Raw genomic sequence first — 259588 nt, forward strand, 5'->3', positions numbered from 1 at the left:
CTAGATTGAACCTGTCGCATCCACATGATAAGCCGCTGGACGGTGTCAGGTTAAAATGCCACTGGTAATGACATTATATCAGGATAAGGAAGATCCCAATAGGGTGGGCAGGAGGGGCGGTGAATGATCCAACAAATCCCGGACTTTCACATGGGAGTCCGGTGTTCACTTCCTTTCTGAATGTGATGTTTTTTTTCTACACCTTACCATGTGCCTCTTTTGCCTAATTCTTACCGTCCGTGCCAGACATCTGGCGTTGTTAGCCTTTTACTTTTGTTGACTAAACATAACAACATGCAGTGTAATTCCACCATCTGCTTTTGACATCCCAGTAGTAGCATCCTGTTAGTCAACAGCAGTCGCAGAAGGATACCTACAGCATAATCTGTAGACGTGAAAGTCCACTGCAAAGTGGCAACTGTGTGTGACAACTTGGGATGATAACATTTTGCAAAATCTGTAGAAGACAGATAGTGGGACAGACCTCTAAACACCTGGCAAAATACTCAAAATGGCTTCTGCGGTAGTTCCCACTGCAATTGGTGTCACCAGAATCCCAATATGCCATGATGACATAAACAGATGCTCACAGGGTGAAAACAATACCAGCCACGGCGACGTTGTCACGGCACGATTATAAGAATTTCTCCTCTTTTCCAACATTTTTGAGTCACTTGTCATAATTAGGTGGGGCCTGACTGAGCTTAAATGTTTGGTGGCAGTGGCACAAATAGAGACATAAAATCCACTGATTTAGAAAAAGCCTCACAGCAATATTTACAGTATCTAAACTGCATTTTGAAAAATCATGCAACAACAATAATAAATATAACATCATTTTCATTATCGGGCTATTGCTAATGCATATTTATAACTGCTGATCGTTCATATCAATGTTTTTCTCCTCAGTGTCATCATGTCGGATTTAGAAGATCATGGGTGAGTCAGTCCAGTCCTACCTCATGAATTATTTTTCATTCATAAACTGTTCTCTACTCATACATGAGCTGCTGTTGTACAGCATGTCTGATGTATTTCCCCACTTCTTTCTTTCTATTTAGGGGCCATCAGGATGGTAAGGAAATTCACCCATTCAGCTAATAAAGCAGCATTGTTCCTCTCAGCTCCATCACTGTGCCACTCTTTCTTTTTCCAGAGGAGGATGAGGAGCAGGGAGAGGGAGGTGAGGCTGTGATTTAATCCACCTTTCTTTAGAAGTAGCACAGTCAGATACAAGCTATAACAGAAACCTGTCAGCATGCCCTCGGGAGAACTTTCAAAATTTAAATATTGATTTTCCTTCCAGAGTTAATATTTTTCACAGGCTGCTTCACCGGTAGCATGGCACAAGCGCTTTAAGTTAAAATTAAAATTGATCTGGAAACTTTAAACCTTGCAGTAATAGTATGGAAACAATACATATTTAAATAGAAGCCATGAACTGGAGATAAACCTTCGTATTGCCTTTATGCCTTTTTGCATGTTAGAGTTAATCTATAGATTCATATCTACTGTTATGTTTTCAAATTTACCTGCTGTTTATGAAAAATGAACTGATTCACTTTCCTGTTCTGACTGTCACGTTGAAGAAGAACGCCCCAAATACAAGTAAGACTATATGGAAATGCAGAATATAAAAAACAATATTGTTAGATATTACCACTGAATGCATCACAAAGAATCAAAAATCTGATCATATGTGCTGATTTGCCCTCATGCTATTTTACAGGCCAGTCACACAGCTCGCTGCCCCCAAAATCCCTGAGGGGGAGAGGGTTGACTTTGATGTATGTTCCCCTTAAGATTGTAGTTAATGGAGCTTTTATACCATTACAGCACCAAAAATAGCCATTAAATAAACTTGATGTGTGTTTTCGCTGGACCCTGTCAGGATATCCACAGGAAAAGGATGGAGAAAGATCTTCTGGAGCTGCAGACTCTGATTGATGTCCATTTTGAGCAGAGGAAGAAAGAGGAACAGGAGCTGATTGGACTCAAAGACAGGATTGTAATGTCTTTCCCATGTTGTTTGTCCATGCATTTGTCTAAGAGCGAGATTTGTCAGGATACACCGATTGTGTGTGTGTGTGTGTGTGTGTTATAGGAGAGCCGCCGGGCAGAAAGAGCTGAGCAGCAGCGTGTGAGGGCCGAAAAAGAGCGAGATAGACAGACACGGATAGCGGTACTTAACATTGTGTTACCATATTTGGTTTAAAGGGACAGTTCACCCCCAAATCAAAAATACATATTTCTACCTCGTAGGTGTGGGGCTATTTATCAGTGTAGGTGATAAAGTTTATGTGTGAGTTGCAGTGTGTTGGAAATATCGTAGCTGTAGTTTGGTAGCAAGAAAATAGTCCCTACAAGAAATTGCTCACAACAAGATCTGTGGATTATCTTAACCAGTAACTGGGTCATGATTTCTAGAAAGAGACATTGTTGTTGATTTTTTCAAACTTATTTTTTTGCTGCTTTGAGCACCACAAGCCGAGTGCCCTCCTGCACTATTATATTCAAGAGAAGGTCAATCTCTCCAACACTCTGCAACTCACACCAAAGCAGTCTAGACTGATGAGTAGCAGAAAAATATGTATTTTTGATTTTGTGGTTAACTGTCTCTTTAATACATGCATGTCAATAATCCACTGAGATCACAATGTTCTGATCCTACACACTAGCAAAGAGCAGTTTAACCAGCAGCTGTAAATGACTTCCTCAGGAGGAGAGACAGAGGAAGGAGGATGAGGAGGCGAAAAAGAGAGCGGATGATGAGGCCAAGAAGAAGAAAGTGCTCTCCAACATGGGGGCTCATTTTGGAGGGTTCCTGGCCAAGGTCTGAATAAAATGTTCATAGGCAGGTGTCTCACCATATACTGCAAGATCAGAAAGTCACAATTCATGTGTGTTTGATGCTCTCAGAAAGTGTTTGTTTCCTACAGGCAGAGCAGAGACGAGGCAAAAAGCAAACTGCGAGGGAAATCAAGAAGAAGACTCTGGCAGAGAGACGCAAGCCACTGGCTATCGAGACCCTGAGAGAGGACGGCCTGAGGTCAGTCTAAGGTCCATCACAGACTGATGCATTTTGACTCATGCAGAAATGTTCATTACATTTTAAACCAGCTCCTTGTTGTAAGAATGCCACCTTGGTAAGCCAGATATGCCTTTTTTAACTGCTGCGAAAAAGCAGCTGCACCACCACTGAAATTCCAATGTTATTTCCATGGTGAGGAAAGTTCAATCGCATGAGCTACTCCCTCTCAAAGCCAGAAACCAGAGAAGTAAGTCTCAAACTTGTGATGTCAGCAGGTATTAAGTCTAGAGTTGCTCCATAGATAATGAAGGGAAGACTGATTTTACAACCTGATTGTTAATTACTGATCTTTAATCAGTGGCCCGTCAGTATCAGACACTGACACAAAGAGGCACCATTTAGCGGCAGTATGGGACGACCTGGGCGGCAGCATTTGTTGGTGCTCTAGGAAACTTCTGTAGTATAAAGAGCAAGAAGGTCCACATATGTGGAAGGGGAGGCGGATAGGTAAAACAAACTCCGGACTTTCACCTGGGAGCTCAAGGTTTGTGTGAGTGTGTTGAGTTATTCTAATAATCATGTAGCGTGCTAGTATGTTTTGCATAATGTACAAGCATACTAATTTTAAACAAAACCACAATGTTTTTTAAAAAAAATAAACAACAGACTTCTGTTTCCTAAACCTAAGGAAGTAAACCTAAAAACAGTTATTTACTTACGTTATGTTTACTTTGACAGACAGTATGTATTTAATGAGTGGAAACTATACATTTCCTGTGAAAACTGAAATTTATTTTAAAAAGAGTCAATGCTTGTAACAAGCGTACATTTAAACGCCCTTGCTGAGGGTGAGTTTAATGTGAGGAAACTTATACTTAAATGTCTCTTTCATGTCTTTATTCAGATCACACGGTTTGACGTATTCTGTTACTGTCGTCGTGTACGAGGTGAAGATCAGCATCTGTGTAGGATTTTGTGGACCCACAGCATGTTGTTGTCTTTATTTTTTTTTTAAACCCAAATGAGCTTTATTCTACTGCGGTATTACTGGTGGTATATAAGAAAATATACCCATATACTCAGAACATTTCCCTGGCTCATCTTTCCTAATTCATTGTCTGATGGAGCAGTTCAAGACTTTATACAATGATGACATCACAAATTTGAGTTTTAGCTCTCTAGTTTGGGGATTTGGGAGTTATTCATGTTTCCCAATATTTTTTATTTTGACTGCTGTAGACAATAGAAATACCATGTATGAATTTTGAAAATTTTTGTAGTTCCGCTTAAAGACTTTAGATGGCACAGTCTTCTGTGATGTTAAGTCATTAATGCTGCTGTGGTTTTAGAGAGAGAGCTAAGGAGATGTGGGAATGCATCTACCAGCTGGAGTCAGAGAAATTTGACCTGACAGAGAAGATGAGGAGGCAGAAGTATGAGGTGAGCCATTAGATCAGAAATATACAAAACTGGTATTTAAAAAAAAAAGGCTGATTTGTGATTTCGGAATTTGCTTTTTTTGTTCTAGATCAACGTTCTCCTGAACAGAATCCAACATGCTCAGAAATTGTAAGTCTCTCTGCTTTTTCCAGTCTACCATAAACAACCTTCACACCCCAAAAAGTAAAACTTTTTAGAGGGCCGCTTTGCATCGACTATGCAAACCAACCATGGCTGGGTGGCGCAGGAAATGCCAAACTTGCAGCTCTTGAACACTGGCCACTTTATGTGCAGGATGCACACGTCCAAGATATGAACATAAAGTGATATCTCCAGTCAGTCATTTCTGCAGTTGCTCATAATCTACTGTACATTTTTTCTTGTCTTTATGCAGCAAAAAGGTCCATGGGAAGGGGAAGGTCGGAGGACGATGGAAGTGAACTTACACAAGAGGCACAATGAAACAAGTAGACAGGTTTCATGACAACAGCAAATTTGCTGAGATTTCTGAGTTGCATTTATTGAATTATATCCACTTGAAATTGCATCTGTGATTATTAAAATGCACATAAACATTACCTAAACATTGTCTATCGGTATCATTTAAAATGGAGATGAAATCTTGTTATTATTCTTTAAAATTCAAACATGAAAACAGCTACTACAAACAATAAAGTACTATTTGTGAACACTTACAGTTGCTACTCACTAGAAACATCCTTATGAAGGAAAAATAAATATCTGTGTGCACAGGATGTTGAAAAATGACTGATGTGAAGCAATACCACCTCGGCTGTCAATCTGTTGCATATTGTATAGGTAAAGTTGTTCACAATCAGAGCACAGAAAACCAACTTCACTTCCTCTGTGGTATGAAAATTGCATGGACGTCATCACTCTTCTCCTCATGCCATGGCTCAAATCCAGCCTCCAAAGCGATGCTTGCCACTTTCTCTGCAAAGCCTGCTTCTTGCTCTTTGTTCAGATCTAAAATGTACCTGCCACACACACACACACACACACACACACACACACACACGACAACATTACAAATTACAGTTATTATTAACTTTTTATCAGTGAACTTACAGATGTAGCAAACACAAATCAGATACACAAAGCAAATACTGCTTGTGAATAACACAGCACAGTACTCTTGCTGACTGTACTGTCACCATGGTAACTAGCCCCTGTTACTATAAAAACCCTCACTTGGCCAACTCCACCACAAGCACAGCGTCTGGTGCTGCAATCTGTCTCATTGTCGGGCCCAACTGGTGTGCGCAGCTATAGATGGGGAGGGGAGACAAAAACACAGAAATGAAACTAGGTCTGCAGTTATATCAGCAGTCTGTGATCGGATCCTATTTTAGATTAAGTTACTATATTTGTATTTATAAAAATATGGATTGTTTATTCGGTAAAACAATCTATTAGATTATTCAAGGCGGAAAAAAACACTCACCTGGCAGAGAAGTAGATGGTGTTGAAGAAGTGGGAGTATTTCTGTTTTTCTGGCAGTTTGTAAAGTGAGTCCATGGGCAGGAAGGTCACAGAGATCCCACTCAGATGCATCAAGTCTGAAGAGGATTGGAGAAAATTCAGTGCTAAAACCGTTAAGTTTCATACAGAGTGGCAGAGTTTTCTGTGCACTAAAAATCCAAAACAGGTTTCAGAGGGACAGGACGTGATCTAAGCTACAGACCCAGTTACTATTTACACGCCTTTAATGTATTCAAATATGTGCATTTAAACACACTGAGGCAGAAATTATGCACCGTAATGAAATTCAATCTGAACATTTTCACTGAGAGTTTAATAGCTTTTATTCTCGCCTGCATGGCACTTAAAATCATCTGAAGACATTTACTGTTAATGGTGACAGATTTGGGGTCCGTCTCTGGGGATGGCTCCTCTGTATTTGTGTCTAACTGAGAAGTGGTAGGGCAGCCCCGTCTACTGGACAGCGACTGGAACAATTCCTGCACGTTAGCAAAAGAGATATCCTGGGCTGTCTGTGGATGTGAGGAAAGGAAGAAATAAACGTTAACAACAATCCCTTCAGGATTTTGCTTTTTAGAGATTGTTGCACTCTGAAATGTTTGTTTTTTGTGGCAGCTTTTCTAAAAAATTGAAATGCATGTTGCAATGTTTTTCTGTATTTTTTACAGAAATTGCAGAGATATTTGTGGGGTTTTTTTTGTAGAATATTATTAAAAATCAACTTTTTCCAGTGGCAGTAAAACCGCACTGTTCTAAATTTGGGATTTATACTACACTAACATTAACACAAGCCAGCATGTTTAATCTAACACACCGTATTCTCTCAACATATGCAATATGGATGCAAAAGCTTCTGACATGCTGATTTGTGTATTGTGTTGTAAAAAGCATTTCAAACACTCTCCAGGTGTGTTTTGTGGCAGAGAAGGGTTTAATAATTGCTGTTGTTTGTGTTCTACCACAATATTGCACATGGTGGCCCCAAACTCCTGCTCCAATGCAAAATTTGTCCATTCATTTTTTTTTTTTTTACAATTCCATTGCCAGAAACAAGGAAGTGAATTTGGTGACGTTATGCAGGAGAATGTGTGAAAATCACAGAAAACTACAGATAGGTCAATTTTGCACAAAAGGTTTGGACAATATTGAAAGGATGCATAGAACTTAAAAGGACTGGTTGAATTAATTGTTGTAATTGCGACATCCTGGAGGGGCTGTACTATGTTTTTCAGTATGCACAACTTATCGCAACTGTACAATAAAAGGAAACATGGCTTTAATCTAACATTTGTACCATTACAACTGATCATTTTACCTTTATGTGTTGGCCATTCTGTGTCTTCAGCAGGCTTTTGTCCTCAGTTTCAATGCCAAAGGAGAGGTAAGGACTGGAGGCAATGTCTCCCCAGTAGCCCCTGACAGCCACTTTGTCCCCTCTCTGTCCACACACACACACACAGACACACATAGTTCTTTCATTACATCTTATTGCTGCATTGTGTAGAAACATTATGCAGAGAATCAGACACTCACCTGACTGAACACTCTTGCAGACAGCAAACTTGGATTGGTTGTTTGGTAGACACCTTCCCTCATTTCAAAAGCTAAACCCCGTTCCCTCCATTGCGCATATTGTTGTTTGTTGATGACGCCACACTGCAGAAACACAGTGTCCATCCTTCAGTGCAACATATAACCCTCCAAATTTCTGTCATTCTAAAAAAAATTATTTTAAACTGAAAACACACAAAATATTCAAATACCCCTTTCTCGTGCAGTTTCATTGTCAGATCCCAGTCGAAGCAGCTCTTTTTAGAGTCGTAGCGTGTTCCGAGGTGCTGTCTGACCCGATAATCCCAGGCTTTGGACATTAAGATAGGAGCTGCACAAACAGATGAAGATGATGGAAGCCGAGGCTGGACCCACAACTTGAATATCCTAGCCAACTCATCTCGCTCCTTAAACTGTGAAAACATTCAAAGAGTGTGAAAGTCTGCCATAGCGGGCCACAATGTCTGATTTCAGAAAGAGATCAATCATAATGTCTTAAAGAAACACACAGGATGGACTTTTTTTTTTTTAAACAACTAATGCACCTTGAGAAGAGTTGTGTTCAGACAGGGGTGCGTGGCTGTCTCCAGTGTTTCAGTAACAGACAAAGAGAGCTGCGATGCTGCACGTTTCAGTGTCTCTTCTGTCTGACTGCGGATCTCAGCGTTCCCAAAAACCTCCAGAAAAACCCTGTCTTCTCTGAAAATCAAAATCATGGCGAAATAACTTCAATGTTAAGGACTCGTATCCTTTTGACTGAACATTTGTAAAGTTAATAATCATACAAAATCTAACAAAATCACACCCACCATTATTCCCCAAGCTTTCCTTGGTATCAGAGCCAAGTAGATAAGCAACAGCTGTCTAGCCACCAACTCCATGCTGTTTTCTATCACCCACACCTGCAGGAGAGAGAAGAAGTTTGCAGCTCACAGTACAGTATATTAGCTTATTCTCAGTGGGTCACAATACGGTTTAAGAGTCTAAAGACGCTCACGTGGAGGTTTTCTTCGTCCCGCAAACTAGAAATGGTCTTCAAAATATGTCGTGGATCTCCACTGCCAACCAGTAAAATGTTGACATCCCTTTCGAGTCTCACAGGACCTGGACACAGAGAGACAAAGCTCACAGTATGCACATCTCACTTCTAGGGCAATAGTTTTTAGTACTGACCAAAATGTGTCTGTAACACTGAAATATTCAGAGGATTTTGGTTTCTTATATTAAATTTAAATTTATATATCTCTTTTGCTGTTTAAATGCTATGGATTAAATAATAAAAAACACTTCATTATTTAGAGAAATTAGCCTGCAGTGGATATGAAGAGGATCTTACATTGTCACTGTTATTTAGAAGGAAGTTCAGGCTACGTTTGAGGGCATGATGATGCACTTTTAAATCAACACTGTGATTGCTTCAGTGTTTGTGGTTGATATGTATGACTCTGTGTTTATCGCTGAATATATTAAAACTCATGTTTTGTTCCGCTTTTGTTATTGTAAAGTATTATCTGCCAATACCATACAAAGTCTGTAGCAATACCAGAGGTGGAAGAAGTATTTAGATTTGTTGTTAAGTAAAAGTACTAATACCACACTGTGAAAATTCTCTGTTACAAGTTTAAGTCCTGCATTGCAAATCTTACTTAAGTGAAAGTAACTAAAGTTGAAGTTGACTAAGAAGGTCATAAAGTATTAAAAGTAGAAACATCCAATGCAAAAAAAACTTTATAAAAACAATCAGCCAAACACAAACAAAAAACTAAATAAGAAAAAATCAACCAATTAAATAACTAAATAAAAATGGTAAACAACCCCCCCCCCCAAAAAAACTTTAAATTATTCAAAAAGAAAACAACTGAAAAAACAAATCTAAAAATATATTAAAGAACACACCACTCAAAATTTAAGTAGAAAAAAATCACACCCCAAACTGGAAAAATAGAATAAGCCTTAAGTCTATATTTATATATATATATATGACAATCAGTTTTCTGTCAAGCGACTGATTAGTCAACAATTTAATTGTAGTTCTACTTGTATAAACTTTTAGGCTATTTAGTGTATAGCAAAACATCAAATTTTATAAGCTCCTTTCATGTTTAATGTTAATGCAAAAATCTAAAACTGTTAAGTAACTAGTAAGACTAAAGTGTTCAGATGAATGTAATTAGGTAAAAAGTACAATATGTTTCTCTGAGATGTAGAGGAGTAAAAGTATAAAGTGGCGTGAAATGAAAATACTTAGGCTAAGTACAAATAGCTCAGATGTGTATTTAAGTACAGTATTTGATTAAATGTATTTAGTTACATTCCACCACTGAGCAACACAATAAAATACATTAGAAGTATAAGTCAAATACAAAAATAAAATACAAAAGTGACAAAAATAAAGCGCTTTATGTGTCAAAAGTGAAAGTACTCATTACACAGAATAGCCCCTGCAAGTGATTAATCACCATATAATTTGATATCATTATCAATGCATTTACATGTAAGCTGCAATTAAATGTTGCATTGAATGCTGGTTTAGGAGAAGCTAATTACGATATGATGCACGTGCGCAGGTGGACCACACATGCACGTGCACCTGCGGTACTCACCCATACTCAGCAGGTCGCGCGCAGGACTGAAGCCCCACCAGGTAATGCAGGCAGCGCCCTCAGACGCCCGTCCAGCACTCATCCTATGAAGTGAAAAAAAGACAAACAAAGCTGGACACCTGACTGTAAGTGGTTCACAGCAACACTCAAACAACAGCAGACACGTTAAAGTGAATATTTTACGCTAACCGGAGCGTCAGTTGGCACGCTGTTCATGTGAAATAGCTTAGCTTAGCTTAGCATGACCGTTTATTAACGCTAGCTAACAGTCAGCTTGTGAATGAAGCTGTTGCTCAGGGACACGAACCCGTCGCTAAACTTAATGTGGGGATTTATGGTCATATGCTGCGACCACATAGTATCAACTGAAACAAAAGTTATGGAAAGAAAACTCACCTCACACACTGACAACTGAGTACACTTTGCAGCTAACCGTCTGAACAGAAAGTTTGGGTCCTGTTACTTAGCAACAGTTTCTAAATTGGGGGGACCTGGCGCCATCTAGTGGTCATGAGGTTGAACATTATAGTAGCATGTATGCTCTTTTAACCCTTTGAAACATGGGTAATTTTGCTTGATTTCTTTCAAAAACATGGCAAAAGGGATGAGCAACTTAGGAAAAAATGACCAAAACACGAATAAGAAATTAGTAAAAGTAGATGGTCTTAAAATTTGGTGTAAATAAATACATGGAAAAGTAATTAAACAAAAATAATACAAAACTATCTCCCAAAAAACTGCTTACAAATTATAATAATTTAGAAAAATATTCTAAACATGATAATTATAAATATAGCTCTCTAGACATTTTTAATAGCATTGTTTAAAATTTCCCCAATCGACTAATTTCTTGCAATTTGTGGGACATTTCGTGCCAAGTTGGTCATTGCTTTTAATCCCCTCAATATTTTCAAGCAATCAAACCAATATGACAGGAATCAAAGGGTTAAGTAGCTTGTGAAAGGCATCTGAACTCAGCACAAGAAAACTGTTGTCAACCCAGGTTTCAAGGGGTTAAGACCAATTGATTGTTATTGTGAAACATTATTGGGTACCATCCATAATGTTTTTCTCTATCTTACAGTATTTCAGTGTAACTCTTACAGTTTTTTACCTTGTATCTTTTACTAATTTCTTGCAGATGCTTGGATCATTTACTCTTTTTTTCGCTTATTACCTTCTTATCATGTTTTTAAAAGAAAGCCAGTCAGTCAAGGGTAAATCAGAGTGAGCGAAGCTTAGAGGTGAAGCAGTTAATTGTGAGTTTATTTTAATTTGAAAAGATCAGGATCATTACAACAAGCATTTTTCATGACTTTATATTATGAGATGTAGAGGCTCTACCACAGATATACTCAACTCACGGCCTGTGGACCAAATCTGACCTGTGAAAAAATAAATTGATCATCAATGGGATTTTTTTGTATCTATAACGTAAGCAAGATTCAAGATTGCAGTAAAAGGCATCAAATCGATACCATTTATTAAAAAAAGAGGGAGGAACCTCCAGGTCCCCCTAACAGTAGTCTGAACTTTGTCCCAAATGTCCTGTGTGTACACCTGACCTGTTTTGGGCTGCTCTTACCATATTTATTTCTTGCAAAAGATGAGTGAGGATGGCAAATGTTGAAAAGTTGGCTCCTGGTTAAAGTATGTTGAGTATCCCTGCTCCACTGTGTCTGTAGAGTAAGTTTTCAAAATACAATAACTCTTAGATCCTTCCTGCCTGCCTTCCATGCCTGAGCATACACAAAAGATGCACATTCACAGATAAGTGTTTTCAATTTATACAAATACAAAGTCATATTGGTTTACAGTGCTGAATAAGGTTAACAGGGGAAGCCGAGTAACAACCAAATATCAAAAAATGTCTGTACATCACACATATACATGCATACACAAATTAAAGTATCTTAAACAACACAAAATGGAAAACAGAAAATTGAGAAAACATCAGGATTGACAATACGTAACATGTCAGCAGTACTTGATAATCGAAAAAAAGTGCCACTTTAACGAGGTTTTGCTTTGACTGCCGCATCGACTTCTTCCTCTGGCAGGAGAGTGTGCCACTGGGCAACTGGACGTCTGGGATTGGCGAGCATATCTGACCAGTGACGCAGGCCAACTCCTGTAGCTCCATAACCCATGAAGGTTTTCCCAATGGGGTCGTTGCTCCCAAGTTTATCGTAGTCGTACACTGTGATGACGACCTGCACTTTCTGAAAGACAGATCAAACCATTCCACATATCAACACTTAGTATTTGTTATATTTTTTAGACTGATAAGCGATATGAAGACACAGTTTACCTGTATCTGCTCGAAGGGGACATCAAAGCTGAAACTCTCATTAAAGTAAGGATTGAGCGTGTTTTTCTTGACCGTTGTCTTTTTCTTCTTAATCCGTTTCCCATTTTGCTGCAGAACAATCTTAACATATGGATCTTTGGGAAGAGGAAAAGTAGGTGATATAGTTATTTTGTTGGGCTATTTTACTCCCAAAGGAGACACAGTTTTCCGAGATATGAATCAAATATCTGACAGAATGATAAGTGGCAGGAAGCTCAATTACCTGATAAACCACCAACATCCATTTTCTTCAGGTTCTTTGCCTCCATGATGTTCACGGTCAGTTTTCCAGCAGTGGGGACATATCGTAAAGAAATGCAAATATCGCCCAGTTTTTCCTGCTAAAAAACAAATATTATGGATTACCATTATGTCTCATCAAATAATTAAAATCTTTTGTGAAACTTCATAATAGCTGCTTTTTAGAAGCAAGACACAAAATGTGTTATTTAGTAAATATAAATGTTTATGTATATATATATCTATATATTCCAGGCAAATATTAATCTTCCAAATTGAATCACCTGGTACAACGTTTAAAGGTTAGGTGTATGGGATTTAGGGGCAGACATGGTATCATGTTTTTATAAGTTTATAATCATCTGAAAGTAAGATTTATTGCGTTTTCGTCACTTAACACTCACACCACACTGCATGCGTACGCAGCATGTGACGGCTATCTTGCTAAACCACTGTGGCTTGCAAGCCTGCAGTGTTCACACAGACAGTGTTGTTGCTGCAGAGTCATCTGCTGCTATAACTACTCTATTTTCACAATTAAAAGCCGGTACACCACTAATTTATGGAAGTATGCAAGCCACAGTATTGTTAACAACACGGTCATGCAAGAATTTCACAAAGAGAAAAAAAAATCCTGTACCTCCTCCTTCTCACCACTCTCCAAGTCTCTCCATTGTTGCATCGGCTGGCCCAAATCAACACTGTTCATTGGGATTTTTATCTCGCCAATCATATCATGCTTGGAGAAACGGTCAAAGTCAAAAACTTGCAGCACCAAAGTCTTTCCACCCAGCTCTGCATACGGAATCTAGAAAGAGTGATTATTCCAACTTTAGTAGCTGCAGGTAAATGTAAGATAAGTGTGTACTTTACATGTGACAAACAAACAACATTTAATGACAGGAGACATTAAAAAACAATCCAGTATTTTTGGGGTAGGGATACCTTGACAGACGCCATTCAGGGAATGAAAGACTAAAGACGAGGGGGAGTAGAGACATAGGCCAAACTTCTGCTTCATGAGGGTAAAAAGAGACATGTCATCAACAACCTGGAGCACCAACACAAGCTGCGACAGAGACATAAAGACAAAAGAAAGAACAAACAAAACGCAGACAAACATCAAGTCGACAGTGGTACGACGTGAGGCACATGGTACCTTGAAAATGAAAGTCTCGTTGAAAACGGGGCATAAATTCTTGCGTTGGACTTTGGTCTCATACTTCTTCTTTTTGTCTGGCAACAAAAAGACTTTGACATAGGGGTCTGAGGTCCCCCCCATGTCCATAGCTGCAAGGTCCTGAGCCTGAAGGATACCCACTATAAGCTTCAGAGAAAGACAGGTGTAAGAGTGATCCGAGGTCATGAAAAGAGTGAAGAAATTCCTCATGGAGTTATTGGTTATTCTGCCCCTTTTATATTAATCATTAATATGAATGTCATTGATGAAACTGTTTTTTTTTTCCACACAGGACCTACCTGGGCGTCTGTGAAGTTGTAGTCCAACGAGAACTCCAGCTTACCCAACTTTTCCTGCTCTTTCTCCTCTTCCTCTCCTTCCTTCTTCACCTCCCCCTCCTGCCACATGAACACATCAGTGATATTCATCATGAACATCTACTGTAGCTCAGGTAAGAGCAATACAATAGCGTGTTACTGGAAATGACGCACCTTCTCTCCAGCCTCTCCTTCACCTTCCTTTTCCTTTTTGCGGCGACCTGTTTTCCTCTCCCTCACTTTCTTTGGCTTTTTCTTTTTCGCAAAGCATTTCTTGAAAAGACAGAAGATGAAGCACGCCACCAAAACCAGGACGAGCACGACGATAGCTGCCACTGCCCACACGGGAACTGTAAATTAAAAAAGGTAAATTCACTCCTCGGTATTCATTGTCTGCACTATGAGAGTATGCTTATTATGGCCAAAAGGTGTGGACGTCTGCTACATTCACGTTAGTAATGTGAAACTGAAAATTCTCGAGCCCCAAACAACAACAAAAAAACAAAACAAATAAAAACATGCATTTAAATCTGATCTTTAAGCATACATCTTAATTTTTAAACACTATCCTATCTATGCAGGGATTTTTAAAAGTCACACACATCAGAGTTAAATCAAAGAGCATTTTTTTCTTAAAATAATTTACTCCTAGAATCTACATCAGCTCAAACTATATGGTTGAGGATAAGATCATAATATTCCCATAATGGGGATATTCACAAACTCAAAAGGTTTTATTTATAGCAGTTTTATACAAAAAGAAAACAGGACAAATCAAGTTTAAATCAAGTAGACAAGGACAGTACCTGAAAAAAAGAAAGAAAATAAACAACAGTTATAGTAATTATATAAAAATAAACCCACACCACCCCCTCCCTCAAAAAACAAAACAAAAACATGACATTAGGGCAACAGTATCAGTACTTTTTACACATCTCCACCGCTGTCTTTATGAGTGGTACAAGAGCGCAAGCAAAAAAGGTAAAAGAAAGATAAAAAAGCAGAAGAACTGTCTAAGTGACTAATAAGTAAGCATAAAAAATACCACAAAAATACAAGTTAAATAAAATGAAGATATTAAATATATACACTTTGAACACTTTTCACTTAAACTGATACTGTGCATCCATGATTTCTAGCTGCAAATGATAATTGTAATACACACATGGTGTGTAGTATTTTACCATAAAAATACATAAATAAATAAATATTGTGCAGTAAGTTATAAAATAAAGTACAGTAGGAAATTGCACAATAATATTACACAGTAAAGATATAAAGGTTATGTATAAGGATATGTGCTGAATATGTATAGCATCCACTATAAGCATATATTCTATAGAACATGAACTACTTTTCTTTTAAGCATTTCTTGACCTTACATTTTTGTAAGTAGTCGTTTATCAGGAGACGGTTTGCTGACCATGCATGTGTGTTGTCAGCAACACCCTTCTCCACAATCAGATAATAATACAGTCTAAGCTGGGAGTGGCCCTGTGGAACCACACTGCCCAGCAGCACAGTTCACCATTACGTTCCTGACTCAAAGCTCCTCAGCAGTAGTTGTTAATTTATGGCAAAACAATATTCTCATCCTGTTTTTCCACTTACATATTCATGGACACCAGCATAGACAAGGGTTGGTGTAATGAGTAGGAAAACAAGCTGATATTCATATAAAATCATTTCTATGCTGAGTATGTCATGAACACTCAACACAATATCTTGAACCTTTAAAAGTTATAGTAATATTATTTGGGTATCATGAGGTCAATTCTGTGAGGCAGTGGAATTTGTCTATCAAATATGAATAATCAAAATGAAAATCAAGAACAGGGTGTCAATATTACATCAATATTGTGATTGGAGACTAGATATCGTCTTATATTTTGGATATGGTAATATTATTAGTGTTGTATTTTCCTGGTTTTAAAGGCTGGTTTTACCAAAAAAAGGCTTTACAGGAGAGTGATGTATTTTTTTTTTAATTCACCAGACTGTTCTATTATTTATATTTTCCACTTAGGGTCATTTCACAAGCCATGTTTTTTTTTTTTCAAATCAATTGTTTTCAACGTAGACACGCAGAAGGCACGCCACATGTCATGTAAATATCAGTTTATGATGGTTGATCATATTAGTGCAAGGCTACCTAGAGCTTTACTTCTGTCCCACAGACAACATTTTAGGCCTAATACACATTTAAAAAAAAAACAAAAAGATGAGCTCCAAATGGGGATTTCTGATTAAAAGGGTATGATACTGTGGTTAAAGTTGTTTAACAACTTCAGATGCAACCTGCCTTCATGCTCTTTGAAAATTGGCACATAGTAGGCACAAGAGTAGCATCCAGCCCCTAATTTTGTGTTTTCCAGGCAGGTCCTTAGTCATTATATCCACATTACATAAAGATTATTTATCAAAAATCTCATTGTGTAAATTCTTGATGAAAGCGCCAATACTCAACCCTACAATATCGCCACAATATCAGTCAAAAATATGTGATATCTGGTCACCCAGGGTTAGTCTAGAAGCTGCTTACTTGGCAGATGACCGAGTTCATTCATGAACTTGTCCTTCATGTGGTTGTAGTTGTGGCCGGGGTGATGCTCTGTATGCGAGTGCTCATGGTGCTCTGTATGGTGCTCATGGTGAGCCGGCTCTGTTGCTTCCTCTGACTCCGGTTCAGACGGCTCCGCAGTCCTCCGGGCCCGAACCCCAATGCTGGCCAACCTCATGTCAGCTGTCAAAATAGCAGAACCAGTGCAGTTATTGTAACTTTGTTATGTTCTCTGTCCTGTTGGCTCCTGCAGTGAGATTTAACACAACTTCATGCGTGCTCTGTGTAATCCCTATGTCCATGCGTTGCAGTACAGTTGAAGAGCATAGGACATCTCTAAGCCAGATGCTCAACATGGCTGACCCTAATCCCTCTGTTACTCTCATTCTCTCTGTCATCTCCCCAGCTCCATAACCCACACTTTCACTCCCACGTTTGTCCCATTCCCATTTTTCTCTCGTCACTGTCTCTGCACGTAACTGGATTTAACTGTGGCGTTACAATATTAATCCAAAATCCCAGATTCCCAAAGCTTAAATAAATAGAGGTTGGTCTCATCCCTCACTTTTCATCCTTTGGAGTTTTCTGGTAAAGGCAAGTCTTTGTTTGGGCATTTATTAGGAAGCACAGTTAATTGTGGCAAAAGCTACAGGGAATCCTCAATGTTTTTATTTTTAGTTTTCATCAATACTCGTCGTAATACATTCTAAAATTTAAAAAAAAAATGTTAGCTTATAATGTACACGAAAAGTTACATTTGAAATTTATGTTGGAATCACAGAAATACCTCAAAGACAAGTTTCTTGTTTATCTGGTTGCAGTGGCTTTTTAATAGAGGATGATGCTGAATGAAATTTAAACATTATTGGTATCTGTACACATGTACAGGTAATTCTTTTCAGTCAGTTACTAGAGGAGGAAGATTTTGTTCAGATGAAATGGAAACTATGAAGAAATCATTCACATCAAAAGAACCAGCCAAGAGGTTAACCTGTCCTTCAAGTCGATATGTTCAAAACCAAATGTGATTTTTTTTCATGAAAAAAAATAAATTGAATAACCCAGACTTTTTCCTATACAATTGAACTTTAGCGCTCTTGCACTTAATCATAACAGAAATGTTTAAAAATCAATGCATATTTATCCTACCTGTTGTGTTCCTTTAATTCCCCTTTGTACCAAGAGAGCTCTTGGAGCAACTTTTAGTTTTAGAGTGTATTTCTTGTTGGCCTGTTGTAACCCTCACACACCCATGTTCCTCCAGAGTGCCGCTGACTCTGACTAGCAGCCTCCCTGCAACCCTTTCCATCAAACCCAAAGCGCTGGCAAATCACCAGAGCAGTGTTGTGATTTAATCCCCCCACCCCTCCTCCCGATACTAGAATTCTGACAACACATCTGTTGCAGTATGTCTCTGAACGCAAATGCATGAAAAGCACCAGTCAACTTTTCTTTTATTACGACTCCACTGTTAAAAAAGTCACACGTTGAAGAGTTGAAGGCATGATTAGGAAAAGTGACTGTTCATTAGACTGATGAAACATGGTAGTGGTGGTTGTGTTGATCCATTAGATTGAAGAGATTGTAGTACATCCGGCCCCTCGCTAATCCCCTCAGCATAGCTGTCCTCGCAGTCAATCGTCAATCTCGCACCAACTTTCACTGAGAGTGGATATTCCATCCTCCCCATCCCTTGGCTTACCATTTTACTGTACAAAACACATACCCGTATTTAGAGCACTGTGAACAGTAATCCCCAGGCATCCTGCCACATGTTTGCACTGCTACATCTGGAGATCTCAGTGGCTCCAATCCAACAGGCAACAGCCTGCTCTAATAGATAACTAACTAAACCGCATAGGGCATCAAAATGGAAAAATAACACTAACTAAGCGACAAAAATTATTATAGCGGGGCTGTTGTACTTAGTTGTGTTATATTCCTCCTGTAGTGTTTCTTGTCAGTATGTGGCTTCAGCTAATTAATAGGACCTTTTTATCCCTACAGAGGCAGTCATCTAGATTTTAAGTATACACAACAATGCTAAAGACCATTATAATTACACCCTCATGATGTTTTGTAGACATTTTTGCTCTCATTCAGTCATAATATTTTCTCTTAGTCAAAGACTGATGTGATCCAAATCAGTTTTTTGACAAGAGAATTGATGGAATCTGTAAAGGTATACTACGCAGGATTGTTGATTAGGGGAAATTTATTCTCCCTTTACATACAAAAATAGATACTTCCGTTTCAAACATACAAAAATAGATACTTCTGTTTCAAACATTATAAATGTCACTACCCTCATACTTCATTGTGTCCTTTTTGATGACATAGATACAGCCAAAAGAGGACACTAAAGGGTGGGGTTAAAAGTTTCACTAAATGAATGCTGAGTACAGGCAGAAGTCTCCGTCCATTCCTGTACGTAACTGAGCGTAAATAAGCCACCTCTCTACCTTTATATAAAGCCATAACCTCACCTGAGCACTGTGGGGGTGCAGACCTTTCAACGTCCTGAGCACAGAAAACAAGAAAATCCAGGCAGGGGCAGAGTCTCTTCAGAAAAACACAGTTCTAGTGGGTCATAAGTGATGAGGGGGGTTACTTGTGTATGAGTCTTTAAAATTTTTTTAGGAAAAATCCTGCATAGTAAACCTTTTAAAAAATGGCTATTTTCAGCTATTTTTGATGTTTTGTCATACTGATTTCTGTAGATTGCAAACACTATTAGTGTTCTATGCCTGGCTGTGATGCACTCGTTGACATACTCCCGTACCTTAATCTTATCTTTACTGAAACATGTAATTTACTAAGAAGCAGCATTTACATTTTTAACCACAAGCTGTCTGGTCCCCTAATGTTAAACATTAAGCTTCCACCCAACAGTGACTAAGCAAAGTCCCACTGTTATCTTTACACTGTTCTTTAGGGGTAGACAAAACTGGGGGGAAAGTACAGAAAGTTTTAATAGATTATATGACAGTTCAGATGACCACCTGTCTGAACATTTAGGCATAGTTAAACTGTTAAAATGGATGCAAAATAACGAGACTAGCAAAACTTATTTGTCAGCAAAATCTGGCTTTATTCAACTGTTCAGTGATATTCCAAATCTTTAAATTATTTGACTCATTTTAAAAAATATTGGTGAATGTTAAAACCTCTGACAAGTGGAATGCATGACACATGATACAACTGAGTCGAAATGGACGAGTGCCTCATTTTAACAGCTGAGGAAAATGGTAGTTTTAGCACCATCTTAATGAGAACATTATTTTCTGAGTGTTGTTTTTCAAGAAAAATTGAGGTATTTTTTGTTATTTTGCTTTGACCTTTTCTCGCACCATTTGTACAAGATGTTACTCGTAAACGGTAAAAATATTGTACGTTTTGTAATGGAGTAGAGCACAGTGTGTGAGGGATATGCCCTCTGAACTCAATATATTCTTTTAAATGTGGAGCTTATTTAACTGTACCGGAGTGACCTTTACAGAGTGTGCTTATCAAAGAGGTATTCTCCCATAGGGCCGTGTGTCTCAGAAGCTGTGATGCGGGTCAGACTGCCAACATAATCGCCAAGCTTCTTGATGGTGTCGTGGCTGTCGGTGAGGAAGTGCTGCTCGAGGAAGTCACATAGCTTCGAAAGAGGTAAGACAGATAATAGTGAGTAAGATGGGAAGCAATGCTACAAAGGTGGTCAAACAGGTAAAACATTAGGACAAAGTTAACAGACTAAACATCCTCAAATCTTACTCAGTACTGACCTTACACAAAAAAAAGCATTACAAACATGCAAAAGTGTAGCTTAACTGTTTTCTAATTTTTACCTATCTCACAGCTGAGAGTCTGATGACATGCAGCAGTTTTATCTATCAAACAGTGCCAGACTTACATGAGGGTCAGAGCACACACCAGCTCTGCGGTGCACATCAAGAATACACGTGTTCATGGATTTCTGGTAGTCCAGGGAAAAGGACATTGCGTCCAGACCACCTCTCCAATCCTCTCTACTTGGTTTCTAGAACAGAAAGTTGAAACTTGGATAAACACATAAACAACAGGAATGATCTTCCACAATAAAAATCTTAAAGACGCAATGAATTCATTAATGCAAATTCAAAAGTCTTAAAAATGCTCAGATATGGAAGTGCGATTTTGTGAATCTTTTTTTTTTCCTGATTTTGCATTGTAAAGTCTGAAAAACTGGTAATATCTGTTTTAAAATAGTTTACTGAAAGCCTTTTACATTAAGGACTCTTAAGATCAGGACAGAGGAACGGAAAATACCCCTGGACATTGCCACATCTAAAAAAATAGATGTGGAAAAAAACAAAAAACAAAAACAACAGCAGCAATTTAGGTAGATCATCTTATTTTTAAAATTTGACTAAAATGTTTTATGTCACAATAAAAATTTGGACAAAATATCCCTAACCCTCAGTAATTGATTTTGTTCATGGTTTCATCCTCCAATCTAGATGTGAGTACTACTGGTCTTCAATTTCACGTTTCAAAACGTTTAGCTGTAACTTGCCTTAACCTGCAGGAACCCTTATAATGGCTTGAAAATGCCCCTGCCCCCAGAAATCCCCCAAAAGCACAAACAAAAACAGACACTGTGCACTTACGGCAATGGTCTGAAGCAAAATCCGTCCTCCTCTCATGTTCTGATATTCCAGCAGCTTCTCAGCCTGTTCCCTCTCCTTCACCGAGCGCTCCAGGAAAAAAGTAGAGAATTTCGGCAGGGCTACATCATCCCTGTCAAAATACATACCCTAGAAAAGATAAGAGAAACATGGTTTTCAAGCATTACAGTGAAGAAACCCAATAAGAAAATAAGAATCATACGAGAGAACAGTTTTCTTGTTTTATTCCAGTGCAGAAAAAATAATTAAATACAGAGCTGTAAAATAGTAAAAGCATTATGCCACCTAAAAGTTTATCCTGGTAAGTTTATAATGATCATTCATATTTATTTCTCAATTGTCTCTTTACAAAAATAAAACCAGAACATACAGTAACATATGTATAGAGTATTAAAAATGCAAATATGTTAGAATAAAACAACTTCAACAAGCTAAAGTTTCAAGTATTTAGTGTGACCTCCCTGTCCACGTAACATGGCTTGGACTCTCTTTTGGGCAGGAAATATGAGATGTATAATGCTAATATTGTCCTATCGTGGCATATTTGCATCAGGTTTCACTCAATACATATCCAAAATTCAATATTGATTACCTACTTTTTGTTTTGTTGGTATGATACCATGTTTCACACTAAACATTGACTTCAATACAACTATGCTTCAACAACAAATCTCACAGTACTCTACATAGCATTACAAATAGAGGGACTATACTGTTGTGGATGAATATTAGTGCTACAGAAATCATACCAGAGCCAGGTAGGCGTAGGATGCATTGAGCTTCAGGTTGATGAGCTTGTTGATGTCTCCTTCAGTCTCTGAATGGAGGTTTTGTTTGACCACAGACTGCATTTCTAAAACACAAAAATACAGCACTCAGTGTGACTGATACATGGATAAAGAAATCTCACACAAGCTAATGTGATCACTTAACTTCAGAGAGGTCTCCCGTTTTCTAGCACAAAACAGACCATACGAGAAACACTCTTACCTCTGCCACTTTTCAGCCAGGTCACTTAAATAACAAACGGTTTTGTCCACTCGCCCTGTGAAGTGATCTTATCAAAATCCTGCAAGCCTTTGCTGGTCAGCTTTTATATAACCGGTGTTTAAAGGGTTCAGTCAAACATCAGCCAGACTGTGGTCATGTGTTTGACCGACCTTAGGTGGGTTGTAACGTTTCTCGTCAGGTGTTGAGAAGGTTACGCTAATGTTAGCACGACGCTGATGTTCGCTTCCGACTCAGCAGTCAAGAGGAGCGTTAGAAGAGAAATCTCTCTATATTGCATTATCACTATTGGAGTATAGGTTTCACAAAACTGAAATTGTGTTTTAAGCAATCTTTAGCCACTTTGGGATATCTAAATATAGTGGCTTTTGGTAAAAAGCAGGTCCAACGTGGTCGACGAACAAAAAACAACAACATATTCTTATTTTTGCCTTTTTTCCCCAAACAGAATAGATGTTTTACAATGTGACAATGTGTTTCAGACATGGTCGAGACTTTACATTAAATGTCTAACATGCTTTTAAGGCGGTAAGCAGTGCAAAAAGCCGAGGGTCTGTCAATAAACAGCGTTACTTTTCCCCTTATCTCTGAATCTACGACTCTAAAGCAAACTTCAGCTTCGTAATGTTAGCACATTCTGCTCCTTCCTGTTGTAGTGAGCCGAAGTCGTCTAAAACTCAGTTAAATAAAACGACGTTAGTTCATGTAAGGATAACACATTTATCCCCCAAACCTCCGACTTCACCTTGTTTGTTGACTTGGAACAAGAATGATAGCGTTGTCAGCAAGCTAAAGTCACTAGCTTTAGCTAATGTTAGCATCCACTAAACGTAACAGACTCAGACAGAAGTGAGCTGAACCTGGCCGTGGCTAAAATATGATTATCAAACTCTATTAAGTTAATTTGTCACTTACTTGGTCTGTGAAAGTAGCGCTGCTCCGTTTCGCCAGGACTTCGCCAGTTGTTACTGTAACTGGCTTTATCTTGTTTACTCTACACAAAACAGACCCTCCCCCTGCTAACGTTAGCTTTTTATGCTAGCTCGCTTGTGTGTTCAGTCTCTCTGTGCATCTCTACTGCCACCTCTTGTGTTGGAGACGCATGGCATATTTTAGACATTGTAAGCATTTTCAGTCAATAGATTGTATATTTATTTGTGCATGAACAAAAAATCCGTAAACGACCTAATGTTCTCTCAGCTAATGTTTAAATAGTCCTATTTGGAATAAAAATTGCCATATACTTCTTCTCCTCCGTTTACATTATATATTCTGTTTTGTGTTGTATTTTTAGCTTTCTGTATTTTTGAACTTCTTGTTTTTCTCTTTTCTATTGTGATCAGTAACTATATTACTATATCATATAATTTATTAAAATGACCAAAAACAAAAGCCATATACTGCTGGGATATAATAATGTAAATTACATATTTGTTATGTTACATAAACAAAAACAAAAGGCTGCACAATTTTTAGTCAAGGCAAAAATTAGGATCTGAGAGTAGTGATCGTAAGCAGACCCTTCTTTGTAGGCACATCAACATACCCGAGAACATGACTCATTACATTGAAAGCTTGTATGAATGTGAGGAGAGGGTCGATAAGGGGGGACAAGTGACACATTTTGTTCCAACAATGTCTTTACTGATGAGCAACAATAAACAAAGTCATACACATACACACATAACATTATGTATGTACACACACAAGCACACACGCACGCATGCACATGCACACACACACACACACACACACACACACACACACACACACACACACCAACTGAAGATTTAACATGTGTAATCCCACCCCACCCCAAAAAGTGTGAGTAAATGAATACAAAGCAGATCTTATTTAAATGTACAAATGCTGATCGTGAAATATATCTAAAAAGTATTTGACAGATTTGGACATTGCAGAGGTTAATTTATAGCATATCCCCTGACGTCTCCGGCGTGTGGGCTAAATCTGTCCTCTCTAGAAAACCCATAGCGGGACTTCAGATGTTGTGAAAGAGTGACTGATTACCCCTGATAGTATGTGTAATTTTTTCTAAGTAGAGGATGGTCGATGATTCAGAAATCCATTTAACTGTACTCGGTCTTCCAACCTTTTTCTAATTTCATATTAAGCCAAAAGTAATCAAAGTAACAAATTTACTTTCTTGTCAATAACTTCTTAAAATATAGTAAAAACAAATGATCATGCAGGCAGGGGCCAAATATCATAAAAATACATTTAGTCTGCATAATTGTTGAATGTAAATGTTTTTTAATGCAAGCAGCAGTCATAATCAATATCTAATGGGGAAGCTCAATAAAGTGTTGTGTGTTCAAGAGTGAGATCATATAATACTAATGCATGAGGAAAATTATCTTTTTGTAAAGGTTACTTCCTCCTCATGTTTCCCCAGTGGGCAGCATTAGACAGTGTTTTCTTTGATATTGGAGCACTTTTATTGAGTACTGCACCATAATATGACTCCATAAACACTTTCATGACTTCATGTTCTGTTAAAAGTGTGTTGGAGATGTTTTCGGTATGCCGTTCCTTATAGATCTCAGCCACAGAGAAGCTATAAATATCACTGCCTCCTGAGGCAATGCAGAGAAACCAAACGTTAATCTACTGTTCTGTGAAACCAGCTCAACTGAAGACCTGAGACAGTGATTTTGTTAAAATAATAGGACTGAAATAGTTGGAAAGCAAAAATAGATCTCATTTATACTAAGCAGTATTTGAAAGCTATGCCTGGGTTTATGAGAAAACATGTAATCTTTTATTTGCATATCATAAAGATGCACAGGCAGTCACAACCATGAAATTGGTAATGATAAAAAAAATAAAAAGAAATCAGCAGATATAAAGCAACTGCCACCACCAAATACTTTATGTAAAACAGGCAAATTAACTTGATTGACTTACCTTTGACAAGTAGCACATTATAACCGTTAATAAGGAAGTGACAGGCGGGGCAAAGGTCTCTGTGGTTGTACAAGGCCAAAAAGGAGAAGCAGCTATTTACTTAGTCACTCTACAATATGAGAGGGGACCAGAGGTTACAGAAGGAGGACATGGTTAAGAATTAAAAGTCAACACCACTGGAATAAAGTTAATATTGGACTGCTTTAGCGCAGGCACAGAGAAATTCTTTGCCAACCTCAAGTGTTGTTGTTTTTGTCAACACGCCTGAGGCAGTATACTAGAATTAGAAACTTGAAGTTTATCGTAGGGCAACAAAGGAATTTAACAAGTCTGGAGTATGTATGTAGCTTCATAAACCGTTATAGCGATGAAGCCTTTATCTTTCAAAGTCATCTCAGACCACTTTCTGCTGTGCGTCTTCCTGAGTCTGCTCTGGGTAAGTTTTCTTTGTCTTGTACCTTTCCGCTGTGATAGTGTTCAGATACCCAGACTAAAGAAGGTTTACCCTCAACAAAAGAAAAGCGTCTAAACCGCAGCAATGGTTCAATGCATGATATGAATCTGAAAGTTTAGACTGGAATTTGGTTGTCTGAAATATCAGAAAACTGAAAGACTTGCACAATGTAGTTATGGACTTTTCCAGATGGTGAAACATGAATTCATTCTTTCCTGGCTGCAATAATCTATTTTTGCGAACTTCCCCACAGAAACAAAAGAATGAATGAGGAAATAACGTAATGTGTAATATCAAGCTGTATGCTACCTCCAACATTTGATATTTTAGACAAGGTGATGCACCTGAAAATTGTTTTGTAATATTGTCTGGGTATTTTAGAATATATATATAAAAATGCAGCCCATGGAAGATGTTTTACCTGACACAAATATATGAATTTAATGGGATTTGCTTTCATCTAAAAAACACCACCACCAACAAAAAACAAAACAATGTTATTTTTTTTGTCAGCTCTCTTGGTAGCATATCTGAGGGTTTGTTGCACTTGTTGAGATGTAGAGGTTGAATTCAAAATGCTTCAACAACTTCCTGGCCATAATTTGCAAGTGAGGATATCAGATGTTTCCTGTACAGCAATATCATAAATTTGTCTCAAGTTGTATGTAAGTGATGCAAGTTTTTGTACATTTTTTTGTACAGAAAGATTGTTGATTAAGTAGAGAAGAACACCTCAGCAGTAGTGTTAACTTTTTTAAGCCTCCCTGTCACACTGCTATCCACAGTACGTTAGATACAGTATGATATTGATTAGAGATGGGAATCACCCAACTATAGGATATTATCACAATATTTTGGTCACAATACAATATTATTGCAATTTGAAATACTTTGAGATATAAGTATTGTGATAACACATATTGTCATTTATTACTTCTTTCAACAGTAAATAATGACCCCAAAGAGGAAATTTGTCAACACCTTTTTTCTTTTAAATGATAAAATTTTAAAGGGAGAGTTTTTTAATTCCAATATTTTTTCTTGCAGCAAAGTGTATCTAGTGGACTGAAAAGTAATTGTTTGCTACAAAAGTTTAACTTATACTTGTAATAGTAATAAATACTTGATAAAAAAATGGGACTTGGTGTCAGTGTAGAAATACAATTTTGCCACACAAAATATCAGTATATTATGCTGTACTGATTTTTTACCCCTAACCCTGATTATGAGATGATAGTTGATATTGCACTGCTTTGGGGTACTCACATTACATTAGAGGTCTAGAGGCTTAAGTCAGATGAACACCTCTGGCAGTTTTGTACTCAGCTTAAGTCAGTTTTAGTTTACAACCCAATATGATAAATTGTAAATTTCCCTCAAGGGGCTTTAAAATTTGTTCAGCATACAACAATCTCTGTTTTTTGACCATCGCTTTGGATAAGGAAAAACTCTGTATGAAATTATTTTGGGGATTGGGTCATTCTCTCTGTGCCCAAATTATTCCTATTCTCACTTTAGGGTGTCACTGACATCACAACGACAAGAACACCGAGCACAACGCTGACAACAGTAACAAGCACAACACAAGCAGTAACAACAGAAACAACAACAGCAGCATCAACCACTCCAGCAATAAAATCACGTAAGACTGAAACGCTTTCCTTTATCTTCAGTTGGCGACGTGTCTCTATTGTATTATATTGCAAACTTGTGTGACCGCCAATGATGCTGTCTAATGAGGTGAAAATCTGGACTCTCTCTTTAACTGTCAACTCTTTGTCTTTTAAGCTCCTGGAAATGTGGAGAATGTGACAGTTTCATCACAAAACGAGACCAGTATAACTCTGGTGTGGAACAAGGTTGACAACCTCTTAACATACTTCCTACAATATAATAACAGCGGTAGTCTAAAGGTGGACACTGTTGTTGCACAAGAGGAAGGGTTATCAGTTATACATGTGGTTGATTCGCTTACTCCTGGGACAAAATATGATTTCCGTCTCATCACTGAATCTGATGGAGGCAACAGCACTGGATACTCATTTGAAGCTGTCACTGGTATGTGATCTCACTTTTAGAATAAGGAATTTTTGTTTATGATATGCTAAATGAAAACCAAGTGCTGCATTTAATTGCACTTGTAAGTTTAATTTCACTCACCTTATTTACAAGTTAAGCAAAATATGACTTGCAGCACCTTAAACAGAGGCATGATTATATATGTTATCACAAGTATTCATTTCTTTTTACATCCTAGCTCCTCTTAACGCAATGGGGTTCAAGTCAGTTGGAGAAAGTGAGACCAGTATAACTCTGCAGTGGGAAAAAGTGAATAACTTCCTCAACTATAGACTTGTGTTCAATGGTCAGGAGATAAACGTCACTGCATCAGCGGGACATCAAGTAACACACACAGTCCCAGGTCTCACAAGTATGACAAGATACGTCTTCACTCTTTTCACTCTGTTTGGAAATGTCAAAAGCCATGGAGTAACGACCCCTGCATTCACTGGTAAGTATTTTCCTGCTATATAACAAGAACCAGGACATTTTTTAACTGTGGCTGATGAAAGACTGGAATCTTATGCAAAATTTTATTGACTTTTTTCAACTACACAAAACACAGCATTTTATCAGGCCTATCATGACATTTTTTAATATCAGATTTTGTCACACTGTCTTCTTTGTGTCTTTTTACATCCTAGCTCCTCCTAATGCAGAGGATTTCAAGTCAGTTGGAGAAAATGAGACCAGTATAACTCTGCAGTGGAAACAAGTGGATGGCATCATCAATTATACACTTGTGTATAATGAAAAGGAGACAGATGTTCCTGCATCAGCGGGACAGGATCTAATAACATACACAATACCAGGACTCACAAATGGGACTAAATATGTCTTCACTCTCTTCACTGTGTTTCATGGTATCAGAAGCAGTGGAGAAAACACCACAGCATTAACCAGTAAGATGTTTTTCCTGTGTTAAGGTTACACACTTAATATTTTTGACTGTTGCTGATAAAACAATGGGATTGAAGATAAAGTGTTTTGTATAATTGTACTTGTAATTGCAATTTTGTTAGTTGGGCAAAACAGAACTTGCAATAGCTAATGTAGACACATGATTACTGTATATTTACAAGGATGAACTTCACTTTGCATTCTAGTTCCTCTTGACGCAATGGGGTTCAAGTCAGTTGGAGAAAGTGAGACCAGTATAACTCTGCAGTGGGAAAAAGTGAATGACTTCCTCAACTATAGACTTGTGTTCGATGGTGAGGAGATAAACGTCACTGCATCAGCGGGACATCAAGTAACACACACAGTCCCAGGTCTCACAAGTATGACAAGATATGTCTTCACTCTTTTCACTCTGTTTGGAAATGTCAAAAGCCGTGGAGTAACAACCCCTGCATTCACTGGTAAGTATTTTCCTCCAGTACTGCTATATAACAAGAACCAGGACATTTTTTAACTGCGGCTGATGAAAGACTGGAATCTTATGCGCTATTTTTGCTCCCGCTCCATAATTGTACTTCTAATTACCATTTTTACATCCCTTCTCTCTTTCTCATTTAAGCAAAAAAAAAAAAAAATTGCCGAGCTGGCCAAGTGGTTAGACGTTGAAATTTGGTTGATTTAAGGTTGTGACATTGGGTGACCAGAATTCATTGTCAGAACATGTAGTGCCAACTTCAATTTGAGGTAGCATAGCATACTGACAACAGATTACACTGATATTTTTGTTGGTTTTAAATTGTTATGTCAAATAACAAAAATCCAGTGTCTTCCAAAGTCTTATGCCAACATCATCTTGATGTAGAAAAAAAAAATTAGTCGTATCATTTGGAGAACAAAACCCACCATCTGTAAAACGTCATAATGTTAACGCCCACAAAATGGGAAAATCTAAAGTTAGATCTTTAAGTAATTGTTAACCTGATTGTCATTCCAACCAAAACGTAACTCCTTTCTGACATGAGAGTCCATTGTCTTTCTGATGTTGTATCTACACCTGGTGCCAGCTAAGTGCAGTAGCTCTTAAAGGCAAGATTAGATACAGTGCATTTACAAGGATTATTGTCTTTTTACATTATAGCTCCTCGTAACACGGAAAAGTTTGACACAGTTGAACAAAATGAGACCAGTATAACTCTGCAATGGCAAAAAGTGGATGGCCTCCTCAACTATACACTTGTGTTTAATGAAAAGGAGATAAGCGTCACTGCATCAGTGGGAAATGAAGTGACGCACACAGTCTCAGGTCTCACAAGTATGACGAGATACGTCTTCACTCTGTTCACTCTGTTTGAAAATGTCAGAAGCAGCGGAGTAAATACCACTGCATTTACTGGTAAGTTCACTTTCCTTTCACAGAATTACAGTAAATGACAAGTGACAGGTCAGGGCTGTGAAATTAAAGTTTACCAGTATCGCATGTGGTAGTTGCTCACTTAATATTTTTGACTATGTCTGGGGGAAAAAAGTTGGAATCAAATGCAACTTATTTATTAAAAAAAGATTTTTTAGGCATATCATTTTTTTAATCAAAATGAATTAAAGTTTTTTTTTTCTTGTCTTTTTACATCCTAGCTCCCCGTAACACAGAAGCGATAGAATCAGCTGGACAAAATGAGACCAGTATAACTCTGCAATGGAAAGAAGTGAATGGCGTTACCAACTATATCCTTGTACTCGATAAAAGGGAAATAGATGTATCTGCATTGATGGGACAGGAAAAAGTGATACACACAATCTCAGGGCTCACAAGTGGGACTAAATACAACTTCACTCTCTATAGTCTCTTTGGAAATGTCAGAAGCAGTGGCCTAAACTACAGTGCAGCCACAGGTAAGATCATTTTCCTTTAACCCAACAACAAGAGCCAGGAGCTCTGTAACAATATCTGAAAATTGTACTGTATTCAAACTCTAAGTCTCTGAGTAACAGGGATGTTGATTAATGGCTGATTAAATATTGTAATAATTATACATTTAACATCCTTTTATCAGGGATATCCTGTCATTTAAAAAAATTATATTCTGTGATTTCATCATATGTCTTTACATCCTAGCTCCCTGTAACACAGAGGAGGTAGAATCAGTTGGACAAAATGAGACCAGCATAACTCTACAATGGAAAAAAGTGAATGAAATCCTCAACTATACTCTTGTGTTCAATGAAAGGGTTATAAACCTCACTGCATTAAAGGAAATAGAAAACGTGACACACACAATTTCAGAACTCACAAGTGGGACTAAATACAATTTTTGTCTTTACACTGTGTTTGAAAATGTCAGAAGCAGTGGAGTAAAACACTCGGCAGTCACTGGTAAGATGTTTTCCCTCTAAAACAAGCCTATAACAAGAGCCTGTCTGTTTTTGAGAAAATATCAGAAAAGAATGAAAGTTTAAAAAAAAAAAAAAGTTACAAGAAATTATGCTTGCAACATGCTGTCATTTAAAAAAATCCACAGCTCTCAAGTCTTTTCTTTACGGAAACAACTGTGCATCCTCTTTCAGCGCCGGTAAATGTTAAGACTGTGACTGTGTTGACACAAAATGAGAGTAGTGTAACTCTGATGTGGGACAAGGTTAACAACATCTCAACCTACTTCCTACAATATGATAACAATGGAAGTTACATTGAAGTCAATCAAGGGGCATCAGTTACACATGAGGTCTCTTCACTTAATGCTGGAACAAACTATCATTTCACTGTCATCACTCGCTTTGAGAAAGTCAACAGCACTGGATTCTCATTTAACGCTGTGACAGGTAGGTGATGTTTGAGTACACAACTAAAGCCAGGTATTTTGCTTATGATTTGCAAACCATTCACAAGCTGCTGTATTTAAACAAATAGTCCCACTCGTCATTTGAGTAAAATGACACTTCAAGAGGAACTTATTCTGTTGACATTAAAACTACCTATTGGACCAGGTCTTTAGGTTGAATGTTGTTATGTTCTTTTATTAGAAGTTTCTGTCCAGATCCGTAAGTTATTCCCAAATGTATTCACATACATACATGGTGTGTTTGTTTGTGTTTTCAGTTCCCTCCATGGTGGCTTTGGTTGAGGTGACTGAACGCTCAGCGACCACAATAACGCTGACGTGGCAGAGAGTGAAAACAGACTGGGACTACTTTCTCCTAATTAAAGGAGGAAATACGCAGCGTCTCCCAGACAGAGCCCCGGATGTTGTGTCCCGATCAGTCACATCTCTCAAGCCTGGAACAAAATATTTCTTCAGTGTGATCACAACATTCTCGGGACACAACAGCACTGCCTATAGCAACTACACAGTAACAAGTACACGCATTCTCTCTGACAACACTTGTCAAAATATTGAAAACATATCAAATAAAAATGGTTCAGCAGTAAATTTAGAAAGTCTCGGTTTTGCAGAACTCAGGCTATTTTATTAATTGAATTATGTGCAAAATTTAACAAAAAAAGAGGCTCCTGTTGCATTTATTTTCTATTTTTTTTTCAGTGATAGACTGTGCCACTGTAAACTGGCATGTTACCAACTCATCGATCCAAGGAACGGTCAAAGGCTTGTTCTCAAAAGCAACAGCCACTTACCAATCACAAATTCATACCAGTCATGGAGGTAGCAATGTGACATTTACCGGCCTTTACCCTGGAGCGACCTATGAGGTGTCTCTTGAGTATGAAAATGATTCCAGACGCTATCCACAGTGCAATCACAACCTGACAATCAGTAAGTGCACATCTTATCTTACCAAATTTACTGAATATTTGTCTGCATTTACCACAATAATAAGATGAAGTACTGACACAGTCTTTCTATATACATATTTTGAGAATAAAGTTTTCGAAGATTTTTAACCATCACGGTGGTGGAACATGTCCTATACATTTATGTTTTCTTGTTGGGTTTTTTTTTTTTGTGTGTGCTTAGGTCCAAATAAGTAATCTAATGCAGTGCTTCTCAACCTTATTCATGTCAATGACCCTTAAATTGATAACACATTAGGCCACTGATCTCCATTTTTGCTCCAGGGAACTCCATTTGAAAAATATTTTGGATGTTAGATATGATTAAAACCAATTCTGTAGTTTGCAACTACAGCTGAGGAGAAAACCACTGAGGAAGAGAAACTTGTGATCAGAATAATTACTTGACTATTAGTGGGTTTATTATTAGAATTTTGTCTACTCCCTTCCCTCACTTGCATCTCTTCCTCAAGTCATAGCTCCTTCCAGTGAGGATGTGAGAGAGAGATCTGAGAAAGAAACACATAGATACACATGTGTTTCCTTTATCTAAACTCTTCCAGAAGTTTCCTCACTCTTTGTCTCGGGATTGGGAAATCCTTCATGATGTTGGTGACTGGAGGAACGATGCCTCAAACATAGAAGGCGAGAGGGCTCAAGGAAGCATAAGTTAGCATAATGAAAGCACTCATACTCACATGTGGCTCACTTATATAGTGGATCAAAGAATTAAAATAAACAATTCCCCTTTTTCATGGGACCCCCTTGAACTGCATCGAGGACCTTTTGGGTTCCCAGACCCTGGTTGAGAACCACTGATCTAATGGAACGACTTCTGAGCGCTCTGCAGCAAATACCTTTTATATTTGAAATTATTCTCTATGGACTGAAACAACAGTTATTTTTAGTATCAATTACCGATTATTTTAAAAATCCATTCGCTATAAAAATTGAAAAAAAAAATGATGAAACACCCACCCTACCCAGAGTCTACAGCAGCGTCTTCAAATCACTAGTTACCCAACAAGTGCCAGACAAAATAAAATGGACAGAAGTGAAGTAAATCCTCACTCTGATGAAGCTGGAATTTTTTGGCTAAAGCAACTTATCAATCATCATCATAATTTTTTTTTTAATTATTATGTTTTGTGGATTGATTGATTAATCATTTAAATAAATAAAGGGAGAAAAAAAATGAATTTTCTTTTGCAGTGGAGTGAAACTACAATTAAGGGTTGTTTTCATCAAATCTGTGTGTCTATAGTAGAGAAATACATGGATTTGAGTTGTTTTTTTATTTAAACTATATACTGTGCTGGTATGTGTGATATCTGATTGCATTTTGAAGGCATATTTCCTCTTGTTTTATTTAGTTCCTCCATTGTTAAGTGGTCACTGTGAGTACTGGGCAGCTGGCTACTCTCTCTATATTGTCTGGGATAACCCGAAAGGTGTGTGGACTTCAGTAGAGGTCAACGTGATGGGGCAATCTCACACACAACTTGCAAATGGGGAACAGTATCTCATATTATCTGGATTCCAACCTGCCAGGAAATATGAGGTGTCTATAACTTCAATATCTGGCACTGTAAGGAGTTATAAGCCATATGTTTTTCAGTGTCTTACTGATCCGAGAGGTGAGTCAAAGTGACTTTGTTACTCTAGAAATACCATAAAATATACTATCACTTTTTCCTCGTTCTTGTGCTGTTTGTCATTAGGTATATGTATACATGTTTCAAAGCACTTAATACGGATTGTATTCTCTGTAGGAGTTATTGCAGGGTCAGTATTTGCTGTTCTGCTTTTTGTTATCCTGGTCTGTGTGGCTGTCTTCATTTTTTTGAAAAGACCAGATATCATCAGGTTGGTGTTACCTCAGCGACAATAATTTATTATTTAATATATTTTGTACTCAGTAAGAAACATCTTTGCTTCTTTCCAACAGCAGAAAAAAATCATTCATTGGTGGTTCCAAACAAACCAATAAAAAGAGCAAGTACGTTCCATCCTCTCTTCATAATGTGAAAATTAGTGTTAGTCTATGATGCAATGAAAAGAGAAAATTAGTTGTATAGATACAGAGAATTAGTAAACAACTTAAAAAAAAAAAAAGAAATACTGTATTTAAGGTTAATGTCAGTTTTGATTCTGTAAAATGTATGTATGTCAGTTGTCTTACATATCATTACTGCATGACATGAATCTACCTTTGTTCTTTTTTTTTTTTTTTTTGATCAGAGCTATTTCTGTGGCAAAGTTTCCAGACCATTTCACCCAATTAAGTGCAGATGAGAACAGAGGTTTTACCCAGGAATATGAGGTGCGTAAAAAAGCCTATTGTATTTTGTTCTTCCTCATCTGTGTTTATGACTACATAACTGTGTGTATACTACTGTTTCACTTGCTTTCCACTGACCTTTGCATGCCATGTCATGTGCCACTTCCATGCAGAGCCTCAGCCCTGTTGGCACGGAGCAGACTCGAAAAGTAGCAAGTCTACTTGAGAACAAAACAAGGAATCGTTTCAACAATGTCCAGCCATGTAAGCTTGTCCTCTGACTGCTGGACCATGCTATCACGATCAGTAGAGACTCATTAAATAGTCCACATTCATTACCAAAATTTACTTTGCTGTGGAGAACAAAAGCAGTTTAATTATCTTCTGTTTTCTCATACTAGATGACTGGTGCCGGGTGAAGCTCACTACTTCCAGTTCCATTGGAGCTTCTGACTACATTAATGCCAGTTACATGCCAGTAGGTATTACGCTGTACTTAATAACGGTCAAAGGGGAGATTTGATAAGCTTGAACTGTTTATTATCTGGAGTAAATGGAAACATCTGAATCATCTGCGCATGCACATTCATTTGAAGTCTAGCAATTTATGCTGACTGTGTGATTCCATGAACACAAATGTTTTATGTAAGACTGAGCAATGTAAGATGTATACGAGCAAGAAAAAGTGTGGACTCAAGTCACATGACTTTGACTTGAGTCAGACTCCAGTCAAAAATTTGATGAATTTTGACTCAACTTGACAAAATCAATAAAGACTTACAATTCAACTGGACTGAAACGCCAGTAACTTGTGACTTTACTTCGACTTGAGCCTTTTGACTTGAAAACACTTGATAAATCCCTTAAAACCCAAAGATCCAAAAGAATGATATTTAAAATTGTCCCCATTTATTTCCCAAATCGACTAACATTAGGGTTGTTTGTTATTTATAAGAGGGGAGAAGGTGGTGCAAAACAGGGGAGGCGCTTGAGGTAGTTTTCATGTTACCTTTGATGATTGCTCCTCAGGGCTACAACAACAGCAGAGAGTACATCGCCTCTCAGGGTCCTCTGCCCACCACAGTCAATGACTTCTGGAGGATGGTCTGGGAACAAAGAGTGAATTGCATTGTCATGGTAACCAACTGCACTGAGGGAGGAAAGGTGAGTCATCAGAAAAATTTGAGAATGTTTAATTTAATTGGTGACTATTTGTGCCTCCTGTTGTTGCTGCCATTATTTTTTGTGGGGTTTTTCAGTTCCCCAAATAACTGATAAAGATCTTGGACTGATGTCCATTGATACTTATTGCTGCAACGGCTTTTTAAAAAAAAAAATGTTTCTTTTTCCTAGATTAAGTGTGAACGATACTGGCCTGCAGACACTCAGCCTTGCTCTTATGGAGAGCTGGAGGTCACGTTGACATCTGAGCAGCAGGAGATCAACTGGACACTGAGGGAATTCAGTGTAAAACATGTACGCATCATCTCCCAAAATTCTGTTGTGCAACTAAATGTGTGTTTATATTTCCAAGTCACAAAGCACAATAAAATGAATTAAACTGTGACTGTGTAGGAGCCCAAATATCAGTTTATTAAAAATGTTAGGTGTATTTTGCTGTAAATGGCATAAGAAGCTTGTTTAAATTTGTACATATTTTGAAAGAGAGTAATCCTTGACTACTTCAGCTATACTGGTTCAGGGCGCAGACCCTACAGTATTTGAATTCATCGATGTGAATTGTCTTTACAGAGCAACAACTCAGAGGAGCGCATAGTGAAACATTTTCATTTCACTGCCTGGCCTGACCATGGAGTCCCACAGGGCACAGAAGACCTGATCCAGTTCAGAGGACTGGTGAGACTGCACATAGAGAGAGAAGGGACCAGAGCACCAACTGTGGTTCACTGCAGGTACAGAAAGACTGCTTGTTTTAAAAGTCCAGTGTGCAAGATTTAGGGGGATTTTGTGGCATGCAGCGGTTAGGTTTGCATATAGCAATCAGCTGAAACTTCTCCAGGTTTGAATTTCTTCAGTGTTCATTGTTTGAGAGGTTTTAACTAGGAGCCGCAGAGGTCTTCTTTCTCTCCAAAACAAATGGACCAGGTGATTAAAATCAGTAAAAACACTGAACAAAACCATTTCACAAATCTTGAGCCATTGTTTATGTTGTCAGCGTTGGGCTTCTGTAGAAACATGGCAGACTCCGTGGATGAAGACCTGCTCTGTATATAGGTATAAGCAGCTCATTCTACAAAAACAGAGATTTTTATTTTCAGGTGATTATACACTAAAGAAAATAAACTTATTATATTCCTTCCCTGCCAAAATATCCCCCAAAATCCTACACAATGGACCTTTAAGTCTAGAGAGCAACCTATGCTGAGCTTGTTGAGAATTTTTTATATGAAAACCACTTCAGAGCAACAAAAACATCAGACAAGGGCCTCATAGTTGGGTCAACTAATTGCTTACCTTGTGTTGTGTGTCTGTCTCTTAGTGCTGGAGTGGGGAGGACAGGCACTATCATTGCCCTGGATGTGCTGCTTCAGCAGCTCGAGAAAGAAAGAGCGGTGGGCATCAACGGCTTTGTGCACAAGATGAGACTGAACCGACCATACATGGTGCAGACAGAGGTAAAACTGATCGTATTAAGTTACTTCAGGCTGAGCTTCCACTTCTTTAGTCTGGCATCTCTTTAATGTTGGGTCTCTTCAGATTTTTAGGCCCAGCTGGTGATACAGTACAAGTACTGATACCATACGTCTGACATTCAGACCAGACCGCCACATATGCATATTTCGGAAAACACCAAAGCCGCGCCATGCATGTATTTATTTCTTGTTTAACATTTGTTTTATTGACATGACTAATAGTTGTTTTGCTTGAAACTAAGTGTATGTGACACCTTAATGAAAGCTGGTCACTGTCATACGGCCCTTCAGTTTTCCCTCGTCTAAGTGGATCAATGACCCAACACACAGCCAGATATTTCTTATCATGATACCCTGTGATTCAATCAAATAAGTATATTCGATTGAATCACCAGGTACCATTATGCAAAGTGTTGTTGGTAACTAACCTGTTAACTGCTAACCGTTTTTTTAACCGTCAACAGGCTGCAATTAAGTCGACTGTCTGATGCTGCTAAGCTGTGAGACTGCACTGCAGCAGCCTCCTGCTCACACTTACTTTAGCTATCCATCAGTAATAACTGTCACCAGCATCATTTAATCATTTACCACACTGGCAGTGATTATTTTTGTATTTTTTGTCCGACATTCAACATATTTTGAATTTTTTTTAAAACATTTAAACAGCAGCCAACACAATATATCTATATATCATATTGCATAATTAAATTTAAAAAAATTAAAAAAACATTGTTAAAGCCAAACCATTTCCAGCTCTGAAAACAGTGCCTCTGGTTTGATAACCGTGTGAACTCTGCTTATAATAAACCCAAACCCCAGAGCTTGACCGACATTATTAGGAAACTCTGAGGCTTGAAAACGTCCACAAGGAAGTGTTCAGAAGCATTCTACACACAAAGTTCTGCTTTTTAAAATGACCAGAGAATTTTGGTTTATCTGTTTTCAGTCCCAGTATGTGTTCCTGCATCAATGCATCATGGACTCACTGCAACCACATGAGACGGCTGATGAGAACATATATGAGAATGCGGACATGATATACGCCAATGCCACTGCACTGCGAGACCTTCGTTAGCACAAACAACCAAACTAAATATGACTCTCAGCACTGAAGTCAGTACTTTATGCACTTAAAAGCCTAATTCTAACTATCAACATGCTATATTTTGTCATTAACTGTAAATATGAAAAACATTTAAGATCTAGATATTTACTGTACAGTTATAGCTCTATTTAGTTTTTATTTAACTTGTAAATTCTTGCTGTAATCTTCCAAATGTGTATTCTTCTTTATTATTATAATAAGAGAGAATACTCCATATGACTGAAGAGCGTTTTCAGTTAAGTTTAGTAACAATAAGAAATGTTGGTAGAAAAAGTCTCTATTTGCGCAAGAAATAAACTATTTTTTAATAACAAAAATACCTGAATGTGTTTTTACAAAGTCTGCAAACAAGATTTTAAAAAAAAAGGCAAATTTACATATTGGTGCAAAACTGACACAGGAAAGCAACTAACTGTGTGGGAATCTTTAGCATCAGAGCTGGATTTTGAGTTTGTCCCTAATGTGTTGATGATCCAGAGCAAACACACTGGCTCCGCTCACACATCCTCCTCCTCCGTGATGCCTTTACTCCGTGGCTCCTGGCTACCGGAGACAACAGAGAAAATCTTATTGATGAGTTCCTGTCTGGCTTTTAGGGCCTCGGGGTTGCTCTCTACAGGCATTGAACGCTGCTTGCCTGGATGCAGGGGCTCAATCCTACCAGCCGCAGGCGGAGGAGGGACAGAAAACTTCTTAGCAATGTTGTGCAGCACACAACACGCCTTGATAATGTTGGCTTTTTTGTCCAGAGAGCCTTCCTGTGCAAAACCAAGTTGCATCAGACACCTGAAACGCCTCCTTACGAGGTCAAGCGTCGTCCGCATGACATTGTGGATCTTTGCGTGGGCGTCATTGAAGCGGATGTCTTTGTAATCTGCAGGTTCTGACACAGGAGTCAAGACGTGTTTGCTCAATTTGTAGCCCTTACCAGCTGAAAGAAAGACAGGAGAGAACGCAATTAATACAGACTAAACATTTGTTATGGATTGCGGAACTGGCCTAAGTGCACAGTCTGCCAGGAAATCATCACACAAAGGTGAGAGACTGTACAGCCGCTCTATGGAAACTGAAACCAAACCTGAGTGCTTCATGTAGAAAACAAAGAAGCAGTAATGTGTTTCAGAGCTTAAACAGACTAAAAGGATGAGCGTAATTTCATGTTAACATAAAAAATATCATTTAGAGGAGAAGCTGTCACATTCGACTGCATTCATGGGTGTTGTTTCAAAATGTCCTTAAATTGTAAAAAAAGAAAAAAAAAAGTCCTGAAATCCTAGAAGCATCCTAAAATCATAGAAGTACCCTTAAAATCCTAGAAATGTCTTAGTATTTGAGTAACATCCTAAATTCCTAGAAACATCCTAGAATAGAATACTTTATTTATCCTGTGAGGGCAATTGTTATGTTGCAGCAGCAAATAAGACAGCAGAAACTGAATCAAATATTTGTTAAAAAGGGCAAAATAATGCATATATATATATATATATATATATATATATATATATGTATGTACACACACACACAAAGGAAGGCACTTAACACAGAATAAATTAAAATAGAATAGAATTAAATAAAATAACAATAATAATGAGATGTGCAGTATTGTTCAGAGAACAAACAAACAAAATGCATAAAAGATTAAAAAGTTTTTTTTAAAAAAGTGCAAATAAAATAAGAATCCTAGAAATGTCCTTAAAATCTGATAAACACCCCAAGATCCCAGAAATGTCCTAAAATCCTAGAAACATGTATGGGGCTGCTGTGACTGGCCCCTGGCTTCCTGTCATTTTGCAAAAGTGGCCCCCAGCAAAGCCAGTTAAGTACCCCTGCTTTAAGTTATGACATCCATCAAGAGATCACTATTCTTATTCCTGCTTTTTAAAAAAGGTTTTACCAATAATCCAGGTATTTCCGTGCAGGTGTTCCTCCATCTCCCTCCCCTTGAACGACGTCTCCCACATTTCCTGCTCCACCGTGCTGCCCACGCAACATTTCTCCACACTCAGTATGTTGCCGTCGGAGTCACACATGACCTGGCTCACCACCGACGTGTAACCCAGGGTGTTGACATAAGACCTGAAGCTGTCTTTGTCGTACGGAGACGCTCTGATCTTGAAGTGAGCTGGAGCCACGACGCCCAGCACGTTTGGGATCCCGCACAGTTTCTCAGTCTTGAAGGCGACGTTTGCTCTGGCTTCCCGGATTTGCGGGAATGAGATGAAGGCATCGGCCATCCCTGCGATGACCCCGGAGATTACGGAGATAACCGTGAAGCAGTCCGCCTGGCTGTGCGAGACTCTCTGCGCGATGTCAGCGTGCAAAACCCCGTGTGCGTAATAGTGGAGCGCCACCATGATCAGGGAGCTGGCCGACACTTCCCTGGGCAGAGGCGGTTTCTTCACCGCGGTGCTTTTCATGCGGACTGTCACAGCGTCCGTGATGAAAGCGATGCACGGTCTGGTGAGGTGAAACATGGTGTACAAAGCTGCATCGTCGAAGTCGTCGAAACAGCTTTGAGTCGCAGAATCCGCTCCGTCCTGCTCCGCGAGGAGCTCCTCCTGCACCGCGAGCCACACCGGCAGAGCGAAGGCCATTTATTATTGTTACTGTTTCAGCATATGCTTAAATATACGGACAACTCCTGCAAAAATGGGTGGATGAATAATGATAAACAGAAGCAAGCATAACGGAAGCACGTCTTCTTCTATAATATTTCGGGCGGCCCGCAATCGTTTTCTTTATCGCCCCCCAGTGGACAGAAATGCATTTACGTTTATGATGTCATGGGTAAAAATCAAGTTTAAACAGTGATTGAGGAAGTTCTTCAGATTCCCTATTTAACATTCAGAACGCTGTCATGACCCAAACAAAAGAAAATATTAATAGAATATTTAAAATAATATGACAATAATAATCATAATGACGGATTTCTACTCTAAATGCACTCTGAATAATAATAAAAATGGATGACAAATTTGAACGCAGAAATCGTCTAATGGTAAAAATGGTTTTAATAGACTTTAAAAAAAAAACACACACAACACATATATGTATGTTGTTATTGTCTTCGTGACTAAAAATATCCCCACTCTCTGAAGTATCTCCTGAAAATAGTATGTGGCAAACCTTCAGATGAATATTCTGTGAATGTAATAAGATGCCTTAAAAGAACAACACAAGAAGTTGTTATAGATTTGTTATATTGGAACGTAATTAATGGGAGTGCTTTAAATTAAAAGTTTAATATGATTTGTTAGAATATGACATATGAATATGACAAAAAAGGTTTTTATATCATGATAATGTGATGAATATGATAATGTTTTACTGACCCATTGCCAAAGTGCCACAGACTATTCCTGACAGGAAAGGAAGAAGTGCTTATTTCCCCTCTATAAAATTACATGATATATTGCACATTATCACAAGTAGGAATCTCAGACTGTAAAGATATCTAATCAGTTAAACATTTATAGTATCACTATAAAGATAAGGCTATAGAGTTTTTAAAAAAATCAAACAAACATTAACCTCTATAACTGAGCGCTGGAATGGAGATCTGGGTTTCAAGTAAAGTTGTGATTTTGATTAACTAGATTAATGTGTTTTACAATAAAATCTTGTCCAGTAGTGCTTTAAAATCACAAGTCAGAATCAGGACATTTCAGCCAGGCACCAAACTGCATCTGATTTGTTGCAACTTCATTCCTTAAATTTCCAACACAAATTGCTCAAAACCCAAAAGAGTAGCATTGCACAAACAAATATATATATATATATAAAAAAGTATAATTTATATAACATTTCCAATATTGCTCTAGTGAGGGTTTTACATCAAATGCAGCTGAAGACATAGCACATCATTTTGTCCAATAATGATTCATAAAACAATTCCTCCAGAACATCTTTGCCAATAAATAAAGCAGTATCCTTTTATTAACAACGTTCAAACCGTGACAACATTATAAATCCCCAGCAACCTCACTCCTCTGCCTCCGGGTAAAATCAGCTCCTGTTTGTTATCGCTTTGGTGACATATAGAACATTTTGTTGACTTCACTGGTGGAAACGTCCTTCAGTCGGGGTATTCCCCCTTGCGCTGGCCTGTCGTTCTCTGGCCTTGAGCGTACACATCTGTGACGGTGAGGAGACATTAAAGGGCTTTAGGATCAGGAATGAATTCTACGAGAAAATCTTTTTAACATTTGGGTGTCATGTTAGGAGGCTTGATGAAGTCTTAACCCTTTGAAACCTGAAGCCACAACACTTTTTTGCTTTCAGATGCCTTTCACAGGTATTTTAACCTTTGAGCCATCAGCAAACTGGTGTGATTTCTTTCAAAAACATGGGGAAAAAATCACTGAGAATCTCGGTATGTAATGTAATGTAATGTTAAAAAATATTTTATTAAAAAAATGTAAAATGGTAAAAATATCTAGATAAAAAAGAAAAAAGCAAAGGAAAAAATTATGAGAATTACCATAATTACACATATTTGAAATTATGTTATAGATATTTATATATTTTATACATAATATTTATATTATATATTAGTTTTTAATTTATTATTATTATTATTATTATTATTATTATTACTTTACTATTTTTCTTGTACTTTTAAAAATGTATTTATTTAGACTAATTTCTTGCTAATTGTTGGGTCATTTCTTCTTTCCTTGGTCACTGCCTTCCTGCCATGTTTTTGAAATAAATCAGGCCAAATTGCTCAGGTTTCAGGGGGGTTTACTGTATCATATTTTGTTATGCTGTACTATGATAGATAGTAATTGATATCTTGAGCTTTTAAATATTTTTCTTATTACTGTTTTTTAGATTAATTTCTTGGTAGTTGTAGCAGAAGTCATCACAATATTAATAACTACCAGGTAAATTGTCACCTTAGCAGTAGATTGCGGTTAGTTTATGGCAGTGGTTCTCAAACTTTTTCTTAAATGACCCCATCAGAAGCTGAAGAAAAAGTGTACACACACAACATTTGTATCAGTCATTACCAGTAATTGGGGAAGCAACTAATAATAAAAAGGATGTTGATTTTTTTAGCGAAGTTAGGATCAGCATCAGATGACATCAGCAGACTCTTGTCTGTTTATTCCTGCTCCATAAATCAGATTCATTTAACTTTGTTTCACTGTGTATTTTTACCCCTGGTCATCTATGGCCCACCTGCAGTGACTCTATGCCCCCAGAGGGAGGCCGGCCCCACAGTTTGAGAACCTCTGACCTATGGCAATGTCCTCCTCACCTGTGACATTGTCCACGGAGTCGAGTGGAGCCGTGTTGTTCATGTTCACTCCGAACAGCAACACAAAACAGATCACTAATGCAACCAGCAGATAGATCGGCGCTGCAAGGGCCCAATATCTACACGAGACGAAACGTTTCAGTTACAGATCATAAAACATGTAATTTGGCATGTGTATTTCTTGAGGCATTTCATTTTGTAGTCACGAGAGGGGGCTCGTTATTTGATAACTACTATCAGATCTTGATTCTATACTTACTTTTGAGGCCAGTATGTGAGCCCTATTGAATGCAGCCACTCCTCTGGTACAAATGCCCACAGGCAATACAGACCTGTGGAGAGATGAAGCAACAGTGGAAGTCAGATTACAGACATGGTTGACTGGATTTCTTCTCGTTTTTGTTCGAATAGCTTGGTTACACTGTTTGACATTGGCCAATAAATGACTGGAATTTTTTTAATGCTATTTCTAATATCTAACCCTTTGAAAAATGGATCCACAACAATTTACTCGTGCTGCAGTCACACGCTTTCCCAAGTATTGAGACCTTTAAACCCTAAGTAAATCAGTTTTATATTTTTCAGTCATGGGGAGAAAAGGCATTGAGCAACTTGCCAAGAAATGTCTCACAAAGTAGATGAAATTAGTAGATTTAGGAAATTACTTTACTTTTATTTTCTAAATCTAGGGTCAAGAGAACTTTTTTCTGTTTATCATAATTCTATATTCAAATTATTTTTCTCTTTTTTTTCCAAGTCATTTCCTTATTTTTTGATTGTTTTATTCTTTTTTTGTTTTGTGTTGCTTACTTGTCAGGTAATTTTCTTACACTTTTTATTTTTCATTTATTTATTCACTGATTTTTTGGTAATTTCTTCTTAGGTTGCTCATTGCCTTTTATACATGTTATTTTTTATAAATCAAGTTCCTCTGTGGAGTATTTCATCACAGCAGACAGAGAAAGAAAAAAAAACAACTTTCTTCATCAATAAATACAATGCATAAAAAAATGTCAGATGGTCCATTTCCAGCACAGAAATACAAAAGCATCCTATAAATAAATTAATACATTTGTAGCTGTTTCTGAATTGGCCACACAAAAGAATCCTGCAGAAATTACAAACTTAGAATAATTTAAAAAATATATACGAATAAAAGTAAACATTTCATAGACAAAAATTAATTAAATGATTAACCTTGATATTTAAAAGTCAGATCTCATTACATTTCTTTAAGCCCAATTGAATAATGTCGTAATAATACTGTTGTGTTGGTATGTAGACGAAAATGTATAAACATGCCATTAAATTTACTTTGTCTCTATTGGATTTTCCATTTGAATTCGACATGTTGGATATAGTGATACTGGAAAAATAAAATGACAAACTGGGACTTACAGAAGCCAAACTGGGAGCCGAGAAAAAGGACAAACCCATAAATGGCTCTCTCAGGCAGAGGAGACGGAGAGTTCACCACCATGATCTGAAACCACAACAAAAACAGAGAAATATATAAAGTTGATTCCACTTATAGACCGAAAAAATGTATATTTCTGGCTAATCTAACGTTAGCTAGACAAGCTTAATGGGAAAAGTTGACGCCTCAGAACAGAAAAACGCTTCCGGAAATCTCCTTATCAACGCACCTAAACTCAGCTTTTCTTTGTCAAGATGTTCCCGATGTATTTATCCACAGTGTGAGTAAAGAATACGGTAAATTTCTCTCCCAAAACACAGGCCGATTATGTTTCTCTAACGCTCAAAAACATCGTCCATCAACTTATCACGTCTGCGTTTTGTCCCATGACAATTTGGGTCCGATGTGAAACGTTTGTCACAAACGAGTTTCTGCATTTGGTATTACGGGAAAAAAATACAAAAAATACTATTCAAATATATTTAAATGCCATATAAACTAAAGTGAATATTGGTCTGAAAACTGCACCGCATTCGTCTATCTAGACACGCATGTGTTCCGAGTGCATGTTTTTTTTTTACCGGACGCATTTGTAAGCTGCACACCTCGGAAATACACATTTCAGCATGGCTTAGCGCGCCTGAAGTTTGTTAGCGTGAATTTCTCTCAGAAATTACGAAAAAAATACCCTAACAGTTCCTCTGCGTCGGTGCTGCTACACGGTAAACTCGCTCCGGGGAGACATTTGTCGGTGAGACGGTGTTGATCGTTACTTTTTTGAGCGTTACCTGGTAACCGAGTGACGGAGCTGTGACGGTCCAGCGTGGCCGAGGACGCTTCAACCGAGTAACACCAAATACTGAACCTAAAGACGCCGTGATGTCGAAGGTTAACGCAAAGAAAACAGAGTCTCCTGCGAAAAAACAAAAGCGCACATCTACAGAGACAAAGCAAACATCGAGACGCAAAAGAAAAAAGTGGCTGCAAGTGAAGTATGAGAAGTTAAAGCCGCCACCGCAGAAACAAGAAAAACCTAAAGTCCCGCAGCTCGCAGCTCCTCCAAAAGATGTCCAACATTTCTCTGCTAACTGGAAGACATTACAGGAGGTTTGTACAGAAAACCGTTTGGTCCTGTCTCTGAAGCTTCTTCACATATCTGTGGGCCTCATGCAAGAAACAACAGACGAATTAAATGTCTCTTATATGCCTGTGCACATTTTTTTCCTTATTTTGTTAGTACCCATTGATTTTTGGGAATTTGCCAATGTTTTCTTATTTTTACGCTTCTCTTAGGTAAGAGAACCTTTTATGAGAGAGTAGAGTTTCACATTTTTCTGTAAACAACAATGTAGATGTTTACATGTGTGTGCACATATGTGGTCTGTATAGTTTACGAATAGTATATATAGTTTGAGAAAATTTAGTTTATTTAAAAAAGAAAGAGAGTCAATTATTTTTCAATAACTAATGAAGAAGGATTGGAATTTAATATGCTTGTACTTCTTTCCAGCCCCTTTTCCGAAATGTTGTGTGTATGTTTGTGTATAATTACACATTTATTCCTTTTTCCTTGTTCGAAATTAATGTATTTTATTTTATTTTATTTTTATTTTTTAAAATTTAATTTAATTTAAATAGTAAGCACTTTCTGTAATTGATTATTGGTAAAATTAATGATTGATCAATTGGTGAATCGTCATTTGAAAAAAATAAAAACATTAGTTATTTCAAACAATAACAACTGCGCTTTTTTCCCCAACCCAAGCTCACAGCAACAAACTGTAAGCTCTCAGACAGTATTGCACAGCCCAGCGATTATTTGATTAAATTTCACGTTTGATTAAATTTTTAACTGAATAATCGATTGTTGATTAATTGTTATCATCCCTATTTGAGAGCACTCTGGTCAAGAAAAGAGAAAAACATCTCATTTTAAAAATGCATGAATATCATTACATCAATTTTTGATAATGTTTTAGAGTAATTATAATGATGGGATTATTACATTTCAGGGCTAAAAAATGTGTCCACTGATCCCAAATACTGTAATTTCAATTACTGTGTGCCCGTCTGCTGATCAGTGCTCATGTACTGCATTAAAGTACAAATCTGAGTAACTACTATGTCACCAGAGTATTTTGATTTCATGGTACTTCCCACTTTAACCCGACACTTCAGAATATTGCACTTTTTACTTCACTACTGTTATCTGATAACTACTTTACAAATTAAGATTTTTTGCGCACAAACCAAATAAAAGTATACATGTGCAGCTGGAACAATTAGTCGATTAATTAGAAAATTATTTGGCAACAATTTTTATAACGTGCAAGTCATTTTTCAGGAAAAAAAACCGTCATGGTTCCAGCTTCTTATATAAATCTTATGTATGAGCACGTTTCCATTTTACTTATTTCAATTATATTGTTTTATTTCATTTATTTAAACCTTTTTGCATGTGTAGTTTTACTTTAAATGCTTTGAAACAATCCCCTGAAATCACATTTACTTTAAGTTTATTGAACAACAGGCCTTTTTTTGGTTTAATCTCTCCAGTCTTGGCCATGTACCAAAGTTTTTGCACATGTTACAAAACCTGCCCTTACACAAGTGTTTTGGGGGTGTTACTGTGCTAACGGTTGACTTGCATGAGGCCCTGTGTTTAAGGTGTCACATTCAGTAACATTAATTTCCTCAAGATTGCTTACAACTTTGCTAAACTTTCCACAGATGTTAAAGGCCAGTCAGCCAGAGAAGAAGCAGCCTGTGGTACCGATACCTCAGAATGGTACTCAGCATAAAAAAGAGGCTTCTTCTAAAAATATTTCCAAGAACATACTGGAAGACAGTGGGAAAAAAGCAAAGCACAAAACTGTTCCAAACAGTGTTGACTCTCAAGTGAACTCAGAGACAAAACAGTCTGCTGCTCCAAAAAGGAAAAAGGACAGCGGAAAGTCAAACAGTGAGCCAGCGACCAAGAAAAAGAAGCCTGTAGCTGAAGTGACAAAACCTACAGAGTATGTATGCAGCGCTAACGTCTACTAAAATTCAGGTCAAGAGGAATGGCTTCTAACTTTATCGTATTCTGTCCTATTGCAGAGACGACCTCTGGTTTGATGATGTAGACCCTGATGACATCGAGGCAACAGTGGGAGCCGAGGCAGCAGAGATCATGAGGAAGAAGCAGGGCATTCAGAAGAACCAGGACGCACAGAGCGCACTGGTCAAGGAGAAAGCATTTGAGGGGTGAGAGACGACGAAGGCCTTTTGTAGCCCCACAGATGTGCTACAGAGGTTTTCCTGCCATACTCGTAAAAGTGTTGACAGTTAAGTCATAAACTAAGATATCCAATATGACCTGAATGCAGCATTGGCGCCTGTTAAGCTGCAGTGTTGTGTGTGCTTTTAAAGACCGTGCTGCGGGTTTTGCATAATTTAGGAAGTCACTACCTATGGACAGAGCGAGGTTAGCTGTTTCCCCCTGCACTCAGTCCATATGTCACTCAACTGACCGTCCTCGGCCTGTAGCCTCATATTTAAAGGGACAGTTCAGATTTTTTGAAGTGGCACTGTATGAGGTGCTTAGTGTATTACCCACAGTAGATGGCGGGCGGCATGCACCCAGTTTGAAAAAGCAGGCTAGACAACCCCAGCTCAAAAAATCCAAACTATCCCTTTAATGGACATACATGAGATTTAGTGTAATTCTTTGTATTTTTCCCATTAATCTTAAAAAGAAGTGTATTTCCCCAACTTATTTCTTGAACATTTTTTTCCAGATACTCTTCCTTGGCATGTCATACTGGTTTAGATTACTGAAGTGCTCTCTGTGCCTTCTACACGGCCATTCATTTCGATTTATTTTCTAACAGCATGGAAATCAACATGCAGTGACATAAAACTTTGCATCTGAAAAAAAGGGACTGTTTAAAGTCAGTCTTCTTGGAGGTGTTACAAAAATGTGTGAAATACATACATGAATACATATGTACATACATACCTTGTAAGTACATGCCCTAATTTTGTGTATGTATCGCATACCAGTTCAATAAATCTGACTCTCATTAGCAATATGTCAAACAAAAATGGAGAGAACAGATCTTCCTCAGGCAGGTTGCGTAGCAGTGAGGACTGTCCTCTCTTACTATCCCGTTTTCCATTCGCCCACCGTTAGCCTCACCAGAGCCGTGGCCATTGATTGCGAGATGGTGGGAGTCGGTCCTGATGGAGAGGACAGCATCTTGGCCCGCGTGTCTCTCGTGAACCAATTTGGGAAATGCATCTATGACAAATATGTGAAACCCACAGAGAAAGTGACAGACTACAGGACAGCTGTCAGTGGCATCCGACCAGAGGACATCAGAAATGGTGAGTCACAAAAGTGGTTGTAACGAGCAACGAATAACTGAATGAGAAACTGAACCAAGTTGTAATTCATTGTTGTAAAATGAACTGCTGCACCAGGATTTATCATCCATGTGTGCCTCACTGCAGGAGAGGAGTTACAGACTGTGCAGAGGGAGGTTGCTGCGATCCTGCAAGACAGAATAGTGGTTGGACATGCCATACACAACGACCTAAAGGTAGCCTAGATGTGAAATCTGAGAGGGAATTTAAAGATTTTCAAAGTAAATTTCAGCACTCACAAACCTATCTTAAACTTCCATTTCAGATTTTACTCCTTGATCATCCAAAAAAGAAAATTCGGGATACTCAGAAGTACAAACCTTTTAAGAAGTCTGTAAAGGTACTGACACTTCTTTGAAGGACTTAATGACTGTTTGTACATCAATGATTCACCCCATGTTAGGTTTATTTTGTGAAGAAATATTTGTTTGACTCATATGGCTCCGCTGGACGAGAAAATTCTTTGTGAATTAAAGTCATTGGTGACCACGTTTAACAACAGCGAAACTACATCAAAACATCCATTTACAAACTTTCACACAACTCGTGCAGAATATTCCACATCTCATTTATCCAGTTGTGTGCTCAGTAATAAAATAGTAATAGTAATATCTTGGATTTACGTAGCGCTTTTCACGAGGCAGAGGTGGTGGATTGGTACTGGGGGTAAGGGCATAGAGGGATTTGTAGGTGAGAAGGAGGATTTTGTATTTGATGGGGACCTTAATTTGGGGCCAGTGAAGGTGGATGAGGGTTTGGGTGATTTGTTGTGAGAGCTTGGTGCAGGTGAGAAGTCTGGTGGGTGAGTTTTGGATGTACTGAACATACGACTGGATAAATGAGACTCGGTGTACTCTGCTACTCTTTAGGGAAATTTTTTAAATGGGTGTTTTGTTGTAGTTTTGCTGTTGTTTAATGCGGACCCCTATGATTTCAGTTCATCAAGAGTTGCTGTGTATATCTTGTTCATATAGATTTCTGTGACTCAGTTCCCAGAATCAGTGTTTTTTTTTTTTTTTTTTAAGAGTGGTCGACCTTCGCTGAAACTCCTTTGTAGAGAAATACTCAACGTTAAGGTCCAACAGGGCGAACATTCATCTGTAAGGCTTCAACACATCAGACGCAAATGTCACTTTTTTTTATTCGAAAACATCAGTGTACAGAACTACAAAGAATACCAATAAATCATGTGAAATCCAGTGTTAACGTCTTCTCTCTCTTTCTCAACTATCCACCAGGTCCAAGATGCACAGGCCACCATGAGGCTCTACACAATGGTGAAAAAACAGTGGGAAGCAGAGATTAAAGCCAGCCACCAAAACAAAGACTCATACAAGAAGAGTGTGAGAAAGCCCATAGTTCCCAAGAACAACACCAAGAGTCTTGTGGGGTTATGAATCTAAAATCAGTCTGCGAGAGGACAGATCATCTCCGGATCAGAGCAGCCATGACTGAAGTGATTACAGGTTTGGAAAGATGTCCATGAAAATATTTTTAAACAGGTGGCCGTTCAGACACGACATGCCAAGACATATAAAACTTGCTTGTGTTTGCCAAGATTTACACAAAGCAAGAAGTGTTCTGCCTGAGCGTCCCAGGCTGTGACTCGCACAGGGATTAAAACATCTAAGAGATCACTGAGCTTTTATTTACACTGATCCTTTCAGCCATTTCCTTTCCAACTTTTCCCAGAACATCATTTCCCAATATGTTCTTCCCAGCAGCTGGAGGCAGGTGTTCAAATCATCCAGTTTCGTCTCTGGAGTGTTTATGAGAACTTAGAAAACATTTTTTTATTGTGTTTCGTAATGCTTCCAGTGTTATGCGTTTTCCCGGATCTTTATTCTCTAATATCTTGGTTTGTTGTAACGTGATTCCCGGTTGCCTTAAGTAATAAATACTTTAAAAAGTACGCATAAAACATTAGAGAAATCCTTTCGATGAAGTTATACTGCAATTATTGTTTATTAAAGCCTTCACCAGTGATACAGTTTTTGTTGATGACAAAAGTAAACAAGTCAGTCTAAGGTGTAGTTCAGTTTTTTTAAGGTACTCATCTATAGTCAGTGTATTACTTACAGTAGATGTCAGTCATTATGCCCCCAGTTTGGAGAAACAGCCAGAGGTGTTGCAACGGAAGCTAAGCAATGTGCTGCTGTGGAGGAGGGCATCAGTAAAACATATTTTTAACCACATAAAAAAAAGTCAGTTATTTATAAAATATTAATATTTTGCCTTTTCTGACGGGGAACTAAAGTCTTTACCTATGCTGTCTTCACTGGACTCATCTGACAAAAACAATAATTTTACCTTGCAGAACACGGAGGCTGTTTGTCTACCGGTGCCTCGATCGGTTAGTTTATGTTATTGTGTGACTTTGGTGGATTGAAACTAACCCTTTAAAATATGAAAGGCACACAATAACACAAACTCACTGAATGAGCAAGGCACTGGTAGAACAGCAGCGTCTGCTTTCTGTGAGGTAAAGTGGTGAAAATATTCTATTTAAGTGTACACTTCAGTTGATATTTACTTTTTTTAGGGACTTAAAATAAGTTTTGCTGCTTTCCTCATCCGCAGCAGTACAATGCTGAGATTCCGAGGCGCTACTCCTGCCTGCTTCTCCAAGACCTTGGAGACCGCCATCTACTGTGGGCAGGGTTCCCGCAGATCCTTAAAAAGTCTTAAAAAGCATTTAATTAAAAAATGTAAAAAGAATCCTTAATTGGCATTATTTTTATTACTTTATTTATTTTTTGGCCTTTTTGCCTTTATTAGAAAGGACAGAGTGATAGTGAGAAAGGGGGAGAGAGAGGGGATGCCATGCAGCAAAGGGCCGTGAGCCGGAATCAAACCCACGGCTGCTGCAGCAAAGACACTGCCTTCATACCTGGGGTGCCTGCTTTATCCACTGAACCATCAGATTCCCCTTTAATTGGCATTCAAATGCCTGGATATTGGAGGTGGGTTTTTTATTCATCTTTTTTTGGACATTACATTGCAAAAGCTTAAAATAATTGGTAACTTAAAAAAAACAACAACAAATCCCTTGTGTATTAACATCATCAAAGAGTCATGTTTTATATTACAATACATTTTTGAAAAGAAAAAAAAATCCCCCCTAACCTCAATTTGTTTGTTTTGGAACATGTTCTTTTTTCATCAGTATTGGCTACCTTAAAATTGGTCTTAAATTTCAATTCAATTGGCATCAAAAGAGTCCTAAAAAGTCTTAATCCCATTCACCTTAAGTTGTAGAAACCCTGTGATTAAAGCAAAGTAACTCAGACAACTCAAAAATCTCAACTATTCCTTTTAAACTGATCGAAGAAGGTTAGGGTTTAAAATTCTGCTTCTTGAATCATAAAACTCACATTTTCTTTATTCTGCAGCTCTCTCATGACTACCCACACAATGCTTTGAAGCATCGTGACAACAACTGTGACAACATTATTTACAGTCAAAGATGTGTATACTGTACATCTGTACCTGTAGGAGGAAATGCCTACTCTGTGTATTTTGGCTTTGGTCTCTGGATACTATTGTTTTTTTTTAAACATCACAAAGCATAAGATGAATGAGACATTAGACTGGTCTTAACTATTTAGATCCGGGCTTCACTTAGCTCCGCCGTGTGTGTTATGTTTCACTTCCACTGATAAAGTGAGGTATTTGGGATCCTCGTGTGCCCGGGGGATATCATTGTGATTTGCTACCCATGTTTGATGGAGAGTGTGCCCTTCTTGTAGAAATGAAACCTTGGTCAGAAGGATACAGACAAAATTATTTTGGAGCCTGATCAGATTTTGGAAGCCTCAGGCGGATGAAACCTTACGTTCTTCATCTTTCTCTGACAAACACACATGGAGAGGGACCAGCACCTTTCAGCTATGGAGGGATGAACTGTCTTTTTATGCTTTAAATGCATCTATTTTTAGAGGTTTTTTATTTTTAAGTGTGTTATGTTGCCTTTGGTCCTTGAAGCAAATGCCTAGGTTGTTAGAATATACTTTTATGGCATCATCAAGCATCTTAACAAAAACTCAGTCACACTCAGTTATTTAAATTCTCTTTTATCTCACTCCATCTTATCCATGTCACAAACTCTATGTGGTTTTTATTTGGGGTTTTTGTTGCAGTTATGATGGTGAAATAAGGGATTTAGGCTCCCTGTGCGTCAACTTTATATCAGTGTGATTTGCTGCCCAGAGACTGATGCAAAGTGTGCCCTACATTACTGAGGTGAAGCTGATGCCCTCAGTCTGCAGCCTCAGGCTCTAAATTAGGCTCTGTGTGGAGCTCACTGTGATGCTGTGAGGCCTCAGGTAGATGAACAGCAAACCACAGAGTAAACTTTGGTGTGGGAATGGACTCAGCTGCTGATATAAGAGGTTAAAGATTTTGTTTTCTGGATAACACTGGGTGTTTTGGTACAGCTCTGTTATGATTGTGGTGCGGTAGATTGGCGCAATTTCCGACCAGAGGACATATGCAGCACATGTGCAGCCAGTAACTGTCAAACTAAGTCACGTCTCCCCTTAGTGGTTAAATATTTAAGGAAGAGAGTAGATTAACCCTTTGGAACCTGAGAAAATTTGTTTGATTTCTTTCAAAAACATGGCGAGAAGGCAATGAGCAACTTAATAACACCTGGCCCAAAAAATAGCAAGAAATTAGTAAACTTTAAAAACTTAAAAGAAAATTGCCTGAAAATAAGAAAAAAAACAAACAAGAGGAACAGGAATATTTTTCTGCAATGTAATTTTGAATATATATTTATAATGATTATGAAGTTTTCTGGAAAATTTGCCTTAATTTTCAGGTTGTTTTATTCCTTTCTTGCAATTTGTCGGACATTTCTTGCCAAGTTGGTCATTTCTTTTTCCCGTCATGTTTTTGGAGAAAATTAAACACATTTGCTCAGCTTTCAAATGGTTAAATAGCTTGTGAGAGGTCTGAAAGCTGCAGAAGAAAACTGATGTCCAGCCAGGCTTTAAAAGGTTAAAGGAAACGTACCGCATCTTTTTAAATTGAGAATCTGAAGTTTGGAAACAGCAGAAACCAAGCTTTCTGGAAATGACAGGAATCTCACTTTGCGTGTGCCAGGCATGTCCCCTAAATGCACATCTGTTCATTGTGCGATCCAAAATTTTGTTCCAACATAGACACCAATTCCAGGAAGTCACGATACTTTTAACAGAAACCATTTATTAAAGCTTAGACAAAACATGAACATAAATACAGTTATGCAGCCCATAGTCCCCAAAACTACCTTTTTATCAGATCTTTCTTTCAATAAAATGTCAAATCGGTGTGGCTATTATAGATAAAGTGGGCTGGAAAACAGAAACAACTTACTCTAATGTGTTATAATTGTATAATCATTATGCTAGTTCCCTGCTATAGTTACAATGGCTGTTTTACAGGTTTGTTTGTTGTTCAGCGATGTGTTTGTCACAAATGTCAGCCTCTACAATGACACCAAAATTGAATCAAAATGTAAAAAAAAAAAAAAAACACTTGAAAAAACAACACATTATAACTTTTGTTAACTTAAATTTGATTAAATTAAACTTAAAATTGATTAAAGTTAAATTTTTTAAGTTTAGTGAAAGAGGCGGAAATATGTATCATGAAATGATTTCACAAAAAAAGAATACACTCTAGAAGCTCTTTATGGATTAATCATCCATTTATTAACAATTAATATTGTATTTCTGAATGGCATGCCAGGGATAAAAGTTAAATACCACTTAATATTTAAATCAGTAATTTCTTTAATTTGTTATTGCCTTTGAAAAAGTTATCTGAACTCAGTGCAACATTAGGAACTGCTCAATTACAGCTCAAAAGAGAAAAGCAGTTTGGAGGACGCGCTTGTCACGAATATTCAGAGGGATTTATTGCAGTTCAAAATCTGGAGACAGCACACAGTAATCAGACACACTTGTTAGAACAATGGGCCAATACTCAAGAGAACTTGGAAAAACATTTTGTTATGAAGACATTTGACTCCTGAGAAATGGTATGACAGCCAAAGTTCTGCATCTGTTGCTCCATCCCTCCTCTTGCTTCATGTGTGGCTCCACATTGTGACGGCTCAGACGACTGAATAGAACAAAACATGTTGTTTATTTATTTATTTTTTAATCTGTTTGTTTTTACATACACATGTATAGAAAAGACAAAAAAAAGAAAAAATTAAAACACTTAAACTGTGCAGGAGAGGTTAGAATCTAAAATGGCTTGTGGAGATGCCTACCCTATTAAATGATTATAGTCATTCATAAAAAGAGAAAAGATAAAGACAAAGATTGAATAACTGATCAAAATGTCAAGACTAAGCAATACTACAAAGTTGATAAAAATACACAAATGTCAAAAAAAGTTTATAGTTACAAAGTGAAGTGGATTGCAAATTAATCAACAAGCTACAAATCAATGGCAACTTTTAGCCTGAAGAAGCTCAAAACATCATTCCATCTCAAATGTGACATCAGCCTGAGTCTGGAAAAATATAATGTATAGCTGTGTGTCAACACTGTTGACACCCCTAAAATCCTGTTTAATTCATTTATTATACACACAGTGGAATGTATTTAAATCAACCCAGTTGGCAGAAAAAAATGTTGGCATCGAACATTAATGCATACCACGGATATTTTACATTTATATGTATACTGCGTCATTTTAGAAACGTTGATGTAACAGTATAAAATGTGCAAATATATTCATAGTTTGCAGAAACATATAGAATGTTATTGTCACGACACGGCTGATAAAAACAAGGTATCCATAAAGCTCTGTTTGTTGGCTCTAATAACATAATACAGTATTTATGTCTTTTAATTCTTAGATTAATCAGGTAATTAATACTGCTCAATAGTGCATAACATATTGAAGCTGTAGCACACAGCTCTGGAGGACTATCGCCTCATTACAGACCGGGTCGCTGGAATTTACCTCCTAATAACTGCAGTGCTGGGAATAACATGGTAGCAGAACTGCATTTAACAAATCTCATGATGGGATTGGAGGCTTTACTGCTGTTGCTAACATGCCACTTGATGCATAATTCAATGAGATGCAGTTTACAGTCTTCCATTCTGCTGCGCATTTTCTCAAAAGTGATTAGTCAATACTGACGTGTTGTGTGGTCTGCGGGTTATGAATACGAAGCATATAAACAGCAGCTCTGCCAAGTATGATTTGTAAGTCTTACTCAGTTCTTGTGGCAGGATCTATTTTTTATTTGCGAATAGTTAAATTCTACTAAAACACATAACAAACCCAAAGATCATGAGCGTTTTATCCATTTCTGAGCACAGGAAACTGTAATTCAGTGGACGCAGTTTTTCCAATTAGTGATGGACAGCATCCATAGATGTTATTGAACCACCATTACTTATTATTAGTCAGTCTTTGCATCCTCAAGGCCGGCACTCCTTTCTGTTTATCCTACAGTACAGTCTGTGCAAATGTATGCAACGTGGTGAATATACTGCAAATACAGTGTATAGTCGGAGCTTGTTTGTTGTTTCTTGCAATCTCTTTTCATCTTCCCATACCATAACGATGATAACATTTACTGGCAATTATAGTGAACCGAGAGGCTGAGGACATTAACACAGATCTGCTTTTTCCTGTCTGTGCTCGAGAACTTCTCTTGACCACACAAAGTCCCCTCAGGTCTGCTGCTCACTACTTCCTTATGCATGAGCTGCACCATGCTGCCGCCAAGAGACTGACTGTGGATGTGTCTGTGTTGGCTAATGCTCGCTCTTAAAATGAACAAAGTTGGGCATTCAGTATTTATGCGGGTTGATGAAGAAACACTGTCAGCTACTTTCTGTGGATGACTTCCTGCTGCATCTGTTCTGGTCTGGTGACGCTGTGGGTAATTCACTTTTAAGTGAGATGCAGAGAGTGTTGCCTTTCGTTCTTAGCTAATAGCGGCGTGGCTCTTTGGGCGGTGATGTGGATCTGCCAGGAAACTTTTGTACAGATGTTGATGATCCCCAGAGGATGAATCCTGCGGACTTTGGTGATCGCTTGACTTCCCAACTAAGTCCACCAGCAGGTTGACTTTTTTGATTGAGGTGGTTTATGGAACTATTGAATGGATTACTATGAAAGTTGCCACTGATATTTAATGCCCTTTGATAGTAGATTCTAATTACGTCATTGATTCCCTTAACTGTCATCTGGCACCATCATTATTAAAAGAATACTTCACAAGCAAAATGACTCGCCATGTGTTGGATTCTTCGTTCACCATGAAGGTATGTGAGGAAAACAAAATTTTCCTCACAAAATCAAGGAAACAAGTAATAAGCAACTGATACAGAAATGGTCATTTTGCAGGTGAAGTTTTCCTTTAAAGTTGACATTTCAGATTGCCCAAACACCTACAAAACTCACATTCCCAGCAGCCTTAGCTGTACTTTTTTCATTGCCAATTTGCAAATGTTAGCATACAGCCACGCAAAACTAAGACAGGGAACCTTGTAATTATTACCTGCTAAACACAGATTGTCACAGTGAGCATTTTAGCAGAATTTAGCCCTTAGCACCGATTTGCACAAGTACAGCCTTACAAATCTGTTAGCATGACTGTAGTTATGAGTCAGTGTAACTCGTAATGCTATTTTATTACCTTTTGCATACTATATGCTAAATGCTATAAATACTGTATTGAAATCGCCTACAGATTTGCTGCAGGGCTGTGGCTGCTGTTTGAACAGCTTGAATTATCTAATAATGAATGAGTACAACACGTTTATAAATCTTGTTTTGACCGTTCCTAGACGCCACTGCAGGGGTATGAAGGGTTGTAAATAAACAGGAAGTGATATAGTGCAGAATAGACGTATGTGCTGTGTCCTGAGGGTGCAAGAAACAGCTTTCAACCTCACACTTGGTAAAGGTATTGGTTGGGAAACAGCAAGATGTGACGTAGTATTAGAAATACAATATACTGATCATAGAGAGAAAATGCTGCTTACAAGACCTGAAATACTTTTATGTTTGCCTATGAATGTAGCCCATTCACAGAGTGACTTACAATAGGTAGCTCATGCTTAGCTGAACATATAAATACTGTGAGGGTCAAACCTGTAATCTTGGCAAACTGGTCAGTGATAATGCAAATAAAGACAGAAGGAAGCCATTAAATGCAGAAAAGAGAGAACACTTAATGAGAAACAGAAAAAAAAGGCTTTTAACTGCAAATGCAAGTCTGCTTAATGTTTACTGTGCTATAACATGACTACATTTATGCACATATTAAACCTCACTTTTCTGCATTCAACAGCTCCATATTTACCTTGTATGATCTACCAACACATCCACAACTCTTATGTCAGAGTTACTGAAAGATTTGGTTCACTGAAAAAAACACAAGTGGCTCTTTGTTTAGCACTGTAGCCTTACAGCAGAGAGAATCCTGACCTTTATCTTAGTAGAATCTGTTCACATGGTTTTCCTCTAGTCTCAACACATGATTGTGGTTTGGAGATCTGAACGTTTGCATTGTTTGTATTTGCCTTCACCTTGGACAAATGGTAAAGGATAAGATCTATTTACACACAGTCCTTTTGTCTTTTGCTGTTGTGCTGCACTTTGAAGAACTTGCATTTCTCCTTTTTCTGTCCCCACTTTGCTTTTACAAGAACGTTTTGTGGTCGAAAGAAGAAGCCACAGGAACCTAACAAATAGCCTTTTGCCCTTTCACCACTGTTGTAAATTTTATGAGGCCGTGTTGCACTCGACCCTGAGTTTCCTGTCGATACTGTAAATGCATCGGCAATATTGCTGGTCATTGTACTTATGCTGGAGTACAACTCAGACATATAGGCTTCCTGCATAAACAATGTTTGTTTATATTTCTCACAGAGACTGAAATAATCTGGCGATCTTCATGCAGTTTAGCTTGTGTCATGTAACATGTTGTAGTATATTATATTTATAAAAATAAAACCAAAAACCCCAAAACACAATCATACACCGTAAACTTAAATTTCCATTTTCTCCCTCTTAATCATTTACCCATCCTACTAGTTCCTACCTCTGAACTGCACAAACACAGAACAAATTCCACTGCATCAAATGCCAAATAGCACGTTACAGTACTAAGGACTCAAGGAGTATATGAAGTAAATAGATAAAATGCAGGATGGTGTGAAAAACAAATAAACAAACAAGCTAAAGGAAAAAAACAGATCAACAGCTAGTGGTCTAAATAGGGTTCCCAAGAGTTATCCATCTATAGAGCTCTTAGTTTAGCAGTCAAAGTATTCAGAAACCATAAACAATTCTTCAATAATACTTCTACTTTCATTAAGTGGATTTGAATTTCTCAGGATGTCTTGAATGAAAATTTGATTTTCTCCAGTTTTAGGAAAAAAACTAGATCCCTCAACCCCATAGAAGAATTTGGAGGGTGAGGGGATTTCTTCTTTTGGCCAAAAAGTTTGAGAAAGCAATTAAGTTTGATCTTTGTCCCCCTGAATGCCAAAGATGCACATCCAGATGCTGGGTTGAAGAAGAATAAGGGACTGTGTTATACCCTGTTTGTGAAGATTCACAGATCCCCACATATTTTTTGAGAACAGACTATTCCTTCATAGCAAGTTCGTAGGTTAGGAGGGGCGTGGTGGTGGGGAATTCTAATTTGTGAAGTCATAGTGTATAATGTCTGGAGCTGCTCCCTAGACAATAACCACTTTTAAACAGAGATCACGCTTCATGGCCTCAACAAAGTCCCCTTTCCATACTGCCCCTGCATTTTTACAAAGAACCATTGAAGGCGGCATGATGCTGCTCCGGCATGCATGCATTGCGAAATCCTGCAATCAAAAGAGGCGTGATGGGCGGGACATGTAACACAACAGCATCGGCCCCTATAGTGTAACATATAACGTGTGGGTAGCACTTTCTAAACAATAGCAAAAGAATAACACGCCAATAACAATCATTTACCTTCTGTGTTATATGGCAGCTGGTCTCGTTCTCTGCTCGGAGGGTAAAGAGCTGTCACTGTTTTCCTAGTTCGCAGACATATATGGCCACAGTTCTTCTTCTCTGTATGAGCTGCTAAATGCTACAGCTGCTTTTTAAATCTCCCACAGTGGGTTGCACACATAAACACATTGTCAAAACATCACACCTGTGCCACCCATGGTCTTTATGTTTTACACAGACATTTTTATGGCACTCTTACTACCTCAGAGGCTCAGAGGGAAGACCACTTTGTCCCCACTTTCCATGATCGGACGTTATATTCAGAATTGCGACGCGGCATAACGGTGGGATATCTCCGCCTTGAACAGGCAGTTAAAATGTGCCTAATGAATGGTGACAGATATCTATGTTTACGATGACACAGAGCGGGAGAGGAAAATGTTCTGAGAATATGGGTACATTTTCAGAACTTAGAACACGAGGATAAAGCCCATTTGGGATATCAAAAAAAAAAACCCAAAACAAACAACATTCTGCGCCAAAATCAGGCTCCCATTCATTGTCAGCAGAGCAGCTCCAAACTTTATACCCTTTGACATCACAAGTTTGAGACTTACTTCTTTGGTTTCTAGCTTTGAGAGAGTAGCTCATTTTCACTTATCATGATTGAACTTTCCCAGGCCATGAAAATGACATACCGAAATTTTTATTTAGGTGCTGTTCCCCTTTAATTTTCTGCATACTGGTGCTTTTTTATGAACCAATTGGAGCCTTTTCTGCTTTAAATTATGGTATAATGTTTCTAATTTAGTCAAAATATAAGTCATCTGCTATTTCACATTTTGTTATAGGACAAATTCAGAGTGAGCATTACCAGAAGCCTCATGATACAATATTATTGCGACTTTAAAGGTTTTGCAATAGGCCGAGTATTGTGATATGTTTATAGCAGTCTATTGCAACTTATTATTATATGATTATTATTATTATTACCTATGTTCAACTGCAGACTATGTCCTCAAAATGAATAAAACATGTTAACATCTGCTTTAAAAAGATTTATGTTTGCAATTTAACTAATATCTATAGTGAGAAATCGACACTTTGTGTCTGTGTATTGTTTCAATATTGCCATGCAAAAAAAACGCAATACTATGCCCTATAATATGCCCTTTTTGCTGACATAAAAACTCATTTAGTCAGTAACTGATACCGATATTGCTTTATCCAGGTGTTCAGTCTGTGTTGTGGAATTAACATCATATCATTCATACTCTTATGGTGATGGCCCACCAGCAGATGGAGACATAAAATACAATGCTTTTCAGTGTGTGTAATATTCATTCACTGTGCCAAATAAGTAAAGTACTACAACTTAGGGCTCATGTTTTATGCATGTTTACTTTGTCAGTAAAAAAAATGTTAATGATATTATCAGAAACCAGCATGTTGGCTGATTCCAATACCAGCCAATATCTGCCAATACCGATGACCTGCCGATATTATAGTGCATACCTGTTATTAATATCATGATTAAAAAATGTACTCCTTTCTCACTGTCACATAACCCACCTGCTCCTCTGCTACCACATGACTGCTGATGTCAGCCAAGCCAGAGTCAAGGCTGGGAACCTGTAGACAAAATGGTGTTTGTGCGTCGGTCCAGCAGAGTGAGCATGTGTGGGCTATGTAGGCTAAGTGGGGAAGAGGAAGGGAGAGGAGGGGGGGGGGGGGAAACACCCAATTAAACAGATTACAATAAATCAAACCAGCCTTTTCCTCTCATAGCCCTGCTGTGTGTATATTTACAGAATACGTATTTATGAAGTTCAGCGCAGCCATATGAGAAATTAGCCTCTGTATTCACCGGGGTCCTCCCACCCCTCTGTCTTGTTCTCTAATCCGCCCACATGTATCGTCTGAGGAAAAAAAATAGTGCAGAAGGTGACGCTCCTCCAAAGGAACAGAGAGAGGCACAGAGAGGGAAAGGCAAAGAGAGAGGTGTCTACAGGCTGCATCTCCATTGAAACATTTGCAAAAGGGGGGAGACAGAGGAAGAGCTGAATGGTAGCTACACCCTGCGCCTGGAAGCGTAGAGACACTGTAACAAAGGCTGGCAATTTTTTTTTGCAATAACAAAGAGGTGGGAGAAGGGGGCTCTGAAATCGAGGGAAATAGCAACAAAAAAGCCAGTTTTCAGGGGGACTTCTGCTTCATTTCATCCGAAAAGACTCATCCCTTTTGCCATCATCAGCATGACCATAAGCTATAAGTAACATTCGGCAATAACGGTGTCAAAACGAGATTTTCAGCAACAGACGCGCGCAATCCTATTTTGTTTTATTCTAATCGGGGGGAGCAAAAAAACACAGATGAAGCGAATGCCTGCGAGAAACTGGATACTCTCTGAAATCATAAGAAAGAGCGATCTAACAAAGAAAACTACATTTTGATTGATCTTTTTAAAGCTTGATGTGCGCGTTTCTGCACGCACTCGAAACGAACCTGAACCAAAAGCAAGTGAGTATGAACCGTGTCTGTGTATATGTCTGTATTTTTGGTGGCTTTTATTCTGCGTTTATCCGTCTATTAACAGAGCATTTATTGGGCAGCTCTAAAAAGAGAGGAGAAAAAAAAGCGTCTAGCCTACATTCAACAAGTATCGTTATGACCACAATAACTGCGATTTTTTTTATATTCTGTCTGTTTTGATCAATATCTGTAGTAATTTAGAATGTGTTCAAATTGGACTCTTTATTGTGTTTTTATTATTATTTCTAGCTGCTATAAGACATTGTACTTTCACAGTCAGATTAGATTTATCCACTGATATGACGCCTATAAAATTCACTTATGAATCCTAACATTCCTCATTGCACAAATGGTGGGTGTTTCCCCATCTACACCACTAGATCAGAGCAGTTTCATGCCTCTGAGGGGGAACATGTGTGTGTTTGTGTGTGCATTCCTCTCGGCATCATTGTGTGTCTGTCTGCATGAACTGTTTTTCCATGTGTGTGTTGCCTTTTGTACGCATGCAGTTGTTTTATTGCATGTGCCTCCAGTGTTTGTGTTTGTGTGCGTACGTGTGGTAAGTGTCAAGGCCTGAAATGGAGGTTTGATAAAGGAACCATAGGAGGAGGGCGAGAGGGCTGACACACACACACACACTCACACACACACACACACACACACACACACACACACACACACATACACCTGAGAGAGAGGGAGAGGAGAAAGAGGTGTGAGGAAGGGGAACAGCAGAGCCACAGGAAGGACATAGCGTCACTGAGATCCAGGAAGTCTATGGGGGCAGTTATATGTCTAGACGTGGTCTTCTTCCCCCCTTTCCGCCACCACATCGCCTATACTCTGTCAACTCTCTCCATCTGCATTCCGCTGCATTACACACAAAGTCTCCAGTTTCATAACGCCTCTTCTTCCCTCACTTCCCAGTGCATGCTTTTGCTTTTTTTTTCCCTGCCAACTGGCTCCAGTGTGCTCGTCCCCCTAATGGGAAACTCTCTTCCTCCATTTGCTCTCTCTCTTCCTTTCCTGCATTATAAATCTACAGCTGGAGCTATTTTTAGATTGAGGGTAACCCAGAAAACACCCCTTCGATTTTAGCAAAAAAAGAGGAAAAAAAAACTCCCCACCAGAGACAGTGGCACGCTGTCAGTGGATGTGATTGGTAGAGTAGTGATGGGGCTCAAAAGGAGGGCGCTGCTGTTTAAGCAACGGAGGGGGGAATAAATCTATTTTGAGGGCTGTGATTGAATTACGCATCTGTCGTGTCCTGGGTTTGTGTGTGTGTTCTTGCCTCTGACCCTTCCTCTCTCCTTGGCCGTGATGGTTTCTCTCTAATCTCACGTCTTGGTACCAGCTTCAGAGAACTTTCCCTCTGCCCTTCCAACTAATTCATGACCTGATCGAGCTGATTGTCCTTTCAAACCCTTTTGTGTTTTCAATTCTTGACCTTGAGGCACACCTTGAGTACACCTTTCATCCTCTCTTTCGTCTTCTTTCCTTTAATTCTTTTTCTCCCCCTTTTCTCCCACTTCTCTCTCACCAACTCCTTCGTCTCGTACTTATTTTTCTACAACTCCTTGTCTCCCACTCCAATTTCCCCTTTTTCTCCTACGTTGTCTCTTCCGCTCCCTTTTCTCCTATTCCCTTTTTCCAACTCCTTTGTATCCTACTCCTTTTTCTACTACATTTCCCCCACTCTCTTGTCTCCCACTTATTCTCAGCCACTCCTTTCTCTCCTACTTTTTTTTTGCTAATCCATTTTCTCCTACTCCTTGTCTCCTACCCCCTTTTCTCCTCCTTAATTTTCTCCCAATCCCCTTTCTCTGTCTTATCTTTCTCCTACTCCTTTTTTCTCCTATACATTTTTTATCTCCTACTCCCTTTTTTCCTACTTATTTCTCGCCTACTCCATTTTCTCCTATTTCCTTTTCTCCTACACATTTTTCTCCCACTCCTTCTCCTACATATTTTCCCCTTCCTCCTACCCCTATTCTCCTACTTATTTCTCACCAATTCCCTTTCTTCCCGCTCCCTTTTTTTTCCTACTCTCTTTTCTCCTACTTAATTTTCATCTCTCTCTAATCTGTGACTTCCCTACCCCTCCACTATGTTTAATCGCTGGAAGGTGAGGAGTCAGTTCAGTAATACTTCTACCTTCATCCGGTTTGTCTGTCTGGCCTCGTGTACCACATCACTACTCTGGTGGATCATAACGGTCCTAATCATGCAGGAAGGGCAGCATGATTAATTAGGAGCAGACACATTTAATGACCTAGGAGAGCAGCGAGGTGTGGAGGTTAAAGCTATTTGCTCCTGATGCAAATTCTGTATGATTTTAAATAGTGAGGGATATTAGCTCAGATTCACCCAGGTCCAGAAATAGAGATCCTTTCCAACATGACACACTATCCCATAACTTCTTTTTTTGCCTGCACTCAGTGCTGTTTCAGGATTTTCTGACCTCTCCTGCACAAATCATTGCTCCTTGAAGGAAGTACCTCTTCCTCCATCCACACCCTTCACCTTACCTCCTGTTGTCATTAGTGAAGTCTCACCCAATGGGTGTATCTACCCCAAAAAATCGCACCATTTACCCTCCTGTGGGCAGGAAGGGTTTTAGTCATGGACACTGGCTGAGCGTTCAGAGCTCTATTACAGGCTTCATTTCTGCTGGTCTATTCCTGAAATGGCCTTATGTATTAATCATCCCCAGCCAGCTAAAAGAAACCAGCACACGCTTTTTTTCTCTATCTCTCAAAAAAAAAAAAAAAGAAAAAAAGGTGGCTGAAGGGGCAGCAGCAGCCGGAGCAGCTTCTGGGCGGGGAGGGAGCACCAAAACCCCCCAAGGGGGTGCTGGTGCTGCAGTATGTGTGGATTGGTCAGCCCCTGGAGATCTCCATGGTGGTGTTGCTGAGTGGAGGAGCTGCCATTTCCTTTCTGCTTACTTAATTGATTGGCTATTTAATTCATGTTCTGGGAATTGGCCACTGGTGAGCTTTATTATGATGAGAAATGCCTTGTTTTTTTTCCTTGCTCCTCTCTCTCTCTGTGCATTAGCTGTTTCAGAGCTACTGGGTCATTGTGTGGCCTTGTTATTCGTTTATCTGTGCATACTGTTTTTTTGTCTCCCATTCATTCATGGTATTCATCTTATTTTCATTCTTATTCATTCAGCTCATACCTCTCACTGCTATCTTCCCACATGCACACACCTTTCTCCTTCTCCTCCTGCCTGAATTGCACCATGAGGTGCAATGACAATTCAAGGGGGGAGAGGACACTGTGTGGTGTGACACCGCACTAAAAGGGGAGGTGACCGCAGTGCTTTCACCGTGCTGCAGTGCCTCGCTTTCTCCTGTTGGGGTCTCCTCAACACTGGGGAGTGCACGAGAGAGGAAAGTAGAGGGAGATAAGGTAGAGATGAGGAAGGGGGAGAGGAATGAGGAAAGGAGGGAGGGAGGTGATATGGGTGGAACAGTGTGAAGCCTTGTGGTTACATCCTTTGATGAGGTAGCGGGTTGGAAAAAAATGGCTGCGCACCAGAAACACATACGTAATTTGTGCTATCTCTCCCTCTCACACACACTCTCTCTCTCTCTCTCTCTCTCACACACACACACTCACACGCACACATGCATACATTACACACTTGCCTGCAAAGCCCTCCTTTTCCCCAGTGCCACTCAGCTCAGCTGTATGTCAGTTTTACGCTTGTTTTCCTTCCTCCACTCCTTTCTCTTCATCAACTCACTTCTCTTATTAGTATTGAAGACCATTTCTAACCTCCCACTCCTCATCCTCTTCCTCCTACACCTTTACAGCCATTCAGGTGCTCTCCTGTGCCACTGCAAGGTGTTTTTTTTTGTCTTCTCCATCTCCTCCCCCACCTTTTCCCCTCCTCCCCTCTTTCAGTTTCCCCTCTCCTCTACCTTACCTGCCTCCTCTCTCCATCCTTTTCTCTCCCTCTCTGTCCAACATCCCTCCTTTTCCATCCTATCTTCCTCCCCCCTATCTCCCCCTCTGTGATTGGTAAAGGTTTTTGCTTTTTCTGCCAAGTGCTGGGTCTGTTCCGCATAGTCAGCACTCCTCCAAATTCCTCCCTTGCCTTCTCTCTCTCTCTCTCTCTCTCTCTCTCTCTCTCTCTCTCTCTCTCACAAACTCTCTAGCGTGCTCTCTCCTCCCCTCCCCCCCGTTACTGCTGCTGGTACCTCACAGTCAATGCATCCCATAATCCCATGCTCCCTCCCCCCTCTTGCTGCAGTGTTTCTGTTAATATATATTAGCGTCAGCGCAGCCTTTTCCGTGCACGAGCCATGCGCAAACTCTCTATCAGCCCCATCCTCTCTATCTATCACTGCAGAAATCATCTCCTCTATCAAAAGCTTCATCATTAAGCCTCATTTCGCTCTTTTTCTTTGCCTGTTTGTTGCAGCCAGGTGAGTGTGTGAGTGTATGCGTCTCCCCTCCTTGTCGCTGTTGTTCCCCTCGTGTGTTTGCAGTGGTGAGGCAGTAGTAGCAGGGTGGCGCAGGACATGGTGGCCGAGGCAGGAAATGCTGCAGGAGAGAGAAAGAGAGGTGGTGGTGGAGATTGTTTCTCCTCTCTGCACCCCCTCCTCCTCCTGCTTCTCCATCAGTTTTTTTTTTTAGCCTTTTTCTTCATCCCTTTCTGCCTTCACCTCACCTGTGCTTTTTTCATCTCTAGATCTCAACTTCCTTCCTCCATTTTACACACCATCTTTAGCTCTAGTCCCCCCCTTCCACACCTCTCCTCCTCATGCTTTCCCCTCTCTGCTGTTTTTTTCAAGCAATTGCACTCCTGTCAGTGATTAAAGTGCTGAGGCTGCCTCTGAAAGATTTGCTTACTTCCTCCATTTTCAGATACAACCCTCAAACTGCAGACTTTCTCCTGAAATGCAGCTAGAAACTCACAACCCCTGAGCTCATTAAGATCACTAATCTGGAGTGGTTCACAACAACTTTCACTCAGTTGGATTAGAAAGGTGAGAACATATCCAAATTAATCTAAAAAAATACTTAAGTACATTTTAAAAATCAATAACCTCACCACATGTGACTCAGGGGGAACAAAAAGGCACTTAACCACAGTTACAGACTTGTGGCTGTCCAGGTATAAAATATTCAGCAGTTCACCAATAAACTGCAGCTGCCTATGAAGTAGAAGCGAGGGGCAGCGGGGTAGGCACAAAGTGAAGACAAAAAATAAGTCATCCAAGGGATAAAAGTTCCACAGTGTGATCACAGAGGCAAGAAAGTTTAGTATCCTGTTTGAGTCCCAGAGAGAGAGGCAGTGCCACTGTCCATGGTGCTGAAATACAATCCATCCCCCAACACAAGCGGTTCCTGCTGGAAAGCCCCACAGGACTCTCTGCCTTCCTGATCTCACTTCCAAATTGTTTAGTTTGTGCAAGTTATTATGCCCTTATTGAATTAACTCCTGATTTCCACTTATTTCTTGAGTTTTTAGTTGCTAAAATGCAAATTGCTTCTGCAGAATGATGCAGTGCAACTCTGAAACTCAATAGTGCAGTTTTTTTCTCATCAAGCAGGCAGATTTGATGCTCCTGTAGCAAACAGTGCTAAGACAAAAGTTGCAATTGAAGGTTTCTTGATTTTTCTGGTATGTGCACATCAACTTTAATTTTTGTCAGCTGTGCACATTGCTTAACATGTGTGCTTTAATGTGCCCAAACTGACTGCATACCCATGCAATAGCCTTCCTCTTAGTAGTCTTACCTGAGTGCTGTTTAATCCCAGATCCTCAAAAAGAAATACAAAAATGACAAAAAAAGAAAAAGAAAAAAAATCAAAAGCAAAGACACTTAATGTCAGTATAAGCTCTGAAGAGAAACTTTTCCGTGAACAAAAAGTTGTGTCCTTAGATTAAAAAAAGTGCAGTGAAATGACCCAAACAACAGAGCAAACACCAATAACAAGTCAAAAAGAAACACTGCAGTGTCCTGCATCACAGGAAGCAAAAGTCTGAGGGGGAAAGAGGAGGAGAGAGTTGACCCAAAGTAAAGTACTTTGGGGAGGGGGGAGAGAACGGGACAGGAGGCTGAGTGAGGCAAGAGAGGGGAGAAATGGAAAGAAATGCAGTGAAAATGGAGAAAAGAAAGAGCAGGAGTGAAGAAAAGTATGAGACAGAAGGGGCACTGAGTAGGAATATGTTGTGAGAGGAGGAAGAGGAGGAAAGAAATGAAGCCTTGATTCTTCTCCTTCAATGAAATGTGATTCCTTTATGCGGAATATGAGAGCGAGCGAGGGAAAGTGAGAGAGAGACTGGGGGGAGGGCTGGTGAGAGCGCACATGAGAGGAGGGGGGAGGATAAGAGTGGTGCATTTCTTTGAATAGAGAAAAGGTTAACAACATAGATGCGGCGCATGTAGGTTTTTTTTTTTTTGTTTTTTTGCTGTGAGGGGCGAGGACAGATTATTCAACCGCGACCCCCCCCCCCCCCCCCCTATGGCAACGCAGCTCGCGGGCGAATAATCTGACCTCGCTGAGTGTGTGTATGTATGTGTGTGCGTTTGTGTGTGTGTGAGAGAGAGAGGGAGAGGGAGAGAGAGGGGGCAAATAACTCTGGCTTTTTACTGCAGCAGAATTCATTCACTTTTATAGTGCACTCTCCTTTTCGATGCTCTTCCTCCTCCTTCCCCCTCTACACACTCTCTCCAGCCCCCTTCCTCCATTAATTGGGAAGAGACAATATTACACTGTAGCGCGTGTGTGTCTGTGTGTGTGTGTGTGTGTGTGTGTGTGTTACCACATCTCTCTCTTTTCGTCCCCAGCTCCAGGTCTTTTGTCTGCCTTGTTTTCCTCATTGTCCTTTTCGATTCTTCCATTAAAAATCAGATTTATAGCCCCCCCCCCCCCCTTTACTCTCTACCTCCCTCTCCTCCTCCTCCTCTCTACATGTCTTCACACACACACGCGCGCGCGCAGTGCATGGGAGAAGGAGAAGAAGTGGCAGAGGGAGCATTGACATAATTGTGCATCGCATGAATCTCAGTGCGGTCGGAGGGGGCTGCAGCAGTGTGTGTAACACGCACACAGGCTGATTGAGGAGATCTAACATTAGTACGGACACCGCACTCTCGGGAGGCAATTAACACACACACACACACACACACATATGCTCGTGCACACAAACACACACGGTGCTGCGCCACCTTACGTCAGAGAGGCATTCTTGGGGAAGAGGGGGAAGAAGCAGGGTGATGGATCCCCAATTTTTGTCACTCTTTTCCTCCTCACACACTCTTGTCCCCAAAGGAAAAGGGTTGCTGCATGTGGATGTGGGGGGATTTCCATGTCTCACTAATTAGGGAGAGGATTTGAATGCCAGATCAATTTAGAGATTGTTAGTCTAGTGATGGCTGGAATAGCAGTTCAGTGAAGGCCGTTGTCAGATCACAATACCTCCTCAGGTCTCGTCATGGTGTCAACTATCAGCCTGTGATGATGCTGACTCATGATCTGCTCACCTGTCTTCATATGTTGCACTCACAAGTTGCATCTGTCTGCTCCAGGATGCTCAAAAACAACTTTGCCCCCCCCCCACCCCCCCTTCACTCACTGCACCTGCACAAGGTCATCTTTTTGCCCTTCCATCAGCTGATTATCAAGTGACTGATTGCACATACAGCTGCCATAAGTGCATGATTCTTTGATTTTTGTATTGCAATGTTGATAATCCACATCTATTTCTCCCTTCTGCTAAAATTTCTGCCCTTTTTCTCTCCTCGCAGACTCCTCAGACTCCTCCCTCCTCCTCCCTTCGGTTTCTCTCATCCTCTCCCTCCCCCCCGGTCCTCTATGCTCAGTTCGGTGTGTGTATCCTCTTTCAAAGGGCGCAAGGGTGGGAACAAGTCGTCCAACAAAGCATGTTACAGCGCAGACATGACTTGTCCGTCGGAAAGCGAGAAAATCGTGATAAACTGCGGGGGGGTGCGGCATGAGACCTACCGGAGCACCCTAAAAACGTTGCCTGGTACCCGCTTGTCGTGGCTCACCGAGCCGGACGCGTTCAGCAACTTCGACTACGACCCCAAATTAGACGAGTTCTTCTTCGACCGCCACCCGTCAGTGTTTTCCTTCATCCTCAACTATTACCGCACCGGGAAGTTGCACTGTCCCAACGATGTGTGCGGTCCCCTGTTCGAAGAGGAGCTGGCTTTCTGGGGCATCGATGAGACGGACGTGGAGGCGTGTTGCTGGATGAATTACCGGCAGCACCGGGATGCGGAGGAGGCGCTGGACAGCTTCGAGACTCCAGAGCCGGACGCGCCGGACGACGAGCCGGCGCTTGGCGGTGCGGACGGGGACTTGAAAAGACTGTGCATGCAGGAGGACGCAAGGAAAGCGGGCTGGTGGAAAACCTGGCAGCCCCGAATATGGGCACTGTTTGAAGACCCGTATTCCTCCAAATATGCGCGGGTGAGTCCAGTCTCTCCTAGAGGGACCAACTTGTGTCTATACTGTTGCATATTCTGCTCGTGATGTTTTAAAGCACTGTCTCAGTCATGATAAGTTTTAAAACTTTGTTTTTTAAATGTTGTTGCCACATTATCATTGAAAGCGGTCCTTCATAATTAGCTGCAGGCTGACTGTCGCTATGTGTGTAATCCCTGACAGGATAGCTTGTATTAAATGGCAGCTCATAGATTTACTGACATTGAATAATTAATGCTGATGGCATAGGAAAATGGAAAAAATAGTATGGTAGCTATATCTAGGCTATTGGTTCTTCTTCTTTTTTTTTTTTTTTTTTATCAAACACATCACCCCCATGTCTCATACTTGATATATTACATGTTTCACACGAGCTGCATTCACACTGAATGCCGTTTTTATTGCCATCATAATTCCTATAGCTACATTCTGCTACTTTAATACATATCAGCCCCCAAACGCGCCATCCGCTGCGCCTCCTGCATCCAAACGCCTTCATTAGGTCATATTTGTCCGTTTACGATGCACATCAATGCGCCGTATTTCAGTCTTATTTATTGTAGCACCGCACTGAGGACGCTTACACAAATCATCTGTGTTAAAGTCCTTTCCCACATTTGCCCGTGGTACTGCTACAGCTTGTTTTTTTTTTTCTTGCTTTTCTTGGCTGTCCCAGTTGAACATGTCTTTTACGCACGGGCTTTATTGCTGTTACGCACAGCTTGCTCCTATTCTGGGAGACCCTATATTGTTTTCATGTAAATATTGAATGATTTCACCTCTTAAAAGCAAACGGCATTTGATCATACAGGTATAGGAGTAACAAGTACCCCTGACTGTGTTTTTGATCATGAAAACAGTTACAGTGGGCTTTTTATTTTCTCTGACCCTCCAGTTACAGACAGATCCAGCTGCTTGATCACAGCTGCTTTGATTTGTTTTTTAAGTGATATAGTTTGATCATCCTTGTCTTGCACCCTGTCCGGGGCTTTTTGTTGGCACTATTTTTGCTGTTATGACGCTGTGAATGCATGCACACTGTAGGTGCACATGCAAAACCAGACAGTCAGCAGACACCTGCAGTGGCCAGTTCATAGCATCATGCTGAAAATAGCTGAATGTCTTAACAAAAACACATTAAAACCATATATCACTGCACACTCAGCAATACATACTGTATCTGCAATGATTGAGATGACAATTGGTGATTGTCACACTATTCCTAAACACACACACACACCTCTTCTGGCACCAGGTATAGATCTGCATACCTGGATTCAGTTTCCTCCAAAGGAAGAGGAAAGCATCGAGCTGTGACGGACAGATAGTCTGGTTTAGGCCACTTGATCCGCCTCTCTGGACTTGGGATCAGGCAGGAAGTGCTTCTCTAAGTGTCACTCTCTCAATCGGATTGATTTCTCACTATCCCACCTCTCTACCCCTGCTCCATGCAACAAAACAGCCCATAGCTGGGTTTGCAGTGTCCAAATGTTGCATGAGATGGCTTTAGGTTTTGGAATTTCAAATCACATAATAGATATAACAAGCAAAAAGGTGCTTGACATGTTTGGTAGATTTTGTGCTGAATTTCGAATAATCATACAGCAAAAAGATTTGCAGCATTCCTCAGACTGAAGCTACTGTACCTGCTGCCTAGCTGCTAGAATGCTGTATATTATGTAATGATCACTTTCACACCACATGCACTGGTTACAGTGGCCAAGGTCTCATGAATCGTAACAAAAACTAACATTCATTGAGTGTGATGATTGCAGATAGTGGTGTTTGTGACGGCACATTGGGGGGGTATGCAGAGTACAGAGCAGGTAGAAGGTGGGATTCATTTCAGTGGCTGCACAACACCAGCTCTATTTGTGGGTGAACGCATCCCTGTCTCTCTCTGTAGGTCCAATATGACAGAGCTATACATCAAATACTGTTGTGACCCAGATCACTTATTTTTTTTCCCCATCCTTCCTAAGAGTATCCAGTCCAACGTGGCAGAACCTTTACGGTCCTGAGAGATGCAAATTATATGTGGAGTGAAAAGACGAGAGAGATGGAGAGAGGCTAGGACAGGGGAAAAATGAGATGCTGATGTGGAAATACAATGAGACAGATGAGAGAGAGGGACAGAGGGAGGAAGCGGGGGACGGGAGGAAATAAAGGGAGACAGGAGCAGAGACATTACTCTAATGATTTAAGGGGGTTTTGTTTGCATGGCTGTGATGTAACGCGTCAGCAATCAATGTTTTGATCAGAGCGTTCGACACGTATGCAGGGCTTTTTTCCCCCCTCTCTCTCTTCTAAAATTCCACCTCCTTCACCGCTCATGATCGCGTGAAGCTCGCTTGTGGAATCTACCGTAGCAGCACACACATGTACAAACACACACATGCTGGTGTCTGTGCTGGCTTTTCTGCTGCAGTAGACACGGGAGAGAGGAGGGGGAGCAATGGAGGAAGAGAAAAGAGGTGGAGTGGGGGTGGGAGAGTGAGAGACGGAGTGAGGGAAATGGAGAAGGGGTGAGATAGTGGAGGAGAATAGAGGGAATGGGGGACTGAAGGGGAGCCTGAGAGGGACACGGAGGAAGAGGAGGAAGAGGGGTATTGAGATAAACAGGGAGGAGGTGACAACCACAGGGAGAAAGACGTTGCATGATGGGGGTGGGGACCCTCGTCTTCGATTATCTGTGAAGGCTTGAGCCATTCAGTCTTCCTACCCCGGCTCTCCTGCCTGCCTATTGATTGATAATCAATTGATTATCTTCTCTTTTTGTCTGTTTTTAAAGCCATTCTCTTTTTCTCGATGACCTCTTAAAATATGAAAAAGCTAACAAGGAGTAATGTTTTCTGTTGGATGGTAACACGACTGGTAACCCACTGACAAAATTTATGGATGTATTAGATTCTGGTTGATGAGGTGTTATACGATACGATTTGCATCTGATTCCTTTATTGATCTGTGCCTGGTTGACATAGATCTTGCCATGCAGCTAAGACAACATGGACTGTTTAATGGTCATAGTTAGGGATGTGTTTTTTGGTTAATTTAGCTAGTGATAGTATGACACCCATTAGCCAGTAACTAATATTACACTCAATGAATGTTAGTTTTTAAGAAAAAAAGAAGGCAAAACTTGAAATGCAAGAGGCCTTTCCTTTTAGTCCGATGCTCCATTGACTCAATGAGCTATGCTGCACCATTTAATGGTGGTGAAATTTTAATATTTTGTAATGTAAATGTCTTGCCTTTATTTTATTTTCTCTATGTAAACATGGTGCCCATTGCCTGCTCTCTGGGTAGGCAAAACTATTCTCAGTGGTTTACCGACAGTTAACTGTTGACATCCCCAGTCATCACTAGAAAATAACCATTAAGATAGATCTTTTCGGAAAATAAAGATAGAAAGATCTTTAAGAAAGTTAAAATGGCACATTTACTGAAAGGAATGTTAAAATGTTGTTAAATGTATCAGGTGTAAGTAAGTGAGTGGTAAGGAGTAGTCACAATACTGGTATTTCTTACTTTGATAAAAATTATTATTTGATACTATTCTCGATTCCACGGGGTAAAATTGACAGTGACAGCATAACATTTTCATCAAAAGATAAATATAACAAGGCTTTAACATGAGGACAACTTTTTTTTCTTTTGATTAGTAGTAAAGAACAGCAGAATGACTGTAGCAAACATTAACAACAAGAGACAGCAAGAAAGCGCAGCTGGTATTGGTGTATCAATACTGCAGAAACTGTAAATGAAAATCAAAATGTCTCGATGAATTTATAATTTTGACAACAAAAGTTACCAGTGTCCTGCATCACCCACTAGTAGGTTGAGAACGCCATTATCAGCCCATGAAATTCCAGTTGGCATTGGGAGCAGTTTCTTAAGGTTTAGGTTAAGGTTTCACACTAATTATGTCATTAGGTTTAGAAAAAAAATCATTCACTTAAATAACTTAAATGTAACATCACATAACAAATATAATTTCAATAACTCAACATTGACTTATGGTTTCAAATGGGACACAAACACCTCTCTGGGTGAAAGTCCTGTGTTTGTTTGACCCATTCACTACCGACCACCTCCCTAAGCCGACTATATTAAGTATGCAGCTTTGCAAAATGTCTGAATAAGGGAAGATGAATGAATGTGACATACTGTAGCTTAAAACAGTGTAAATTCTTTGATTAATAGAAATGAGATGCAGAATTTTCTAAAATCTGCTTTACCCTTTTTTTTTAAAACAACTTATATATGAATGCCACTGCTGCCTATATGCATGGTGTCTCATAATGCTGTCCCACTGTCCCACACGTTTAGCTGTGTTTTGGTCAGTTTTGCACCAGAAGGGCACAGTTGTCTTTGTCAGCAATCCCCTGACAAAGCACCATTTGTAGCTCAGCATGTACAAGATGCCCCTTTGCCCCCCTCCAAACCAGACTTTGTATGCTTGTATCTGGTTCATTTTCGGGGGAGCAGCACTGTGTCCAGAGCTCCCCCCCCCCTCTCTCCCTGAAGGTCATGTCTTGTGGTTCATTGTTTGCTGTCCTTTTTCCACAGCGTTCAGTGCTCGAGTGCACAATGCTGTCATAAACACAAATGTGACCGGCCGCTGTGCTGGGCAGCCTCAGAACAGGTCGTCTCTGGGTAGAAAATCACTGTGGTGGACAGAAAATAGAAAAAAGTTATATTGATATAGGTGTCAGTGTACATATAGATATGGTGTTGGCTGATCAAGATCGCCCAGGGCAGGGTTTGGATGATGTTTCCATTTTTGTCTGGGACACTGTGTTACATTTTTAGGGGAGAAGACCTTGTGATAGAGAAGATGAGTTCTGCATGGGTTTAAAATTTTCTCCAACTAAAACACTCTCAACAAAGCATGCTGTCCTCATTTGATTTTAACCAGTATCAGACACTTTACTATATACTAGGTCACTTCTAATTTGGAATAGTCTTGTGAGATTTTTTTGCGCTAGTTTTGTTTGCCCCAGAGCCACGTAATTTCATGTACAGTTCCTCCTGACTCTGATCGGAGCTTAATGGGAACTGTGGTGAAGGTGACAGTGAACCTTCTGTGCAGGACAACAAACCCTGGGCTCTGCCATTTCTTATTCCTCTGTTATGTGTTGTTTATGCCCATTATGCTCCAGGGAGAGTTAACATCACAGCTGCCACTATCATTACCTGTATCTTAAAAAGCCTCACCCTAAAACTGCCACAAAGAGGTTCCCTCTTCTTGGTGAACAAATGTCCCGTCTTGAACCTCAGAGCTTCAGTGTCCCTCGCAGTGTCCCGGGTGTCAGCGATGATGTGAAATCAAGATGACGGTGCTCTTTTGTGAACTGAAAGGTCTTAAGTGCGTTGAATTAAACTTTTACTTTCAGCAGTGGGGTTTGGTATTCGTGCTTCCAAGTTGTTTCCATTCAAACCTCGACCCTGCTGAAAGGCCTATTTCCAACTTCCATTCTTATGCCTCTCCCTGTGGGCTGCATCTGAAAATAGCAAAGAGAGGGAAAGGAGGCCTTAATTTCATTCGCTGGTGGCAAATCTATTCCTCCATTACTGGTGAAAGGACGGGACTATGTACTTGTACGTCCATTTAGCGCATACTTAGAAAATACAAGTCTGAAAATAGCTGAAACGCCAAACCTGTCTTGACAGAGAAAGAAAAGGATTAAGGGGGGATATTGTGAAGTGCTCACTAAGTTTATTAAGGTAAACTGTTTTCCTCAAGCTAATTAGTCAACCTGCTTCTCCTCTGCCTGCAATTGGTAAATGTATCGTGTTCTGTTTCAATTTTCCCTGACAATGTTTTGTACCGCAGGCCTTCTCATATTGTGTTTGCATCCTCGGAAGTCACAGTCCCCGGTTTGCTGCCTTGTAACTTGAGCACCGTCTGTTGGCGATACTTTACTGGATAGATGCTTGATGTCCCATAACAAGGGCAGAGACATGATCTCTGTGTTAAATAAAAGTGCATAGGCATAGATTTTAGGGGGGCACAGGCTACACGTCCCACTTCATATTTAGCAACCCATTTAACACGTGCATTTATCAGTTCCAATAAATACATAAAAGTAACGGAGAACACTTGTTTATGAACTGCTAGAATCGACTCATAGACTGTTCTGGGAAAGTATATGGTTGCAGTACACAACCTCAAAAACAATATTGTAATCTGCCAAAAAACTGAAATAAGATGAAGCAAGAATGCTTGGTTGAAATGATGCAGAAAAGGTACAATTTTTTTTTTTTTTTTTTAATTCAGTGCATTCAATGCAGGAAATGAAGGATTTGACACTTAAAATTTCCTGGTGGAGAATCCCCAGACCCCTCAGAAGCCCTTTAAAGTAGGGCTGCAACTAATGATTATTTTAATTACAACTAATCTGGCAATTATTATCTCAAGTGATTGATTAGTTTTTTGGTCCATAAAATGCCAGAAAATGGCAAATATTTCAGTAAAAATGTTGATCATTTTTTCCTAAAACCCAAGATGATGTTCTAAATTGCCTTTTTGTCCACAACTCAAAGATATTCAGTTTAATATCATAGAGGAGTAAAAAAAAAAACTCCAGAAGATATTCGCAATTAAGAAGCTGGAATTTTTTTTGATTGTTTTGGCGACTGATTTGGCAATTGATTTAATAGCTGACAACTAATTGATTAATTGGTTAGGCATTGCAGCTTTACTCAAAAGGGTGTAAAAATTGGAAAAACACCTCAAATTTCAGTTTTTACATTGGTTTGTTTACCCACAGATTAAAAAAACAGATTTAAGTGAGTTTTAAAGGTGCTGGTAGATATATCTTTCTACCGACAGAGCTAAATAGAAAATAAGTGAGAAAAATTGATACATTTTCTTATTTTTTGTTATCCAAAACAAACAAAATTTAATGTTCCCAAGTCAAAATATTGTGCGTTTCGCAGCCATATGTGTAGCAATCTTGGATTTCCAATAAAAATTGAAAATTGGCATAACTTTTCAACTTATACAGAGATAAATGACCACATTTTTCTAACTGTCATGATTTTAACAAGTTACATACATTAAAACTGGAAAAATATAAAAAAGTAAAGCTAACTGCTTATAGCTAAGCCAAGCAGCCGCTGGCTCCAGCTTCATTTTAACCGCACGGACATGAGAGTGAGAGTGGTATTGACCTTCTCATCTAACTCTTGGCAAGGAAAGCGTATTAATGTCAACTGATGGCTTAAGTATCACATTCAATTTCTGACAGATGCATTTAACATGTAATACTGTATGTTGCAAAACTTCCCATCACTCCAAATACCTTTCTTCTACTCTTTATGTCCCTCTCAGCCATCATCTTCCTCCTCCTTCCTCCATTTAGCCGTGCTGGTTAAGTGCTGAATCAGCGCTCCACACCACTGTGCTGACAGTCAATTAGTTGGACCTTGTGGTAAACCCTGGACATTTTGCTCTTATGCTCTGGAATCAAAATGATTCAGGACACTGGCATGGTGGAGAGCTCACATGGTGCCAGAGCCGATTACAGTGGTGGGAGTCTGAATTCTCTAAATGGGGCAAATCTTGTCAAATCGCACGAGAGCAGTGTATTGTGTACTATAATCGCACAGGCCGCCACACACATAAGCACATGTAAACAAACAAGTACGCAGTGTGCTCATGGAGACAAAGTAGTTTTAACTGCGTGCTGAATCAAAAATCCTTTCAGTGCATCAAGATAGTCAATTATTCATAAGCAATATCCAGCACATACTGTAACTAAAGGGAGACTTAATGTGGTATAGAAACACACTTACCCACTTCCCTTACAACATGCATCTTACATTTGACCCCCTCGACCACCTGGCTGAACATAAATCACTCTCATTGCGCTCACCTTCACACATTGGCCCGTAGTCTGTAAGTGTAGCTGCCCATAAACCATTCAGCTGAGCCTTCACTTACTGCACACAGATAAATCACATCTTTTGACACGCCTCCACATGTAACGCTGCAGATCACTCTCACACATGACAACGTCCCAAGTTTGAGGAGGACTTATACCAACAAACTGAGTGGTAATTAGCTCACAGGAGACATTACAAACATGACTTTGAATCAGCCATCATTTTTAGTGCTGAAATCTAAAGGAATAATTGCATTATTTATGGTTGTATAGATTTTTTAAAAATATGAATCTGGTCAAGTGAATGACCTGAAAAAAATTGTGAAAAAAAAGCAGTTTCTCATAACCAAAGGTGACGCCTTCAGATAGCTTGTTTTATCTGACACTCCTTTAAAAAATCCAACAATATTCCCTTTGAAATAATAATGAGAAAAAGCTGCACATTTGTGATGTTAGAACCAGGAAATGAATTGTATTTTATACTTAAAGTATTAATAGATTATCAAAATTCTTGATCTGCTACTGTTTTGTTAATCAATGAATCAATTAACCAGTTAATTATCTCAGCACTAATGATGTTAAAATCATATTATTAAATAATATTATAGAATACTGTGGTTGAGCTTTTTTAGTAGATTTTAGATAAAATGTCATCTTACAAAAGCAAGAACTTTAAAAGCACAGTTCAACCCAAAATCAAGAATACATATTTTTCCTCTTTTCTGTAGTGCTAAATATCACTTGAGATTATTTAGTATAAATAGAAGAGTGTAGGAGATATCAGCCGTAAAGATTGCTGCCTCCCTCGAATATAATAGAACTAGGTTTGAAAAACTCAACAGGAATGTCTTTTGCCAGAAATCATAACTTGGTTATTCAAATTAATCCACAGATCTTATTTTGAGCAATTTAATGCAGAAACTTTTTTCTTTTTTTACCAAAAAAAAAACGTATCACCATGCAGATGGAATCAAGCATCTACTGCTAGCTCACCTTGCACCACCGAGCTAGCTAAAGTTATAGCTCATTAATATTTACATCTTGCACGGTCACGAGCATGAGCCTCTTGTACATGAGTAGATGTATGCTACTCCTGTGTCGGTGATACAGTTGGCAGGTGTAGTTAAGTAGAAAGAAAACAGTTCCCACATGAAACTGCTCACAACAAGGTCTATGAATTATCTTGAGTAACAGGTCATGAATGCTGGAAGGAGACGTTGAGTTTTTCCAAAATATCTTTTATTTTTGGCGCTTTGAGCTTCAACTCTCACCGAAACAATCTACACTGATGAATAGCACTACAGCTAAGAAGTAAACTATGCATTTTAAATTCTGGGGCGAACTGGCTCTTTAATTTGTGAGCATCTCCAGCCACATCTACACTTGGGCTGCGACAAAGGATTATTTCTTATTAACAAATAATATGCAGATTATTTTTTAAATTATTCTATTAATACATAAATGTGAGAAAACTATAAAAAACAAACAAAAAAAGCAGCCACCACATTTTCTTAAAACCCAAAGTGATGTCACGAGACACCTTGTTTTGTTTGACAGACACTTCGGAAGCTAAATATATGCAGTTCACTATCAGATAACACAAAGACAGCAGGAAACACTCATAATTAAGAATCTTTATCTGTGAATTTTTGGCATTTATGTCTGAAAAAGTCTGCTTTTGCTTTGCTGATGATAATGTCCTTGATGAAGCGTTTAGTCTATAGTTGGCCACATGTCGTTACCCTTTGGCACTTAAACAGTCAAAATGTATCCCTGCTCATTCCTTTGGAAAATGACACTGGAGGGCATCACTGGGACAATTCCTGTGTGACCATCTGCTTCCTCGTGATTGTCCCTCCTGTCCAAGTGGCAGCAGAGTGGAGGCAGAGCGAATGATCACTTTAAAATAGAAATGTGATCTAGTGAAGTGTTTAACGGTCTGATTCAGGAGTGGATTTGGATGGAGATGTATCAGAATGTCATGTGGAGGTTTGTTGAGATCATTTTCGCAAATGGGGCGTTTTGCAACTTTTTTATTTTTTTGTTTAACTCCAAGTAGCTTGAAATGGAGAGACTGGCATTTTTATACATGCAGTGTTCCTGTTTACCAAAAAGTCCTTGGTGCATGTTCATTTTCTCTTTCATGATGTAGCTGAGGTAGATTATGGACATTTACTCAAGCACGGAGGGACAAAGACAGAGAGAGAAAGGACAGAGGGAGTTTAAAAAAGAGGAGGCATTAAGGCAGTCAGTCATCTAAGCTATTAGAAGAGGGACAGCTTTGCCAAACTTGCTGTACGTGTCCTGAACAATACAAGGATTGGAGATTGGGGGGGGGGGGGGGGTGGGGGTCGCCCGAGAAAGGGGGTTGGGGGGACTGCGTCGCAAGGACAAATGCACATAGCATGCTGCAGTAATTTGGACCGAATACAAAGCAGATGAGAGGGAACGGACACGTGTACGGTTCACTCACCTCCACACAGTATTTGTTTGTCTTCAGAAAGATTTGACAGGACTGCAGTGGGAATTAAATGTAGGGGACCTGAACACTGCAGATACAACACTGTGACGTGTCGGCTAGAGCAGTGTGTGTGTGTATGTGTGTGTATGTGTAGGAGAGCTTACCGATTCAACTGTAGCGTGTCAAGGAGTTGAGTCATTCAGGGAATGTCTGAAACAGAAGTCTGTGTTGTGATTGAAATTTTACCAGAATCACTTCCAAGAGCACTGACCTCAGAGCCACTGTTTCTAGCACTTAGATAAAAAAGAATACGCAAGGATTACCCCGAGCACAAGCTAATTATATCTCTAAGTTCAGTGCCAACCTCCATCACTCCTCCTCCCCAGTCTCCTCCTGCATTCAGGTGTTTGATGAGCCCGACACACACGTGTTTTGCACATATGCAATCATGCAACACATGCAATCATCTTGTTACGTCCCTCCTCTCTGCACGTCTACTTCTCCCAGTCCCACCCTTTTCCACGCCTCACCTCGCTTGCCCTTCATTATCCCGCAGTGTCCTGTGTTAGGTGCTGGGTGACCCCTAGCAGGGTCCTCAGAGTCTTTAACTGCCTGTCCCGGCTCAGACACTGATGTCCTCCACCCATGTTGATTGGATTTCCCTTGAGGTGAGGCACGACTGCAGTTCCTTTGGACAGGAAGAGAGGCTCACAAGAATTTGATCTTTCCTCTCATATTGCTCTCTATTGTCAGTCTGTTAATATCAGCTATCATGGATCCCCTCTTTGAAATAAGCTGAGGGGCCGCTAGATCAGTGCACCTTAAAATCTAGACTATTCTGCAATGGTAGAACCACCACAATCAAAATGTCTGTCATGTTATTGCAGTACAATGAGAAGGCTGCTTAGGTTTTTGCAACAATGTCACAGATGTAGCACTAAAGTGACTGATCAATCAATAACTGATATCCATTGTTTAGATTAATTTTTACATAAGATTCCAAACTTTAGTTGATAACAGCTCGCCAAATTTTTGCTAGTGTTATCTAGCATGCAATGGTACCACTGGATTCAGTTGGCGATTAACATGATAAAAAAACCCAAACCAAACCAAAAACCAAAAAAAAAACCACATTATTTAAAGACCTGGGTCACATTGCGATTAACACATTAACAGACCTAATTATTAGCTTTTAAGTCAATATAACAAAAATACAGTTACACATATATTATCATTCATTTGGAGTTGTGTTTGTGTCAATCTGATAAACATAAGTCCAAGATAAACTTTCCTTTTAGCTCTGATTTGACTCTTAACCAACTCCTGAGTGAAATATCTCTTTTGCTGCTAAATTCTCCACTGTTTCCACCAGGTAGTGTACTAACATTGTCTGTGCGCTGTTAAGTGCTAAGCAGGTGACAAACAGAGAGTTTATCAGAGCTACTGCAGCTGAAATAAACATGTAAGGGCAGTAACAGTGAATCAAGACAATAAAATTGTGATCGGAAAACCCAAATGATGAGCTGAAAGACGTTAAAATGCTCCCTCAAAATGAGGGGAACAGCTGGGTCGGGTAATAACTTTTTGTGGGTTTGTCACCATAAGCAAACCCCTTTCATATAGAAGTGGGCATTTAATCTATTGTTGACATAACAATATAGGATATAACTGCTTTAAAATCAATAAATTATTATGGTAAATGATTATTCAGATTCATGAAAGTAATAAATGCAGTCAGTTTCTTCCTATGTGTTATTAACTGTATTAAGTGGACTTAAAAAATTTCCTTTGCAAACAAATATAAACAAACACCGCTGAGCTAAAATCAACTTCATCAACTTCAGTGAAATGCAGTTATGCTCTTGACCTGTCTTGAAATAAAATCCAGAGTCCTCTTTTTCTGAGATTGAGACAATGCTTTGCTTATATGCGGTTAAGTCCGAGACGAGACCAAGACCTTCAAAAATTTGTCTTGAGACTAATCTTGAGTCAAAGACTGATCTTGACTACAACACTGGCTGTAAGTGTGGTTAACATTCTTAGACACGTTTCACGGACCATGCCAGCATAGCTTAAACTCACATGAGGAAGCCTTGAGGTTGAGGGTCATAAACGGCTAAAAGCCACTGAAGTTATTCATAATTCAACATGCAGAAAAAATGCAACACTGAAAAAAAGACATCTTTTCTGTACTGCTCTCTCTCTCTGCCTTCCCCCTCAGTTTTGCTTCTTGTCCATTTCACACGCCATGTCCCTGAAGGGAACTCTCTCTCTTTTGACATTTTAGTTGTTCTCTTTGTCTTGTTCAAGAGTGTTTGGCTGTTAGGTTTAGGTTTTTTTTTGTAATTTCAGCCTAAAGTGGTGAAACCTTCAATAATTCTGCAGTGTTTCTCAGAATATAACGGTAACCACAGTGATGATGATGGTAAAAGTGAAGGCTATTCCTGTAACCCACCCAAGGTTATACTCAAGCTGCACGCTAAGTGGCTACTTTGGAAGTCTCTGAGTGATGTCCGCAGTCGTTCACCTAAGATAATAGATTAATCATCCGATTTTGAGTCGAACCCGTTGCTCGGGATGCCCTTCAGTAGAACGTTCTAGATTTCAAGTCATTAAAATGTTCATTTTTCATGCCTCATTCATGTGCAGATTCCACATCATCCTTCAATGTCTTCTTATCATTGCTGACTCTGCAGCAGTGGTCGCCCATTTGCTTTGCCCTCTGGGAAAGACTCCACATGCTCAGTCTTCCCGGACGCCGTTCATCATACTAATGCTGATCAAACATCAAAATCAGTGTACGTGGAACAGAAGCACTCTTAATCAGAGGCAAAATCCTTTATTTGTCTTTCTATCTCTGTCAAGGTCACTCACCCCTGACCTCACAAATCTTTCATCGAACAATCAGCAACCGCAGCTGAACGATGACAATTCTTGCTTCTCCACATTCAGCCTTTTACGCCAGCTGTAGGAGCAGTATTTGGCTTAGTCCTGTCCTTGGTGCCTGAAAGCAGAGGCTAACGCAGTGGTTGTCATGGTGACAGAGAGCCAGGCAGGGCTGTGGTAATACTGTAATGATAAAGCTCTTCTGGATGGTGCCGCAGTAAACACAGCGCCACTAGGGTCCCGTTAAGGAAGAGCGCGGCGCACCGCCGTGCATGCAAAAACGCCTGTAGGGCTAATATCAGCTCCAACAATCTCTCCTTGGTTATATCACTTACATTCATGCTCTCCCAACACCTCCTCCTTTTCTTCTCCTCTATCTCTTTATTGCACTCTCACTCTTCCGTGCCCTGCTCTCTCTCCTCTTGATTGGTGAGATTCACGTCATTGTCTTCTCTCCTCCGCTCGCCTTTTCATCTCCTCTCCCTCCGTTCCTTCACTCTCTCTTCTTCATTCATCCATCGAAACACAATCAACGCTCTCTATCATCAACTTCCTTTCACAGTCTCTCTCTTTCTCATTTGCCTCTCTCTCTTTCTCTCTCTCTCTCTCTGACTCCCGCTCTTTTAAATTTATGTTGATGATCTTTCCAAATCTAATTTCAGAGTCTAGAGAGCGGAGGGAGACTCTATTGGGCCTTGAAGGTCATTGAACTGCAGGTGGTCACACATGGTAGCTTTACTGTAGGGGATTCAAAGCATTAAGTCGCGCACAAACATTACAGTGTGCCTCTGGATCACATATTCAGAGCATTAACGCGGCCGTCCAGACCAGACCACACACATACCTTCATGTTGCAGCGAGGAGAGGGATGCAGGGAGAGAACAGACACAAAGAGCCCGAGGAGATAAATAAGTGTGAAGTGACAGATTGCTACTCCTCCTTTTATCATCTTCCTCCACCTCTTTCTTCCTTTCTCTCTCTGTTCATCCCTCTCCATCACCTCAATGCAGTGCTCATGTAGTTACCACTCACTATCTGCAATCTGCGCACACACCTCCTGTGCCCATAGGCTGTTTGTCTCGCTCACATTGTGAGTCATGTCCACACACACACTTCTGCCAGGCACTTGACGCCTACACATGTAAACACGGGCACATACAGTATACACACATCCACACCTGTAGCTTTAAGTACATTTTTCGCAGCGGGGGTGCGTCTCCGTCACGCAGCAGATCTCTGCTTGACATGCTGCTGCATATTTAAAAAGGACTGGCTGCTGTGATGGATTGATCAATATTGATTTGATGTTCAGATCTACAGTGTAATCCACTGTGCTCTGCCATCTTGAAACACTGTGTCATTTAATTACTGAAACAATGAATGAGCTTTTGTTTCATCTGCAGCAATATTGTATTGTGGCTTTTAACTGTATCATGGTCAAATTAATTACAGTACAGTACTGTTAAGCTGCACTTAGCAAGCTAATAGTTAAAGTTCCAGTGTGTAGGAATTAGGGGAATATATTAGCAGAAATGGAATATAATATATAAAGTATGCTTTGATTAGTGACTGAAATAAGAATTGTCATGTTTTTTGTTACCATAGAATAAGCTGTTGATGTTTACGGGGAGTAAATCCTTGCCATGTTGCACTGCCTGGACAAACCACACACTGGCTCAAGATGGGTCAATATGTGTTTTTGTGGTTTTTGCGTTCATGCTTTGGCCACCGTAGTTAGCAGCCCCTCCAAGACAAGCTGATCAACATAAAAAAAAATACTGACTTTTAGTCTGAAATTGCTTTATAGAGTGTTCTTACCGGTTTTAATCACTGGCTTCATTTGTTTTAGAAAGAGACCGTTTTTACCGGTTCAAATTACCTGGTCCATTGGTTTTGGAGAGGAAATGACCTTGATGGATAGTTAGGCTCCCAGCAAAAACCTTCTCAGCAATGAACACTGAAGGAATCCAAACCTGGAGTTCATGCTTGGCACATAGGAGAAGTTTTAGCTGGTCAAAATCTGCAATCCCACCACTATATTCCACTGAATCCTACACACTGCTCCTTGCAACCTAGTGTTAACTTGTGTCCTTGATTTTCATTGTCACTGGTGAGTTGAGCTGTCTCTGCACAGCATGCCTCCTCACCGTTTTTTCGGAACAAGCTTAGTATTTCAGTCTCAGGTTTGGAGATTGAAATACAGATGTGTTATTTCCTGTGTGTGTAAGATTTCCCACCAGAGTTCCCACCCGACACCGAGGTTTACTTTAGAGAAAGAGGGCGAATCTGCTAATCAGGAGAGACTTTGCAGTTTCATCACAAATCTCCACTGTCTTTGCTATTTTCATACTGTACTAGCTAGACAAGGAAAGACAGAAAATGTTGTTTTGTGTGGGAGTATGTTAATTCAGTAATGTCTGAGTAACAAAATATAGCCTAGGGCTCATTGTTTGGAAACTTATCTGTAATGATATACATTTAGAAAATCTGATCAAGACTATATATATATATATATATATAATATATATATATATTATATATATATATATATATATATATATATATATATGTATATATATAAAAGAGAGAGAGAGAGAGAGAAAGAGAGAGGGAAAAAAATGGTCTTTTGATTTTCGGGTAAACGGTCCCTTTAATCACTGCTATAGAGTCCATTACATCACCTGCAACATGTTCTATGTGTAAACCAGATGTCAGGTTTAGTGTCATTAAATGGGTGTATTTGATATTATGGTACATCTTGCTTTATGCAGCTTTGAGTCAAACATATTCATTTTTTATGTACTGTGGACAAGATTCTACACTATGCAGGAAACACACACACACACACACACACACACACACACACACACACACACACACAGAGAGAGAGAGAGAACCCTCTCTGTCCCTTTGGTTGACAGAAGTCGCTTTTATGGCAACAGCCTGTCATTTAGTATTAGCCTTCAAAGTCCTGATAGCTTTCTTTCTTTTCTTTCTATCATTTCTTTTTTGCTTTATGTCTTCTTCCTTGTCTTTTTTAAAACTCCTCTTTGCATGACACAGTCACATCCCTTTAAGATCATCAAACCCAATACCTACCGTGGGTTATCTGGTAGTATTTCCGCTTATCTTTGTAAAATTTAGATACTCTGCTCTTTCGTGTTTGAGCTAAGCCCACTATTTTGGCATTCGGACCTCACCTTGTCTTACTTTTATCATGCTCTGTCCTTTCTGGTGGAATGCTCCAACTTTTTTCCCTTTGTGCTTCTCTACGCATGGATCCACATCGTCTGGTCTCCCTCCCACCTGTCCGCCCCCTCCAGTGTCTCCACCTGTGTAGCCTACATAGAAAATATGATGCTACTGCAGTTTGTCCACTTGTCTTTGCGTGTTTGTACATGTGTAATGACAGTTGTCTTTAGGTCTGAAACAGGGTTCTCGTGGATCCTTAAAAAGCCTTAAAAGACATTCAATTAATACATTTACAAATAAGGCCTTGATATTGGTATTAAAATGTCTAAAAAGCATCCTTCATAAAACTTTAAAATGCAAAGACATGGGAAATAGGATTTTATGATTTTTTTCAGACATTACATTGTAAAATCTCAAAATAATAGGTAACAATAATTTTTTGTAAAAATAATTTACTGCAATAATTCACAAGGATCAGAATAGTGGAACCAGTTTGTTATATATTACATATAATGATATTATATATTATGTTTCTGGCCAGGATGCTCAGGGCAGTGTAACTACTCTGCTAGCTTGCCGTCATCCCCAAAATGACACGGAGAAGTCCAAATTCAATGAAAATGGGATATTTCACTTTTTTTATTTACAGGGCTTTGCATATGAGACTCAGTTTATTTTAAGTGAAAAGTTTTTCAAACTCAGCATAAAATGTATCAAGGCAGCAAAATCCCACATGGACTGAAAAAAAAAACACCCACGAAAGCTCCCCAACAATCTGCAGGTATTTCCCAGTTCTGTTCTCCCCTCGTCCCCACCACGAAACAAAAAAGTCATGTTTTATGTTACAATAAACACTTACGTTAAATTGTTCCTTACCCTTAGTAATTTATGTCGGCTCATGTTGTTTGTCCCTTCAATTTGTGAAGTTTTTGAAAATGACCTTAAATTTTATTTCGAGTGACATTAAAAAAAGTCCTAAAAAGCATTATATCTAACGTGCCTTAAGCTGCAGGAACTCCGTGAAAGCACCACAGCACAAATAAAAGTTATTTTACTCCTTTTCCACCAACATGGAACTGGTTCTGTTCACGTTCGAACATCTGATTTTTTAACCGTTTTGAGCACGGTGACCAAAAATACATTGTTTTGGAACCCACAAAGTTGGTTACAGACTAACACAAAAAAATAGCAGGTTGTCATGACCTGAAGAGTGAACTGTGACAACATTAGTGGGCGTGTTGTAAAGAGAGCTTGGAATCTTGCATGTTATAGTCTTCTACATCTTCTTGTCAATCAATAGTTGGTCCGTGCTTGTTTTTTGGATAAAAAAAAGAAAAATCTGTAAAAACGGAACAAAAGCTTGCAGGTAATCAATGCGATCCGCCATCGTGCCACGACCGTTTACTTCTCGTTGTGCATTATGTAATGCCTTGAGATAATGATGCATTCCTTAATTATGATGGCTCTGCTCAAATCTGGTGAAAATTTGGACTGGTTCACGAGATTACACAAATGTTGCAAGAATCGGAAAGGAACTGGTTCAAGAACCAGAGCTTATCTGGTGGAAAAGGGGTATTTGAGGACAGATCTCACACTTGTAATCATCCTCAACATTTTAGCACTTTGTACGAGTACCATGCACTGCTCATCTCCCCAGTTTAACCGTTGTTATATATCATTAATGCCATCGTAAGGAATAATGGCAACAGAAACATAAAAAAATAAGTGCCTAACACTTCAGGGCAAAACTCTCCTCGTTGCCCTGATTTGTACATGTGAAGGTTTTCTGGTGTTCAGCCAATGAAGAAGCATCCTGAGCAGGTCCCGCTGGTGCTATCCTGCTTCTCTGGGACAGGGGGGGCTGGTATAGGGGTAGAGGTAGGAGGGTGATTGAGAACCTCAGTGTGTGTGTGTGTGTTTTCATGATACAGAGGGGGAGAGCACTGCAGCAATCTGAGAAAGTAGGTCAGACACCGACTAGCGAGAAACAGCAGAGGAAAAAAGAGGTAGGGAGAAGAGATGGAGATGGAGAGGGAGAAAAAGGCGGGAGAGATTGGGAGTGTGGGGGTGGAGGGTTGTGAGAATGACAGAAGATAGAGGAGCAGATGACCTGGAACAAACCCAACACCTTAAACTTTTTGGGATACAAAGAGAATATCCATAAAAATCACATCTTTGCAACGTCTTGATTCAGTCAACAACACATGTATACCAACATCACATCGTAAAACTACAGATTGGACAATGACTTACATCCCTGACTTTCCTGAAGGTCACTCCTTTGGCGAAACTCTTATCTGCTAATCTCAATAACTACACTGGCTCGGAGCTTTAAGTCTTCTGCTTAGTCTGTTTTTGTCATGAAGGCACCAAAAAAAAGCTGCGAAAAAGAAGCGAGACCTTTTTCAAGAAAAAATAAGCGCAAACAGTTCCCTCCGTTTGCTTAGCCTTCCTCTTTTAAGTATGTTGCTCTTGATATTACATAAGTGCATAATGTCGAAAATACATAGTGACACGCACAATACATTGAAGGCACTCAGGCTTCTTATATATATGGGCTCCACTCAAGTATGAATTACCTTTCTCTTTTGCTCTTCAGGCCATGTCTGTTTTATTATTTATTTGATAAAGCACAAAGTATACTGCATCTATAAATACACTGCAGGGCTTGTAGGAATGGACTGCAATGGGGAAAGATTGTGCAGCAACCTTACACACACTGGTGTTATCACGCTATTGTCATTGATTTAGTGACTAGTGAATGGGTTACAGCATAATAATAAGCTTGGGTACGTATAGAAAGTTGCAGATCACACAGATGGTTGATGCTATGAAAATTGCCTTTGAGCGATAAAAAAGCAGTCTGAAAAATATACTCATTGAGAATACAACTGCTTATTTTTTGCTTTCTATGCGGGAAATTTACCCCAGAGGTCAAAGTTTTGGAAGTAAACAAGTAAACATGGAGCTGTAAGACATTGTAGTAAAGAAAGGATGCCACTTGTAGAAAGGATAGTTATACAGAGGACGCGGTTAAAGGCAAAGCCAATAAAAACATTTTAATTTGAAACAAGGACTTAAATATTAAATATTACAGTTACACCAACAATTAAGCAAAGTTATCTTAAGCTTTACAGTAACAAATGTAAGTCTCAAGTTCACTTCAAGGACAAGATATTTAAAATTTATGACACAAAATTATTAATGTCTTAACTTTGTGGAACAGAGTGTGTATTTGCACCTGGGTAAGAATAGTTACACTGCAGCTATTCAGCTATTTACACCCAGCCCTAAGGCATGTTTTTTATGGTTACCACTGCATGCTGTGATTGGCTAGTAATCTTGACACATCAAGGTCTGAAGGTGGTAAGATTAGGGCAAAGAGGTTATGGTTATGTCGGGATTAGCACTCGCCAAAATTGGATATTCTCTGACTTTAAAGTGTTAAATTTACAAGAAAAAAAACAAACGAAACAAATGCACTGCCAAAAATATCAGGTGATGTAGTTTAAAGAGCGACACAGTCCCTTCAAAGATGTAAGATGTGGTGAGTGAATAGGTCAAATATGGCACTCTAACAGGGGTGACTGGGATTTGCGTCCCATGTGAGACAATATTGGCTTACTATTTTTAGACTTAGTTGACTAAATATGTTCATTTTTTAGGATGTATAAAGGTTCTAAATACACACTGTGTACATAAACTTTAGCAAGTATAGCTGAATAGACCTGTTGGCACCTCAACATAATGAAAGTAAAATCTAACAAAACTGCTTCCAATGCCAGCACTCATTTAATGGACTGATAAGGTTGTTTTTAACCTACAAGGTGATGCAGCAGATGATGTTTGTGTTAACAAAATAGCTACATTCAGTATTCCACTTCAGGTGCGAAGGCAGTGTTGGCTACAGGCACGTGTCTGCAAATAGCCTTTGTGAAATTGCAATTCTTTTTACCTAATATTTAAAGATGAAGTCTTAATTGAAAAGAAAACTCAAGAAAGCATTTTGATGCGGCGGGTCATGTACCCTGTAGCTTTCTAAATATTAAAAATAACTTGTGTAAGTCAGTTGCTGGTTTGCAGGGTCTGACATCATACTGTAAGCCTGTAAACAAATATATGTTTGCTGGAAAACTGCAGTTTTCTTTGACTGTTGCACCAAACTTCATGTTTTGACTGTCACAACACAGAACACACAGTAAGATGTGGGATTTCTCAATTGTTTATTGGATTATGGCCAAAGTGTTTCTTTAGTCTGAGAAGTGGGGGGAACACAATAAAATGTGGGGCCCGGGGGTACTCCCTCTGAAAAATAAATGTGATTTGAATCCCATTTCCTACATTTCTACATACATTTAGGGGCTACAGTCACCAAAACAAAAACTTTGTAAATAATTAAGTTGGTCATCATGCTGAATTATGCCAGAATAGGACTGAATATGCTACTTATCTGTGGCATTTTTTGCAGATTATCAGAGCAAAATCTATAGCTCAGTTGACATTCTCAGCCAGGATCTGATGATTTTGAAAGTTTTTTCCTCCCTTGTCATCCTTTCATCCTATACTGTGTCCTCTCTAGCAGAGTATAGCAAAGAAATTATTCTATTAATTTATCAATCCATTTTTACTTTTCTGTTTTGAATTCAGAATTACATTAATGCATTGCCGTCTCTCATTTTATGCACTTTTCTCTGTATGTCATGTTTTAAGAGGTCCTTTCAGATGAGGGGTCGGGTCTCAGACCACTGAGGCATTAAGTGCTTTACTTATATGAACCCTAATAATGTGTGTACCTGTTTATTTATATTTGTTTCAAATTAATGTTTTAAAGCCAATCTTAGCATAATAACCATATTATTTAAAAACATGTTTATATGGGGTTATGATAATATCAAAATAATCTGACCTTTTTTAATATTAAACTCATAAAACTATTAATAATTTGATCACTGTAAGTCAGAATTTCCTGATGGCACATGATAGGATACTGACAGCACATCTATTTTTACGGCTTCATCGTTCATCACAATCATTTATGACTGTCAGATATAATTTGATCGGGCCTAATGAGTCTGATTATCCTTGGACTTTGATCACAACGGGTCAAATTGTCCTTTCCGGGGCACGTTCACTTTCCCTCCGTTACAAAATAGGTCTTTGCTTTGTTTTTAATTAACTTTTACACACCAGATTTGGGTGAAAAAATAAGTCAGAATGATTCCAACATTTTGGATGTAAAGACGTTAATGTATATGACCATTACAGAGTGAGAAGTAGTAGTTTTGTACATAGAAGAGTATTTCTCACTTGTGCATGTAGGCGGGTTGCACATAAAACAACCAATATATAGAACCAATAGTTTTTCTTTTTGCTTTCTTTGTTCTCTTTGCCTTGCTGAATTTTCTTGATTTGCAACTGACTCTCTCTCTTTTCCTCTTTTTCTGCTTTCTTCTTTGCTCTTTCTGTTTGCTGGTTTCTTTCTTTCTTCCAGTACGTGGCATTTGGCTCCCTATTCTTCATCCTCATCTCCATCTCCACTTTCTGCATGGAGACACATGAGGCCTTCAACACCATCCTCAACAAGACAGAGAACGTCACGGTGGGCAACTTGACCCGCGAGGAGATTGTATACGAGGTGGTGACTGACAGCTGGTTGACGTACGTGGAAGGCGTGTGCGTCATTTGGTTCACCATTGAGGTCCTGTTGCGAGTCACCTTCTGCCCGGACAAGCTTGAATTCTTCAAAAGCAGCCTCAACATCATCGACTTTGTCGCCATCCTGCCCTTCTACCTGGAGGTGGGCCTGAGTGGACTGTCCTCCAAAGCTGCCAAGGATGTCCTGGGGTTCCTCCGTGTTGTTCGATTCGTCCGTATCCTCCGAATCTTCAAGCTCACCCGCCACTTTGTGGGTCTCCGTGTCCTGGGCCACACCCTGCGTGCCAGCACAAATGAATTCCTCCTGCTTATCATCTTCTTAGCCCTTGGTGTCCTCATCTTTGCCACCATGATCTACTATGCTGAAAGAATTGGTGCAGACCCAGATGACCCGACTGCCAGTGCCCACACCAACTTCAAGAACATTCCCATTGGATTTTGGTGGGCCGTCGTGACCATGACTACACTGGGCTATGGAGATATGTACCCGGAGACGTGGTCAGGGATGTTGGTTGGTGCCCTGTGTGCCTTGGCTGGTGTGCTGACCATTGCCATGCCCGTACCTGTAATTGTCAACAACTTCGGCATGTACTACTCTCTGGCCATGGCCAAACAAAAGCTGCCCAAAAAGAAGAACAAACATATCCCCCGAGCACCACAACCAGGGTCCCCCAACTACTGCAAGCCAGATGCCCTGGCTATGGCTACCGCATCACCGCAAAGGCTTTTGGGAAACGTCCTTGGTGGAGTGATGGGATCTGGAGGCATTGGGGGTGACTGTCCTCTCGCCCAAGAAGAAATTATAGAGATTAACAGAGGTGAGAAATAGTAATGATAAACAAAGCAAAACAGAGGCAAGAACCCCCAGAGGCAATATAACAATAGAAGCCAGACAATAATGCTGAACAAAGGCCAAACAAGAATTAAGGTAGAATTAAACAAGAAATTAGAGGCTAAAAAGTGTTTGAAAAATACACTAACAGAATAAAAGCAGTAAACACAGGAAATGAATAATAATAATAATAATAATAATAATAATAATATTTATAAGCTGGATCAAGACTACCAATGGATAAATTAAAAGTTAAATTAGAAGACAAGTTAAATGATGACATCCCATAAAAGCAAGTCTAAAAAAAAGATTTTTAAGTGATTTAAAAGAAGTCACTGATTCTGTGCTCTGAGATGTGCTTTTCACATTAAAGGTCCAGTGTGTTAGATTTAGGGAGATTTAATGGCATCTAGCGGAGAAGCTTGTAGATTGCAACCAGCTGAAACTTCTCCCAGTTAGAATTCCATCAGTGAGGTTTTTACCGGGAGGAAAATTATAATATAATATAGTAATAATATAATTATGTCCATCCCTCTCCAAAAAAATGGACCAGACTATGAAAGCTGGCCAAAACAGTTTCAGGTTACAAATCAGTGTTATGCTGTTCAATATATGTTCAATTTTTGATAATATATACCCTTAAATCCTACACAATGGACCTTTAAGTCCTTCATTTTGAGAACAAATGTCTTTCACAATAAAAGATTGACTAGCATGCTTCAGGGGAAAAAGAACAGTGTACTACTGGCAGTTTTAGGTGTGCACAGTGATAATTTCGAAGGTCCAGTGGAGGATTAGAGTGCCAAAAAACGAAGTGAACGCTATCAAGAAGTGATGCATAGTTGATTCTGGATCCACCCCGGAGAAATCACTGGCCCATCAGAACTCATGTGTAATTTATGATCAACTGGTAGGTCCACAGTAGCCTTAAGGCACCCATCTGTCAGCGAAGAACAAACACTATGGAAGGAAAATGAACTCAATTATCTATTAAAACAGCTTAATGCGTCTCAATTTAGGCTGACTGCACATATTTTCTCTCTGGCATTAGCAGTGAAATCAAGAAGAGATGTAATTTGGCTCTTTGTTTGCTCTTTACATGCTGCAGCATCAGGCGTCAGGCACATGCAACAATAATGCACCTTTTAATGCATTACTTTACTGCCTTAGTCATCAGTGAGCCTGAAAATATTGGTTTCATCAGTGCTTTTACTCCATCTCGTCTGCTTGGCTTCCGTCCAGACTGAAAAGGTTTCTTGTAGGTTGTCAGTAGATGTTTTTAGCAGGAAGTTGTATTACTGGCTCTAAGTCTGCTCTGCAGTATCATCACCACATGATGTTCACATATTTTATCATGTCTCAGTGAACATGTGGGTGACCTCTACATCTGTCAGTCCCAATCATTAATGAACGTGGTTTAGCACGTGATATGTTTGACTGTATACCAATATCTAGACCAACTGTGTGTAAAAATGTAGTGATTACTTTCTTGATTGATTGCTTTGTCTTTAAAAGCTTAAAAAGAATACCAAGTTGATTATACCAATGTGATTAAAGAGACAGTTCAGAGACAGCACATTTTCTTCTTACCAGTAGTGGTATTTATCAATCTAGATTGTTTTGGTGAGAGTTGCTGAGAGTTGGAGATAGTGGTACTTAATGTGCAAACTAGTTCATTTGAAAAACTAAACAGAAATTTGCCCTTGAAGAAATCATGACCCGTATACACAAGATAATTGACAGAACTTGTTGAGAGCAATTTCACGAAGGAACTATTTTCTTTTTACCAAACTACATATGACAACCGTAACACCTTGCAGGAAGAAGTGTGTATCTTATGCCAACTCACCTAGCACCAGTGAGCTAGCTAATGTTACAGCTCAGCCGAGGAGGATGCCGTTAATGTTCACATCTCAGCCATGATCATGAGCTCCTCTTCCATGACTAGATGCACACTTCCTTCTGCACAGTGATTTGGCTGCAAGGTGTCGTTTGGTAGTAAGAAAATAGTTCCCACATGAAACGTCTTGCCACAGACTCTGTCATGATTTCTGGAAAGAGACATTGCTGTTGAGTTTTTCAGATGTATTATTTGCCACTTTGAGAACCACAGCCATCTAGTTCCATTATCTCTGAAAGAAGGGAGTCATATCTACAGCTGATATTGCCAATGCCCAGCAACTTACACCAAAACAATCAAGATTCATAAAAAACACAAATAAGAGGAATAATGTGTATTTTTGATTTTGGGATGAATTGTCCCTTTCACAACAAAATTCAACCAAAAATGTAGTATTTGAAACAGAAACAAACAAGCAGATTTGTTAATTTGAAGAACTGTAATCAGCAAAGATTTAGTAGTTTTCCTCATCCATTACCTAAAAACATTGTCATTGATGACATGCATTTTCCCACAGTTAATCAACAATATAAACTTACAGTGGTATTTTTGTTAATACACGCAAGACACTTCTTCTTTTAGGCTGTCTTATAATTCTCTTGTATGTGGTTTTCCTCCACCTTTCCTCTAGATTCCAAGCAGAACGGCGATGCGGCTTCGGCCGCCCTGGCTAACGAGGACTGTCCCACCATCGACCAGGTGCTGAGCCCAGACGAGAGGAGCCCTATTGGGCGAGGACCTACCCGGGAACGCTACCAGCAGGACCGCGCCTGCTTCCTGCTCAACACCAGGGAATTCCGTGCCACAGATGGGAATGTGCGGAAAGGTACGTTTCACACTGGGAGACGGATACAAAAACATGCACATCTTATGTAAACAGACCCACACAGCAAGACACCAGGCACAACATACTGTCAACATATAGAATATATATTTCCAGTGTGCAGCTGATGCAGATAAGTACACACAGGTCAAGATCACATTGAAAACATTTAGGAAAGATGGGTTGGATGAAAGAGCACACACAAACTTTGGATGCTTCAACTACAGATAGTAGGCTCCAATCACAGCTAGCAGCAACATACACACAGTCATGCAGTTAAAACACATGCATATGCACTTCTGCTCTGCTTCTACTGTTTCCACCTCTCCACACTCATGTTGTCTGTGTTTCCATCACGGCTTGGTTTCATATTTTATTTCTTCTGTCAGAAGAGATTTTCTGTCCCTCTACTTCTCTCCTTTTTCGTTCTCTTCTCCTCAAACACGTCTTCCATCTTTCCATGGTGTCTGTGGATTTTGTTCTGTGTCCCATAATGTCACTTTCATTCATGCTCATAAACGATCTGTCTTTCTCTGTCTTCTGGACTCAGACAGTTGACCATGCATTAATTTACTTCTCGTCACTTCTGTTTCTCCCTCTCTGTTTCTCTCTCTCTCCTGCCTTGCAACGTCCTTTTAATTTTTTCCTGACCCTCCCCTCCGTCCCCTCTGTGATGACTTACCCTCCCTTACCTGCCGCACATTTTCCCTCCTGACCCCCTTCCTCCTCTACCCCATCTTGAAACCCATGCCCTCATTTTCCCTCCCTTCTTATCCTTTGTGCTACACCGCCCCCTAACCCCTCACCCACTCCCTTATACCCACCGACCACATTTTTTTAAACCCCATGTGCATTATCTTTGTGCTCATGAAAACCTGACACCTTGATTCATTTACTACTGCAATCCAACCACCACCACTGCCGCCAACCTGCACCAAAACACTCCCTAACACTCCCTCCAAACTTTCAACACCCCCCTGTTGACAACAAACTAGAGGCAGCAGCCCTGGCACCCAGCCCAGACTCCCCTCTGACTGAGGATTGGTATAAGATGGAAGGGTCTCTGTTACAGCAGGACCTCAATGCAAACTCCACGTCCTCCTGGATCAAACCATAGACCAGAGGTAACACTGACAAAAAAAAGTTAGTATAAAATAAAGGAGCCCATAGCTTAGTCAACTTTTGAGTGAAAACACAGAAATTTTGATCTGGCTCTCCATCACGTAGCATGTTTTTTTGCAGGTACACTCAACCAGTACAGCACACACTGTAACACAGACAGCTGCACACACTATGCATGACTTCAGATCACAGATACACCACCATTGCCACATTGTGTTTACATGTTCAGCGGAGTTTCACCCGTGAAAAGTCTCCTCTGTGATTGAAAGTGTGTCGTCAGTTTTAAGTAAAACGTTAAGAGATTGATGCAAACAGACAAAATGAGTGCTTAAATATGAATATTAAGGTTTGGGTGGCATTTTAGGGCTCAACATTTGATTTATGACCAGCCCATTATCCTACATAAATACAAAATTTGTGTGTTTATGATGTTAAAAAAAAAAAAAAGAAAAGAAAAGGAAAAAAAAGATTGGAAAGAAAATGGGATTGCTCTGTGATATACACCCACAATGAGTAGTGTGGACAAAAATGTGTATATGTGTTGCATAAACTCGCATACAGTCATGAGTGCGAGCGCAGTTCCATGTGGGGGCGTGTGCAAATACACCCGGCAGCTCAAGTGAAAAGTTGTCCTGTGTCAATAACTAATAAAACGTAACACTAAAGAAGATTGAACTGGGAACAGCGGGTCACGTTGTTGTCTGATGTGCCTCTGTGTTGTTGTTGTCTCTCTCTTCAGGTTGTGTCATATCACGCGTGTGTATGTGGGCTTTTTCATTCTTACATGTTATACACTGTGTCTCTGTCCTCTCAATGCCGTCTGAGTGTCGTGTTTGTGTTGTCGTGTGTGGCTTAATTTTGTTTTTTTTTCCCTTCTACTCTGTTTATTTCGTGTTACTCCCTACCCCACAGGCCTCCTCCTTGGCAAACAAAAGCACTCACTGCAATTTACAAAGGATCTTCCTTGATAATACACTCTTTTTTAACAGTTTTATATCTATATAAGTACATGTACTCATGCACAGGTTTAACCTTAAGCTGATGGCAATTATTCCTTCTATGCTAGAATGCATTTCAGGCTCAAAAAATGTGCATGTTTACATGTACATATGCTATTTTTTATGTAAAATCAATTGGCCAGCCTTAATAGCTTCACAGTTGAGTGCAGTGTTGAACGACAATCATCTCTTCAAGGCCAGAGGTCACTGGGGTCAGTGGAGCTTTAGGTCAAGGGATAGTACCTCTTGAAACATACCACGCTGAAAACAAGCAAACATTTTCAAGCAAACTCTTACAATGCAATGTCTTTGTAAAGAAAGCCAGTCATGAAAATACTTTTTCACAAAAATACTGTGTTGTGAGCGTGTAATGGATCTGAAATACTATTCCCTAGACCGCGTATATGTGCTTTCAGTGCCTAGTGTAGTCCAAAGTTCAGGACCTACTGTATCTGTACTGAAGATGGAGATCTGGATAGAAATCAAAAGGATTTATGAGCTGCACTTGGTGACTGAAACACTTACTGACCAGACAGACAGAAAGACAAAACGCTATGACAGATTTGATTGAAAAGTGGCTACATGCTGTCTAAGGTAAGCAAGCCTTCGAGCTGTCCTAGCCCTTCACTTACAGGTCCCTGACATTGCTTCAGTTTCAATGGTTCTTATGTATAAACTGTAATTTTAGTGCTGCAAAAATCCCTCTTTGAAGCAAATCAGGAGTCCATTGAAGAAAATAAGTGCTTAAAGTATTAGGACTAAGCTTTAAGGTTTTGGCTCCTTACAGGAAAGTTGTATACTGTAATTCATATGTTTTGGTTGGGGATCTATAATGGATCTATAATATTGAATAAGCTGAGCCCTATGTACCAGAGAAAGATATTGTACTTTATGCAGTAAATACCAGAGAAAATGGATCAATTTCTTGTCATTTTTTGGAATCTGATTCTCTAAGATTTGATAAGGCAACCCCTCTCATTCCCAACCTGTCAAATACCGACACTTGATCAGTGGCCCTCGGCACCCTTTAGAGACAGTATGTTTTTGACACGTACACTACCGTTGTATGAAAGGCACGAAAGTCTGTATGGGTAAAACAGACCCCAAACTCTCACCTAGTAGACCGCTGTTTGTGTCCCATGTAAAACCAAAAGTCAATAGAGCTATTAATAACACAGTGTGCTAGTATATGTAGCATGCTATGCGAGTGACGTATGTCACGACATCTCATTTTGTTAGAATGAAACGCACTTATTTTATGCCAAACTATGTTTTTTCTAAACCTAACCATGTTCTTTTGTCCTAAACCTAAAGAAGTAAACCTAAAAGAAGTGTTTACCTCATTTTATTTTGAAATGCATTTAACAAGTGTAAAAACAAGTGTCCCTTAGTATCCAAAAGTGACTCTGGAGGGGTACCTGGAGCATCATAGTTTGATGTGGAGGGCCACTGACCAGGCGTCGGTAACTGACTAGTTGGGAGTGAGAATGTGTTGAATATAATAGACATATAGTCTAATTCTCGCCCGGTGCGTGTGGAAATAAAGCTTTGGCTACATATCTAAAGTTGGATATATGGCTGTTCAAATGTACGTGACTTTAAATGTAAAAAAAACCCAACTCTTGGATTAAGTGAGAGGAAAACAGTAAATGTTTAGAAACTGAGCCAAAACTGAGTTTATGTTAGTCTGCTGCTACCAAACGTTCTCCTTCTTGTTTTTAAAGAGGGATTTCCATGCTGTTTAAAGCTCATTCTTGTGTGCTTCAGTTGTGATTTATTTTGTAGATAAACGCATAAGATGTCTTTGCGAACCTTTTTTTAATCAGCTTTTCAGTTTTCTTCTCTTTGATTGTTGGCCATCTGACTTTCTATGCACCCAATGCAATATGCATGTCTCACTAAGGTCAAACGGTCAATCACCCCTTTGATTGTCCACTCCCAATCACTCCTCTAGTCCTTCTTCAAGGATCTTGTTTGTTTCTGTCTGTCTCTCTCTCTCTCTCTCTCCCTCCCTCTTTCTTTCACCCTCTCCACACTCTTTCTCTCAGTTCCTCACTATATGTGTATGAGTTTTTTTTCCCTTGTATTTCTTGCGTTTTTGTGCTTATTTATGTGTTTTTAACATGTTTTGTACATCTTTCTGAAGTATTTTTGTGGAGTATTGTGTAGTGATTTTGTGTTGTAGTGTTGTTGTTTGAATGCTTTTCTGTGTGCGTAGGATTAAGTTATATTTATTTTTTTAATATATTTTGCTGTTGTGGTTATGGTGTATTTTATTTTTTTTAACAATGTTTTTGAGTTTTGTACAGCTGTGTTTTGTTGTTTGTGTGTTTCGACTTCCCCTATGTTCTTCCTGTGTTCTCCTTTGAGTTTGACCATCACTTACTATCTGTCTTCTATGAATTGGAATGATGAAAAGAAATTGCCAACAAAAACAGTGAAATTAACACAAAAATGGCACAAATCTCACTGGTTCAGGACATTTCCAAGGATTTATTTGACAAAAAGCTCATTATTCATCACCAAATTTAACTAAACCCACAATATAAAAAAAAAATCTAAACGTTTTTTTGACTAAAGAATATGGATTATATTATTTATTGAAAAACTACTGGCTCGTATAAACTGACAGTATTTCTACATTGCAATTTAATACAATGTATAATATAATAAATAAATACTAAATTTAATTAATAAGTCTAGTTAGAAAGAGAGGTGCGTTGATTAACTGTTTACTTGTCAATTGTGAAATTGATGGCCGACTAATTTTATAATTGATTAATCAGTTTGACTAGTTGACAATATTTTCTGATTCCAGCTTCTTAAATGTAAATATTTTCTTGTTTCTTTACTCCTCCATCACAGTAACCTGAATAGCTTTGCGTTGTGGACAAAGGAAAACATTTGAAGATGTCATGTTAGGCTTTTGGAAACATTTATTGACTTTTTTTCACCAGCTCCTGACATTTTATAGACCAAACAATTTATCAGTTGATTGCGAAAATAAGTTTAACCAACAAGGAATATAAACGTTAGTTGCAGTCCTGCTTGTATGCAGGCTGTTATACTTAGCAGGGTTCTCCATCTACATTTCATTTCACCCTTTTAAACCCAATTGTTTATTATTCTTATGCTATTGATTCATATAGACTGATGGGCAATTCTTTTTTGGTATCTTTGCAACATTCACTTAGTGGCTACCAAAATTTTTCTTTTTATGCCTATGCAAGTAAGTCATCACGCCTAATATCTGTTGTAGTCAGTTATTGTGTTACGAGGCTTGGTATGACAACTTAATATACTAAAAAAATCCAACTCCCTCACTCCTTGTGTGTGAAAACGTGTCAGTATCCTCCTGTATATCATTGTACTCTGTATGATAAACTTATCCTACATTGTCTTGCGTGTTCTAACGTGTGTAACAACACCACTGTGTATCTAACAATGTTGCCTCATCACAACAATCTGCAAATATTTTTGTCTGAGCCAGATTTTCACCTCACAGAAGAAAAAACATAAATATTTATGTATATGTATGAGAAGTACACATGTATAAAATATTAAATGCATTTGCTGACGCATATAACCTAAATACATGTAACAAGAGGACGCAATCATCTAGTTTCCCCAAAAGACACCGCAGGTACTGTATGAAACGTATGGACACATTGTGGCTTCAGTAACTACCATGAGGAGATCAATATATCTAATAAAGGGTAACAGGAGATCACAATGTCTTTAACAGGCAATTGATCCCATGTAAGAATGATACAGTTACAGTTACAGTATACCATGCCAAGAATAGCTTCTGAAGAGTCAGCAAATCCTGTGTCCTCCACAGCAAGCACACACACTCATAAAACTATAGGACATATGCAAATTATGTAACAGAGGTGGTCAAGTAGCTTGCTGCCTTCTATACATAAGAAGTCTATTATTTCAGTCTTTTTCATGCTACATGATTAGTTCCTTTGGTAAACAGTCTGGTCAGAATATTTGCAGTTTTTTCTTTTCTCAGTTCCTCTGTGTCTTCCCTGTCCATTACTTTCTCCTTCTGTGATTAACACTCATTCTCCATCCCATCCCCAGGCCGCCACTGCAGTGCAAGTGTAACTAAAGTCTGACTGTAGGTAGGTACTTACTCCCTCCATAGTGTAAATTAAGTGTGGCTTTTGGCAGAAAATTATGTCATCACTGAGTGCAGTGACAGCCAAACTCACTATTTCCCCTGATGGACAATCCCAGAGCACCAAACCCCTGTTGATGTTGTAAATACAGTACTTAGCACAGTGAGGAGGAGGCTAGCAGAGCGTGACAGACTGCAGTGGCTGAGACGTGATTAACTTTATCAGCATTTCTGAAAACAATCCTTGTCTTGAATATTACCAAGCAATACTTTGGCTGCCCCGTCTTCATTATTCTTCATCAGTTTCAACTTCATCTGATCAACAGATACAACAATACAACTCTTTTTTTCCCTGTTATTCATATTCGACTCATCACAGTTAAGAAGTGTTTTAAATTCTCTGATTTCAGAATTAAAGTAGCGAAAAAAAAGGCCATTTGTTAAAAAGAAAGGGCGAACGGATTCTAAAGATAAAATTGAATTCAACAAACATGACCACCTATAGCTTAGTTGTTTATCATAATGTATATGAAACATTATTCTTGTTCTTTTTATCACGTGAGCAGTGTGTGTTCCTCCCTTCATTCTTTTCCCTCTCTAAACTCTGCTTGCTGATTTTAGGACAAAAAAATAGAACCAAAGGCATTTCTCAGTAGAATTTAAACCTTTTGTATTAACTTCATATCAGGCCTCCCAACTTAATTTTTTGTGAACTCCTATAATATGTACTTCAAAACTGTTGACCACTTGTCATCGTTAATCAAAGAAAACACTCATGTAAAGCATACCATTTGCATAACATTTATGCTAACACAACTTGTAGCATAGCCTAATATCAGCTAATTAAACTACTCTTAAATATGCCTTAGGGATATTATTATTAGCAGAAACTTAAAGGTATACTATGCAGGAACTGTCATTTACCGTTTGTAAACACTACATTCAAACTCTCCCTACACTACTTGTAGGTACACTGTAAGATACTGTTGTAAGAACATTACATTTGTTATGATGGAAAAGCTGATATTTTAGCAAGCTACCTAAACTAACCACAGGCACCGACCAGACAGAAAACAGGCCATCTCCGCATTGCTCTTCATCCCCATCCTCTCCTTCAGTGCTCACCATAGGCTGCATAAATAATGTATGTACCTACCATGACGTCACCCATGGGCTGGTGGACTGCCACAAAACAGTCCACAAACCTCAATTTTGGCATTTTGGCATTTTTGCAGATGCCATCTTAGTTTTTTGGAGCCAGAAGTGACCGTATTCTAATAAGAGGCTGGAGTTGTATAGGATTGAGGGGGGGATTTGACTGGAAGCAGGGGACACTATCTGCAGACAGCCTGTCACTCTAGTGGCCCCGCCTTAAAATATGTGTAACTTTACAACTTAGACATAACTATAACTATAACTTTGTCATGATCCGGTCGCCTGGTCACTACTTTTTATAAATGGTAGGCTACAAATAAATATGCTGCTTCACACCTCTAGTGGGGTCAAGAGTGATAATTGAGATGAATTGCTTTTGTATGAGTGTATACATTGTGTTTTTGGTTTTTTTGGTAGGAAAATCCTGCACAGTATACCTTTAATGTAGCTCTGACACTGTCAAATTGCAAGGTTGCTATAAATGAGATAAAATTTAGACAGATTAGATTACTTGCATACATTGTATTCTGTGAATCCATTGTGATTACAGCACAGGAATGGTGGAGTATGCAATTTACAATGAAAATTATTACATGTACTGTAGCCATACAAAGAGGTAATCACTGAATGTATACAATACATTCAATCGCTATAGAAAAAAATGCCGACTATAAAAAGAATCAAAATCAGGGTTTAATTTTACAAATACGAAATACGATTATCACTTTACTATTCAGTTAGGTTAGGTGAAGAGTTTATCATATAATGTTAGTTTTAGATTAACAATAGCTTGTTTTGTCTGTATTCACTAGTAAGCATTGTTGTAGTATTGCTATATAAACAAAAGGTTTTTTTCTGCCCTCTCCTGTTGTTGCCTCTAAACTCCAATTCAGCATCCTAAAAATGGCTACCATTTGATGCAAGCTGACAATTTGTCTCAATACATTAAAGTGGTATGAATGAAATATTTTTGGAACTAAATTTGAGACTGAAGCAGCACCACAGATTGTCCAGACAGATTCTCAGACATCTTTATGGGACTTGCAGGCCTAACAAACCCAGTGAAAATGCATCATCAATATTTTACCGAGTTGCCATCCGACTAATGTGCCTGAGCTAGTCAGAATAAAAAACGTACTATTATTTATGGTTGGCTCAAATGATGCGTAACATAGAGTGGTGGAGTGGTGGCTACTTTGCACCACGATATGTTTTTCTATTTTAGCAGGAAGGCACAAAGGGCGTCATGGTGTACCAATGGGTGTTCTTTGTTGTCTGACTGTGGCCTTGTGATGGTTGGAGTTTGACAAAAATATACACTTTAACTTGGTCATTTGCTGCAAACTCTCTTAACATTTCAGTTTGATTGCAAAGGGTTTAAGTTAAATTCAGCCAATGAAACACATTTCTAATAAACTGTAAAACTCCACCCATTATGGGTCAGCTAGCCATTGTTAGGGAAGACTAACTGCTACCTACCAATGGTGTTTTTCACATCACGTGATGCAACAACACACCGTCAGCACAGCACTACCTTCTCTGTGGCTTCCTACAGGGCGAAATCAACGTCTGCATGTTGTGTTACACACCAGAATTACAGTGGGAAATGACACAAAAGCCAATGAGTTACTTCTTAGATAAATAGGTTTTGGAAAATATACGATAAGCCATGCAAGCACAGTGTTTTACACTTCAAAGTCACTTGCACAAGTGGCCAAGTGGACCGTGTCATTTCCCACTGTAAACAAAATGTGAACTGATCTTCATTATACTTTTACCAGAGGATAGGAAGTATTTTTCAATGTTCTGGGAGGACATTTTTTGTGTTGACCATTTGAAGTTTACAGGGAACAAAAGCAAATATTAAGTAGGCTTTTTATTAGGGGGATTCCAAGGCAATTCAATTCAACATGACATAATTCAACAAATACTCTCATACAACAGTTCGTATGATATCTTACGAAAATGCACATACAGTGGTTGGTTTAATATCTAATTAATTAGCACTCACTAGCACTGGATGGCATTGTCATGTTACAAACTTGACATAAAGATACATGTTTCACATGAAGTTTTGTATGTTAGGTTTAGAAAGGTAAAGTTACATAGGTTAGGTTTAGGATAATAAATGTGGTAAGGTGTTGCCATGTTATGCCATTATCATAAAGTTATGTACTTAACCCTTTGAAACCTTAGCAAATTGGCTTGATTTCTTTAAAAAACATGGAAGAAATGCAATGAGCAATGAAAGAAGAAATGACAGAAAAAATAGCGAGGATTTAGTGAAAAGTACAAAAAAGTTACCTGAAAATGATTTTTTTTTTTTTTTAAAAAAAAAAGGATGTAACATAATTTTAAGTATGTAACTGATAATTAGAAATAAGGTTTTTCTCTAGCTTTTATTCTTGGACATTTTCCATAGATTTTTAAAAAATAGTTAACCAATTCCTCTAATTTGTTGCAATATGTGTAACATTTCTCACCAAGTTGCTCATTGCCAATTTTTCCCATGTTTTTTGAAAGACATTACACCAAGTTTATGCCTCAAGTTTAAATACTTGTGACAGGCGTCTGAAGCCAGGACAGTAAAAGCGATGTCGCTCCAGGTTTCAAAGGGTTAATGAACTATATTTAACGTTAAGTTAAGTAGGTTAGATTTAGGAAAGTAAAGTTAAGTAGGTTAGGTCTCCTGGGGGAAAGTCCTGTGTTTGTTTGACCCATCCACCAAACCAACCTGCCACATGGACTTTTACTATACTCCTTGCTTTCTTAATCCCGGCAACACTTTGTTCACATGATTGCAGCCTCCACTATAATGATGCTTACACACAAAATTACTGGCTCATAATTACATGGCTTATCAACAAATTCTGGTGCATTCCTTTTCATAGGTATGCATACGAACAGTGCACAAGAACAGCCTGCTTCATGCTGTATCGCTAAGCTTTTTCACCTCAAACTTAATGTGGTCAACTCCTACATTGTATCAGTGATATCTGAGTATTTACTTCTTGTGTTTGTATCAAACTGTACAGTTGTGGCCAAATATTGTCTAAAACACCTAAACATTGAACATTATGCTTCACATGATAAAATGTTGGGTGTTTTATCCAATGGGCCTATTGTAGGTGGAAAATCTCTTTTTATCAAAAAAATCTTTTGCTTTTCTGTTTTGAAAAAAAAAAAAGACATATCATAACTCGCATTTTCTTGTTTTGTCTTGTCTTGTCTGTCTTGTCTGTGTCTGTCCCCGTCTGTCCTTTATATGTGTTTATGATTTAATAACATGCTCTTATGCTTAATTTATTCTCTCCACTTATGTGCTTCTTCTCAATTTTAATTTCCTCTTATAACATCTTAAACCTCATGTTCATGTTTCAATACTATGCAACCTTCATAACAAACCACCTGACTATGGAAAATTTGTCATAACATGCCCAAACATTTCAACTATGATTTCATTTTATTTTATTTGCATATGATATCAAACAATATTACATAATCCAATCTAATGAAAATAAAATTATTTTCTTAAAGCAACGGGCTACGAGAAATCTCGCAGTCTCAATAACATATCGGGAATGGCTGGGTCTTCACTGCGGCTTGCTCCTATCACTAGCCCACCCTTTGAAACCTATGAGGCTCCAGGACCACTGCGCCGCTGTCGCTCACCTATCCCCTCCATTTTGTAGCAAAAAAAAGAAAAAAAAAAAGGATGTTTATGATTGGATGATAAAAGATGCAGTGGATTAGCTGTGGACTGATCGCATTGAAGTCTCCATTTGGGTTGTACACCGTGCAAAAACAATAGCAATAACATAAAATGAACTTGAATGTAGAAAGAATGACCCCTTGTCTTGTGAATCTAATGGTTTATGATGCATGCGTCAGGTTAGCTGATGGGGTCAAATACAAATTCTAGCTTTACACTGTTATTTTAAATTATTAAAAGAAATGTTAAAAAAAATATTTGGATTGGTTAGTAAAATAAAAATAGTATCCGAGATTTAAAAGAATGATCAAAACACGTGCACAGTAAACATTTTGAAATGTAGAATTAAGTGTGTAGATGGGCATCCATTTTTTTAATGTTCTGGACCAAACAAAAAAGCTCACAACACTGTCCAGAGAATTACTACAATTCATTTAGCCAAAGACAAAAAAAAACATTTATAGATTAGATTGATGTTTCTACTTTCTGTCTTTTGTGAATATTGATGTATGTACAGTGTAGACATCATTTTGGTAAATCTCTCTAAAAGACAGACTCGGCTTCTAAAAGTCTCAGTATTAATTTTCTATCTCATCAATGTGACATCATTGAACACTTTAGTTTACACAGCAAAGCTAAGCAATGTCAAAAGTTGAGAAAAAAAACCCTTAAAGCTTAAATTAAAAAATACATGTATTGTACCATAAGAACTATCTCAACTGCGAAGCCTAACATAACTTTTAAAAATTGTAGTTTATTTTATTACATTGCTGTTAGGATCCCATGTATGCAATTGCTACGTTCCAGTGTACAGTTAAAGGTCTATTCAGTCACTTTCTTTGGCAGTTGCGTGCATGTTGTCCGATACATTTCTTTATATTTCTCATCATCTTATGCATCATACGCAATTATAACAATCATATTCCAAAACAAAAAAATATTCATTTAATTTGTACCCCCTCCCAATATGGAAAAAATAATTTACTTAAGTATAACATTTATTTGTTTCAATGCAATGTAAGCTGTAGATTTGCAAGTAATGTACCACAAGTTAACAACAAGGCAGGTTTAACTTACCAAGTGGGGACCAGAATGAGGTCAGTTGAAGTTGGGACACCCAAGTTGTGGAGGGATGTTTGCAAAGTGTGAGGTAGCCAATCTAGTGTTAGCCTACTACATGTTACACCATCATATGATGCTATGGGACTCAGAAATACTTTTGCCCATTGATTTGCATTGGAAAAGAGAGTCTGTAAATCATTGGATAAATGTATGTGAGCTTGGTTGTTTGCTAAACCAAATGACCTAATGTCATATAATGTACCTGCTTTACATTAGCAAATCGACATTATCAGACCAGTTGATTCTCTACTCATTAGGGTAGATGGAGAGTTATAAAGCAGGTTTAGCACATTTTCAGCATTTGGAATTGGGGGACATTATATCTTTGGCTGTTAACATTGTTAGAACAGCTGAGGACCTCACAAGTTGAGCTGCCTGACTAGCTACATGCTAACTGTGTTTTGTCTCACAGGCACTTTGGCACAATTAAGCTATCACATCCTCAGTTAATAATTTCTATTTGACTACTGAGTGGACCTTTGAAGAAATGCTAATTAGGACAGTCATGTAAATGAATAATGTTAAATGTTGATACACAATTTTTCAAAGAAATCTAAATGCAATATATTTAGAAAACAAATTATTATAAACTAAGTACAACAGATATACTTGAAATAAGAATCAGATATGAATGACTACTTTATTAATTATATAGTTAAAACAAATGCAAGCACTTTACTAACTCACTGTTAGTTTACTAACTTTTAAAGAGTTATACAAGTACAGTCCATTTAAAGAGTGCATGTTGGGATACAGACCATATTATTACAAATAAATAGATTAAACACCCCAGTCTGTCCCATCAGACATCTCTAACTAAGGATGTTCATTTTCCAAATATCTGTTTGGCTTCTTCATCATCTTTATTTCAAACATATATATATATAGTTTTGCTTTAAATGTTTGTCTAAAACAGTTTTTTTTTAAAAAAAAACCAAAAACAAATTTAAACAACAAATGCAATCTGTAGGTTATCTTTTGAAAAATGTGGCTGTGGTTATAATATATCATTCCCCTCATATATAAAAAAACAACAAAAAACAACCTCTTTCAGGAAACTTACAGCTTTTTTCCCCTTAGACTATCATCGTCACATGAAAATAGATCGTATCTGAAACATATAGCAAAAAAATAATTAAAAAAAAGAAGTAATAATTAAACATACACATATGCAATAAACATGCAATATTATTTTAATGCTGGAAAACATAATGTGCACATACATATGTAAATATGCAGATCTATTTTTAATCTTTAAAATGCACAGAGTTTGTAGGCAGTCTACTCATTATTTTTAATTTAGCTGTTCCAAGAAGTATTACCATGACATCATGAGCCATTTGTCTTGATTTATTTCAAGTCAGTGTGGTTTTACTGGTCCTTTAAACTTTTGATGTTGTGGCTGCCATTTTATAATTGTTTCAGTTTTATTTTTTAATTTTTTTTCACTTCTACTAGTAATGTGTATTTCATTGTTAGGAATGACTTTTCTGTAACACTGATTGTTAAAATAACATTTGTTAAAAGAGATACAATGTTGAATTTAACTGTTTTTAAGTTCTTTTACAAACAGAAATGTATTAGGACTGAAATCACAAGGAAAAACTGTAAGTGCTTTCAGAACCAACAATTTTTCCAGGTGTAAATGGACAATATTTAGTATTTACTTGTTTAGAGAGTCAGATCCTGACATTCTTATGTCATAACCCATGGTCCTGATGCCATTTTGTCTAAAAATCGATGTGCTTCCAGACCCTTCAACTTTGAGAACTTAGATATGCAGTATTGTGTTTCAGGATGAAAGCTATGGCATCATTTGAATGTTTGCTTGAATCTGTTGTCGACTGGAGATTTGTAAAATTTGAAGGGTCTCATTTAAAATAGATTCTAACATAGAGTCACTGCAAGAAGTAATGCTTGCTTGGCTTCATCTGATACGGGTTTTTGAAGGCCATCCCACGTACACTCAGAGTGAAGTTGCTACTAGTAATGCTTAAACTAGATATTGTAACAGATCACCATTATGATGTCAAAAGAAATTACAATAATTTAGAGTGAAATATCTGAAACAGCATGCTGAGCTTTGCTTCTTCCAGAATTTCTTGACATCAACTCCTTAATGTAGCTATAATGTCAACCTGATGGTATGGAAACTCTGGTATAGTAAATTTTTAAACAGATTTAACTTGCAGGAAGTTGTTTTGTGAGCATGTAATGAGTATACGAATATATGTTGAATGGCCTGGGTTCAGTTATCAATGGTAACCTTAGTCCACATCAGCAAACCTGATTATTGGTCTGTAATTTTTGCTGGTATCACTTCTCTCAGTGTACAAAACCTCAGTTAATCTTTTAAGCGCACATGCATACCGTACAATCTGAAAATTACTCCACAGTGTGGATGTTACAATTTGCAGATGCGTTGAATTATACTGGTATGCCACTAATTGGAATGTGCATTTTCTGTTACAGTCAAGGAAAATGTCCATCCTTCTTATATATCTGCAGAAGAATGTTGTTTTTATTTAATGCGACCATTAACTGAATATGGGTGAGATTAATAACATCTTACATGCCACACTAAGTGTAACATTTCAGAGTACTGTATTTGTTCATATTTGCTTTGTATTGTATCAAAATTAATCTGAAGAATGTCATTAGTGTTGTTCTTTTGAGCTTGTAGAGTCATTTCATATAGTCGTGGCCAATGCAAATCACCTAGGACACTCTGACGTACACATTGTTTCAGTAAACAAAACAGGCAGATGTTGTAAGTGCCTCTATGAGGCCCCTGTAGGCTCTGATGTCAATTTAGGAGTTCATGCAAACTAGCTAGATTTAACTAGCTAAACCTTCGAAGCAATGCTTAATAGATCAGTGGTTATAATTGAATATGTACATATCTGTATCTACACATGTGAATACATTAAAGTCATATAAAATTAATACATCTATGTATACTTGTATGTGTGTGGAGGAAATTTAACAACAACTGATTCTAGGGGAGTTATCAGCAAGATTTTATCCTGCAAAGCACTCACTGAAGTGTTATAAAAAGGAAAGTACGTTTGTTCATTATTTTACTGTACTTTTTCCATGTGGTATTTCAAAAACATTGATGAGAAAGTACAATTATTAGTTAATTCTGTGTTGTTTGTTTAGGCTGTTTAAGAGCTGATCCTATGGGGTAAATGCACGGTTTTCTATTGAATCTGATTGTACAGTACATGTTAACATTTCAGTCATTGCTAATTCATCCTAAAAAGCATGTTGGGTGCCTACAAGGGCACCTTTGAGAAAAAAAAGCTATGAGAAAAAAAAACAGAGACTTGCAGAGACTATTTTGCTATTATATATAGATTTAGTAGGAATAAGAGCTTATGTTAAGTCAACTTTGAATTGTGCAACAGAAGATTGACATCAGCTGTAATGTGCACTAAATCAGTGCAGCTCAGTCACCAAAAGAAAATGTTGACATTGTACGTTTCTGCAAACCATGAAAACCTAACTTCTGTATGTTTTGTATGTTTCATATGTATCATACATTTCTAAAATGATTTAGAATAGAGTAAGTTGGCTCTGTCATCTGTAGGTGAAGGGGGACTGGTAGCTGGCTATTTATGATTTAGCGACTCATTGCATTGCTTCCAGTAGCTGTTTAGGCACCAAATGTTGCTGTTTTTCCTGTGGGAATCGTGCCCCTAAAACTAGGTATTTCAGCTAAAACATGATCTTTCCGCGTTTTTGAGTCTAAACTTAACCACAGATTAAGCACAGTGTTGTTGAAAGGTTTCAATTTATCCACTACATCATAAGGTGCAGATGTAACATGTCCGTGGTTTGGGGAAACAACATAGCCAACATTTCATCTGGTGATTGGATTAAATTAAATTAAGATTGTAGCAAGCTATTGTGAAGCACGGCACATAGTTGTGAAAAAAAAGCTATCAATCCTCTTGTAGCAACATGCATTGATCAAAGAAATTCATCAAGAAGCAGGACTATTCGTTTGACTTTGACCTACTAGAATCATCAATCAATAAGCTGTTATGATTTACAATATCATTGCAAAATATGCTGTGCATATCAAGACAAAGGCTGCTTTGGCACTGTTTCAGGATGATGGTGCTAGAAAAAAAACACAGAAAAGTCTGTGTTGTGTCCAAACAGTGGTGTATCTTTAGACTTGTGTACATGCACACAATTTTGTGTAGCACAGAGAAAGGCATACACAGGAATTTATAATTCTGACACTAAGATTCTGTTAATTTATTTTATGCAGACATATTTGGGAAATTACATAGATTTATGCATCTGATACCAGGAGAAGGTCCTGTTACTCTTAATAAGATCTGCATGACGAAATACTATTGTAATACAATTACAAAGTCTGTGCTCTTCCTCAAAATGTAAACCGGTTGCTACTTGTATTTACTTTAAGTTGACTAAATCCCTAATATTTACCACACAGCTGGTCTTTAGAAATATGAACTGTCTGGCTAACGGCTTTCCTCTGAAGAAAAGTGCAGCTATACAGTGGAAAATAACCGAGGAAGAGGGTGAAATGAAGAGCAGACTGGAAGAGCTAATGCGACTGCAATAAAAGATGTTTGTTTTGAGTTCATGTTTGCTGGTGAGACCATGACAGAAGTGTTTAATCTCCAAGTAAATAATGCATGATGCCAGCACATGTGATACAAGCATTGTTTGCCATAACTGTAAGTGAAGAATTAACAATGCTCAACCTACTGTTGTTTGCAAACATTTTCTTGAAGTTGCACCTGTGTTTGCATGATGCATAGCTTAAAATTGGGGGATAAGCCTCCTGAAATGGTGTCAGCCCTGATATGTGAACCCACTGTGTCCTTTAACTGTGAAATTTCCATGAATAGCATTAAGTAAGTTTGTTTGTGTCCATCTGTCAAAGATGCGTTTATCCATAAGGTGTACATGTCATTCAAGTGAAATGTTTGCACATGCGTACATATGCACATACACACACATTAGTGAATAAGTGGTCGTCATCACCTAATCTTGTTCCAAATGCTCTGTACATTATTCACTCCAGTAAAGATACTTGTTGAGATTTGTCAGAGTGGGGAGCATGGTGCTGGTCAGTTGGCTGGCAGCTACTGTTTGTTTTTCTAATATTGTCAGCCACCAGTTTTATTGTCACCATTTCTTGACTGTATTGTTCAATTTATGTTCCAACTTCCTGTCTGTGTGTTGGAGATGGACTGTGTTTGTAGCTGTATTAGAGTTGTCATTGCAGTTTAAATGTGTGCACCTCATTCTGACATGCACAGTTAACCAGCAGTTTACAGGTAATCCCTGATTACTTCCATATTGTACTTAATGTTAGTGACACTATGAAACTGTGTTATGGAAAACAATGAAATTGGCAAATTCCTAATATGAGATTGGTTTATATTAGTGGAGCACTTTTATAAACTAATTGAGAAAGTGCTTACTTGTAAAGTTTTAGTTTGTATTTCACTGAATCAACACACTCTCACTAACAACTCGTCTAATACGGTATTAAAGTGGGCAGAGCTAAACATCAAATTATGACACTATGGGTCTGATATTGGTTTTTGATGTTTGGGGATGATGTGTCAGTTCATTTTATTTTTTTAGTTTCTGCTTATTAAATGCATAATGCATTTCAAATTAAACTTTGAACATTGGTTAAAAAAAAAACTTTGTTTTTAGGTTGACTTCATCAAATTAAGGCAACAAAAGCAGGTTGTTGGCTTTAGAAAAAGACATCAAAATTATCATTTTAAAATAAATTTTAAATTACATCATTAAAATAAATACAAACCAGCATGCTATGTCTCTATTTAATAACTCGATTTACTTTTGGTTTAAGACGGGAAATGAATAGTGGTCTCCCAGGTTAAAGTCCTGAGTTTGTTTGACCCCTTCACTTCTATTTTCGTCGGTACTTTGTTATCTAAATATCTCAAGTTTTTTTTAACCCGTTCAGCTCCACTCTCACCCACCCTATGTGGACTTTCTCGCTCTTTATACTATGGCAGTGGCTCAGAATATCTAAAAATGCCACTGTCTGACATGTCTCATGCCACCACTAAAGGGTGCATCTGTGCGTTGGTATCTGCTGCTCAGGGACACTGACCACGTTTGATGAGTTGTGAGTGAGACTGGGTTGATTGAATAAATTTCATTTCAAATTCTGTTTATACTCTGTTATCTTAATATTAATGGCTTTCTGTTCTTGTCTTCACAGTGTTAAGTTTCTAGCATTCGCCTTCTCTCTAATGAGGAGTCAGTAACCGGTAAACACAAATTTGAGGCGGGAGCCACGTAAGCGAGAGGTGTGACGCGGATGGACAGTTTAAAGGAGATCTTTTGGGGTGACAAGAGAGGGACCAGAGGTTAATCATGAATTTTAAAAAAATCATATGGTCTGCTCCTCACGTTGTTACCAAAGCAGCCTCTTGGAACTCCGACCACATTTTTGACAACTGTCTTACTGACCTTTTTGCTTTCCTTTTTCTTTTTTCGTCAAAACTGACTGAGCCTTGCACTGACACACTTTTGGGAGAGAGAAGGACTCCTGATCACACATTCCAGATGACATCCTCTCTGACAACATTATACTCGCCATCTTGTACGATGACCAAACTCAGTACCATCTTCAGTGCTGAACAACTGAGCAATTTCACAAGTTTCCGAAAAGAAAACAAAAAAAAGAAAAAAACACTTGTCTTCACAAAGGACTGAATGAACAATGTAGCATCTCTGCTAACATATTGTAGCATTTGTTGGCTGGGAAATAACTTGACTTAGTCCATCCACAGTTCGAAGCAAGATAAATTTATGCATTCAAGGGATTTTTTAGATGTCATTTTCCTCTTAGGTTACTTTCCAGTGAAGAAAAATAATATAGAGTACATGAGAGACAAAGGATCGGTCTTAATCGTTCAAACAACATTCCAAAAAAGAAAAAGATGCACTAAATACAAACAGTGCATATTAAATCAATCACAAATGCACAGTATTTACCAATACCCACACTATATTCCCTCATTCAAGTTTAGCACTTGTACAGCATGTTTGCCACTGAACTTATGTCTTCCATTCACTTCTATCAGACTGAAACACTGCCCTCTTCACAAGTACTGAGATAATCAAAAAAAACAGCCAAACTATGAAGTTGAACAAACGAAGCACATGTAGCATCAGCTCAAACAGGTCATGTATGGCATTTACTGTACATTTAGACTCACCTGAAACACTCGCCATATGAAAATGGTGGAAAAGGACTTATCTTTATCTCTCATGTACTGACATGGGCTCGCCCCGATAATGGGATACCAAAGGTCCTGTAGCAAGCACTTGCTGAATGACCTTCTGTAATGTATAGTAGATTCAGAGGAATATTCGTTTAGGGTGAGGAGTACTCACCCTCACACTGCCCATTGCCTATGTTTGGTACTCCTGCCTCTAAAAGTACTTTTACTGCCACTAGCATTCCATCCCTATATGCACATTTAAGTATGTTTTCCCATGTTTGACTGACACAGTGCTCAGTCATGAGGAGCAAAAAGACTGACTCAAGAAGACAAAACACAAAAGACGATTGTAAGTCTCTCTTCAATATTGAGGGATATTGGCCTGCCTAAATTCCGACGAAAAGGACGCCCCTGCCACGAGGACGCTTTTTACGTCGCACAAAACTGTCCATTAGCTGGGAATTCAGTGTTATCATTCTGAAAGGGACCAATCCAACGAATGCTCCTCCTATACACAATGGCTGACACTGCCAATTAGGCACAAGAATCTCCAGATGAATACTGCCCCATCTCTCTCTTGTCCCTCTTGCTGCCAACGACTGCTTCTCAGGCAAGTCGATGTCAAGATAAGAATGGCCCATCAGGGGAGCCCTTAGGCAAAGGGGAAAATGAGAAGAAATGGACCAAGAGTAGAGCAAGTGTGGAAGTGTACAAAGAGAACAAATCTATATTTTGATAAACAAATCAACTATCCATGGCTTCGGAGGAAGTTTCTGAGCAGAAAAAGGTCCAGAATGGAAGAAAGAAAAAAAAAAATCAGATGCAAATGTTAATAGAAAATTTGGCATCATGAAATGGAGTCAAAGTCCTGGAAAAAAAAAAAAAAGATGGGAAGTGAATATTTTGTTATGAGGAGTGGTTGTTTTCCCCACAAGCACTGGGAAAATGTTTTCCGAAAGACAATGAGCAATGACAGACTCTTGCCTATAAAGACACGGGGTGACAAAGAATGGACGCTGAGTTAAACAAATGAAAAAAAAAAGATAATGCATTTTTGTAACTTTGTTTACCAGCATGACTAGTTTGCATGACTGTCTTTTCTGCAAGCCCTTAGTTGAAGACAAGGGTGCTAGAGATACAAAAAAGTATATATAAAATGAATTAAAAAAAATGTTATATGCAATTAATGTTTTAAAAAAAAAGATTATAATGAAAGAGAAGAGCTATATTTTGTTTTGAAAAGTAAAAAAAAATGTGAATACTTAAACATGTATGTTTGCAAAGTACACCCTGAACTGTTTTGTTGATGAAATCTCTCTGCTACTACTGCCCTATACATCCCCCATTCCAGTGTTTTCGACCGCTGCCACAGTTTTACTTTGTTGTGCATTGAGCAGTATATTTTCAAACCATATGATCAATGGCGTTCATTCGAGACTTTGCCGTACTATAGCATTTGCGCAAAGGTTGTTTGTTGTTAATCGCAAAGGCCATGTTTTCCTCCTTGAATCATTTGCACAACTACCGTAGCAACAGCAGCAGCAGTTTTAAAACAATGGCTCTTCATTACCACAACTTTGACTGCTTGATTAGTACTCATAGTTTGCTTTTTTTCTTTGGCAATAATACAAGAGTTGTCCCATGACTGTAGCAGGGCAAACGGAGAACCTCAAGAGTATCTTCAATGCCTCAGTATTAGAGATCCTTAAAAGCCTGGGATATCCCATGGCAGGATTTTGCCGGGATGGACAGTTCTGTTCCACTAGTCCTAAGTAAAGAAAAAATGGGAGTACAAGTGCAAACTATCCAATAAAGATCAATATCAGATTATGAAAGATACAATACTGGCGAACAATCAAGAGAGATTTCAGGTTTGCATGGAACCAACTGCCATTCCAAAGTTCGTGTGTGGTTTAAAGGACTCAGGTGTGTCGATGGTGTGTGTGGATGTAGGTGTTTTCTTTCTAACATAATAAATTCTAGTATATAGATAACGATAATGTGAACACCTCACCGTGATGTGTTAAAAAAACGCATGCATTATGACTTGATAATCTCTCGAGGGGGGAACAGTCTTGACATATCCCCCTTAGCCTCCTGTCATCGTTTGTCATTAATCCAGTCCTGATAACTATGAACACTGTGCCGTGTCGTAGAGCAGAAACGTCTTCCTTTGAGAGGCAACTGAAAACTACTCACACTCGCAGTGTCAGCATGAGAGTGTAGAGGTAGCTCGTCTTTTTTTTTTTTTCTAGATGGCCAGGTCTTTGCGTTCGTCATCCAGTTACCGTCGAGTTACCGTCATCCAGCTGGCTAGTCGGCAGCTCATTACGCACACAACACAGTCATGTGAGCACCAATCAAAGAGACCCAGAGCTTCCAAAATGATGTCAGTGAAGTACTTTTAAGTGTTGCGAGAAAGAGAGGATGAGAGATACCAGTGTCCACCGAGGGGAGATTGATTTTAAAAAGCATCTTATTGTTGAGTGCTCTCCAAGCACCTCATCTTTGGTTTGGTATTCCAAGTGAGTTTCAGGCCCTGCTGGTTCAGGGCTCAGCTCAGGCAGCTGAATGGTCGTCCGCCCCAGTACACTACAGTTGGAGGCTCACCAGAATATTGTGTGATGTAGAGTACATAGACTATTCAAGGTTATAGAGCTTCTGTCTATTAACAAAAACGGTCCGTGGGATTTTATTTTGGTCCCTTACCTTTTTAAAGATTTCTGTTTCCCATTTTGGAAGGCATTAAGCAACTATGGCTTTTTGGTGGTCACATAGATGTTTATGAATATTTCAGAGGCAAACTCTGAGCAACGGTGTGCACACTTGCAAAAACTTTGTGCTTCACCCCAGCGATTTGTGTTTTCATGGCTGAGTACCGTCCTTTTTTTCTTTGTCTTTCACTGTTCCGATAACCATGTCTTCATTCTCTGCATTGTGACTGCTCTGCCAATGCCAGGCTGAAAAAGATGTCTTTCCTTTTTCTATTGCATAATACTGCCATTTGATTTAGTCATGTTGAACAGAATGAGTTACAATGTTGAGAGTGCTAAGTCTGTTTTATTTTCTAAAGTTTGCAATCTGTTATAAAGATTTCCTGTGTATCACTCACATAACCAAAAGAACAAAATGCTTTATATGGTAAGTAGGTGCCACTGTTGACCTAACGGCTACTATGTGTTGTGATAGTATTATGACACGTCCTCTCCAAGTGTTTGGAAGGTGTTATGTGGTCTTTGGTTGACACATCCTCTATGATATCCTATTCATTTTCTTTATGTGCCTGTTTATGTTGAATATATTTTGTTTTTTTAAAATTGAGGACACTGTATGCAATCCGCACCACGAATGCCGCTGATTGACACTTAACTGTATGCTCCCTGAGACGCAGATGTTCTGTCATCAGTTCAGATGATTGCAACCACATGTGTAGTGGCTTTATGGCTTCTCATAAAGTGAATTAGCAATCACACTAACTTAAAACACACAAAAAAATTTATTTTACAAAGTGATAAGACCAGAGTTGTTTTAGAGGAATTGTTATCATTCTGAATAGATTTTTCTAATATATGTATCTTATTTTAATTAGAAATAATGTTGCAAATACCACAAAGACACACATACATCTAATATTACAGGTTGATATCATGCATTCATATAAGCATTCCAAAGATAAATGATGTATGTTCATTTCATATGCCATCACATTGTATAAAACAGACTTAGGTACTAGTCCATTGTACTGCGGTCTTAGTAGGAGAGTGAATGGGGAGAAGAGGTGGTCACTGGAGTATCTTGTTGTGACTTATGCCGGATTTTATTTTTGAAATGTTGGGACACAAAGAACAACTCATCAAGAACTGTATAAAGTATATTTCAATGGAATGTTCATGATCTATCTTTTTATATTTTGAGAAAAAAAATAGAAACATATCAAAGTGTCATAATTGAACATATTTCTACTATTGAGACTTAAAAATGTATGAATGTCAATGCGATCTAATGTGAACCAATCTCCATAGCAGCTTGAATGAATAACTGATTAACAGTCATGAGATGCTTTTTCAGAGACATTAAAATTGCTTAAAAATCATTGAGATGAACTTAAAATAAATGAAAAAGTGACATCAACAGTGTGTCAGTTTGTATAAGATCCCCGACTGGTGAAATGTGTGCTTCTGTGCGTACTGACGTCTGTACTGACTGTCACAGTTAGCGCTGTTCATCAGCCTGTCAGGAACAGGATACCACAACACGGTGATTGATATAATCTGGCCTGAAGTGTGGACACAACGAAAATCCAAAGTCTTCCGAGAAACTGAAGGATGACACATTAAATTTGTGACTGGAAGTTAAAAGATATGGTGTATTTTGACGCCAGCGTTTCCAAGAAGGTCCAACTGTCAAATTTCCTTTTCAGCCAGGACTGTTGCATTTAGACAGTTTTGGCGTCTTAAATAAATACATGTCATATAACTGTAATCTATAATTTTGAGGTCAACTGTAACTGTGACATGATATTTGAGAATGATGAGGTAATGTAAGTAAGATAATGCTGGTTTCCTGACTCGATATCAAATAACTGTAACTTCAAGATCCATGAAAGTGGACACCAGCATGTAAGAATCATAAGCATCTGTAATATGTCTTAACTCAATAGTTCCTAATCTGGAGGTCCTGACCAACGTAAGGGGTCACCAAAGCCTCATGCGGGGGGGCTGTGAGGCCTTCTTGATTTTAAGGTTTTTAATCCTTTAAACCTGGTGTGCTACTCCATTCTTTGTGCTGCTTTCAGATGCCTTTCACAAGTATTTAAACCTTTCATACTTAGCAAATTGATGCTATTTGTTTCAAAAACATGGGGAAAAAAGCAATAAGCAACTGGGTAATAGGTGTTTCACAAATTACAAGAAAAAAAGTAGATTTAGAAAATTATTTTTAAAAAGCTAGTGAAAAATGTCTTGGGAAAAACAAAAAAGTCAGGGAAAATCTAGATCTATATATCTATGTATCTATATAATTATCCTAATGACATGTTTGAAATGAATTCTTTTAAAAAATTTAAGCAAGTCATTTCTTTATTTTTTTTAAATTCCTTTTAAAGTTTTTCCTTTTCTTTCCTTCTTTCTTTCTTTTTTTAATACTAATTTTTAGCTCGTTTACATGTAATTATTACTAATTTCTTGCTAATTTTTGGGTACTTGCTTCTTTCATTGCTCATTGCCTCAATGTTTTCAATGTTTGCAATTTGCTCAGGTTTCAAGGGGTTAAAGTAAATTAAAAATAATATAATACATTAGGCCTATATCTCAGCATTTAACTAATTTCTGTCAGTAAAGCTCTCTCTCTAATGTCCATTCCCTTCACTGTCTCACCTCTCAGGTCCACAAGCCAGATGGAGGACTTGGTAAGATCTGGGATTAAAATGATCCTGCTCACCCACAGTATGACCAGGTCTCAGGCATTGCCATCACAACCACCCACAAACACCCACCCTGCCAACCTGCCCCTCAAACGTCCCAGATGACGACAGAAAAGCCCCGACTCTGACCACTTTAAGTCAAAGCTAAAAACATTCCTTTTTTTATACTGCCTACTCCTCCCAGTAAAGACTGCATATTCATTTTTAACTTAATTTTCAATCATTATTAATAATCATTTTATCTTTGCACCTCTTGTCTGCACTTTTGCTATTTTTAACAGTGATTTAAAAAAAATGTAAATCATTTAGTACTTAATTTGACTTTTTATATATTCTCTTTATATTTTTATTGTAAGTCTATATCCTTCAATATGCTTTATTTTTTATTGTTCTGTTAAGCACTTTGTATTTCCCTGCTCAAAGAAATATGCTATACAAATAAAGCTGCCTTACCTTGTCACTATAAGGGCACAGTCATGACCTAAACACACGCTATATTTAAAGGGCCTTAACTCTCTGCTAAACAGTATGTATGATTGTTGTTAATAATAATAATAATAATAATAATAATAATAATAATAATAATAATAATAATAACACAATACAGACAGATAATTATTTTAAAAAGTACTTGGGAAAACTCATCTCTGATGCAATATTCTTAATTATGCTTAACAATAGTTTTATTATGGTTACTATTTGGGATTATTTCAGTTTATCAGTTGTCCTGTGCTGTCCATAAAATATGTCATTATGTCAGGGATCGTTAGTGTACTCAATCATATCATATCAATGTTATTATAAACAGTTTTCAGGTCATTTTCCTGTGACCTTTACTGCATTTTTGCAAATCGCAGTCCATTTCATGACAAGTTGCTGATTACAATATTTCACACATTTTTGAAAGAAATCAAACCAATTTGTTCATGTTTCAAACGTTAAAATTGCTTGTGAAAAGCAACTGAACGAAGCACAAGGAAACTGATGTCGATCCAGGTTTCAAAGGGTTTACAATCACAATCACAGGAAGACTAACAATTTGGGTGAATCATAGTATTAGAAAAGTGAACATCCACCAGCTCTGTATAGAACACCTGCACAGAGGAACAAGTTTACCAAATAATCAAAGCACCACTGTTTAGAGAATGCATATATATATATATATATATATATATATATATATATATATATATATATCAGTGATGAAAGCACAGAATCATACGCTGGTGCAAGAACCACATAATAAGAAATAGTAATGTGGTCTGATGACTCATCTGTTTTCTAATCATGGATGTCTGTTTCGGACCTGTTCTATGTGGTGGTGAATCTGTGGTGGCATGTGCAGCAATTTGATGGGAGCCACAAGGCCTCATGTTTGCTCTTCATAGCTGCATGAAAACTAAAAAATTTTAGCTCATTTTAAAGAACCAGAAGCACCTACTTCTCTGTCATAGCATTCCCTCATCCAAGATTATGATGCACAATGCTAAAAATATCATGACGTTTCTACGGAAAAAAAAACAAAAAAACAAAAGGAATTCACTACAGCTAATAATCAATACTTGATACTCTTACATTTTTTAATAAAATATGTTCACATCCTGTGCATATTCTCATTGCTTTATGAGGTTGTTTACACAAATTGTTGTTATAACCAGTATATGCAGTCCGAGTTATATCATTTGATGACATGATATGCCATCAAATGGGGATGTAGTGTGGCAGACCAGTGAACAGTGTTTTTATTTCTGTGACTGAAGGCAGCTATGAGGAAATGTCGGCAGAGGCCTCCTTCAGTTTTTTCTGCTTTGTGCCAAACTTCACCTCCCTCTGGTGGTAAAACGCAGTAGTGTCTGCTGTGGTAGATTCAGATGGATGAGGACCTTTGACTAATAATAGTAAATCTGACTGATTGGTTGATTAAGTCTTTATGTATTAGGCAGTTTTGGTCATTTTTTTTTTTTTTATTGTTTCAAAAAAATAAACTGAAGTTGAAGTACCGGTCTTCAAAAAAAATATAAAAGTTATAACAATCAAATAATGATAATTTAAAAAAAAATTAAATTACAAAAAAAAAAATTCACCTGTTTTGTAATGTTTTGTATTTGCATTTTTTCAATCCCAAAATCATAGTTAATCTGTTGAATTGTTGAAGGCAGTTGTATAATTAAATGTAACATCTTAAATATATATATATATATATATATATATATATATATATATATATATATGTGTGTGTGTGTAAATATTTTAGCTGAATATTTTAAATAGATTATCTTTCTAGGCCGACGACAAATGTGTTTGCCAGAATTCAAACCAACAAAATTAGGGATATTCATTTATATCGTCACTTTACTTTCACATATAACTTTGTACCTGTAAAATACATGGATGTATTATGGTGACATCGGTAAAATAACTTTACAATTTTCTGCATGATCCGCAGTACTTCAAATATAGCCCTTCAAGGCTCTGGCATAAGCGGACTTCACCATTAGGCGAAACAGGCATTAGCATGGAGCCCCGAGCCCCATAAAATGCCCTTTGGGACCCCATAAAATGTTCTCCCCTATTTTTGTTGCGCATTTACTATGTTTTTCAAAAACTCCCTTCGCAAAAATAGCAATAGCGGAATGCCTAATTCATAAATAACTCACTTCTTGTCGGAGTCGGTCTGCCCCTTCCCCCCTCTTCAGTAGGCACTACATGGACTATTCCTTGATGCGCATCACCGTACTGCGCAGCGCTTATGCGGAAGTAATTCCAGCGCGCTGAAATTCAATTCATGTAAAAACAACACGGACAGAGAGACCAGCCGAGATAAAACATGAAGCGAAGTTACGAGAGCGGTTCAAAGAAAATGAAGAAGAGGGAGAAAAAGCAGGAGTTTTTAACAAACCTGCCAAAGGTAACTAGCTTGTTTCTCAGCGGTGCCGGCGGGACTGTCTGTCACAGACACGAGCAGCCAGCCGCGCCGCCTGCTCACAGTAACGTTAGAAAAATGAAATGTGATAGCAAGATTTGCCGAGGCCAAGTCTCGCAAAGTCAAGTTTTGGATGCCAAAACGGAGAGGAAGAGGGAGAGAGAGATAAGAGATGGAGACAAAAGCAGACGTAGAGAGAGGAGAGATGAAGACAAGCAGAGAGAGAGTGAGAGAGAGATCAGTCAGTCAGTACATTATATGTCTCCATAATTGATCTCTTATTGTCTTGTGTTGTATTCTCACTTTATAGTTGTCACAAGATACAGTACACAAGACCACGATCAACCTACTGCCACCCTCTGGAAAACCAAGGTAAATGTTGACATGTTTAACTACATTAGAGCGATGGATGCAGGGCCCCCAAAAGCATCACAAAACAATCCTGTGAGGAAGACTGGGAGACAGGCGTGGGCTGATCTTGACCTGTAAGTGATTGTGAAGAGGAGGCAGACAAGGGTTGAATTTTACTTGAGCTCAAAATTTCAGGAATTAAGAAAGAAAAAACAAACAAACAAAAAAAAAACAAAATATACATCAGCTTATGTTGCATTAGTTATGTTGCTCTGCAAATGTTAAAAAGGTAAGCCCATTTATCCAACAATACAGTCATATTATTGCTCTACATGTGCTTTATTTTGTACTTTGGGAAAAAAATAGATAAGACAACATAAGGTTAGCCTTTATTGTCTCTCTTAGGAGAAATTTGTCTTGAACAACCGAGAGACCCAGGCCCCATGGCCACACAATATACAGTCAAACTACAGTTAACACACAGGATCCTCCTCGGATCGACACATTAGGACGAGAGAACACAGGCAGCATGATCACACACACACACACACACACACACACACACACACACACACACACACACACACACACACACACACATACAATCAGACTACAATTAATCCACAGTATCCCCACCAGTTCATACACCCCAAGAGTATTGCACAATGCCCAAAATTGCATAGATTCTCTACAAGGATAATTACACCAAAGTGCTATACAAGTTATTGCACAAATGCCCCACACCTAATAAATGCTCACAAAATACTAATAAATGCCCACTCACTCCACACAAGTCAATTCATATACCCTGCATGAGATATCACATATATTGCTACCTTGAACACTAATACCTGCTCCCCTCTCTCCCCATTAATAACTACAGGGCTGTGGTCGCCAACAGACCTGGGGTCAAAGACCATTTCTTTTGTTTTGTTAATATTTAAAGTCAAGGTGTAACCCTCACACCACTGCACAACTTGTTCTATCTCAGACTTATACACAGCAATATCTGAATCCTTTGTTAGTAGACTTAATATGGCTTTGTCATCGGAGAACTTAATAATGTAGTTTTTCATATGCTGAATCCTGCAGTCATTTGTGTGTATAGTGTGAAAGGGAGAGGAGAGCTCAGACAGCCCTGAGGAGCCCCAGGATTTATAACCTGTGTGTCAGAGAGAGCTGAGTTAGCTTTCACCTGTTGCTGTCTACCTGTAAGAAAAGCAAAATACCATCTGATTATGTAGTGGTTCACCTCCATCTGCTTCAACTTCTTTAACATGATCAGAGGTAGTATGGTATTAAATGTGCAACTAAAATCCATAAACAAAAGTCTAACACAGGCAGTGGAATTTTCAAGATGTTTCCAAATAAAATGTGTAGTAGTGTTTAAAGCATCATCAGTTCCTCTACCAGATTTATACACAAATTGTCAGGAGTCTGAGAGATGTTGTACTTCACCCCGAAGATTACCTACCATAATGCGTTCTAGTGCCTTCATCACTATAGATGTTAATGCTACTTTTATAAAATCGTTATTGCTTTGTGGACAAGGCTTCTCTCTAACCGGGATAATGGCAGCTTTTTTCCATAAATTCGGGATCGTATGTGTGTCAGCAGAGAGCTGGAATAGAGGACTCCAAGCTGGGGTCAGGTCATTGGCAAATGTTTTAAAAAGGAGGGGTGAAATACCGTCTGGCCCACAGGCCTTCTTGGTGTGTATTTTTTAAAAAACCTCGGCCACAGCACCTCAATCAATTACAATTCTATCTGATGAGTTGCATGATATTGTATTTAACAAATTTACACATTGCTCAATACCATCACTCCCAACACAGACAAAACGCTTGTAAAAGTTGTTGAGTTCATTCGCTTTTTCCAGTTCATTAAGTACATGCTACCCTCTGCTGTCAAAATTCAAGTTTGTTGTGTTTTTCCCAGCATCCCACAGCTTTTTGTTGTTCTTGGTTGAAAAAGCCTCCCCTACGTGTAGGCTATTGTTGTTCTCATGCTTCCTTTAATTTTCCCTTGAATTCTTTTTGAGCAGCCCTCAGTTCCAATGAGTTGTTGTTCAGGAAAGCTTGTTTTTTGCGTCTGCAGTGCTTGATCTCCAGTGTGATGTACTCCTTATTGTTGGGGTCTTTTATGGCACTACAGTGTCAACACAAAAGTGAATATATCCTGTAATTGCCTCTGTGATATTGTCAATATTTCTGTCCTGAAAGAAGACATCCCAGTCTGTGGCCAGGAAGCAACCATTTAACTCCTCCTACTCCCATACTGCCACACACTTTGTAACAGGTTTGCTGCTTTTCAGAGCAGACCTGAAAGTAGGAATTAGCTGAATTGTGTTGCGGTCTGATTCTAGCAGCGTATATATCTTTAATATTGCCATAGCACTTGTCCAGTATCTTATTTTTTCGTGTGCTGTTTTTTTTTGACATATTGCTGGCAACCAGGAAGAGCATTGTCCATTTTACAATGATTTAAGTCCCCCATTTCAAAAATAGGTGCATGTGGTTTGCTTTCAAATGGCACATGAACACAGTCAGCTATAAGTGAGACGGCTTTAGATGCGTTCCCACTTGGCAGGATATACACAACACAAACTAGTATGTTCCCATAGTCTCTGTTTCTTTAACTGTGTAGTTCCTGCACCAAGAGTCCTTAACATAAACGCAAATTACACCCCCCCTGGATTTCCCCGAGTTAATATTCCTGACCAAACGAACATGTGAGAAGCCCTGTACCTGGTCCAGGGGGTCGGGGAAGTCTCCTTGAAACCAGGTCTCCATGTAGATCATGAGGCAGAAACTACCCATGAGGAAAAAAATAAACCTCCTATAATAATGATATTTCTCAACAACAACAACTCCTGCTGAATTAAGATATCTTTGCTGCTCTAAGTTACCTTCTTTAATCCTTACACTGGCTTCCTGTCACTCAGAGAATTTACTTTAAAATCTCACTGCTTGTCTACAAATCAATCAATCAGCGCCAAAATATATCTCTGACATGCTTGTGACATATGAACCCTCAAGGACCCTCAGAACATCAGGGGCCCGCCTACTGAGCGTCCCAAGAGTCAGGACTAAACATGGTGAAGCAGCATTTTGTTATTATGCAGCACAAACCTGGAATAAACTCCCAGATGAGGTTCGTCAAGCCCAGACTCTGATCACTTTTAAGGTAAAGCTAAAAATATTCCCTTTTCACACTGCCTACTCCACCTGCTGACTACCAACTTATTTTTAAATTTGATCTTAAATCATTTTAAATTATCTTTTTATCTTTGCACCTCTTGTCTGCACTTTTTTAGTAATTTAGTAATTGATTTTTAACTTTTTATATTATCTCTTTCTCTTTTATTGTAAATCTGTATCTTTTATTATATTTTTATATTTTATTATTCTGTAAAGCCCTTCAATTGCCCTGTGTACGAAATGTGCTGTACAAATGAAGCTGCCTTGCCTTCTGTTACTCATCACTAGCCTAGGGTTAAAATGTACTGCAAAGCTAGCAAAACTGTAACATTGGCATTTTTATACTTTATGTATTTATTAATTTGCACTGTCCCTTTTAAATAAACTAAACCTAAAACTTAGTTTATACCAATGCTAACATGACAGCTAGGCTATACTTAGGTTGCAGTGCAACAACTGCAAAAAAAAAACAAAAAAAACACCAGCAATGCTATCTACTAAGCAAAACATGAGATAACACAGGTTTGTTTCAATTATCCTTACAGGTGAGTGCCAGTGCTCAGCTGGATGAAGAAGCTGATCAAGCCACAGTGGGTGTCTTTGGCTACACCTGCGCTGTGCTACGCCATAAACTGTATTGGCTACAAGAAGGATGCTCAGAAAGTTCCTGGCTTCAAATTAAGGGTAAAGTTGCAAATTCTATATTTACATGTTACATTAAGTATGTGATACATTAATCATATGTTATGTTGGTTAGCAGGAAAATCCTGTTTGATTAAAAACAACCTGTGTTGACATTTCAAGGGTCTTTGAAGCTTTTTTTTTTTGTTGTTGTTGCTTTTTTTGGTGTGAGTGATGGTAGATATGTGAATGTTAAATTGCAAAACAACAGCAGTAGCCTTACTAAACACCTATTTGCATGCTTACTGTTTATGAAGTTTAAAAAGGTTAAATCTTAAACCTGGCTCATCATATTTTTTTCTTGTGTTGTATTCAGATGCCTTTTGCAAGCATTTAAACCTTTGAACTTGAGTAAAATGGTTTGATTTCTTCAGAAAACTTTCTTTCTCCTCCTTTGTTGTGTGTGGAATGTTTTCTTTTTTTCTGGTTAAGGTTTACTCAATTGTAGTAGGATAGGTTTTGCTAAGACTGAATCCAAGTTGGAGTATTTATAAGCCTCTCACCCATCCCCCCTCCCCTATAAGTGCAAGACTTTTCTAACCAGTCTTTACATGTAAGTCTACAGGGGAAAAAATAACTGAGGGGGATTGGTATAATATATGTAAAACACCATGCACGGCCATTAGCTCCAGAATCTGGAGAGAATTTTGCTGGAAAAACACAGTTAGATTTTTTATAACTCCAAAGATTAGGGGGAAACTGATATTGAGACAGCAACCATGCTGAAGGTTATGTGGACATATGGATGTGGACCATAAACATATATTTTGGACTTGTCAAGAATTAAAAGGTTATTGGGACAAAATATGGTTGAGTCTGAAAAAAATAATTGGATATGAGATCTCCAAAATGTACAAATACTCATAATTTGACACAGCATACCATACAAAATGAAGATGAGTATCTTGTTAAAGTGTTTCTATCAGCAGGTAAAACAGCAATAACAAGATTATGGTACAAAGCGGAACCTCTGACTGAGGAGCAGCGAATGTGCATTATGGAAGAAATGTTTGTAATGAAAAAAATTACATATATATTAAGGTTATAAGGGAAAAATGGGAAAAATGGATTGACTACAGAATGACACCACCAACAACATTGGACTGCAAGGACATTAAAGAAATGATAATATTAAAACAAACTGTCGTACCCTGACACTGTAACCGCAAAAGAAAATCTTAATAAATTATAAGTAAAAAAAAGAAAAGAAAAAGAAAACATGGCTTTATGGCAATGAGCAACTGTCCAGCAAATCAGAAAGAAAAAGGTGACAAGAACATGACCTAAAAATGGGCTTAAAAGAAGAGACAGAAAATTATTAGATAATTATATTTAAGAAGAAAAAAAGAATAACAAAAGAAAAGAGGGAAAATATCTAGAAAAAATATAAATTACACACGTATAGTCAATGTAAACATACATTTTTAGCAATTTTTTTTCAGTTCATTTCCTTGTTTGTGTTTGTTTTTATTTTTGTTTTCTTATTTTTGTTTTTTTGCTATTTTTTTGTTCATTTCCTTTTAACTTTTTGCTAATTTCTCGCTAAATTTGGGTAATTGCTTAAGTTGCACATTACTCATTCCTTGCATGATTTATTTTTTTTTTTAAGAAATAATGCCAATTTGGTCAGGTTTTAAAGGTTTAATTACCAACATGCTTTCCACCATCAAACAACAAATTTCCAACATTTCTAAATTTTCTTGCTGTTTGAACAAAACTGTAAACGAATTCTTGCATTATATTTAGTGCAAGGTCATGTTATCATGGGTCTCTTGGTCTACATACCACATACAAATTTTGTTCAGTAATTATAAAAAGTAAGAAAAGGGCTTTTGTGAAATATTTATAACCAACATACCCCGAATCATGCCAGTATAAACTGCTACAGTAATGCAAAACTAAAAGAACTAAAAGAAAAGAATGGGCTATTTGTTATGTATGTGTTTTCTATGACTATCACTTGAGTTCAACTGTTTCTTGTTTTTAAATCAAAAACTTTTGAGTCAATGACGAACAGTGAGGGACTTCTGTCAGTCAGGGTACCATGCTTGTTAGAGGGCGCAAAATCATGTCGTGCCAGGCAGAGGTGACATTTAATAGGAAGGTTGAAGGTTGTCTTGCCTCATAGCTGAAATGGAGGGAAAGGACAGGGAGGGGTTGGAGGGATCTAGCTTAGATATTGAATTTCAACAGGACAGCATTCCCAAAAAATTTCAAGACAGACAACGCGAGGCAGCGAGGCATGGGATAAGATTGCGGATGTTCCCTGAGCAAACAACTGGAAGCGCAGTTTGTGTACAACCTGGTCAGAGAGGCAGACAAAACAAGGGCTTTGTTTTTATGACAGACGGACATGATGACAGAGAGAAAAACGGACAACGTGATGAGCCACGGGAGACAAACAATGTGATTTCTTCATCCTGCCAGTAATTCCTGTTACCAGCTGTTTTACACTTAGTAAGTAAATGCTTTCATTTCACTAACTGGGTACTAACATTGCTTGTTGTTTGTCAGTTTTTTTTAATCCTCAGTTCACCTTTTACATAAAGTAAGTGAAACTTTAAAAAAAATCTTGCAACTTTTTTAATGGATTTGTATAACATGTCCCCTAATGTAACCTGTAATGCTTTTTAACTGAAAATCCAATCCACTGATGGAGCTATCACTCTTGTTTCAGACAGGGTTTGCTTCAAAGTCCAGTTGTTCGAAGAATTCTCAGAAGAGTGGTTTGCTGCATTCCCTGGCCTGTGATACACGCAGTAATGGACAGCAGTGATCCACAGGATGATGAAAGACGAGGCAGAGGGAAAGAGAGTGTCGGCAAGAACGACAAACAGCTGAAGAACCAGCTCAACTGTGAAAAAGGAGAGCAGGAGAACAAAGGGAATGAGAAGGAGAAGAAGAAAGAGAGACGGCGTTCTGGGTCTCTGTGGAGGACTGGATGGGCGCTGAGTGAAAGACTAGCCATCAATGTCTCAGGGATGCGTTATGAGACTCAGCTTCGCACCTTAGCCCAATTCCCTGACTCCATGCTTGGTGACCCCAGGCGGAGGTCACGGTACTTTGACCCGCTTCGCAACGAACTCTTCCTGGACCGAAATCGCGCCTGCTTCGATGCCATTCTTTACTTTTACCAGTCAGGCGGGAGGCTTCGGAGGCCCGCCAACATACCCCTGGACATCTTCATGGATGAGCTGACATTCTACGAGCTGGGAGAGGACATCATAAACCGCTTCAAGGAGGACGAGGGTTTTCCAAAAGAGGAGGAGAGGCCGCTGCCATCCAACGAAATCCAGAGAAGACTGTGGATGCTTTTTGAGCATCCAGAGTCGTCATCGGGCGCACGCATCATAGCCATCATCAGTGTTATGGTCATTGTGGTGTCCATCCTCATCTTCTGCCTGGAGACACTGCCAGACTTCAGGAGTGAGAAAGAGACACGAGAGGTAGGAAATGTTATTAAAAACAGAAACAGAATATTATAAAGATGTGTCAAGGATGGAGGGTTGAGTATAAGGCTGCAGCTAAGGATTATTTTGATAATCATTTTGGATTAATCGATTAATCGGATTTAAAACAGGTTACCATTGACAACAGTGCAAAAAATGCAATGCATAAACAGGCGGTTGCATCCCTGAGCTGTCAAAATAATATTAAATTAGAAATAATAACTACAAAATCAAACATGAAACAATTCAAAAACTAAATGTTGACAGCTTTTAGAACATACCCTTAGGTTTTCTTACTTTAAAACTGAACATGCGTCGTTTTGATTAGGCTTACTCTGCCGTTGAGCTTTTCTCCTCCTCACTTTAATTTTAGATGCTGTATCATAACCGTCGTGCTGTGCTGTCACTTTTGCATATTTTGCAGCTCACACACTTCCTTGTTTTGCATAACGTGAAGTGCTCCCAAACTTTTAAGGTTTTCATATGAAACGTCTTCTCCGCTCCCACTATGCCTCTTCAAAACACCGGCGTCTCCTGTCTGCATGTGGCGTTAATAGTCTCAACTAATCGATAATTTTATTCGTTGCCAACACATTTAATAATCGATTATAATCTATTTATTGATTTGTTGTTGCAGCCCTCGTTGAGAATTTTTTTTAGGGATTCCAAAATTTGTGAAGGAGACATGGATGCCATTATAGGGGTGTTACATTCAAGCCTTTGAAACCTGAGTAAATTGGTGTCATTTATTTTAAAACATGGGGCAGTTTAAGAAGAAATTAGTAAAAGGTACAAAAATTTTTTCTGTAACATGATTTTAATATATAATTACTAATTATAAATTTAGTTTTCTGGACATTTTCTCCTAGTTTTGTGATAATTTTCTAATTATCCATCTTCTTTTTAAAACTAATTTTCAGGTCATTTTCTTGTCACCTTTTACTTTTTTCTTGCAATTTGTGGGACATTTACTGTGAAACTGCCCTTTCTCCCCCTATGTTTCTGAAAGAAATCAAACCACGTTTCCCAGATTACAAAGGATTAAGTACTTTGTGAAAGGTGTCTCAACGTGTCACCTGATCTCATAATCATGAGGAAAGTCTTGTAAATGTGAGATCAGGATCTCGCAATTGCAGTGAAAGTTAAGGCAGTGTCAGTCTTTGCTAACCTAGACTACAGCATAAGACAGTGGGCAGTAAAGGTGCAGTCACATTTAATCTGCTCTTCTTTCTTTTGGTATGAGACACTTGGAAACTTTACTGTTACTTTATGTGTATGGAAATGATAGTCAACACTGTGCAGGGATTTAAAGTCCCTGGGATTGTTAAATTGGAAAATCTAGGACCAGTTAACCAATATTGAATGCTCCATGGATATAAATTCATGCATTTCCAATGTATTTATAATAACAAGATCCTGATCCCATAATAATGAGATGGTTAGAATAGCTCAAAGGTAAAATATTTGGTCATTAGAGAATTCAATGTTTTAAGTCTCTCTTGAAAAGAACTGTAAAGTAACTAACACTTCATCTATTTTATATTTTCTTATCATAGTTTATGTTTAATATCACACCAATAAATTCAAAGCCACTTGTTAAAGACATGTCAAACCACCTGGGTTTAAGGTCTTGAATGTGTTGACTCTCTGGGTCAAACAGACACATGATATCATGGGAAGCAGGTGTTTACGTAAACACATGGTGAGTACTACGCTGTTAGAAGGAAAGGTACTGACACGGAGACAACTATTTTTCAATGTGTCTGGAAGCAGACCAGATAGAGAGAGTGAGAGAGACTCAGGGAGGCTTATGGTGAGATTATTTTAGTCGGCTGTTAAATTTGATACACATGGATTCAGGAAGTGCTGAGGGGTACAGGCAGTAACGTGTGGGGGCCTGGAGTACAAATAAAAGGAAAGACAAGGAGAGGTGATGGTTATGTGCTGTTTATAAAAGGTCACACAAGTGACCGAACACATCAGCAAAGGTGAGCCAATAAAGCCATGCGGTGGCTTAGAACCGGAGACTAAAAGGTCTCACAGGATGAGAAGCGCACATTGGGTCATGTTAACACATTCCTCCAGGGCTGCTATGCTAGGCCAGGCCTGCCTTTACACATCGAGCTGCCAGGAAACTACTGTAACTTACTCCAGTCCAAGTCAGTGGCAGGCCCACTGAATTGCATTGGCAATGGTGTTTGGCCTCAGAGGCCAGGGGGATAGTATCAGCAAAGGTGGAGATGGACGACGAGACGTCTCGTGTTTCTCTTCGGAGATCTCACGGGGTTATATTTAGTCTTAGGAGAGCCCTTGGAGCAGATCAACACGTAGATGTCCACCTTTAGAGATAAACACTGTCACTGACCTGCTACCAAAAGTCACAAGGAATACCCTAGGTTTATTTAAACTGGCTGAAACTTTATATATTATACTTCACAGCATTGCTGAACCGATCCCTGTGTATCCGTATCATTGGTTTTGACACTTTTAATTTGATGTTAAGTGTGAGACGTTTTAAACGGCCACGGTCCAATGCTTAAATGTAATGCTAATAACAGACACGGAGGAAGGAAAGACAGGTGGACTGAAAATGAGATAGGGGAAGCTATGATTAAAATGTAAAGCCGCAGATGTCACACACTTTTATGATGGTGTCAAAACTGAGAACCAATGAGACAGTGGACAACATGCTGAAGTGTCAATGTACTTTATTACAGTACCATGAAAACAGTGTGTCAATATATATGTAGTCAGATGAGAAATATATCGTTGTCATGTATATATGGTAAATACGTTGCTGTACCCTCCAGCTGGTTAGCTTAGCATAAAGACTGCTAAAAGGGGGGAAGAGGGTAAATTGGCACTATCCCCTTCCATTGTGTTACATTATCTATAGTTTGATGAACCAACCCGATTGTCAGAGAACATGTTGAAATTGTACATTTCTGCAAAGTATGGATATGTAACATTCAATGTTATGTTGAAACTTTGTGTCTTTGGGTTTAGGCACTTGGCTATGATTAAGAAAAAATATTTTGTTTGACTGAAAGTCCACAGTTTCATGACTCGAAATGCCACTGTTGTCTAAAAAAAACACCTAGTTTTGTTGTTTGTAGGTCTAAAAAAGTGGCCGACGGCTTGGCAGCAGTCTTGCCCTTGGTGTCACACCATCCACCTTACAACGACGAAGTCAGGTCACATAAGTCTAATCAGAACTGTCACTTTACAAACATTGAAGTGTATGAAATGTATAAATGTGACTTGACTGTGGTTTGCAGAAATGTACAATGCCAAAATTTTATTCTAGAATCTGGGCTGGAAGATCAATTTGCAAAATGACAGTTGTATTTGACAATTGTATTTTAATTATTTTATGATTATACTTCCATTTTACTTTTTAACTTTATCTTTTCTGTTTGTCCTGTCTCCAGGAATATTTTTACAGGTACCACTCTCAGGCAAAGAACGTATCTGAGAATATGCCTCCTCCACACAGTGTTTTCCATGACCCCTTTTTCATGGTGGAGACCATCTGTATATGCTGGTTCTCCTTTGAGCTCCTGATGCGCTTCGCTTGCTCTCCCAGCAAGACGCACTTCTTCAAGGATGTCATGAACATCATTGATTTCAGTGCCATCCTCCCCTATTTTGTTACTCTGGGTACCGAGCTGGCTAAAGACAATGACGCCTCTCCAGCCACATCCTTGGCCATCATCAGAGTCATCAGATTAGTGAGGGTGTTCAGGATCTTCAAGTTGTCTCGTCACTCAAAGGGCCTCCAGATCCTTGGTCAGACACTGAGGGCCAGCATGCGTGAGCTGGGCCTGCTTATTTTTTTCCTGTTTATCGGTGTCATCCTTTTCTCCAGCGCCATCTACTTTGCTGAGGCTGACCACACCAACACAGACTTTATCAGTATACCACATGCCTTCTGGTGGGCAGTTGTCACCATGACTACAGTGGGCTACGGTGACATGTACCCAGAGACAGTGTGGGGTAAGATGGTGGGCTCAATGTGCGCCATTGCTGGCGTGCTCACCATCTCTCTGCCAGTGCCCGTCATTGTGTCCAACTTTAGCTACTTCTACCATCGGGAGACTGAATGTGAGGATAATACTGAGTACAGACATGTCCAGACAAGTCTGTGGGAAGATGAGGGGCCAGAAGACGAGGAAGGTGAGGAAGGGGATAGAGATCCGGAGGGAGATTATTATGCCATTGAAGGCATCTGCAGCCCTTTGAATGGGACTCTGCTGGGTGGACTGTGTACAGGACAGAGCACAGAGTTTAGAGGAGGAAACATGTATCTGAGGGAACCACTGGTTACTCAAGTGTAGGGAGGATGGATGTTGTTTTGCACCTTTTGACAAGGACAAAACAGAAGTGAATGAAAAAGCTGAATGAGACATGAAATTTGAAAAAAACAAGAAGCTCAAACCATAAATAAATCTCTAATATGTCTACTAAATACTTAATATTGCCTTTACTTGTTCATTTATTAGTATTTATCACTTGCCAGCAATTGGCACTGAAAGGCAACTCTTGTACAATATAGCTTTAAAAAAGCAAGAAAACAACTGAGTTAGTTTCACATTCTCAGGTCTTGATATACACTGTAAATATCAAATGAGCTGTTACTAATTAATGCTTCCAGCTTTGTTTTTGAAGAAGACTTTCTAAATGTCTGCTCTGTGCCTTGAAACTATAATGTCTTAGTAGGGCTACTTGCACTTTTTTGGCTAATTGTTTAAAATGAAAGGAGATAGATTATTGGTCGTATAGATTTCATCAAAACTCATCCAAACACCAGCAGAGCTGTCGACACAGACAGATTAAAATTGTGTCATAAACCAACCCCACATTCTCAACATTCTTCTGTAAGTAATGTACAAAGTTGACATTTGCGTAGTTTTGGCTCATGTCACCTGAAGGGACAGGCATAACCTTTATCATGCTGTAATACAACACTGTTTCACACGTAATGACACAGTGTTATCCATTTGTGTTTAAGAGTGAAGTTTTAATTGCAGAAGTTCTGTATTTAGCTGCTGAATTAGGCCTGTGCAGTCAGTGTTTTTAATAAAGGTTATATTTTATTAATTTTCTCAAAAGAAGTAGTGTTATTTATGGTTGCCCATGGTATGGAGTAGCTATTTAGAAAAGAGATGTTGGTGTCAATAAAAAAAAAGGGAGGGGGCATTCAATATAACAGGGTAATCTTAGCATATCATATAAAGTATAACAAACAAGAGAAACAAAATTGAATTTGATCCTTCACTACTTAGCCTATTGCATCCATAAGATAATTTGTCCCTAAGGTCTGCCAGATCCAAATCCGTGTTTCACTTTTGTTTGGCCGACCTTTCCCACAGTAACTAAGCTGTGATAAGCTCATAGCTTCCAGTAACACCACTCTCGGTTTCACTGGGACACGTAAGACTTTCGATCACAGTGATGGACCATGGAAAGTATGTGAACTAATGTAACATTGCTAGTGTAAACAGCGTCAATGATGTGTTTGTGTTATTGATGCTGATTTAAAACTCCTATACCTTTAATTTTAAGTAAAACTATCCTATGAAATGATGTTATATGGCAATTGTGCAAAGATGCTGCCACTCAAGATAACAAGATCAATCTTTAAGAATGTGCATCTCTTGTGACATCATATATCAGAAAATGTGCTGATGATGTGGTGATCACAAAGATGGTTGAGATCATTCCCCAACCTGGATGAATGAGGAGGTGAAGGCTCTTCTCAGAGCAAAAGAAGCTGCCTTTCAGTCAGGGGACAAGGAGGCTTACATCTTCGCCAGAGCACGACTGAGAGCTGGCAGCAAGGAGGCTTGAAGGAAACCTCACCAGAGACTGGAGAGAGACCTCAACAGTAACCGCACTAAAGATATATGGCAGGTGGTTCACAATGTCACAGACTACAAAAGCAGGAGCGCCCCCATCATATGCGAGGCCACACTGACGTACGAGCTGAACACATTTTACGCTCGCTTTGACCTCCTCAATAAGGACTCAGCAGTGAAGTCTACTCCACATCCAGAGAACCGATCACTTTCTGTGACCAGCAGATGTGAGGAAACTCCTGCTGAGAGTGAATATTAACAAGTCCACCGGCCCCAACAACATTCCTGGACGTGCTAAAAACTTGTGCTGATCAGCTTGTTAATGTTCTAACTAACATTTTTAACATCTCACTCTCACAAGAGACTGTTCCCTCCTGCCTCAAGACAGCCATCATCGTTCCTGTACCTAAAATGTCTGCTGTTCCTTGTCTTAATGACTACTGCCCTGTGGCTCTTGCCCCTATTCTGATTAGAAACTGGTTCTCCAGCACATCAAAGACAACATTCCTGCCAGCCTGGACCCTCACAAGTATACTTTCAGAACCAACAGATCCACAGAGGATGCCATATCTACTGCTCTTCACTCACCTGGAGAATAAGAACAGCTACATCGGGATGCTGTTTGTTGACTTCAGCTCCGCATTCAACACAATCTCTCCCATGAAGCTGATTGGAAAACTTAACACCCTGGGCTTCAGTAGAACACTCTGCAACTGGATCCTGGACTTCCTCACATGCGAACCCCAGAGAGTTAGGATTGGCAGTCTCACCTCCTCTAAATTAGTGCTCAACACTAGAGCCCCCCAGGATTGTGTGCTTACCCCCCTCCTGTTTACACACAAAAAACAACAGAAAACCACATAAAATAACAAGCTGAAACACGCCATGGCATGGGATGTAGCAAAGACCGACCAAATCACCATAATATATCATGATGAAAAAACAACCAGAAAAGCCATACTATAGTAATGTTAAAAATATCAAAATATGACATGTCCAAAACACTGCTGACATCCGCATAAAATAGCGCGCCGAGACATGCCATAGCATAGAACGTTGCAAAAAACAGCCAAAAACACCATCATTTAGCAGGATGAAAAATTGACCCAAAATGCCATACTATAGTATTGCGAAAAATGTAAAAATTGTACATGTCCCTAAAATTGCTGTAAACAGCTAGAAACCACTTAAAATAGTGTGCCCAAGCACACCATGGCATAGCATGTTGCAAAAATGGCCAAAAACACCATAATATAACATCTTGGGAAAAAAAACCCAAATGCCATACTATAGTGTTGTGAAAAATAACAGCTGAAAACTGCCTAAAAAAGTTTGCTGAGACACACCATAGGATAGCATGTACAAAAGAGGCCCAAAATGCCGTACTATAGTGTTGCGAAAAATATCAAAATATAACATGTCCCCAAAACACCTGAAAACAGTGTACTAAGACATGCCAAAGAATAGAATGGCCAAAAACAGTCAAGAACCCATTAAAAAACATGTTGAAAAAATGACCAAAAACCAAGGTGAAAATATCAAAATTTGACCCGTCAAAAAAAGTTCAAAACCACTTAGTATAGCACGTAGAGACGTGTTATCGTATACAGTGTTGAAAAAACATCTCAAAATGGCCCAAAAACCCATAAAATAGCATGTTGAAAAAGTGAGCAAAAAAGCAGGGCTATAGTATGGCAAAAATGTCAAAATTTGAGCCATCCTAAAAACAGCCGAAAACCACTTAGTATAGCACGTAGAGGCGTGTTATCATATACGGTGTTGAAAAATATCTCAAAATGGCGCCAAAACCCATAAAATAGCACGTTGAAAAAATGACCAAAAAAGCAAGGCTATAGTATGGCGAAAATGTCAGAATTTGACCCCTCCAAAAAACAGCTGAAAACCACTTAGTATAGCACGTAGAGGCGTGTTATCGTATACAGTGTTGAAAAAACATCTCCAAATGGCCCAAAAACCCCATAAAATAGCATGTTGACAAAATGACCAAAAAACCAAGGCTATAGTATGGCAAAAATGTCAAAATTTGACCGATCCAAAAAACAGCTGAAAACCACTTAGTAAAGCACGTAGAGGCGTGTTATCATATACAGTGTTGAAAAAACATCTCAAACTGGCCCAAAACCCCATAAAATACCATGTTGAAAAAATGAGCGAAAAAAGCAAGGCTATAGTATGGCAAAAATGTCGTAATTTGTGCCGTCCAAAAAAACAACTGAAAACAACTTAGTATAGTACATAGAGGCGTTTTATAGCATGAGATATTGAAAAAACATCTCAACACGGCCCAAAAACCCCTAAAATAGCATGTTGAAAAAATGACCAAGGAAGCAAGGCTATAGCATGGCAAAAATGTAAAAATTTGACCCCTCCAAAAAACAGCTGAAAACCACTTAGTATAGCACGCAAAGGCATGTTGTAGTATACAGTGTCAAAAAATATTTCGAAACAGCCGAAAACCCCACAAAATATCATGTTGAAAAAGTGACCAAAAAGTCAAGGCTATACTATGGCGAAGATTTCAAAATTTGACCCCTCCAAAAAACAGCTGAAAACCACTTAGTATAGCACGTAGAGGCGTGTTATAGTATACAGTGTTGAAAAAACATCTCAAAATGGCCCAAAAACCCATAAAATAGCATGTTGAAAAAATGACCAAAAAAGCAAGGCTATAGTATGGCAAAAATGTCAAAATTTGACCCCTCCAAAAAACAGCTGAAAACCACTTAGTATAGCACGTAGAGGCGTGTTATAGTATACAGTGTTGAAAAAACATCTCAAAATGGCCCAAAAACCCATAAAATAGCATGTTGAAAAAATGACCAAAAAAGCAAGGCTATAGTATGGCAAAAATGTCAAAATTTGACCCCTCCAAAAAACAGCTGAAAACCACTTAGTATAGCACGTAGAGGCGTGTTATAGTATACAGTGTTGAAAAAACATCTCAAAATGGCCCAAAAACCCATAAAATAGCATGTTGAAAAAATGACCAAAAAAGCAAGGCTATAGTATGGCAAAAATGTCAAAATTTGACCCCTCCAAAAAACAGCTGAAAACCACTTAGTATAGCACGTAGAGGCGTGTTATAGTATACAGTGTTGAAAAAACATCTCAAAATGGCCCAAAAACCCATAAAATAGCATGTTGAAAAAATGACCAAAAAAGCAAGGCTATAGTATGGCAAAAATGTCAAAATTTGACCCCTCCAAAAAACAGCTGAAAACCACTTAGTATAGCACGTAGAGGCGTGTTATAGTATACAGTGTTGAAAAAACATCTCAAAATGGCCCAAAAACCCATAAAATAGCATGTTGAAAAAATGACCAAAAAAGCAAGGCTATAGTATGGCAAAAATGTCAAAATTTGACCCCTCCAAAAAACAGCTGAAAACCACTTAGTATAGCACGTAGAGGCGTGTTATAGTATACAGTGTTGAAAAAACATCTCAAAATGGCCCAAAAACCCATAAAATAGCATGTTGAAAAAATGACCAAAAAAGCAAGGCTATAGTATGGCAAAAATGTCAAAATTTGACCCCTCCAAAAAACAGCTGAAAACCACTTAGTATAGCACGTAGAGGCGTGTTATAGTATACAGTGTTGAAAAAACATCTCAAAATGGCCCAAAAACCCATAAAATAGCATGTTGAAAAAATGACCAAAAAAGCAAGGCTATAGTATGGCAAAAATGTCAAAATTTGACCCCTCCAAAAAACAGCTGAAAACCACTTAGTATAGCACGTAGAGGCGTGTTATAGTATACAGTGTTGAAAAAACATCTCAAAATGGCCCAAAAACCCATAAAATAGCATGTTGAAAAAATGACCAAAAAAGCAAGGCTATAGTATGGCAAAAATGTCAAAATTTGACCCCTCCAAAAAACAGCTGAAAACCACTTAGTATAGCACGTAGAGGCGTGTTATAGTATACAGTGTTGAAAAAACATCTCAAAATGGCCCAAAAACCCATAAAATAGCATGTTGAAAAAATGACCAAAAAAGCAAGGCTATAGTATGGCAAAAATGTCAAAATTTGACCCCTCCAAAAAACAGCTGAAAACCACTTAGTATAGCACGTAGAGGCGTGTTATAGTATACAGTGTTGAAAAAACATCTCAAAATGGCCCAAAAACCCATAAAATAGCATGTTGAAAAAATGACCAAAAAAGCAAGGCTATAGTATGGCAAAAATGTCAAAATTTGACCCCTCCAAAAAACAGCTGAAAACCACTTAGTATAGCACGTAGAGGCGTGTTATAGTATACAGTGTTGAAAAAACATCTCAAAATGGCCCAAAAACCCATAAAATAGCATGTTGAAAAAATGACCAAAAAAGCAAGGCTATAGTATGGCAAAAATGTCAAAATTTGACCCCTCCAAAAAACAGCTGAAAACCACTTAGTATAGCACGTAGAGGCGTGTTATAGTATACAGTGTTGAAAAAACATCTCAAAATGGCCCAAAAACCCATAAAATAGCATGTTGAAAAAATGACCAAAAAAGCAAGGCTATAGTATGGCAAAAATGTCAAAATTTGACCCCTCCAAAAAACAGCTGAAAACCACTTAGTATAGCACGTAGAGGCGTGTTATAGTATACAGTGTTGAAAAAACATCTCAAAATGGCCCAAAAACCCATAAAATAGCATGTTGAAAAAATGACCAAAAAAGCAAGGCTATAGTATGGCAAAAATGTCAAAATTTGACCCCTCCAAAAAACAGCTGAAAACCACTTAGTATAGCACGTAGAGGCGTGTTATAGTATACAGTGTTGAAAAAACATCTCAAAATGGCCCAAAAACCCATAAAATAGCATGTTGAAAAAATGACCAAAAAAGCAAGGCTATAGTATGGCAAAAATGTCAAAATTTGACCCCTCCAAAAAACAGCTGAAAACCACTTAGTATAGCACGTAGAGGCGTGTTATAGTATACAGTGTTGAAAAAACATCTCAAAATGGCCCAAAAACCCATAAAATAGCATGTTGAAAAAATGACCAAAAAAGCAAGGCTATAGTATGGCAAAAATGTCAAAATTTGACCCCTCCAAAAAACAGCTGAAAACCACTTAGTATAGCACGTAGAGGCGTGTTATAGTATACAGTGTTGAAAAAACATCTCAAAATGGCCCAAAAACCCATAAAATAGCATGTTGAAAAAATGACCAAAAAAGCAAGGCTATAGTATGGCAAAAATGTCAAAATTTGACCCCTCCAAAAAACAGCTGAAAACCACTTAGTATAGCACGTAGAGGCGTGTTATAGTATACAGTGTTGAAAAAACATCTCAAAATGGCCCAAAAACCCATAAAATAGCATGTTGAAAAAATGACCAAAAAAGCAAGGCTATAGTATGGCAAAAATGTCAAAATTTGACCCCTCCAAAAAACAGCTGAAAACCACTTAGTATAGCACGTAGAGGCGTGTTATAGTATACAGTGTTGAAAAAACATCTCAAAATGGCCCAAAAACCCATAAAATAGCATGTTGAAAAAATGACCAAAAAAGCAAGGCTATAGTATGGCAAAAATGTCAAAATTTGACCCCTCCAAAAAACAGCTGAAAACCACTTAGTATAGCACGTAGAGGCGTGTTATAGTATACAGTGTTGAAAAAACATCTCAAAATGGCCCAAAAACCCATAAAATAGCATGTTGAAAAAATGACCAAAAAAGCAAGGCTATAGTATGGCAAAAATGTCAAAATTTGACCCCTCCAAAAAACAGCTGAAAACCACTTAGTATAGCACGTAGAGGCGTGTTATAGTATACAGTGTTGAAAAAACATCTCAAAATGGCCCAAAAACCCATAAAATAGCATGTTGAAAAAATGACCAAAAAAGCAAGGCTATAGTATGGCAAAAATGTCAAAATTTGACCCCTCCAAAAAACAGCTGAAAACCACTTAGTATAGCACGTAGAGGCGTGTTATAGTATACAGTGTTGAAAAAACATCTCAAAATGGCCCAAAAACCCATAAAATAGCATGTTGAAAAAATGACCAAAAAAGCAAGGCTATAGTATGGCAAAAATGTCAAAATTTGACCCCTCCAAAAAACAGCTGAAAACCACTTAGTATAGCACGTAGAGGCGTGTTATAGTATACAGTGTTGAAAAAACATCTCAAAATGGCCCAAAAACCCATAAAATAGCATGTTGAAAAAATGACCAAAAAAGCAAGGCTATAGTATGGCAAAAATGTCAAAATTTGACCCCTCCAAAAAACAGCTGAAAACCACTTAGTATAGCACGTAGAGGCGTGTTATAGTATACAGTGTTGAAAAAACATCTCAAAATGGCCCAAAAACCCATAAAATAGCATGTTGAAAAAATGACCAAAAAAGCAAGGCTATAGTATGGCAAAAATGTCAAAATTTGACCCCTCCAAAAAACAGCTGAAAACCACTTAGTATAGCACGTAGAGGCGTGTTATAGTATACAGTGTTGAAAAAACATCTCAAAATGGCCCAAAAACCCATAAAATAGCATGTTGAAAAAATGACCAAAAAAGCAAGGCTATAGTATGGCAAAAATGTCAAAATTTGACCCCTCCAAAAAACAGCTGAAAACCACTTAGTATAGCACGTAGAGGCGTGTTATAGTATACAGTGTTGAAAAAACATCTCAAAATGGCCCAAAAACCCATAAAATAGCATGTTGAAAAAATGACCAAAAAAGCAAGGCTATAGTATGGCAAAAATGTCAAAATTTGACCCCTCCAAAAAACAGCTGAAAACCACTTAGTATAGCACGTAGAGGCGTGTTATAGTATACAGTGTTGAAAAAACATCTCAAAATGGCCCAAAAACCCATAAAATAGCATGTTGAAAAAATGACCAAAAAAGCAAGGCTATAGTATGGCAAAAATGTCAAAATTTGACCCCTCCAAAAAACAGCTGAAAACCACTTAGTATAGCACGTAGAGGCGTGTTATAGTATACAGTGTTGAAAAAACATCTCAAAATGGCCCAAAAACCCATAAAATAGCATGTTGAAAAAATGACCAAAAAAGCAAGGCTATAGTATGGCAAAAATGTCAAAATTTGACCCCTCCAAAAAACAGCTGAAAACCACTTAGTATAGCACGTAGAGGCGTGTTATAGTATACAGTGTTGAAAAAACATCTCAAAATGGCCCAAAAACCCATAAAATAGCATGTTGAAAAAATGACCAAAAAAGCAAGGCTATAGTATGGCAAAAATGTCAAAATTTGACCCCTCCAAAAAACAGCTGAAAACCACTTAGTATAGCACGTAGAGGCGTGTTATAGTATACAGTGTTGAAAAAACATCTCAAAATGGCCCAAAAACCCATAAAATAGCATGTTGAAAAAATGACCAAAAAAGCAAGGCTATAGTATGGCAAAAATGTCAAAATTTGACCCCTCCAAAAAACAGCTGAAAACCACTTAGTATAGCACGTAGAGGCGTGTTATAGTATACAGTGTTGAAAAAACATCTCAAAATGGCCCAAAAACCCATAAAATAGCATGTTGAAAAAATGACCAAAAAAGCAAGGCTATAGTATGGCAAAAATGTCAAAATTTGACCCCTCCAAAAAACAGCTGAAAACCACTTAGTATAGCACGTAGAGGCGTGTTATAGTATACAGTGTTGAAAAAACATCTCAAAATGGCCCAAAAACCCATAAAATAGCATGTTGAAAAAATGACCAAAAAAGCAAGGCTATAGTATGGCAAAAATGTCAAAATTTGACCCCTCCAAAAAACAGCTGAAAACCACTTAGTATAGCACGTAGAGGCGTGTTATAGTATACAGTGTTGAAAAAACATCTCAAAATGGCCCAAAAACCCATAAAATAGCATGTTGAAAAAATGACCAAAAAAGCAAGGCTATAGTATGGCAAAAATGTCAAAATTTGACCCCTCCAAAAAACAGCTGAAAACCACTTAGTATAGCACGTAGAGGCGTGTTATAGTATACAGTGTTGAAAAAACATCTCAAAATGGCCCAAAAACCCATAAAATAGCATGTTGAAAAAATGACCAAAAAAGCAAGGCTATAGTATGGCAAAAATGTCAAAATTTGACCCCTCCAAAAAACAGCTGAAAACCACTTAGTATAGCACGTAGAGGCGTGTTATAGTATACAGTGTTGAAAAAACATCTCAAAATGGCCCAAAAACCCATAAAATAGCATGTTGAAAAAATGACCAAAAAAGCAAGGCTATAGTATGGCAAAAATGTCAAAATTTGACCCCTCCAAAAAACAGCTGAAAACCACTTAGTATAGCACGTAGAGGCGTGTTATAGTATACAGTGTTGAAAAAACATCTCAAAATGGCCCAAAAACCCATAAAATAGCATGTTGAAAAAATGACCAAAAAAGCAAGGCTATAGTATGGCAAAAATGTCAAAATTTGACCCCTCCAAAAAACAGCTGAAAACCACTTAGTATAGCACGTAGAGGCGTGTTATAGTATACAGTGTTGAAAAAACATCTCAAAATGGCCCAAAAACCCATAAAATAGCATGTTGAAAAAATGACCAAAAAAGCAAGGCTATAGTATGGCAAAAATGTCAAAATTTGACCCCTCCAAAAAACAGCTGAAAACCACTTAGTATAGCACGTAGAGGCGTGTTATAGTATACAGTGTTGAAAAAACATCTCAAAATGGCCCAAAAACCCATAAAATAGCATGTTGAAAAAATGACCAAAAAAGCAAGGCTATAGTATGGCAAAAATGTCAAAATTTGACCCCTCCAAAAAACAGCTGAAAACCACTTAGTATAGCACGTAGAGGCGTGTTATAGTATACAGTGTTGAAAAAACATCTCAAAATGGCCCAAAAACCCATAAAATAGCATGTTGAAAAAATGACCAAAAAAGCAAGGCTATAGTATGGCAAAAATGTCAAAATTTGACCCCTCCAAAAAACAGCTGAAAACCACTTAGTATAGCACGTAGAGGCGTGTTATAGTATACAGTGTTGAAAAAACATCTCAAAATGGCCCAAAAACCCATAAAATAGCATGTTGAAAAAATGACCAAAAAAGCAAGGCTATAGTATGGCAAAAATGTCAAAATTTGACCCCTCCAAAAAACAGCTGAAAACCACTTAGTATAGCACGTAGAGGCGTGTTATAGTATACAGTGTTGAAAAAACATCTCAAAATGGCCCAAAAACCCATAAAATAGCATGTTGAAAAAATGACCAAAAAAGCAAGGCTATAGTATGGCAAAAATGTCAAAATTTGACCCCTCCAAAAAACAGCTGAAAACCACTTAGTATAGCACGTAGAGGCGTGTTATAGTATACAGTGTTGAAAAAACATCTCAAAATGGCCCAAAAACCCATAAAATAGCATGTTGAAAAAATGACCAAAAAAGCAAGGCTATAGTATGGCAAAAATGTCAAAATTTGACCCCTCCAAAAAACAGCTGAAAACCACTTAGTATAGCACGTAGAGGCGTGTTATAGTATACAGTGTTGAAAAAACATCTCAAAATGGCCCAAAAACCCATAAAATAGCATGTTGAAAAAATGACCAAAAAAGCAAGGCTATAGTATGGCAAAAATGTCAAAATTTGACCCCTCCAAAAAACAGCTGAAAACCACTTAGTATAGCACGTAGAGGCGTGTTATAGTATACAGTGTTGAAAAAACATCTCAAAATGGCCCAAAAACCCATAAAATAGCATGTTGAAAAAATGACCAAAAAAGCAAGGCTATAGTATGGCAAAAATGTCAAAATTTGACCCCTCCAAAAAACAGCTGAAAACCACTTAGTATAGCACGTAGAGGCGTGTTATAGTATACAGTGTTGAAAAAACATCTCAAAATGGCCCAAAAACCCATAAAATAGCATGTTGAAAAAATGACCAAAAAAGCAAGGCTATAGTATGGCAAAAATGTCAAAATTTGACCCCTCCAAAAAACAGCTGAAAACCACTTAGTATAGCACGTAGAGGCGTGTTATAGTATACAGTGTTGAAAAAACATCTCAAAATGGCCCAAAAACCCATAAAATAGCATGTTGAAAAAATGACCAAAAAAGCAAGGCTATAGTATGGCAAAAATGTCAAAATTTGACCCCTCCAAAAAACAGCTGAAAACCACTTAGTATAGCACGTAGAGGCGTGTTATAGTATACAGTGTTGAAAAAACATCTCAAAATGGCCCAAAAACCCATAAAATAGCATGTTGAAAAAATGACCAAAAAAGCAAGGCTATAGTATGGCAAAAATGTCAAAATTTGACCCCTCCAAAAAACAGCTGAAAACCACTTAGTATAGCACGTAGAGGCGTGTTATAGTATACAGTGTTGAAAAAACATCTCAAAATGGCCCAAAAACCCATAAAATAGCATGTTGAAAAAATGACCAAAAAAGCAAGGCTATAGTATGGCAAAAATGTCAAAATTTGACCCCTCCAAAAAACAGCTGAAAACCACTTAGTATAGCACGTAGAGGCGTGTTATAGTATACAGTGTTGAAAAAACATCTCAAAATGGCCCAAAAACCCATAAAATAGCATGTTGAAAAAATGACCAAAAAAGCAAGGCTATAGTATGGCAAAAATGTCAAAATTTGACCCCTCCAAAAAACAGCTGAAAACCACTTAGTATAGCACGTAGAGGCGTGTTATAGTATACAGTGTTGAAAAAACATCTCAAAATGGCCCAAAAACCCATAAAATAGCATGTTGAAAAAATGACCAAAAAAGCAAGGCTATAGTATGGCAAAAATGTCAAAATTTGACCCCTCCAAAAAACAGCTGAAAACCACTTAGTATAGCACGTAGAGGCGTGTTATAGTATACAGTGTTGAAAAAACATCTCAAAATGGCCCAAAAACCCATAAAATAGCATGTTGAAAAAATGACCAAAAAAGCAAGGCTATAGTATGGCAAAAATGTCAAAATTTGACCCCTCCAAAAAACAGCTGAAAACCACTTAGTATAGCACGTAGAGGCGTGTTATAGTATACAGTGTTGAAAAAACATCTCAAAATGGCCCAAAAACCCATAAAATAGCATGTTGAAAAAATGACCAAAAAAGCAAGGCTATAGTATGGCAAAAATGTCAAAATTTGACCCCTCCAAAAAACAGCTGAAAACCACTTAGTATAGCACGTAGAGGCGTGTTATAGTATACAGTGTTGAAAAAACATCTCAAAATGGCCCAAAAACCCATAAAATAGCATGTTGAAAAAATGACCAAAAAAGCAAGGCTATAGTATGGCAAAAATGTCAAAATTTGACCCCTCCAAAAAACAGCTGAAAACCACTTAGTATAGCACGTAGAGGCGTGTTATAGTATACAGTGTTGAAAAAACATCTCAAAATGGCCCAAAAACCCATAAAATAGCATGTTGAAAAAATGACCAAAAAAGCAAGGCTATAGTATGGCAAAAATGTCAAAATTTGACCCCTCCAAAAAACAGCTGAAAACCACTTAGTATAGCACGTAGAGGCGTGTTATAGTATACAGTGTTGAAAAAACATCTCAAAATGGCCCAAAAACCCATAAAATAGCATGTTGAAAAAATGACCAAAAAAGCAAGGCTATAGTATGGCAAAAATGTCAAAATTTGACCCCTCCAAAAAACAGCTGAAAACCACTTAGTATAGCACGTAGAGGCGTGTTATAGTATACAGTGTTGAAAAAACATCTCAAAATGGCCCAAAAACCCATAAAATAGCATGTTGAAAAAATGACCAAAAAAGCAAGGCTATAGTATGGCAAAAATGTCAAAATTTGACCCCTCCAAAAAACAGCTGAAAACCACTTAGTATAGCACGTAGAGGCGTGTTATAGTATACAGTGTTGAAAAAACATCTCAAAATGGCCCAAAAACCCATAAAATAGCATGTTGAAAAAATGACCAAAAAAGCAAGGCTATAGTATGGCAAAAATGTCAAAATTTGACCCCTCCAAAAAACAGCTGAAAACCACTTAGTATAGCACGTAGAGGCGTGTTATAGTATACAGTGTTGAAAAAACATCTCAAAATGGCCCAAAAACCCATAAAATAGCATGTTGAAAAAATGACCAAAAAAGCAAGGCTATAGTATGGCAAAAATGTCAAAATTTGACCCCTCCAAAAAACAGCTGAAAACCACTTAGTATAGCACGTAGAGGCGTGTTATAGTATACAGTGTTGAAAAAACATCTCAAAATGGCCCAAAAACCCATAAAATAGCATGTTGAAAAAATGACCAAAAAAGCAAGGCTATAGTATGGCAAAAATGTCAAAATTTGACCCCTCCAAAAAACAGCTGAAAACCACTTAGTATAGCACGTAGAGGCGTGTTATAGTATACAGTGTTGAAAAAACATCTCAAAATGGCCCAAAAACCCATAAAATAGCATGTTGAAAAAATGACCAAAAAAGCAAGGCTATAGTATGGCAAAAATGTCAAAATTTGACCCCTCCAAAAAACAGCTGAAAACCACTTAGTATAGCACGTAGAGGCGTGTTATAGTATACAGTGTTGAAAAAACATCTCAAAATGGCCCAAAAACCCATAAAATAGCATGTTGAAAAAATGACCAAAAAAGCAAGGCTATAGTATGGCAAAAATGTCAAAATTTGACCCCTCCAAAAAACAGCTGAAAACCACTTAGTATAGCACGTAGAGGCGTGTTATAGTATACAGTGTTGAAAAAACATCTCAAAATGGCCCAAAAACCCATAAAATAGCATGTTGAAAAAATGACCAAAAAAGCAAGGCTATAGTATGGCAAAAATGTCAAAATTTGACCCCTCCAAAAAACAGCTGAAAACCACTTAGTATAGCACGTAGAGGCGTGTTATAGTATACAGTGTTGAAAAAACATCTCAAAATGGCCCAAAAACCCATAAAATAGCATGTTGAAAAAATGACCAAAAAAGCAAGGCTATAGTATGGCAAAAATGTCAAAATTTGACCCCTCCAAAAAACAGCTGAAAACCACTTAGTATAGCACGTAGAGGCGTGTTATAGTATACAGTGTTGAAAAAACATCTCAAAATGGCCCAAAAACCCATAAAATAGCATGTTGAAAAAATGACCAAAAAAGCAAGGCTATAGTATGGCAAAAATGTCAAAATTTGACCCCTCCAAAAAACAGCTGAAAACCACTTAGTATAGCACGTAGAGGCGTGTTATAGTATACAGTGTTGAAAAAACATCTCAAAATGGCCCAAAAACCCATAAAATAGCATGTTGAAAAAATGACCAAAAAAGCAAGGCTATAGTATGGCAAAAATGTCAAAATTTGACCCCTCCAAAAAACAGCTGAAAACCACTTAGTATAGCACGTAGAGGCGTGTTATAGTATACAGTGTTGAAAAAACATCTCAAAATGGCCCAAAAACCCATAAAATAGCATGTTGAAAAAATGACCAAAAAAGCAAGGCTATAGTATGGCAAAAATGTCAAAATTTGACCCCTCCAAAAAACAGCTGAAAACCACTTAGTATAGCACGTAGAGGCGTGTTATAGTATACAGTGTTGAAAAAACATCTCAAAATGGCCCAAAAACCCATAAAATAGCATGTTGAAAAAATGACCAAAAAAGCAAGGCTATAGTATGGCAAAAATGTCAAAATTTGACCCCTCCAAAAAACAGCTGAAAACCACTTAGTATAGCACGTAGAGGCGTGTTATAGTATACAGTGTTGAAAAAACATCTCAAAATGGCCCAAAAACCCATAAAATAGCATGTTGAAAAAATGACCAAAAAAGCAAGGCTATAGTATGGCAAAAATGTCAAAATTTGACCCCTCCAAAAAACAGCTGAAAACCACTTAGTATAGCACGTAGAGGCGTGTTATAGTATACAGTGTTGAAAAAACATCTCAAAATGGCCCAAAAACCCATAAAATAGCATGTTGAAAAAATGACCAAAAAAGCAAGGCTATAGTATGGCAAAAATGTCAAAATTTGACCCCTCCAAAAAACAGCTGAAAACCACTTAGTATAGCACGTAGAGGCGTGTTATAGTATACAGTGTTGAAAAAACATCTCAAAATGGCCCAAAAACCCATAAAATAGCATGTTGAAAAAATGACCAAAAAAGCAAGGCTATAGTATGGCAAAAATGTCAAAATTTGACCCCTCCAAAAAACAGCTGAAAACCACTTAGTATAGCACGTAGAGGCGTGTTATAGTATACAGTGTTGAAAAAACATCTCAAAATGGCCCAAAAACCCATAAAATAGCATGTTGAAAAAATGACCAAAAAAGCAAGGCTATAGTATGGCAAAAATGTCAAAATTTGACCCCTCCAAAAAACAGCTGAAAACCACTTAGTATAGCACGTAGAGGCGTGTTATAGTATACAGTGTTGAAAAAACATCTCAAAATGGCCCAAAAACCCATAAAATAGCATGTTGAAAAAATGACCAAAAAAGCAAGGCTATAGTATGGCAAAAATGTCAAAATTTGACCCCTCCAAAAAACAGCTGAAAACCACTTAGTATAGCACGTAGAGGCGTGTTATAGTATACAGTGTTGAAAAAACATCTCAAAATGGCCCAAAAACCCATAAAATAGCATGTTGAAAAAATGACCAAAAAAGCAAGGCTATAGTATGGCAAAAATGTCAAAATTTGACCCCTCCAAAAAACAGCTGAAAACCACTTAGTATAGCACGTAGAGGCGTGTTATAGTATACAGTGTTGAAAAAACATCTCAAAATGGCCCAAAAACCCATAAAATAGCATGTTGAAAAAATGACCAAAAAAGCAAGGCTATAGTATGGCAAAAATGTCAAAATTTGACCCCTCCAAAAAACAGCTGAAAACCACTTAGTATAGCACGTAGAGGCGTGTTATAGTATACAGTGTTGAAAAAACATCTCAAAATGGCCCAAAAACCCATAAAATAGCATGTTGAAAAAATGACCAAAAAAGCAAGGCTATAGTATGGCAAAAATGTCAAAATTTGACCCCTCCAAAAAACAGCTGAAAACCACTTAGTATAGCACGTAGAGGCGTGTTATAGTATACAGTGTTGAAAAAACATCTCAAAATGGCCCAAAAACCCATAAAATAGCATGTTGAAAAAATGACCAAAAAAGCAAGGCTATAGTATGGCAAAAATGTCAAAATTTGACCCCTCCAAAAAACAGCTGAAAACCACTTAGTATAGCACGTAGAGGCGTGTTATAGTATACAGTGTTGAAAAAACATCTCAAAATGGCCCAAAAACCCATAAAATAGCATGTTGAAAAAATGACCAAAAAAGCAAGGCTATAGTATGGCAAAAATGTCAAAATTTGACCCCTCCAAAAAACAGCTGAAAACCACTTAGTATAGCACGTAGAGGCGTGTTATAGTATACAGTGTTGAAAAAACATCTCAAAATGGCCCAAAAACCCATAAAATAGCATGTTGAAAAAATGACCAAAAAAGCAAGGCTATAGTATGGCAAAAATGTCAAAATTTGACCCCTCCAAAAAACAGCTGAAAACCACTTAGTATAGCACGTAGAGGCGTGTTATAGTATACAGTGTTGAAAAAACATCTCAAAATGGCCCAAAAACCCATAAAATAGCATGTTGAAAAAATGACCAAAAAAGCAAGGCTATAGTATGGCAAAAATGTCAAAATTTGACCCCTCCAAAAAACAGCTGAAAACCACTTAGTATAGCACGTAGAGGCGTGTTATAGTATACAGTGTTGAAAAAACATCTCAAAATGGCCCAAAAACCCATAAAATAGCATGTTGAAAAAATGACCAAAAAAGCAAGGCTATAGTATGGCAAAAATGTCAAAATTTGACCCCTCCAAAAAACAGCTGAAAACCACTTAGTATAGCACGTAGAGGCGTGTTATAGTATACAGTGTTGAAAAAACATCTCAAAATGGCCCAAAAACCCATAAAATAGCATGTTGAAAAAATGACCAAAAAAGCAAGGCTATAGTATGGCAAAAATGTCAAAATTTGACCCCTCCAAAAAACAGCTGAAAACCACTTAGTATAGCACGTAGAGGCGTGTTATAGTATACAGTGTTGAAAAAACATCTCAAAATGGCCCAAAAACCCATAAAATAGCATGTTGAAAAAATGACCAAAAAAGCAAGGCTATAGTATGGCAAAAATGTCAAAATTTGACCCCTCCAAAAAACAGCTGAAAACCACTTAGTATAGCACGTAGAGGCGTGTTATAGTATACAGTGTTGAAAAAACATCTCAAAATGGCCCAAAAACCCATAAAATAGCATGTTGAAAAAATGACCAAAAAAGCAAGGCTATAGTATGGCAAAAATGTCAAAATTTGACCCCTCCAAAAAACAGCTGAAAACCACTTAGTATAGCACGTAGAGGCGTGTTATAGTATACAGTGTTGAAAAAACATCTCAAAATGGCCCAAAAACCCATAAAATAGCATGTTGAAAAAATGACCAAAAAAGCAAGGCTATAGTATGGCAAAAATGTCAAAATTTGACCCCTCCAAAAAACAGCTGAAAACCACTTAGTATAGCACGTAGAGGCGTGTTATAGTATACAGTGTTGAAAAAACATCTCAAAATGGCCCAAAAACCCATAAAATAGCATGTTGAAAAAATGACCAAAAAAGCAAGGCTATAGTATGGCAAAAATGTCAAAATTTGACCCCTCCAAAAAACAGCTGAAAACCACTTAGTATAGCACGTAGAGGCGTGTTATAGTATACAGTGTTGAAAAAACATCTCAAAATGGCCCAAAAACCCATAAAATAGCATGTTGAAAAAATGACCAAAAAAGCAAGGCTATAGTATGGCAAAAATGTCAAAATTTGACCCCTCCAAAAAACAGCTGAAAACCACTTAGTATAGCACGTAGAGGCGTGTTATAGTATACAGTGTTGAAAAAACATCTCAAAATGGCCCAAAAACCCATAAAATAGCATGTTGAAAAAATGACCAAAAAAGCAAGGCTATAGTATGGCAAAAATGTCAAAATTTGACCCCTCCAAAAAACAGCTGAAAACCACTTAGTATAGCACGTAGAGGCGTGTTATAGTATACAGTGTTGAAAAAACATCTCAAAATGGCCCAAAAACCCATAAAATAGCATGTTGAAAAAATGACCAAAAAAGCAAGGCTATAGTATGGCAAAAATGTCAAAATTTGACCCCTCCAAAAAACAGCTGAAAACCACTTAGTATAGCACGTAGAGGCGTGTTATAGTATACAGTGTTGAAAAAACATCTCAAAATGGCCCAAAAACCCATAAAATAGCATGTTGAAAAAATGACCAAAAAAGCAAGGCTATAGTATGGCAAAAATGTCAAAATTTGACCCCTCCAAAAAACAGCTGAAAACCACTTAGTATAGCACGTAGAGGCGTGTTATAGTATACAGTGTTGAAAAAACATCTCAAAATGGCCCAAAAACCCATAAAATAGCATGTTGAAAAAATGACCAAAAAAGCAAGGCTATAGTATGGCAAAAATGTCAAAATTTGACCCCTCCAAAAAACAGCTGAAAACCACTTAGTATAGCACGTAGAGGCGTGTTATAGTATACAGTGTTGAAAAAACATCTCAAAATGGCCCAAAAACCCATAAAATAGCATGTTGAAAAAATGACCAAAAAAGCAAGGCTATAGTATGGCAAAAATGTCAAAATTTGACCCCTCCAAAAAACAGCTGAAAACCACTTAGTATAGCACGTAGAGGCGTGTTATAGTATACAGTGTTGAAAAAACATCTCAAAATGGCCCAAAAACCCATAAAATAGCATGTTGAAAAAATGACCAAAAAAGCAAGGCTATAGTATGGCAAAAATGTCAAAATTTGACCCCTCCAAAAAACAGCTGAAAACCACTTAGTATAGCACGTAGAGGCGTGTTATAGTATACAGTGTTGAAAAAACATCTCAAAATGGCCCAAAAACCCATAAAATAGCATGTTGAAAAAATGACCAAAAAAGCAAGGCTATAGTATGGCAAAAATGTCAAAATTTGACCCCTCCAAAAAACAGCTGAAAACCACTTAGTATAGCACGTAGAGGCGTGTTATAGTATACAGTGTTGAAAAAACATCTCAAAATGGCCCAAAAACCCATAAAATAGCATGTTGAAAAAATGACCAAAAAAGCAAGGCTATAGTATGGCAAAAATGTCAAAATTTGACCCCTCCAAAAAACAGCTGAAAACCACTTAGTATAGCACGTAGAGGCGTGTTATAGTATACAGTGTTGAAAAAACATCTCAAAATGGCCCAAAAACCCATAAAATAGCATGTTGAAAAAATGACCAAAAAAGCAAGGCTATAGTATGGCAAAAATGTCAAAATTTGACCCCTCCAAAAAACAGCTGAAAACCACTTAGTATAGCACGTAGAGGCGTGTTATAGTATACAGTGTTGAAAAAACATCTCAAAATGGCCCAAAAACCCATAAAATAGCATGTTGAAAAAATGACCAAAAAAGCAAGGCTATAGTATGGCAAAAATGTCAAAATTTGACCCCTCCAAAAAACAGCTGAAAACCACTTAGTATAGCACGTAGAGGCGTGTTATAGTATACAGTGTTGAAAAAACATCTCAAAATGGCCCAAAAACCCATAAAATAGCATGTTGAAAAAATGACCAAAAAAGCAAGGCTATAGTATGGCAAAAATGTCAAAATTTGACCCCTCCAAAAAACAGCTGAAAACCACTTAGTATAGCACGTAGAGGCGTGTTATAGTATACAGTGTTGAAAAAACATCTCAAAATGGCCCAAAAACCCATAAAATAGCATGTTGAAAAAATGACCAAAAAAGCAAGGCTATAGTATGGCAAAAATGTCAAAATTTGACCCCTCCAAAAAACAGCTGAAAACCACTTAGTATAGCACGTAGAGGCGTGTTATAGTATACAGTGTTGAAAAAACATCTCAAAATGGCCCAAAAACCCATAAAATAGCATGTTGAAAAAATGACCAAAAAAGCAAGGCTATAGTATGGCAAAAATGTCAAAATTTGACCCCTCCAAAAAACAGCTGAAAACCACTTAGTATAGCACGTAGAGGCGTGTTATAGTATACAGTGTTGAAAAAACATCTCAAAATGGCCCAAAAACCCATAAAATAGCATGTTGAAAAAATGACCAAAAAAGCAAGGCTATAGTATGGCAAAAATGTCAAAATTTGACCCCTCCAAAAAACAGCTGAAAACCACTTAGTATAGCACGTAGAGGCGTGTTATAGTATACAGTGTTGAAAAAACATCTCAAAATGGCCCAAAAACCCATAAAATAGCATGTTGAAAAAATGACCAAAAAAGCAAGGCTATAGTATGGCAAAAATGTCAAAATTTGACCCCTCCAAAAAACAGCTGAAAACCACTTAGTATAGCACGTAGAGGCGTGTTATAGTATACAGTGTTGAAAAAACATCTCAAAATGGCCCAAAAACCCATAAAATAGCATGTTGAAAAAATGACCAAAAAAGCAAGGCTATAGTATGGCAAAAATGTCAAAATTTGACCCCTCCAAAAAACAGCTGAAAACCACTTAGTATAGCACGTAGAGGCGTGTTATAGTATACAGTGTTGAAAAAACATCTCAAAATGGCCCAAAAACCCATAAAATAGCATGTTGAAAAAATGACCAAAAAAGCAAGGCTATAGTATGGCAAAAATGTCAAAATTTGACCCCTCCAAAAAACAGCTGAAAACCACTTAGTATAGCACGTAGAGGCGTGTTATAGTATACAGTGTTGAAAAAACATCTCAAAATGGCCCAAAAACCCATAAAATAGCATGTTGAAAAAATGACCAAAAAAGCAAGGCTATAGTATGGCAAAAATGTCAAAATTTGACCCCTCCAAAAAACAGCTGAAAACCACTTAGTATAGCACGTAGAGGCGTGTTATAGTATACAGTGTTGAAAAAACATCTCAAAATGGCCCAAAAACCCATAAAATAGCATGTTGAAAAAATGACCAAAAAAGCAAGGCTATAGTATGGCAAAAATGTCAAAATTTGACCCCTCCAAAAAACAGCTGAAAACCACTTAGTATAGCACGTAGAGGCGTGTTATAGTATACAGTGTTGAAAAAACATCTCAAAATGGCCCAAAAACCCATAAAATAGCATGTTGAAAAAATGACCAAAAAAGCAAGGCTATAGTATGGCAAAAATGTCAAAATTTGACCCCTCCAAAAAACAGCTGAAAACCACTTAGTATAGCACATAGAGGCGTGGTATAGTATACAGTGTTGAAAGAACATCTCAAAACGGCCCCACAACCGCGAAAATAGCATGTCGAAAAAGTGACCAAAAAAGCAAGGCTATAGTATGGCGAAAATGTCAAAATTGACCCCTCCGAAAAATAGCTGAAAACCACTTAGTATAGCACGTAGAGGCATATTATCGTATACAGTGTTGAAAAAACATCTCAAAATGGCCCCAAAACCCATAAAATAGCATGTTGAAAAAATGACCAAAAAAGCAAGGCTATAGTATGGCAAAAATGTCAAAATTTGACCCCTCCAAAATACAGCTGAAAACCACTTAGTATAGCATGTAGAGGCATGTCATAGTATATAGTGTTGAAAAAATATCCAAAAACGGCCCCCAAACAAATAAAGTAGCATGTTGAAACAAATGACCAAAAAGGCTAAAGTGTCAAAATTTGACATGTCCAAAAAATAAGCTGAAAACCACTTAGTATAGTATGTAGAGGCAAGTTTTAGTCTTCAGTGTTGAAAAAACATCCAAAAAAGTCCCCAAATCCCATAAATTAGCATGTCGGAAAAATGACCAAAAAAGCAAAGCTGTAGTATGGTGAAAATGTCAAAATTTGACATGTCTACAAACAGCTGAAAACAACTTAATGTATCATATAGAGGCATGCTATGGTATACAATGTTGAAAAAACATCCAAAAGGAAAAAAATTTCCAAGCATGACATTTCCCCAAAACAGCTGAAAACAACCTAAAAACGTTTGTTGACACACACCATAGTGTAGAATGTTGCAAAAATGGAGAAAAGCACCATGATATATTCTGTTGAAAAAAATGACCGAAAATGCCACACTATAGTGGCAAAAAATTTCAAAATATCACATATCCCCAAAATTGCTGAAAAACCGTCTAAAAAAGCATGCATAGAACAGACTGTTGCAAAAATGGCAAAACACCATGATAAAGCATTTTGTAAAAAAAAAAAAAAAAAAAAAAAATTAGTATGGCGAAAAATGTGAAAATACAACATGGCCAAAAAAAAAAGCTGAAAATGACATAAAAAAGCATGCCATACCATTGAATGTTGCAAAAACGGCCAAAAATACCTTAACATTGAAAAACAACCAAAAATGCCATAACAGCATGGTGAGACACATCATAGTATAGAATCTTGAAAAAATGTTCCCAAACATATAAATATAGCATGTTGAAAAAAAATGACAGAAAGTGAATACTCTAGTATGGTGAAAACATCAAAATATGACATGTAAAAAAACTGCTTAAAACTAACTGAAATGGGATGTAGAGACATGTCATAGTATAGAATGTTTAAAAAACATCCAAAAATATTATAATATGGCATGTCGAAAAAATGTCCAAAAACATCATAACATAGCATGTCGAGAAAAAAAACAAAAAAAAAAAACAGCCTACTATAGTATGGCAAAAAAATTGGCTAAAATATGACGCGTCCAAAAAACAGCTGAAAACCACATAGTATAACACAGTGGTTCTCAATTTTTTTCATGTAATCCACCCACTTTGAAATATTTTTTTTTCAACCAAGTACCCCCGGACACGTGGGAAACATTTTTGGTAGAAAAAAAAGAAGACTCATTTCATTAAATATTGTAACTACGAACATTTTAAAATTTCAAACATTTGCAAAAAGTCATTTCTAAACATTTCAAATGTTAAGAATCCATGACTAAAATCATGGCAAATAATTTGTTTTGCCATCATACAATTCTCAATGCATAGGATTTTTTAACAAGCATTATTTAACTGAAATTGAATATTGAGCATAAAATTCATTTTTTTTAACTTATATTTATATTTTAACTGAATTTTTTATAATGTAATTATTTTTTAGGAGTCATGCACAGCTGCTATTTACCTTTTAAAAAAAAAACTTTTCTAAAAATCTCATGCACCCCCTGGAGTGCCTCTACGTAGCCCACGGGGGTATGCGTACCCCCATTTGAGACAGTGGTATATTATGACGTCAAAAATGGAGCAAAATGGCACAACCGTCATATTATAGTATGTCGTCTGATGTAACCCCAAAATGTCATAGTATAGTATGTTATCCGAAATGATGAAAAATGCATCATAGTATAGTGTATCGTCCGAAAACACATGATGATGAAGCAAAGTCATTGTATCATCAGCTGTCCCAAGTGATGAAAAAACATCATAGTATAGTTTGTCAAAATGATTTAAAAAAGTTATAGTATACAATACTATGTCATCCAAACAGATAAAATACAGTAATAGTATATTTCAGTATGTCATAGTATAGCGTGTCATGTCATCCAAAATGATGAAAAACACATTATAGTATGTCTTGTGAAATAATTAATAAAATGCAGTTAACTGTGTCGTCCAAAATGATGAAAAAAAAAACTGTCATAGTATAGTATGTCATCCAAAATGATGGAGAAAAAAAGTCATAGTACAGTATGTCATCCAAAATGATGAAAAAAAACATCATAGTATGACATGTCGTCCAGAATGATAAAAAGCACATCATAGTGTAGTATGTTGTCTGTAATGATGAAAAACACGTCTAAGTATAGCATGTCGTTGGAAAATACGTCATAGTATAGTATGTTGTCCAAAATGAAGAAAAAAAAGTCGTAGTACAGGAAAAAAATAAAAAGAAACATCACAGTAAGATGTGTCTTGAAATGTTGAAAAAATGTTGTAGTATAGCATGTAGTCTAAATGATGAAAAAAACCTCCATAGTACAGTATGCTGTCAAAATACTATACTTTTATATTTTGTCTTATTTACTTTTTTAACCAACATACTACCGTAAAACTTCAGATGTACTCCTGACCCTTTTAAACCCCCAGTCCCTTTTACAGTACGGGTGTGACAAACAAAGGCCTGTACCTTGTCTGGTTGCCATGCAGTTCATTTTTTAGAGGTTCTTTGGATGTAAAAAGCTGGATTTTTGGCTACCTGCTGGAGTTACTGTTAGTTAGCTGCTTAGATAATGCATACAATATATATATACATCTAAAGTTTTGTCAGTATGGACATGCTATGCACATCGTTGGCTTGGTAAGATTATCCACAATTCAATAATTAATTTTACTGAAACCACGAGTGCCAAAGAAGACAGCATTACGGCATCGAAAACAAGAGAAAGCAATAAAAAAGATATGAAGGAGACTATTTTTTTTAAAAGCAAAGGAAACATATCCAGTGAAACATTTTCAGAATTATGTATTTAAGATTATTTTACAGAATTATTTTTAAGCCTCTTTCAGCTTCTTTTTGCTTTGTATTTTTTGTTTCTTTGTTTTACTTTCTCACGATTCTTTGTTTATTTTGCTTTTCGTGTCCATTTGTTTTTTGGGGAATTTTCAGGTAATTTTTTGTACTTTGGGGTCATCTCTTCTTTTGCTGCTCATTACATTCTTCCAATATTTTTGAAAACAAAAACAGAACAACAACAAAAAACAATTCGCTTAGGTTTAAAAGGGTTAAACCAATCAAGTGGTTCAGAGAAATTGGCCTCCTTTCCATAGTCTCTTATTTGTCCACCAGAGGACGCCCCAGCTCTCACAATATTCAGCTCACTTCCTCTTTCCTCCACAATAAGAGCTGTGATCATTGGTCAGAAGACCTTCCTCATTTTTTAAACTGATCTCGTTTTCTCAAGCGTTTCATTAAATTGCTGTGTCCCTGCAGGACACACTCAGACTAACAAACGTGAAATTTATATAATCTTAATGTTTAAATAACCATTAGCTGTCACTGAAACACACTGAGAACTGAAAGCTCATTTCACAACTAAATTTAGTCCCTTGAGAATAAAAAAAAAGAGATTTTTATGAGTTCCATTTACAGTTATACATCTGTTTAAATATTTTTCTTTACTTGTCCACTGAGAAATGAGGACTGACCATATTATTCACACCCATTCCGAGAAGATCATCAGAGTCCATGTTGAAATACCTCGGATTGTGTGGTGGCTGTTCAGACACTCTCTCCACTGTCAGAGTATTCCTAAGTGGCAAGAATCGAGTGAAGGGGACTGTGTGTCGATCTGGGGAATGTCTTGTTGCTAGAGACACAGGAAACCCATGGTGCGAGGAAAGAAAACGGGTGTATCCATCTGCCAGAAGCAGTTCTCTGAAGGTGCAGTCGGTATCTGAGTATTGGCCCTGAAAGAGACAGCAAACTGTCGGTAAATAACAGGGAGGATAGAGACCATAGGAAGATAAAGTTTTCTTTGCTTTCTGTACCTGCCCCCTCAAACGGCCTCCACTGTCCATGCAGAGAAATAGAGATGATGACCGTCCCTTGATGGCTATATGGCCTGGTTTAACTGATTTTAGCTCCAGTACACCTGGAAACACAGAAACATAAATAGATCTGTCTTCCTGTTTCCATATTTTCTTTGGACCTTGAATTATCTACCATGGATGTTTCTGAAATTCCTATATTGGGCCCACACGGTCTCTTTCAGATTATCAAAATACTTACTGTAAGCAGTCTGAGCATCACACCCTGAAACTATTCCATCCAACGTCATCTGCAAATACACCCCTCTTCTGTGATTTTCTGCAACATGAGGAAGAAATCAGCATCAACGAGTGTTAGCGAGGAGCAATGTCTCATCAATATTCCTAGGAAATATTTTACAAAATTATTAAAATTGAAAGGATTGTAAATACCTGTGTAGAGGTGCACCTCTCTGGCTTGATTATTATCAAAGGATAATATTGGGTTGGAGTCAGTGAGATAAAATGACAGAGAGAAAGGGAGTGGGATGATTAAAAGTAAAGAAGACAGGTAAGAGAAAGAGGTGTGTGGAAACACAAACATTTGGAAAAAAATGTTTAAGGAGATAAATTAGAAATAAATAAAATAAATAGGTTAAAAACAATTAAAATAGCTTATAAAATAGTAAGAAAATAAATGGCTCTGTAAAAGCAAGTTCTTTGTTGATTCAATTCTAAACAGGAGCAAGTTCTGCGCCCTTATAAAGAGGTTTGGAGAGGGAGGTCCAACTTCCTGAAGATGTGAGTCAGACATTTGTACATAATGAAACTGTGAGGAAGACCTGTGTTTAAACACTATGTTTGGGCTTCTTCCTCTCATTTACTGTAAGAGCTGCTGGTAAAGTTGGGTGTTTGGACTTGTACTAGAGAGTCAGGTGGGAAAATTGCCAACTGGCACACGTATGTTTCAATGTTATGAATGTTATGTTATAAATTTAGGCGTCAATTAACAGAGAAAATGTAACATGAAAATGTTTTTATTGGCTTATTTGTTTTTATACCTTTGTATTATTCCTCTATTTTTTACTCTCCTTTTTAGTTTAATTTCAAGTGTTTTACAACAATAAGACACCTTATTATGTCTTGATATGGGTTTACACTGGCAAATATCAATAATTATGCTTTGTCATGTGTGCTGAAAACAGACTACTTCACATTACATCAGGGTGTTTCCCATTCAGACCTCCATTTAAAAAATACACAAATTTCATAACAGCAAGAGGATGTCACACAAACACGTCTCTCTGCGTCATCCTCTGAATAACAAACATTACAAGTTAAAGCGACTGGGTTCCATGGTGTTTATCTTATTTTGTGGGTATGTTTGACGGAGAGAATGGGGGAAACAGTGGGTGAAACTGATTTACAAGCAGAAGACAAGTGTTTATGTGACTGCAGCTGTGCAGTCACCAGCAGGGCTGTGCGTCAGTAAACTCACGAGTTAGGAAACAAGGTGCATCCCCATGAAACTTTACATACTCTTCAAGAATTACAAAGTCACCAATTTCTTCCATTTCACTGTAATGCTACTTTAGGGGTATGTTTATTGATATAGTTCTTCACTTGTCCCTCATAACAGAGTCTGAAAGTTATATCAAGATATTGAAGTTTTGTCAAAGTACCAAAGTCTGCTTTAATTTTAAATATTTTCATTAAGCTTCCAAACTGCTAAGACATTGGATAGAGTATTGTGATGTCATTATTTTGTAGCATCTGTGACAATTAAATTAAAAAGGAACTCTGTGTCTGTGTTTGATAATGGATACATGTTGGGCGTAAAATAGAAAGGCAGTCATAAAAGACTGAAAAGCATTTCTTCATGTTTATGTTGTGTTCACATCATGCATGCCTCTTGGTCACCCTTCAGTGTAGCTGTACTTTCATTGAACAAATTTTTTTTTTTGCTTGTAAAACAAATAAATTCCAGGCTAAGAGGCAACACCAGCAGAGACTGGAGAGAGACCTCAACAGCAACCGCACTAAAGATATATGGCAGGTGATTGAAAATGTCACAGGCTACAAAAGCAGGAGCGCCCCCATCATATGTGAGGCCATGCTGCCGTACGAGCTGAACACATTTTACGCTCGCTTTGACCTCCTCAATAAGGACTCAGCAGTGAAGACGACTCTGCCTCCAGAGGCCCGATCACTTTCAGTGACCAGCAGATGTGAGGAAACTTCGCTGAGAGTGAATATAAACAAGTCCACCGGCCCCAAGACAGCCATCATCGTTCCTGTACCCAAAACGTCTGCTGTGTCTTGTCTTAAAGACTACTGCCATGTGGCTCTTACCCCCATCCTGATTTAGTGCTTTAAGAAACTGGTTCTCCAGCACATCAAAGACAACATCCCTGCCAGCCTGGACCCTCACAAGTATACTTTCAGAACCAACAGATCCACAGAGGACACCATATCTACTGCTCTTCACTCACCTGGAGAATAAAAAGAGCTACATCAGGACACTGTTTGTTGACTTCAGCTCGGCATTCAACACAATCTCTCCTAAAATTCTCACCTCCTCTTTATTAGTGCTTAACACCGGAGCCCCCCATGGCTGCGTGCTGAGCCCCCTCCTGTTCACACTGTACACCCATGACTGCACTCCCAGACATCAGGAGAACTCTATTGTGAAGCATGCGGACGACACCACCATCATTGGTTGTATTACAAAACGATGAGAGCTCATACTGGGTAGAAACTACCACTGGTAGAGTGGTGCACAGAGAACAACCTACTGCTCAATATCAATAAAACCAAAGAGCTGATTGTTGATTTTAGAAAGACACACACCAGCAAAGACACACCCCCTGTCTACATCAGTCAAGCTGAGGTGGAGCAGGAGAACAGCTATAGGTTCCTTGGAATTATTCTCATTGAGAACCTGTCTTGGTCATCACACATCACCAGCGAGGTTAAAAAAGCACAGAAAAGGTTCTACTTCCTACAGGAACTTAGGAAGGCTAAATTCCAGAGCAAGATCCTGGTTAACTTTTACAGAGGAGCAACAGAAAACATACTGACTGGAAACATCACAAACTGAAATGGTTTGTGTGCGGCCAAGGACAGGAAGGCTCTACAGCGGGTGATTAAATCAGCGTCCTCAGTGAAGTGAGATGTCTGCTCAGACTCTAAAGGATACTAAAAGACAGCGTCCACCCCAGCAACAGTCTGTTCCACTGCTGCCATCTGGAAAAAAAAAAGTTTTCACTGCCGAACCACCAGACTACAGAGCAGCTTCTTTCCCCAGGCAGAGACTATTCAACTCCTCGTTTGACGCCAAAAGATGTAGCAGGATTTAGGACCACCTTAAAATTTAAACTACGTATAAGAACAATGACAATAAAATTACCTTGTACCTTGAGATTAGATGCAGTTTTAAAGACAGAACTTTGCCACAAGATGGTGCTACCCTGTTCATAGTTGAGGCATTCATGCATCTGCACCTTCTCACAGGAAGCTTCAGCAATGAGCTGAACGTGTTAATGTCTTATCTTAATTCAAGACAGACTATTTTAAGTTGAAGGGACTGTTGGACCAAATTTCATTTCATACTTGCAGTATGACTCCTTACATTAAGGATGCATACGAGAATAAATACAAAAACAATGATCATTCCCTGTTCAGTACACAAACGCCTGTACTATTTATATCCTGCATGTCTAAAAGGCACTGAGGTTTCCTCTTCCTGTTTTGGCTCATCTCCACGCCTGTGGTGATCACCCTTATCTGAGCCAAAACATGTAGTAGGTGATGTACTTACATAAATATGGCTGCGTCCATTTCTTTGCCAAAATGCATAAATGATAAAGAGCTGTGACTATCTAAGGAGACAAAAATCATTTCCTTTTTATGTATATTTCAATTTTAACATTCAAGCACAATTCCTTTATGAGTGAAATAAATGCAAACGTAAACTTGAGCCTTGTAGAGGCATAGTTTCCTTGTATTTTTAACTCCAAATCTGGCACCTGTTAGGGTGTCGGGTGGCCCTCAGACCATTTTCTGAGACAATAAAGTGATTCACACTGGATATCGTTTTTGTACTTTTAGTGCACATAAGGTGTCAGAGTGCACAGAAAAGCATCAAAATAAAGCTTATTTATTAAAAAAGAAAGGCCAGTGGAGGATCCCCCACACCCCTTGACTTAGGTCCTAGCTAAGCCCCCCATGTCCTAAAAATCCTAGAAACATTCTAAAATTCTTGAAATGTCCAAAAATCATAGAAAAGTCCTAAAATACTATAAACATGTACAGGGCTGCTGCAACTGGCCCCATTCCTCCTGTCATTTTGCAAAAGTGGCCCCCAAAAGTAAAGCAAGTTGAGTTTCCCTGGTTTAAACAAATACTTCACCAGTGAAATAGCCTTTGTATATCAATTACTCAACCTATGTTACGTCGAACTTGTGTAAAAAACTGGAGGGAAACAAAAAGCGAAAATTTGAGAAAGAGGGGTCCCTGATAGCCACTATTAATAACACATTCTGCAATGGAAACTATAAACCCTTATGCCTCCCATAAAGTCACTTTACAGTGCACTGCCACTGCCCCAAAAAAGACAACATAAGTGGGACCCCTTCTGTATGGCAGCTGGATACCATTAGTTAGGGCAAGTTAGCGCGAAACCTGTAACTGTCAGACATAAAATGTTGAGTATGACCATCAGCGCCGCCGTCACGGCCTCAATGACTTTCTTTGCTTGGGGCTCTACAGAAAATAAAAAATGTGTTCTGGAAGCACTGATCATAAAATAGAGACTTGGATTATACCGCACACGCTGTGTTAGAGGTTTTACAAGATGTTTTGTTTGTTAAACCTGGTCTCCTATGACTTTTACTCAAATTTTCTGTTTTTGGATTCTTCGTTCATCATGGAGGCCTGCAAGAAAAACAAAGAATTCATTGCACAGGGTGAGTAATTGATATACAAATGATCAATTGTGGGTGAAATATTCCTTTAAGGATAAATCAAACATCTGCAGTTCGATAAGTTCATATTCTTAATGACCCATAGCTCCTTGCCTGTCACTGCCACCTACTTGTGATCTTATGTCAGTGTGAGCGGGGAGATTGTAAATAACTCCTTCAGCAGCCTTTTACAGGTAGGTTTTTTTAATTACAGCTTTTACAATCATTATCATTATTATCATATTATATTCAATTATCATCACTACTCTCCAATAATATTAATTTAAATCATAACACAATTTTTTTCTCAAAATGTACACATACAAGTAGCATATCTTAAATGTCCATAATTTAAAACATATTTCCTTTTTCAACCTAAAATGAAATTACAGTCAGTCTTAAAACTAAGTATGAAATGAACGTACAGTTTAATACACACACATACATACTGTACATACATACATACAATAGCAGTTATCATAAAAAATGATAAAAATAAAATACACACATTTTACAAAGTCCTGACCCAAGCTTTCACATCAGTAGATGATTGATATCATGACGTTCACTCTAAAATGGTTGATTTTGGCATGCATATTAACACAAATGCTTAACTCTTTTTTCCCACACTTTGAACAGGATTTTGTCATAAAGCACTTTGCTAATTGTCTCATTGTCCGTCCTATTCACATTTGTGCATCTCATGTCTGTTATGGCTTAAGAACATACATTTCACTTCCCTCTTAGTTACGCTCATATTCCCCCTTTCAACCTCCCTCTCTCCAAACGCTACTGTGTTGTGATGTCTCTAGCCAGAGTATGTTCTATTATCAGTCTAAATCATAGTAAGATCACCTGAAAGGATGTGTGACGGGGTATCCTTCTCTTGATCTGGACAGGAATGCAGTTACCAATTTTAAAAACTATAAATTCATTGTGTCAATATTTGCCACCTCACACTCAAAAAACAGAGGATGTATTCACGATAGGCGATGGTCACTTTCTACAGGCCACTTTCTACAGAATCAAACAGCATCATGCCACAACTATGATCAAGATGGGGTGAGAGAGAGAGAGAGAGAAAGAGAGAGAAAGAGAAAGAGAGAGAGAGAACAGATGAATAAACACACATTCACTCATTTTAGTCCTCTTTTCAGAAATCATTCACTCAGTGTCTTTGATTCATCGAGATATTTCGCTCGAATGTTGTTGGTCATCTTCTAGTGTCCCATTTTTGATTTTGATCCTTAGGTTTTTTGTTTTTTTTCTTCAAAAATGTGTTTTTTTTCTTCCCTTAGGTTAGGATGGAGGTGGGTCTCTACGAAATAGAAAAAAACCAACAACAACAAAAAAAGAAAAAAAAAAAAAACAAGATCTGTGAGAGCTCCAGCTGAGATGAGATCTTTGTTGTTCACACAAGCTATTTTTAGTGACAAAAACAATCGTCAGTGAGGGTGCTTTTTCTCACCTGGTGTGCTTATCTTTTAGCAGGAATATGTTCTCACGGACCCCGACTCTCCTCTCGGACCTACTGACAGAGAGGAGGAGGTAATCAGTAAACAAAATTATCTCTGAAACTGTGAGACAAACTAAAGAGGGGTTTTTACTGCCAGGCAGACGGAAACACCTGAGAGGAAGATTTTTTTCCCCATTCTGAGAATAAATGTAAAAATGTTGAGAATAAGAATAATTTTATGTGAATGTGTTTCCTTCATATTTTGACTTATACTATGCTTTTACTATTCTCAAATGTGTATTTCAACTTAATTCTTGTCATTTCATTTTGACTTTATTCGAATAAATATTGTTTTCCTCCGATTTATGTTTCTTTTTTGCCTGGCACTATTATTGAACGATGGATTTTATTTTTGACATTTCTACTTAATTTCTGTAATGCAAAATAATAAAAAAAAACTACTCCCTTCTTATTCTCCTCCTTTATGCTCTAATACTCAGTCATGGACAGACAGACTTAAATCAGTGCAATAGCTTAAATTTGGTCATGCAAAACTAACACTAACATTTTTGGATCAAAATCTTTGAAATGTGGTTTGGATTGAATAATATGTGATGAATCCAAAAAGCTTCTTTACCTCTAACTATTGTGGGAAATAGTGTTGGTATTTTCTACTGAAAGGCCATATTATACTTAATAATAATAATAATAAAAAAAGCATGTTTTTAGGTTAACAAATAACACTTCATTACTTCAGAATCCCCACTGAACGTGAATCAAGACTGCAAAAATGGAGAAAATTTGAGTAGTACATGTAAAAGTGGTGGCTCTGTTTAAATAGTAAGCTTTTAGCAAAAAATCAGTGTTTGGAGAAGTACTGAGCATACAACTGGATGAATGAGTTGGATTATATTGCGCAAGCTGTGTTCGAGAATTTTTAAACAGATGATTTGATATATTTTGCTGCTGTTAAACATGGACACCTATGACTTAAATCCATCAAGAACTTTGAACATTTTTGGATTCTATCTTCACCTTGGAGGCATTAGAAACAAAGTTTTGTTCCCAAATTCAAACTAACACAGGGTGAATAACTGATACACAAATGATCATTTGGGGTGAAGTATTCCTTTAAGCTCGGTCTTTAAATAAATAATTCAACGGTGGCTAAATCTCTATAATACAATGATCACCTTTGTCACTATTTATTATTTGTGTAAAGTGTAAATAAACAAATAAAATCAAGCTTATGTAACACTAATGTGCTTTCTTCTGTGTCCCTGCCTAACACATTTAAAAGTATGTTTGATTTAGTATGTTTGATTTAGTTTGTTAGTTATAGTATGACCAGTTAAACATTAACAGTAAGCAAATTGTAAAAGCCCGACCACAGCAGTGCTGCTTTCATGCCCAAACACACGCATCTCCTCACCTTCACTCTGGACTTTTCTCAGGGTGACGGAGGGGGTCGAGATGGCGGAGGCACGGAAGTTGGCAGGTAATGTTTCTGAGGAGTCGGAGGTCACGCCGCGGAGGTCCTTCTCTCGGAACATCTTCCTCCATGATGGTGACCGTGTAAATGTTTTCGTGCCGTCCTGTAGAGACAACGAAATAACACCAGTGATTAAAAATAACACCAGTGATTAAAAATAACAGCGTTCACAGTGGAAGATATCTATTTCAGGGTCTTATTCATTATGCATTAGTGGGGCTTAACAAAGTGGTATTTGACAAAGCAGTTTTTGTTGTGACAATATACCACAATTACACAGTTTTTAGCCCTACAAGCTGTAACTAAGCAATTAGCTGTGGTGTAAACACAGCTGAACCACTTTGGCATGCCAACAATTTGCCAGCAGTGGTCCATGCACTGATGCCATAAAGCTTCTGTTTATAAGGAGGAGAGGTATTTCAGTCTGCCATTTTACCACTGAAAGAAAATTATCCTGTCATGACACATATTTAACAAAGGGCAAAAATTGAAAAGTTTGGATCAAAGGCCCTATTGTTAAGTAAAATAGTGTCAGCCTGGGTGGTTACAATCAACACACTCCTGCCTCCTGACAGGAGTGATTATCATGATTGATTTTCTACTGCCAGTCTGCTTTGTCGCACCTCATCTGGCCTCCTCTCCGTTCCCATGGAGATGAGAGCATTGTACTCCTTTTCTAGGACCTGCCTCGCCTGCAAAAGATAGACAAACAGAGTGTTAAGATCATAATTAAGATAATTTAAGAGATGAAGATCAGAATTATCTTGGTATTAGGCAAACAGGAGGTGTGGCAATGAGAATATCTGTAAGATAAGCACACTGTGTTTACAAGTTGACTAGGTGGTTATTGTGGGGCACCTGTGTGTTCTGATTGGGTATCTGGAGGAGGAGGGCCAAGTCAGTGTAGTCAAAAGTGTCATCTAGTGCCAGGAGGGCCCCGTGGACCCCGCTCTCGAGTAGGTTGTCAGCAAACTCTTTAAGACCGATAGACTGCACCCAACACATCACTCGCTCATTGGACCACACCATAACATCTGTGGAGAAAGACAGAGAGGCAGTTACTACTATGATAATAATAACTTTTATTTATATAGCAACTTCCATACAAGAAATGCAGCACAAAGTGTTTTACTATAAAAACAAGCCAACAAGGCAATTCAGCATAAAAAGAAATTTAAAAAGTTTAAAACAATCAATTAAGAGTTTAAAATCATGAAAACATAAGATATAACCACATAAACATGGAATCAAGTATGATCCAACATTTTAAAAAGAACTGCAGCAATCTGATGTGTAAAAAGACGAGTTTTAAAAAGTTAGAGCTTGTTAAAGGCTAATGTAACCATGCAATTTTAGCTTAAAAACTATATATTTAGTGAGCTGTCTTCTCTGATATCTATTGGTAGTGTTCCATCGCTTTTTGGCGTGATTGACAAAGGCTGCATCCCTGATGCTAGTTTACCATAGACCTCGTGCAAATGCTCTGATATCTTGTCTGAGTGGAAGATTTGGCCTTAAAAGTTCTGTGTTTTTTTAAGTTAACCCAATTTTCTGAAGTTTTCTGATGTGACTAATAGTGACAACTATTTTTGAAATGTGTCTAGTACTGAGAGACCACTCCAGATGGCAACTGCCAAATACGCAGCAATGTACAGTTTCAGGAAATTTTTACACTGTCAATTTATGTTCAGTAATAGTGCTTGTTTTTTACCACTGACAGGCTCAGATTGTTGTTGAGTGTCTGACATCATTAAGGAAAAAGAACCCTAAAGACAATGACCTTTTTGTTAAAAAGTAAGATCCTTTTTGTTCAACCAGAAACAGCCCCAAGCATTGCAATGTATTTAAATAAACAGTAATATGATCATCTAAAACACTTAATTGAAAGTCGACAGAAACAGAAACCTTGCTTTGTCTTTCCAGTTGTTCTAATTCCAAAGTTGTAAAACACAGCTGCTTTTGCAGTGCTCTCAGTGTTAGAAAAAGCCACCTTTATGATACATGATCTACACGATAGGCCGCTGGACGTCGACAGCTAAGAACATGACTGGACAGAACCGTTCACAGTGTTATTATACGCTGGCAGACAGCTGTACAGCACCTGCCACCTCAGCATGATATGCGGACAGTCAACGTCAATTGAGAATGCGGCCAAACAGAACCTGTCGCGTCTGCATTATACGCCCCAGGATGGTCTTAGGTTGAAATGCTGCACAACATAACATAAAATAAAGACAATGAAAATGCCTGGTGGATGAAAGGTGGATGAGAGGATCCAACAAACCACGGACTTTCCTGCGGGAATCAGTCTGAATGTAAGGGTTTTTTTCTACAACTATCCATGTGCTCTTTTGCTTAAACGTATCCATCCGTGCCTTTGTTGTTGTAAAATCCTAACCATGCATGCCAGCATGTGCGTTTCTTGACGCCCTGGTGTTGGTTGCCATGTGCTTGTGTTGTCTAAACATGACAATGTGCAGCATCACCCCTTAATGTGCACTTGTTGACATCACATTGGCGGCAACCCAGAATAATCAACAGCTGACACAGAAGGATACGTAGAGCGTAATATGCAGACGCGGAAGTCCACTGTAAAGCAGTAATATGTGACGACTTGGGATGAGAACGTGTTCATCTTTCCTGTTCCAACAATCACTGGTTTGGTTGAAATACATCCTCAGTTCACCCAGTTAGATGTTAAAATACACCGACTCGTGCAGGCTAAAATTTGTGTTCATTTAAATGGAGGCTGGTAAAATGGGGATGGCAATTTCAGGGCTGTTTCTACTTTAACAAAAAGGATCTTACTTTTTTTTGCTGTAGGAATCCGCCACATAATGTTGTCAGACATAAATAACACCTTTAAGAGCACAGGCCTCACCTTGGTTCTGGTGTTGACTCTCATCCCTTCTCCTTTCCAGCTCCTTCCTGTCATAGTTCAAGCGCTTCAAGCACATGATACCGTAGTGAAGGCTCACTCTGTAAGTAAGGAGGAGACATTAGCTAGCAGGCGTATGTACCCGAGAAGATGGTGCAAAGAAGCAGAGAGATACTGTGTATAGACTTCACAAGTAACACACAAATCTTTCTTTCAGACCTGTGGAAACTGTCCACCATCTTCAGCTGGCCTCTCAGTTCCTTCTTGGTGAGGTGATCAAGCATGCGGGCGTCCACCAGTGACTCCATGAAGTAGGAACGGTACTGGGGCAGACCCAGGCTGGGCAGCCATTCGTTACCAACCCACTCATGGTTCATGTCGCCATAGGCCAGGATCTGGAGGATGGAGGTCAGATGTGTGTGTTTAAGTAGCGTCAAGAAGTCCCTGTGTCTACAGCTGTCTCTACTTCCTGTGCATCCTATGCTGTGCTACACATACAGCGCTGGCAAGTGAGGAATAAAGCAAAACATCTCTCAGCTGAGCCAGCTTATGCACAACAGGTAACAGGAAACACAGGAGTTGTAGGCCAAAATGTCTCATTATCTGTGTCGACACCTTTTAGTGGATGCTCTTGATTTCTAGTTATGTTATCTAGTTATCTATATATTTGAGTTATGATAAAGTGGTACTACTTAGGCAACCTTTAAAGGCTGTCACTGGCGACTTTATTAATGGTTATTTAATATTTACTAATGGCATACAAATTAGTAATAAACCAATGACGTTAAGAACATTTCGGTTACCACCTAGAAAATCCTCCTTTAGTTTTGGCCTGTTTTCTCATTTTAGCTAAGCTTTTAAAGGTTTGGACACCTACCTTTAAATGGACTATTTAACCACTTGCATACTGGAAAAGGACTACAAGGCATCTGGACCAGAAATACAGCTATGAAGAACTTATTAAGATTAATTTTTCAATATGTACAACTATAGTCCATTTGAGAGACTTCCTGATGCATTAAACTTCTGGATAAAGACAAAGCAAAATTTTCTTTGACCAGGAGACTCAGAAGCAGCATTAATGAAGCCATTAATTAGAGGAAGAGGTACGGTTGGATTGAAACTGTGCCATTCTCTCTTATTTAATTCTTACGTTTTCTACTCTTGCACTTATATTTAGCACACAACATAACTTTTTCTAATTTTTTTTATATGTATATATTGTGTTATACATTGTCCCATTAACCCCTTGAAACCTGGATCAAAAACAGTCTTCTTGTACTGTGTTGAGATGCCTTTAACTATTGAAACCTAAGAAAATTGGTTTGATTTCTTTCGAAAACATGAGGAGAAAATCAAAGAGCACCTCTGTGCTGACCCCACAGCCCTCCTGGTTTTTATTGCAGCAATCTGATGAGAGGAAGATTTACAACAGTTTTTCCTGAAAGTGGCAGAAACAGGCTTAACTAAAGTGTGCAACCCTAGTCAGCTTTGCACAAGTAATAATTTACGAATGAACAACAAAGTTCACAAGTTGCCAGTTTGCATCAGTATGAGGGAATCATAGGTTACATAAGTATACTTGCTAACAGATCTAATTTGACGTTGTGTTAGGTATAAATAGTGTGCATTAATCAATAATTTATGTTTGTGATTAAAAACAATTAAATCTTAATATTTCTGTGTATCTCAAATTGTTATCCTTAGTACTAAATCTGTTTTCCACTTGACCTAATACCAGATTTGTTAACACAGCTGCCAGAAACTCACCTGGTCCCAGCTGAACTCCTTCTGCTCCTTGTGTTTCAGGCAGAGAAGAAGTGGAAGAGAAAGGGGGCAGAGAGTTGCAAAAAGAGGGAAAGATCACCGGAGGGGGAAGTGTGTTTGTGTGTGTGTTATGGTGTATCAGAGTCAGGGCAGAATGGAGAAGAAGAGAGGGAAGACAGAGGGAGGAAAAGTTTTGTTAGTGAGTGAGAATTAGTCGGAAAAACACTACATCAAAACAGATTTTGAGGGAATAGTAAGGGGAAGGTGTAGCCAAAAATGCCTAATCAGAGACAAAGAAAAAGAAAACAGCTTATCAATATGAGACCTTTGGTCATATTGCTAAATTGTTTGGTCAAACAATTAATTATATTACATACCTATATATAAAAAAATACTGGTTTTTAATCAGAACTGTCTCAGTTATTAAGTGCAACAGTCATAAACGTAAGTTAAATCAGTATCTTACAACACTGAATTTTCTTTAGATTCGATATGAAATGCAATATTCTTACTGGCTTAGTGGCAGCAGTGAGAGACTCCATCTCAGCATGTGTCATCCAAATATTACTGGTCGACTGTAACGACAGTAAACAAACCCAATGTTAGTCTTCGTCTTTAATATGGGTGTGCGAAATTGTTAATGTCCCATCTGTGTTAACGTGATTTATGTGCAGATGTTTAGAGTCTTATCACATGTTAATACTGAGCCTTACAGAGCGAGTGCTTGCAGGTGCAGATGGACTAGTGAGAGAGACCATTTCCTGAATGGCCAGGCGGAGTTTGAGCCGGTGCAGGGGGTTGCTTATGCCGATCTCCCTCTGGATCTCTGTGTCCGACAGGTTAGCCATGATGGCGCCGCTCTTTACGTTGGCACGACACGCTGCCACATACCATGCTGGCATCCCGACCCACAGCTGGATGAACAGAAAGAAGGTGTGAAACGGCAACACTTGGAATTATGATTCTTGAAACAAAAAACAGTCTTTAAAGCTGAGGTTGGCAGTTTTATTTGGCTTCATTTGTCCAAAATCTCATGATAAATTTTGAGCATATTGTAATTCAAGTAGACTGACAGAAGACTAGACTTCCACACCTCCTCGACTCTGTTTTGAGGCTTTAGAAAATCTAGCTTGTGACAGGAGACTGTGGCAAATCACAGGTCGTTTGAGAGAGATGGTGTTCCTATTGGCTGTTAAACGAATGCACATGTGCACGCATCTCCTTCCAGATGTTGAGATCCTGAGTCAGTGGAATCCTGCAGAGAAACTTGCTATTTCACCATTGCACTGCAAAGCAGCTGAGGAGGTGAAGATGGACTCAGTTATATTTGGAGAGAGGAGACTTCTGTCTGTCTGTAGTGAATTTTTTGAGAAAACTGGAATAGATCGAGAGCCTCCGGGCATGATGCTGCTGATCTTTCAATGAACCAATACCTGACTCTGTATCCAGTCAATCTGTATCGAAGTCGGGTTCAAACGTTTAAGGACAGCCCAGACTCCCTCCAACATTAGGTTATTTCATGCCTGCTAATAATTAGGTTGCACACAACTCTGAAACACAGAGAGATGCAATTCTATTTCTAACTGAATCTTGCTCGCTGATAGGAATTTTTGCTCCTTGTGCCAGTCATTAGCATTAGCAATGCAGTCAGCATGGTAAGCTTGTGTCAGCTAACAGTTCATTTCAGCTTGCTGGACTTTGCATGTCAACAGTAAATACATCCAATTACACAACCAATTTTAAGAGATACCATCATGAAACACACAGTTTAACTTTGCCGTCATGTTTTGTAATATTCTCGTGTTACCAACTGCCTAGTCTGGTTTAATCCATCTAGTGTCATGCAGAGCTTCCTGATCCAACTCCCAAACCAGAGGTGGGAGAGTCCAAAGCCTATTGTAGGGGAGGAAGATCCAGAATGTACCAAATGTAAGCAGCACAGAGGGGTGTTTTCATTGGTAGGGCAGAAATGCTCTTGAACTGGCCCTTTATATGTATGCTGTCAAGATATTTCTGTGTAAGAATAGATCAAGCAATGTGTTAATGTTTTGTATGTCAAGATAGCATATGTTGCTTGACTTGTTTCTATTAATTGTGGTTTGTTTACTAGGAGGGACTTCTAGCATAAAAGCCAGAGGAAGGCGCTCCTCCACTCAGTGCAGCTTGGATCTGGACTGGGAGCAAGTGCTCGACCTCTTTAGTCAGCAGCCTAGTGTGGTCATTCCTTTGTGTTCATTTGACAAAAGATTACTTGTGATAGTTTCAACTGGTTTGTTTTTTATTTTATATTTGGTGTTTTCATGTATCTTTTTCCTATTTACATTTGCACAGCTGCACCTTGATCATAACAATAAAAAATCTCTTAAGTCTATGTCTCCATTTCCTTCTAAAGTAAAATCCTACACCCCCAGCACACTTTCTTTGACTCTTGTTACACAGGTTAGACCCCGCGCTGCTGCTAGCCAACAGCCTGCTGTGACACTAGCCACTGGGGAGTGTGGACTGGCCACATTCGAACTGCTACAGTGTACAGAAAACACTGCGTTACTGTACGAAGCACGTGCACATGCCCATGCTCTTCTGGTGAGAGGGGCTTGGGATTGAGAGGAAGCTGCAGAAGGAGGCTGTATTTTCAAATTCTGCCTTCTCCAGATTTCTGTCTACCCCAGCTTTAAGTGCCACTTTTTTAACTGTTGCATAAAGAGCGTGTAGGCCTAACTATTACTGCAATAAACCCAACCCCTTAGATTTATCCAAAGGAAGTTGCTAAATATCAATGTAAACTTATTACTGACAGGGTGTCATGGCATACCTCAAGCCATGTAACAACAGTCGGGCCGTCCCATGAGGCAAAAGGCAGACCCTGACGACAGGCTTCCTCTAACAGGTCGTGCCTGGCAAGGAGAGAAGAAAACAGAGGTTTGGCAAAAATGCATTTCTTCACATATCACTTTAACACTGTCTCCTTTTACAAAAGAAAATCATGTTTAACTTCAGATTTTGGATGATATTTAAACCTTGCAGCATTACAGCGGCATGTATTTTTTAAATGACTGGCACCAGGGGAATGAAAGTCCCAGCCCAGGACTGGTTAGTGTCATGCTCTACCAACAGCATCCGGCTACAGGAAAGTTCAGAGATCTGTGAATAACACGAGATAACACGAGTGCAGAAAGATGACAGATCTTACTTCTTTTTGCTGCGGCGGTCTTTCTCCACTGTTCCAGTCCCAAGTTTAGCCAGGCCTAATGGGTCAGCTGAACCCAGGTCATCAGAGGGTGTGGATGCTAGAAAGGTCAAAGGTTAAAAATAGTATTACTAAAGGAAGTATTTCACCGATAGAAGGAAGACGCTCATCTAAAATTAGGCTGTCTCTGCATTAAAAAAAGACATAAGTGCTTTTCAGATTGGTGCTACATGAAGAGAGAAAGATGTGCTTCTAAAGGTGGAAAACCTACAACTACCAGAATGCTACGCTCCCACTGGCGGGTGACATAATGCAGAATGGTCCGTGTGAAACTATGGTGGCCAGCTGGATCCTGTATTAAATGGTAAGCTAAACATGTTTCTGAAAACATCTGTGGCAAGACATATGCAATTCAGTGAAAGAATCTTGCTTTATATTTTATCAGCGCTGCTTTGCCGTTTGATCTCAGTTTCTGAAAACATTTTAGGTAAAAATTAGGCAGTGCAGCAATGCAACCTTGGTTTTTATATCCGATTGCCATTGCCTAGTTGTACCATTTCATAAGATTTCAGTCCAAATTTGAGAGAGGGACAGAAAGCTGGGTGCATCTCTTGATCAGCTGTATAGTCTTTGAGGCGGCGGCTGGTGGCAGGAAATCATGGGCAATATGAAAATTCGAAGTACAGCCTGTAGTTCCAGCAACAACCCTACGAGTCGAAACTCCCCCAAATGATGTAAATTGTGTCATTTTGCTGGGGGTTGGGAGGGAGATCTGGGCACTGGTTAGATGGAGGAAAGTCTACCACAGTTTATCTACACATACTACCCACACTGTTTTAATACATGGCTGGTTGAAAATCGGTGAAATATCCCTCAAACATATTAGTACCAATGCTGATGATAACTGTAAACATATATTTATCAGTTGGAAAACAAAATGATGTTCTAAATGAGTATCCATCTGTTCACGGACCCAGTGAGGCAGATTCGCGCCCAGGTGCACCGATCCTCCCCTTTTCCTTTTTGCCAAAGAGGCGACCGATGGATGACTTAATGCTTTTCTTTTTGCTGGCCTTGTGAAGAGAATCCTGGCTTGCAGTGGTGGAGCCATCAGCAGAGAGACTGGAAGGCCAGAGAGGAGTAAAAACAGGAAGTGAAATAAACAGACATCTGAAAACTAGCTCATTTGCCAAATAAAATGTTTCTGAGTAACCGTCTTTAAAGTACCTGCGAAATTCACGGAGGTCATCGAGGCCTGCTCCTGGGTGAGTGTGTGTCATTCGGTCCAATCTTAGGGCTCGAGGAACAGAAGGGGTGGAGTCAATCAGGGCAAGCGCTCTGCATTCTTCACCCTCTTTGCTATTCTGTAGGGTGGAAAAAGTTGGGTTAATTTACACTAAATCGATCCCTTTGCCTAAATTGGGCTCATTTGAAACACATTTGTGGCTTATGTCTCAACTTCTTCACAGTACCTGTCTGTCAGTCTCCCTGGCAGGGGAATGTGGCAGGCGGGGGGTGGAATGTCCAGAACTGGGTGGTGAGGGAGACGCCAATGTGGAGGAGGTGATGGAGGGAGTCATATATCCCCTCCCGACGCTGTCCCGTCCTCCCAGAGAGGAGGGTGGAAGAGGTGGGGCATCGAGGGCCACGCTGCTGACCCGGCTCTCGATCTCCTCTGCCCTCAGCTCTGTGCTCTCCTTTTCCTCCTGAATCAGCCTGAAAGGAGGTGATCTCAGGCGTTAACATCTCTTTGAATGTAGGCTAAAATGTTGATTGCCCAAATGGTCATAACATCTGAATTAAGTCTAATGAAATGTTAAACTGTAATGGACATACAAGGCTCCTACACAATTTAATGGACATTATTTCAAAACTCTTCAATTGCTTTCCAAGAACAAATGAAAACATTTCAAATTTGGAAAACCACATGCTTCACTGTTGGCAGTACTTGCTGGCCCGGTTATGGTTTTCTTTTCTACACACATATACGCTCACACACTTTAGAGAAATCCCGTGGATTTGCATTGCATCGCATTGTTGCAGCCCTTAGTTGACGCATATTAGAGCTGTGTTATGTCAACAGCTGACTTACAGACAATAAATTTGATGTTACATTATGTGGAACGTTATCCATGGAAGGTTAGTCTAAAATTTTGTTTGATTACACACAACAAAATTCCATAATTTTTTCCAAAACTTTCAATGATTTTTATAAATTTCATGACTTTTCCAAGTTTTGGATGACTGTAGGGACCTGGGACATAAAACTCACTTAATCTCCTTGTTGATGGCCTCCAGCTGCTCCTGCAGCATGATGGCCAAAGTCTGTACATCTGTCTGTCCGCTGGGAGACAGCAGCTCCGATCCGAACAGAGTCTCCCTGTCGTCCTCGTCATCAGAGCAGCCTCCCTCCCCTCCCTCATACCCGGGACCCAGCATAGATCCGCTGTCCCACTCTCCATACTGGAAAGAGAGAAAAAAATGCAAAAAATTATCATTCATATAACAAATAATATTGACATCATCATCATCATCATCATCATCATTACTTCAGTGTGAGATCAACACCTTGTTACTATCATCTCTAGTACCCCCCCACCGGCCACGGTGTGTCCGCCTGACCACCACCCCACCGGAGGAGTTGCCGTAGCCGGATGGGAGCGAGCCTCCACCCTGGGGGTACCGCAGCTCCGAGGCGCTCCCTGGAAGAGATCTTCGAAAAAGTGTGGAGGGAAGTGAGCTCACGCTGCCCGCCCTATGGTGAGATCCAGAATTCATTTGTTATTTTAGTGCTTGAAGATGAAAATGTTTTCATTTCCTGGGTGAAAAACATGATGTTATCACACAGACAGGTTTTCCTGGAAATATAAAGGCTTTAAAAATACTGCATATATATGTGATTTGCATACTGGTGGGCCAGAACATCACCCTCTGGGTACAGTATAAATAATTACTCTTTAAAATAGATTTCAGTGGACGTACATTACAACTGAATGAGAGTAAACAAAAAATAAGTGCCCAGAAAAGGCTGTGTACATATAGTATCCCATGGGACACTTTGTTTTTATTTGGACATTTACAAAATGTAGGACATATTGTATAAATACATTCCCATAAAGGTTCATTGTGACTAACCTGGAATAAGAGGAGCCAGGCCTGCCTCTCAGCTGATCCAGCTCCAGTTGGATTCGCTCCAGCTCAGCAAGGAGTTGTTCCTAAAGCACAGAGGAAACAAGACTATAACTTGCTATTTTTTCCACAAGGAAAACAAATATTTTCTTTTTAACATCACGTCTCTTGTTTGCAGGGATAGGTGAAATTCTTGAGACCTGGGAAATGTTTGATATTAAAGAATTAAAGGTCAACATCCTGAGCAATATGTGTAAATAAGAACATTCAACAAAGACAGGGCTGTTAAAAGCTGGACTGTGCACACAAACCGGGACAATAAATTCATAACATAACACAACAAAAGGTGAATACCTTATTAGCTAGAAGATCATCCTGGATTTTCTTCATATTGGAAAGTTCCTCTGACAGAGCATTCTATAGCAGAGCAGAAAAATTAATATACACTTTCTTATTTCCATTACATCATAACAGCGTTCTGCACCACGTATTAGTCTTCTTGTTACCTTTTCCTCCAGTGCTGCCATCCTCTCTTTGAGGTGGAGCTGCAGTCTTTCATTGGACTCAGACAGAAGCTTGTCCACTGTATCTGAGAGCCGTTTGTTGTGTTCATCATTCATCTTCTCCCTCTGCCTTGCCTTAAATGAAAGAGCCATAAGAGAGGTGTTTAAAAAAATTGGAGAACAAACTTTACTTTTGTTTCAAAGGGTAAATGTAGCCAAGTAAAAAAAAGCCTTTACCCTCTGTAACTCCTGATTCTTTTCCTCCAGTTGAGCTTCCATTTGCCGTAGCCGCTCCTCAAAGTTTCCATGGCGCTCCTCTGCCTGAATTTGACAATAAATAAATAAATTCCTGATATCCCTACAAACCTGTGTCTGAGGCATGCATGGATTAAAAATAGATCCACATAAAAGTATTCAGATTCTTGTTCAAAATAAGAAATGACTATCTAATTATTTAATATATTTCCAATATGACAGAAGGCCAGGGGCCAGTTGCAGCAGCCCCATACACGTCTCTAGGATTTTAGGACATTTGTAGGATTTTAGGACGTTTCTCCGATTTTAGCATGTTTCGGAATTTTAAGACATTTTTAGAATATTAGGACTTTTCTAAGATTATGGGACACTGCTAGGATTTTGGGATGTTTCTCGGATTTCAGGAAACTTCTTGGATTTTAGGACATTTCTAGAATTTTTGGATGTTTCCAGGATTTGAGGACATTTATGGAATTTTAGAACATTTCTAGGATTTTAGGACATTATGGGCTTAACTTGGACCTCTTTTATGGGGTGCCCCACTGGGACTTTGATAAACAAGTTGTATTTTAATGCTGTTTATGCACTCTGGTACTTTCTGTATACTAAACAACAAAAACAATTCCCACTGTCAATCACTTTATTTTTATTGTGAATTAAAAAATGGTTGGGGGACCACGTGGCACCCTATGTTGAGCCAGATTGGACCCGTGGGCTGTGAGTTTAGTATCACTTATATACAATGTTCAGGCGACTGGAAATTAATCCCAACCTTTGAATGTATTTATCAGCACTGAATCAAAGTGGCAGGTTGTCTGTTCAGTCCGGTTCAGTATCTGATTGCTTCTGACTCAAAGTACCTTGTTGAGAGCAGCAACCCTTTGGGCAAGCTGGGCCTCGATCTCCGGCAATGTCTCTGCCCTCTGTAGAGTCTGCTGCAGCTTCTGTTTGGCTTCATCCAGGCGTTCCTGCAGCTGTCTGTTTTTCTCTTCACTCTGCACACACAGACCAAAACACATGTTGGAGATCAGTTAAAAAAAAAATGAACCTGCACCTAATGTGATTGTAATATAATGGCATTGGCGTACCAGTCATTTACAGATATTTAAATCCCATATAAGTCCATCAAACATAGCAAGTGCAGACTATTTTATCTCTGACCTGTCTGTGCAGCGATTCCTTGCTGGCCAGCTCATTTTCCAGCTTGTCTTTGATATCATGGAGAGAAGTCGCCTCCCTCTGGGCGCTGAGGTACCTGCATTCATCAACAAGCGACCATCAAATCATTAGAGCTAACCAACAAAACATCATGTATTTGATTCTACACAAAGACATTCATTCAATAAAATACCATCAAACAGTGTCTTCTTATGGTCAAAACACATCAAATCCAGATGGAATAAGCTCTGTTTTGATAAAAAGAAAGTTACAATGTTTGTCTGAGTTGGCTACAGTTATTACTGTGTGCCAACAGTATTTAAAGGCATAATATGCAGGAATGTTTGTTACTGTTTGTATACACCCTCACCAGGGAAACTCGGTAAAGTAAAATCCAACACTACATTCACTCTCGTGATGTTTCGCTTTACTATAGTTGTGTTTTTTCTTTGCTGTGTCTCTCTGAGGCCTGCTGCTTACAATCTGGCTCCCGGTTGCTAAATTTTATAAAGCCCTGACCTCACATGAGCACAATGAGGGTTCACACCCCTTAATGTTTCACACACAGAAAATATGAAGAAAATACAGTCAGAGGGCAGAGTATCTGCAGAAAAATACACATACACTTCTAGAGCTTTATAAGTGATGATTGAGAGGGATTACTTCCACATGAGTACATTTTTTGAGGAAAATCCCAAGGATAACTCTGCAAGCAGTAGTGATTGATTTGCAGACATTTTGCCCCTCTGGCAACACAGGAGCTACCCTATAAGGCTACCCCTCTTGGTGTTGTGAGGAAGCCTGCAGACACTTTTTGTGGTAAAGATAGAAAGAAAAGAGATTTCAGAGGTTCATTGTTTACACTCAAAGTGGTTTAAATATGTTTTTTTTGGTGTACATTTTTATAGGAAAACATGTAAATGTGACAGACTCAAAGTACTAATTTTTTATTTCAACTCCTCAATAAAACGGTATAGTAAGCCTTATACACTAAAATTGTCCGTACTAACTAGGACATCGGCTTACATTCAAGCTCTCGAACAAACTGTGTACCAGGAAGTCTGCTTTTGTGGCTTTTCGCTCACAGCTGCTTTCTTAATAAGAGCGTAATGCAAATGTCATTATGTAAAACAACCTTGGGCTGTATAAATAGGTGTCAGGACACCTTTGCAACACATTTCCAGCCAACAGGTGAAACATATGGTCCCTCTGCTATGTTCATCACGGCTGATGTATGAGATTCTGTTTTCAAAAGAAAAAAAGGTGCAAGTCCTCAGTTCAAAAAACTAGAATAGATTCCACAAAAAGAAAATGTTACCTGCGTTCTAATGTTGTAATCCTTTCCTCCATGTCCTCCCTTTGGCAAAGGGCCTAGAAGAAGCAAAAATGTATCATGAAATACGATGTAGAGTTCAGGCTTTTAAACAGTTCTTACTACACATATATGTGACAACTAATGGCTAGGTAAGGATACCCAACAGTAACCCCAATAAGCAAAGATCGACCTCATAACTGTTTCATTTATGTTACTTTCACTCTCGTTACCCTCCAAAATAATGCATATCAGTATGTCTCCAACATATGCCCATTGTGTTCAAATATACACTCAGAGCCCCGGGAATCGAGGGAGCTCAGGGTCTTGGCTGGGTAGAGACAGATTGGCCCTACAGACCTCTTTCACTTCCCTTTGGAGCTTCTGATTGGCCTCCTCCGACTTCGTCACCTCCCTCCTGGCGGCTGCAAGCTGTTCCTCTATTTCCCCAACCTGACGTGACACCACAAAGGGATACAAGATGACACAGATTGAACCGATGTGAGTCAGTGTTAACTGCCACAGCACCAAGTGTAAATAGACAAGACAAGTGATTCATTACAAATGTCTGACTGGTCAATGTAAGACCCTTAAACAGCGTCACTGACATAAGTGTAACATGCGCAGGGTCTGACGCATATAACACGCAATAAAAATGTGCCTCTGCTCAGTTTTATCATAAAATCCTCTGACAAAGCAGTCAACCTTTTTGTGAGTTATGCATCTTCACTTAAACACTTTTTACCCATTACGCAAGACTTTATTGGACAGCACTACATACACTGTGTCTATGAATAAATTTAAATAGCGTCTTATTCAACACCATACAGTACCATTATGGCGTTTTTAAGCAGCTGCAATAGTCTAACTGGCCACAAGAGGGAATAGAGAGATCAGTGCTGTACATTGATCTCCTCCTTATTGGGATATACCATTGGAAATACTTGTTTAATAATTTGGCTCTCCGTAAAGTGGTAAACTAAAGGAATTTATTATAAAAGCCAGTGTTCATTATATAAACTAAATTAATGGAACAAATGCACAGTACAAATGTGCACATAACTCTTGTATTTCCACACTTCTGAGGACTCCTTCTGACTTTAGTCCTCAGGGCTAACAAAACCCTAACTTTAAAGGCATAGTTCAATTTGCTGAAGTGTGGTTGGATGAGGTACTTATCCAGTTAGTGTATTACCTACAGTAGAAGGTGGCTTACACCTCCCAGTTTGGAGAGGGATGCGAGAGCACTTCCACTTGAAGTAAGTTGTACTGTTGTGGACAAGGCGAGCCAAAAAAAAAATCCATATCTGATTAATTAAACGCTAAATTTACAACATTTTCAGCGTTTTACCTTGCTATCAGTCAGCCCTTTCTGACAAGAAAACCGAACTGAAAGTGAAACTTATTAATGTTCCTTTCAAAACCAGACTACATTGACAAAAACTGTAATTTTAGCTTGCTGAACAGAGTTGCAACTCTGCCGCTGCCTCAATCAGTTCGTTTTTTAGTGTTACTGTTTGATTTTGGTGTTGTAAGGCGTTCGTTCAGATTCACCAGGGTCTCAGAATAACACAAACACACTAACCTATGGAGTTAGCAGTAGGCCAGTAACTCCCATGTTCTGCAAGGTATAATTACTTTTTTTGTCAATGAAGTCTGGTGTCTTTAAAGGGAGCATAGATGGATATAACAGCTTCAGTTCCCTGCAAAAAAGGGCTTTCTGATGGAAATGTAAAGATGCAAAAATATTCTAAACCTTGTGTATTCTTAGAGCAACATGAATTTTTTAGGGGGGGCTAATATTTGTTTTGCTGGTGCCCGTATCCAGAGCAGTACATTGCTTATTTTCCATGGCGTTAATACTGCTGGTTTTCCAAACTAGTGCCACGCTGACCGATATTTACTTTATGCAGCATACTGAATATGGATAAGTACTTCACACAACCACACTTAAAATGCGAATCATCCCTTTAATTATTCGAGTAGTTTGACATTTTGGTAAATGCTCTTATTTGATTTCTTGACAAGACTGACAAGACTGGAAATCCATATGTCCTCATAACCTCTCATGCCCAGTGTTGAACTTTTCCTTTAACAGTCAGCCCTTACTTTTCTTAATCTTAACCTTAAACTAATTGTTATTTTAACCCTTTCAAACCTGAGCAAATTGGCTTGATTTTCTACAAAATAAGGGAAAAAGATGACAAGCAATTTAGCAAAAAATGGCTTGAGAATTAGAAAGACATTTATCTGAAAATGAGCAGGCAAAAAAAAGAAAAACAAGAAAATTACCTTTACCTGTTTTAAATATATAATTAAGAAAATTATACATATAGTTTTCTGGACATTTGTCTAGTCTATTACAAAGTATGAGAGAGGCTCCAACCAGAGTAAATGCACTGTCATTAGTTTTTCATCACACTCTATCACACAGATGGATATAATACCTATATATTTACTAAACGCATTTCAGCTTAGATCTCACATTTAACCCCGTACTGACATTTAACATCGTATTGACAGATATACAGAAACATAGACTCACCTGCCGGCACATGAGGGCCAGCCTCTCCCTCAGCTGGGAGAGTTCAGCTCTCTGCCGCTCTATCTCTCCCTCTCGCTGTCTCTCCAGCTCGCTATCCTCCAGGCCAGTGGAGGGACCATTGGGTAGTCGCTAAAATGATGATGATATAGAAAATAATGAGAATGATGAAGAAAAATAACCAGTTAGAATCAATTGAAGTTGTCGTTGAAATAGATGACTTGTGGATGAGGTAAGAGATAAATCACACTGACACACCATGGTACCCATACATCTACTTTTCTACTGACTTTCTTGACGCTAACACATACACAAAAACAACTGGAACCAACATGCATAAAACCCTCCCTTACATCTTTCCCGCCGTCCACCCCTTGCTGACGTCTTTTAATTTGGTCTCTTAAAGAGATTACCTGGAAAAGGGGAGACAAAATTGGGGGGGGGGGGGGACAAAAGAGGAGACAATATGGGCAAGCAACAAAATTTTTTTTTTTAAAAAAAAAAAAAAAAAAAGCTAAGGCATCCTTGAGACACAGAAAATCTATCCTACTGGTCGTTACCTCTTGAGAAGATGCTGCAAGTTGGTCCTCTAACATGGACACCCTCTCGAGGGCCACACGGAGCCTCTCTCGTACCTGTGGGGTAAAGCAATGACTGACCATCAGGGGATTTACAAATAATAAAAACCAGCTGCATTTATAAAGCTAAAACAGATGTGCTCTCTCCCCCAAAGTAACTTCACCTTTTTGACCTTCCTGATAAGAGAGACCAAGAAGAAGCTACAAGGTGATAGAGCCAGTCAAACAGTTCATGAGAGGTCAAAACACTCACATCCCTACACAATTTCTTGACAAAAGATTAAGATAATCTTGATGAGAAAATCTGTAAGGCTGTATTCACATGTACCTCTGTTTCTCACACTTCTAGGAATGCTCTAAAATACCAACTTCTTGAGTCAGACTGAACTATAATTTATCAACTAACTCCTACTTACAGTAAAGTATAAGCGGAGCCTTTTAGAGCAGCACATGATCATATGAATGCTCAGAACAGGAATAGCAAAGACATGCAAGGATTTACCATTTATGGAAGAGCAACAACTGCATCTTGTTAACTACAATTATCTTTTTCTGATAAATAACACTTCATCATAACCAATGATATATACACATATAATAAAAAACAAAACATGAACATTTTTCATACAGGACATGTCCATGTCACTATTACAGCCATCTAAGAGCCTAGCACAGGGGTGGGCAATTATTTTTCCTGGGGGGCCACATGAGAAACCCGGATTTTTAATGGGGGCCGAAGAAATTTTGTCGTGCCATAACCTCAAATTTTATCACTAGATTAAATGACAGAACACATACTGTGCACTTATTCATCATCATTTATTACAGCGAAAATCATTTCAAACAGCATCTTATTAAGGAAATTAAATGTAGGAGTCTTTAGCCTACTGTACTGACTTTTTGGGATAAAACTATATCTATTAAAATAATATGAAAAATAAGCAAAAAACTCTCAGCATGCCAAACAATAAAAACATGCACTGGAGGTCCAAAAAAAAAGGCAAAATTAAACCTGATCTACACACACAGGCACCTGTTACTTATTTGACAATTTATCAAATGTTTGTTGAACAACTCCCCTTGTACTGTCAATGTCAAAAAAATTAAATAAATAATAGTTGAGGATCATAAACTTCACCAAATACTGTTTTTAACACACAGTACATTTAAACATGTAAGAGCATAAGCTTCCATGGACACAACCCATCCTGTATTTCTGTACCAAGTGCACAGGTCATAATGACAGTCTTTTGGGTGACCGCAGTAAAATCTTTGTGTTACAAATACAATCCATGGATAGCCAACTTTCTCAGTGGGAGGAATCAAATCTGATGGGTCTTGAGTAGTACATTTAAGTCAGATGTTATTCCTGATGTTGCTATACGCAGCACAGCAGACAGATGACCATCAATGAGTGAGGATCTGCATCTTGACTTGTTGAATTTCATTACAGAGAATATCTGTTCGCATATGTATGTCGATCCAAAGAGAAGAAGCATCATCTGCGTTAGTCTCCTCAGGTGTGAGAAGCTCTCCTCTTTGGGAGAAGAGTAAAATGTCAGTCATGGCACTAATTTGAAGTGCTGTGCAAGCAGTGCATCGGACTGCAAGTCTACGAGTTCAAGCTGCACATCACTTGAGACTGTGTCCACATCACATGTAAAAGGAGGAGACTGTGGGCATTTCAGGTTCCATTGCTTTAAATATCCTGGAAAAACTCAGCAGGCAATGCCTTCAACATGGCTGCATATCTGTTGAGTTGATCAGCAGATGGAGTCTTTTCTTTCAGTGTGGGAAGGTGTGTGAGTGTGTTTCTCTCCACCTGTCGAGAGAAGCAGCAGCTTCCTTATGAAGGCCTTGACCAGGCTGTTCATGTCATGTGCAAAGAGACCCTTTTTGAATTCATGTCATTTATGAGGGCAGATATGTCAACGGCACATGCCAAATCAGTCAACCATACGAAATACATATGAAAGGATGTCCTTTCCTTTCATTTGACAAAACTCCTGAATCTCTGATTTCAGATGCCACACTCTTTTGAGCACTTTGCCCAGGCTGAGCCACCTGATGGCTGCGTGGTATCTTAGCTCAGCCTGTTCAGTCTCATGCTACTCCAAAAGTGCAACAAATTGGCTGTGATGTAATGCTCTTGCCCTGATGAAGTTCACAACTTTTGCTACAACGTCAACCACATGGTTTATTTGTAATACAGACTTGCAGAACGCCTCTTGATGAATAACATGATGGTAAAATAATAGTTTCTGCTCTGGGTTAATCTCAGTCACGTTATCCTGCATCCTCTTCAAAAGGCCAACATCTTTACCAGTTAAATTAGGTCACCCGTCACTTTTCCCACTATAGTCCTAACTTTTGCATGCATGCATTCACTTCTGCATGTAAATCCTTACCGGTTGCTGCCCCCTTCCTCGATCGCATGGAGACCGATTCCTCCATAGTTTCAAAGTCTTTGTTGATTTCTTTAACAAATACCACAAGTTGAGCTGTGTCCCGAACATCAAAACTCTCATCCAGGGCCAAGGGGAAGAAGTTGACATTTCCTGCCTTGCTTCTCATCTGTAGCTCCAGGTTACCCGCGATGTTTTCAACCCGCCTTGTCGCTGTTCGCCTCGGCAGGGACACATTTTGGAAAGACTCCGTCTTTTCCGGGCACAGTATTGCAGCAGTGTCCACCAGGCACTGATAAATTCCCCATCGATACAAGACTTGCTCCTTTGGACAATTTTGTGAGCTAAAACATTTACATTTCCTTCATTTGCAGCATGTAGCTTGTAGCTAGCTTAAAGAGTCCCTGCTGCTTTTGTAGCTTAGCTAGCAATTCTTCAGCCCTTCTCAGCTTCTCTCCTTCCGACAGCTTCCTGTATTTCTCCGCCTGCTTTGTCGACCTTACGCTTTTTAGCACTCATTTCGTGTAGCAGTTGTCTCTAAATTGTAGGTGCACGGATAAAATCCCACGCGCTAGCACGAGCTCTCGAGCCCCAGCCTGCCGGCTCAACAGGTGACGCTCCTTCTGACGTCACTGTCGTTAACGTCAAAAATGTGACCGCAAACGTGACAGGAAGAAGCACGGTCACGACAAAGAAGCGTTTCAAAATAGAGGCCGATTTAGGTTTTTTCATCTTGTTTTTTTCAAATTCACAAGTAAATTTGCTTGGCTGTCCTCCCGGCCCGCGGGCCGTGTAATGCCCTGGTCTGCCCTAGCAGGTATCTCTGCTTTTACATAAGTAAAAGTATAAATACCATGGTCTAAAGACATGCAATTACAAGTTAAAGTCCTAAATTTACAATGTTACTTCCTTAAAAGAACATAGGTATTATCTGCAAAATCTACTTTAAGTTCAAGTGAAATTACTGCTGCTGTAAGAGAATTTTAATGTTGCAGTTTGTTAATGTGGAGTGGATTTTAAATACTTTATATACTACCAGATAGATAAGTAGTATAGTACTGCATCATGTCATAGAGGCATGCTTTTTTGTAATGAGAAAAGTAACTAGCAACTATAAGTGTCAAATACATGTAGTGAAGTCCCTCCCTAAAGTAGCATTAAGTAACGGGTATGTCAGTAAATATCTGGCTCTTCAGCTGTTAAATGTTCCTTTGTGTTCACCAGTTAGCTGCTAACTAGCTTTTTGGCACTTTTTGTGGGTTTATGACCACATGTGACCCCCTTCATATAAAAGTAGTCATGAGACGTGCTCTTGATATAACAATATTGATCATAAGCATTGGATAGTAGAAAGCAAAAGTGAAGGATTTTTTAGATTTTCTTCAACATTTCACTCTTAGTAGGTTGATTCAGGCCCCAATCAATAATCTAACAGACAGCAGTTTGACCCACCTTCTCATCCAGAGCCTTGTGGTGCTCAAACAGAGACTTGAGGGCTTTGAGGACTTCCACCTCACTGGAGACCCCCGCCGGGGACTGGGCTTGTCTTTTCACCACTGTCATCCTCAGACTGCGCTCATGGCGAGACACCAGACACTCCAGGTGTTCCAGCAACAACTACAGGAGTGAGTGGGATGTAAACGCAGGAGATGGGGAAGTGGAAGGAGAATGCAAAGAGGTGACAAGACAGAGGTATGAAAGAAAGTTTGAAGGACAGGGACGCATCGGATGAGGAGGGAAAGAGAATAAGAGAGAGGGAAAGAGACAGGTAAGGCTCAGAGAAGATACAGAGGAGTGAAGGGTTTCAAAAGTGTCAATGAGATGAAATTGGGTGTAGAGAAGAGCGCCGGGTAGCAGAAAGGGACAAGGAGTGAGTGGGAGAGATAAGGAAAGCAGATATGGACACAAAAAAGGAGTCACGAAGAGAAAATGTGGAGGAGAAAGAGGAAGAGAAGGAGGAAAAAAAACAACACCCAGAAGCAAATGAAACAGTGTCACACCCACACAACCACAATGGGTGAGGAAGATAACACAGAGGCTGTTACAGTGCTAATAAGCAAAATGGCCGCTAAACATCTTACACGTGTGTTGTTTCTCTCCGCCTTGAGCTCAGCAATCTCCTCCTCCCTCTCCAGAAGCTGCTCCCGGCAAACGTTCAGCTCTTTAGTCAACACAGCAAACTCCTGTGGAACACACAAGCTGCGTTCAGGGGCAAAGAAAACAAACTGTTTAAATGTATGGTTTTAATGGTTCAATGTAAATGCTCTCTGCTCTGCCGCTTGAGCTGCAATGAGAGTTTAAAGGGACAAATAATAACTCAGGCCGGATAAATCTGGTGACTCTGAAAATTAAATGGAGTTGGCTGCGCTCAGCACATATGAATGCACTAAAAATATACATAACGGAAACCCTCCAGAAACACACTGTGTGGAACACCTGAGACCGGGAATGCAGGGAGATGTATGTGATGTAAACCTACACAACAATCATGTAAATCACTGACACAGTTTTCACCACCACTCTCTCTCGCTCGTCCTCCTCTGTGAACTTGCATTCATGGATGGATTACATCACACTGTTACACAATGGCTCTGCACTGGAATGCACAGGAGAGACCCCCCAAAAACACAGCATCGATATGCCATTCACAACACCGCTGGGAATACATTTGCAACTCCTGCATAACACTTAAAACAGAGTGCAAATAGCAGAGTGTGTCTTTCATGATTTTCTTAAAGAAATGGTAAGCGATTTCTTCGTGTTGCCATAAAACACCACCGAAGCCTTCAAGCTTAGAGCCATCTGCTGTTTAGGAGAATGACAATGACGTGCTGACGTTTATAGTCAGGATTACCTGCTTTGTGATTCAAGAACATTTGAAAGTAGACACATGAAATTGGTTTGTGTTTGCGTGGAAGAGGGAGGAGAGAAAGAGCCAGAGAGAGTTCTATACAGATGGTGACACAGTGGGTCCATTGGCTCTTGGCCTTGTGGGATTGTTTCTTGTTTGGATAGGGGTCAGCTTCTCAGTCGGCTTCCCTTGTCCCCTTATTGTTTCGTTTTTATTTCATCCCACTCGATCTCTATTAGGCCTCCATTCATTTAAATGAATTTGCAGCCTTACTCTATCATGCACAATAAAACTGAGTCATTGAAACAGGAAATATAATTTTGAAGTGCTTTGTACAGCCATGTTAGCTGCAAATTGATAACAGCTTTACACAAAATATCATTATTCAAATGCAATTTAGTGATGTAGTCCTTTAACGTGGAAATAGACTTTTTCTTTTTGTTTTAACTTATTTTTGTGAAGTACACGTGGATTGCACCATGTAATGGCCATAGAATAATGACACCATCAGCGTACAGACTGGCTCCCTATAAGCCTCGATTTCACTATGGAATTCGGTCTGCCACCAGGTAACAACCTCGCAGGAAAATGAGGGCTCGATTTGTAGTTTACAGGAAGTGCATCAACCATTGCAACCAAAACAGGAAAAGGATAACACTTACGTTTTCCCTGGTAGCTATTAGCAATTATACCTGTTGTAATTTCTTAAAGCCTACACTGATAGCTTAAAATTACTTATTGGATCAACAGCCCCAAAATACAAAGATATTTAGTTTACTATCAAATAAGTAAAAGAAAAAAATCCTCACAACTGAGAAGCTAAGGCAGCAATGTGAGGCATTTTGCTTTAAAAATGACTTAAACTATGAATCAATTATAAAAGATAGTTTCTATTTTTCTGTCGAATTGTTTTACCTCTAAAGGTGATAATGAAATGTTTGTTTTGGTGTTGTTTTGTCACTGTCTTGTCATGTGTGCAAAACATTTAAAAAGAAATAGGAGAGTGATATACTAAATTGTGTCATTCCAGAATTGTTTTTTTATCCACTTCTCGCAGCATGCAGAGTTTCTTCCCAGCCTACTGTCTTGTACATTAATTCATAGTGAAAATTGTCATTGTGTAACAATTCAAAGTTTGCATTTTTAATTGTATAAAACTTATAGAGTGTACCTTTTGTATAAAGTGAGTCTTTTGTTTACTAACGCTCTTTTAACTGCCTTTTTTTGTATTATTCTTACAAGCCAACTTAAGAGATACACAGACAAAAAATCCAATGTCCCTGTACTGTCCTCCACCTGTGCAAATGGCAATACATGAAGCTAATATAAGTAAATCTTATCTAAGCAAAAAACATGGAGAAATATTATGTGTTGACAACAAAAAGAGTAGCCCTGCTGTCTAAATATTCTCAATGTTCACCGCAAGTTTGAAAAGCTCTATTCACTTTTGGAAAAAAAAATCTTTCTGACTTGAAATGATGACATGATGACCAAAATCTCTTGATATTAGATTAATACAGGAATTCATCACAAACATGCGCAGAAGGGATCTGATTAAATTAGTTACATTGTCCTGTCACATTTAACACATTTTAGAATCTGGAGAAACATACATTGCGTTGACAAGACAGTGACAAACTGTAAACATAATAAACGGTAAAAGAAGAAATAAGCTTCTCATGTTATAAAATCTTCAAATTCCAGTTGTTATTAATGAGCAGTTTCACCCCGTAAACTAAAGATAACTCATAGAAAAGCAAGTATTCATTTAAATAAAGCTGTATCCATTAACATATTAGCTTCCAGCATCATTAATCGTCCACTAACAACATGGTCAACAAACATAATAAAACCTGATTAGACAATAAGAGGAAAATTGCGGATGCAACTTAGACTTAACAGCCAGACGATGATGGGAACATAAACCCTCTGCATTAGTAAGAACAACATTAGTGAGGAAAACTCTGAAGATGCAGAGGGGGAAGTATTTAACATCCACTCTCTCTGCATGAACTGTCACTGCAAAGGCTTACTATCTCATGAGCTCGCTTCACGGTGACACACACTTAGAAAAATGCAGTAACTAGACACTGATAGCACAGAGGATAAACAATGTTACCTCACAAAGAGTGCTCAACTTAGCACACTTCTATCAGCTGAAACACAGACTTTCACTCCCAAACTGGCTGATTCCTCCATACACAGACATACATAGATACATACATACATACATTCCTCCACATTTACACACAGCTGTACCTGTGGCAGAGCGATGGATAGCTGCCTCTGAAGTGACTCCTTTTCGTGGCCGAGCTCGCGGAGGCGGAGCTGAGCTGTGCCCAGGCTTTCCTGTGTCTCCCTCAGGTTCTCCAGCAGCCTCTCCCTCTCAGTCAGCATGTTGACCATTAACGACTCCAGGTTTCCCGTGCTGCCTCCTTCATCTCCTCCGCCTCTGGCCTCTCTCCCACTGAAGCCTCCTCCTCCCATTGCACCTCCGGGGCCTCCAACTCCTGCCCCGGCAGGTGAGGAAGGGCCCCCACCAGTCCCACTCCGCCCATCCTCAGAAATGGTGGGCATCACCTCGCACATCATCATGAGACCGTGGCGTGCGTGTCGAAGTTAGTAAAGAAAACTAAACGAGGGATTGTGCGTGCAAAATGTGTGTCTTCGTGCCTTGGGTTTTTATGAGCTCGTACTAAAAGTTTGATGTACAAAATATAAATCTTTACATCTTCAGTTTTCCAAAAATATCATTCCTTTGGTCTGCATATCTGTTTATTGCCTTTATGTTTTGTTTTTTTTTCTCCAGCACCCTGTTAGTTTTTGCTCACTTGTCTTTCCTCACAAAGTTTCAACCTGCATGTTATATGATCAGAATGCTTATGTGTTGCTGTGTTATGCAAGAGGAAGGAGTATCTACTGGGAAGCCGTTCTGTGGGTGGCTGGGATCGGCGGTGGGTGAGGAAGGGAAGGGGTTATGGGGAAGGAGGGGATAAAAGAGGGCCGATGCTCCTAAATTGTGTCCACGAGGCAGAGCTCCTCACAGCACCAGGAGTGAGAGCTGAAAAAGAGAGCAGGCATTGCATTAGATCCCCCTCAATAAACTTCACTGTGCATGGAAAGGACAGTGTAAGAGTGAGCTGGTACTTTGAGACAAATGCGAGTCTATGGAAAATGTGACTAATGCCAAGTGATGGTTTTGAATTATCATTTCTGACTAAATTAAGAATATGTTGACTTAGACTGCATAATAATGTGATGACAACACCAGTGAATAATGAATTCTGGATCTTTCCTTATGCATCAATTATGAGCATTTAGAATCTCAGGTTACAATAAATGAAATGAATAATGCTTTTGAGTAGCATACACTCTGAGTCATGTAACTTAAAATATGTTTTAAGGAGACATAAATGAAACAATTACTGTTCAGCTCAAATGCTTCATGGAATGCTGTGTTAAAGGAACTGTTTGGCATTTCGGGAAATACACATCACTTTTTCGCTGAGGGTTACTCTAGAAGATTGATACCACTCTCATGTCTGTCGGTTAAATATACCACCTTGGAAAAAACTGGATGAGCCCCGCAGAACCTGTTGGGGTTTTTTTCGTTTTTTTTTTATACCCATGGTAACAGGTTTGAGCAGCCACACTGCCTGCGTGAGCTGCGCTGCTCAGGCACATCTCAGGTGCTGCTCAGCTGCGGCACATCTAGAAAAATGGAGGCTTGCAGATTTTTTCCGCGTGACAGGCATGATTTTCAGAAAAACACAGACAGTGAAAATGGTCTTTTGATAATTATATTGACTCTATACCACCTTTCACTACAGTTTCAGTGTCTATGTCTATCACAGACATGAGGAAATACAAATATATCTGCTTTACTCAATATTTCCTGTTTCTGTTTCAAAATGAAAGCCCTCTGACAATGCTTCTATTCACAGAATTCCTCCACTTTTTAACATAAAGCCTTTTAATTTGAAATATTTGTAGGACTGTGTTGGCGACAATGCAGTAGCCTGCAGGGCTTCATAAATGAATGGAGTTTGTGCTTTTAGTTGTGGAAATACAGTAGGTACAGCAGGCAGTTCTGCTGCAGTGCCGCAGAAACAATGCTGCTAGTGTGAACACCACAAGCATGCATGCCACAGAAGTTCAGCAAGGTTGCGTCACTGTGCTCATGCATGCATTGTGTTTCAGGCATAAGGCCGTGGCCAACAGCGGGTTAGCTTAGCTTGGCACAAAGACTGAAAACAGAAGAAACAGCAAACTTAGCTCTGTCTAAAGGTAACAAAATTTGCCTACCATCACTGCTACATTTCACTAATTAAAATGTTAAGTTATTGTTCAATCTTTAAAAAAGCAGAAGTGTAAAGTAACAAGTTCAAAGTCTCAATCTCAAAGTGATGACTAGAATTTAGGCACTAAATCCCATAAAAATAAAACCTCTAGCTTTTTCACTTGTCTTTGTTCATTTAACAGATTGACCCTGCAAAATAATCATTGATGTCAGTTACTCAACACATGTTGAATTCATGAAGGCAACTTTATTTTCCCTCCATGCCTCCATGGTCAAGTAAAAGGGGTCAACGGTTAACACAGCAAAACAATATCAAAACATTCATTTATGAATTTTTACACAACTCCTGCAATAAAATGCAAGTGGCATTTACTCAGTAGTATGTTCGCTATTTCCCTTTGACATGCATATTTGCTAAAATGTTGTAATTTAAAATATCATTAAACAGTCTCATGCATGGCTGAGTAATATGCCTGGACAAGCCAGTGCATTTGAATTCTACTCAAGCGGAGCTCATATGCATGGCATGCTCAAGTACGCTCAGGGTATACTACTTGTGGGTGCACGTTTGGGAAGTACTGAGCATACGATTGGATAAATTGGATTATACTGCATGAGTTGTGTGCGAATTTTCAAACATCTGTTTTGTTATGGTTTTTCTGTTTTTTAATGTGGACCCAAATTTATGAAGAATGTCTGCCTTTTTTGGATTTTCCGTTAAATATAGAGGCATGTGAGAAAAACAAAGTATTCTTCGAAAATTCATGGTAACACATGGTGAGTAATTGATATACAAATGATCATTTAGAGGATGATGTCTGTCTGTCTCTGTCCTTTGATTTTCTCAAGAACCACTCATGTCATCGACTTCATACTTGACAGGGGTATGGCTGAGGACCCAAGGAAGTGCAGTGTCAAGTATGAGCTCTGAGATCTATCAGACATATTTACAGAGGACTGCAGTAATGAGTCTTAAAACCTGGAAATCAGTTAGCATTAGCAGTCGCGACCCGACTCCGGATAAGCGGAAGAAAATGGATGGATGGATGGATGGATGGATGGATGGATGGATGGATGGATGGACAGTTAGCATTTCAGGGCCTCTGGTTCCCTTGTCTCAAAGTCAATGGGCTTTTTAAAAGGGTTATTTGTTAAAAGCCTTAAGTAAGGTCTGTGGTTGACACTAGCTCAGGAGACTTTTACATTTTGTTCTATGACATAAAATAAGTAAATACCTCACTTGATAACTTTGAAGCTTTATGTGCGGCTGCTAACAAGTGACTAAATGAGAATGCAAAATGGCATCATGCCGAACCGCGTCGAATACGACTTTTTAGCCTCCTAGCGGTAGTGATGCTGAGCCCGACATTATCTTTTACCTCTGGCGATTGCATTTAGGCTTCAAAAATCCTTAAAGTGGTGTTCATTTATAAAAAAAATGTGTAGGTATCATAAATGTTTGTTTGCCACAGAGCTTATTTTCTGATGATGTTTTTCTGGCCTACAGAAAGATGTCATCCCTGGGACACTCTATTAGTAGTGCGCCACTCCTGCCAGAAGCCGACTAACTGTTACACCACCAGATTAGACGAAGAAAGAGAGACTGGAGATATGGAGATTGTAGCAAAAACATTTCAAGCATCAACAATGTAACTTTCAGAATGAACCCATTCCTGGAATTAGCCGGGTCCCAAAATGCTTTCAGTATATGATGCATACTCTAGCATTAGTAGAGGACACAGCTATGTCATGGCAGGTGTACTGCTCAAGACCCAAGAAAGCACAGTGTCACGTATGTGAAGTTGTTTAGATAACGCTTCTCAAGAAAGGTGGGTTTTGTTATTTTTTGACAGAGCTAGGTTAGCTGTTTCCCTCTTTTTCCAGTTTTTATGCTAAGCTAGGCTAATCAACTGCTGGGTGTAGACTTAAAGTATATTTAATGGAGAGATGTAAGAGTGGCATTGATCCACCCCCATTGATCCTAACTCATGGTTGTGAAGTGAAAAATGTGTATTTCCCAAAATGTCAGACTGTTGCTTTAAGGTATCAGTCACTATGGTCATGGTGAGATCAGTGTGACTTAGCACTCAGAAGTGTTAAAATGCTAATATTAATGATTCAAGCAATAACAGCATGTAGATTTTGTTCTCATTCTCGGTTTGTTTAGTAAACCAAGTGTGTTTTGATTCAAATATGTGATTTCTTCATCAGTTTTGTTGTAAATTAACTGAATATTTTAAATGACTTTAACTGGTTAAGGCCTCTGTTTAATGCTGCAAACTGCGGGCCAAAATGGTACAGATTGAGGCAATCAGCTTTATTATAGCGCCTTGTGTCCCTCTCTTCTTTTCTACCATCTTCTTCACTGTCTGCTTTACAGTACTCAGGGGCTTGCACTGGCCTTTATACTTTTAAGTGGTTTGGACTGATTTAGTGCCCCATGCAGGCTTCTTTACGTCAGTGAGACTGGGCATCACAATAAAGAATTTCTTTGTCCAACCAAAATCATCCATTTTGTGAATCAAACAAATTTAGCACACAGCCTCAGCTGCAGTCGAAAACAAGTCTTGCCAGTGGTCTTATTATTATCATATGGACATTCAGAACCAAAGATGGGGACTGCTTGCTGGTGATTGGAGGCCTGATACAGCTCTAAATTAGCTCCTCATGCTGGTGAGCTGGCTAGAATACTTGGCAACCTCCCTGTATGTCCCACTAAAAAACAACTTACTTCCTTCCCCGCTCCACTGACAGATAATCACTGATGCACGACTGAACTGGCATTGACTGCATTTCCTTATAATACTAGGTATGTACATCACTGGTTTCATCATGATACGATATTATATCGATACTCTGAACAATGATACAATATTTGCTGATATCAGAAAGTCTGCCACGATACGCATTAAATTCAATTCAGTTTAGGGGCCTGCAATCGATATGGGCTGATAAATGCTCATTTAACACAGTCGGTTACAGGAGAAGCTTCTACCCCTTTCTTTGCTTTTGGCCAAAAAAGATAAAAACAACAGATACACAATTGGAAATAATTAAAACTGGTTCATGTTTGAAAACGCTCTCTGGAAAAAAATATTTTTAATATAATTCAAACCATGATCTTTTTCCTAAAACATCAGGGCTGTCTGACTTGAAGACAAACTTCTCTCAACATCCTCAAAACCTGTATTGCCAACAAGATACTTTCACTAAAGTAAATGTCAGTAATAAATATCAAGGATCGTAGACAAAAAAATGTCTTTTGTCGGTCACATTTCCCCCACATGTACAACATGCTAATGTTATTAGCATAAGCCTATGGCGTTGTACATTGCATAAATTAGCTTAGCGGCTAGCAGACTTTTACTATTATTTATTCTTTGACTTACTCACCGCTGGTTTAAGTCCCTGCATCTCCTGACAGAACAGCATGGATGATTTTCAGTCAACATGCACGTTTTTTTCAGTCAACATAGCTGAAACAGAGCATCTAAGGTAACATTAGCAAGCAGTCAGTGAAGTGGCCCGGCAGGTATGTCATGTTTCCTCACTACCGGCTTTTGTTTACATCTGAGGTGCTCTGTCTGTTGACTCGCAGTTTCTCCGAAAACATGACATTTCTACACTGATGATTTAGTCTTGAGTAAATATCGTTATCCTCCTCATCTTTCTCTTGGCTGCTCGCCATCATCTGCCGGATACTGTGTGACAGTGACAGAGAATTTCAAAATAAGGGCGCACCAGAAAGAGGGTGATGTGGATCGGTGTTTACATTTCGCATTGAGGTTATGACATCATTGCTCATTTAATCGATGCAGAGGGATGGATCATTATACCCCTATATAATACAGTTTAAGATTTCATATTGAGATCAGATTGAGGAAATGTTTTAAACTGCTCTGCCACACCGATAGCTTCATATACAGTAATGTCATCATAACACTGTGTACATGTTAACAAAGCAGTAAACCTGAAAACATAAGGCCCTGATATCATCAAATGTCAGAGGTGTAATTTTCTCAATGGCATGAAAAATGAAAAAAAAGAAAATTAGGGATAATCTGCTAATATTTACTTTAACAATGACCAAAGACTCTTATCGGGATATAGGGCCTGGCACTATATCGATATCAATATCATGACCTAGAAATCATCCTAGATTTTGGATATCATGATTCTGTAATTGTTGTCTTTTTTAACTATATAGATTGTTAGTTATTATTATTTGCTTTATTATTATTATTAAATGATTCATTATATCCAGATTACTTGTTATTATTTATCAAATATCCCATAATGTAAACTAGGCCCATTTAGTTGATGGCCTGCGGGCAACATTCAGCCCAGAAGCAACCTCCAGGTGGCCTAGCATACATAAACCTGATACGCCTGTATGACAAAAAATTTAAACTACATAGTATCTGGAAGTAGCTGACAAGTAAGCCATGTCACTTCCTTTACAATGCTGTTGTTACACATGTGCAGTATTGATCAGGGACCAAAACGTACCCAGAAGTACACTGCACAGAAGAAAAGACTGCTTGACATGAAGCAGTGTAAGTGAACTGAGGTTTTCCAACTGATGATTTGAGACTTTCAAGGGGCAACCCTATTCATTATGCTCTTAAATGCAAACTCACAATTAGCATTGCAACGCCGCCAATCATATCACTCAAACATAAATGCATTCTCATATTATGCAGTTACGACCAGGAGACAGATGAGAGACAGACACAGAGTGTGGTATTGGTTACTGTGATTGCCAATTGTTATGGTTCTGTGCACTGATAGCTTTTTTTTATTGTGTTACTGTGCTTTAAGATGTGCCTGGGTCAGATATGGGACCAAATTTTATTTTTGAAGTGAAACTACAAATATAGTTTTTTTCTTCTTTTTTTTTTTTTTTTTTACCACATTTATTTGAATTTTTAACAAATTGTCATTACCAAATGTTTAAAAAATAGAAAATAGTTAGCATAGCCTGCTGAAAATGTCTGTACAATCTACATATCCTGGTTTTAAAATCCACTCTAACTGAATGTCTGATTCGATAGCACTGATTTAAATATTTTGAGAATGCACCAAGAGTCAACCCAACATTAGCGTCATAATATCAATATCAAGGTATTTGGTTGAAAGCATTGTTATTTTAGATTTTTCAAATACACCCAGCCCCATCAGGATTTAGAACTTTTTACAATAAAAAAAATAGGACTAAGCATGATGCCATCAAGGCCTGTACACAATGTGATAATTTTTCTTAATCATGGTAATCGCCTGCCAACTTTCCAGTCTTTACAAGGCTGTACTGGACTGGGTTTTAAAGCTCGATTGATGATACTGGTTTCAACTAGAAGACTAAGGAATCCAGTGGTACCAACCATGTCATGCTAGCTTCTCAGTAAGGGGGTTAAATAATGCTCCAAATTTCGGCTACGTTTTGGCAATGGAGAAACGACATGGCCATTTCACTGGGGTCCCTTGACCTCTGACTCTAAGATATCTGAACGAAAATGGGTTCTGTGGACTCTGTACCCAGGAGTCTCTTCTTTACATACATGCTCACTTTATTCTAGTCCCATGCAGTTTTTTTTGCAGGTATTTGATTCATAATCAGATAATCTGATATAAAATTCCTTTCAATTAAGATTTCACAACTGCTCTGTAATCCAAAATAATGGAATTGAAAACAAGATTAAAAATGCGATTAACTAGTGAGATTCTGCAATTTAAAAAAATTAATTGTTTGACGTTGATTTAAAAAAAACATTTGTAGAGTGACAGTGATAGCATCACTGCCCTGAATGGATGACTCTGAATGTGTCACTTATTCGCCTCTTTAAAAAAAAAAAAAAAAAGTTGATCAGACTATGCCAAGAGCCTCTGATGTTTGCTCAGGCTGTTTCCCGGGGGCTCTTGTAGTCCAAAGACTACGACAGCTTCTGATCACTACTTTGTGATCCACACTACCCAAAATAGCCTGCTGAAATTCATTTGAGTTGGTTCAGGACCTTGAAACACCTGAAATACTTCTGCCAAAGTACAGGCTGGCCTGTAAGGAAAAACTTGGGATAATTACTCATCGTCATTACCAGCAGTTTTTCATTAGCTCAACAGGAGCAACAAAAAAACAATGTAATGTAATTACTGCAGACATTGTATATATTGTACAGGAACATTTCGCTGTATTCCTACTGTGTCACATGATGAGTCCGTGCTGGAAAAACCAAAAGGATTCATTGCACGGGCAAAACATAACTGTGCAGCCTGCAGTTTTGACTCAAGCGTCAGCTGTGAGGTCACTGGGCTTCAGGACCTGTGTGTTTATGAGTGTGTGAGGAAGAGAGAGAGACAGCTACGAAACAATTGAGCGCACAACATGCCTGGTGCATCAAAATGATACTAGTTATCATGGTATAACATAACAGCTTTATGAGCATTATTGTCCAATTTTCTCTGAATAGTTGCTGCCATAGAATTGAGTGAAATGTGCATGCGATTTGGCAGATGAGACAGCTTGAAAACAATGACATGCTTCCATAATGTACAGTACAGGCAAATTATCAAGCAGCTGTATGACATTCTTCGGTGTAGCGGGTGAGCTCATGTCACAGTGTCACCACACTGAAACGGAGTGTGTGTGTGTGTGTGTGTGTGCGTGTGTTAGTGTCCACCTGTGTGCACATGTGGGTGTTTTCATATTATGATTGCCCACATTGTCATTATCATCATACACAGCCACACTGAATCTTGTAGCTGCCTACCCTGGAGTGGACTGACTGGCTTTACAGTATCTGGTTGCTACATGACCAATTAGGACACCCCCCCACCCACCCACCCACCTCCAACAATTAGGCTGTGTATCATGTTACTAAATATTCCCTGCCACCGAAAAATGGGCAAATGCCACAGCCTTGTGTGTGTTGGAGAGAGAGCAGTAAAAACAGCTCTCCTCCACCAGACACTGGGGCGGGGAGAGGGTTTTGCAGGCTCCCACAGACAATCAGAACTGAAAAAAGCAGGATTTTTTTCTTTTTTTACATGGTTACATGTTCACTCACCATCCAGCGTCTGAATGCACGCATGCCCTCATGCATACTTTGCATTTCAATAAAAGCACATAGCAGCTAATAATGTACGCCTGCCCTCCTCCTCCTCCTCTTCCTCTTCCCTTCCTAATACCATGAAACAGTACCCCCCTGGCCAAGAAACGCATCATTGGAATCGATAAGTGATTGTCGGCAGCTGGGCAGGGGGAATAAAAAAAAAGCGCCGGGTTCCGGACTAACGCGCTTTTATTTGCGCTGGCGTCCACACTGCATACTGGGCTAATGGGGGGAAATGAAGGGGGGTGGGGGGCTCTCCAGATGACAGGTCTGTGGCTACCTCCATTTCTGGATGTATGGAGGAAAGACCACTCGATGATAGGCGCACGGGCGTGCACGAGCACGCACGCGCAGATCTACATTCTTATAGTAAAAAAAAAAGGCTATTGGAGGGGATCTCTAAATTGGTGTGTTAAAATACATCAACGGCGGACTGTGGAAAGCATCGCGTGGGGAGGATTGCCCCCCCTCAAAAAAAAAAAAAAAAAAATCGCACATTTTCAGTAATGGGCCTGCCTTCCTCAGACATTACAGAATTATAAGCAACTCCATAGGCCCGGTGACAGCAGTGAGACGAGCTGGGAGGTTTGACTACAAGGCTCCCAACGGCGAAGGGCTTAGTTACAGCCATGATTAATTACAAGCAACACATAGTAGGCCAATATACAGTGGCATCTTATCATCGCTCTCTCTCTCTCTCGACACCTCACCTAACTGTATGCAAACGGGAGCGAGCGCGCGCCTTAAACAAATCGTGCTGCCAACACTCCTGTCAATCCCCAACACTGACATAGGCACCGATCGTTGCAGTCTTTCTAATATAAGCCTATTTACCTCCATTCAAATGGTACCCCCCCCCCCTCCCCCTTCCCCCCTTTCCATTGACACACACACATGCACATATACACACCACCACCCCCCGCTCAATCCTTCACAACACAATCACTTGTTATCACACACATGCATTCATCAGTAGGCTACATTAGTGCATGCATATTTCTCCTCCGCGCTTCCACCGATGGATATCATCCCCCCCTCTCTAAATGGAAACTGGGTTGCGATGGGGCGGTGTGAAGTTGCATCCTTACCACAGTCATCGCGGGGAGCCTGTAGTGTCCATGTTTGATGTTAAATATTCCTTAGGTCCATCACCGCCGGATCGCGCCTCGGTGTCCGTGCCCCTCATCCGAAACGGAGTAAAGCGTACTGTATGTGTTATTTTTTCTTCTTCTTCTGTCTCTCTTTTTCCACATGTAAAGCCGCGAGGAGGGGGGTGGGGGTGGGGGGGGGGGGGGCGCGGAGAGAGACGATACGCCACCTTACCACAGACTCCCCCTCTGTCGGATTGGAAGGTAATGGGTCTTAAAGAAACATTCTCTCAGCATTCTCCGCATCTCTGTGATTTACGCGCGCGCCACGCGCTCACGCGCACTTGCAAGCCAATCAAACACCTGATTAATTATACAGTGTGTATGTATATCAGGGACAAAGTAACCGACAGACATTTTACTGGCAATTAACCCATATTGCCTAATATGTGCAGCTTTAGCCAAAATGAACTAATTTAATAGAAATACAATATACATGAGAAACAGCATGCATACAGATTCTTTCGTACATCATAAAGCTGTGCTATATCTGCAATGTGCTCCTACAAAATAAAGCTGTGGGGAAATGCTCTGCAGGCCCAAATTCAAACCATGAGAAAAACCTTATTCAGTATTTGTAATATCCAGATTTTGTCCCATCCTGATCAAAATATGTCAATAATCACTCAAACTTCATTTGTAATAATTTTATGGAACTCATTTCCATAAATCACAATTGAATTCATCTACTTTTTTTTTTTTTTTTTACAATGCTGGTGCATGCAGCTTGAGATATGAAAACTACTTAAAAATATATTAAAATGTATTCAGGAAGGCCTCTACTGTCTGTGATAGACAAAGAATGGCCATAATATTCAATCATGATAGGAATACATTAAAAGTTAGATCTAAATGCCAACTTGCAACTTTTCATTTATATGCATGGACTACATCCACAAAATATAAATTCATTAGCCCATGCATAAAGTGTGCTCTCATAAAAATTTTTAATGTGCATGTTGATATTGATATCACATTTGTAAACAGATAAGGTCTCTCTCTCTCCCTGTGTATGTGTGCATATGTGTGTGTAGCCCAGTAAACATAAGGTGGTGCTGTCTTTAAGAGAGAGAGCCTGGGAAGGGGTGATGTAATGTGTTCTCAGACAATGATGTCATCGACTGAGACACGGCAAGGATTTAAAGTGACAAAGGCATTTTCACCGGCTGTGTAATTCTGCATTGGGGCTCGTCAGAGAGCAGCACCCAAGCACCCAGGGGGAGACTTTCATTGAGCAAAAAAAAAAAAAGGGATGTATGAAATGAAAGAACATACCGGTAAATGTGTTTTGTGCACATATAAGGCGGGAGTCGGTATCTCGATGTAGCACAAACCATGTTTAGTAATCGGGGCATTTGAGATACAAAACATTTTGTTACAGTGACAGTTACAGGGTTATGTTGCCAACCACAAGCAGCAATCACGTATAATTTCTGTCATGTTAGATGCACGTTTTGAGAGGAATGAAAGAGTTAACCTCAAACACTGGGCATCTGTTGGACTGCAACTATACATAAGGTATTTGGTGTTTACGATCACCTGCAAAAACAACGACATAATTGCATACGCATTTGTTTTCATGAATCTTAAGACTTTGTATTTCATCAGAATCAATTTCAAACCACAGGTTACGAATAATGGAAATGTTCAAGTTTACCAAATGTTATGTCTACTCTGACATTGCATGTTCCCATTTTCCCATTTAAAGTCCTCCTCATCAGGCACTGTCCTTTACCATAAATCACTTAACTGTGTTCTTGTCCTTCCCAAGTTCATTCCTTTAAGCTCCTTAAGCCATTGCTGTTCTTGCCTCTACAAACTTGTCCTTAACACAGTAACTCGTGCCTTCCCGAAAGAGGCGCTCCGAATCACACTTCTCCCCTCAGAGCTGGATGGAGTGATGGAGTGGTTGTTGCCTCCTTCTTGGACTGTCTGTTTGTTGTCCTCACTTAAACTACGATATTTCTTCCGTTCTTGAGCTCTCTCTTGGTCCACCTTCCTGTCCTCTGACTCTTTCCCCCCACTTTGTTCTTCACTTGTCTTTAAATATTCATCCACGGCCTCACCAGAAGTAGTTTCATGGACAATTTCTCTGACTTCCAACTGGCTATCGTGCCTTGAGGTGTCCTCACATACGTTTTGAGGGACCTCTCTTGCTGGATTGGCTGAGGTATCTAACACTGTTTTGTCCTGGGTTGAATCTTGGAGTTCATTAATAATTGAGAGACGGTTTTCATTAACGTCTGAGGGTAAACACAGGCTGGAATTCTTGCTCTCTTGGTTCAAAGATTTCTCAAAATCATGGGTTGCTTCGTCAGGCACAGATTCAGTGATCAGCAGTTCTTCCTCTGGCCTGGATGACGTTTGGGCATTCCCATCATTCTTTGTTATATCTGAGTCTGAAATACTAATGTCACATGCGATCTTATAGAAGAGTGAATGGTTCTCTTTCATTTTCTCTAAACTCTCACTGACAGCAGATGACATTTCATTGGAATCAGTCAGGTCGTCACTGCTTGCTGGCTGATTCTCAATGTCCGATATCTCCTCATTGCACAAGTCAATGCCAGGGATCTGCAAGGGTATGAACCCTTGCCACTGATTGGTAGAGAGGAACCACTTGGCTCTCAGATCGGAGGATGAAAAATCACTTTCATTACAATCAGGTTCCTCAAGTTTGTCTTCCTCCCCATCCTTGTAACCTGTAAATCCTGTGCCTCCATCTTTCTGGTAGACAGTCATAGATGAGACGTGATAGGGTGAAGCTGGACGCATGATTTTAGTTTTGGCAACCCCTGTTCTACCACTGTGATCTTTGTTTTGTGTTTTGCTTCCAAATTTTACCTGACTTTTACATTTTTTCACCTGTCCGTCTCTTTCTTCTTCATCCTGAGATGTGCCACTAGAAAGCTTAAGCTCTGCAGGACCTCTGATGTTATCACAGCTTCCATAGCCGATGTAAGATTCACGGTCTGAATACAGGGACAGAGTAGAAATACAGATTTTTAATAACTAATGTCCAGTGTAACCTTGCTTTCCTAAGGAAAATAACTAAGTATCCATGAACTTTACAAGGACCCATTTTATTATTTTCCCCGCATTTTTCCAAACATGAGATTCAAACTCTTTTCAAAAATAATCTAAGCTAGCTGATATACATGAAGAGAGATGGATGTGGATATCTATGTGGAGAGGTGGATGTATATTAAAACAGCTACAGATATGAAATTTTCCATTATGTTGCATTTCACGGAAGGTTGTCCACAGAGGATTAGTGTAAAGATGTCATTTCACATAACAAAATGCCACAATTTTTCAAAAACTTCAAATATTTTTTGTAAATCCACAATTTTTCCCGGCCAGGAAAATGTGGGAAAAAACAAAATTTCATGACTATCCGGGTATTCTATGTGAGAACCCGTAATTGCAATTAAAAAACAGTAACAATTCTTAACAATTTTGTGTTGGGAAATGCATACCTGATTTAATCCTTTGTTTTCTAGCTGTGTCAGGGGGCACCTGATGAACTTCCTGCCCCTCTCCTGTGATTGGCAGTTGATTGTGTTTGGTAGCACTCTGCCTGACTGCGCTGATAGATATATGTAGACAGAGAGATAGACAGATATAACAATTTATGGATACCTTCATATACGCAAAGTGAATACACATACATTAAAATGTAAGAACGACTAAAAACATCCCACCTTCTTATGACTCTCTCCCGTATTCGTTCCACTCGTCGAAGTTTGGCCTCTCGCTGCTCAGGGGTCAGACAGAGGTCAGGTTCCATGTCATGGCTCAGGAGTGCAGAGGGCTGTTCGTCTGTCTGTTCAAGCACATTAGAATACAGCTCAGGCCCCTTTTAACAGCTCTAATAACAGACCTAACATTGTTGTATTATCTTGATACTTATGACTTTTTCTACATTAATGGGAATTGTTTATAAACATGAATTTGAACTGATTGAACTGATTAAGTAATCTGTCACAGAAAATGTTACATCACTTTTGTTTGGGCTGTCAGATACTGCAGCTGTAAAACATGGTTAAATAATAAATCGGAAATAAGCGTATTTGATTTTCTGTAACTTAAGTTTGTATTGGTTTGTTGGAGGCCAACAACAACTTAGACCTGTCCGGGGTCTGACTGGCCCTAGACATGATGCAAGTAATCTTTCTGTCTGTGAATTACAATTGGCAAACAAAAAGAATATATTTTTTCCCTTTTCTTGTGCATGCTCAGTTTGTGTCATTATAAGAAAGGGTTACCACTTCAATACATTTCTACATATGAGTTTTAATATTGTCAAAAGTCCAGCAAAAAGTATATTTGAAGAAATGTAATTATTATTATGAATTTTCAACAAGTCCAACCCCAAACAACCACATACTGTGGGTTGTTTAATACGACTTCACATACGTATTGTACACAAGTCAGTTAACGATTTGAAACCTTGTGTATTTGAAGAAAGATACCTGAAAATTAGTTTAAAAGTAAACATAAAAGTAAATCTATGAATTCTGCAAATCTGTGGAATATTTCTCAAAAAGTTTTTTGTTCTTTAAAGAAATAGCACCACTTTGCTCAGGGTTCAGAGGTTTAAATACTTGTGAAAAGCAGAAAAGTACATTACGGAAGTACATTACAATAGTTCATATAACTCACTGTTGACATTTGGTTTCACGCAGGACACAAACAGCAGGCTCAAAATGACTAAAGCCGCTAGAAGTCACCGCTTAACAATATACGTAATTATGGGTTGTAATAAGCTGCTTGTGTCCGGTTAGAATTAGATGACATGAGATGACAGTTTATAAATACCACTGAAATGTATAGTAATGATATCATCTTGCTGTGTTTCAATCATGTTTGTTTTTTATTTCTTTTTCATTTAATTTCATTCTTTCTTACCTTGACGTCCAAGCCCTCTCTTCCATATCCTACACCTGCTTGGTCTTGAAGTTGATTTCGTGAGGTCTCTGTGGGCTGGCCTCTGCTCTCATCTGACCTTGACTCCCTCTTGGGGGACCTCAACACTCCCTGATGCTGCTGCCTGTTTGTCTTTCTAACAGGCTGATCCTGGTCTGGATCAGGGCCCTCCAGCAACAGACGCCTGGGTGGCTTGTTCAACAATTTTTTACTCTGCTCGGCAAATTTTTGCTGCAACTCAGGCGGGATCTGCTCGGGCAGTGGGTTGTCAAGCTCGGGTGGAGGATCCTCGACAGAAACCCGTCTGGCCACGAGAGAAGACGGCAGTACAGCTGTAACAACTCGTGTCACCCTTAGAGGGAAGGGGGCCTGAGGAAATACCAAGACAGATAAGTGTATGTATATTTGGTACGTAATGCAATGTAGTGATTCAGTCAGTTATTCTGATTTATGATTTGGCACACCTCCTCTCTTGTCTCTGAACTTTGAACTGGAGTGGGTATGGGGGGTTTCTTCCTATTGGTCATCCTCTCCTGATTCCTCTTCATCCGTTCAATCTGCTCTTCTTCACTCATTTTCATCTTCTAGAAAAGATATTGGCTGTTTTGAATATGAGCCATTTATGAGCCTGCATCAGCAATATGTATGTAGAAAAGGCAATGCCAGAACCAGAAGCCATGATTTGCATATGAAAAATACTATTATTGTGCATATGGCTGCTTTCATCTGTATGTCCGTATATATGTATGTGTGAGCATGTGAGAAAGGGGGGGTTGGGTGGCAAATGTGAGAAGACTGAGCTACTGCACTGAGACATGTGCCTCTGCCTCCCCCTCTCGCCTACAACAGGCACTGCAACATGCCCTAATTGCAAGGAAGATGAGAGAATCAAAGAACTGGAATTTGGCTGTGATTGCAATGAGGGGCAAAATCAGCTTTGACTGCTTCTATATTTGGAGCGTTTTGGATCCCATCGCATATATCCAGATATAGTTATAACCAGCAGCAAACAGGAAATTATGAAGAATCAAACCTTGGTTGATTGGCTTGTTGCATCTGGTGGGATCCACTTTGAAGCAGATTCTAAGGATGAAATGAAAATAGAGGGACGAGGAGGAGACGGATAAAGAGAGTGAGGCAGGATGGGTGGGAGGACAGGGTGACAGGAAAGAAGGAAAATAGGAAATATGAGGGTGGAGAACAAAACAAAGCTGGGCTCTGGAAAAAAAAATCATTTCGCATAAAACGCCTATTAAAGCTGTTTAATTATAGATATGTGAGAAAACAGTAATCTACAGGCCACTGTGTTAATATCACGCTTTCCATGTATTATATTTGTATTGAGTATAGGCGTGCCAACCAAATGTGTCTTTCGTTGCTTTTGCATTAAGGAGGTCGGGCTGGCTGTTTCCTCTTCTATGTACAGGATCAACAGTGTGGCTGTAGATTCCCTGAAACATTGGAGAGAAAAACTGTAAAAAAAAATAAAAATAAAACTTAATAATGTTTGTAATTGAAATGTCTGTATTTCACACCTCATACGGTGACTCTGTCCAGCCGTGGCCCTGATCCCTGCTCTGGTAGCTTTCCTGTAGTTCCTGGGGTAACGGTGGGCGGAGTGGTGGCTCTTGTTCCACATCCTGCAGAGATCATTGTCAAAAGGAATATGACTGAACTGCATCCATACAGATTGATAAATACTGACACTGCATTTCTCCACAGTGAGGTGTCAATCCTTGACAAGACAGAAAACACTACAGGTCATCTCAACAGCCAAAGTGTAAAGGCCCAGACATACAAAACCAACTTCTAAGAACTGGTGGCGATTAAGACCGATTGTTGCATTGACTGACATAGATTGTGTCTTGGCCACAATGTTGCGCTTGAACACACCACAAAAGACCCCCACCAACGGCCAACTAGCACGTATGCTGTCTGCCTGTGTGAGAGAATAAAATAAATTTTTTTAAAAATTATAAAAAATAAAATAACTTACTTCCAGCAGAAAAGGGAAACGGGAAGACCCAACAGAACAGATTCAAGATGCTAGTTAGCCAGTTAGGACATTAATAAAAAAAGCCTACGATGAAAGAATACTGTACATATATAATAATGTACATATTTATGTTGCAATTGCGACAATAACACAAATAACACAAATAATACACAAACCATTTCTTTTCAAAAGCTCACTGTCTAAATAAATGATCTCGTACCCTCTTGACTTTAGCCGTCTGTTTGCTTTTCTCACTTGGTTTCTCTTTTCATCAACAGTGCTGAACTGCCAATCAGTGATTTAATTCACCGACTGACTCTGGTGTCCCTATTGCTGATTCAACATGTTGAATAGGAATAAAAAAAAAAAACAACAAGGGGCTGACTAGTGCCAACAGCACGGGGCGCATCAGAAAAACTATGGCTACAAAAGCTCACAGACAGGCCTACATTGACAAACGGCCGAGTGTTGGTTTGGTGTGTCAGGGTGTTAATAATATTTGGATGGAGGCAGAAAATGGCTCATACAATTCTGGCTTGCAAATCTAGCTCAACATCATGACAAACTCCAAAGATAAGAGCAGATCATATATAGCATCACATCAAAATAAATTTGCAGGTACATATTGTAGAATTTAAAGCAATTTGTGATTGAACAAACCAAATGCTGCAGTCAAACTGTAAGAAAACACCTTTAGGACCCAAGGATATAGTCAGCAGATGCCAGCAGATGGATTTAACCTTCGAACTGAGTGGACAACAATTGCCCATTTGTTCATTAGCAGAGAGAGCAAACGGCATGGGTCACTGACAAAGAAATGATGGATGGGCAACGTACCATAGGCAGTCCACACTGCAGCCTCTCTGTGGGTGTGCCAGGGGATCCAGGATGTGGAGATGTCGGCTGGAACACTGAGGGGGAGACAGAAAAGGTCACTGTGTTGACACTGTCATCTATTGTCAGGTTTTTATGTGCATACTCAAGATGAACCAGGCAACTATGAGCATTGGCGGCCCCAAATGGAAGCAAGAAGTAATTGTTTGAACGTTCAAGACACCAAAACCAAACGCGCTACATTGAAACACCACCTTATTTTTGTTACCTGTTAACAATTATGTTGGCATAATTATAGGCCACAGCCTTTCAGCATGACAGTGAGGGAGAGTAGGTGCTTACCGTGGTGCCTCTGTAGTCCCAGTAGGAAGCGGAAATGATCCCTGTTGATCCTTAGTCCAGCCATGATGTCCTCCATCATCCACAGCTCTCTCTGGGCCTGAGACTGGTCCTGATAAAAAGAAAGACACAAAAGATATGACAAAAGAAACTTCAGGCATGAGCCTTGAAGGTTCTGTATATGACATCCAGAGCATTTATAAACCAGCAAACAGTTATTGACCCACGTGGTGGGGCGGCATCATTTGGAAGCATGACACACACTCTCGCGTTATCAACAACAGCAACACCGTTAGGTCTGTCAGTGCTGTTGTTAGCACTGTTTGCGCTTTTAGCATTGTTAGCAGCTAGCATGCCATGCCAACTCAATGTTGGACAGAGGCAATCCTGGCTCAGACTCTTAATCGTAGGTATGCTCTGTATATCACATACAGCTCCTTTAATGATTTGTAGAATGATATTTGTGACTTTAAGGTCAGTGACTACACATTACACAAGTACTAGTTTGTAGTGATCAAATACCTGTGGCAGTCCAAAGTTACAGATGTGCTGAAGGTGTGAACGGATAACCGACAGTTCACTCTCCATTCTCTCATACTGACTCCACACCCTCTCCATTTCCTGAATATGAAGAAAAAAAACACAGAACAAAGCACGATAGAACCACACGACTAAAAAAAAGAAAATCAACTAGACAACCGACACTTTATGTACATATCACGTCCTGTTGAATGAATATGTGAAAAAAAAGACTAATGCCATTATATTTTTCACGTTCTGGTTCACGTCCCATCCATGCTTATTACTCACCAATGATACATCACACATCCTGGCCCGGATTGTGACCAGCTCTTCTTGGAGCAAAGCCTTCTGGGTCAGTGCTTCCTCCTGAGCCCTGGGCCCCTGGTTTTTCCACTCCTCCAGCTGCAGTCTGGACACCTCTAATGCACAGTGGACGCCATCCTTCAAAAAGGAAAAAGTCTTTATTAATTCTCATTCTTAAACCAGTCACAACATACTGTTAGCTATTTATTTTTCATAGCTTTAAATGTGTAGTCTCACGGGGTAATTACTCACCTTATCCATTTGTAGCTGGGCCAGTTCTACAGACAGAGACTGCAGCAGCTTGTCGCACCCACACAACCTTGTCAACACAGCCTGAAGAGGGAAAATCAAAACTCAGAAACATGTAATAAGATAAATTACAGGAATGTACATTGGGGAAAGTCAGCTATATGGCAACATCGTGAATACTCACATCTGCATCACTTTCAAGAGGCCTGATTGGCGGGGCTTCTCTCGGGTCAGGCTTTGGGGCCTGAAATGCATTATTAAGTTAAATAGTACTTTTGAAAACAGTGCTTTTTTGATATTTTTGACTGTTCAACAGCTTTTCTCAATATGTGATTGTAAACAGAATTTTGTATGAGATAATTTTTCAGTGTTTTATGAAATTCTTTGTGCTGACGAGTGAGTAAGTGTGGGTTAATGCACTGATAACACTGAGCTGTTGTCTTTCAAAAGAGCATAGTGCAAGCTTCAGCCCTTTGGGGAAGAAAAGGTTGCATTAATTGTTGAAGAATTTGAAAGAAAATTGTTTTAGATTCGTAATTTGACTAACAGCTGCTTCATGTAACACTCATTCTATGTAGCACAATCATGGCAAAACTCATCTAAAATAGACCAAAAAAACAGAGATAACTACAAATAAACACAAGAAAAACTATAAGGGGAGCCTGGTGGCTCAGTGGATAGAGCAGCACCCCATATACAGAGGTTGTGTCCTCGCCACAGCGGCTGCGGTTTTGGTCCCCGCCCCCCCCCATTTTAAAAAAAAACAAAAAAAACAATAAGCACAATACAGGATTTATTAGTCACAAATAAAAATGCACACAATAAGTATTAGTGACAATATAGTAAGGTAACGTGGACATAACACAAGTGCTGTACACAATCATGCAGGACAATATTACAACAACAATGTTGCTCGTATTAATAAAAATTAAGAGTCTGGTTAGAGACAACACCACAAACATTTCTGAGGAGACATTCACATATAGACAACACAATACAGGTTTAAAGTTGTACCACACAAGAGACATCAGGAACACAGAGCGCAACAGAACACGCTGTACCATAGCTGGTGGTAGCACACAAACAGATAAATTGCTGCGGTGATGGTGATGATGGTGGTGGTGGTGGTGGTGTGGGTGGTGGGGAGCATGTGCGGCTCTCGATGAGGGAGGCAGAGGGGGCAGTAAGTCTGCCTGCGCCCCTGTGGAGTAGCTCTGAGGGAAGCATATAGATGACAAGAACAGAGAGCGCATGACATTATACAAAAACATACAAAACACACCATGCTATTGTATCTGGCTAGACACTAGCCTGGATGTTTGCTGTAAGTGTATTGTTCATACTGTAATCACCTTTCCTAAAGGTCGTCTCCCACTTGAGATATGATGGACAGACCCATATGTAGGTGTAGGCTGTAAACAATGGAAAAGATCAGGTGTGAGTAGCATGAGACAGCTAGTGATACAAAATTACATTAAAGGATTACTTACACAGTTATGAAAGGGACAGTTCATGCCCCACCCCCCACAAAAAAACCCCACTTTTCTTCTTACCTGTAGTGCTTTTTAATCACTGTATCACTGCACAGAAGGTAGTGTGCTTCTACTGCTAGTTTGCCTGGCACCACTGAGCTAGCTAATTTTAGAGCTCAGCCAAGCAGGATGCCGTTAATGTTTACATCTCGCGCGCAACACAAAATAGTCTGTGCCAAAAAAGTCCCTACATGAAGCACCATCTAGTATTGTATTATACTCCAGAGAAAGCAGACATCTCTATGGCTGATATGTTGCACTACAGGCAAAAAAAATGACATGTATTATTGTTTTGGGTGTGAACTCTTCTTTAAAGGTTTGCAATTCCATAAAGTTTGGGGGGAAAACAGTGAATCGTGATGACATCGTCAGGGTTATGATATTCACCAAGGCAACTGGAATATATTTCATAATCAAGATCAACCAAACAGGTCCTGACCTTGCTCAGGTTTTGCCACCGCTCTGTTACTGGAGTGTTAGGAGTGGATTTGAACTCCAAGTTAGGTGAGGCAGGTGCATAGTACAGGGTTTGTGGCACCATGCCCGAGTCATCGTGAGGTCGAATGTCAACCCTTCCAACTGGTGTGTGAGGTCGTGACCCTAGCTGACCCCTCGAGGTCAAAGAGCCTGTGCCCATCATTTCTGTCTGCGTGGGTGGCGTGTTTTGACCAGGAAGAGCGTCTTCCTCTTGCTGTGGACCACAAGCTCTTCTTCCGCTAAAATCTGGAGGGCTGGGTGTTCTGTTTAAAGAGAAAACAGAACAGAAATGCCAAAACCGGGACCTTCCTTGTGATGATATTCCCTCTAAGTAAACCATTGGGATTTAAATATGTGTCTTTCACACACAGGGATAACTTGACAACCTGCTGTTTCTCTGACGCACACTCCGCCTCCCCCTCTGCTCTGAGCGCGACGTCCCCGTCCTCCCACCAGCGAGATGACTCGGTTCGCTCAGAGTCCTGCTGACGTGCCTGTGCCTCTGGGAGGGACCCTCTCCATCAGATGGGGGTTTAGGGAAATCCACTGATTCACTGCTGCCACCTATCTGTGTGAAATCCTGATAGCTTGAGCAACGCCTGAAAGGAACGCAGCAAAAAATTGTGAAAATGTTTGACATTCACTGCGCAACACCTTATGTCCATAATGAATAATACTGCACCTGTTCAGGGAGCTGTTGGGCTCCATTGCAGCTGACTGACTGAGAGCTCGGACCCAACCCAACATGTCCTCCTGAGTGTCAGCACTGAAGAAATAGGAGCGCATTCCCTGGTGCACCACCTGTGTTACAGAAATCATTCACAGTGTGTGAATGTGCAAAATCACAGTGAAATGGTTTAGTTAATTTTGGTGATCAACATACGAGATTTCAAATCAAATGTTAACAATGTATTAATGACTGATTGAGCAAGTCATGGAATGATGATACCTTGAAGGTGAACTTTCTGTTCTTGCATTCTCGTGGTGTGCAAAAAAGGATTTTATAGCTCGGCAGTGGGATGCTGCCCAGCACAGATTCCTCTCTACTGTCTGCCAAAGGAAAGATGAGAGGTGAGCAAAAAAAGTGGTGCATTGTTGTGCACTCGGAGAACATGAAAGGGTCTCATTCCAGACAAAGTGATGGACTACAAGCTGTGTACCTTTATAGTAAAACAGACAGTAGTTGGAGAGGACAAACCACCTTCTCTTCCACAGCTTCAAACCAGAGCTGTCCTGCAGAAGGGAGATTCATTATGGACTCCTCTTTGCTGAACTCAGTCTTCTACATTTAATGATGAAGTTAAGAATTGTTAACCATGTTTGAGAAATTACTTTTTTGTTGAGCCATCCTCTGATGACTACGGGACAGTTGGGGTCTCTCTTGGCAGACTGACATCTTTTCCCAAATGTTTGCACCTTTCCATCGCTTTCCTGTTACCCAAAGAGGAAATAACACATTTGTATGCAGTTACAGTTTCACAGAAAGCTGTCCTCATACAAAATGCAAACAAACTGAAACAAACAAACCTTCATGACAGGAAAGTAGGAAATGGTAGCAACGCTGGATGCTTGGCTCACTCTGTCCTGATCATCCATTCTGTAGTTTAAATCACAGATAATCATATATAGACTGTCAGTGAAACCAGCCAAATAGATTCTCATAAAAAGGAAGAAAAAATTAGTGTAGTGGTGGAGGAGCACTGTCACAAACTTTTGTCAGAAGTGTCAAGAGCTGGATGTAAATGTCACATCTGAAATGTCAACATTTGCACCCACAGAGAAAGCCCAACATGATCTTCTACCAGGGCATTTCATATACAGGTATGTTTATAAGAAATTGTTCAAGGTAATCCATTACTTACATCGAGGTACGCACGCACACACAAATACACAAGACATCTGAATTATAATAGATTTTTGAATAAATACTCAATTGAGCAAAGAAATCACATAATAAATAAAAAGATCCACAAAAAATCACAAATATGAACACATTATGTGACCAGCACTGAACTATATACTAAAGCTGCTTACACATTTGAATGAGCAGGTTGTCCTAAATGAGGCAAACACATAAGGCCTTACCAATACAATCTGAACCCGAGTCTCCCTCTACAGAAGCAGTCGGTCACTCCCATGAACAGCACCCCATAAACTCCGAGCACACATTTGCCACATTCCCATATAGTTGAGATTTTTTTCCCAGTCAACTGTTCATCCTCTTAGAGACTTGGTGTTGTGGCTCTCCCATGTCCAGCAAAAACTCTCCCACAATTCTATTCTGAGCCACAACAGGCCAGGCCGCATCCCCACCACGAAACTGACAGGTGACAGCTGCATCGCCATGGTAGCAGGGAGGGGCATTGGGACTGTGTGAAAACCAATCTGGCAGCAGGGATAGGCTGGTATGAGAGACAAGATTTGGAATGTGTCCCAAACTGCAGAACTGCAGCGTGGACTGCTGAGGGCACAAAACCAAAATAAAAGAGCGTGGAGCCAAGGAAGTAAAGTGGCCTGTTTGAGACAAATGTGTAGGGAGGGGTGGGTTCACCTCACTGTGTCAGGTTTGTGGGTTTTGTAAAGAGTCGTGCTGGCTATCTTGGCACCTCACATGACCACAAGGTTTTATCAGCATAGCCGTTTCTGTAACCCTCAGGTCACATGGCGCATATATATATATATATGTGTGTGTGTGTGTGTGTGTGTGTGTGTGTGTGTGTATGCAAATTAGATCAGCATTTTTATGCCTTTAATGCCTTATTTTTATGTTAATACTGCTATATACTATATATACTATACTTATAGTTCTATATAAACAACTTACTTTTTAAATTACAACACAAATCTATAACGCTGCTACTTTCTTCCTGTATTAATGTTTATATTTATTTAGAAAAGATAAGTATTTTAAGAATTTCAGTTTTTCTTATATTTGTACTATGTGCCAAAGAGCTTGCTCTGTGTATTTGTTTGTTTTCAAACACTATATTTTTTATGCCAAACTACCATGTGCGTTGTATGTCAATCCAATCGCCAGAGGAAATGTTGGCGTAAGTTTCTGCAAAGCACAGAAACATCACATACATACATTATGTAGCGATGACATGTTGACACCTCTACTTTCTAATAACACCATAGTGAACTTGTGGTTAGGATTTGGCTAAAAAATTAATTGGTAATGGTTTGAAAACAATTTCATTTTGGCTTAAAATAGCCATGTTTGGCAGCACAAAAGCTGCTGAAAAAGCAGCCATGGTGCTCTTAAAAAAAGTTTTTTGTTTGTTTTTGTTGGTCTTTCACAGTGTTGTCAGCTTAGCAGCCATCTTGCAGAGGTGACAACCTGGACAAGATGGCCAATTTGTGCAGTGGTCTCCTGCTCGGGGGCCCTCTCATCTTGGTGACACTGCATCCACCATGTCCTCTCCACATCCGAATGACAAAGACAGATCATATACTACGTCACTTTAGAAATGCTGATATGACACATACGATGCACAGATGCAACATATCCATGGTTTGCAAAATGATACAATACCAACAGTTGCTTCTGGTGATTGGCCTGGCTGTATTTGCAGTTTATGTATGTATGTACTGTATGTATGCATATATAATGGAATAATAATTTCTGAGCTCACTTGACTAGTAAAAATTGTTTTTAAGATTTAAAACTGATTCTCACATACCAAAACGCACAGCTGTCGAAGCTGCTTTATCAAAGGTTCATTTTACAGCTTATCTAAACTGAACAGTTGTTGTTGATCCAGTGAAACAGCAGTACAGATGAACTTGAAGATAAAAATTCATGAGAAACTGAGATTCCACAAGCACTCGTGGGTGACCCAGAGGTTTGACATGGTTTAGTTGCCGCAGTCTATGTCTGTATGACTACAATCCCCTACAAGTGAGAAATGGAGTAAATAGGGGGAAACAATCAAGTCTTTGTGAGAGATGAGAGCAGAGACTAACAACCTCAGCCGCTGGGGGTTACGTGGGTGTTGTGAAATATTTGGAAAATCTCCTTCTTAATCAGCGGGGTCACTGCTCGGGGAGGAGAAGACTTAAAATGCTAAAGAGGGATGGAGGGGAGGACAAATGGTGGGTCTGTGTACCACACAGAGTGCGCTTTGTAGCGCCCAAGGACTCTAGAGCATCATGTGAAGTTGGACACAGAGCATGTTGAATAAAATATCCTCCCTCTTCATCAACAAAAACATTTGCATGTCTCCTACATTCTTACGTCTTTTAATGTCAACAAAATCATCACTATACATATGACCTTTATACGTAAAGTGGTGACGTAAGACACTGTCACAACTACTAATACAAATGCCTCATAAGGACGCTGGATTATTGTGAACAGGATATTTCATATGGATTTTTTAAGTGGAGGTGGGCTATTGGAGGCATAAAAGTGTGGCCGAGAAAAGCTGAGAAATGCCCCTTGGTGGGGCCTTAATAGTTCAATCACAGATAAAACATAACATTGCTGCATTACAATACTGTTATCCTTGAGCAACAGAAATCCTTTGATTCAATGTATAAAAAAACTTTACTGTTTAATTATCAAATTAATTAAAATACAGGATTAATGCAGCAATACTGAAACACACTCAAATGTCTTTCTGTATTTTTTTTTAAATAAACTGAAATAAAATAGATTATTAAAATAATACTCAGAAATGCACAAGATATAAATCAGAATAAAGATGCCATATTGTTGTACCTGACTAATTGCGCCCGCCTGCTGACTGCTTCAAGCTCCATCACTTGGCACTCTTCCTTACAGCATCTCCTCAGGCTTGGCTGCCCTCTTCCTGGCTACCAAAAGCTCCTGTTGCCCAAACAGCCACAACACTCTGCTGCTATGCTCCGTTTCTCTCCCCACACGTGTGAACCTCCCTATCTGTTTCTCACTCCTTCCCTCCGCTTCTGACTTGTAGCTGCAGTGCTTGTCCGGTGATCTACCTACGCTGGCTGTTAACACTCTTCTGTCCTATAACAGTGCGCTCTCTGTGAGCCCCTTCTTCCCCCCCTTCTCCCTTTCCAGTGTCCCTCCCTCTCACCCTGCCCTTGACAGCCTCTCTGTCCTATGTCGAATGTGGGTTGGTGACTTAGGAATTTACAAAAATACAGCTGGTTTCCCATTCTTCGTCTCTGCCCCTTTGCATTATTTCAATTACAATTGGATCTAGCTTCATGAAGATGAAGTGTAGATGCCAGCCTCATAACTCTAAATATAGGCCTAAACATTCAAACTATTAGGGCTTCACTTTGAAATTTGAATGTAAAGACTCAAAACTTTCGTTTTACTTACTTTACTAACTGACAAACAGAACTTGTGTGATTCAGCAAATACTCAAACTATGGTGCAAAAATGATATGCTGAAACTGTAATAAATCAATTTAAGTCCAGGTGAATGTTAAGCACTTACAGTGATTCTGACTCTGACCTCTGAGTGCTACTTTTCAAATGACACCATGCATGTACTTGTATGTACAAAAAATGGAACAAGAACAGCTTTCAATTTACATTAACTCTGCCGTAGATAGGGGTTTCAGGTGAATCTTAAGTCAGAATCTGTGATTTGAGATTGTGTAAGTGGTACTGAAGGTTGAGTGTAAATACTGGCCTTGTGCATGTAGGTAGGATAAGGTTGGTAGTTTCTGCTTCTGGGTAACTCAATCCAGGGATCTTGAGGTCTTGTTTAGGTTAGCTCACAGACTCCAAAACAACTCATATCCTGACCTGCAGTCACTGACATGGTCAGAACTGTTAATAAATAAATTAGCTCTCTGATTTATCAGGAATTTTGAATCCATTTACCATAACAAAAATACATAGAATATAAACTGTGCAATTAACACATTTAAATAACGTATACAGTGAACTGATGTCTGAGTCAGGTAGAACTCAATTTCTATTTCATTTATAATCTTTATAAGATTAAAAATGCAAAACAATGTCACATGAATTGGGCCTATTACTAACGCAAGGCTAACTTAACACAAAATTGCTGCCTTATCTTCTTTTCAAAAAAGATTCACCACACCAATTAAATAAAATATAAAATATGACAGAACACTTCTTATGTTGCTTAAGTAGTAAACGGTTTGGTGGCTTTACCTGCCAGCGAAAACACACAATTAAACGTGCCAACGTTTACTTGCACTGTGCTCAACATTAGGCTAAATGCTCAGCTCGTCATTTAGCATAATGTTAGCTTTTTTAGCTCTGGCTGTATTAACTTGAAGTGACGAGCTTAGCCTAGCAAGCTAGCATCTACAAGATTTTTTTAGCGACTCACCGATTCGGGGGTTCCTCTCGGGGGTCTCTTGTCGCTTTTCTTCCAGCAGAGTCTCTCACTAAAACAAGTCTACATTACAACAAAGTACAAACTGTTACCGTTCCGTTGTAACAACATTATTTTGTCTTTTCGCTGCTTTATCTGAGTTATATTTTAGCCATTCAGCGACAGATGTTGTCCCTACAGTGTCACCCAGCGTTTGAGTAGCGCGTGCAGTCTACCTTGGCTGCGTCTTCGCGCACCTGTGTTATGATTGGCTTCACTTCCGTGTTGTTATCTCTTTGTGACCCGGATGACAACACTTATCAGCAAATTTCACATAAATGACTTGATTCTCGTGTCTTCATCTGTTGGCAAAACTGCACAATGTTTGATATTACTTTTAAAATTTGTGTTAGTTGGATTGAGATATGTGACGACCTGTCATTATTATATTATGGGTTTGCTGATTTTTTTCTCCTACTTTAACTTCAGTTGTTGATAATTTACTCTAAAATATTAATGTTTTGTGAACATCTTATAAGGTGAAGTCACATTTATAGGTGCTTTAACTTTTTTCCCCCTCAGATGAGGTAAATGACCCCGTCCTGCTAAATATGGCCTCCCTACCAAAATGATGGTTGTGTTCTGACTTTTATTTAACTTAAACACATTACAGTTGCAAGTGTGGCTTTTAAAATTATTATATTCTGAATAATTTAGTAAGCATACAATTTTTATAAAAATATCTCATGCCATAGGCAGCTTATGAGACCACAGGCCCATTAGCACCGATATGCAAAAGGCCCCACCATGGCTCCTAATTAGGAGCAAGACACAGAACGTAAGGTGGTTTTGCGTTTCTTTGTAGTCATTTTGTGTCTTTTTGAGGTGATTTTGTGTCTTTTTGAGGTGATTTTGTGTCTTTCTTTTGGTCATTTTGTGTCCCTTTGTGGTTGTTTTGTCCCTGTTTGTAGTTATGTTGTGTCTCTTTGCAGCTTATTTACATCTTATTATGCAGCAGGCCATTTCAGTAATCCCTTCATGGATGACTCTTTAAACTGCTACATGCAAAATTGATAAACTAAACTAAAAAATCTTGGATAATCATACAGTTTACTGCAAAGTAGATTAATAAAAATCAATCAGTAGTCACAATATCAGCTGTAACATTGCACTGTCAGACATAATAGTACTGTCTTAAAATGAGTCAGTCTAGACTTTAAAAGTTTCCAAGTAGGCATAAGCATTTTACCAGATGGTAGCCTCTTATTTAAGTTATCTGCTGCACTGAGTCAGCGTCTTGTGGAATTCTTCTTCAAATATTCTCAAGATAGAAACTGAAGCGCCTCAACTTGCATGCAGTACACAAGGAAGATGGTGCTCCACTAATCCAGCTGTAGGAAAACAGGTGTTAGGTGCTTCAAGGTGAGAAGAGTGTGAGTGCTTCTAGTTATGAATAATATCAAAAAAACTACACTGAGTGAAAAGTACTCAAAGGAAAAGTGTAAGCTGATGCTCAGCAGCGGGGCCACTACAGATGCCTCAGGAGAGCTGGCATTATTGCTGTACACGAGGAAGATATGAAAGGCATTTTAAGAGCTGTGATAAGAACAAGGAGACAGGATGAATGTCAAGTTTAAATATGCTCTTACACGGTAGCAGACTAAAGGCCTGGCTGGCTGGGGGGATCTTATTCATGCTATTGTTCAACACTGACACTTACAGCACAAAACACTCAAACCATTGCTCAACACTCAAATAGTAATCATGCCATCTTATAATTAGTATCTCACATGTTGAGGCCATTTGTTTGGACCCAATAGGCCGTGACCTCGGATGCTTAGGATGTCCCGTTCTCACAGGGGACAAATCAGTCTGCCTCCGGATATTTACAGCCTGTCCCTTTCAGCATACTACACAATCATCCCTGTTGACTGACAGCTGTGTGCTACTTTTCATCTCTTTTTACACTCCAAACAACCTGTGGGACACTCTCATTCAGGAAAAAGGGACAGTGGTTTCAAGGCTCATGGGAAATGTGGTTCTTGACAAAAGACAGTTAACTAGAGTTCATATCAACCAAAGTGTTCAATATCAAATACACTGAAAAGAGATTTTAAAATAAATAACTAAAAAAAACTCATTAAATAAACTAATAAACTATGAAACAGAATAATTCTTAAAACTCAACTGATTTTTATTATTAAAAATTATTCAGAATTCCACTTTTCCTTCAAAATTCAGCCAATTTCGTGTTAAATTGTTTTTATTATTATTATTTTGCTCCAAATGTAACTTTAAAGGGAAGTATACTGAGTAAAATCTATTTCAGTCCATTCTGTGAATAAAACGTTTTGCATTTTGTTGTGTACAAAGGACATGAATCCAGTAGGTGGAGTTGTTTGATAATTTCATGCATCAGTTAAAATTACTGCTGACACATTTACAAAAACCTTCACATCAGTAGGCAATATAGATGTTAAATGAGGTTAAAATACACAGATACACTTTATGATGTTGTGGGACAGCTATGTTATCGCTGAATATTTATACAGAAAACAGTGTCAATATGTCTTACTTGTAATGAGTCATTTTAGACAGAAGATGATGCTATTGCCTTCAGTAATGAAGAACACCATCGACAAAACATGGTTGTCCACAAATGAAGGATAATCTCAGAAAGACAGATTGGCAGTGGTTGAAGAAGTAGCCTATTAGCGCTCTTTATTTAAATACATGTAACAATGTCACAATCTAAAAATACTCCAATACTGTTAAGGGTGCTGTACTGAGCTTAAAGTACAATTATATTGTAGGAAAATGTCATTTTCAAAGTAAAAAGTAATAATATATTATTACCCCTATTGTATGATCAGTAAAATATAATTGGATTAATGCTATTCAATTTATATGTAAGCTACTTTGAATTACTTTACACTCTGCTTTGTAACCATGCATTGTACGGTGTGAAGTAAGATCACCACATGTTTTGTATAATTTGCAAAGTAAATGTAGTGGAGTAATAAGTGCAATTTTTCCTTAAAGCCTTTTGGAGTGTTTTCATTGGCATTTATTACATGATTAACAATTTGAATAGCACAGAGGCACTTCAATTGTTTTTTCTTTTCTCTTTCATGTCATGTGTCATCCTCTGTGTTGTCTGTGTTGTCTGAAAATGTGTCATTGGATGCCTTGCACTTTTGCATTTTGCACTGCATACCAAATCTACCTATGAGTAAAAATAAAGTAACCTGAACCTGAAACTAGCAATTAGCATTAAATTGAATTACTAAAATACTGTCCATATGCCATAATTATACTTTAGTAAATGTAACTAGTTACCCCCCACACTTGCAAATTTGTACATAAAAAAACAGGACAATAAACCAGTGAAATCACTAATTGAATCAACTCGTTGAAACAACATGTGTTTTTGTTTTTGAATATTGTCATAATCTGTTATAATGGATTAAAATAAACAAAGTAGCTCCATTGTGTAAAATACTGAAATGACATCAAACTGCAACTTGTTATTACTCATAAACACATTGATAAGTACTTTAATATATTTAATAGCACCAGACACCTAAACACAGATTTGAATGTTGCTGTTTTTTACATAATGTTAAATATACATCAGCAATGTTTGCTATGTAAAACTCAGGGGTAAAAGTGTATATTTGGAGTAACAATTTGAGGCCCAATTACCAAATAGTTTATTGTATGATGACAAAACACTTTACACTTTACTTTATAAGTTGCACTGTCTCATGACAAAACACTGGTTGTATTCAGTCATGGCACCTGTTTAAATGTCTTTGCTATCTTTCAATGTAAATGTGGTTCTCTCCTTTCAAAACAACTGTTTTACTACCAGTATCAAAACTGTTAAAAAATATATTTTAACTCTAAAAAAAAGAGTTTAAATGGATCGTTGAATGGGCCCAGTGTGCACAGGCCCAAGGATACCGACCAGCAAGAGACTTAATTATAATAATAACATAGATGCAAAATGACCCGAAGCACAAATTGAATCAAAACCACCACAAAATATATGTTTCTTGCTCCTTTTAGAAGAGGAGGCTGGGCCTTTTGCATGTCTATACCCAGGGGCCCATTGTCACATTGTCTGCCCTTAATTGCAACAATAAACCATAAACAGACCTTGACCCAGTTATCCCAGTGCCACTTACGTACTGTATAGGCTCGTTGGCACCACATGTCCGAGATTGGCACGTGTAATTATACAAATAGAGAGAGATGTAACTGATGCTCCCACCAGGCCATATTAGTCTGTAGACAGTTTGAACACAGGCCAGTAGAAACATGAAAGTAAATCTCCCGGGACCAATAGCGCCAGCATAAATGAGTGCTGCATATAGGGTGGTGGTGTTGGACCAGGTGGGAATAAAACTACCATGGAAGCACACTTAGATGCAATTTAGAACCAGCTACTGAACACAACTCATCTAACTGCTGCACAAGTGTTATAAATGTCATAAGTGTGTCATAAATTCTGGAGGAGTTGAGTTTGGTCTTTTAATGCTGTTAATGAATTACACATTTCACACTTTGTTTCTCTGACAGTCAGATGAGGGCAGGGTGTGAACCACAGGGGAGTGAGGGGGACATAGCTCCTCTTAATGAGGTCCCTTGAAAACATGATCAGTAAAGTTTTGGAGGTCTCTAAAATATTAACAATGTGCTATTTTTGCCAAGCATTCCTTTTTTTCTGTGTCTTTATTATCATGGATCATGAAATAAAGCAGTTGTTGATCTATGATTCATGTAGGGCCGGACCTAAGACATTTGAATCCCTAGAAGCCAAGCCCCCGCCCCCAAATTATTATTATTATTAATTTATTATTCTCATTTTATGATTCATATCATTTATATTTTAATTACTAACAAGAACAAGAGCTGATGAGAAATAAACACAAATACACAACAAACAAAACATTATAATAAAAATGCAAATATAATATATGTATGCAAATTTGTACATTTTGTTTCTTCTCACAAACTGCTCATATGTTTTCCAACGAAAAGTAATTCATTAAAAAGTGTACAAATCCCTACTCCAAATATCAAAGGCTGTGTTCACGTGATTAATGCGCTGATGGGAGTAGGAAGCAGGTTGGGTGAATGTGTGAATGGGTTACAAAACACAAGACTTTACCTTGGGACGTTTGCAAGGAGATGAATGTTTGGAACCTATAAAATTTGAATAAACTTTGACTCATAAGGTAGATCATTCGCAAGCTGCTAATTATTAGGATATCATTTGAACCATTCTATTAAATACAAACACTTGAATAGTCCTTACATACACTCAACCATTTGCAGGATTTTTAATTTTTTTTTGTAGGGGGGTGGGAGGTGCGATTTTGGCAGCATGAAATGTGGGACACTGTCACCCTCCTATGTCATGCTATATGTGTCACTTACTCTATGTACCATATACCACACTGCTCATGACACAAGTTTAGAGTTACCACTCACTCACATGCCTGGCCTAAACCAACCTAGATACAAACATGTAGGGTGCTGGCACTCTGGGTGTGATTATTCTTGGACCATGGACTCCAGTTATGTTTTCTTTGGGTCCTCGATGGATGTCCATACCCTTATGGATCGTAAATTCTCACTTATGCTCATCACAGTAACCACTAAATCACACTTAGATCACAGGTGTGCTCCTGCAGTTATATATATATGCACAGTGATGTAATTATATCTTTGTTTATTTAAACTGTTAGTGAAACAAATATGTCTTGTTACAGCATTTTAAATTTATGAAGAGTGTTTAAGACTATTTATGAGGTGTGACGGCCTTTAACAACTGTGTAAATATATTCAGCAAGTGTCTGAGCAAGTGGGACTTTGCACACGATGGAATATGAGTTTGGGCCTAAAATACATTCCATACATGGTCAGTATGAGGGTACATGTTGTTGAAAAATCTTTATGAGGACTAACCCCCTGAAATGTACCATCTAGTTTTCAAGGAGATCCTCAAGGAAAATTATACAATATGAGCACTATTAGGAAAAAAAAATTAACAAAATCAGCAGGATAATTAAACAATATCAAATGTGATTTAAAAAAAAGCAATAAACAAAAAAAGACAAAAAGCAAACAATAACAACAAGAACACCAAAACTAAATTTAGTAGTAAGACATAGAAAATCAGAAGATCTTATGCCAAACAGACCACAAAATGGTTATTGATTATGCATTATTGAAAATTGTTTTTTATGTTAAACAAATTATGTTTTTCTCAATATTTTTGTAACAGAAATATTCATATATCTCAGGTTTTTTTTTGAAAATTTCCACTTATTTAAATTTCTAGGCATTTTTAAAATAAAAATTACATTTTTGTATTATCAGACCAATTTTCAAAGAGTGGGTCAAAAATAACCACTCTGCATTTATTATGTAAAATTATGGATCTTTCCTCCTGATCAGGCACTTTTGTGGTGGGCCACATCTTCACTGGGATTTACATGAGTCCAATATTCAGTCTCTTTTAGCTTTATTTTGGGCTTGCTCTACCATCTCCTGAGGGAAATATCTGGCTTTTTAGTTTTAGCTGTTAAATACTCCACCATGACAGCAGTATTTTCTTTGTCTGCTGTTTACTGCTGAACAGGTACAGTAGATTTTACAGCTTTTTGGCTGGTAATAGCTGCCTGCTGTGGCTGATACAGTCGCTATGAAAGTGATGTGAACGAGCCAAGACACTGAAGGTGCAGGCTATACAGCTAAACAATGAGCTTAGACTCACTATAAAACTCTGTAAAGCTGAGGGGAGCTGCAGATTCAGGGGACAAGTGACCCCTTTCCCATTGGCACACTATTCGATATTCTAATTTTTTCTAATTATGTAGCTGCAAAGCCATTCATTCTAAGATAATTTCTGACCCATTTCTGGGAGAGTATTGGCTCTACTAACCTTTGCATAAGGGTTCATATGTCTCTATAAATGTCTTATAATGTTTCCCGAGTTGTCTCAGCCACATGACCTTTGTTGCACAGTATGTAGAGAAATGACAGCAGTTAAAATGAATAAAATGCTTTCATGTTGTAGTCACTCACTGGGGCTTTTGTTGTTACATGAGGTTGCCTGATAAATTTGACATCCAGTGAGTGCTTGTGTTTGACCATGTGCCCCACTTTTAGTTCCTATGAAGCTCATGCTTTAGGTGTGAAGGTGGCAGAAGTTGAGGCCCACCTGCCAATGTATGAAAGTGATCGGGCTTGGGCCTCTCACATATCAAAGTGAACCCCTTAGTCCGGGGGGGCGATTCCCGCTCCTCCTACTTTACTCTAGAGGGAATCGATGCAGTGAGCACTTTACACTGTGTGTGCAACCTTATCTTAGAATCACACAAAATCTTTTACAGACTGAGGATTGATTGCGAGAAGTAATGAATGAGCCAAGGGCTTTTTTGTCATTTTGAATGGATATCTGTGGAAAGTGTGCATTAAATTCAGTGGATTTTGGTGCTTTCATTTCAATAACAAAGTTAACATTTTGACAAAATCAAATGTTTGCAGTCATGAATAATAAAAATTGCAAAGGACAAGTGTATTTTGAAGAAAAGCTAAATTTGTATACATACAATACATTCTTTATTTCAGACTCTCAGTCACAAGACACCCAACATTCATGAATATCATTATCAGCACATTAATATCCAATCTGATGCTCTAGAACCAGACATACAGTATACAAGGTAGAAGCATTAGACAAAAATGTACATAAAAATCAGACAAAAAAGTACACAAAAATATAAATATATTTCTAAAAAAAAAAAAAAAGACAGTCTACTAACAATAAATATTTTCCTTGAAACAACTTCTGCCATCAGAAAACAAATGATGCATGACTGATTAAAATTAATTGAGAATTACAGGAATATGTGCAGCAACAAACATTCAGGCATCAAAACTTGACTCATTGTCACCACAGATTCGATCACTTTATACCACTTCATTCTGGTCTCTTCAGTATTGTGCATGATGATTCAATTCCCATCCAGAAACCTGCAAGAATCTTTTTCTCAATAGTAGTATTAACTTTATACAACAGCTTAACCTCCCTCTCTGCCCCTTCACCGGTCACAACATAAAAGTTTATGATTCCTGCAGGCTGATCGATGTAAACCCCAATTGTGGAGCTGAATGGGACATTGCATATATCTTTGTCTATACTGTTGAACCAGATCTGGTAACGTGTGCCCGACCAACACAGACCCCAGGACTCCTCATTTTCTCCAAGGCCGCTTGGCCCACAATTTGCCCTTCTTCCTGCTCCTTCATAGGTGGCTCCAATTACCACCCACCCTGTGTGCTCCACCTCCCAGTAAGCCCTTGTGTTCCAAATACCCTCTTTGCACAACACCTTTAAAGAAATGGAAAAGAAAGAAAAAAAAGTCAAACATTTGTCTCTTTACTTGTTAGCCTGTAATTTTATTTGTATTATTTCTTGACTTACCTGTGGAGAGTGCTCATATCTTTCGGGTCTATCCAGGACAGGACAAACCTCCTGAGTTCTACGACACACCTTTGACCCGTTTTCAGAAATCCACAACATCTTGTTGGCAGTCTTATCATCCAAAGTCAAATGCATCCAGTCTACAGAAAAAAAATCAAAAGCTTTAGTTATTTAAAAAAAAAAAGAAACCCGGAAAAATATTTTTGAACATTAAATGATTGAGAAAAAAAGAAACCTGCTCGTACACTTAATAAGCTCAGCTCTGCTCGTTGGCTCTGGGATGTTCGGCACATAAACAGGCACTTTTTCTGTAAGAAAAGTAAACTGTCTTAAATACAAACTATAATGCTTACTTTATGGAGAGTATGTCTGCATGCATCAAGTCTATTACCTGCATTTGTCTTCTCAGTCTTCTTGGATTTAAGTTTCTTCCCTAAAAAAGTTAAAACCAAAGGTTAATACTGCATGAAGGTGAAGAGTCCACACAGACACATGACACAAAATGCTGACATGAAACACTATACTTGAGGAATTTCATTATGGGCAGAATCTAGGTCATTCAGAAACCAACACATTTAGACATTTCTATTATTGTAAATAGTTGGTGTTTTATTCTGAAAAGCTTGCACTATAATTCACTGTCTATCAGTTTTCCCTAAAATGGGCTAAGGCATAATCATCCCTAAGATTTGTCCTCTTTGATGAGGTTTTTATTTCAAAATATTGTACTACTCATCTATTGGGGAAACAGTCGAAACAAATCCTCTTAAAAGGTATAGCATGCACTCTTAAATGTCTTAAATGATGTAAAAACCACGTTTCTGTGTGGGTGTTTTTGACAAGACAGCTGCCGCAATCCAAGTAACAGCAGGCAGAGGCAACAATGTTAAATGAGTTCAGCATCATAATGCACGTTTAAAGTCATCTTCCCTAAAGTTTAGGCAAGCAAGCAGAGGAACCTGTTTTTTATAAAACTCTGTGAAAGCTAATCTAAGATTATCAGCAGATGAGCAATTCACTAATCTAAGAGTATGCTTATACATAGCATCTACTACGTTAAAGGGAAAATATATTATCAAAAAAAGTAAATAGAATTTACATTGTACAAGGTGTTGTACCTGATTTGTTGGACTCTGGCAGGATTATTGCAGAATTGGGCCTTGCGGGCATCTTGAGGCTGTGTGTCAATAATCTATGTCCAAGCGCTTCAAAATTCTTCGATTCCTCCAAAAGTAACAGTGCAAAATCTTCGTCTTCAACTTGTCTTTTATACCCTAAGTGAAGATGAGGCAGGGGGGCTTGAGGAGAGTCTGAAAGAGGTGTTGAGGTCAGTGGAAAGGGTGCTCAGCAGGGGTCAAGTGGGTGTATGTACTTGACTTTGACATATGGATATAAGTGAGGCTACAGCAGACATTTGACACCCCTGAAACTTAAGAACTCTGTTAAGAAAAGCATGAGGATGGTTGCAAACACGAGTCAAGGTAAGATTAAGAAACTGGGCTTGTCAACACAAGTGGTGGAGGCGGAAGCAGAGCCACATAAATAAGGACACCTCAACCAAACGAGAAAACTGCTTAAGAATGTGACAGATCTATGTCCCACATGTCCATCTGATTTTCATTCCCACACCTATGAGACACCTAAGACTCTATGTGGAAACCAGGGCCGGAGCCAGATGTTGTAAACATTCTGGGCTCAGCCCCAAAATAGGAGGAATTGAGGACACACACCCCCCGTGAGATTTTTCCCGGCAGCTAAATGCGCTATTTTTCAAAAAACAGTGCATCATTTGTGAAAAACATGATAGCTGTTAAAGAGTAAAATTCACATCCTGTTTTGTATCTTGTTGTTCTCCAGCTGATTTCAGTATTCTGAAACCATAACAGAACAAGGAGGATGACTGATTTTCACTCATGCCACCTAAAAAGAGGCAACATTGTCTGATGTTACTATTTGAAGTTACTTGACATAGGTAAGGTAACAATTTGGCATAAATCACATTGCTAGTCTTGAAAGCTACTTTTGTTATACAGTACCATGCTGGAGCAGAGTTCATAGAATATGTGCAATTACATTGACCTTAATATTCCATTTATAATCAGAATAATAGCCCAATCAGAATAAAAATGCCTAATGTAGCCACCTTAATTAAAAGAGACTTGTCCGATCAGGCAGAATCCAGCCCAATTTGAAGTATTTTAAACTGGGTTGAGTGGGCTGGTGTAATCCTTTGATTCAACAGGAAAATATTAGTGCCTAATAACCGTGTGAATGCTCAATCAGATAATTTCTCTCTGGTTGAAATAAATATATTATTTCTACGCATTGGCACCACATGGGAATAACATTAGGTGATGTAGCTGGTGCGTCTGCAGACGTACAGTAACAACTGTTACTATGAGCCTCCCTTTGCTGATTTTGACAGGAAATTGTTAATAAAATAAAAAAAAAAATTCACCACACTGCTAGCACTAAATTCTAATGTGAGTGCTCTTTGATTTTAAACAGTAGCCTTATGTTATTCGTAATTGTCACTCTACATAATAATCGTCTGCCATTTCTGATGATCTCCATCATTTGAATCTTTTGGGGAATTTGGGTGATTTGCAGTGTCTACTGATAATCTGCATGGGAGATGTTCAGGGTACATCTGTAATTTGTAGCTGCAGATAATAGCCTAGGCTACACTTGTGTCAGTTTACTACTAAACCGTATCAACGGTTGGAACCACTTCTTCTCATCTGTAGTTCATGCATTGAATCATTGAATTTTCTCAATAAAGTTAAAACAAAATCCTCTGTAATATTTCTGGCAAATTGGACACTTTACAGCGGGCAGAGCCACTTTTTGTTTCCTAACCATGCGTGGGAACTGGGAGTATTTGACCAGCAGAACAACATATACTCTGTTATAGCCAATTAGATTTCTTTATGGAATAGCATAGTAGGATAATAAAAAAAAAACATGGAATATTATGTGGAAGACAAAAAGATGAAGGTATTTTGGAAGCCCAAAAGAGTCCAGGCTTTTGAGAAAACATTTGAGCTTGGGGCCTCAGATGACCGTAACCCCCACCCTGCTCTGCCTCTGCTGGAAAACTGAGTAACTAAGTCAAGAGTGCCAGTATTTGCTTACATCGACTCTGTAGGTGCTAAGCTCACCATAAGGTGAAAAAAATGTGAGTTTATGCACCACAGAAAGTCAAAGCAAATCTGTTTATTCAGTTAAGTGTTTATGCAGCACTACTATTTCTGCTATCCCTCATGTTATTCAGATTTACAAACCAGGACAAAAACTGTCTCACTCAGTGTTTTATTATTTATTTAATTGTACCACTCTGCATTCATTCATTCCAAACTAGATAACCCTGTACATTCTTCACAAACAGTAACAAAAATACATATACATTATTATAAAAGGATGAGGCAGTTCCACTAGCCCTAACCCTAACTTCAGATATGATATCATGATGTTGATTTAGTCCTTTATTCCTCCTTTTTTATAATTAAACACTGTGACTGTGGGCCCAACCAAAACCCTGGTATCATCTTCTGCTGAAAAGAGCTCTTAACCTGCCACACAAGTCTAACCTCCTTCTCCCCTGTGCTCTCCTCTCCCTCCTTCACCTCCTCCACACCATAGAAACTAAGGATACCAGCAGGCTGGTCAAGGTATACACCGATTGTGGTGTACTTGGGAATCTCCGTGATATCTTCATTGCGGCCTTTGTGCCAAGCCTGATAGCAGGATCCACACCAGCTGAGACCCCAGGACTCCTCGTTCTCTCCCAGGCCACAAGATCCGTCGCTGTTCCTCCTTCCTGCTCGTTCATACGCGATTCCGACCACGACCCACCCGGTGAACTCCACCTCCCAGTAGCCTCGGAAGCCCAGGATGCCTTCTTTGCAAAGAACCTTTTGGAACGTGGATGGGAATGACAGTGTAGTTTAGAGGTAATCCAACATAACCTGTGATTTATTACAGCTGCCACAGAAGAGAATTTAGAGCAGCATTACTTTCCCCGACTTGCAATGCCAAACCAGTTGGCTAAGGTATAAATAAACACAGGGGACATCCTTCTGGTTCATAAAAATGTGTTTCACAATCACATCAAACTCCACCGACTATGGCATGTTGACAACAATTTCATGGCACTCCCAACCCCCTTTCAGCCCTGTCTCCTCAAAGTTTTGTTTAAATACAACTAAGTTAAAATAGCAAATAAGTAGAGGGAAATGTAGTCACATCTTCTATTGACATAATGAGAAAATGTTGCCAATTAATGTATCTGGCAAGCAATGAATATGCTGATAATTTATCAGCAAACTGTTAACTGACAACATCCGTTTTCTGCCAAAATAAAAAGGCACTTTTGCAATACAGTATCTACTCAACACGACATTATTTTAATTACCTTTTAATTACTCAAGTGCTGATTACTTTGCCATGACAACAAAATGAGTTTAGGAGTTTAGTAATGTACAAATGGAATTTCTAGGAGACAGCGTTGCTCATTTTACACTACCTTTGAACATCAAGTGGAAATGCATCATATATGTTATAATTTCAGTTCCTCAGTACTCTAACTGCATCCTCACACTGTACCTGTGGAGAATACTCATATCGCTCTGGTCTATCCAAGACGGGACAAGTGACATCATCTGTCATACGGGCCACCTTAGCACCGTCCTCTCCGATCCACAGCATCTTATTTGCTGTCTTGTCATCCATGGAAAGGCTGAACCAGTCTAAAAAAAAAAAAAACCCAAAATAAAAACAGACAGAAATTGGTATGGTATATGGATCTAACTGATGGAGCAAAAGGGAAAACTGGTTAAAAAAAAGAAAATACAAAGAATCTTACGCTTAATGAGATCAGCTCTGCATTTTGGCTCTGGGATATTTGGCTCATAGGCTGGGATCCTCTCTGAGGAGTGTGTGACAGGAGGTCAGAAAGGTCAAGGGAACTGTAGATGGGTTTAGAAACATTTCCAGTTTACTTTAAAAGCCTCTAATAAGGTGACATTCTTACCTGTGGGTGTGTTTCCAGCTTTGGCTTTTTTTCCTGCCAAAAAAAAGTTTTCATCATAGCAGATCAAAGCAAAGATCAACATACTCAACTGTTCTAGAAAAACTATAGGCAGCGTTATGTATCAGGTGTGTCTCAACAGGTGATGAGGTGCAAAACGGTGTATACGTGGAAAACCATCTGCCTCTGTCAGATCATCACATCAGCAACTTAATGCTTTCTGGAGCCAGTGGTTGACTCATGCCAAGCAGTTAGAATTAACAAGACAGCTCACATGCTGCTGGGTTGGCTTCAGTCACACTGGAGCGCAGAATGACGCTCAGAGCAGTTTATGAGATAAGAAGCAACATGATCCGCTCGCATGAATCACATAAGTTGGAGATGTAGATTCAACATTTGTTTATTGAGTCAAATATACAACCAGGAGTTGAGTAAAGTCATCCAAAAAGTGACAAATTTTTAATTTTGTCTGACATTAAAAGCAGCTGTTTTGAAAGAGTTAATGTGAAGACAATGAATATTAACACTTACTTCATCCTGTAACTTAATAATGTTTCTTTAATGAAAGGAGCTTGTGATTCAGACAGAAAATAATTAAGTCTCCTATCATTTTGATTTCAAATTAAAGCTGATTACAGGGAGCAGTATTGTGTCATAACTTTCCTTGAAGTAATTACATAAATTACAGTTGCATAACTTTGTTCAGCCCAGGTGCCAAATTTGTAACTAAAACTAATGTGTAAGCACGCAGTCTCCGGTTTGTTAAGGACAGCGATTATAAAGAGGAGACACCTAATCCCCACAGCATTAAGATGTCAGGGTCAACTAACATAAATAATTTATTTATATCGATGAGCAACATCATCTTCAAAATAAACTCTAGTTCACATACATCAACATCGTCTCAGCACATTAATGAAGTTTATCTTTGCAAACAGAAGCAGTAGCCATCTGTGAATTTTAAGAAAATGAATGAATAACATGTGATGCACATATTGTATGTATTTCTCATTCTTATTTCTGATGCATATATTGTGTTGTACACTGTAATATAACCCACATTTTTATACTTCTAAACTTTTACATACTAGTTTGTAATAATGTAGCATAAAGCACATGTTTGTGTAATTCTATATTTTTACACACTTTGCATACTCAACACAATATACTGTACATATTTTACATTTTAAAATGTTAACAGTGGTGTGAAACTGAAGCACAATGCACATTTTTTAAATTGCATATTTTTGCTTATGCACATATTTTATATCTTGACTTTCTTCTTCTATTAGACTCTATGCTTAGCATTTGTCTCTATGCTTGGCATCAGTGTGACTGTATGAATTTCCCCCAAAAGGTCAATAAAGTATTTCGAATTCTGATATCAAAAAGCATCACCATCTCCAAAATAAACTATCCAGTGCTTTCACGTAACAACATCGTCAAGGATATTTGTGAGGTTAATTGTGGCAAAAAAAAAGTAGCAAAAGGTGTGATTACTAGAAAATTAATTAAAGCACACTATTGCAGGTTTTATATGGTACTGTGCCTGCAGAGGCAAAGAGTGTGAGGTAAAGTTATGCATGAAGCTACTTGTCATTAATATTCACATCTCTACTCCTGACCCCTAACCAGCTGCATTAGGATGTGTTGACTAATACAACTAATGTGTTTATTTATATCAACATGCAACATCATCTCCAACATAAACTATCCAGTTTGTTCACACATCAACATCATCTCAGAATATTTTTGAAGTTTATTTTAGCCAGCAGAAAAAAAGCTATTTAGAAAATTCATTGAAGTGATTCATATTGCACTGTTAGAGGTGAGGCAAAGAATTAAAGGTGAAGCCCCTGTGTGTATCTACTTGTCATCACTATCCACATTTTTTAAACTTAACGGTTATTTTTACACCATGCAGTATGCGTGTCACATCTCAATGAGGCTGATATTTATCCCTCTGTTGACTAAAGGCCGCGAGAGACCGCATGGGAATGTTAAGCCACCTGTCCTGGATATAGCACAAGGTGATGAAAAAATAACTGCTTTGTCCAGCCTTATTACAACATGACACCATACAAAACATTTAAGTTTAAATGAACCCTGTCTATCGCAGTCTGTTACGAGGCTCGTTAGTAAGTGACGGGAGTTAAAATTAATGTTTTTGTGATTAACGTCTCACAGCATCTGTTTCGATTGTGATATTGTCAAATTTAAGTGTGTTAAATTTAGGGAGGTACTTTGTTTAGGATTAAAATGTTCTGTTTCATAGACTAGGTGCTGGATTTTCTATCATCAAAAAGTGTATAATTATAATATTTTAAATAACAGCAAACTGCAAACTCATGAGACTTGATTCATCTAAAAGTTATGTAACAGATCGATATGAGACTGTTTTCCTAAGCTGACATCAATGAACTACAATTCTGCTGAACGCCACCTATTTTCAAGACTGGTGTTATCCTATGCAAGCAGCATTTTAAAACATACGGCATGTTAAATCTTGCTTAATGCAGATAATGTTGACACTTGCAGACCTTTGCTCCCATGCAGTAAAGCCATTATACGCCTTTCATAACGACAAGCATGAAATCAGCCAGTGAAATATTACACTTTCGACACAGACATTAACTTTAGTGACCCATTCACTCAGGATCTGTCTCAGTGGATAATAAAAAAATAGCTGCAGGCACAGATTGGGGTTATTAAATCAGTACATTTAAAGCATTGCTGAGAATGATTTCTACATTATTTGCAACAACTAGTATGCTCCAATGCTATTTCAAGGCAGAATATTATAGAAAATGAAAGAAATCTTGAAATATTTAGATGGCTGTATTAAAAATTAACATTATTAAATATCAGTTTCTTGTATTTAGATCAATGTTTTTTAATGGTGTAAAATGCAGAGCATAAAGTTCACCTTTATCTGACATCCGGGAATCAGAGATGATTCTTGTGGTGGCGGGCATCTTGATTTGGATGCTTTTAGCTGCTGCGGTGAGCCTGTCTCAGCGCTGTTGTCACTGGTCTCTCTGAGTATGATGAGTCGCTGTTGGCTTAAGAGTGTGACAGCTTAATGCCACTCTTATATACCTTTAATGCAGGACAGAGGTGAAGGAATGAAAGCTGGTGGCGTGGACATGAGCGTGAGATCAAACTTTCCGATAGAAAGGCGAGAGGAGGCTGGACATTTGTAACTTGAGCTGTGTTTGTCTGTTTTTCCTTAAAAAGGTTAGATGGATGCTTTAGTGACTGGAGGACACCCTCTGGTACCAAGAAAACCCCGCCCCCACACTCCCTTTAAATCAGGACCACTGATCTCTCAGCATAGCACAATGACAGCATTGATGCATTAGTGGTGGATGTGGTGATTTGTGTGTGCAAACACACACATGCACGTACACAAACAAATTCTGAGTATGCAGCTACATAGATTTAAATCTGCATGTGAGTTCCTGGTGTTTGATGTCAAGCACTTTGTGTTCTAACAGGTGCAATACTAAACAAGTATGAATATGTGACTTTGTTCTATAATAGAGTGTTGTCATTGTGATGTGATTAAGTATTAATACTTCTCTTGCAGCAACATTTTTAAAGTCTGCCTTTACTGATTTCTTCTGCTCTTACATGTATTTAAAGTGAAAGAAACAGTTATAAATCTGAATCATTTAAAGAGTGTGTAAGATTTAGGGGGATTTAGTGACATCTAGCAGTGCGGATTGCAGAATGCAACAAGCTGAAACTTCTCCTGGTTAGAATTCCTTTGTTGTTCATTGCCGAGATTATCTGCAGTGTTTCTCCAATGCTGTTTGGCATTTCGGAGATGAGCTGCTAGCCTAGCACCTACTTATGCATGCTCAACTTTTTTCTCCCATGACGGAGGATGAATAGGAGTTTTTTACCGGGAGCCAAATTATATGCTGAGGTTTCTTACTCTCCAAACCAAACAGACCCAGCGAAATAAAAAAGTAAAAACACTGAATAAAGCAGTTACATGTAAAAAAAAAAAAATTAAAAAAAAAAGGTGTTTTTCAACGCTCTCATTGCAGAGGGGCTGCTTATTAAAACATAAAAACACAAAGTATCCTACCAGTGTTTGGCTGTCCATTCTAGGCTTCTGTTGAAACGTGGTGGTGCAACATGGTGAGCTCCAGGGATGAGGCAGGTGCGCCCTGTGTAGATAAAAACATCTCATTCTTAGGTAACAAAAACACAACAGCGCCTTTTTTAAGGCGATTACACAACGGACCTTTAAAATATGTGAAATCTTTTTATTTCCAAGCTGTATCAATATACTGCTGTATAAATATCTTGAAATTATGTCAGGTACATCTAAAGAATAAACAACACAAAATAAAGTTTATGTAATTTTAATCTGCTTTATTTCACACTCTATCCCTAAAGTAATCACATTACTGTCCTATGAGGCAAATTGTGAGTTTTGATATTGGGCTTTATAAATAAGGTTAAATTAATTTGAATTCAAGTGCAATCTCACATATCAGCTTTAAAAGAAAACATACGTAATGCAAAATTCAATTAATTTGTGATGAAAAACAGAGAATTGACCACATTATATTTTATACAAGTAACATCTGATAATCATACACTGGAAATAGATATTAGAATATAGGCCTAGCAAGCAGTCCAAATATGTCACAAATATAACCCAGTAAAACATAAATGCTATAACCTAATAACCTAAGAAGACTGTGAGTCACTTGACTTGAGGAATCTGTTTATAATACCAGGCTTAAAGCTATGCTCTTGACCTGCATTATCACATCCACTATTTACCATCACAAGTGCATTAATTCTCATGGCCCAGGTTAAAAGAAAAAGCATGTCGCTCTTCGTAAACCCTTCCCTGAGATATGCACTCCACTGTGAGCTATGTGTCTCAGGTGTTTACTGCTCCGGCACTCTGCCAAACCTCAAGTCAAGGCTATCCCGTCCTTCTTGTGTTCCTGCCTGCCCCAGCAGATGACTGACTGGAGCAGCGATTGCGGTGCGACTGACACACTAAACACTACATACCGTAGCTACGGTGACGGAACCGTCCCAGACTGCCCAATAGGATTTATAGAAAATAAAAGAGAGGGGAGTGTGGGTGACGGCTTTGCGTGTGGCTATCTGAGTTCCTCCGATCTCCTCTCATGGTATGATCTGAAACCAGGGGCAACAGACTATCAAAGCACTGCTGACAGACAAGTTATCTGTGCCATAAAGGTCACAACTGAGCTGTGACCTGTTGAGTGGCTACTCTGCATGGTCAAGGTCATGACGTCGGTTTTTAGCCTTCAAGAGAGGTCTGAATATCTAAAAAAAAGGGTGGAATCTGTCGCCTCTAACTCAGACTGCTCTCCATCATGTCCTCCCACTTCTACTGTATGTTGGACTCATTTTTTAAAGGTTTTTTTTTTGGCTTTTTGCTTTTATTTGATAAGACAGAATGGAAGTGTGAAAGGGGGAGAGAGAAGGGGATGACATGCAGCAAAAGGCCACGGGCTGGAAAGAAACCCACTCTGTCCACTGAGCTACTGGATGCCCTGTTGGACTCAATTTTTAACTGTAGATAGGTCACAAAAGAGTTATGTGAAAAATTGACAAACTACTGAACACGTGCAATTAGACACTTTTAGACTTCCTTAAAAATATATAAGGAAAAGATTTGGTTGAACTAATTTCAGAGGAAACTTGTGAGAAAAACATACAAAGAATTTTCTCCTCTTTGATATGTCTTAGGCATACTGTTTAATTTAATTTAGACTTTCTACGATTAACGCCAGCATAGACACGATGTAGTTGAGGCACTTTCAAGCATAACACTGTTTGGTGTGTGGTCCCAATAGAGGCCCCTTGCAATAGTTGGGAAATCAGCATGTTGGTCTTTTGTTCTCCTCTGACCAGGAGACTGATTGTTTAAACGTTAAGACCCTATTCTACCAACATATAGTCACTGGCAAGGGCGTAGGTTTACATATGGATTGTAGGGACATGTCCCTACCAATATTTTGGGAAAACTTGTTCACATTGTCCTCAGTTCTGTGTGTGAAAATATGGGACAAATGAAGTCTCATATTGATTCAGTAAGGGACAATTCATTCTTCAACACGAGACAATCTTATATTATGCCTGACTAAACATGTTTTCAGTGAGTTTTGATAAGGAGCAGCACACAGCTGCTGACAGCAGGTAGTTAAGTTTTCCCTTCATTTATTTTTTATTGGTTCTGTTTGGACCTGTGATATAATTTGGAGAATAAAAAAAAATAAAAAAGACTTGATCAGTTTTTCCAAGCACATACTGGTAATATATATTTACCACAAAAGCTTTTCGATCCTAAAGTATCGAAACACAGCCATTAAGCATTCACACTCACACAAAAAGACATAAAAAATCATATATGGATGCCAATTTCAGCCAGTGTGATAAAAAAAGGGTCTTGTAATGAGAAAGTTTCTCAAAATTATGACTTAGTATCTCAAGAAGATAACAAAGTATCTCAAAATGATAAATTACTTCTCCTGGAATAATGATTTAATATCTAGTTATAAATGAGAAATGATACTAAGCCATTATTTTAAGAACATTTCTTACTGGTTTGAAATACAAACTCATTTCACTGTCATTATTTTAGTGATATTGCAGCCCTGTCACCTAGACGTTTACTATTTTGAAACAGCAACTGCGTTTGAGGGAAATTTTCTAATAACATAAAAAGGAAATGTTGCAAATTAACGTACCTAATTAGTTACAAAAATGTAGATACTGATCGATTGAGCAAAATGTTCACTGAAACGCACTTTAGTTTTATTCTGCCAAAATAGGAACCCTAGCAGAAGCCTATCCACTCAGTGACTATAGGATTATTATTGTAATTACCTTTTTTGAAGAATTTAACAAAAAGACAGAAATTCCAGCACAAAGTTTCTGTACTTTGTGGGCCCGCAAAACTCTCCAACTACCATCCTTTAAAATGTACAGGGTATATGAATGAAGTGCTTTGGTACCTGAAAGAAACACTGCCTCTGAACATAATCCAGGCAGTGATAACATTGCCACAACAGAGCAGGTAAATAGGCAGTTAAGTAAAATACAAGAGAGTTTTACATTAAAATGACTTAAAGGATCAGTTTTTTCCCTCATTACTTTGGCCAAAATGGGCTTCCATACATACAGACACATATATTAACTTTGAAGTGACCTTCTTAAAAGTATAACAGATTAACTCCAAAAGCAACTCCACTGAGCCACGCTTCTCTTCTCTCCATCATCAAAGGTCTCAAAGTGCCATTAAGCTGTTTTTCCAGTCTAATGTGACCCCTCTGCTCTGTACAGGATGACCACATTCCTGTTCAGGTATCAACTTCTGAGATTTGTGTGTGATTACAAAGAGATGACAGAGTAATTGTAAAAGCAAATTCAGAACTCGTCGGATAAATATGGGTCAGCGGGTCATGTGTTGGCGCTGACCTGAATATCCGGATTTGGCAGTCTGCGTGGCACGCCCATTAGTGAACTCATTATCTGTACATACCGTACCAAAATTTCTCTCAAGGAGGCCCCAGGGGGCCCCCCAAAACCTTTAATACCCGCTTTCCTGAGGGTATATAAAGAAGGCGTTTGCATCACTGCAGCAGAACGCCGCTGACAGACGACAACATTACGAGAAACCTCAACACGCCAAGAAGCAATAAAGATGCCAACCAGTGCTCCCAATACGAGGATCATGCCAGCAACCGGCAAACTTCGTGAGTGAATTGAGTGAACATGAAAAATTTAATGGGCCACAAGTACAAATTTGTGTTGGAAAGTTTATTTGGAGTTCTTTTTTTTAGGCAGAAGACAAAGTATTGGATATTGATCTGTCTGTGTAGAATATAGATTTAGGAGTTAGAGAAGAGTGCTTAACGTTGACAGTTTGAGGACTTTCTAAACAGATCTTGTGTCATTTTATTATTAACTTTTCTTACAATGAAAGTCTTCAAAAAGAACTAGTGGCAGTCATGCTTGTTTTATACTTACAGGGAAAAAATCCAAAGATCTGGTTTCTCCAACAGGTAAGATTTTAAAATGAACCATCAAAATATATAACTCTGACTGTGAACCCTATGATGGCACACCCTTAAATTTATTTCTAACACAATGCTCTTGCTTCTGCTTGTTACTGTATCATCTTATCATTTTATATACCCACATCTCTTTTAGAAAATATCCCAGACTACGAGCCCAACATCCCTGAGCCCACATGCAGAGCTGATCTTCTAAAACGTAAGAACGATCATTTAAAAACTTGTTTTCCTCACCTTCAGAATTCATAGTTTCTCTTCTCGACTCCACATTTTTTGACATCCCACAGACTGGATCAACCTTTCCCTGGATGACAAGACAGCCAATAAGATGCTGTGGATCACAGAGGGTGGATCAAAGGTGTCCCGCATGACGGATGATGTCACTTGTCCTGTCCTAGACAGACCAGAGAGATACGAGTATGCCCCACAAGTAAGTTTTAGATAACACTCAGAAATCCAAATGTAAAATACTTTTTCTTATGCTCAACTAATTTCATCCTTCTCTTTTAGGTTCTTTGCAAAGAAGGCATCTTGGGCTTCCGAGCTTACTGGGAGATGAAATATTCAGGATGGGTGGTTGCTGGAGTCGCCTATGAAGGAGCAGGGAGGAGGGGAAGTGACGGACAATGCGGGCTGGGAGAGAATGATCAGTCCTGGGGTCTTGGGTGGGGGGGGTCCCACTACCAGCTGTGGTCCAACGGCATTAACACAGAAATCTGGGATATTCCCCAGTCCACCACTATCGGGATATACCTTGACCAACCAGCTGGTGTCATCAAATTTTATGTGGTTGAAGAAGTCATGGTGGAAGAAGGGAGCGAAAACAGCAAGGAGGTCAGACTGCTGCAGCAGATCAAGAGCTCCTTCAAGGGGAGGATGCTGCCGGGATTGTGGATGGGACAAAAGTCATCATGTTTCTTAGTTAAGCCAGAAGAGTAAAGTGGAGTGTGTGTTTTCCATTTCCATTTTCTTACATTTCCATTTAAATTTCATTAAAAAATATATTTATCTACAATGCACACTGTAGCAAATGTTACTGTAAGATCACAGTAAACTACTGGCAGCTTAGTCGTCAGCATACTACTGTTATTTTACAGTATCACTACTGTGAATTACTTCAACAGTATATAACAGTTAAATTTATTACAGTATTGTACAGCAGAATATATGTTTGCAGTATTTTACTGTATTTTGGAAAAACTGTAAATTACAGTTTGATGTTGGTCATATTTGTAATGCAATTTTTTACAGTGCATATTTTGGGATAAGTCAAGAAAAAAAAATCAAAATCTCTGTATGGAGAAGCACATAACCATCAAGATGCTGCTCTTTGTTTAAGTGTTTGTGTATCATTAAATGTTAATCTTGTCAAAACTGGAAGATAAATACCATTTCAAGGTGTCATATTTTAATATACGTATATTGTAGCATTATGTTCTGTATATTCTAATTATATGGATATGAGGATCAAAAATATTATTTTGTGTGACTATAAATAAAATAAACACACTGAATATCATTGTGCATTAAAAGGTGTGAATACTTCTTGCATTCTAATTAACAACAGTTGATGTAAGTAAGGGATTTAAGATTGAATACTACTACTGACTGAATACTATACTTGTTTACTGTTATATCATTTTTGAGTCAGTGCATTACTTTAACTTCTACCTACCTCCACTTTCACACAGGCCATGCAGGTGTGACAGACTGCTCCTTCAGAAAAAGATGACTTTACTATGTTTAAATATAGAGTAAGAAAAACTCATACAGAGTTACAAAATGAACAAATCTTTTAGATATGTTGCATTATTTGCAATTTTGATTTTGTACAATCATGTTCAGGCATTGAAATAAATAGTTTTGAAAAGTCTTAGACTTTAATAGTGACCCCTCACCCACAGAGTTACAAATCATTTAACAAATGCTGTATTGTTTGCAATATGTCTTTGCACAACAATGTTTAGGCATTGCAGTAAACTGTTTTATACAATTAAAAATAAACCCATTATATCCATATAACGAGTCAGAAAAAAGCCACCTTTTGTGCAAAGCTGCATTGCTTTGTGTTATGCTCAGACGATAAGTCATGCTTTATAAATACAAGCTTACAGCAGAGGAAAATGAATCCATCAATGTCATGAGAAGCATTCAAACGCCACCATACCTTCAGCTGCTCTGGATCTTTCATTCTTCACCTTCCCACTAAGCAGGGGTCGGGAGGATTAGGCTGTCGACATGAAAGCAGATCCTGTGAAGCAATAAACAAGATCATATGTGAGCACACACGAGGTCTGTGAGGGTGCACAGAAGGGGGAGAGTTGATGAAAAGTACAGTAGGACAATAGATTAAGGAATAAATTCCATGCTAAATACATTGATAAGAATTCATTTTTTGTTGTCAAATTAGAATGAAGAGATCAGTAATGATAGTTTTACTTGGACAAAGCTAAACTATACATGGGACGGAGGGGAAACAGGTGAATAATAATTGTAAAATGCAAACAAATATTAAGACTTTTTACACATTTAAGGTATAAGACTGCTCTCAGTGAGTGGAAACAGTCTCCAATCAACTTCTTCAAGATGTTTCACCCTGTGATGATGGAAACCTGACAGTCCCCCTCATAATGTGCTATTAAGTTTAACATTATACCAAGAGTGGCCACATCAATGTCATCGACATGGAGTTGAAAATAATCAACAGCAAACGTACAACGTGCATAAACTCAAAATGCACAACAAATGTAGTAATTTTAACAGCCATCATAATACTCAGGGATGATTTCTGGACAGTTTTACTTTCAGAAGTAAAGGACAAAGACAAGGACTGCAAAAAATAAAAACTACACGTGTAGTTTTTGTTTTTTGCAGTCCTTGTCACAGAGGGGATGAAAAGTTCAGCTCAAGCATGACTTTGAGTTTTTACACTATTTCATATTTTACAAAAAAAAAAAACAAAACAAGAAGGGAAAGCCAATAAATACTTTAATGTTAAAATTATTTCTTTCACACCTATGACTCATATTGTGACAGAGACCAAAAGTTTATCATTTATTTATTCACTGTTGGCGACAACAAGACTGCAATTACAGACTGAGAGCCATTTCCCTGTCAGTCAGTAGTCTGACATGAGCCACACTCAGTCTGTGGGTAAAGAAAATCTTGTCTTTGTCTCCCTCCTGTGACCCTTATCTGTATAACAAGATGTTGCAATGAGTCTAACGTCCCCCATGGCTCCCTGAAAATATAATTTATGGTAACACTGAACGTGTATTCTTGTATTTATGCACACACAGAGACACCATTTGAAATGGTCTAAAACAGCCACTGGTTGCTTTAAATGTGTTCTCTGCAAGTAGATTAAATATTTCTATACATTAATACTGGATAAAGTCAAACAGATTGACTCAGGTTTCATGCATTCCTGTTATCACATACAGAGCTGGGATGATTAAATCTAAGTTCTTTTTGATATGCACAACAGTTACAGTAATTAATGTTGACATTATACACCTACTTTAAGGTATGATGTGATAAAAAAGTTAATGATTAGCATTCATTGTACATTTGCTCATTTATACTAGTGAAAAAAATGCAACTGGATTCAGAATCTCGCCTCTATTTTAGTCATTTTCAGAAGGGACTCTTTTTACACATACTTTCATTACAAGTCTTAATTATAGCAATAAAACATTTGGTCAACAAAAACTAAGCGTTTTCAGTCCTTTAAGGGTCATTCTGACTGATAATAATAATAATAATTCTTCAATCCCGTGATACAATGAAACTACAATCTAAGGTAATCATACTGTGAAAATCTTAATTTCATTGCAACCTTAGTGTAGAAGTGCTTTGTGTAAAAAGGGCTATATTTAAAAATGAAAATCTTTGATCTCAGGCTCCCTGCAAAAATGTTAATAGGTGTCAATAAAAATAAAAAAAAAAAAAAAAAAAAAAAGCAGCAGCTGCATATAGTAGGGCACAAGCTCATAGAAATTTTTCAAGCTTCTAGGGAAGCCTAAATGCCACTAAAATGCATTTAGGATAATAAATGGACCTGCACTTTTACAGCACCTTCCTAGTCTTCCAACCACTTGAAGTGCTTTTTATACTACTACTTTTATACTACTTTATATTGTCACATTCACCAGCTCTCACACTGGTCACTGAGGCCACATGGTGCCACCTGCTAAGGTACCCATTCTGAACCCAATTATGTCCCATACATTTGAAATAAATATTGAAATGGCAGATTTTCTACTCTAAATGGACCCATAAATTAAAAACAAAACCTCAAAGTGATGCTCCTGAAAACAGCATGTTGAAAACCCCCAGAGATGAATATTCTACAAACATAATCAACAAGATGATGCATCATAAGCTGATTTTATACTCAAAATGACATCAGAACAGGATGTCCCTGTTAAAACCTTTCATTTTACTGTGACATCCACGGATATTTAATACAAAAATCCCGAGTGACACTATAAATCTCTTACAGGATACTTTGACATGTGTCAATAATATAACATCTCATATTTACTTTAACACTTGTTTAAACACAAATCATGTACTTTAATAATATGATTTATGGATGGAAACTTGCCTTGTTCTCCCTCCTTTCCTCACAGTTGGCCATGCTTGTTTAAAAAGGTGTGTGGCTTAACTGAAGTCCACTTAAGATGATGTAGTGCGCTGTGATTGGCTTAGACATTCTATCAAATAAAATTCTGCATTAGGGCGGTGTCAGTTTGCAGTGATCATAGATCTTAATACTATAGAAAAGCAATATCAATTGAAATGGACAGGGAATCTGAAGTTCAATTTTCACAGGCTGTCACAAATCAGTGCCATCAGGAACATTTTGGGATTTAGTATCTTGCCCAAGTATACTTCAACATGCAAACTGGAGGAGCAAACCACCAATTTCCAATTGGTTAATAACACGCTTTGTCTCCTAAGCGATGTCCCTTCTCAAATAGAGCAGTATTTCCCAATCTTCTCCTTTAGGGACCCCCTTTTTTATCATTGAGTGAACTAATGCCCTTGACTAAATGATATATTTTATGGATGTTGCAAATTATATTTCATGCATAACAATAAGAGTAAAAAAACAACTAATAAACTGTACAGTAACCCCAAATTGTGAAGACAATAACTCGAGGAAGTCTGTGGAAAATAAGATTTTTTTAGTGAATACTTCCTATGAATATTGACTTAGAGATTAATTTTTCTAGCAATTTATACTTGTTGTTTCCTCCTCTGTATTATGCTCTCCTTTTTATTTTTACAATCATATTTTCATCATATTTTGATTACCATTGAAGTGTCCTGTTGTGTTTTTTTTTAAAAACAAAAAACGATCACCCATCAACTGACCTCGAATTTGCATCTTATTGAAAAATTCAGGTCCTTTAAGGTTAGAATTTACGTATAATTTAATAGTCTAACCACAAGGCTTTAAAAAAAAAGAAAGAAATTAAGCCACCGTAATTAAAGCAATTCATGTATCTATTTACTGACATAATTTGCATCTTCATTGAACACTTCAGGTCCTTTAAGGTACAAATCAAAATTCTGCAGATGATTTTAAGGTGTTTTACACTTACAAAATACTTCAATTCATGAATTAAGGGATTAACATTGAAATTGATTTTATCTTTTAAAATGTACCAATTTTTAACTGAAAGCATGTAGGCGTTCCATTAAAGAGACAAGGCAGGTTACTGCGTAATATCTAATATACATGTGAAGCTCAAATCATCTGCCCTCTTATCTCCTGCAGTGTCACTTCAACACTCTGTGGACTACTAAAACACATACATTTAAAGTGATAACATGAGTATAAAAAATATATTTAAAAAAAAATCACAACTTAGTTAGCCAAGTTAGGTGGCTTTCCTAACGCCTTTGGGTTTTGTGTTTTTGGTCTATCAACCAGCATAGGGCTGTTTCATAAAGGTGTCTCATACTGTGACAATCAGTCCAAGTTGTCAGAGTTAGTTAGAGTAAAATTATTTTATCAACTTCACTAACTGGGGAAGTGATTTACACCTTAGCTGAAAAGTATCAGCTGCAGAGGAGTTTGGACCTGTCCGCAGACTGAGGTCACATCAGTGTTTTGGGACCTCTTGATGCCATTTTAAGAAGTAAAAACTTCTTAAAATCTTACAAAATATGTTAGAATTATTTGGTTTTTGTGTTTTTTCAATAGCATATCTGCATGGTTTAAGTTTTTTAACAGATAACAAATCCTTCAAGGGACTTTAATTTTTGTTTGTCAACAAAAAGAAAGGATGACATGCAGCAAAGGTCCCCAGCTGAGGTTGAACGAGAGACATTGCAGTTATGTGGCATGTGCTATAACCATTATTTTTCAGTTTCCAAAGAGCTCTATCAGCAGCTGCTGATGGGTTAAAAACTCCTCTGCAGCTCTGACGCATTTCAGCTGAGATATGAGTCACTTCACAAGTTAGGAAGGTTGATAAAACGCTTTCACTCTTTGTCCTTAAAGAATAATCAAACACACATCACACCCCAACATGTTCTCATCCAAAGACATCGCATATCGTCGCTTTGCAGTGGACTTCTGCATCTACATACTATGCTTTAGGTATCCTTCTGTGTATTGATGTCCCGTATGCTGCTTTCATGATGTCAACACAAGCACATGGTGGGATTCCACTTCATATGGTTATGTTTTGGCAAAAGAGGCACATGGTAAGGTATAGAAAAAAACCCCATCACATTCAGATGGGAAGCAATCACCGGATTCACTTATGAATGTCTGGGGTTTGTTGGATTTTTCTTATTGACACTGTTTGATTTGTAAATCTGTGTTGAACAGAATGTCTACTTCTTACTGGTGACAATTTTTGTTTTGTTTTTAAGCTCTGCCAAATGATGAGTCATTAGCTTTAATGTGTAACTAGAGCACTATAGATTGGGTAGGCATTTTTTAAAGTGTAAACATAACCAAGTGTGGATATCATGTATCATGTTAGTACACTGATACTTTTTGATACACGCATAAAATTATTTAGATCTGTGAATGATTTGGTTTCCAGTCTTTTCCATAATCAGTACTTATTTTAACATACATTAACAAAAAAAAATGTGTAGGCCAATGGTGTTATTTTGTTTTGGTGTGAACATAAATCCATCTAAAAGTTTTCAAATTGAATAAATGTACTACATCACATTGGCAGAGTATAGATCAGAATTTGTTAACTCAGTGAAAAAGGGCATGTTCTTCAACTCTATAAACTTCCTACTTTATTTCTTCAGAGGACCTGTCTGACATGGCTTCTGGACCTCTCCACTGCTAAAACCAGCGCTTAGTTTCAGAGCTAATAGAGCTGGCCCCGTCTAAAAGAACTGCTGGCCCCAGTCAGACCCCTGTGCTTCACACTAAATGGACTAGAACCACTGCTGGGTACACCGTATATAGTTTAGTATAAACTTTAGAGTCTGGGAGAGCCATAAAATGAGCAGAAAGTGTACAGATTCCTTTTTGCAATTGCTTCAGTAGGCCTACATGCAAAAGAACGCGCAATTTGCAGAACCTTGGCGTGCAAGGACTTTCTTTTTTCTCCATTTGTTTTAGCATATTTACAGGAAATATTAATTACAAAATAGTACTTGTTAGTACATGTTGTCAGCTATTTTACATCGTATTACCATGATAACATTTTGCTGTGATAGATTTTTGGAATGATGTTTTAATTTAAATAAATTGTAGTGTAGCATAAATGAAATCATGTCAAAAAACTGTCAGTAGTCATTAATGTCAATAATTAGTCTAACTGACTGATATTTAGTGTTTATATTTGTGATATGCATCTTTTCCCTTTGTGTTAAATACAGAGTAGCCCATTTATAAATGATTATATATATATATATATATATATATATATATATATATATATAGTTTTGTTTTGTTTTGTTTTTGGTTTTTGTTACAGACAATAAGAACATCGGCCTCAGCAGGTTTTCAGTGAGGTAAATTAAACGTGATGTCCTCATATCTCCACACGATGGAGCAATGGTGTCATACATTAGCTAAGGATTCTCGTTTCTTTTTTTCAAAATGCCACCAACTGTGTGTGTGTGTGTGTGCGTGTCTGTATGTGTGTGTTTTCCCTTACTTTGACTTGCTTTAACTTTTTGTGTTAATTAAGAGCTGGTCCTACCCATTCAGCTATATAATGGGCTTCTTTACTTAGAAAGTATGAATATTTAAATGAAGAGGAGACCGAAACAAACACAAAAACTTTACTTCCTACACAACACTGACAACATTCTGTGCCATTTTGAAAAAAAGAAACGAGAATAATTGTGACAAAATACTAAGCTCAGAGATGGTTGAAATAAGTGAATAAGTCATGTACGTAAGTCAACACAAACTAGGATCAATATCTTCATATGCTGTTCTTTAATACTTCGCCGGCACTGAAGCCTCTTATTTACTACATATACTAAATGTACTACATTTAGAGATCGATTTAATAAGACCAATTACATGAAGGTTAGGGGTTAATAGACTTGTACTATATTTACTGTAAACACATTGTTGCTGCTAATACACCCCACTTTTGTCTTTACATGCCTGTTTATACATCATGTGTGCTACTAATATTAAAATACACAGGTTGGTTCAGTGCAATGAGAAGTAGCAACAATGTGTGGTTTGAGGACACAAACTAAATCCTGCTTCAGGCCCGAACAGGTCTAGGGCCAGCCCTGTTTAAAGGACTTTTCCTCTACTTGTATTCATTATTATTTATATTTGCTCATTAAAACAGAATTGGTTACAGTTATTATTCCATGCCATGAAAATCATGAAATTTCTGAATATGAATTTTCAAAATCTTGCTACATTGGTCTGATAAAAATAGGTGTTAAGTCAAGCGGAAAACTCACCTAACATTAAACTGACAAAGAAAATGGAGTTCTAGTTTTAATCATACAACACTTTAAAATAAGCTCCAAAATAACTGATTGAGCGTGTTTACAAGGACACGAATAGTCCGTTTATGGTGGGGTTTTTGTAGTATCCAGTTTATGTGTTTGAGCATGTAAACACCATATTGTGTTTGTGAGAAACCCAAATATGTGAGCTGGAGTGCTCTGAAAGAAATCAGGATGTATACGAGGAATATTAATTAATTTGATTTCTCTGTGGTCATGTGCACACCATATCCTGAATATGATCATGACCAGAATAAGCCTCATAAACTATTATTACAATTATTCACGTCCATGTAATCGCACTCATTGAGTGATCAGTTGCATGTTGTAAATATATTGATATCCATTATAAAACCATTTCAACTAATCCAGTTAAAAGTTTATTAAATGTACATGTGGAGGAATCTCCCTTAAGTGATGGCAGGGTGTTCATTGTTTGTATACTTGTATTGTAAATTTACACCATTATAGAAATATTTAATGAGCCGTAAGGGAAATATGGTTTGCAAAGAGCATTTACAAGTCAAACCCCCTCATACACTATTAATACAAACAATACAACCAGACATAAAGCACACAAAAAGTCAATATACAAGTGCACACAAATCAACCTGATATACCTATATTGCCCACCAGACAGTGCAATAATTGGTCAGTCTGTGGTGTAAATCACCAAGCTGTTGCAGTACACAGGCAAACACTGCTGCTGAATTTCATGTTTAAATTAAGCCATCTAATTGTGGCAGGAATAAATAAGAGTGTGGTCTCTGTGCTCTGAAGTTTATCCAGCGTGAAGGAGCAGCCAGAGAGTATCAATTCCTCTCTAAGTCAAAAAGATGTTCGTCTTTCAGCACGACTCTCATGGATTTCAGTTATTTGTGCGCGGCTCAGTGCAGTAACCATACTGGGGTTACCTTCAAAGTCCCCCTCAACAACAGCGATATGCACAGCTAAGGCAAAAAATCTGGTAAAACAAGGTCATAATTTTAGCAGATGTGTAAAGATTTCATTTTCTGTTGGGAAAACGGCTGCGCTTCCCTGCAAATTATCTCGGCGACTGTCTCTGAAGTTTGCTATCAGTTAAAGTCCCCAGATATTTATAGTTGCCCTCCAATTCAATTCCCTTATCAGATTGTGGAGTGGGTTTGGGAGCAGCCTGTAAACTTCTAAAATTTATTGCAACGTGACACAAATTCACCAACAACAGAGTTGAGTCTCCTCCTCCGAAATGCCAGAATCATCTGCAAACTTGATAAAATGTCTGTCTAAATATTTTCCATTGCAGTCATGAATATGAATGGCATTATCGCAGGAGTGGAGGAATATATACAGTACAAGGCATCTGAGAGACAGCAGATAAAAAGCAGAACTTTGGGGACCAAAATCTGTCACTTAAAATGTGTGCGATACAGCCTATAGTGTCTAGATCAGCCTTGTGAAATATGAAAAGAAGAAATATGATAAGAAAGTATGGAAAAGTTAATGAGAAACAATGTAAGTGAGCATCCCCGGGCTCCTACTGCAGTATGCATTCTGTACCTCTGCCAATGTCGCCTGATTATGTCAGTTTTACCGCTGTTGAGGCCTGCAATGGACATTTCAGCATTTTATTCAGCTAGAATCCTTCAAATTTCCTGCTAAATTCAATTTAAATTAGTACTTGCAGACTCTATTAAACCATATCTTTACTGAATCTGGACTAATCACTGGCTAATCACATTGGACACACAGGATGCTGACTAAGGGGGAGTTATTTTCATGTTGCCAATGAATCTTTATCTCGTCACTATCTAAAATATTTCTTGAGACGCTAAACAGCTCAAAGTATTCTCTGAGTAACATAATATACATACTGCCCTCCCCCATCTGCCTCTATTTCTTTGCCTGCACACGCACACATTGTACTGTATACACAAACACATACACACACACACGGATCCACACGCACAAGCACACACACTCATTAACATGCTCTAAACTTCCTTTGTGTTCCATTTTCTGCATCAGGGCTAGTTTACAGTACTCTCCCTACTTGTCATTTATGTGGTTTACTGTTCACCACTTCACTGCTCTGTCACTATCACTGTGCAAATAAATGCACTCAGCTCTACAGCTGCACTGGCTGCTGATATCCTGCAGTAATGTTTCAAAAGACTTTCTTCTCGAATTTTATCATGGATAGTAACAGGCCGCAGAGGGATAGTTCAACATTTTGGGAAACCTTATTCACTTTCTTTCCAAGAGTGAGATGAAAACAACTCTCATGTCTGTAAGTTAAAGATTAAAGGAATAGTTCACACCAAAACCAAAAATATGTATTTTTCCTCTTACAAGAAATGCTAATAATCAGTCTAGAGTTTTTGTTTGTCTAGAGTTGCTGTGTTGGAGATATCAGCCATTACAATTTGTGTTTCTTTGTGGTTGTTATGTGTTTTTTTCCCCCAGGTAATTTTTAACACATTATGATGCTAAATCGTCACATATTGCCACTTTGTCAGTGAGCTTTTGTATCTACCTATTGCGCTCTAGCTATCCTGCATCTGCTGTTGATGTTCCAGGATGTTGAAACCGTGCTGTAATATCATCAAAAGCACATGGTTAGGTTTAGAAAAAAACATCATAGTTTACATTCAAGCAAACACTGGGGGCCCTGGGTGAAAGTCTGGGGTTCGTTGGACTCATTCATCCATCGGCCATCCCTCTTGCCCACCCTCAATGGACCTTCCAGCTTGTTATATTATGTTGTTACCAGCAGTGCCCCAAACTGACACCGCCCATCTGTGTATCATACTGCTGCGCTAGGTGCCAACCGGCAGCATATCATAACACAGCCAAAGATGACTTTAAGCTTCTATATCTCACGCCTAAATTTGACGACTTCAGAATAAGAATGGGCTAGTAATCTTGTGTCTTATTTGGTCTTATTGAATCCCTTTGAGGTAATATTTTCTCTTTTTTTTGGTGGTTTTGTGTCTTTTTTGGTTTCTTGCTCTTTTTTGTAGTTAATTTGTCCCTTTACAGTTCCTCTGCATCTCTTTGTGGTCTTACTGTGTTTCTTTGTGGTCACTTTGAATCTTTTCCCGGTCAGAGCATGTGATTTTGAGTGACATTTTGCAGGTGGAGGCCAGTGGTGCCCCCGACACTTTGGACCCCTGCCATTTGCCTGCAAGCCCTGCTCAGTAATCCATCCTTCTGTCTAACTGCTCCTTTCACATTTTACAATATTGCAGTGCAGTGGTAGAAGTAGCAATACCAATATACTATGGAAACACTACATCACATATAAAATTTGTGCTTGCGAAACTCACTTACTTTTGTAGACATTAACAAGTAAGCAAACTGAGAGTAAATGCACTTGGCTTCTGCATTCTTTTGTGTCTGTACAAAATGATACGTTACAGACCAGTTAGGTTTGAGACAGAAAGTAGATAACCTGAGTGTCTAAAGTGACATGTGATGATCATACATGATGATTAGACTGTAAGACAACAGCCTGTAGCCTATGTTAGCAATATGTAGCACTGTTCGTAAGACATTTCAACCACTGCAGCTATAGATACTCCTGTCTGGTGGTCCCTGTAGACTGACATGCCTGCCCCTTTCACAGATTCACACTCCGACCTCAGCAGCAGGAGACTTGTCTCCACAGTTGACGCATGCACATTTCTGATAAATGAGGGTGGACAAGAAGTGCAGTAATGAAGACGTGCAGAAGACTTGAATCTTCAGCGTGAGATTCCAGGGAAAAGGAGATAGACACTGTTGCTTAGGGTAACATTATCAAAGTACACTGTGGCCAGCTGGTACAGTTACGTCTGACTGTCAACCATCTTTATGCTACAAATAGGATCTTGGAAGCAGTTGTGCTTCTTCTGGGATGCCAACCATTCATGGTCAAATATAAGTTAATTAGCCTACTTAAGTTGTTTTGCACCACTTTTACTTTGCAGTTATAAAGTACAATTACATCTGTACAATGCAGGTTGCATTTCACTTAATTAAATGTACTTGACAGCTAAGGTTACCAGTTCGGTTTCTAACATTGCAGATTAAACATTTTGTTAAATTTGAAAAATGTGTGCATTCTTACAGATTTAACTACCAAACACTGTATAATGTAGTACAAATTACTTAAAACTTTATCAAACGTAAAGTGCTACTTCCAAAATAATGCATCATCAATGTAATAACAAAATACAAGCTGTAACAATATAACAATCACAGGGGTCATTCATTGGAAAAATATTACTTTCAATACTTAAATTACATCTTATCGATTACGCTTTTACCTTTGGAAGATTTCAAGTGAAGGGAGTTTACTTGTAACAAAGTATTTTTACACTATGCTACTCTTACTTTGCTAAATAGCTGATTTGCTTTCATGTGGAGAGAAAGATGAGAGCATTGATACTTAATACCACTCTCATGTCTGTAGTAAATATGAAGCTCGCGACAGCAGCTGCTTATAGCTTTACATATGGACTGGAATGGAAACAGCCAGCCTGTATATGTCATAGGACCCTATAAACATTGCTTATGTCCAAAGGTAATAAAATTATCAGGACACCAGCAGAGACTGCAGACCATTACTGCACACAGCTAAGAAACAGTTAAACATAATCAAACACCTCTATTAAATGGTAAATTTGTGGTCAATACATATGTCACCAAGTCAAACCAAATAATTAAAGACTTTATCTAAAAATATCCACAAGTGTTTCCTCATCCCGAGTCGACAAATCATTCCATTTAAATTACAGTGGCTGAATAGATTTAGCCCAGTTGTTATTAACTGTCCACAAGTAATATTTAAGAGGCCGTATATAACTACAAAGCCATCTGTTATGACATCATCGTGACCTGTATGTTACTGACGTCAGCTCGGACAGAGCACCTTCTTACTGACTAAACTGGAAAGCTTCCACAAACAGTACCAGTAAACAGAAAGTACATACTGTAGGTAACCACTTCTGCAGCTACGTGTAATGTATATAAGCTGTATGGAGGTTAAGTGTCATGATAGCTGATAGCTGTAGCTGACAAGCCTTAAGTACTTAACAGTGGTGAAAACTGTGGTGTGGAGGATTTGTTTGGTTTACTACTGAAAGTTGTATGTTCAGTTTTGTTGGAACAAAGAAATGGATACTTATTCACCTACATGCGCTCTGGTATAAGTTTTTAAGTTTATCAAACAATCTTAGAGAGTGTGATCCGATATAGCATTCAGGTTTGATATGACAACCCCTCTGCACAGCTAAAGACTAAACTCATACGTCTGACACAAACAGCCCTAAAAATAGTAAGGAAAAAGGAGAATCATTATCATCAGCTTATATTATGAGGAATCTGTGCTTAGCGAGGCACGAAAAAGAGTGAGTGACCCAATGCACATCCCGCACCCTGAGTTTCAGCTACTGCCTTCAGGCTGATGGTTAAAATGCCAAACTGTAGATTAAACCGGTTTACAAACTCACTCAT

The 259588-nt window shown here is 38.5% G+C and overlaps 16 protein-coding genes across 30 annotated transcripts; 6 read left to right on the top strand and 10 right to left on the bottom strand.

Annotated features, from left to right (window-relative positions):
• Positions 1-916: 916 nt before the first annotated feature.
• LOC121958761 (troponin T, slow skeletal muscle-like) lies at positions 917-4929 on the top strand. The gene is made up of 12 exons (XM_042507870.1): positions 917-939; positions 1062-1075; positions 1157-1183; positions 1590-1608; positions 1730-1794; positions 1884-2008; positions 2105-2182; positions 2720-2833; positions 2940-3049; positions 4381-4471; positions 4560-4600; positions 4866-4929. The coding sequence occupies exons 1-12, from the start codon at positions 917-919 to the stop codon at positions 4909-4911; spliced, it is 753 nt and encodes a 250-aa protein (XP_042363804.1). The 3' UTR covers positions 4912-4929.
• A 300-nt stretch (positions 4930-5229) lies between these two features.
• LOC121959387 (dynein axonemal assembly factor 3-like) lies at positions 5230-10242 on the bottom strand. Its single transcript, XM_042508679.1, has 11 exons — positions 10129-10242; positions 8523-8629; positions 8331-8427; positions 8071-8222; positions 7738-7938; positions 7508-7630; positions 7290-7412; positions 6342-6486; positions 5937-6051; positions 5684-5758; positions 5230-5469 (listed from the first exon to the last, which is right to left on the bottom strand). The coding sequence occupies exons 1-11, from the start codon at positions 10208-10210 to the stop codon at positions 5328-5330; spliced, it is 1362 nt and encodes a 453-aa protein (XP_042364613.1). The 5' UTR covers positions 10211-10242; the 3' UTR covers positions 5230-5327.
• A 1898-nt stretch (positions 10243-12140) lies between these two features.
• Positions 12141-16953, bottom strand: syt5b (synaptotagmin Vb). The gene is made up of 8 exons (XM_042508306.1): positions 16758-16953; positions 14390-14565; positions 14198-14296; positions 13878-14045; positions 13359-13526; positions 12702-12819; positions 12440-12573; positions 12141-12350 (listed from the first exon to the last, which is right to left on the bottom strand). The coding sequence occupies exons 1-8, from the start codon at positions 16951-16953 to the stop codon at positions 12141-12143; spliced, it is 1269 nt and encodes a 422-aa protein (XP_042364240.1).
• A 2892-nt stretch (positions 16954-19845) lies between these two features.
• zgc:56095 (Ferritin, lower subunit-like) lies at positions 19846-23471 on the bottom strand. The gene is made up of 5 exons (XM_042508156.1): positions 23351-23471; positions 22177-22280; positions 21410-21556; positions 20674-20799; positions 19846-20418 (listed from the first exon to the last, which is right to left on the bottom strand). Exons 2-5 carry the CDS (start codon positions 22276-22278, stop codon positions 20269-20271), a joined length of 525 nt encoding a protein of 174 aa, XP_042364090.1. The 5' UTR covers positions 22279-22280; positions 23351-23471; the 3' UTR covers positions 19846-20268.
• Positions 23472-25447: 1976 nt separating this feature from the next.
• Positions 25448-38916, top strand: LOC121958554 (receptor-type tyrosine-protein phosphatase H-like). 6 transcript variants are annotated; one of them, XM_042507545.1, is made up of 23 exons: positions 25448-25796; positions 27333-27456; positions 27603-27872; positions 28072-28326; positions 28520-28777; positions 28982-29236; positions 29914-30168; positions 30408-30665; positions 30889-31146; positions 31338-31592; positions 31870-32127; positions 32312-32542; positions 33933-34196; positions 34332-34425; positions 34508-34558; positions 34801-34882; positions 35014-35104; positions 35242-35318; positions 35870-36004; positions 36194-36316; positions 36593-36753; positions 37341-37476; positions 38441-38916. In XM_042507545.1, the coding sequence occupies exons 1-23, from the start codon at positions 25728-25730 to the stop codon at positions 38567-38569; spliced, it is 4089 nt and encodes a 1362-aa protein (XP_042363479.1). In that variant the 5' UTR covers positions 25448-25727; the 3' UTR covers positions 38570-38916. The 6 variants fall into 6 exon arrangements, with proteins under 6 accessions (XP_042363479.1, XP_042363480.1, XP_042363482.1 ...); XM_042507546.1 differs by having other exon boundaries at positions 34511-34558; XM_042507548.1 differs by having other exon boundaries at positions 28982-29011; positions 29944-30168.
• Positions 38917-39060: 144 nt separating this feature from the next.
• Positions 39061-41415, bottom strand: si:dkey-197c15.6 (putative nuclease HARBI1). Its single transcript, XM_042507553.1, has 2 exons — positions 40494-41415; positions 39061-39530 (listed from the first exon to the last, which is right to left on the bottom strand). Exons 1-2 carry the CDS (start codon positions 41191-41193, stop codon positions 39097-39099), a joined length of 1134 nt encoding a protein of 377 aa, XP_042363487.1. The 5' UTR covers positions 41194-41415; the 3' UTR covers positions 39061-39096.
• Positions 41416-42407: 992 nt separating this feature from the next.
• Positions 42408-45586, bottom strand: LOC121958556 (phosphatidylinositol N-acetylglucosaminyltransferase subunit P-like). Its single transcript, XM_042507554.1, has 5 exons — positions 45509-45586; positions 45261-45345; positions 44122-44194; positions 43863-43981; positions 42408-42733 (listed from the first exon to the last, which is right to left on the bottom strand). The coding sequence occupies exons 2-5, from the start codon at positions 45340-45342 to the stop codon at positions 42675-42677; spliced, it is 333 nt and encodes a 110-aa protein (XP_042363488.1). The 5' UTR covers positions 45343-45345; positions 45509-45586; the 3' UTR covers positions 42408-42674.
• Positions 45587-45890: 304 nt separating this feature from the next.
• rexo4 (REX4 homolog, 3'-5' exonuclease) lies at positions 45891-51598 on the top strand. Its single transcript, XM_042507903.1, has 8 exons — positions 45891-46386; positions 48010-48296; positions 48379-48525; positions 49454-49647; positions 49774-49862; positions 49952-50026; positions 50712-50786; positions 50925-51598. The coding sequence occupies exons 1-8, from the start codon at positions 46159-46161 to the stop codon at positions 51081-51083; spliced, it is 1254 nt and encodes a 417-aa protein (XP_042363837.1). The 5' UTR covers positions 45891-46158; the 3' UTR covers positions 51084-51598.
• A 10827-nt stretch (positions 51599-62425) lies between these two features.
• LOC121959262 (potassium voltage-gated channel subfamily C member 1-like) lies at positions 62426-122450 on the top strand. Of its 4 annotated transcripts, none has more exons than XM_042508495.1 (6): positions 62426-63168; positions 70950-71637; positions 93572-94553; positions 97099-97293; positions 98286-98414; positions 122167-122450. In XM_042508495.1, exons 2-5 carry the CDS (start codon positions 71017-71019, stop codon positions 98405-98407), a joined length of 1920 nt encoding a protein of 639 aa, XP_042364429.1. In that variant the 5' UTR covers positions 62426-63168; positions 70950-71016; the 3' UTR covers positions 98408-98414; positions 122167-122450. The 4 variants fall into 4 exon arrangements, with proteins under 4 accessions (XP_042364429.1, XP_042364430.1, XP_042364431.1 ...); XM_042508496.1 differs by lacking the exon at positions 122167-122450 and adding an exon at positions 115776-121191; XM_042508497.1 differs by lacking the exon at positions 98286-98414.
• Positions 122451-124999: 2549 nt separating this feature from the next.
• LOC121959359 (potassium voltage-gated channel subfamily A member 7-like) lies at positions 125000-137921 on the top strand. 3 transcript variants are annotated; one of them, XM_042508632.1, is made up of 6 exons: positions 125000-125114; positions 125440-125501; positions 129226-129364; positions 131709-131818; positions 132039-132807; positions 136242-137921. In XM_042508632.1, the coding sequence occupies exons 5-6, from the start codon at positions 132124-132126 to the stop codon at positions 137145-137147; spliced, it is 1590 nt and encodes a 529-aa protein (XP_042364566.1). In that variant the 5' UTR covers positions 125000-125114; positions 125440-125501; positions 129226-129364; positions 131709-131818; positions 132039-132123; the 3' UTR covers positions 137148-137921. The 3 variants fall into 3 exon arrangements, with proteins under 3 accessions (XP_042364566.1, XP_042364567.1, XP_042364568.1); XM_042508633.1 differs by having other exon boundaries at positions 132043-132807; XM_042508634.1 differs by lacking the exons at positions 125000-125114; positions 125440-125501; positions 129226-129364 and having other exon boundaries at positions 131636-131818.
• A 24753-nt stretch (positions 137922-162674) lies between these two features.
• LOC121958480 (fibroblast growth factor 21-like) lies at positions 162675-163629 on the bottom strand. Its single transcript, XM_042507425.1, has 4 exons — positions 163479-163629; positions 163288-163365; positions 163047-163150; positions 162675-162965 (listed from the first exon to the last, which is right to left on the bottom strand). The coding sequence occupies exons 1-4, from the start codon at positions 163627-163629 to the stop codon at positions 162675-162677; spliced, it is 624 nt and encodes a 207-aa protein (XP_042363359.1).
• A 4757-nt stretch (positions 163630-168386) lies between these two features.
• On the bottom strand, positions 168387-206134 carry LOC121958814 (liprin-alpha-3-like). 4 transcript variants are annotated; one of them, XM_042507949.1, is made up of 32 exons: positions 205997-206134; positions 195762-196563; positions 192733-192834; positions 192104-192268; positions 188229-188303; positions 188022-188081; positions 187672-187800; positions 185487-185579; positions 185133-185185; positions 183818-183911; positions 183517-183651; positions 182639-182722; positions 182405-182536; positions 182253-182315; positions 181905-181984; positions 181338-181524; positions 181042-181232; positions 180242-180485; positions 179997-180133; positions 179743-179891; positions 178773-178869; positions 178395-178476; positions 176296-176496; positions 176095-176157; positions 175586-175612; positions 174035-174210; positions 173819-173916; positions 171796-171971; positions 171561-171629; positions 170878-171040; positions 169458-169517; positions 168387-169307 (listed from the first exon to the last, which is right to left on the bottom strand). In XM_042507949.1, exons 2-31 carry the CDS (start codon positions 196095-196097, stop codon positions 169474-169476), a joined length of 3705 nt encoding a protein of 1234 aa, XP_042363883.1. In that variant the 5' UTR covers positions 196098-196563; positions 205997-206134; the 3' UTR covers positions 168387-169307; positions 169458-169473. The 4 variants fall into 4 exon arrangements, with proteins under 4 accessions (XP_042363883.1, XP_042363882.1, XP_042363884.1 ...); XM_042507948.1 differs by having other exon boundaries at positions 169458-169520; XM_042507950.1 differs by lacking the exon at positions 188022-188081 and having other exon boundaries at positions 169458-169520.
• A 1240-nt stretch (positions 206135-207374) lies between these two features.
• si:ch211-234p6.5 (pleckstrin homology domain-containing family A member 7) lies at positions 207375-223763 on the bottom strand. Of its 2 annotated transcripts, none has more exons than XM_042507270.1 (24): positions 223543-223763; positions 218765-218834; positions 218570-218668; positions 218398-218470; positions 218187-218287; positions 217920-218038; positions 217624-217836; positions 217200-217500; positions 216581-216640; positions 216290-216442; positions 215413-215472; positions 215232-215312; positions 214965-215117; positions 214677-214775; positions 214158-214266; positions 213819-213892; positions 212521-212625; positions 212346-212436; positions 212019-212068; positions 211450-211569; positions 210968-211354; positions 209761-209882; positions 209536-209645; positions 207375-209028 (listed from the first exon to the last, which is right to left on the bottom strand). In XM_042507270.1, exons 2-24 carry the CDS (start codon positions 218831-218833, stop codon positions 207869-207871), a joined length of 3909 nt encoding a protein of 1302 aa, XP_042363204.1. In that variant the 5' UTR covers position 218834; positions 223543-223763; the 3' UTR covers positions 207375-207868. The 2 variants fall into 2 exon arrangements, with proteins under 2 accessions (XP_042363204.1, XP_042363203.1); XM_042507269.1 differs by lacking the exon at positions 223543-223763 and adding an exon at positions 221961-222237.
• A 7760-nt stretch (positions 223764-231523) lies between these two features.
• On the bottom strand, positions 231524-233197 carry LOC121959074 (tripartite motif-containing protein 16-like). The gene is made up of 5 exons (XM_042508252.1): positions 233146-233197; positions 232419-232460; positions 232273-232335; positions 232028-232167; positions 231524-231934 (listed from the first exon to the last, which is right to left on the bottom strand). The coding sequence occupies exons 1-5, from the start codon at positions 233195-233197 to the stop codon at positions 231524-231526; spliced, it is 708 nt and encodes a 235-aa protein (XP_042364186.1).
• Positions 233198-235366: 2169 nt separating this feature from the next.
• On the bottom strand, positions 235367-245487 carry LOC121958392 (tripartite motif-containing protein 16-like protein). The gene is made up of 7 exons (XM_042507287.1): positions 245372-245487; positions 241153-241234; positions 239983-240155; positions 237060-237092; positions 236892-236954; positions 236633-236775; positions 235367-235941 (listed from the first exon to the last, which is right to left on the bottom strand). The coding sequence occupies exons 3-7, from the start codon at positions 240029-240031 to the stop codon at positions 235513-235515; spliced, it is 717 nt and encodes a 238-aa protein (XP_042363221.1). The 5' UTR covers positions 240032-240155; positions 241153-241234; positions 245372-245487; the 3' UTR covers positions 235367-235512.
• On the top strand, positions 244776-246076 carry LOC121958393 (stonustoxin subunit beta-like). The gene is made up of 5 exons (XM_042507288.1): positions 244776-244816; positions 245093-245125; positions 245274-245336; positions 245425-245567; positions 245648-246076. Exons 1-5 carry the CDS (start codon positions 244795-244797, stop codon positions 246074-246076), a joined length of 690 nt encoding a protein of 229 aa, XP_042363222.1. The 5' UTR covers positions 244776-244794.
• Positions 246077-259588: the final 13512 nt, after the last annotated feature.

This window comes from Plectropomus leopardus, chromosome 19 (assembly GCF_008729295.1).
Source record: "Plectropomus leopardus isolate mb chromosome 19, YSFRI_Pleo_2.0, whole genome shotgun sequence".
NCBI classification, from domain to species: domain Eukaryota; kingdom Metazoa; phylum Chordata; class Actinopteri; order Perciformes; family Serranidae; genus Plectropomus; species Plectropomus leopardus.

What these genes read in the sequence shown, in the direction of transcription:
- LOC121958761 (XM_042507870.1), top strand. Translation starts at nt 917, where the DNA reads ATGTCGGATTTAGAAGATCATGG. An exon ending in ATAGACAGACACGGATAGCG is followed by an intron (nt 2,183 to 2,719) that starts GTACTTAACATT and finishes TGACTTCCTCAG; the next exon opens with GAGGAGAGACAGAGGAAGGA. An exon ending in ATCCAACATGCTCAGAAATT is followed by an intron (nt 4,601 to 4,865) that starts GTAAGTCTCTCT and finishes GTCTTTATGCAG; the next exon opens with CAAAAAGGTCCATGGGAAGG.
- LOC121959387 (XM_042508679.1), bottom strand. Translation starts at nt 10,210, where the DNA reads ATGAGTGCTGGACGGGCGTCTGAGGGCGCTGCCTGCATTACCTGGTGG. An exon ending in TGAAACTGCACGAGAAAGGG is followed by an intron (nt 7,631 to 7,737) that starts GTATTTGAATAT and finishes GTGTTTCTGCAG; the next exon opens with TGTGGCGTCATCAACAAACA. An exon ending in CTTGTGGTGGAGTTGGCCAA is followed by an intron (nt 5,470 to 5,683) that starts GTGAGGGTTTTT and finishes TGTGTGTGGCAG; the next exon opens with GTACATTTTAGATCTGAACA.
- syt5b (XM_042508306.1), bottom strand. Translation starts at nt 16,953, where the DNA reads ATGAGGTTGGCCAGCATTGGGGTTCGGGCCCGGAGGACTGCGGAGCCG. An exon ending in TGAACTCGGTCATCTGCCAA is followed by an intron (nt 14,566 to 16,757) that starts GTAAGCAGCTTC and finishes TTTAATTTACAG; the next exon opens with TTCCCGTGTGGGCAGTGGCA. An exon ending in AGAGTGGTGAGAAGGAGGAG is followed by an intron (nt 12,820 to 13,358) that starts GTACAGGATTTT and finishes TTTGTTTTTTAG; the next exon opens with CAGGAAAAACTGGGCGATAT.
- zgc:56095 (XM_042508156.1), bottom strand. Translation starts at nt 22,278, where the DNA reads ATGCAGTCTGTGGTCAAACAAAACCTCCATTCAGAGACTGAAGGAGAC. An exon ending in TTTTGCTTCAGACCATTGCC is followed by an intron (nt 20,800 to 21,409) that starts GTAAGTGCACAG and finishes TTTCTGTTCTAG; the next exon opens with AAACCAAGTAGAGAGGATTG. An exon ending in GTGTGTGCTCTGACCCTCAT is followed by an intron (nt 20,419 to 20,673) that starts GTAAGTCTGGCA and finishes CCTCTTTCGAAG; the next exon opens with CTATGTGACTTCCTCGAGCA.
- LOC121958554 (XM_042507545.1), top strand. Translation starts at nt 25,728, where the DNA reads ATGAAGCCTTTATCTTTCAAAGTCATCTCAGACCACTTTCTGCTGTGC. An exon ending in AAACACCACAGCATTAACCA is followed by an intron (nt 28,778 to 28,981) that starts GTAAGATGTTTT and finishes TTTGCATTCTAG; the next exon opens with TTCCTCTTGACGCAATGGGG. An exon ending in AACAACCCCTGCATTCACTG is followed by an intron (nt 29,237 to 29,913) that starts GTAAGTATTTTC and finishes TTTACATTATAG; the next exon opens with CTCCTCGTAACACGGAAAAG.
- si:dkey-197c15.6 (XM_042507553.1), bottom strand. Translation starts at nt 41,193, where the DNA reads ATGGCCTTCGCTCTGCCGGTGTGGCTCGCGGTGCAGGAGGAGCTCCTC. An exon ending in CGGAAATACCTGGATTATTG is followed by an intron (nt 39,531 to 40,493) that starts GTAAAACCTTTT and finishes TCTTTCTTTCAG; the next exon opens with CTGGTAAGGGCTACAAATTG.
- LOC121958556 (XM_042507554.1), bottom strand. Translation starts at nt 45,342, where the DNA reads ATGGTGGTGAACTCTCCGTCTCCTCTGCCTGAGAGAGCCATTTATGGG. An exon ending in CGGCTCCCAGTTTGGCTTCT is followed by an intron (nt 44,195 to 45,260) that starts GTAAGTCCCAGT and finishes ATCTCTCCACAG; the next exon opens with GTCTGTATTGCCTGTGGGCA. An exon ending in CTCACATACTGGCCTCAAAA is followed by an intron (nt 43,982 to 44,121) that starts GTAAGTATAGAA and finishes CGTCTCGTGTAG; the next exon opens with ATATTGGGCCCTTGCAGCGC.
- rexo4 (XM_042507903.1), top strand. Translation starts at nt 46,159, where the DNA reads ATGTCGAAGGTTAACGCAAAGAAAACAGAGTCTCCTGCGAAAAAACAA. An exon ending in ACTGGAAGACATTACAGGAG is followed by an intron (nt 46,387 to 48,009) that starts GTTTGTACAGAA and finishes AACTTTCCACAG; the next exon opens with ATGTTAAAGGCCAGTCAGCC. An exon ending in AACAGGGCGAACATTCATCT is followed by an intron (nt 50,787 to 50,924) that starts GTAAGGCTTCAA and finishes ACTATCCACCAG; the next exon opens with GTCCAAGATGCACAGGCCAC.
- LOC121959262 (XM_042508495.1), top strand. Translation starts at nt 71,017, where the DNA reads ATGCTCAGTTCGGTGTGTGTATCCTCTTTCAAAGGGCGCAAGGGTGGG. An exon ending in ATTCCTCCAAATATGCGCGG is followed by an intron (nt 71,638 to 93,571) that starts GTGAGTCCAGTC and finishes TCTTTCTTCCAG; the next exon opens with TACGTGGCATTTGGCTCCCT. An exon ending in AGATGGGAATGTGCGGAAAG is followed by an intron (nt 97,294 to 98,285) that starts GTACGTTTCACA and finishes ACAACAAACTAG; the next exon opens with AGGCAGCAGCCCTGGCACCC.
- LOC121959359 (XM_042508632.1), top strand. Translation starts at nt 132,124, where the DNA reads ATGGACAGCAGTGATCCACAGGATGATGAAAGACGAGGCAGAGGGAAA. An exon ending in GTGAGAAAGAGACACGAGAG is followed by an intron (nt 132,808 to 136,241) that starts GTAGGAAATGTT and finishes TCCTGTCTCCAG; the next exon opens with GAATATTTTTACAGGTACCA.
- LOC121958480 (XM_042507425.1), bottom strand. Translation starts at nt 163,629, where the DNA reads ATGTTTGTGTTTCCACACACCTCTTTCTCTTACCTGTCTTCTTTACTT. An exon ending in AGAGGTGCACCTCTACACAG is followed by an intron (nt 163,366 to 163,478) that starts GTATTTACAATC and finishes CTCATGTTGCAG; the next exon opens with AAAATCACAGAAGAGGGGTG. An exon ending in TGATGCTCAGACTGCTTACA is followed by an intron (nt 163,151 to 163,287) that starts GTAAGTATTTTG and finishes CTGTGTTTCCAG; the next exon opens with GTGTACTGGAGCTAAAATCA.
- LOC121958814 (XM_042507948.1), bottom strand. Translation starts at nt 196,097, where the DNA reads ATGATGATGTGCGAGGTGATGCCCACCATTTCTGAGGATGGGCGGAGT. An exon ending in ATTACAACATTAGAACGCAG is followed by an intron (nt 183,912 to 185,132) that starts GTAACATTTTCT and finishes TGATGAATGCAG; the next exon opens with GTACCTCAGCGCCCAGAGGG. An exon ending in AGAATCAGGAGTTACAGAGG is followed by an intron (nt 182,537 to 182,638) that starts GTAAAGGCTTTT and finishes CTTTCATTTAAG; the next exon opens with GCAAGGCAGAGGGAGAAGAT.
- si:ch211-234p6.5 (XM_042507269.1), bottom strand. Translation starts at nt 222,001, where the DNA reads ATGGAGCTTGAAGCAGTCAGCAGGCGGGCGCAATTAGTCAG. An exon ending in ACAGAAAGTTCACCTTCAAG is followed by an intron (nt 218,039 to 218,186) that starts GTATCATCATTC and finishes TCTGTAACACAG; the next exon opens with GTGGTGCACCAGGGAATGCG. An exon ending in AAAACAAAGGATTAAATCAG is followed by an intron (nt 209,029 to 209,535) that starts GTATGCATTTCC and finishes CCCTGTATTCAG; the next exon opens with ACCGTGAATCTTACATCGGC.
- LOC121959074 (XM_042508252.1), bottom strand. Translation starts at nt 233,197, where the DNA reads ATGCCCGCAAGGCCCAATTCTGCAATAATCCTGCCAGAGTCCAACAAA. An exon ending in GACTGAGAAGACAAATGCAG is followed by an intron (nt 232,336 to 232,418) that starts GTAATAGACTTG and finishes CTTTTCTTACAG; the next exon opens with AAAAAGTGCCTGTTTATGTG. An exon ending in GATATGAGCACTCTCCACAG is followed by an intron (nt 231,935 to 232,027) that starts GTAAGTCAAGAA and finishes ATTTCTTTAAAG; the next exon opens with GTGTTGTGCAAAGAGGGTAT.
- LOC121958392 (XM_042507287.1), bottom strand. Translation starts at nt 240,031, where the DNA reads ATGCCCGCCACCACAAGAATCATCTCTGATTCCCGGATGTCAGATAAA. An exon ending in TTCCCGGATGTCAGATAAAG is followed by an intron (nt 237,093 to 239,982) that starts GTGAACTTTATG and finishes TTTTTTTGGCAG; the next exon opens with GAAAAAAAGCCAAAGCTGGA. An exon ending in CAGAGCTGATCTCATTAAGC is followed by an intron (nt 236,776 to 236,891) that starts GTAAGATTCTTT and finishes TTTTTTTTTTAG; the next exon opens with ACTGGTTCAGCCTTTCCATG.
- LOC121958393 (XM_042507288.1), top strand. Translation starts at nt 244,795, where the DNA reads ATGCCAGCAACCGGCAAACTTC. An exon ending in GCCAGCAACCGGCAAACTTC is followed by an intron (nt 244,817 to 245,092) that starts GTGAGTGAATTG and finishes TTATACTTACAG; the next exon opens with GGAAAAAATCCAAAGATCTG. An exon ending in GATACGAGTATGCCCCACAA is followed by an intron (nt 245,568 to 245,647) that starts GTAAGTTTTAGA and finishes CTTCTCTTTTAG; the next exon opens with GTTCTTTGCAAAGAAGGCAT.